The 288,358-nt window shown below is 41.2% G+C and overlaps 2 protein-coding genes across 4 annotated transcripts in view; one reads left to right on the top strand and one right to left on the bottom strand.

Annotated features, from left to right (window-relative positions):
* Positions 1-18,549, top strand: part of mnta (MAX network transcriptional repressor a) — a 113,553-nt gene extending 95,004 nt beyond the window's left edge. Inside the window, exons 5-6 of the mRNA XM_043718300.2 lie at positions 9,246-9,438; positions 13,058-18,549. Of these exons, the coding sequence (XP_043574235.1) occupies positions 9,246-9,438; positions 13,058-13,776 (912 nt within the window). The 3' untranslated portion in view covers positions 13,777-18,549. The remainder of the gene's footprint in view (positions 1-9,245; positions 9,439-13,057) is intronic.
* A 34,259-nt stretch (positions 18,550-52,808) lies between these two features.
* sgsm2 (small G protein signaling modulator 2) lies at positions 52,809-269,373 on the bottom strand. Of its 3 annotated transcripts, none has more exons than XM_087977285.1 (24): positions 268,397-269,373; positions 225,928-226,003; positions 118,792-118,954; positions 116,557-116,715; positions 106,138-106,205; positions 104,406-104,551; positions 102,618-102,752; positions 96,636-96,760; positions 96,143-96,210; positions 91,839-92,002; positions 89,735-89,867; positions 84,567-84,701; positions 79,485-79,638; positions 77,411-77,475; positions 76,819-76,964; positions 75,531-75,659; positions 73,986-74,168; positions 71,329-71,766; positions 69,130-69,254; positions 68,945-69,027; positions 67,804-67,913; positions 65,797-65,893; positions 61,059-61,226; positions 52,809-58,896 (listed from the first exon to the last, which is right to left on the bottom strand). In XM_087977285.1, exons 2-24 carry the CDS (start codon positions 225,989-225,991, stop codon positions 58,808-58,810), a joined length of 3,147 nt encoding a protein of 1,048 aa, XP_087833411.1. In that variant the 5' UTR covers positions 225,992-226,003; positions 268,397-269,373; the 3' UTR covers positions 52,809-58,807. The 3 variants fall into 3 exon arrangements, with proteins under 3 accessions (XP_087833411.1, XP_043574224.1, XP_043574225.1); XM_043718289.2 differs by lacking the exon at positions 268,397-269,373 and adding an exon at positions 257,102-257,299; XM_043718290.2 differs by lacking the exons at positions 84,567-84,701; positions 268,397-269,373 and adding an exon at positions 257,102-257,297.
* Between the last annotated feature and the right edge of the window lie 18,985 nt (positions 269,374-288,358).

Raw genomic sequence — 288,358 nt, 5'->3', positions numbered from 1 at the left:
TCTGTCAGCCTTTCCCGCTTCAGGTTGCTCTCTGCCAGCATTTCATTTGAATCTGTGTTGAGGACAGGATGTACCAGTCCTTGCACTAATGGCCATGTTAACAAATGGCACGTTGAGTGTGCTGCATGTCCAGTAGGGTCAAATATTTGAGACTTGTTGATGCTGGTGGAATGTTACCCTTGTGGGATAACAAGTAAACACAAAAAGTCAAGACAGCTCAGATGTGTGGTGGGCTTCCAGGTAAACTGACCTCTGCCTGTCCAAAACTTGACATTGGCTCCGTGCACCAACCCTCCGTGCGATGTGTTGCCTCACAATCTGTGCCGTTTCAGGGAGACTCCCTTTGTGCCCTTCCAAACGGCACATAGGGGTTTCCTGTAGGGAACCTGCTGCCATGCCCTCTTCTCTTCCTCAACTTTGTCTTCCACTTGGATATGCCATGATGTAATGTTTTGCCCTCCAGTGGCACAGATCCCCAGTGGAGGTCCCTGTATAAAGGGGTCCTTCCTTTTCTCATTGGGGATCTGGAGTGGAGAGTGCTGTATACAGCAGTCCCATGCAACAGAAGGTCAAGTAAGTACACTGGGTGCCAGGTCACATGTAGCTCCTGTGGTCTGTATGCTGATTGTTTTCATTTGCAGCCCCTCTTCAGTTTTTTTTTGCAGTTTGGCTGCACTACAGCCCTGTGCTCCTGTGGGGACCCATGTAAGGATGGACAGCGAGTCAAAGGGCCATTAACAGCCCAGGCAGTGATTCTCAGAGGTTTCATTATACCTGACTGTCTGCCCCTCTTTCGTACTTAGTCCATTTTTGTTCACCTTTTTCATGTGTTTCGGTTAATCATTTGTTTGTAATTTTGTTATGGTGCCCCATCAGGGGCTGTTTAACAAATTAGAAAGAAATTGTATTTAGACAGTATCTTTCATGCCTTTAAGATACTCCAGAATACTTTGTCGGTCATGTGTTACTTCAGAATTATGATTACTATCTTGTTGATTAACAAGATTGCACAGCAGGCATAATTTGATTTTGGTGATATTTTTGTGCAGTGATGATCTTTGGCCAAGATATGTGGCATCTATTCTAATAATGCTTTGTGACCTTTTAGAACATAGAACAGTACAGCACAGGAAAGGGCCCTGTGGCCTAGTGTGTTGTGTCGAGCATGATGGCAAATTAAACTAATCCTTTCTGCTTGCCCTTCGTCCACATCCCTCCATTCCTTGCATAATCTTGTGCTTTTCTCAATAGTAATTCACTTTTGGAAGGGAGCAGTGTGCAGTTCACATGCCATTGAAGGACATTTCCTACTGGTAGGAGTGTCCCAGGTGCGTTCAGGGCAGAGTTCAGAGTGTGGCAAGTCAAAGGGCCAGGTGCTGGTTGTGTTGTGACTTCCTTAGAAATACTTCTTACCGTGGGAGGTGGCCCATTTTCGAAAGACAGTGAGTGCAATTTGTGGTCACTCTGCCTCCATCACTACCCCTGGCAGCACATTCCAGACTCCTCCCACTCTCTGTGTAAAAATAAACTTGTTCCTCACATCTCCTTTAAACTTTCCCTCTTACCTTAAATGTGTGCCTCCTAGTATTAAACATTTCAACCCTGGGGAAAAAGATTATGACTGTCAACCCTATCTATGCCTCTCATAATTTTATAGATGTATATCGAGTCTCCCCTCAGCGTCCGCCACTTCAGAGAAAACAGCCCTAGTTTTTCTAGCCTCTCCTTATAGCTCATATCCTCTAATCCAGCCAGCATCCTGGTAAACCTCTTCTGCACCCTGTACAAAGCCTCCACAGCCTTCCTGTAATGTTGCAACCAGAATTGAATGTAATAGTTTAAGTGTAGCCTAACCAAAGTCTTATAAGCTGCAACATAACATCCTGGCTCTTGTTTTCAGTGCCTCGACCAATGAAGGTGAGCATGCCTTATGCCTTCTTTACCATCCTATCTACTGTGTGGCAATTTCCAGGGAGCTATGGACTTGAACCCCAAGAATCCTTGATGCATCCGTGCTGTTCAGGGTCCTGCCATTGACTGTATACTTTTCCTTAACATTTGATCTCCCAAAGTGCAGTATTGGAGGCAGTAAACAATATCTCAGCTCAATCTGTTGTGTGAACTGTTATACCTCTGGCAATGCTATGCTTTGTTCAGTACGCCATTCCAATGTCAACCTAAAATAGGTGGTGCAGTTTTGGAGGAAAGCTTGAATCCATGACCCTCTCATGCTGGGCAAGATTGCTGCCACTTAACCAAGCAAGGTTGACCAATGTTTGTGTTTTGAAAATTGCGTCTAATGTTCAAACATCCATTAAGAATTTTGAAAGCAATCAGAGATATTTTAGGCTTCAGGAGACCCAGTTTTAAATATAGTAAAGACCCAGTTTTAAATATAGTAAAGCAACTACAATGTTGGAGAAAAGGCTGAAATAATGGTAGTACTGGTTTTCAAAAGAGTTGGAGGGGGACAATCAATGTTTTGCATAAGGAATATAGGACAAACCATAAAATTCACAAAGTTCATGCCAGGCTAAAGTCCTTCAGGACAGTGGATATGTGATAAAATGTCCCTAAAATAGCAATGTTTTAGCTTTAACACTTTTAAAAGGAGAAACTGAGATGCAGGATTCCTAAACCCATATAACTCGACTGATTCCTTTTCAGGGAAAACCAGGCAAGGGAATTAGTTTACTTTAAGTTAGGGTAAAATTTGAATTGTGACGTTCATAGCTAAATGATTGGACATGGACTCCTAGATGGTCAGGCCTTGAATGTTTGGAAGATTTTTCTTTATACCCTTGGTGCTTGGATGATCTGTTTAAGAACTTGGGGCTGGGCAAATTCTTTCAGCATTCTTCTGAACTTATTCCACTTACACTGATCACTGATTAGTGAGGGAACGAAGGGAGCTTGTGTATTTTGGAAGTTCTTTTTAATATGGTTCTAACAGACTTTGACCTGTTGTTAGTTATATCTGAGGATGGATACGGGATGTACAAATAGTTAGGTTCACACAGCCAAATGCACTTTAACAAAAATGTTTGAAATGATGGACAGGCATTTTTCATCTCCTGGGCATATAGAAAGTAGAAACATTCCTTGTTGAAGTTGTCAATGTGAATGATGAAAATCACTGAATAGAAAATGGTGACATGATTGCGGAACTGTTTTGCAAGTCATAACAAAGTGTTTCTAGATGGTGACAAGAATATGAGATGGAAGGTGCAACCATAGGCAAGCTCATGTTAGCCCGACCCCACTTTCCCTAGGATTAGTTCACAGCCTTGAAGCTCCCGTGCAGTATCTCAGTTTTGAGATGTACTCTGGTTGAAGTTGATGCGGAAGTCAGTAGCTACAGTAACTGCTGCTACTAAACTCTTTAAACGCTTGTTGATACCCAGTCAGGATTGTGGCATCATTGCAGCCAGTTTATTTGTAAATGATATGAAGCCGATCCTTTGGAGAATTTTTGAGCCAGGTTTGTATCCTGAAATCTTTTTGAAGGAAAGTTGACTTTGAGGACCTCGATAGTAACATATCCAGTAAAGTTGAGAATCCTGGAACAATGCAGCAACTTGTAATTCTGTGGTACCTTTAACATAGCAAAACGCCCGAAAGCACTTCACAGCTGCAATACTGAGCCACGTGAGGAAATATTAGGGCAGAGGGCTAAAAGCCTGGTCAGAGAGAAAGGAGGAAAACTGATTTGGCCAGTTGAAGATGCAAGGGCAGATGTCCTTGCTGCTACATGTCTGGGAGTGTAGTGCTGTAGTTTGAGATGTGACTGAGAATGATAATTAGCTTTTTGAAGATTGTGATTATACTAAGACAGCAGGAGTAAACGTGCAATGTGAAGTCATCAAACAGCCCATCTGTTAGAGCGACAGATGGAGATTCCTTCGATTCTAATTCTGTTATCCAGCTCTGATTTTTTTTTTAAACTAGCAGGCATATGTGTAGTGTTTGTAATTTTGTAAACTAGTTTGGTGGCATTTGTAACACTTAATAACCTGGAGCCAAACTGTTTTGTAAAACCTTTAACTGAATATGATGGATATTTGGGATCACGTCCAATATTTAGAAAGGTAGATAGATGTACATTCTTACAGACTGATATATGTGACTTCTTGAATTTCCTAAATTTCAGGATTGATTTGATCTATATGTCAGTCCTTAACAATATTGAGCACTTTCACAAATCACTATTTACTAACTTGGTGCTCTCAATAACCTGCAATAATTTGGTTTCAGTTGTTCATTGTCATCTTTATTGTGTCTTTTATTCAATATGCAGCTTTAAGTCTGTTTGGTTTTGACAGATCTTTAAATTGTCTTCTGCATCACATAAACTTTAGAAAGTTAAGCTATAGCATGACTTGATCCAGTGGCTCACTAAATTACAGCCAAGGAAAGCTGAAGGGTCTAGGCTCTATTTTTGGGCATCAGAAATGGTGATAATCTCCTGATCTTGGCTTATGGAGGGGGAAAATTGCTCATGATGTGTGTTACTGTTACGGTTACGACCTAGTGGTTCCTGATGTTTGGATGTTGAATGATTAAACAGTTATGTTTATCTGTGATGATCTCCCCTGACCAGTTGAATAATCTGCTGACGTGCTCTGTCTATGTTTCGTTATAAAGAAGACCCACTTGGGCATTGTGCAAAGAATACAGTGATTTTTCTATGCAATTTTTCAGTGAGACCATAAACCAATGCACTTTCTCTTTGCTCAGATCAACTTTAAAGATCTCATGGAATAATTCAACGGAGAATAGAACCTTCCTGCAGTTCTAGCCAACATTCCTCATTCAACAAAAGCTCCCAAGTGCAAATTATCTGGTTATTAATTGTTTGTTGGTGGGATTTTGCTGTTGTGTTTCTCCAATTGCACTTCAGAAAGTAACTCACTCATTGTAAATTGCTTTGTGATCTTGCTACATGAACACAAGTTTTTTTTTTAAATATGTAAGTTCATCCAGTGGGTAATGGGGATTTTGTAGTAAGCCTCCTGACCTGGGATACAGAGGAAGAAATGAGCTAGGATTCCCACTCCTGTCCTCTATCTCACGACTCCTGCTGCAAGTTTGTTTGCATGGTATTGTGGAGATGAAATAAAGCTTAGTTGTGTTAATTCTAATCTATCCACAATCTACTTATATTTACTGTCTGGACTAAATGTTGTCTCTCAGCCGCTGAGATACTGACGACTAATTGCAAAACACCATGATGTGAGTTATTACATACAACACCAGTTAAAGAAGACACATAATTCTATAAAGGGAAATGGTAAATTTCCACTGGCCTATCTGTTCTTGACATGCTGCAGTTCATCTGCTGTAAGTACACCCATATTGCTTTTAGGTGGAAAGTTCCAGAATTTGACAGTGATAGTAAAAGAATGCAATATAACTCCAAGTCAGAATGATGTGTGGCTTGGAGCGGAACCTGAAGTGCTGATGTTTGCAAGCATCTGCTTTTAGATTAGATTACATTACAGTGTGGAAACAGGCCCTTCGGCCCAACAAGTCCACACCAACCATACCCCTACATTTACCCCTTACCTAACACTACGGGCAATTTAGCATGGCCAATTCACCTGACTTGCACATCTTTGGACTGTGGGAGGAAACCGGAGCATCCGGAGGAAACCCACGCAGACACTGGGAGAACGTGCAAACTCCACACAGTCAGTCGCCTGAGGTGGGAATTGAACCCGGGTCTCCGGCGCTGTGAGGCAGCAGTGCTAACCACTGTGCCACCGTGCCGCCCTTCTAGGTAGCGGAGCTTATGGGTTTGGAAAGTACTGTTGGGGGGCTTGAGCAAACTGCTGCAGTGCATCTTGTGGATGTTACAAACTACAACAACTACTCTGCACCAGTGGTGAGGGAAATTAATGTATATGGCAGTGTATCGGATGCTGATTCAGATGGGCGCTTTGTCCTAGATGGTGTCAAATATTTTTGAATATAGCTGGAATTGCACTTGTCAGGGCAAGTGGAGAGTATTTCATTGCATTTCTGACTTATGCTTTGTAAATGGTAGACAGGCTTTGGGAAGTCAAGAGGTGAGTTCCTCACTGTCATACATCTGCACTTGTCCTCCCTGTGGTAAAGCTGTTGGATTTGTAAGATGCTTTGGTGGGTTACTGCAATGCATCTTGCAGATGGTTCACATTGTTTCCATTATGCATTGATATTGAAGAGAGAGATTGTTGATAGATGGACTGCCAATCAATGGGACGCTTTAAGCTGGATGGTGTCGAGTTTCTTGAGTGTCTTTGGAGATGTACTCATCTTGGCAAATGAACAGTATGTTCCATCACATTCCTGACTTGTGCTTTGGAGACATGGAACAGGGGTTGGGAGGGGTTACTTGGTGCTGATTTCCCAGCCCTGTTCTTGTGGAACTGCTATTTACATCGTGTTTACATTGACACGGTTCAGTTTCTAGTTAGTGGTAAATGTGACGGGGAGGTGGCTAGATGGTCATCGCCTGGCATTTGTGTGGTGTGAACATGTTTACTTGTGAATTATTAGTTGAAGTCTAACTCATCCAAAGCAAATTACTGCCTCGCTTTGCTCATATTTTGGGTTCTAGTCTACTTTCTCAACTTGTTGGAAATATTGCATTGATATATTTCTTATACTCAGAACTGTTTTTCCAATAGGACAATATTGTTTAAAAAAAATTGTTCAAGGGTTGCAAGTATCGTGGACTAGACCAGTATTTATTGCCCAGAGGGCAGTTAAGAGTCAGCCACATTGCTATGAGTCTGCAGTCACTTGTAGACCATACCAGGTAAGGACGGATATTCCCTAAAGGGTAGTAATGATCCAGATGAGTGTTTATAACAATTAACAATAATCACATGGTGCTTTTTTAAGCTAGCTCCTTATTGATGGTCCCCTGAACATTATGCTGGGGTTCTGGATTGGTAGTCCAGTGACATTCCCACGATAAAATCATAAATTTTAACTTTTTAAAGAAAGATATAATGATATTAATTTACTGTTTCTCAGTTACTTATGTTTACATTTGTACAGTTTAATTGCAGTGCCACAAGTTGCAACTAGAATGTTTATTTTCTTGCCTGCTTCCATGCCTGCCCTCTCTTTCCTGAAGATATGAAAAGATTGCTGTGGTTCAATTGGTAGAGCTCTCACTTTTAAAAGAGAAAGATTTGGGTTTACTCCAGAGACCTGACCTGAGTCTCCAGGACTGTACTGAGGGATTGCGACATTGTTGGAAGAGATTGTCTTTTTAGCTACGTTGTGAAATTCTACACTATCTGTCCCCTCTGGTAGGTGAATAGGATCCCATGTCATTTTTTACAGAACAGCAGGGTCCTTGCTCCATTGTCCTGACCAATATATATCCCTCAACAATACAGCTAAAACAGATTATCACTTTGTTTGTGGGAGCTTACTGTGCACAAGTTGGCTGCCTTGTTTCCTACATTGTTTCCAACAGTGACTACATTTTAAAATTACTTACTGCACTTTGAGGCACTCTGAGATAGTGAAATGCATGAGATAAACGTAATTCTTTTGTTCTTTTCTCCTTCCTTTCCATTTGTGCTCCCTTTCAATATAATTTCCTTCTGACTGCCAACTGAACTATTCCCTCCCTCTAGTGCTCATTACACAAAAATCCGAGCAATGATAACCAAAACCCCACAGGAGGCGTAAGCTATATCTGGCCGTCTGATTAGCAGGGTTGGATGAGCAGTGGAGGCTGCTGGCGAAGGACTGTGTTTGATATTTTTTAAGAGAGGATCTGTCAGGAAGAGAACAATGTAAATGAAACAAATTTCAGAGCTTGAAGAACAGGCAATGAACTGGTGAATATATGTTGAGAAGCAGAGTGTGATTTCAAGAAGATGAAGAGATCACAGATCCTTTATGGTCATGTCACCTATCATCATGCAGATAATCCAGAAGTTGGCATTCAGTAAAAGTATGAAAATATAATTTGAGCATTGAATGTAATTAAAATTTCTACTTTTTGAACCCATGTGTGGGTTATATTTGAGGCTTGCAGTTTGGTTGAAATATTCAGCTTCTAACGTCTTCCTATAATCGACCTGTTGGTCTTTGGCACTAAAATGGTGAGTGTTGCAATTTGTAAAATTCTGGTTTGATTTGAAGTTGGTAGAGTAAGACCGTCAAATGTAATCAATTTGGTCTCATAGTTGCAATGAGGTGTGACCTTTCATACTAGTCTGCATTCTATCCTTCTGCATTATCTATAAGATTCTATATATTTTATTTCCCTTAATTATCAGCTTACTGGCATTCTGCACCAATTGACCCATAGTAATGATTAGATTAGATTACTTACAGTTTGGACACAGGCCCTTCGGCCCAACGAGTTCACACCGACCCGCCGAAGCGCAACCCACCCAGACCCATTCCCCTACATTTACCCCTTCACCTAACATTACGGGCAATTTAGCATGGCCTATTCACCTAACCCTGCACATTTTTGGACTGTGGGAGGAAACCGGAGCAACCGGAGAAAACCCACGCAGACACGGGAAGAATGTACAAACTCCACACAGTCAGTCGTCTGAGGCGGGAATTGATCCCAGGCCTCTAGCGCTGCGAGGCAGCAGTGCTAACCACATAATAATATGTTGAAGAGTGTGGTGCTGGAAAAGCACAGTCAGTCAGTAAGCTTTTCCAGCACCACACTCTTCAACTCTGATCTCCAGCATCTGCAGTCCTCACTTTCTTCACAGTAATAATATATCTTGTACTATCATTCTTTGGGCATCTGGTAAAATCCACACCAGAAGAATGCCATTATTTTCAGAGGCTTGCTCCTCTCTCCCCCACCTCCAAGGAAAGGCTTGAAAATCATTGTAATTCAAAAAAGGAGGGGGTCTTTTTTCAAAAAATGCATGGAATGAATTTGAATTTAAATAAATGCATAAAATTGAATAAGAGCAATGGAGTGAAGGCTTCCTGTACTTAGTGCAAGGAGGATGACAACAACCTAAAGGATCAAAGCCTTGTTTCGTACTTTCGCAGTCTTTGCTGCCACAAGCTCTGTCTTTCAATTGAGACCTTAAGGAGAGAATTTTTACCTACTCATGGAAACATTAAACACCGTAGAGTTGCTATTTTGGAAGGATGAGGCCAATTTGGTTGAAGACCCTACTTTATCTGAAGCACTCATGATTTGTTGCATATTCCTTCTTTGATAACCATATCTTATGACCTTTTTCATTTTTTTATAGACTTTAAAAAGGAAAGAGAAGGAATATGAGCACGAAATGGAGCGCCTTGCAAGAGAGAAAATTGCCACCCAGCAACGTTTAGCAGATTTGAAGAATGAACTGAGCCAATGGATGGACATTCTTGAAGTGGATCGCATTCTTCGCCAAACCGTACAACCAGAGGATGACCAAGCTTCTACCTCAACCGCATCCGGTAAGAGAAGGAACCTTGAAAATAATATCGGGAGTAGGTTATTCGATATGATCATGGCCAATTATCCTACTCATTACCCTGATCCCACTTACACCCCCATACCCTTTGATCCCTACAGCCTTCAGAACTGTATCTAACAATACAGCACTGGGGGCAGCTATTTGGTCTATCGAGTCTGTGCTGAATTTGCAAAACTGTTAAAAGAAATTTTACTTCCTGTCCAGATAACTTGACTGAGTAATGTGATTGTGGTCATTTAGTTACCACATTAACTATTGAGGAACCTAAAAACATACACTAAAATTTCACATGTTTGGAATTTGGGGAGGACATTTTCCACATGGTGTACTAGACAGCAGTGCAACTAAATTTCTTTTGCTAGCTTCATTGAATAGATGCTGCCATCAATGCTGCAACATGTTTCACTCTGGTGTGATAGGAAGTAGTTTGCATCTACTGGGCTGGATGTAATTTTTAAACAGAATGTTGGTTTAGATGGAACTGCAGCTTTGGAAGGTGAAGTTTTCCAAATGTACTTCCCATTTGTAGGAACCAAGTATTTACCTTATAACAGTAGCCATGCTGGTGATGGGAGTCAATTTTATAGTAGTTAGGAACTTCCTAACAGGAAATAGAAAACTTCTTCGTGTGCAATGTGGAAAGTGAAATAATCTTTATGTAGCACCTACAGTGTAGAGCAAGCCATTTATAGAAACACGGGAACTGAGAGCAGGAATTGGCCATTCAGCCCTGTGAGCTTGCTCTGCCATTTAATATAATCATGGCTCACTCCCATGTCAATGCTATATTCCCACTTTCATTCCACACCCCTTAATGCTTTAATATCTGAAAAAGTTATCAATCTCTCTCTTGAATATACCCAATGATCCAGCTTCCACAGCTCATCTGATCTGTGGAGGATTTAATACCTCATACCAATTTGCTCCCACCCTACTTTATTGACCCCGCTTGTTATATTTCCTAACCTTGAAATGGCCTTCCCTTTTCCTTGGTAAGGAATAACCCTGAATCCCATTTTTACTGTTGTCCCGCAGTTGAACAGACCACAAAGAGACCAAGTGCAAAGTGTAGGAACAAGTTTGTTGACAGACACGGCTGAAGTGGAGATGAGTCACCGGCAGCTCTTGTAGATGGCTGGGGGACAGAGACCTGTTTTGTATCTTACATTTGTGACCTCTTGATGAGGATCCAAAGATTATTTGATTTGAAATAAAACCCCGGGGCAGACATTGACACAGTGGTGTTGGGAGGAGTGGAGGTGTGGGGGAGAGAGGAGAACAGAGGAGTAGAATGGAAGAGGTGGCAGGGAGTGATAAACTGCTGCGATTCAGTAAATATAGCACAGCTGGATTGCTCCCTTTTTAATGGCATGTTGTGCCTTTTGTGGAGATTGTCATGACAACCAGCTTGGATGAATTGGAAACAGTAGAAGATTTGTAAATGAGTTTTCTGAAAGGTTATTAATATGTTGTGGTGCAATTGTGCAACTCTTTCCTTGCAGGTTGAAAGATGAAAAGCATGGCTCAGATTTACTTATTCATTGCCTATTATGTTACATCAACTAATTGTGCTCTATCTGTCTGTTTTCACTGGAGTGTCTCACTATTATTCATTAGAAAATCTTGAGAGTTAATTATTATTCCTCAAGCTTGCTTTCATACTTACTGATTCAGTAATCGTATGGTGGATTTTTAAAATCCATTTCTCGTCTCCTTGAATGTTCCAACTTGGATTGATGGGACCCAGTTAGTAACCATAAGGTATATCATGTAGAATCATAGAATGGCTTCCTTCTTTGTTGTATTATTTGGCTCACTGTGCATATCCTGATTCTCTAGTAGAGTTTTGCAGTTAGTCCACTCTCCTGCTTACTTCAGTAGGGCTTCCTGTTCCACTGTTTATCCAAACCTTGTTCTAGATCACAACAATTCAATGTAAAAATGCCAATCACTTTAACTCCTGCTCCCTGCCTATTTTATAACTGGGAAACATAATTTTTTAAATTCAGTATATAAATCAATCATGATTTGAATAAATATCCCTTTAATCTCCTGAAGTGAGAGCAACAAGGAGCCCTAGTGAAACTGGAGTCAGTAGGAATCCGGGGGGAAATCTGTGTGCCGGTTGGAGCCATACTTGGGGAAAAGGAAGATGAATGTGCGTGTTGGAGGTCAATCATGTCAGCTCCAGGACATCCCTGCAGGAGTTTTTCAGGGTAGTGGCCAAGGCCCACCCTTCAGCTGCCTCATCAATGCCCTTCCCTCCATCATAAGGTCAAAAGTGGCAATGTGCAAGCATCTGCCAATAATGTTCAGCATCATTCGCACTTCCTTGGGTACTGAAGCAGTCCATGTTCAAATGCTACAAGACCTGAACAGTATCCACATGTGGGCTGACAAGTGGCAAGTACATCTCTATGACTCAATGGCTCTATAACATGCAGACCACCCAAGTGCCAGGCAATGCCATCCCCAACAGGAGAGAATCTAACTTCCTCCCCTTGACCTTTAATGGTATTACCATTGCTGAATCCCTCACTATCAACATCTTGGGTATTATCATTGACAATAAACTGAATAGGGCTCACCATATAAATACAATGGCTACTAGGTCAGAAAAATACTACAGTGAGTAACTCACCTCCTGACTCCCCAGTGCCTGTCCACCATCAACGAGACACAGGTCAGGAGTGTGATGGAATGCTTCCCCACTTGCCTGGATAAGTGCAGTTCCAATAATACTCAAGAAACTTGACAACATCCAAGATAAAATAAACTGCTTGATTGGCATCTCTTCACAAAGATTCACTCCCTCCAACACTGACACTTGGTAGAAGAAGTGTAAACAATACAGCAGATGCACTGCAGAAATTTTACAAAGTCTCCTGAAACAGCACCTTCCAAACCCACAACCACTACCGCCTGGAAAAACGAAGGCAGCAAAGAAATAGGAATACCACCCCTTGCAAGTTCTCCTCAGGTCACTCATGATCCTGACTTAGAATTCTAATGCCTTTTTTTCAGTGTCACTGGATCAATACCCAGTCAGCTACACCCATATATCATGAATGAATTAAAAATGCCTCTCTGGTCTAAGGAAAATAGTCCCTGCTTCTTGAGTTCCTCCGCATAACTGAAGTCTCACAATTTAGCCACTTTTGATCCTGGGGCAGAATTGAAAACTGGATTAGGATATTTCCCAGAGGTGGATCTCTGCTACCTTTTACACCCCCACTCAACTAGCAGTCAGATGTGTGATGAGTCACTCTACTCAGTTGACAACCTGTCTTTGCAAAACCTTAGTTAGAGAGATGTTCCTGAATGCAATCCAGAGATCCATTGCTTAATGGATGCATCTAGAGGATGTATTAGGATTGTTGAGGGCAATGGTGCACTGTGGTATGGCACAAGCTAGTGAGACTCATCTTGTGCTTCTAGACTCTCACCTGAAGACCCAGCCAAAGTCAAGTGCACTCCAGTAATGATCAAAACCTTTAGGTCAGGATGCTTGTAAATATGAGTAGTTATTAGAAGAAAGGAACTTTACTCTTGATGACAATAACCATTTACCACTCTTTTTCTTTGTCTATTCATTTCAGAGGGTGAAGACAATATCGATGATGATATTGACGATATGAGACCCATAAACTCACTATTACAAACGCCTCACTGCTCACATCAGGACTTGCTTAAAGCTGTATCCTCTCCTATTGCTCACCAGTCATCGTTCCTGCCTCCACATTTGGCTGTCCAGCAGAAGCTGCCTCAAACCCAGGCACAAGTGCAAATCCAGCCCCAGGCTTTAGCTCCATCACAGACTGTAGTGCCAGCTCAGACTCATATTGTGACGGCATCAACGCTACAACCAACTGTTATTGCCCATGCTGCACCTGCTTCCCATGCGTCTGTGATTCACACAGCTGTCAATCATGTTATCCAAGCTTCTCAAGCGAAACACATTGCTCACATTGCACCTGCGACCTCCAGCTCTGTCCAGCTGACCACTGCTGCTCAACCTATTGGCCACATCACTGTGCACCCAGCCACCTTAAGCCATATGGCTCACCTTGGTCAACAGCTTCCCACTATCTATCCACAGCCAATGACAGTGAACCAGCCAGTCGTGAGTCACCTCACTCACGCCATCACCCACCAGCAAGTAAACGGCACCGCGCCTGTTGGCCAGCAGGCCGTTGTGACAAAGCAAGCTATGGGTCCTCAAGTAGTGCACCAGCAGATAGTGGGCCAAACAGTCCTGAACCCTGTCACGATGGTGACCATGCCATCGTTTCCTGTGAGCACTTTGAAGCTGGCGTAAACTTGGCCAACGCTGAGCCCTGAGCGATTTAAAAGACTCTTTCCCTTGGTTCTCCAATACATTCCCAGCAACAAATTACAGGCAAGGGAAAGAAAGGCGACTTCAGAAGACAAAGACTTTGGAAAAAAACTATACGTCATGCTCCCAAGTTGGCAGTGGGAAAGGAATGGACATTGCAGAACATTAACTAATCAGAGCGACATGGAATGACAACTGCCCTTAGTGACCTTTTGTGTGTGTGTGTGTGTATGTATGTATGTATGTGTGTGTGTGTATGTATGTGTGTGTGTGTGTGTGTGTTTTGTAATTGGTGAATTTAAAAAGATGTTAGCAAGACTTTTATTTTGTTTCCTCCCCTCCCCTGCCCCTTCATGTTGTATTGTTCCAGGAAACAATTGCTGGACAGATGTCACCATGATCGGACAGAGGGGTCTAAAAAGCAAAAACATGAAATCTTGCAAACGAATGCCTTGGTGAAGTTGAGCTTCACTAGATGATGTTGATATACTGAGTTAAATTAACAAAGATAAGACATTTGTCAAGCCTTTGAATTTACCTGTGTGTATGTAAGTTGAAACACAGTGGTCTGCTGGACCAGGCCTGGATGTATTGCAGGAGGCCCAAGACAGAGCCAATGTGTCTGTCCCCAGCTTTTTGAATATTTGTTTTTAAAGTTGCTTAGTCAAGACCAGTAAGGGTTTAAAAAAAAAACTAGTTGTTGTGGTGTTTAATTTAAATTCACCCTTTGGAAAGGTCATTAATTGGCTGCTGTAACAAAAGACTTACATACGTTCTCGCAATCTGTAAGAAGTCCTGGCTATGGTGAATAGATGTTGTTAGGTGGTAGAAGGGGAAGGGAGGAGAGAAGTTAATGACGTGCTGCAGTCCTGTTTGTAGCTGTGTCCATTGGACTGAGTGGCTTTCTAAGTTTAAAGTGAATTTAAGTGTATGAATTGTCTAAGACTGACATCATTACTGTGTGTGCTATAAAGACAGTGTCTGTCATATGGGGACCATTTTTTTAAAAATAGATTTTTTTGCAATAAAATTTTCTGCTTTCTTTGATTTAGGCTCAGAATGGGTCTGATTGGAAAATATATAAATGGATCTGATTTATAAACCAAATTGGTTATGCTGAGGTGTTTCCCTCACCAGATGGCTTCTTTGGATGATTCTACCTTGAAGAAGTCCCTATGTTTTAAGTATCTTGGGGTGTATACTTTGTATGTATTGTTAAAGAAATGTTCTTCCAGGTTCCTGGAGAGGTTTATTATTAAGTTTACTCAAACAACAACAAAGTAGAACCCCTCCTCCCATTTCTTTTCTATAAAATACAGAGATGTCTCAGGTATCTTCAGTGTGGTTCCAATCATGAGCTTCTCATTTTTTTTGAATCATGTAACTACTTGAAAATGTTGTGCTTCACACTAACCTGGTCTAAAAATGCAAAGTAGAAGTGTCAAATCAGAACTTGTTTCCGCAAACATTCTCTGAGCAAATTGAATCATGGGCTCATTGTCTGTCTGGGTGCTGATTTCAGTGTAAACTCTTGTCATGGGATCATAATATTGCTAAGGAACATTCAAGTGGAAGGTTCAGAACCATGAACACGTGGACACCCTGCTCAGTTTCTTGAATGCCAACTCTACCCAGTTACTGCTGTTCAGTTTTTTTTCCATAAGTTGAGTGTTTTGCACAGATGCTTCCATTTTATTTGTAATTACAGAGTTTGCTGCAGTGAGCCACTGACCAGCTCAAAATGTTAAGTCAGTGTGGAGTTTCTAATTTATGGTGAAGGTTATTATTAAGTCATGTTGCTTCACAATTCCACTGTTTGCTTGTATGAAATAGCAATTTTTAAAATTAAATGTGTGTACTTTTTTAAAATTCCAGGGTACCTCTATTCCCATTATTACCACTGGTGAAAATAGGTTCTCAGAACTTTTTTTAATACCTTATACCCTGATTCATAGCTTACTGGTATATGGTGACATAGTGATGCAGCAACGGGTTCAAATGAAGTTACGTGCCAGGGAGAAAAGCAGTAGTTTATTTGTTTTCTCTGAACCTCAGTCTGTGGCAGTACATTACAATTGAAGCATTATCTTCCTATATCACCCTGTTAAAGTACTTTTTTCAGCTTGTTTATGTGTATAGAACTTTAGATAATGTGACATGCCCCTGACTGTTCTGCCCAACATCAGCAGTCAGTTCTTACATCTCCTTTTATTTTTGTCTGTGTATTTCTCCTTTTCAGTTCTTCCCCAAACCTCAATACATGGTACCTGTGATTGACAATTCAACTGTGAAGGAATCACAGCCCAGTCTAATTCTTCCTTCAGCTTAGTGAATCCATATTTTTTTCAGAGTTTCAGGACTACAATTTTTATTTTTCTCCTTTCAGTCTCCCTAATCTGGGTTTAAACCTGGGGATTTTCTGTAGTGTGACAGCTCTGAATTATGTCAGGGAGTGCACTTAACCCACTAAACATGCTGTGGAGTTAGCTATAGGTATTCTTTTTTTAAATCAATGTTTAAGTGCTGCAGTTAAGGCACAGACACAAGTTTCTCCATCTTTTCAATGATGCAATTACAAACTATCACAATTTCTATGTTGTGATGAGTGAATGTCACTGAGTATTTGACTCTGAGTCATAGGCAGGGACTTGAGGCTGGGGTTGTATTGCAGGATTCACCTGCTATTATCAGTGTTTGATCATTTGCAATTGGGCTACTGTTTTCTAAATATTTGCATAACAAAATATGGAGATGTTCTGAACTGAAGAAACTATTGTCTTATTTGACCTGTAGCCCTCAAAATTTTACCTCTGGCTAACGATGAAGGAAACAGTCTGGTAAACTATACACAGTAATGGAATAATCATTTTTGACTGTTTAATACAAGGATTTATTAGATGTGAAGCTTGTAGGTGAATCTAAAGTGAGCTCTGTTTCAGTTTATTTATCCTTTTATCAAAATGGAATCTCTTGGTGTTTTCCACATTCACGTGTCCCATGCCTAAGCTTTTGATACTTGGGTAAGTTATGAAAGTTGTGTAACTATATTGTATGTCCATACTGTCATTTTTGGAAGGCATTTGTGTGGTGAGCTCTATATAAATCTGCCAGGCATTGAAGATTAACCCTTCAGGAGTTGACATTCATCACTATTTTCAGGGATATTAATAATAACAACCCACCTTCCTGTTTACTGTTCAAAAATATCTGAGCAGAAAAAATAGATTTCAGCCATAGCAGCATTGGGCAGGTGGAAAATAACCTCTCGCCATCCAGCTACTTCTTCTGTAGAGTCCATGTTTGTGTTTGAGCATAGGATCCTGTACAACTCTGATGTCTCTGTAGTTGATCAATTTGCTGACACTTGCTGGCTAGATTTTCACGTGAAGGAGGGTGGCTTGACAAAGGTACTGCGGGGCTCTCGATCCACCTGCAACATCTTTTGAGAGAGGAGATCATAACTGGAGGGGGAGGGGGGGTGAATTTAATTCTACCAAACGCACTGAGTGGGAAGCATTAAAAATTCTGCTGGCTGGTGGTGCAACAAAGTTGTAATCAGCCAGTGAAGATTTCCACAGCTTGACATTTTAATTTAAGTGACAAATACTTTATTCACAAATGCAACTATGATCTCTGAATGCTTTATTACTTCAAAAAAAATAGGAACCTCCTTTCAACCTTTTGCTTGAGGGACAAATGGAAAATTTTGAATCTGAGATTTGTATTGTCCTGATATCATTAGTTTATTATTTCATTGGAGTTTAATTCTGTTGTAGAGGTTTAATTTGAAAGGAGAGATTAATCTTGTTAATCCATTAAACAAGTGTTGTGAGAAGATTGTTTAAAAGCAGCTATCCCCTGAAAGGTTTTGAGAACAGGGCTGCAGGTAAAAAATGTGTATTAAGTTTAAAATGAGCTTTGTTTCCGTTTATTTGTCATTTTATCAAAGTTTGACTTCTTGGTGCTTTCCTAACTATGTGCCCTGTGCCTAAACTCTCCCTATTTGGCTAAGTGGTTTACATCCCTTTTCGCAAAAGAGAATGCACTTAATATCTGGCAACCAAGAAACACTAGCTGCTTCTATTTTGCACTAAGAACCGTATTGGTGACACCAGCTCCTAATCTGTCGCTCTCGCACAGTGCCCGGCTGATACCCGAAAGTTAAACTTGCTGGAATTTACGAAGGATGTCAGCCAGGAGAACTTTATTTTTGAAATCACGCTGCAGCCAGCTATGATTAGGAGCTCCTGTAGCTAGGGCAGGTCTCACATTGTACAGAAGCAGCATCTACCTGTGGTGGGTTCCTCTGTAACTTGATTCACAGCCTATTGAGCATGGGTGATTGGGGCTTTGTGCACATCAGATACCAGGCTAACCAAAAAAGAAATGACTGGGTCTATATCTGAAATGAAAGAAAGCAGAACAATTTCCCCCCCATTAGAGAGACATTACTTTTTATTATTAATGTTTATAGTGAATTACTTCACTGTGCAACAGCTTTTGTTTAAAATATTGAGGGGAAAAAAGTTTTTAAAAAATCTTTTCTGTGAAGATTTTTGAAGTGTTTGAATGGACCAGGTGTGTGAAAAATAACAGTGGATTTTTGTATATAATGTATTTTTACTATCTAGCTGTAATATAATGGCTTTCATTCAAAACATTCAGTATCAATGTGTATAATATTCTCATACCCATCTATCAAGCAAGATGCACTTGCCTCAGATACTATAAAAATAAAGATACACCTGCACTGACCATCCATCTGCTTGTTTGCTTTAATCCTGTTGTGTATGGTTGTATCTTTGTACAAGATTGGGCATTTGTCATTTTCTTCCACTTTCCCTGTTTGTTCAATACTGTCATCATTGCTAGTGCACTAACATATTGGTTACGGTGAATTGGAGAGGAGGGTTGCTCTAGTCGCTAAGCATGGTTATGTTGTAAATAAACTCACGGAGGTTTGTGTGTTTTTAGAGCTCTACAAGATCTACCAGAGGAAAGCTTCACAAATGTGTTTGTAGCAGCACCAACTTGCATTTGTATAGCACCTTCAACACAGTGAAACATCCGAAATGCATCACAGAAGCTTTATTGAAAAATATTTGAAAACAGGCTACCTAAGGATGATATTAGCGGTATTCCATTTAATATTTAGTCACTGTGTACAGAGTGGTTCATTTTAGTGTGCAGTCCCCTTACATTTTTTGTTTTGCTCAACCAGGTACTTGTTTGTTCTAGATTAAGTCTTAGCTGGTACCTGTCAAGCTGTGGTGCAATTGTGTACCTGTACAGCTTAACAGCAACTTGGGACAAAGGGGCCAAGAAGAAAGTTCTATGGAGCATCATAGAAGAAGGAGAGGTAAAGATGTTTAGGGAGGAAATTCCCAGAGTTCCCTGCAAATTTGCTGGATACATGCAGACTTAATGATGTAGTGTACTTTGTGGATCCTGATAAACTTTGTATGTCAGGGGCATAAAAACCCAGAAATTGCTGGAGAAACTCAGCAACTCGGCCAGCATCTACGGGAAGAAAGTAGAGTTAACATTTTCAGTCTGGTGACTGTTTGTCAGAACAGGGATGTCTCTATGTCAGGGGTGCTGATTGGGATGTTGTCATGGGGTTCACACTGCCTGGTCATCCTATTCATTGACCCTGATCAATACAAAGCTTCTGCATTCACTTCAGGGGTATTCTGAATTATCCTTCAGGTGTGTACAGGTTTCTGTGCTACAATGCCTGCCTCACCATAAAAAGCACCTGTGGTGCCATGGTAGGGTCTCATCTTTGAGCCCAAAGGGTTCAAATCCCACCTGGTCCAAAGGTGTGCCATAATGTATCTGAGTAGGTTGCTTAAAAACGTATCTATCTGCTCCACTGTGTAAGGGGTTCTTGTAACACAATGGTAGAGTCCCTATCTTTGGATTAGGAGGCTGGGTTCAATTCCTACCTGTTCCTGCAGTATGTTGTCATATATCTAGAATTCCACAGAGTAACCAGAATATATGTCTGTTTATTTATGTATTGTTTACTCGACACAGCATTGGCAATTCCCTTTTTTTCACTCTTGATTTAAATCTTGACAGTTGGGTGAGAAGAGAGCTTTTTATCTTTTGTTGGCTTGTAAACCTAGGTATAAGAAGACAAACCATGTGCTGGCCACCTGTATAAATGCTATTTAATTGAAGCAAATTGTTGGGAGAAGAATCATCATACTGATCCTATCATAAAGTTTAAAGGTTTGTCTCCATCTGATAACTCAGCTCTGTTTCTCTAGAGCATCAGGCTAGATTGGGCCTTCCAGCTTTTAAGTGAGACTTGAGCTATGCTGAAAGGTCAAACTTGCCCATTGTGCTCCCATGCAGTTGGATGTCATCGCCACTCAAGTGTCTGCAGTTACATATGAACAATCACTGCAGGAATGATGTCTCAGGAAGGATTCAGCCCCTTGACTAAATGGTTTTGGAGCAGGACGGAATTTAGAAACTATCAAAGGCAATTTTGTCGTAAACTGTTACCCTGGAAAGTTATTGTAGTCAGGAGAAGGTGAGAACTGCAGATGCTGGTGCAAGTTATTGTAATCAGTTGAGATGCAGTTCTGACATTCATTTCTGAGTTTATCATCTAAATGTTGCTTGTTCCACAACCGCTGTTGACCACACATTAATGCCGGGGGGACCATTTGCGATTGATTGCTATGGGCTAGCCATTACAAATGATGCTGGTCTGTTGAGTTTGTTTCTTCTGAATGTCTCCAACAATCATGACAAAATTCAAGAACGGGCTGGAAAAATTTGAAAAGGCCTTATATTTCTAGTTAAACATTATTAAATTGAATTCCTTCAGACTGCATTCTGTAATGAAGCTGGCACTTAAATTATGATTTCATTGGTCATGATTGCATTGAGATAATTCTAAAGCCATGAAAAGTTTTTCAAATACAAGAGTTTCTTTCACTTTCTGACAGCTCATGTTAAACTAAAGTGATGTAGGTTGAATGTTTAACTAAAATCAAACAGGGAGAAGGGTTTACTCACTAGGGCTCTTCTATACTTGTCCAGGATGTCGCCAGGTTTTTAATCAGTGTTATGGGTAGATCACTTTCCCTGAAACCATTACCTTTTTAATGAAAATATAAATCTCAGTGACATTGTTCATAATTTTATAAGAAGACTGCCATTCCCTAAGTCATATCTGTGTTGGAAGGTGTGGGTTCAATGTTCAGTCATGAGCACATAACCCACCCTCTAGCAATGAGCTAGTCAAGTCAAATCGCCATAATATTACCACATCATAGGGCTGCTCTGTCACTAGAGAGAGAGACAACTGGTTGTGATTTAACCTGAGGGCCACCACACCTCAGGCAAAGGGAGAGGTTGAGAAGGAGAGTCCTTCATGTGGGAATTGAACCCATGCTATCAGCATCAAACTGCTTTGGAAACCAACCATCCAGCCAACTGAGCTAAACTGACCCCCAGCAACAAGCTAAGAAGTTGTTACTTGCACTAAGAAGCTGTCAGCGGTGCTATATCTTGGGGGAGATATTCCTTGTTTAGCCATCTTGAGTGGATACAAAACGTTCCATGTAAGTCCACTGAAAGAGGAAGGGAGAGCCCATTGTAATGGTCCAACAATCATTCTTCAACCCACATGATTAAAGTAGATTATTGGCTCAATAATCTTGATGTTGTCTATAGGACCTTGTTGCATGCTACTTTGTCACATTCTCCTCTCTCACAAGTGACTGTACTTCAAAACATAATTGATTATGGCTATGCAAAGATCACAAAGTTGCTGATTGAAGTTTATTTCTTCTTCCTCCTCCCCTTCTCTCTTTCTTGCACTCTCTCTGCCGCTCCACCCGTCCTGCCACTGCAAATGACCACCAGTGTATTTGAACATGTGGTCATCAAGTTCCAGTTCTGCTTCTCTGCTTGCCAGGTCTTCACTAGCTGATGCAAGCCCTGCAGAGGCCAGTCAGAGCCATGACGCCTCTGTAATTCTGATCTGTGATTATGTTAGGGGTTTGACCTTGGGGCCTTTATGCCACTGATGCCTCCGATCATGTCATCCATTACTTTATCTAGTGTTTTATTTTTATTTTGACTCTTTGTCTTTGTATCTGACTTTGGATAAGGATCAACAGACAATAAAAATATAGCACTACACAGCTCAGCTGGGCAATTGCAAGCCTGTGAACGTTCATGACTGGAATCACTAAACAGTGATCAGTAGTAGGATCCCTTATCTTATCATTCCCATTGGTGAATTGATAAAATTGCCAGCCTCAATCCCATGTATGTCAATTTGATTTCCTCAGTCTAAGACCAACAAATTTGTGTTTCCCAGTACAAATATTGTATCAGCACCAGCATTATAATGGAAACATTAAGGTGGGTCTGAAGAAACTTTGTCTTCAGGGGCCTAAGAGGCTCCTAATAATTTGCATATTTTCAAAATTCAATCTAACAAATAATAAATGTAAGTGCCAATAATTGTTTTCCACGGTTGCTATACAAAGAAATAACATTTTATGCTTGGTCAGTTGCAGAATCACAAGAATTGTTACAGTGCCAAAGGAGACCATTTGGCCCATTATCCTAGTGTTGCTTCTCAAATGGCCATCCCATAACCTTGCACACTGTTTCTTTTCAAAAAGCTGCCTAATTCCCCTTGAAATGCTTCACTAAATGCTTCACCACACTCTCAGGCAATGCATTCTCAATTTTAACCACGTTTATTGCATAAAACCTGCGGCCTCTCACTCTTCATCCTTTCAGGAGTGGGAATAGTTTCTCCTCATCCACTGTTTTCCTTTTTCGCATTCTTGTGTAAAACTATCCCCTTGATTGGAAAAACCACACTAGAGCTGCTGGGAAAGATCTGAACATCAGGATTGATGTCGAGCAAGATTACTTTTGTGCTGTAACCATGTCACTATTAATATGAGGTGTATTTGCCCTTCCTTTGTCTATTTGTATAGGAGCCAGGTGTGTAGAACACAGCAGGCCCCTGCCATGCTAATTTGTTTAGTCTGTTTTATTTAGCATTATGAGAACAAAGGATTGGATCTTGACAACCTTGGAAGTTTTAATCAGCACAGCCCTGCAAGGTCCCCCACCTGCAGGAAATCCATTAGCATTTCCACACACACACAACAGTCTGAGAAGTACTCCCCTTTTCTGTCACAGCAAAGTAAAAGGTTTTGAACTGGAGCCACGAGGTATGTCCATACTGTCCAAACAGGAAGCTGTCCTTTTTGAGCTTGTGCAGTGCTGTTTAAAGCAAATTGGAGTGTAACTTGTACCAAATGGTTTTCGATAAGAACGTGCCATATTTCAGGCACTTTAATTCACAGTTCATTTCCTTTTTTTTGTCTTCCTTTAATCATTTCATGGACTCGCAGGTTATTTATTTAATATAAAGTGAGGATGGCAGATGCTGGAGAGTCAGGGTTATAAAGTGTGGTGCTGGAAAAAGCACAGCCAGTCAGGCTACCTCCGAGGAGCAGGAGTCAACGTTTTGGGCATAAGCCCTTCATCAGGACTATGAAGGAGTGGGGGGCTGAGAAATAAATAGGGGAGTCGGTTGGGGGGTGAGGAGGTAGATGGGGTGGTGATAGGTGGATGCAGGTGAAATTAAAGTTTGGGGATTATGGGTACTCACAAAATTGATATCTGCCTCTTTACCTCACTTGCCTTCTTTAAGGCATTCTTTAGAACCTGCCCCTTGACTATCCTGTTAGTCATCTGTGCTAATACTTCCTCATGGGGCTTGAGTTGGGTTGCTTTGTCATGTGCCTGTGAAGTGTCCTGGATTGGTTCATTATGTTGAAGGTGTCATATAACCATATGGTGTTGTTGTCATAAAATCCCCATCAGTGAGCTATACAGACTAGGAACATGCCAGTCTGGTTACTGGATCTCAGTTGGAGAATTTGGAAGGGTGTCAATACTTCACTTAATGGAAGGGAGTGGATCTCTCAATCCTGATCCAGGCCAAGACAGGAAATCCTCTTCAGATCGTTTGTCAGTGGTAATCCATGAAATTGTAATACAGAAAGGGGACCAATACCTTCAAAAAAAGAGCAAATTGAAAGAAAAAGCAATTCTGTAGCCCTTGAATTTATCTTTAATGTAACTTGTACTTGGGTAGTGAATCACCTGATGAAACAACATTTATGTACTGTGACATCCAACTGAACAAGCTTAACAACTCATTAAAAGATGGCACCTCTGAAAATGCAGCATTCTCAATGGAGTAGTATCTACGAGCCTAGATTATGATTCAAAACTAAAGACGTGAATTCAAAAGCTAGGGCTTGCTGTATGTTTGGAGTGCTGCACTGTCAGAGGTGCCATTCTCTGGTAAGATGTTAAACCAAGTCACCATTTGCCCCCTCAGGAGAATGCAAAAGATTCCATATCAGTACTTAAAGAAATGTCAGGGAACCTCCCCTGGTGTCTTCATTAATATTTATCCCTTAAGCAACAATTACTAAAAACAGCTTCTCAGGTCTTGCATTTTTTGAGGGATCTTGCTGTACTTACATTGACTGCCATGCTGCCTTTATCACATTTCCAAATTTAGCCTGTAAAATACAGGGATATTGCGAAACAATTAAAGACCTAATACAAATGCAACTCTTCAAATCTTTAGAAGGGTCTTGATTAAGTGTCTGAGGATCTAAAATGCTAATGGAGGTTCAAAGTAGACATTGTCTCTTTAAAAGGTTAAACTTGCATACACAGCAGTGCATGTGATACCAGCAATTGCCAGTCACTGGGAACGTACATCATCTGACATCAATCTTCCTATCAGCAGCTGGTCTTCCAATTAAAATCCTGCCAAGAGGAAATATGATGCAGCCGGTGTGTACTCCGGGGAAGCTAGCAAACGTGGGGCTGGGAGGGAGCAAGAAAAAAAATTACCCACTACTGGAGCATGCTGTCCTAGTTACACTGTTTACTATTGCTCAAAAGAGTGCATAGTGCGAACTTTCAGGGTGGCGCTCTCCAAGAGAGAAATTGGCTTTGATCCCAGTCCTATGACTAACTGCTGGCACCATGCAGTCAATTGACAATTTAATGTGGCTGAGTGAGGCAACACGCATCCTCCATATGGAACAGGTTTATGAACTGTAATTCTCCACCTTTTGTACTATGGCACTATTTCTACTTCCTCCCTCTGCATTTATCAGGTAGACTGTTGTCTCTCTCTATTTATCACAAAGTCTCCTGCCATTTCTGTTAAGAGCAGGTCTGGGGGGATTGAGAGAGAAATTAAAATTCCAGCAGTAGTAGAAAAAACACAGTAACCTTTATGCATCTCTTTACCGCTATGTTTTTCTGTCCTGCTGTACTGTTGTGCTGCATTTTTGAAGAAATATTTTGTATGCAAGAGTCTAGACCGTAAGTACTGCTGGGCTCCGAAGTAACTGAACCTTATCCTTTTGCTGAGTGATGTTCGTGTGCATTCACTCCCTTGTTGGTGCCACTGCATGGCAATCAGGAGCAGGAAGCTTGGCTGGTTCACCCTCAAATGTGTCTCCTTAACTAAGGGGCACTGTTGCATCTTGCAACATCCTTATTTCTATACTTCTACTCTGATGGTTAGAATGTGGTGCTAACAACACCAAGGTTGTGGGCTCAATGCCCACAATGACCAGGTGTTAGCATTGGGGTTCGTATTTGGCAGGTCTGCACTTGCAGGGTCTGTGTTTGTCATTGCTTTTATTTAGCTTCACTAGGAATTCATTGGACTACAGAAGAATGAGGGGGTATCTTTATAGAAACATATTAAATTATGAAGGGAATCGATACAATAGAAATAGGTAGGATGATTCCACTGGTGGGTGAGACTAGGACAAGAGGGCACAGCCTCAAAATTAGAGGAAGCAGGTTTGGAACTGAACTGAGAAGAAACTTCTTCACCCAGAGGGTCGTGAATCTATGGAATTCCTTGCCCAGGGAAGTAGTCAACGCTACTTCAGTAATCGCTTTTAAAGCTAAGGTAGATACTTTTCTGAAAAATAAAGGAATTAAGGGATACAGCGAGAGTGCGGATAAGTGGAGCTGAGTCCATGAAAAGATCAGCCATGATCTTATTGAGTGGCAGAGCAGACTCGAAAGGCTGGACAGCCTACTCCTGCTCTGAGTTCTTATGTATTTGTTGAACTTGGCTAATTTGACACAGAGTTAAACCTGGAGGTTTCACTAGATTGCACATCTGTTCCAATTGTGTTAAATCCAATGCCAACTGAATTGCTGTGATCTCTTGCCACATGATGCAGAGGTAGTATTCCTACCCCTGGCCTCGGAAGACATACTTCAAGTCCCATCTGCTCCAGAGGTGTGTAATAACATCTCTGAACAGGTTGATTAGAAAAGTAGATTAATAACAAAAAAGAAAGTCTCTCCGCCGCCCAAAAATGCAGAAAAACCAAGAATAAACAAATCACAGCAACTTACATTTATGTGATGCCTTAAACATCACAAACCATCTCAGGGTACTTTGCAGGAGCAATACAAAATAAAGCATGACACCAAGGCCCATGAGGAGAGGTTAGGTCAGATGACCAAAAGAATGGTCAATAAGGCCAGTCTACAAAACTGGCTCAAAGATGGCAAATAAGGCAGGAAGATTACAGAGGAAATTCCAAAGCTAAGGCCTGTGGCAAATCCAGACTTGAACCACTGATGGTGGAGCAATTATAATTGAAAATGCATAAGGGAATGAGAGGAGTGCAGATTTCTGAGGGTGGTGCCGCTGAATGAGATTACAGAGATAAGGAAGGGTGATGCCACAGAGTGCAAAGTACACTTCCAATCAAATAAATCGTTGTGATGAGTTTTGTTAACTTTGTCTGTGTGCGAGCCTTCAAAGAGCTTCTTAAAATTAAGGGTTTTTTTTGGGAAAATGAACACCTTTTGTTTTCTTTGTGCATGGTATGTGGGCATCATATTTCTTGCCCAACCCTAATTGTCCAGAGGGCACTGAAGAATCAGCCACATTGCTGTACATAGAATCCCTACAGTGTGGAAGCAGGCCATTCAGCCCATACCAAACCTCCAAAGAGCATCCCACCCAGATTCACCTGTCTAATCCACTCAGCCTGCACAACTATGTACACTATGGGCAATTTAGCATGGAAGCCCACACAGACATGGGGCAAACATGCAAACTCCACATGGATAGTTGCCTGAGGGTGGAATTGAACCCAGCTTCCTGACACTGAGGTAACAGTGCTGACCACTGAGCCACTGTGCTGCCCCAGTGCATAGATTAGAGTGGTGCTGGAAAAGCACAGCAGGTCAGGCAACATCTGAGGTGCAAGAAAATCGACGTTTCTGGCAAAAGCCCTTCATCGGGCCGAGATGTCAGTTTTCCTGCTCCTCGGATGCTGCCTGACCCACTGTGCTTTTCCAGCACCACTCTAATCTAGACTCTGATTTCCAGTATCTGCAGTCCTCACTTTTGCAGAGCCCAACCAGGTAAGGACATTCGATTTCCTTCCCTAAAGGTCATTAGTGAGCCAGACTGGTTTTTATTAAAGTCATCATTATATAATTGGCTTTTTGTTCCAGATTTTTTAAAACTAGAATTCAAAGCTCACCATCTGCTACGGTAGGATTTGAACTCATGCCCCCTAGGTTCTGGATCAGTGGTGCTGGAAGAGCACAGCAATTCAGGCAGCATCCGAGGACAGGCAAAATCGACGTTTCGGGCAAAAGCCCTTCATCAGGAATAAAGGCAGAGAGCCTGAAGCGTGGAGAGATAAGCTAGAGGAGGGTGGGGGTGGGGAGAGAGTGGCATAGAGTACAATAGGTCAGTGAGGAAGGAGATGAAGGTGATAGGTCAGGGAGGAGAGGGTGGAGTGGATAGGTGGAAAAGGAGCTGGGCAGGTCGGACAAGTCCGGACAGGTCAGGGGATTGAGTTTCTGGAGGTTAGAAGCTAGGATGAGGTGGGGGAAGGGGAAATGAGGAAACTGTTGAAATCCACATTGATGCCCTGGGGTTGAAGTGTTCCGAGGCAGAAGATGAGGCGTTCTTCCTCCAGGCGTCTGGTGGTGAGGGAGCGGCGGTGGAGGAGGCCCAGCACCTCCATATCCTCGGCAGAGTGGGAGGGGGAGTTGAAATGTTGAGCCACGGGGCGGTTTGGTTGATTGGTGCGGGTGTCTCGGAGATGTTCCCTAAAGCGCTCTGCTAGGAGGCGCCCAGTCTCCCCAATGTAGAGGAGACCGCATCGGGAGCAACGGATACAATAGATGATATTAGTGGATGTGCAGGTAAAACTTTGATGGATGTGGAAAGCTCCTTTGGGGCCTTGGATAGAGGTGAGGGAGGAGGTGTGGGCGCAGGTTTTACAGTTCCTGCGGTGGCAGGGGAAAGTGCCAGGATGGGAGGGTGGGTCGTAGGGGGGGCGTGGACCTGACCAGGTAGTCACGGAGGGAACGGTCTTTGCGGAAGGCGGAGAGGGGTGGGGAGGGAAATATATCCCTGGTGGTGGGGTCTGTTTGGAGGTGGCGGAAATGTCGGCGGATGATTTGGTTTATGCGAAGGTTGGTAGGGTGGAAGGTGAGCACCAGGGGCGTTCTGTCCTTGTTGCGGTTGGAGGGGTTGGGTCTGAGGGCGGAGGTGCGGGATGTGGATGAGATGCGTTGGAGGGCATCTTTAACCACGTGGGAAGGGAAATTGCGGTCTCTAAAGAAGGAGGCCATCTGGTGTGTTCTATGGTGGAACCGCTCCTCCTGGGAGCAGATACGGCGGAGGCGGAGGAATTGGGAATACGGGATGGCATTTTTGCAAGAGGTAGGGTGGGAAGAGGTGTAATCCAGGTAGCTGTGGGAGTCGGTGGGTTTGTAGAAGATGTCAGTGTCAAGTCGGTCGTCACTGATGGAGATGGAGAGGTCCAGGAAGGGGAGGGAGGTGTCAGAGATGGTCCAGGTAAATTTAAGGTCAGGGTGGAATGTGTTGGTGAAGTTGATGAATTGCTCAACCTCCTCGCGGGAGCACGAGGTGGCGCCAATGCAGTCATCAATGTAGCGGAGGAAGAGGTGGGGAGTGGTGCCGGTGTAATTACGGAAGATCAACTGCTCTACGTAGCCAACGAAGAGACAGGCATAGCTGGGGCCCATACGTGTGCCCATGGCTACCCCTTTGGTCTGGAGGAAGTGGGAGGATTCAAAGGAGAAATTGTTAAGGGTGAGGACCAGTTCGGCCAAACGAATGAGAGTGTCGGTGGAGGGGTACTGTTGGGAACGTCTGGAGAGGAAAAAACGGAGGGCTTGGAGGCCCTGGTCATGGCGGATGGAGGTTTTTTTTAGATTAGATTAGATTAGATTACTTTACATGTGGAAACAGGCCCTTCGGCCCAACAAGTCCACACCGACCCGCCGAAGCGAAACCCACCCATACCCCTACACATCTACCCCTTACCTACCACTATGGGCAATTTAGCATGGCCAATTCCCCTGACCTGCACATCTTTGGACTGTGGGAGGAAACCGGAGCACCCGGAGGAAACCCACGCAGACACGGGGAGAATGTGCAAACTCCACACAGTCAGTCGCCTGAGGCGGGAATTGAATCCGGGTCTCTGGCGCTGCGAGGCAGCAGTGCTAACCACTGTGCCACCGTGCTGCCCACAGGTGTAGAGGGATTGGATATCCATGGTGAAGATGAGGTGTTGGGGGCCGGGGAAACGGAAGTCTTGGAGGAGGTGGAGGGCGTGGGTGGTGTCTCGAACGTATGTGGGGAGTTCCTTTCCCCGGGTGTGGCTACACAAGCGTTGCCTTTCCCCGGGTGTGGCTACACAATCCAGTTCAGACATGCAACAGAACGCCCCTGGTGCTCACCTTCCACCCTACCAACCTTCGCATAAACCAAATCCGCCGACATTTCCGCCACCTCCAAACAGACCCCACCACCAGGGATATATTTCCCTCCCCACCCCTCTCCGCCTTCCGCAAAGACCGTTCCCTCCGTGACTACCTGGTCAGGTCCACGCCCCCCCTACGACCCACCCTCCCATCCTGGCACTTTCCCCTGCCACCGCAGGAACTGTAAAACCTGCGCCCACACCTCCTCCCTCACCTCTATCCAAGGCCCCAAAGGAGCTTTCCACATCCATCAAAGTTTTACCTGCACATCCACTAATATCATCTATTGTATCCGTTGCTCCCGATGCGGTCTCCTCTACATTGAGGAGACTGGGTGCCTCCTAGCAGAGCGCTTTAGGGAACATCTCCGAGACACCCGCACCAATCAACCAAATCGCCCAGTGGCTCAACATTTCAACTCCCCCTCCCACTCTGCCGAGGATATGGAGGTGCTGGGCCTCCTCCACCGCCGCTCCCTCACCACCAGACGCCTGGAGGAAGAACGCCTCATCTTCCGCCTCGGAACACTTCAACCCCAGGGCATCAATGTGGATTTCAACAGTTTCCTCATTTCCCCTTCCCCCACCTCATCCTAGCTTCTAACCTCCAGAAACTCAATCCCCTGACCTGTCCGGACTTGTCCGACCTGCCCAGCTCCTTTTCCACCTATCCACTCCACCCTCTCCTCCCTGACCTATCACCTTCATCTCCTTTCCCACTGACCTATTGTACTCTATGCCACTCTCTCCCCACCCCCACCCTCCTCTAGCTTATCTCTCCACGCTTCAGGCTCTCTGCCTTTATTCCTGATGAAGGGCTTTTGCCCGAAACGTCAATTTTGCCTGTCCTCGGATGCTGCCTGAATTGCTGTGCTCTTCCAGCACCACTGATCCAGAATCTGGTTTCCAGCATCTGCAGTCATTGTTTTTACCTCATGCCCCCTAGGCCCTTGACATGAGGTTCTGGGTTACCTGTCTAGTGGCGTTGCCAATGCACCACTACTTCCCCCTTTTAGATGTAACCTTTTCGTAAATTGACAAACAAACTGATCATATCAATGTAAACAGTAAATAGTTATGCATTAAATTTTAAAATAATTTTCAGTTATTTAAAATTAGCTTACTCAGAATTGGTAGATTGGACACTTATTTAAAAAGGTCCTTTTCTGAAAAAAACTCATTTTCTGGTTTACTCATGAGGGTGCAGGGTCACTAATGCCAAATATATCAAGGAATACTTTTAATGCAGTTTTTAATTTAAAAAAAAACCCTAAAACATTGCCCAAATGTGGTGGTTCCTTGAAGACTTTATGCTTAATATTATTCAAATGATTTTGAGTTGAAATTTGAGCAAAAACTTTGTATTCCAGAGGTAGTGCAATTTATGCCTAAATTGCTGAATGCACTGAAATAAAAACCTTTTAGCCTCCGAATTCAATTTGGCACTTTGCTGTCTCAGTCCCACGAGATGTGGTTGATTCACCTATTGGCAGAGCTGAACCTTTCTATTGAAAGCTAAAGTCTTGCTGAAAGTTCACGCTAGTTCACAGTCCTTGTCACACTTGTCAAAATATAGGAGATTTTCTTATATTTTAAATGTAACCCGAAAATGGAAGTCTTAAAGGCCTGTAAATATATTGATGTGGAGTTGCCAGTGTTGGACTGGGGTGGACAAAGTTGGAAGTCACACAACACCAGAGTGTAGTCCAACGGGATTATTTGAAATCGCAAGTTTTCGGAGCACTGCCTGTTTGTCAGGTGAAATGGAGAGAAGCGCAGAGACGCAGTACTTGCAGGCGGAGAGATGATTGCAAGATAATTCTAGGTAATTGAGAGTCAAAGATAGTAGAACTGGTGTGTGTGGAGTGTCAACAGGCTGAATACCAAGTCCTTGCAGGTGATCAAAAGTGTCAGACAGTGTGAGTGAAGTGTCAACAGCTGAATAGAAATTGAAGGGGTGACCCATGATCCAATTAATTAAGGCAGACGGATAATTACACAAAATCAAAAATAATATGGTGCTAGAAACAAACCAAATGGCTGGAAAAACATGATAAGTATAAGAGTCGCATGACGTGGGTCTAACCAAAGTAACAAGTAATCCAGAACTGAATTAAGGTAGAGAGATCATAACAAATTGAATGGTGTCAAAACAGAACAGTGGGAAGATTTTACAGATACAGAACAGAATGATGGGGTTACATGTAGTGTGACATGAACCCAAAATCACCGTTGAGGACATCTTTATGGGTATGGAACTTGGCTATTGGTATTATAAATATGTTGCAATCTTTAAACTAAGAGCTACTTGTTTGACCTTGTAGATTTGTTATGGAGCTGCTAACCAACATATTGTGTTGCTGAATTTTCCTCATGTTTATCACTTCAATAACAATGATCATTTAGAGCAGTGCTTGTGGTCCATGAGCAGCACTCCTGGTTGTTTTTGCTTTAATACACACTAAATTACTCATTGTTAATCTTGTAGAGAGGAACTGTGTGGAAGACTAGACCACATTCGTAAACCATTGGGACTTTTCTAAATTGTCTTTTACATTCATGAAGCAATAGGGAATTTCTAGATCATGCAATACATTTTGTAGAATGGATTTTCCATGACTTCCCCTGTGGTGAAACACTGTCTGACTACAGCACCCTCTACAGGGAAGAGAAATGAACTAAATATCCACCTTTTGACTGAATAAAGATGTCAGGAGAGATTTTTCTTTGGTGGATACAATGGGGTTCCAACCTGTCTTATTCATCCTTTCCTGGCTTTAGCTCCCTGCTCTTTGCCTTTTGAGTCAGGGGCTGTGGGTTCAGTCATTCACTGGAAAATTGAGCCCTCAATGAAGACTGATGCAATCCAGGAGTATGACCAATTTAAAAACAGGAAGAAGGTGAATTCTCTGTTTTGCTGTCCATCATTCTAATTCTCAAATTAACATCACCAAAGTATCAGGTCATTAATTTGACATTTATGATATTGTTGTTATGCAAATCAGGGATTTTGTCATGTTTGTTCTTCTTGCCACTCGCAATATCAGTGATGCTGTGGCCAATTACAGCACCATCCAACGACTTCTGCAAAGACTAGTGATTTACTGCTTAGTTAAATATTGAGATACCTGCTTATCTGTTCCCATTAAGTGGTAGTTTTGTCTTACTTGTATGTTTTTAAAATTGATTTTGAAGGTTAATGTCTCAGCTCCCTTGTATTATCAATCCTGTCAGACGTCAAGGAATATTAATTCATAGGATTTGAAAAGTTAACCCGTTTCTTCAGAGAGTGAACCACATGAATCTCTCATTGTTACTGAGTCACTGATTCACAGGAGGATGCCAGTCAGCCCATCGAGTCCAAGTCAGCTCTCTTTACAGCAGTCCAATTAGTCCCATTCCTTGCTCATTTCATGTTTCCACTGCCTCCCTTTCCCAAAACCTTAAATCTGAGACTTGGCTAATGGGAACAACTTTTCTTTTTCTACCTGTCATAATTATCAGTTCTCCCCTGAACTTTATCTACTCAAAAGAGAGCAGCTTCCTTCTTCAGCCTGACCTTATAGTTAAGGCCTGGAGTCATTTTGTACGTCTCAAGAACCCTCTCATCCTTCCTAAAGTGTGCTGACCAGAACCGGATGCAGTATCCAATTGTGTTCTAAGAAGAACTTTATAAAGGTTCCGTGTAATTACGCTACTATTTATGAAACCTATGATTCCATATTCTTCTCTCTTAATATGTCTTGCCATCTTCAAAAATTCATGCACATGAACCCTCAGGTCCCTCGATTTCTGTGCATGTTTTCAAGCAGTGCATTTATGTCTATGTTGTCTCTCCATAGTTCATCATGTTCTGAAGAAAAGTGCAGCTATTCAAGATGGTGGCACTGGCAGGGTAGGTCTGTCTGCTCCAAGCTGGCTGCATTGTTTTTTTTCTCTCTCCTTTTCATCTTTTTTTCCTTCTCTTCTTCTTTTCTTCACCTTGCTGACACTGGGGAAGGCCGGAGTGGTGTGGAGGTGACTGGAGCAGGTACACCTGGCTTCGTAGGCCTGATGCAGGGACTCCTGGGATTGGCGGTGAGGCATCAGCTGCAGTGATAGACTCCTGGCTGCTGTCGCCCAGAGCAGGGACCTTGCAGAGACCTTGCTTAAGTCTTGGAGCCATGTTTGGGACCTTGACCAATGAAGATGAACTCTAAGTACTTTTTTTTGTATTTCAAAATGGTGCCATACTTTTCACTGTATCTCCCCAGATCTATGTGACAATAAAGCATCCATCCCCATCCATCCACTCTATCCACTCCACCAGATCCATTTCTCTCATTACAGAGATGCTACCAGTCCTACTGAGATTCTCCAGCCCGCTCTATGTTAATTTCACATTTCAAGCACCTGCAGTATTTTGCTTTTAATTGCCTCTCGATGTCCCTTCTGACAAAGCACAACACCTCACAGTATTAAATTCCATGTTAATGCAGATGTATTAAATTCCACCTGTCATTCCATTAGCCTGACCATGTCCTGTTGCAGTTGATTTGTGCCGTTTTGCTGCCAACCACAGCTCCAAGTTTGGTATCATTGTCACATTTTGAAATATTGTTGTTTATTCCAATATTCAAGTTATTTATATATATGAGAAAAGCCATGATCTTAGAAGTGAATGTTTGGAATCACCACAGTCTACCACCTCCCTGCAGCCCCCACAGTCTGTAATATAACCATTTACCATGGTTTTCTGTTTCTTTCCATTCGCCAAAGGTTGTTGAATGACTGAACAGGTATCTGAGAGAAGGATGAGTTAAGGTAAGTCTTCCTCAGCCACAATAAAGATATTGGTTTAGATATAGCATTATTTTGTTTTTGGTAATATGCATCTGGATAACTTTTTCCAAATAAAATCCTGATGAAGACATAACTAAACTATATGACAAGTATGAATGGAGAGTGAAACAGAGTTAAGGTTTTGGGTCCAGTATATCATCATCAGAACAGTTTTACTTAGAATCCCTACAGTGTGGAAACAGGCCATTTTTGCCCAACAAGTCCACACCGACCCTCAGAAGACTAACCCACCCAGTCCTGTTCCCCTACATTTACCTCTAACCAACACATCCCTGGACACTATGGGCAATTTAGCACAGCCAATTCAACCAACCTGCACATCTTTGGATTGTGGGAGGAAACTGGAGCACCCGGAGGAAACCCACACAGACACGGGGAGAACATGCAAACTCCACACAGACAGTCACCCGAGATTGTAATCGAACCAGAGTCCCTGGTGCTGTGAGGCAGCAGTGCTAACCACTGAGCCAGTGTGCCACCCTAAATACAAGTAAAACTGGATTCAAAGCATTGACCCTGTTTCTCTCTAAACAGATGCTGACAGATCTGCTGAGCTTGTGCAGTATTTTCTGTGTTGGTTTCAGTATTTGCAGTATTTTGATTTTAAATTACAAGTTTTAATGCCTGGATCAACATGCTAGCAGAGAACTACACAAATATGCTGAATATGTTAATCTTGAGTGTGTCTACAAGAACTGTGCAACCAGAACAGTATCATCGGGATCTAAGAAAGCTTGAAGAATTAATGTAATACAACACAAATGTTTGACCAGGTTAATTGAGCAAGATGGCCTTTTGCAAAATGGGGAAATTTGAACATTGAATCATCATGATTGGAATAACTTATTAAGATAGATAGCAAAATTAACAGGTGACATTAGAAGACAGTTAGGACATTATCAGAGTGTAACTGTACCACAATTGAATGGGCAGCTAGATGGATTCGGATCTCAGGTTGACAACTGGTGTGTTATTGATAATCCTGGATGATGTGCTTCAGAACCTTGTCTATGGATGAGTATATGAATAGGAAGGGTTTAGAGGGATATGGGCCAAATGCTGGCAAATGAGACTAGATTAGGTTAGGATATCTGGTTGGCATGGATGAGTTAGACTGAAGGGTCTGTTTCCATGTTGTACATCTCTACAACTCTATATGGTAAGCTCAATTGTAAGTGAGAAAGCAACCAATTTTCTTCCATTACAAGGAGTCAGCCATGAGTGGGTGTTGAATACTAGTGCACACCTTGGCCCAGGACCAAGTGAAGGGTTGCATTAAAGTTTGAGACAGTCTTTGCAGTGACTCATTGGAGAAAGGTCATAGTCTAAGATGCTCCTGCTATAGCACAGAACCGAAAACTAATGTAGATCCTCAAATTGTACACACCAGCAAAAGTTTAAAATTAAATGGAAATTGCAATCATTATCTATAATTGCAGGTTGAATGAGGGCCCTCACATTTCCATGTACAGATTTTGGATGAAAATGATTTGTAAGGCATTTTATATACTTTCATGGTTGAATTTGCCTTTACTAATTTTATCAATAAAGTAGATTTATTTTGGAAAATAATTCAAGATGTATTTTTTCCCAAAAGAATTGACTTCCTTTTTCTTAAGTTTAGCAACATTTATCTCTCTTAGAGTCATAGAATTAGATTAGATTACATTACAGTGTGGAAACAGGCCCTTCGGCCCAACAAGTCCACACCGACCCACCGAAGCGAAACCCACCCATACCCCTACATTTACCCCTTACCTAACACTACGGGCAATTTAGTATGGCCAATTCACCTGACCCTGCACATCGTTGCACTGTGGGAGGAAACCGGAGCACCCGGAGGAAACCCACGCAGACACGGGGAGAACGTGCAAACTCCACACAGTCAGTCGCCTGAGGCGGGAATTCAACCCGGGTCTCTGGCGCTGTGAGGCAGCATTGCTAACCACTGTGCTACCGTGCCACATTAGATCAGATCAGATCTAATCTAATCTAATCTAATCTAATATTTATCTCTCTTAGAGTTTTACAGTCATAGAATTGTACAGCACGGAAACAGACCTTTTGGTCCAACTCGTACACGCCAATCAGATATCCTGAATTAATCTAATCCCATTTGCCAGCATCTGTCCCACATTCTTCTAAACCCTTCCTATTCATGTACCTGTCCAGATGCCTTTTAAATATTGTAATTGTACCAGCCTCCCCCACTTCATCCAGCAGTTTCATTTAATTCCTTTTAGGTTCCCTAATGGCACACCGATGTTTGGGCAAAAGGTGCAGTTTTAAGCCTCTGCACCTGTTTTGCTTGAGAAAGTCATGAGGGATTGCATAAAAGTCAAGTTGCAATTTTCTTTCTTCACATTTTGGCTGCAGTCTTTGGGAATTGCATCTGATTCTAAATCAGGCTACTCTGTCATGTAGTTCAATCGATTACAGTACCTGTGTACTGCACCACTATGTCGTGCCATTGCATGTTCATTCACCTCAGCCTCTCATGAATATTTTTCCCATCTTCTCGAACACTGAAACAACTCTTAACCATTAGGTTTAACATTACGGGATTTCAAATAGATTATTTTGGCAATCACAAAATATCTGCAATTTCATTAATTGAAGGTAAAAGCTGAGGAGGTAATGTCTGATAGCCCTAGAAAATGACATCACTTCATTTGATTCTCTTAGATTCAGAATGCTATGCCTTATTTACTGCCAAATAAATATTGGTTCTGAAAAAAACACACTGACTCCAGTGATTTGGTTTCAAGCAAGTTTGATGTATTAGTGTCACGTCACTGAACTGGAATTCCCTGTTGCCTGGAAACACAAAGTCTGTATCAAAGACAGACAGCAGACTCATTGCTCTGTGCTTTTTAAAAAATATATATATTTGGTGTCTGCTCTATTGTTTCTTTCAAATTCAAACCAGCTTCATTTTGATTTCCTTATCAGTCATGTTTTCTGCTGAAACAAGGTTGGGTCATATAAAACACAATGAATGTCATTCATGCCATTCCATAATACAGCCATTTTCTCCCATTCATATCAATGGTTTATCATTTTCATCCTTGTAAGTGTTTTGATAAAGCAGATCATTTCTATGATAAATGAGTGATGCACTGTGTAACCATACAATAAGAATTATGAACAGGAAGAGACCGTTCGGCCCCTCAACTCTGCTCTGGCTGTTCCAATACTCTTCATGTCTCCTTTCCTGTCCTTTCCCTTTGATTCTTGACCAGCCAAGGAATCAATCAGTATCTCAGCCTTAAATATACACAAGGACTCTGGCACCATAATTGTCTGTGGAAAGGAGTTTCAAAGAGACTCAACCTTCTCATCTCTGTCTTAAACTGGCACCCCTTTATTCTGAGACTATACCCTTTGGTCCTAGATTCTTCCATAGGAGGAAACATCATCTCAGCATTTACCCTTTCAAGCCCCTTAAGAATCCAGTATGTTTCAATGAGATAATACCAGTGAGACACAATATTGGTGGTATACTGACTGATATTAAGGTGGGTAGCAGTGGTATATACAACAGTAATACCAATGATTCCAGTGATTAACTTGGTAACAAGCCTGGTGATGTATTGATTATCAATGCTAGTGCTGTGCAAATTGCTGCATTCACTACCAATTTTTCATATTCACATGTTGCCCACATATTTGATTGAGATAAGAAAAAGCATATTTCTCTCAACAAACAAAACAACACAACAGCGCAATATTACAGGAGGGGTTTCATTTATTCCAACAATGGTGTAGTGGCGAATAACAAACTGTTCATTATTGTGATACTGGTTACTCATGTTTATAGCAACTAGAAATGTCATACCCAATAAAATTATGTATTTCATCCAGAGAGTCTAGGTGATTTAAGAAGATGTAGTTATGTTGGTTTTTCTTTCATTATTATTTGTGCATACATATCTATAAGGTCATCAATACATTTTAATCTTGTTTAAATCTCTGTCAATGTTTAAATAATTTTTCTGGTTCTTTGATCATTGAAAGTTTGCTGAGCCTTCCAACATTTGCTTTCCATTTTCTGTTAATGCCCACCCATCCTGTGCAGAGCAGATAAGCCAAAAAGCTACTATTCAAGCTTGACACAACACTACTGCAGAGCTGCTGATTATGTTTGAGGGTTGCTCATTCACCAGCATGATGTGTGATTTGCTTTATTTCTTGAGCTGAGGACTCTTTGCTTTGTGAAGGCACGACAAAAACTTTGATCTTCCTCCAGATCGCTTGATCACCTTTTGGAAAAGACTGTTATCAAGATGGTTGTGAAGTCAGTCTCCTTTAAGAACCTGAAGGATAATTTACCATCTGGTGCAGAGGACGTGCAGAACAAGACATTTGCTAAGTCATTAGATCTGAAATGTTATCTGTGTTCCTTTCTCTGCAAGTATTCCCTGTTTACATGACATTGACTAAGTCACTCAAGCTCAGGTTTTGTAGTGATTGGGACATGAGTTAATACTTTACCTCAGTGCATATGGGCTAAGGCTGGGGTGAGTATAGTGCGGCACATAATTTTGAGAGGACAAAGTTAACTCAGATCTTCAAACCTGTTCGTCTAGCCAAATAAATCATCGGTGACCGAAGTCAAAATGTCACCCACTCAAATGTCTTCATTCCACAATCCTGAATATCCTGCCAATCAAAAGTCATAGAGTCGTAGAGATGTACAGCATGGAAACAAACCCTTTGGTCCAACTCATCCATGACAATCAAATATCGTATCCTAATCTAGTCCCATTTGCCAGCATCTGGCCCATATCCCTCTTAAACCCTTCCAATTCACATACCCATCCAGATGCCTTTTAAATGCTGCAATTGTACCAGCCTCCACCATTCCATACATGAACCACACTCTGTGTGAAAAAGTTGCCCCTTAGATCCCTTTTATACCTTCCCCCTCTCACCCAAAACCTATGCCCTCTAGTTCTGGACTTCCTATCCATGCCCCTCATGATTTTATAAACCTCTGTAAGGTCACCCCTCAGCCTCTGACGCTCCAGGGAAAACAGCCCCAGCCTGTTCAACCTCCCCCTATAGCTCAAATCCTCCAACCCTGGCAACATCCTTGTAAATCTTTTCTGAACCCTTTCAAGTTTCACAACATCCTTCCGATAGGAAGGAGACCAGAATTGCACACAATATTCCAACAGCAGCCTAACCAATGTCCTGTACAGCTGCAACATGATCTCCCAACTCCTGTACTCAATACTCTGACTAATAAAAGAAAGCATACCAAACGCCTTCTTCACTATCCTATCTACCTGCGACTCCACTTTCAAGGAGCTATGAACCTGCACTCCAAGGTCTCTTTGTTCAGCAACACTCCCCTGGACCTTACCATTAAGTGAATAAGTCCTGCCCTGATCTGCTTTTCTAAAATGCAGCACCTCGCATTTATTTAAATTAAACTCCATCTTACACACCTCAGCCCATTGGCTCATCTGATCAAGGTCGATCAATCTTAACTTCCAATTTTCAGTTGACTGTTTGGCTTTTTGGCAGAGAGAAGTTTCCAGATTTCCATTGCCCTTTCTGCAAAGAAAAGCTTCCTGATTAACCCCTGAATGGCCAAGGTCTAAATTTAACGTAATGCCCGCCTTAACCTGGACTCCTCCACCAGAAGGAGTCATTGCTTTCTGTAGACCTTCATAAGTTCATAAGGTATCGGAGCAGAATTAGACCATTCGGTCCATCGGGTCTGCTCTGCCGTTCGATCATGGCTGATATGCTTCTCACTCCCATTTTCCTGCCTTCTCTCCATATCCCTTCAACCCATTACCACTTAAAAATCTGTCTAACTCCTCGTTAACTCTACTCACTGTCCCATCATCCAGCACACCTTGGGGTAGTGAATTCTACAGATTCACATCCCTTTGGGAGAGGTAGTTTCTCCTCAACTCTGTCTTAAATTTGCTCCCCCTTATCCTAAGACTGTGACCTCTCTTCCTTGAGTGCCCCACAAGAGGGAGAATCCGCTCCAAGTCTATTTTATCCACACCTTTTATCATCTTGAATACCTCAATTTGATCTCTCCTCATTCTTCTAAATTCCAGAGAGTATAGGCCTAACTGTTCAATCTCTCTTCATGCGACAAACCTGTCATCTCTGCGATCAAACTCCTCTGAACTGCCTCCAATGCCACTTCATCTTTTCTCTCTGACCTGACTTTATCTACCACTGTATCTGGGAAGAAGCTTCACATTAAAGATTCAGGGGAGATTTCATTTTGATCAACAGTTCCCACAATGTGTATCACAGGCAACCAATTGGGGTTAGGATCAGGGCTGTAGTAAAAGCACAAGCAGTCAGGAGAAATAAAATTACATTCATCTCCTGCCTGCATTGCCCTGGCAGTGATTATTTTTCTTTAGAAAAGCTCAGCCATGTGACAGCTTTCAAAGCTTTGGCTAGTTTCCTCTCACATGTTGTCCCATGGGCTTGTTGCATATAGATCCCCACAAATTTAAAGGAGACATTTTCAACAGCTTGTAACTTGAAGTATTTTTTGTCCCTTCTGTCTCTTTCTCTCTACGCTCCAGTCCATCTAAAAGGAATTTCTAAAGTTTGCAACAGAGGACAAAAGGCACAACCCAACTGGACAAGGGCCCCATCCCCATGGGCTCCTGCTTCTTTCTCAACAAAGACCATTGACGTACTGCAGATCTTGCCCCAGACCGGGCAGCAGCACCACAGACCACAGTCAGGTTTACAAAATCATGAGGGGCATGGATAGGATTATTAGACAAAGTCTTTTCGCTGGGGTGGGCAAATCAAGAACTAGAAGGCAAAGATTTAGAGTGAGAGTGGAAAGATATAAAAGGGATCTAAGGGGCAACTTTTTCAGAGGGTGGTGTGTGTATGGAATGAGCTGCCAGAGGAAATGGTGAAGGATGGTACAATTACAGCATTTAAAAGGCATTTGGATGGGTATATGAATAGGAAGAGTTTGGAGGGATATGGGCCGAGTGCTGGCAGGTGGGACCAGATTGGGTTGGGATATCTGTTCAGCATGGACGGGTTGGACCGAAGGGTCTGTTTCTGTGCTGTACAGCTCTATGTCTCTATGTACTGCATACTCAGACAGCTTAAAAACATAACAACTGTAGGAGGAGCCCAATCCCCACCCCCACCTTCAACCTCCCTGACCCCATCATAATTCCAAATTATATTACTGATTCTCTTTCACAATGAGAAATATAGCCTGCTTATGCTGATCCCTCTACTATGTACTTAGTTAACTCACTCTTCTGCTGTACCCTGCCTGGTCCTCTCATTTAGATTATATTAGATTCCCTACAGTGTGGAAACAGGCCCTTCGGCCCAACAAGTCCATAACTTACCCTCCAAAGGGTAACCCACCCAGACCCATTCACCTACTCCCTACTAATGCATCTATCACTATGGGCTCAGTGACTTTTGCCACACTGTGGGAATGAAAACCCACATGTGAGAGAGAACAAAGTCCAGAACGGTATTCTGCAATCCTGCCAGGAAATGTGTTCCGCAGAGGTGAGGGCAGATGCTGCTGGATTAGTCCCTCCCTTGTATATCCACCTCCACAGACCCCTCACTCCTATAGCCACTGAATACCCAAAGCCACTGCAGGAGTCACCAGTCAGGCATGATGCCAGGGACAGCTGTAACCAGCACAGCCTGATCCCAGTGATCCACACAGAATTCTACACATCATACTCGAGAAATCTTCCATGAACCACAAGACTCAAACCCCACCAAGTCAGACTCCACCAAGATAGACACCGGAGTCAATAACACCTGCCCTCCACTCTGAGGACTCAGAAACTTCATCTTCAGATTTAGATATATATAAAACATACAAACTCTAACAATTATACACTGAGCATTACCATGCTGCTTTATTGTTGTTTGTTTTTGTTGGCACTTGTGATCAGGTCAATCTTTAAGTGTTAAAATCAGATTTAATTGGAGCATAGTTTGGGAAGTAGTTTAAACAGAGTAAATAAGGAGAACCTGCTGTCAGAGACAGGAGAGTTGGAAAACAGAGCACACAGAGTTAAGATACAGTAATTGACAAAAAAATCAGGGAGAGCTTCAGAGATTATTTGAGGCATTAAATTGTTAAGATCCAGAATGCATTACCTGGGAGTAGATTCAATTATAATAGAATCTCAACAGTGTGGAAGCAGGCAATTCAGCCCATCAAATCCATACTAACCCTCTGAAGAACATCTCACTCAGACCCAGCCTCCAATCCTATCCCTGCAACTCCCACACCTACCAGGGCCAATCCACGAACCTGCCCATTTTTGGACAGTGGGAAGAAACCAGAACAAATCCACACAGACACAGGGAGAATGTGCAAACTTCACACAGGAACCCGAGGCTGGAATCGAGCCCAGGTCCCTGGCGCTGTGGTGCAGCAGTGCCACCATAATGTTTGTTGTTCATGATTCTGAAAGTTCTGTGAAGGTTAATATTTGATTTCATACCATGCTGCACAATATCACTACTATTTGGCAGTCTTTAAAAAAACTTCAACCAATGTCCACTGCCCCTAGCAATCCTCCAAAGCATGGGAAATTCTCCATTACAGCTGCAAAATATGAGAACCCCTCGATGATCATTCTCGCTCTGAGAGGCAGTAGGACCTCCATTACAATGTGGGAACATTTTCCATTACAGCAATGATGTGCAGGGAATGTCATACTGCAGAATAAAAATATCTAAGGAAGGTAAAATATCTATTCACAAATAGAAAGTTAAGGCATTAGAAATAGTGTTACCAAGAAGACTGAATATCAGAGACCGGCCGCATGGAACATTAAAAATTGTCTTCTGCAGGGTGTCCAATTTAAAGTGTATAGCAACTTCTAAACTAGATAGAAAGACAGGATATGAATAAATAAGTACACTTCTGTTCATAATGATCAATACAATCAAAACCGAAAATGATGATATTGGGTTAAATGGAATATCAGTTAAATTCATTGATGTTTTGAAGGACAATTATTTCAGCCTCGGAACTAATAAAATTCTGGAAAGGACAATGTTCAATGGAAGAGTGCAGCATTCAGTTGAATCCTTAGGTAATTTCATGAATAATCTCTAAGGGCTAGAGTAGGGATGTAACAATGGTGCATTAAAGTCAGGATTCATTAAAAATCAGATTATTGCAGGCATTGGGGAAGAATCTTTGTCAGATTTAGAACCATAGAACCATACAAATGATACAACACAGAAGGGGCCATTCAGCCCATCTTGTCCATGCCTATCCAAAGACACCCAGGTGCCCTTTCTAATCTCATCTTCCTGCACAAGGCCCATAGCCCTGCAGTTACAGCACTTGAGGTGCAGATCCAGGTATTTTTTAAAAGAGTTTATGGTCTCTGCCTCCACAACCAGCTCCAAATTCCAAACACCCACCACCCTCTGCGTAAATAAACTTTTCCCCACATCCCCTTTAATCCTATTGGTACTTCACTTGAATCTATGACCCCTGGGTTTTGAACTCTCTAGGCAAAAGTGAGTACTGCAGAGGCTGGAGATTAAAGTCAAGATTAGAGTGGTGCTGGAAAAGCACAGCAGGTCAGACAGCATCCGAGGTGCAGGAAAATTGACGTTTTGGGCAGGAGCCCTTCATCAGGAATGAAGGGCTTTTGAACTTTCTGCTAAGTGAAACAAGTTCCTCCTGTCTAATCTATCTCTACCCCTCACAATGTTGTATCCGTCAATCATGTCACGCTTCCCTGTTCCAAGGAAAACAAGCCCAACCTCTCCAATCTCTCCTCAGAGCTACAATTCTCCAGCCCTGGCTACATTCTGCTAAATCTTCTTTGCACTCTCTCCAATTACATCCTTCCTGTAATGTGATGACCAGAACTGCACACAATACTCCAATTGTGGCCTCACCAATGTCTTCTCCAGTTTCATCAGTATATCCCTAGTTTTGTATTATACACCTCTACCAAAGGAGAGCATTCCATATGCCTTCTTTACAACCTTAGCTACCTGTACTACTATCTTTAGGGTTCTGTGCAGTTGCACAGCAAGATCTCAATTCATCAAACCCCTCTCAGAATATTCCCATTTATTGTGCATTTCCTTTTACTGTTTAACCTCCCTAAATACATTACATCATACTTCGCAGAGTTGAACTCCATCTGCCACTTACCTGCCCACCACCAAACTCACCTATTATCATTATGGAGCTTACAGCTGTACTCTATATTATCCACTATCCACATTTATTGAGGTTCAAAAAAGACCTAACTCTAGTGAAACACTTTTCAATAACAATTGAGCTGAAGCAAAGGAGGTCAACTCTAAAAGGAGGAGACAAGACTTGGCACAGGAGATCTACCATAGTTCTACTAATCTCTTAATTTACATCAGTATAAATAGCACATTAGGTAAGCCAATCCAATAGGTGGAAAAGACACCAGACACAAACATACTGTGGAGCAAAGACACCTGGCACATGCAAACAATGCCCAGTTTTTATTGTAAGCAAGTTGGTCACTTTGGTGGGCTCAGTTGGCTGGATAGCTGCTTTCTTTGTGACTCGTGTGGTTTCAATTGGGGTTGAGTTGAAGCTTGTCTCTTTGTGGATATTTTGCCTTTTGGACAGGGTGTATTGGTCTGCCCTTGGATAAAGAACAGAAAAATAAATGTTGCAGGACTACGGGGAAAGAGTAGGATCAAAAAGGCAAATTTGTCAAAGAGGATAAATCACCAACTGAACTGTCACTTTGGGAGTTACGAAGACTCTCTGAGGTTTGAGATATCTGTTGCCACCTGCTGGAGGGAGTGTTAACAGCAGGTTTATCATTTTCTTTTCTATAGGATCTCCACTTTCCCTTCTGAAGCCTCCTGAAGGGTGCTGTCTGGACCGCAGCTGTGAATGGAGGGTAGGTAATTCCTTGCCTTTTGCCAATAGGCTGGGAGTAGGCGAAGGGATGAATGAGGGTCACAGATGGTGCAATTTCTCACTGATTTCTTTTCCCATCTTCCATTGGTTGACCAGCTCAGTTCTGTGCTTATGAATCTATGGACCAGGAATGTCAGCTCAGCACCTGGAGTCAGGCTATGTGTGAATGGGTAGGCAGAGTCAGAGATTGGTGGGTGTATGTTTGTCATTAGCTGGAATGTAATTAAACAATCTTAAGGGGTTGGGAATCCCTCACACGGACAATGGCTACTTGGCTAAGGCAGCAGTGGGTGATTAGCTTCTGGTCACACTCCTCGAACAGGACTAGGGAAGGTAAGCAGAGGTGGAGATCAGGACCAGTCTGCAGGCCCCAGGAGAGGGGAACACATACCTTGTTAATCACTGGAACCTATGGCTTCAGAGGAATGTGGGATCGGACAGCGCTGCCCCTTTATGAATGGTCGCAAACTCGCACACGGTGGATGCTCTCGGACAAGGTTCCACCTGTTGAGATCCAATTCTCCTGGAGTGAGTGCCCAGAACCTGCAGCCATTGTTCTGACAATCAGGAAGTGTCCTGGGTCATGTCCACCGTTGGCTATGCACAGGAGCCGGCCACTGAGAACGACAGAGGTAACATGGAAAATAAGAGCTGGGATGGGCCATTTGGCCCTGCTAAGCCATTCATTCTGATCATGGCTGATCATCCAACTCTCTACGCTGTCCCCTTGTTCTCCCTAAATAGTTTGACTCCTTTAGCCCTAAGAATTCTTCTAACTCCTTCTTGAAAACATTCAATACTTTGGCCTGACCTCTCTCTGTGGCAGCTAATTCCGGAGGCTCAACACTCTCTTGGTGAAGAAATTTCACCGCAACTCGATCCTAAATAGTTTACCCTGTATCCTTAAGCTGTGACCCTTGGTTCTGGGATCTCGGTCATCGGGTGCATCCCATCTTTACCTTCCTGCGTCTAATCCTGTCAGACTGTTAAACTGTATCTAACCTATGATGTATCTGACATGGGAACGCCTAGTGACAATGAGTAGCTAAAATGGCCAAGTGTCCTATATCCAACATTGGAATTCATCCAATGCTGAGGAGGCCAAGTGGTTTGTTACTTTGTTATCGTTTGGTATTTCTTCTCAATTTACACTTCCTTTGTTACCTAACTATTGTAGACCCTCTTGTGGAGCAGTCATAGTATCCGTACCCCTAGACTGGGAGTCTTGGGTTCAAGTCCCACTTCCTCCAGAGTTGTGTAATAATATCTCTGAACAGATTGATTAATAAAATAGGTTAATAAAACATATTCCAGGACGCAGTGGCAATGACCTCAGAACTCAGACCCTTGGTCCTAGACATCCCAGTCATCAGGAACGTCCTTCCTATGCCTAGAATTATAGAGTCATACCAGCACGGAAATAAGCCTTTGGCCCAACTCATCCAAATGGCCTACCCCAGCTCTTATTTTCCATGTTACCTCTGTCCTTCTCAGTGGCCGGCTCCTGTGCATAGCCAACGGTGGACATTACCCAGGACACTTCCTGATTGGAACCAAACTAGTCCCATTTACCTGCATTTGACCCATATCCCTCTAAACTGTATCTAAATGTCTTTTAAATGTTGTAATTGTACCCGGCTCTACCTCTTCCTCTGGCAGCTCATTCCATACACTCACCATCCTCTGTGTGAAAAAGTTAGCCCTCAAGGCCCTTTTAAATCTTTCCCAGCTCACCTTAAACCTATCCCGTCTAGTTTCAAACTCTCCCACCTGAGGGAGAAGACCTTATCTAGAATCATGGAATCATAGAATCCCTACAGTGTGGAAACAGGACCTTCAGCCCAACAAGTTCACACTGACTCTCCGAAGAGTTAACCCACCCAGGCCATTCTCCCCTATTATCCGATATTTACCCCTGACTAATGCACCTAACCTACACATCCCTGAACACTATGGGCAATTTGGCATGGCCAATTCATCTAACCTACACATCTTTGGACTGTGGGAGGAAACCGGAGCACCCGGAAGAAACCCTCTCAGACACGGGGAGAATGTGCAAACTTCACACAGACAGTCGCGCAAGGCTGGAATCAAACCTGGGCCCTGGTGCTGTGAGGCCGCAGTGCTAACCTCCATGCTCCCCATGACTTTATAACCCCAATAAGGTCACCCTGCAGCTTCATATGCTCCAGTGGACAAAAAGCCCCTGCCTATCCAGCCTATTGTTTAGTCCCGTTAGAATTTTATAGCTTTCTCCTAGATCTCCCCGTATTCTTCTAAACCCCAGAGAATATAATCCTAACCAATCCAGTCTCCCTTTGTGTGTCAGTCCAGCCATCCCAGGAATCAGTCTGGGAAACCTTTGGGCACTTTGTCAGAATATCCTTTCTCAGGTAAGCAGATGCAAAACTGCGCAGAATCCTCGAGGTGTTGAACACACTCAAGGCCCCAGTGTAGGGCCAGAAAAATTATTGATGAAAAATCACTGCCCTAACAGGGGAACAGCCACTCCTGCAGTCCGAAGCTGCTTTGCTTCATTGCTTTTTGCTGATTAAAAGAACCCATGGTTGTTGAAACGGTGAACAGTTTGAAAAGTGGGTCACGGGGGGAGTCTGATATGGAAAACTTTGAGCCTGGAGTCTTTTACCTGAAGCCAGGGCCAAGAAAGGGCTGAGGGTATTTCTGAAGGCTGGGTCGAGGGCAAGGACTGGGAAAGAATTGTCTCTTGCTAGGTCTGGGAGACAGTGACTTTACCCAGCATCGGGTCGGGATGGTGGGATGGAGTGGGCCTGGAGAGAGAGAGAGAGAGAGACAGAGAGACAGAGAGACAGAGAGAGAGAGAGCTTTTATAACAATGACCACGATAACAATTTTAAAAATTAAGTTCAATATGCAGTTTAAAAGTGTAGTAACTGCCTTTAAAAATCTTACAGCTTTTTTTAAATTCACTTCTGGGACATGGGTGTCATTGGTTGGACTTGCATTTTATTGCCCGTCTCTCGTTGCCTGTTGAGAAGGTAGTGGTGAGCTGCCCTCTTGAACCACTGCAGTCCGTGTGCTGTTGGTTGACCCACAAAGCCATTCGGAAGGGAATTCCAGGATTTTGACCCAGTGACACTGAAGGAACAGCAATATATTTCCAAGTCAGGATGCTGAGTGGCTTGGAGAGGCACATGCAGGGGGTGGTGTTCCCAAATATCTGTTGCTCATGTTCTAGATGGAAGTGGTCGTGGGTATGGAAAGTACTGTCTCAATAGCTTTTGTGAATTTCTGCAGTGCATCTTGTAGATTGTACACACTGCTGCTACTGAGCATTGGTGGTCGAGAGAATTGATGTTTCTGGATGTGGTGCTAATCAAGAGGGCTGCTTTGTCCTGGATGGTGTCAAGCTTTTTGAGCTGCTGGAGCTGCACCCATCCTGACAAATGGGGGGTATTCCATCACACTGCTGAATTGTATCTTGTGGACAGGCACTGGGAGGTCAGGAGTTGAGTTACTTACTGCAGTATTCCTAGACCCTGGCCTGCTCTTATAACCATTGTATATTATGGCTAGTACAGTTGAGTTTCTGATCAATGGTAACCCCCAAGATGTTGATATGCTTTGTACATGGATAGATACATATTAGATGTGTCCTCAGCAGTCTATGGACAGTGATGGCTTTCTGTGTGTAGAAGTTCATATTACTTATTTCAATAAAATATTCTGTTCCTAACTTGTGCCTCTTTTTTATGCCCACTTAAATACTGTGGTGTCTAAGAAATTAACACATTCCTTGTGTATTGTGGCTTTGAATTGAATGGAAGCTGGATAATTATTATGAATAATGCTGAATCATTCTAATTCTGCAATTGTCTGAGTCCAATCACCCCATACACCAACACAAATAACAAGGTAATGTTACTACATGACTGCATCCCCTCATAAAGGAGCTAGTGAGAATGAAAAGGAAGTTCCTGAAAATCATAAGGTAGCCCTTCAGAAAATCTCAAGAGGAGCCATTGAAAAAAAAAGCGGCCTCTTTCTCACATCTGCAATGGTTTCCTTTCATATTGTTTGCTTCATCCTGGTCATTTGTAAGTGTTGTTGGTGTTAATTTAAAAGGAAAAAGTATTTATCACTCAGTTGCAAAATATTTATTTTGTTATCAAAGCCAACTTATACAGAAATAGCACATTGTTGCAGGTGAATTGGTACTAATTTATTGTGTCTTTAATTTTGCATTTTTTAAATATAGAAATGAAACCATGAGTCATGCAATAGAATATTGTTCTGAAGAAGGGTCACTGGAACTGAAACATTAACGCTGATTTCTCTCTATAGATGTTGCCAGACCTGCTGAGCTTTTCCAGCAATTTGTTTTTGTTCATGAATAGAATATGACTTATTAATTTACAGTATTATCATTTGTATTTAGGATGTTGTTGCAGTGTTTATCATGTGGTTTGTGTCTTCTGGATGTTAAAGCTGTTCAGATATCCAAAGGAGCAAGACATATTGCAAAATACGAATATCCAAATTGTGTGTAATTACCTGATAGAACTATGGCTGTAAAGTGTGTCATACTGAAACTTCCGATTGACTTTCTAAATTAATGCATAGATTATGAAATCTAAGACGTCCAGCTAAAGCTGCATGAAAAATGTTCAAACCTACTGGGGTTACTGTTCCCGGTTTGGGTATCTGTTGGTTATGAAGGGGAGGGTTAAATTGCAGAGGAGAGTGGAATATCCGTGGGTTCTAGTTCGCCTATACCATGTGAAGAACAGTGACTGGTCTTGCAAAATGATTTACAAAATACCATTCTTTTTTTTTTAAAAAACATCTCATCATTGAAATGTTTGCAAAACGTGGTGAAAATAATATCTCTTGTAATTAAAGTATTACATCATCCTGTAGCCTCGACACATCAGTTTACCTTTTTCACCCATCCTCCGAAGAAACATCCCTCTCCTTCTGAAAGGTGCTGACAATAGTAACCGTCTTTCATATTTGGTATAATTCAGAGCTTCGCATTATTAGTGCTCGTTTTCTTGGAAAGTACAGTACACCTAATATGGAATATGGTTGCCATCTGCCGGATTCTTCAAGAACTGCTGTTAACCTTCCACTTGAATGTTATATCGTTGTGGACTCGAGAGTTCTCATGATCACGCACTACACCCCCACCATGAATGACTCATCAAATCTCTCTGCTTAAATAGCAAGGGCGGAGAGTAAAGGAAGGTCAACAGAGTTGAAGCACGGTTTTTGTTTTGACCAGATTCAGGGCTGAATTCCTGTGTTCCCAATGAGTTTAGTGTTCCAAACTTAAAGTTTTCAAAATAAGCAAAATAATTCCAAATAAAATTCTAACCGTCATTCTTTCCACATTTATACATTTGGTTTTGTTTTACTAAAGGTGACCAGATTGGTTTCTGAATCCAGAAAACTGACTTTAATTGTTCAAGCTCCTGCTTTGTGCAGTACTTTTGAAGATTTTAAGATTAGGACCATTTTCTTAGATGGAAACCAGATACCTTTCAGGGTGACCTGGAGGAGGAGGAGGAGGAAAAAAAATGTTTTGCATTACTCTCCAATTCTTATTTTTAATTGTTTTGTAAATTATTGAAAACAGCGAAATTCCCATATTAGGAGACAGAGAAGTCAATGGAAATAAACATTGAAACCAAAAAGAGCCTGTTGAAAGATTTCTTAACTTTCTACCCAAAACTGATCAGGCACGCTCCTAATTTTTCATTGTCAGGTTATTAGATTCTCTCTTCAGGCCCTTAATAATCACCCCTTGGCGCTTAGTCTTTGCTGAATTTGAAAAGGTTTCTGCGTAGTCTTGAGGTGGTTACTACCTGGTAATACTTCATTTCCTCTTCACTCCAGGCAGTGTTTAGTTTGTATTGGGGCATCTGCATCAGTTACACCGATGAAGTTAAAAATCACACAACACCAGAATTTGTGTGTCTGATGATCCTTCACCTGATGAAGGAGCAGTGCTCTGAAAGCTAGTACTTCCAAATAAACCTGTTGGACTATAACTTGGTGTTGTGCACTTTTTAATGTTGTCCAACACCAGCACATCCACATCACTGTTTAAGAAGAACATGTTCCCTTTATGATTGTAACAAATTTGCAAACCTGTGACAGCATGGGAGCATAAAATAAGTAGAATGGTAGTTAGTGCGAATGCTTGTTGCCCACCCGCCTCTGCTGGTATTTTACTGGTGTCCAATTATTTTATCAGGTGCCCTGTACCCAATGCAGGAAAGCTCTTTGGCAGAATCCTTGTTTGAACACCCTCCCTTCTATAATTATGACCACTCCTTTTGCCTGGGTCTGTCTGCAGGACCTGCTTCCACGTTCAGCCTTCTGCAAGGCTCCAGGTTGGGGGCTGACTGTAGTCCCACTAGTTCCTGGTGTTCCCAGTACAACTGCTGAGATGAGAACCTCCAACTATCTAAATGGCCAGCCACTCTTGGAGGCAGGACATGCTACAATAAGAGTGTGAAAAACATAACCTTGGCCAAACAATCAGTTGACAATTGTGAAGTACGGCATCTCCCAGGATTCTAAGGTGTTGCTGGATGCTTACCCCAATCCCTGAGTTTTCATTGCCAGGACACACACAATTTACCATGGCCAATTCACCTAACCTACACATCTTTGGATTGTGGGAGGAAACATGAGCAGAGATGGGGAGAATGTGCAACACACACAGACAGTTGCCTGAGAGTGGAATCGAACTTGGGTCCCTAATACTGTGAGGCAGCAATGCTAATTACTGTGCCTTCTGAACAGTCTAGAGGGTCGCTGGACTGGAAACATTAACTTTGCTTTCTCTCCACAGATGCTGCCAGATCTCTTGAGTTTCTCCAGCAATTTGTTATTATTTCAAATCTTTAGCATCCACAATTATTTGTTTACTTTATTTTAAATTAAATAATGGATCTGGTAATCAGCTATTTAATGAAACTCAGATTGTTTTTCTCGTTGCTGTTTATGAAAATTTACTCAGTAGAAATTAGCAAACATCATTAGTCTATGTAATAGCGACAGCAGTTCAAGAATTAGCTGCAATTGCCCTGAAAGATGTTGCTGGATACTAATGATGGAGGTGCCGGTGTTGGACTGGAATGGACAAAGTTAGAAATCACACAGCATAGGTTATTGTCCAACAGGTTTACTTGGAACTATTAGCTTTCAGAGTGCCGCTCCTTCTTCATCAGGTAACTGATCAGGGTACTTACAAATAAACCTGTAGAACTATAAACTGTTGTTGTGTGATTTTTAGCTGGATACTAAGAGGTTCTTCAGAATCATATTTTTGTTCAGGTCAGATCCAATTGTGCAATAGACAGTAAAATAATGCGAGACAATAATTTATTTCATACAACATTACATTCAAAAGTACATATTGTAACACAAAGGAAATGCAAAAATAAATAACGCATCACAAAGTTTAAGGTGCAGTACATGTACAACATAATATAGGTACCAAGTGAACGAGAGTTGCACACATTGATTCACTGCTGTGAGAGTTTATCATCCCAACCACAATTCAAAGGCAGTGCAAGCTTCAGATATATTTGTAACATTCGTGTTTTGGTTGAGGTTGGGGGAAGAAATGATCGCTAAGAAATTACGCGGTGTGTACATCAGCGTACAAAATTCATCCCTTTCATACAAGTGCTCACATATCCAATGCCCTCATCAAAATAGCAAACAAATATGATGCAATTTTATGTAAGGTTCATACAGCAATATTATACATGGTCATTCCCAGGCTTATTAAACAAACTTAGCATCTATTTCATTTAGAAACCTAAGGCAAATTATGCCCTTTGGAAAATTATTGGCGCTGTGAACTATAGCTCTAGTTTCTCCCCATCCCAAGTCCTGCAGTGCAGAACATTTGTCATTAAATGTAAACCATCATAACTATCATATGATTAATCTGCTATAAGAAGGGGTAATTATGAAATGGCTTAAAGAAAAAAGCTTTTATTAATAAAAATACTCCAATTCTAGTTCCAAAATACTCCCGACATGGGGAGGATGCTGTTAGAGGATTTTGCCAAAAGTTTCATATGTTTGAAAGAGAAGTCCTTAGTAATTTGACTGTACTGACAAGTGCAGATTGTGTGAAACACAACTACTTCATCAGCATTTTTGAAAGTTATCAGAAAAAGTTTGATTGCAGCTATCTGTGTGAGACAATGCAAAGTCCTGGAGTGAACTGTATCAGATACTTCACCTTTGAAGATGATAACAACAATTCTAAGTCCCTATTGCTGAATGTTCAATATCTACTGGAGAAGCCAACTAGGATTGATTATAAATTTAGTGGCATGGTTTTCTTGACCACACCAGCCTCTGCTCAACATTTTCCTCTTTCATCCCAAAGATGCTAATTTTGGCACCATTCCACAAGGCCAAACTGTCCATCACCACTCTGACCATGTCGTCATGTATGGGCCTTAATCAGTGGCAACTTCACTCACCCTCCTTATCCAGGACTCTGCAAAGTGGAGTTTATTGTCAGAAAGCATTAACCAATGCAACAGAACATGCTGGACTTTGAAACAGTTTCACCACTTGGAATGTAGTAAAGTGTAGAATTATGCCTCAGAGGCTGATTCCTTAATTTGAAATAAAAAGGCTCTTTTGAGGGAGAAAGCAAGTGTGTACCTGTTCTAACTCTGCTTAGTTGACAGCCACAAGTTGAAAGAAATGCTTAATAACTTTAGAACAAAGTCAGCTGTTTGCAGCAGAACACAAACAGAATCCAATAAATAGAGCAGACTAACACTGACATTTTACAAGTTAAATATGTACAGTACCTACAACAGAATCTTACATGAAATTTAATCATAGAACACAATCATTGGTTTAACAAGGTTTAAAGCAGAAGCCAAGCATTTATATATTTCATAAGCTGTAAAGGTTTGAAGGTACAGGGTGAAATTTCTCAATGATAAGCAAGAAGACACTTGTGCTTTCCTCTTACCTTGACAACGTTTCTTACTAAGTGAAAGGTGCCATGTAATTCTAAGTTGTTGGGCTAAGTGACTCACCAAATAAAACCATTCTCAGACATCACACGCCTCAAGGCTTCAGAATCCTACATTTTAAATTCTGGATTTGGTGAAGAAGAAATGAACTACTGTTCATTTAATAAAACAATTTACAGCCCATTGTGTGATGTATTTTGAGAGAAAGTATTTTTTAAAAAATAGTGACTTATATTTAGTATTTGAATATAAACCTGCTTATTAGGGGATGGGTATATTATATTAGAAGTGGGCCATTCAGCACCTCAATGGCATTTACCCACCTTTGCTCCATGACACTCATCGCCTGACAAAACACTGTCTTAATATTGTCAGGTATCAGCAGCCCAATATATTACAACTTTCAGATATTCTCCAAAGCTATATAGAAACCATTTTAGATATTTTGTCAATTTTAGAATTTCTTACTATATAATGTGGAATGTTTAATTATGGAGCATAAAATTCCAGGGGAAATAGAATGTAGGAGTCTGCATTTTACATCAAACTGCCTTCAAATCTAAGTCCATCTTTGCCAGGTCACAAAACTCCTGGCCTCCTTCATTTCTTCTATTCAGTCTACAAATCACAGGCTCTCAAACTAACTTTGTATAATTTAAAGGATTTTCATCTTTGCTCCTGTGCCTTTTCATTATGGTGATGTCCCTAATTTGACCAATTCACCAGTGAATTTCTCAATAAACAATCAGCAGCAATGGGATAAAAAAAAATGTTTGAAAAGCACTTTTCAAAGACTGCTGCTTCTATATCTTTGGCTGAGCATCAGTTTGATTCTACTCCAGTCCTCACTGGAAAAGTTGAGCAAGACAGACAAGTTTACACCCTCCCCTCATCCGAAACATTAACGTAGAACTCCCTGCATAGAAAGTTGTTATACAAACCAGCACCTTTATCCAGTTTCTGCCTTCAGCTGAATTCTGCAAGAGGCCTGGGAAATTATCCTGATCTCCATAAATATGTATTCATAATAAATGTTCCTACTCGCAGGATGCAAATGAACAGCTACAAGGGTTCTCACAGTGTGCTACGACATGCAAGGAAATTAGTGCACTGTAATGCTTTAATTAATCAATGTTCCAACTTCAGAATATTATCAAACAACCTGCAGAAACAGGCATCTATACTTATTTTCTAAGGCTGATTTTCTGCAGAAGTTATACTGGGAGACTAACAAATTGCTTTTTAAGAAAGGAGACACGGGGAGAAAGAAAATCATCCACACTTCAAAAGCCATGTAGGAATGTAAGATAGGAGCTTTCTGTTTTTAAATATAGCCATTCCTGGGCAAGAAAGGGAACATTTAAGTAAATTGAAGAGGAGAAAAGAATACACATTCTCTGAGAGTGTGAATGCTGACAGATTGAAAAAAGTGTTTCGTTTACAGCAAGGAATTTATCACAATCACAACTAGCTGAGGTAGATTTGAGAGTCAGAGGTTAATTCAAGCTGAAAACACACTGCGTGTCTAAATGAGTGTGATAAAAAAATTATACCTGGCATTTAGTTTTGAGAAAATACAACAGACTTTATTTACTCTCCTCTCAAATGTATCAATATAAAAGTCACATGTCTATCATGTAGCCTCTCAAAGTCCTTGGCAAATTTGACCCAATTACTAAAAACTTAGATAATTCTCTCTGGGCAGGCTCTCAAAATTATTTTTCTAAATATTTTAAATGGCAATGTCACATCCATTCCACCCCCTGCCTCTAACGTAGCCTCTAACTTATTGTAAACGAGGACAATGACTGGTAAAAAAATTAGTACATGACATATGTCAGCCATGAAATCGAAAAGGCCTCATACTTGCATTACAGGGAACTGTGAGTCACTGAAAGAGGTTATTTATATACCAGTCCAGAGTCTCCCCCCTTTTCCGTGATCAGTAATACTGAACATTAAAAAAACAAGATGCTCAATACAGAGAGAAAATCTTTTATATTATGTATGTCAATCTTCAATTTTCAAAATGTTTTAATTGAAAGGCTAAGTTGCCAAGTGTTAATTTTGGCACAGAGTCTTGCCCAAAGAGTGAGCAGTGCAGAAAGGTGGGGACGTGAGACTTATTGCACATTCCAAATAAAACAGAACAAGCGGCAAGGGAAGGAAAAGAAACAATTTAGAGGAAAAGTGGGAAACTGCAATCCCTGCCCATTCTTTCTGCTGGTCATCTCAGACTGTAGCTTTGCACCAATCCTGCAGTTATTTGCAGTTTCATTCAAACTGATGATATGACATCTCTCATAACTGCACATTTTGTCAATGTTTCGTTGCAATCTATTTACCTTTAATGGTTTATGATTACTACAATGAGACACCAGATGGCAATTGATACCTGCATAGTAATTGGTGATAGTTTCTATTTGGTTGCTTGGTCCCAGTTTAATAACCTTTTAGTATGCAGTTACCAATTGAGCCATGGTGGAGTGTGGGTCTCTCTCTTTGTGACGCTGAGAGTTAAGGAGAGAAAAATGATGCAAGGTTTTCTTCTCCTGTTCAGTATAAGAGGTTTCAAATTGTGTTGCAAGTAGACTGTCAATGCAATGGATTGCCATTTTTTATTAATGGGTGGATCAGAGAGTTCATCAAAGGAATGGTTTGCCTTTCTAGATCAGGAAAGTCCACACTATTCCTGATTTATGCTCAATGTGCTGATGGAGGTCGGGATGCTGCATTCTCAGGTTAGGAACAGGTAGAAACATTGGCTGTCCCTGATCCCTCCTGTGACTCATGCAGCCATGAATGAACATCATGTCAAGGCAAGATTCGATCAGGCTGAGACAGCCCCTACACAACCCCAAAACTAAATAATTGGCAACTTTTTAGGTTTCACGTATGAATAATAGACAAGGAGAGGTACTCAACAGAGAGTCAGAATCTTTGAAACCATGTGAATAAGGAGATAGTGTCTTCAGGAATGAAGTAAAAGGGAGAACAAAATGGCAGGGAGAAAAGTATCTCAGAAAAGCAGAGATGAAAATATACACCACACACTTCTGATTCTTGCAGGTTCATTAAAGATTTATCTGGTCTGTAATCCAGGGCCTTCCTTTTGATTATTTTTTGATAACTGTAAAGTCTTTAAGTTAGGATTACAGGGAATCCTGCCATTTTAACTGGTTGGACCACTGCAAAGCGCTTCACACGAAGATGCAGCACTTCAATGCGATAGGAAGGAGATGACAAACCCCAGTGACAAGCAGTAAAATTAGGGTTGTCACGGGTGGCTGAGGAGGTCTATAGCTTAGATTTACAATTGTGATCCAAACCATTGCAAAATATTACACGGACACAATTAACTGGGGGCTTGGAGAGAACTGACAGGCTAATATGGCCTTTGCTGGCTCTGAAATAGTTTGGTTACCTACAAACACAAAAGCTGATTGCACTCAATCCAGATTCACTGATGGATGTACTAAGAGTGAATCAAGAAATGCCCTTGAGAAGAGAGATTGCAGATACTGTATGACACATGGAAATTATTTCCCAATATATTGGGAACATTCAGAATTACACAAACACACAGAACCATAGAACATCAAATCATTGGCAACATTCTTCATAAAATTAAAATATCAATAAATCTTATTTTGGTGTAAACATGCTAAAATAGTCCATAAGATTGGATTGATCTGAATTGAAGAGTATTCCAAATATACACCAGTCCATCCAAATCCAATCAATCAATCAGTCTGCAGAAGTTAAAAAACACTGTGAATTCACAAATGCAAAATCTGGGGGAAAATCCCCACTTATTCCCAGGTTAGTGTTTAAGATATACCCGTCTGTCAGTCTAAGGGTACAGGAATATGATGTGGATGGTGAAAGGGGTTTTTTTTTTGCCACAAATTTAATATTTAGGCACTCTCTGAGTTTGGAAAATAAATAAGTGAATGAGGAAATTAAATACACTCTCAATGAAGAGTGGGCAGAGACAGAAAGGAACGTAAAGGAAAATGTGATTTTATCCACCATGTTAAAGGATCTCTAAAATGTGACTGATGATTAGTGAACCTGGTTAGGGATAAAATTGCAACTTTTTTGGCAAATTCCTGGCCTCCATTTGCATTTTCAATTCAGTGCATGACATCCTCTGAAGTAGAGAAGATGTGGCCAACTCGTTTTGCTGAACCATCATTTTTCTAATGTAGGGAAACTGGAGCTGGTGCAGGGGGAGAGGAGGGGGGATGTTGGGGTGAAGGTTGGTGCTGGGTGGTGGAGGAAGATTCCTCACTCAAGCTTGCTAGGAGAAAGCTGAGTATCCGCATCTATTTCCTGCTGGCTTAGTTCTATTACTTGTTCTCTATCAACGTCTGCACCTTGTAGACCAGCTCGCGTGCAATCCTCAGGATCTGCTGGGCGTCATGACGCTCTGCCATTTCTGAAGGAAAAATTAAGCATTAAACTTGTTTCCCCTTCAAGTATTTATATTAATCCATTTTGAAAGATACTATTGAGCATGCATCCACCACTGGTTCAGACAAAGCATTGCAAACCTAAACCATTCATTGCATAACGAAGTCCTTTCTCACATGCCATCTGGTTAGAACATAGAACTGCAGCACACGAAAGGGCCCTTTGGCCCACAATGTTGTCCCTTAAACACCCCTAATATGTCTGCCTCAACCCCTGGCTGGCACATTCCAGACTCCTGCCTCTTTATAAAAATCTTGTGCCTCACATCTCCTTTGAACTTTTCCCCTCTCACCTTAAATGCATGCCCCCTAGTGTTAAGTTCCTCTGACTACCAGCTGAAATTTTGGTCATCAAGTCTTCTGTCATAGAAGATAGAACATAGAACAATACAGTGCAGAACAGGCCCTTCAGCCCTCTATGTTCGCCAACCTGTGAACTATTCTCAGCTTGTCCCCCTACACGATCTCATCATCATCCATGTGCTTATCTAAGGATTGTTTAAATCCCCCTAATGTGGCTGAGTTAACTACATTGGCAGATAGGGCATTCCACACCCTTACCACTCTCTGCGTAAATAACCTGCCTCTGGCATCTGTCTTAAATCTAACACCCCTCAATTTGTAGTTATGCCCCCTTGTACAAGCCGACATCAGCATCCTATCTACCCTATCTAATCCTCCGATCATCTTATATGTCTCTATCAAATCCCTTCCTTCTTTGCAATGAGAACAGACTCAAGTGTCTCAGCCTTTCTTCATAAGACCTTTCCTCCAGACCAGGCAACGTCCTGATAAATCTCCTCTGCACCTTTTCCAATGCTTCCACATCCTTCCTGTAATGGGGCAACCAGAACTGTACACAATATTCCAAGTGAGGTCGTCCTAGTGTTTTGTATAGATGCAACATGATAATGTGGCTCTGGAATTCAATCCCTCTACCAATAAAACCTAACACACCATATGTCTTCTTAATAGCACTATCAACCTGGTGGCAACTTTCAGGGATCTATGTACATGGACACCAAGATCCCTCTGCACATCCAAACTACCAAGAATCTTTCCATTGACCCAGTATTCTGCATTCCTGTTATTTTTCCCAAAGTGAATCACCTCACATTTATCTGCCACCTCTCAGCCCAATTCTGCAGTTTATCCAAGTCCCCCTGCAACATTCTTCCTAACTGTCCACCACTCCACCAACTTTAGTGTCATCTGCAAATTCACTAATCCATCCACCTATATCTGCATCTAAGTCATTTATAAAAATGACAAACAGCAGTGGTCCCAAAACAGATCCTTGTGGCCCACCATTAGTAACCCCACTCCAGGCTGAATATTTTCCATCGACCACCACTCGCTGCCTTCTTTCAGAAAGCCAGTTTTTAATCCAAACTGTTTTAGCAAAATCTCCCTGCTTTTATACCCCATTCCCTTTACTCTATTTAAAACTGTTAAGTCTCATCCATGAAACTGCAATCTCTCATCCTTGGAACAAGCCTGTATTTACAATGTATCATATCTAACTGGAATGGCACATTTTGACTGAGGCTCATGAACAGGGGTAGTAAATGGTACGACACTGAACCCATACCAAAAGGGAAGCTTCCAAATGTGATCCTCAATCTTCCTTGAATGAGTTGACTTTAGCCAGGAGAAACAGTTAAACCAGTCTCATTGCCCCCAGGCTGTTTTTGCCAAAATAAAAATCTGCCAGACTCCCTTTCCCTGTTTATTATTTAGTGCTGAAAAATGAAAGATCAAAGTAGGTCTGAGACTGGCAGTGATGAGATCCCCATTACTTGTGATCTGCTGAGAAAGTGGGATGAGACAGCAACTTTACTACTGTCGTCACCAGGACACTTTACTTTGGAATTTAACTTTTATTCATTTCCTCCTTAAGTCTTTCTGGGCTAATTACCTCTCCTGGCCCCAAGGATGTGAGAACAGTATAGCTTGCCATCTGTCACTTCAATTTTGAGCCAATGACTCAGAGTACCGACAGAAAAATTTGGGATTACCAGCCAGATATTCAGATAAAGGGGAAGGAAAAACACCAGAAAACTTTCATGCATATCCTCTGAAAAACAGTGAGAAAGTCATATGTACTTTTGAAAGTGCCTGAACTCACCGTTGAAAAACTTTATAATGTCTGTGAAGTCCATGTTGTTATCACGTATGATTTCACGGTAAACCTCCACCAGAGCCAAGGCAATGAAAAGGACAAAGTGCTCTGAAGAGATATATTTAGCTGCCCAGATAACCTCCCACACTGCAAAGACATCCTCATACAAGAGTTCTGTGCCAAAAGATAGTCAGTTTAAGTGATATGTTTCATGACACACTTATTTTGAAGGTGACTTGATTATACACACAAGAAATAATGATAAATAACACATGAACAGCTTAATTAATAGACTCAACTAAAGATCTTATTTTTGACAGGAAGCTAGCTTCTTGCTGGGGCATTGGTTCAGCAGCCGCTGCCCATTGGCTTGCACTTTGTTCAAGGCTTCACATATATGTCAATTTTTGCATGTCTGCAGGAACTATAGTTGTAATTGTCCCCACTCAAATCTTCTCATATAATCCAGCTAGGGCAGCAGCCAACTACACTCTTTCACTAATTCAACACTGCTAAGACCACTTGTAGCATCTTTTGCCCACAGGGTCAGCTTGATGACAATGGTGGAGAAAGTTAGGTCTACAGATACTAGCGATCAGAGTTGAAAGGTGTGGTGCTGGAAAAGCACAGCAGGGGAGGCAGCATCCGAGGAGCAGTAGAATCTATGTTCCGGGCATAAGGCCTTCATCAGGCTTATGCCCGAAACGCCAATTCTACTGCACCTCAGATGTTGCCTGACCTGCTGTGCTTTTCCAGTGCTGCACTTTTCAACTTTGATGATATGGTATCAGGTTTGGCTCAGTGTTTTACACAGTTACCTCTGAGTCAGAAGATTTGAGCTCAATTCCCACTTCAGAGACCTGTAGGATGATACAGCACAGAAGAGGACATGCAGTCCAATCAATCATTGCAGATGGATACAGAATCTCAGAACTGCTTCCGCCAGCAGGAAACTGCATGTCCCACTGTATCTGAGCAGCATTTCTCCAAACGAGGAATTTTGGTAAACACTAGGAGTGGAGGTGTGCTGCACAGTTTGAAGTGCAATCATCTGCCAATTCATTAAAACAAAACCTTGAATGGAAAACAAGGGAATTCTAATATTCACCCCTCACTCCGACCTGAAACAGATGGTCTGTCCATTTCTCTTACCAGTTTATTGCAGCTTGCAGCGCACAAAAATCGCTGCTGCATTATGACAGTGGCTACATTTTAGATTTACTTAGTGGTGTGAGAGGGTTTGAGGCTTTCAAAAGCATTTAAAAATACAGGTCAGTCTTTTTTTTATACTCAGCACAAGAGGAGGACAGAACTTAAGATCTTTGAGATCATTCAGTTGCACTGGGCCGTGAATTAACCAAAACATTGACCAGAGCATAATCTAGCAACTGGAGATATTGCGAAAGGGTGATAAAGATGGGTGAGGATGGAAAGGTTACTTGCTGGACAAAAAATTTTTCACTTATATAATGCTGTGTGGGACCTACAGATGCCCTAATGTACTGAAAGCCGCTTTTTGAAGTGTAGCTATTGTTGTAATTTAGGCAATACAGTCACAAACGTGTGCACAAACAACAAAGCAACAACATAATGACCATATAATCTGTTTCAGTATGGATTACGAGATAAATATTGACCAGTGCATAACATCAAGGATATCCTTCAGTTGCCTTTCAGATAAATGCAACACGAGCCATACTTTTTGGGTGGAGGTATTGAAGGGATACGTATTGTTTTTTAAATGTTGCAGAACAATCTGGGTGAAAATTAACATAGCAAGCCCTAAAGGTACAGATGACACTTGATAGATAATGCAGTTGTCATAGAAACAGTTGGAACCTAGCAACATTATGCTGAACTACATTTCCAGGGCTTTCCTTTGCTAATAATGTGCTTCAGACTAGTCTTTTAGATAAAGTATGACAGCACACAGCATCCACAATGACAAAAGGCTACTTGGTAAATACAATTGAATCTTCTAACAGCCATTAAAGAATTCAGCTCCTCATATTGAAAATAATTCAAACATTTATCATCTGTCAAGAAAAAGAGACATTTCTTTTTAGAAAAGGATGATTTAAGATGATTAATCCCCTATTTCTAGCTGACTTGAGAAGTATTATCCTTTTCATTTTTATATTTTAAACTCCTATGCTCTAATTTAAAGAGAGAACTGTCTATGTGAACTTTATATGCTGTAATAAAACACTCACACTAGTGGGATGTAATTACAAATTTGCATAATCAATATGATCACAGGAATTTATAATAGTAAAGATTGACAGGAAATTAATTTGGATATAATGTCATTAAAATGTCAAAAGATGATCATCACTACCATGTAAAACATTCTAGAGTCATAGAGATGTACAGCATGGAAACAGACCCTTCAGTCCAACCTGTCCATGCTGACCAGATATCCCAAACCAATCTAGTCCCACCTGCCAGCACCCAGCCCATATCCCTCCAAACTCTTCCTATTCATATACCCATCCAAATGCTTCTTAAATGTTGCAATTGTACCAGCCTCTACCACATCCTCTGGCAGCTCATTCCATACACGTACCACCCTCTGCGTGAAAACGTTGCCACTTAGGTCTCTTTTATATCTTTCCCCTCTCACCCTAAACCTATGCCCTCTAGTTCTGGACTCCCCGACCCCAGGGAAAAGACTTTGCCTATTTATCCTATCCATGCCCCTCATCATTTTGTAAACCTCTATTAGGTCACCCCTCAGCCTCCAATGCTCCAGGGAAAACAGCGCCAGCCTGTTCAGCCTCTCCCTGTAGCTCAGATCCTCCAACCCTGGCAACATCCTTGTAAATTTTTTCGGAACCTTTTCAAGTTTCACAACATCTTTCAAAGATACCAGAATTGCACGCAATATCCCAACAGTGGCCTAACCAATGTCCTGTACAGCCACAACATGACCTCCCAACTCCTGTACTCAATACTCTGACGAATAAAGGAAAGCATACCAAACACCTCCTTCACTATCCTATCCACCTGTGACTCCACTTTCAAGGAGCTATGAACCTGCACTCCAAGGTCTCTTTGTTCAGCAACATTCCCTAGGACCTTACCATTAAGTGTATAAGTCCTGCTAAGATTTGCTTTCCCAAAACGCAGCACCTCGCATTTATCTGAATTAAACGCTATCTGCCACTTCTCAGCCCATTGGCCCATCTGGTCCAGATCCTATTGTAATCTGAGATAACCGTCTTCGCTGTCCACTACACCTCCAATTTTGGTGTCATCTGCAAACTTACTAACTGTACCTCTTATTTATTTATTTATCAAATCATTTTTGTAAATGACAAAAAGTAGAGGGCCCACCACCGATACTTGTGGCACTCCACTGGTCACAGGCCTCCAGTCTGAAAAACAACCCTGCACCACCACCCTCTGTCTTCTACCTTTGAGCCAGTTCTGTATCCAAATGGCTAGTTCTCCCTGTATCCCATGAGATCTAACCTTGTTAATCAGTCTCCCAAGGGGAAACTTGTCGAACGCCTTACTGAAGTCCATATAGATCACATTTACTGCTCTTCCCTCATCAATCTTCTTTGTTACTTCTTCAAAAACTCAATCAAGTTTGTGAGACATGATTTCCCACGCACAAAGCCATGTTGACTATCCCGAATCAGTCCTTGCCTTTCCAAATACATGTACATCCTGTCCCTCAGGATTCTCTCCAACAACTTGCCCACCACCAAGGTCAGGCTCACTGGTCTATAGTTCCCTGGCTTGTCTTTACCACCCTTTTTAAACAGTGGCACCATGTTTGCCAACCTCCAGTCTTCCGGCACCTCACCTGTGACTATCAATGATACAAATATTTCAGCAAGGGGCCCAGCAATCACTTCTCTAGCTTCCCACAGAGTTCTCGGGTACACCTGATCAGGTCCGATTAGGTTCACGCTTGGCTATCATTATTAAAACTTGTCATTGTTCTACTTGGGATCAGTCATGCCACTCTTAATGTGTCTGACAAGCGTTTCTCACCGGTCAGAGTGAAAGTGGAACCATTGAAAGGATAACAAGCAACAACGCCCCAGCTAAACCATCACTTCAGAGTTTCCCTTCAACCCACTACCATAACATCACTATGTTAACTTGCTTAACTCCATTGTCACTGGCCCCATGGAAGTGTACTCACAAGGAACGCAGAAGATAGCTCACTATTATCTTCTCAGGGCAACTAAGGACACACAATGCATATGACCTTATCAAGTCAACCAAATCCACACAGCAATATTTTCAATTAATTTGAAGTGGAGAAGTCTGCAGCATGATCTATGACAATCTCCAGGATGGTTGCAGTACACAGTATGAATTGCTACCTGTGGGAAGTGTTTAAACCAATATAATTGGATGGGGAAGAGAGACAAGGTCTTTTCCCTGGAGTGGTGAGTCCAGAACTAGAGGGCATAGGGTGAGAGGGGTAAGATTTAAAAGGGATCTAAGGTGCAACTTTTTCACGCAGAAGTTGTTGAGTGTATGGAATCAGCTGCCTGAGGGAGTGGTGGAGGCCGGTACAATTACAACATTTAAAAGGCATCTGGATGTGTATATGAATAGGAAGGGTTTAGAGGGATATGGGCAAAGTGCTGGTAAATGAGACTAGATTAATTTTTTAGGATATTTGATTAGCGTGGATGAGTTGGACCCAAGAGTCTCTTTCCGTGCTGTACACCTTTATGACAATATGATTATTAAACAATTCTGGAACTCTCATTCCCACCTCTTTTGAAATCCAGCAGGAACCAACGATAGCAGAAGTAGAAGTGGGTATAATCTCCATTCTGATGCATTAGCTCAAAGAGCTCAGAATCCAAAATCTGAAAAAGGGTTTAAGATAGTATTATGGTTCGGTATGATGACCGGTATCAACTTTGTGTAACACGCATCAAACCCTATGTACTGACTGTAAAAGTCAAGATATGGCAACTCAGTTGTTTTATGCCACAGTATTTCTATTAATGTCAACAGTTCCCTAACACAAAGGGATTTTGCAATGCTGCTTACAGAGAGCTGGGGGGAGTAGGTGAAGAGAGGTTCCTTCAACAACTACAATTTTGAAAATGAAAATCCCATTTTCTCAGCTGGCAGTTAATATTATCTTTGGCTATGAATCCACTGAACTTCTGTACAGGCCCCACATACAACCTACTTTACACAGACAGATAGTCAAAGTCACAATCATGCTTTTTAAACAACAAATATGCACAGCTGCTTTTCTACACCATCTGACACATTGTACAACTTGTACACTTTCAAGTCTAGCACTTAATGAGTAAAAGTTGGATTGAAATACAAAGAGAGGGGAATATTAAATGACTTCAAAAAGCAAAATAACTTAGATTATTTAAATGTTTAAAAAGCAAAATAACTTACATTCAACTAAATTGACAGCAATAGGGATAGATAGAGTTCACAAAACCAGACAGATGGTTTCAACTGCTTCACCCATCTGGTATTTCCATTTACTGAAACCTTATTTATTGAAGAGAGCTATTGTCAATGTTGATTTTCACCCCTGCTTTGCTAATGGCATTGGCTCCATACCTCACCTAAATGGCCATTAGTCAATATAGGAGCTTTATCTTATTTTAAAAATGCCAAAGTGATTTTTGGAGCCCATTCCCAGTTGCCCTGACAAGTTGGCAGTGTGCCTACTAGAACCGCTGTAGTCCTTGTGGTGATGGTGTTAAGGAAAGAACTCCAGAATAACAATCCAGCCAAATGAAGGATGGTAAATACCCATTTGAAGATGGTGTGTTACTTATGGGGGAGCCACAACCTGATTCTGAGAAGGATAAAAGCAGCAAGAGATGACATTGAAGTAAACTTGTAAATTGCTGCAGTTCAGCCTGCAGGTTCTGTATCCTGCAACTTCGGTCCTTTTCTGGTGAATATTGAAATAAACTTCGACCACAATTAATATTACAGCTGGGGGAGATTCTGTGCTGACTCAGCAAGCTGCATTTTACCACGTACTAACAAATCAGCCTGGCAGGATTGTTTGTCTTCAATTCCTTTCCTACCTCTGCCAGCTTGTAAGCTCTCCTGCCTCACAGTAATTCAGCCCTATAACCATATATATTAAATAACAGCAGAGATCATGGCACAGAAACAACATATAGACTTCCAGCATTGCTAAGGGATATGGTTTTCCTAAGAACAGTTTATACAGGCTGGCACTTGAAGTTTGGGTCCTTCCTGATCTGAGAGATCAAACTGCTCAGTTGATAAACTATTAGAGGTGGTGATGTCTTACTCATTGATTGACATCCCAGTTAATATTTTACCTAACTAAATAAGAGAACAACGAGCATTGGTGTTTGGGAAGGCACTATGAAAACTTTACTTAAAAATTCATTCATGGGATGCTGGTGTCATTGGCAACATCAGCATTTATTGCCCATCTATAATGCTCAAGAAAGTGGTGGTGAGCAGCCTTCCTTATGCTTAAATGACTTGTTAGTCATTTAAAAGTCAACAACAATGCTATTGAATTGCAGGATTCATTCCTCAAATAAAGTCTATGAAACAGATGGATTTTTATAACAATTTATTAGTTACATTGTAACTATTGCTGGCAGTGGTCCCTGTGTTTTACTTTTTATTTCAGGTTCATTAACTGACTTTAAATTCCCCAGCTGTCATAGTGGAATATTGGCACTCATATTTCATGTTGGTCTGCCCATTCATAAAAACATCGTTGACTCTAATCCCAGTGTCCCATTACCTGTATTAATGATCTCATGTTGGCAAAGTGAGTATCCATGGCACCACCATTTGGGAAGTTCTGATTCATTCTCTTCATTAGCTGAGTAAAGCAGCTGTATGCAACAGGCTCTAAACAAGAAAAAAAAATGACATAATAACACTCCTGTCAGAAGTTGGATGACTCTACTGTGACATACTTAATGGTCAGGGTTGTCCAAGTGCACCAATTTCAGCTCCTATTCATTCTTTTTTCAAGATACTGAAACTAAAATTGCTTTTGATGATTCAAGATCCAGCATTATTTTGGATATTTCTGTATCGGTTAAAGAAAGAAGAAATGTGCATTTACATAGCCACTTTCACAACTCAGGATTTGGCCACCGATAAAATACTTTTGAAATGTAGTCATTTTTGTAATGACAGAAGTACAGCAGCCAATTTCTCTACAGCAAGGTCCATGAGCATCACTGAGAAATATGGTTGGGCAACTTGATTGAGTGATGTTGGTTTCAGGATGAGTATTGGCTAATGCATCATATCTCCCCTGCTTTTCTTTGAACAGCACATTAATATTAATCAAGAATGCAGACACGGCCTCACAATTTGACATCTCAGCTCATAGTGGGTATCTCCTGTAGTGTAAGTCAAAAAGGGTGGTGCTGAAAAAGCACAAGTGGTCAGGCAGCCACTGAGGAGCAGGAGAGTCAATGTTTTGGGCATAAGCCCTTCATCATGAATCTCCCGCAGTGCAGGAAACCCTTCAGTTTTGCACTAAAAGTATCAGTCTAAACCATATGCTCAAATTCTGTATAAATCATTTCCTAAAATGATCAAACCTAACTCCAGAATATCTGTGCAACCTACATCTTAATTATCATCTCCAGATTGGTCATCCTTCACACGTAGTGCTGTGATACAAACTTTATCACAGCCATCTTTGCAAAGAATCACCAACAGCTCAGAAATCAAAGAGGTTCATTTTCTGTCTCTTTTAATCTTTGTAACCATCATTGCTGTCTTTTACAAGATGTACAAGAGCTTAAATCTCTCTTCAAGGTACATATTTCCACCCAAGACATGTACAATGATACCTTAAGATTGCGATATACAATTGTGGCATTTATTCAAGTGCAGTTGCTTATCCATTAAGTAGTGCTTACCACTGTCCAGAATCACCATTAATGGTGCCAAGAGATCACACATTCCCTGAACATAGCCCACATCCAAGTGTTCCCATACATAACTGTAAGGCAAGGAGAGAACAACAATCAGAAATGTGATAGAAGCAAAAAAAAAACCAGAACATATTGAACATCTGTCCAACAGATAGTAGCGAAAACCATACCTGCACATTACAGTCTTCAGTCTTTCTAGGTTGATTGCAGTAAAATACCAGTAATTTCTATCACAACGTTGTACATCCTTATCAATCCGATGCCAATTTAATGATACAGCATCCATCAGTTCTGTCTAAGAGATAAGGAATATTCAAATTGTGTTAGTAATTAGAGATAAGTGATTTGATAAATGTATCCTGAACTAAAACACTGAATTCTAATACACCATTCTCCACTGCCTTGGTATGTCACTCCTAATCACAGTTTAATCAGTTATGATACCCATTTCTTTGGATTCAATGACAGTACTTCAACTGTGTCATTTCAGTTGTGACTCTCCAGTAGATTGGCTGGTGAGCACTAGATGAGTAACCCAAAGCTCAGGAGTTCAAATCGTAAAATACTTTGAAGGCACCAGGACAAAATAATCATAATAGCCAGCAGATTGTTATAAAAGCTCAGATGACTCACATTACCACCCTTCAGGGAATCTGGCACTCATACCCAATCTAAATCCAGTCTCACTATGTGGTTTGCTGTTAATTTCCCTGAAGTGAGCCATGCAAGTCATTCATAAATACAGCTTTGCTTTCATTCCAGGACCAAAGACAAAAAAAAATTAATTGGTATCCTAGTAAATTGATTCAAATCATTGTAATTATTTAAAATTGTGGTAATCAAAGTGACTGAATCACTTCCTGTGGCACAACATAACCTCTGTTTCTTCAATGTTGTCACTTTGCTGGACAACTGGGCCAGTTAAATTTTCAAGAGTAGGTGGAATACATCAATATCTCAAAACAGTCCTAACGTCCTTGGAGAAATATGGATAATTTGCACATCAATCTTAAACTGAGGATCAAATCTCTGATTACACTTGAATAAGGAAGTAAAATGTGGCCCAAGAAAAACAGAGACAATGTTAACTTAAACAGATTTAAGATGAGGAATCAAGCGACTTAAAATAGTCAGAGAAAAACATGGAGTCAGCAACTTGGAGGACGGCTGAATAAATGGCTTTGGTGCAAGGTTAAGACCGTAATGGTTCAGCTAATATGGAAAAGGATAATTTCTGATTAAAATCATCAATGAAATAACTAAGTCTTGACAAGAAGAAAATGAGAGGAGATTAGACTGAGTAGTCGACATAAGAATATAATAAATAGTAGCTGGCGTAAACATTTTCACTTTTCAAATCTGCTTTGTTGTTCAGCAAGATTATGGGAGATTTTCTATCTTAACCCCATTTTCCTGCACTAGCTGCACACCCCTTGATTTATCCAATAATTTCTCAATCTCTGCCTTAAATATACCCAATGATTGAGCATCGTCAGCAGTCAGATAGAGAATTGTAAAAATTCCTTTTGAAATGTTTCTCCAAGGTAATCAAGCATAACCCCAGAATATCTGCTCAGACAACACCTCCAATATCAACCCCAGACTGAATGTCTTTCACCCATGTAGTGCTGCAATAGATACTGACAGTTTATTATGTTCATCTTTGTAATGAATCACCAAGAGCTCATAAATCATTATTTTGTATTGTTTCATTGTCAATCTATACTAATCTTTGAAGTCTTCAATCCTATTTGTTAAAGGATGTAAAAATACAGTTTTTGAGTGAATAAATGACTCATGGTCTCATTCCTAAATTGCTGGCCTTTTATTGAGGTTGTGAACCCCAGCCAAAGGAAAGCATCATCCCAGCATCTGTGAAGCCCCTTAAAAATTCTGTATATCTCAATGAAATCCAATCTCATTCTTCCAAAATGTAGGGAATCTCTCTTCTCATAGGATAGTCTGCTCATCCCAGAAATGAATCGAGTGAACTTTTGTTATACTCTGCTGAAGGCAAGAAAAGCGTTCTTTTGGTGCATAACAAATGTGACCCTATATTGTTGTTGTAAGGTGTCTACTCAAGCTCCAATCCATTTGTAATAATGGATAACACATCATTTGCTTGCCTAATTATTTGCTGCACAGTGGTCCTCACTTATAGTTGCATTTCTGAAAATCATGACTTTAAATGAATTACTGGCTCCTTGCAAACGTCAACATTTGGTTTCTATGTTTTCTATTTTTAACAGCAAAACAAATTGCTTCATACTTTTCTGCATATTTCATCTGTAACGTTGAGTTCTCACTTAACCTGTCCCAATCACCTCTTCACTTATTGTCTCTTCAGAATAGAATCAAAGCCTACTGACCGTGTATGTTGTAGATGGGAAAGATGCGCTGCTTTCCTCACTCATTATCAAGTCTAACTGAGTGCACAGTTGTTCCTCTGACAATGAGTCCTGAGTTTCGGCATTTTGCAGGCCACTTTTTCTTCTGGAATCAGATTCACTAATACTGGGTGTCTGTTCTTCAACCTTGTGTAAGTCAGTGTTATCTTCTTCCTCTAATACACCTTCTTCCATGCACAAACTTTGATCATCAGTACTTGAAAGGATTCGGGAATGTCCTGATGTGACAGAATAATTCCTTGACGAAGGCAGTCCAGAATCAGGAGAGTCAAACTCCATTGATGGTCTGTCTTCAACTGCTGCAGTTGGGGTGTCAATGTTTACTACTGTTGTCATTACATCATCCACCAATTTAAAGGCTTTCTCTCCCTGGTCCACTTCATCAACAGAAATGAAGACCTAAACAGGATATTAAAAGGAATGACATTGTAAAACTAAGTTTCCATGTGAATAATGAAGCGAAACAGAGAACTCTCTCTAGGGGCAGAATGCCTTAAAATTAAAATCAAAAATGTATGTAAAACCCCCCACTGCCCATCTAGTTAGGGATACCATATGTACGAGGAGATTACTTTAAAAATACTATCTGTAGTTGTAGGAAGAACCTAAAATCAAAATTGCAACTTGCATTTTAGATAATGATGGTGGCCTTTTGCATTTCCAACTTTTTGTTTACATGTTAAATTTCAAGTATTTGCAGTATTTATTCTTTATATCATCTGGAACCAAGGAGAAAAATCCTTGCCACCAAATATAGTCCTCCTGCCATCAACTAAGCAATGTGCTTATAATTTCATTATTAACGGCATTCTAGCATATTGTCTGGCTGATTCCATAAAGAATACATGATAAGGGATCAGCTCAGTCTCAGGCTTGTTGGGCTGAGAACAAGTCACTCCCAAAGTTGACTTTATTACATTTCCTTTCTTTCATCAGGGAGAACAGTCAGCTTTTGCGTACTTGAGAAACACACTTTAGAATTGGAAATGTTATGAAATCAGAAATCATGGAAGGTTGTCAAATACATAGTTGAAGAAGGTATGAGTGGAGAATGGGCAAGGGCCATGCATTGGAGATGCACAAAGGGCTTCTGCCAGGATACTCAGGAAGGTCTGTGGAGGAAGGAGTGAACACATGCTATTCTGCTCTCCAACACTGCTCAATAGATTTTAGGTTAATGTGTTAGTGGCTTTTTATTCATTCTTGGCATGTGGGCATTGCTGGCAAACCCAGCATTTATTTGGTGCAGGAATATCTGCACTGCTGTTTCATGAGGCCTGGGTTCATGCCCCACCTGGTTCAGAGGTGTGCAATAATATCTCTGAATAGGTTGGTCAGAAAATATCTCCACAGCGTGTTAGGAAAGGGTTCTAGGATTTTGACCCAACTGATAGAAAAGGAATGGTGATTTAGCTCCAAGTCAAGATGGCGTACAACTTGGACGGAATTTGCAGGTGGTGCTATTGTGTCTACTGCACATGGCCTTATAGGGAGAAAGGATCACATGCTTGTAAAGTGCCTTGGTGAGTTACTTCAAAGGCTGAAAACAGAGTACGAGAGAAAGCTAGTTAGTAGTGTAAAAGCAGATAGTGAGAGTTCCTATAAGTATTCCAACAAGAAAAGAGTAACTAAGACCAGAGACAGAGACACAGTTCTCTAGAAGGACATTCAAATTAAAACAAACACTGCAGTTGCCAAAGATTTAAAATAAAAGCAGAAATTGCTGAAAAACCCAGCAGGTCTGGTATCATCTGTGGATAGAGAAACAGATTTAATGCTTTGAGTTCAATATGACTTTTTATTTACACAAAGTTTGGAGAAATGGTCATGGAAAACAAATAAATCGTGGAGCCTTTTAACAGTTTTGCTTTTGTTTGCCTTCCTGGTAGAAGACTTAGAAAATGTCCCAAATGAAAAGGTGACCGTAAAGGATGAACTTAAAACAATCACCATTATCAGGGAAAAAGTGCTAGGAAAACTCTTGTACCTAAAGGCTGAAATGGCCCCAGGACAGGATGGTCTGCACCCTAGGGTTGTAAAAAGAGTGGCAGCACCGGCACAAACTTGGTGACCCAATTAAATCAGTTTGTAGTGTCCTAACGTCGAGCTGCACAATGAGCATTTATTAAGAAGTATGGTTATTGTTATATACTATCTTCATCCTTTAGATTCATGGTTTTTATTTACGAGTACTGAAATGTTGTGATTAAGCGATTGTCCATAAACATCTTACCATATCAACTTCTGAAGTTCAAAATCTACTAATTTGCAGACTTGTGCCAATACATAACCTAGGACTGCCAAACTGTCTTAAAATCCAACTGGCTTCATAATGCTCTCTGGGGGGAGAGAATGCCAATCCTGACGTGTCTGGCCTCCATTTAATTCTATCTTGCAGGACATGATTTAATTGCTTCTGAAGCTATTCATTTGTCAAAATAATCGTTACAAGGGAGGACAACTGCCAGATTCTTATGGCAACTATGGGTGAAAAATAAACATGGCCTTTCCAGAGTCACCCACAAAACAAGACTGAAGACAAATTGTTTGAGATCTGAAGGGCTCACTGATACCAATGGTTAACACAATCAACAAATGTGATACACAAAATACTTTACGTCATTGCTGATGCTGGAATCTTGATGAATCAGACGTTGCACATGACTATCTATGCTGCTACCCGATGAAAATTTGGCCAAGATTGCTGAATGAGTTTCCCTGTCTCTTCGCTTGACGACCAACTCACAGGCCTTCCACTCTGCCATTACACTTCTGTACTTGGCAGCGATATCTTCATCCACCTGTGGGACAAGCCCAGGAATCAATGTAATTAATCAGAGACTGAGATACATCTATGCACATATTCTGCTATTAGTGTTTTTGAAACAACCAACTGTTATTAACAAAAGGTGTCTTCATCAATGACACTATCTTACAACATCTCATAAACATTGTTGGGACATGGTGTACACATATCTTTAAGACTATGCATCTTAAAGTGCTGTCAATCATTATCTATCTCAACAGGAAATGATGCATTAGTCCCATGCCTTGTTAGTTTGTCTGAAGCAGCAGTGATAGAGATATATTCTGCATGATTCCAATTGATCATTACTTATATATGGTTTAAATCTTCAATTAAGTAACTCATACTTTGGTTTCATCAATCCTTATTTACGATTTATGTCTAAAAGAAGGATGTATTACCAATTATGCAGCTTAACATGCAATTTCCAAAAATCCTGAAAGGTCCATTTAAATTCTCTTTTCTAATGATCAACAACAGCTTCATCAAGCACATTATCCATTTAGAGGGTTTTTAAAAAATTTAGGTGCGGGCAAAGCCTCTATTTCAGCCAATATAGCCTCATCAGTCTTGTGTACTCCTCACTAAAGCAATTTATTGTCACAGATTGCTACATTTCCACTACCCTTTAGAACTTGATGTGGAATTACAATATTTGAGTAGCAAAGGAAATGTAAAGTTACAGGAAATATCAAAAGATAACAAAGCAACAAACCACCTGACCTGCTCAGTATCGGAGGAATTCTAATGTTGGATACAGAACTCTTAACCCATTTCAGCTACTCATTGTCAGCAAGCATTCCTAAGTCAGCTCCATCATAGATTAGTTACAGTGTACAGTCTGACAGGATTAGATACAAGAAGGTAAACACAAGAAGGCTATTCCCCAATGACCAGAATCCCAGAACCAGGGGTCACAGATTAAGCTTATAGGCTTCTCATTTAGGACTATGATGAGGAGAACTTTCTTCACCAGAGAGTGGTGGACCTGTGGAATTCCCTGCCACAGAAAGCAACTGAGACCAAAACACAAAATGTTTTCAAGGCAGAGTTAGACACATTTTTTAGGGGTAAAGAGATCAAAGAGTATGAGGAGAAAGTGAAAACAGGGTATGGAGATAGACAATCAGCCATGATCGTATTGAATGGCACAACAGTTCGGAAGGACTGAATGGCCTACTCCTGCTCCTATTTTCTATGGTTCTAATGTTTCTTTAAACTCAGTCTCCACTACGCTTTGATTTCCAACTATGAGAAGAGCAGCCCCTGGAACGGCACATGGTATTTTCCAAAACCTATCAGCTTTTTGACTCATTCAAGTCCAATTGATTTATACAGTGAAGTGTTGATTACATACCTGGTCCATGTCCTGTTTACTCATACCAAACTTGTAGTGTCCCAGGAGGAAGGGCCAAACATCTTTCCTTATTTCATGCTGGACTCCTCCATAATAAACTAGTCTCAGCAGCTCCAATTTTTTGTAGTTCTAAGAATAAAAATATCAAACTGTGATTTTTCTATGACTTTATGATTCTATTTTTACTTTAATTATTAAAATTACTTGTAGTAGAATTTTTGCGGAACCATACATGTCTGGCTTTCAGATATATTTCTCAGTAAAGCCAAAATGTTAAGTCTCATTTTATACAATTTCTTTTCTTTCTCTTACTTTAGATTGCCCTTTATCATGCTCAAATCTTTATGCCTGTGATCAGGTCATTGTCTTAACTGTTTTCAAATGGCTAAGCTACTTGGTTAAATAAGTCCACCTGCAACTAAGATGGCTACCAGGCAGAAACCACCTATGCTTATGAACAGCATGTATATTCTTGCAGTGTTTACTAATTAAGTCACCTTCTAGTCCAGACAAGACACAAAAGGTTAGATCTCCAAGTTGGTGGTCTCAGGCAGGCGAGCAGCTAAAACATTACAATTTGCTAGGATTGCTGAGTTGGGAAGGAAAGAAAAGTATAATGGTTCCTACTCTTGATCGCCAACACAGCAACACCTACGGTCAATGGATGTATGTGAAAATTACACATGTGCAGTATTGGGCTGTCTACTGCTTCCTTTTTCCCCAAGTTCTTGTGTTGTAAGGAGATCAAGGATTACAGGGAGAAGGCAGGAAAATGGAGTTGAGAAACATGTCAGCCATGATTGGCTGGAGCAGGCTTGATGGGCCAAATGGCCTAATTCTGCCACTATATAACAGGATTGTTTTCAACCATAAGAGAAATAATCAGGGCCAATTACCAAACAGTAGATGGCAAGCCAAGAAGGAGTGTCTTCAGAAGAGGAGGGAAGAATATTAAGGGGAGGAAAAAAACTTCAAAAATGAAATATTCTTCTACTCATAATTGTTCTTCGCAAAAAAAATGTTCTGATTGTGTTTGGAAGTGGTGGTGATGGACCCTGAAGCACATGTCACATAGCCCACTGGCTATTTGGACTGTAGCAACCATTTCTCCACACCTTACACAGGGAGCACCCCAGGCTCAGAGAAATAAACAGACTGTTTGTGCTAATATATTCTTTACTCAACTCAGTTTGATCCTGGCATGCACATACTTCAAGAATGATAATTAATTAATTACAGATCAGAAGGAGGAATTCTGGTTAATTTGTTGCCTTCTCAGCTATCCTACCTTCCTATCTTTCTCATACTTATTCCAAACTTCTCCAGTCAGTCCGCCTGTAGCTTCACATGGCTTGTCAGGAGGAATAATGGTGTGATTCACAAGGGCTGATAGGTGTGTGCGGACTGTAGAGAGGTGTCGGCAGTAAGCAAGCCCTGGGTGCAGAATCACAAAAGTCTTAATGTTTATCTTCCTTGGAACAAAAGAACAGTAATGCACTATCACATTCACATAAAGGCATCAACCAGACCACTACACACCTATAACTAAAGCAAGTGATAAAAAGCAGTAAGGGATAAACTCATAAACCACCACAGCTTCAGCAATAACTTTTAGCATCTAAGCTTCTCAATTAAATTACAGAGTATTAGAGCAAAATTTACATATTAGCATTCATTGTTAGCCAAGTATAATTCTAGATATACCATTTGGTTAATAATATCAACAGTGATGCTAATTAATCAATCATGATGACAATGCTACACAATCTATATTAGCTGATTCATCATGCAAATTTGGATTTAAAATAATTTCTAAATATCTTACACTACCTTCCACAGCATCTGTCACTCACTAGCGAATATTCTTACTGTGTACTTACATCCATAAAATGCCCTTGAAACAATTTGCCTCTTCATGTTCTCACAGAGCATCTTTAAGGGAGTCCTATGATAGAAGAGTCAAAAAGTTTGCAAGAGGATTTAATCTTGTGAAAAGGTTTATTCTCCACATCCTAGACAGAAATTATAAGGGCTATCTAAGAGAAACATTTCTCATCATACACAAATTTTGTTGACATACAGCATATAGTCTATTGTTCTATCCACTATGCTGCCTTCTCTCCCACGTACATGTTAATTCATTCAAAAGCCAGTTGAAGTAGGAAACTGGACAGCAATCTTTTACATAATGTATTTACAGAATGCAATGTTACAAATATCTCCTTCTTCCTTAACACTATTCAGTGTTTCAGAAATCTCTCTTTATAATTACTTTAATCAACCTGTTCAGAAATGTTCTGACAAACATCTGGGACAGGTGTAACTTGAATCTGCACTTTCTGGCTCAGAGGTAGGAACTCTACCATTGTGTCACAAGAGCCTTGTTCCTTCAGCCCAGTTCCTTAACAATGCAATCAACATAGTACTAAGACTCTAGCTCAACATGGTCAATCTTCACTGATTCAGAAGTAAGCAGCATCCAGAAAAAGTATACTGTTAATCAGAAGGTTGCACTCTTGGCCAATATTTGAGTATGTTGACAAAAATATTTGTCATAGTCAGATTCAACTATAATTAGACTAAAATCACTGTCAATTTGTACTTCCTTTAAATAAAACAGTCAATCCAATAAATTTGTGCCAGCAACAAGTCTCGTCGATGATTTGTTTGAATTGCTGATCCACGTTGGATCCACATATGGGGTGGTAGAGTGGCTCAGTAGTTAGCACTGCAGCCTCACAGCACCAGGGACTTGGGTTCAATTCCTGCCTCAGGCGACTGTGTGGAGCTTGCACATTCTCCCAGTGTCTGCATGGGTTTCCTCTGGGTGCTCCGGTTTCTCCCACATTCCAAAGATGCACAGGTTAGGTGAATTGGCCATGCTAAATTATCAAGTACTCTTCGGAGGGTCGGTGTGGACTTGCTGGGCTGAAGGGCCTGTTTCCATACTGTAGGGAATCTAATCTAATCTCGACATTGAAAACCTGACTTCAGAGCAGCAAGTGGTGCTACTATTTACTTCAGCATCATTGGGCCAGAAAAAGACAGCAAAGCCAAGGTTGTTAAGTAGTAAACAACTCCCTTTTCATTGTATGAACTGACTACAAAGAGAGACATTTTGCCTTTTCTTGTCCAGTAATTTCCATGTTCCTGCTCTCAATCATTTCCGGTGAATCATGCTAGAAAATGCACACATTTGAATGTTAAGAGCAAGCAATGGATAGGACTCAACATGGTTGGTTCATCTGCTGGTCAGCTGTGAAAAATGAACACCTGACAGAGGCAGAGATCTACTAGTACCCTCAATACATTTCCTGATAGGAGTCAGGTTCTTCAGGAAAGCTTTGTAATTGCATCTCATCCAATTTTCCACTTCCTGAGCTCTTACGTCTATGTACCGGTTTCTAAGCTCTCAGATTGCATGACTCAATTCATAGCCAGAAAACAAATTGATTCTAAAGCTTCCACAGTCCTTTCCCAAAGATAAATAACCAGGAGTTATGGAATTACCTTCATTTATTGTACAAGAACTCTGTCACCAATACAGATGATAGATTCTATCATGATGGAGCCTGAGAGCTCAAAGCAAGATCAAGACAACCAGGTACATTCAACAGAATAATCTCAGAGGAACTCCCCCTGTGTCCTAGCCAACATTCTACCATCAACCAAAAACATAAAAAATCCATCGCTATTTGGGAAGATTGGTGGTGGATGCACTGGTCAACATCATGATAAGTCATTATAACTCAAAGTAATTAATTGGTTGCACAGTCCTTCTATTCTAATGACTAATATACTTACTATCTATGAAAAATTTTCCTTATGTTCTAATAAGTCACATAGATAATGCTGGAATTAAGGTTAACTTATTATTTTGTAAAACCCGCGCATGTAATTGAAAGTTGTTCCTCTCAGGAAAGCTCTAATGAAATATTGTCCTGTTTTCTTTACCTGTCATTTCCACAGCTACAACAGTTGGGTATGTCAAAGGGAGAACCACTGGTCGAGCAGGATAAACAAGAGGAACCTTGGCTACACAGATCTCCCAGTTGCCAAGGAAACTGATTTGTGCTGTATCCATGTATTTCCAATAATTCATTAGGATCTGAAAAAGAAAACGAAATTTGGCATGCATTTAGAGGAACTTTCAGACCCCCACCCTCCCACCTCACTTCAAAAATAATGCAGTGTAATACTAGCTATTTTAGGTCAAAAGTTACAGAACAACTTTGGGTGAGAAGGTTAATTGAAAAACTGTATTTTACAGTTGCACTTTAGTTTAAAAATAACTAATGAAGATAAAATTCTCTAAGCAAGTAGTTTTAGTGTTTGGACGTGCAATCTCTCTCAATTTTGATGACTCTCTAAACCTTTCAATGTTGTTAAAATCCAAAACTTTTATGCTTTCCTTTAAAATTCTATGTTCAGGAACTAACTTCTTGCAGGAATCATTTTATGTTGAGTGCTTTAGAGATTTATTTATGTGGTTTATCTTGGTATTATGCTTGAGCTCATTATATAGGTTAGTGGGTACAATCATCTGAGGTGGCAGGAATCACAGCTGTGAACTGGAGACCCTACTTCCTCTTTCAGGGATGGCTCACTGAACGACAAAGTCTTATATAAGAAATCCACATGTAAAATGAAGTTAGAGACCAAAAAAAAACTGCAGATGCTGGAAACCAAAGTAGACAGCCAGGAGGCTGGAAGAACACAACAAGCCAGGCAACATCAGGAGATGGAGAAGTCAACGTTTCATGTATAATCCTTCTTCTTCAGGATCGGAAGAAGGGTTATACCGGAAATGTTGACTTCTCCACCTCCTGATGCTGCCTGGCTTGCTGTGTTCTTCCAGCCTCTTGCCGGTCTACATTAAAATGAAAGCACATGGGATTGTAGGTAGTGTATTGAGATGGATAGAAAATTGGATGGCAGAAAGGAAGCTAAGAGTGGGAATAAATGGGTCTTTCTCCAAATGCAGGCAGTAACTGGAGGGGTACCATAGGGATCAGTGCTAAGTTCCCAGTTATTCACAATGTATATTAATAATTTGGATGAGTGAACTAAACTAAAATATCTCTAAATTTGCAGATGACACAAACTGGATGGGTGGACAAGCTGTGAGGAGGATGCTGAGATGCTTCAGTGTGATTTCAACAAGTCCATCGAGTGGGTAGATGCATGGCAGATGAAGTACAATAAAGTCATACAGCATGGAACCAGACCCTTTGGTCCAACCAGTCCATGCCAACCATGTTCCCAAACCAAACTAGTCCCACCTGCCTGCGCTTGGCCCAACACCCCTGCAAACCTTTCCTATTCATGTACTTATCCAAATGTCTGCATCCACCACTTTCTGTGTCAGTTCATTATACACACTAACCACTCTCTGTCTAAAATATTTGTCCCGATTTGAAAACAGCATATTATCTAGCCCCAGTAAATAAAACAAAATTCTGCTGCTTATATACTCATTTAAACTCACTTTGTTTGATTCTGAAAATCCTGTGTATTTTCCATCACCTCCCACATGTAAATGTGGGAACTCAGCTCCTTATCCTAGCCACAGAATTCCAAAGCCAAGTTTCTTGTGCACCTACAATTCTACGGCCAAGTTTTGTTTTTAATGTAATCAGGGTTTTTGGCTCTTGGATGCTCGTCTGAGGAAAACAAGCTCAAGCACAAAAGTAAACACAACAAATACTGGAACCCCACACTTGGTTAGAGAGCTTCTATACAGGGAGGAAATTAGGATGAAATTTGACCTGAAACATTAACCCTTGCCTTCCCCTAAATGCAGAAGCTGCCCAACTAGTGAATGTTTCCAGTACTTTTTTTGGTGTTATTCAGATTTACAGCATCTGCATTGCTTTGTGTTTTCTAGCATAAAATTGAGTCATCGATTGCAGCCCCTGCTGTAATTTAAATACTGTATGTCACATCCATCATAATGACAGAACTTTACTAAGAGTCTATAGGCGTTCTGTTGGGATGATGGAATTAGGAAAGCTGCCCACTCCTGATTGCTGTCTGGTCATCTCTGTTTGATGTGCATGTGCGGCTATTGGACAAGGACAGAATCTGGACCAGCTGATGATCTCCATTGTTGAAAAGCTTGAAACTGTCAAATGTCTCAGGTTGCACATAGCTCTTGCACCAGCGATCTGGCTGCAAGTTTGGAAACGTGGCCCAGCATGAGTCAATATGTGTAGGCGAAGGAGGAGTTGGAAAAATCTTTCAATAAATGAGATGACTAGTACCTTACAATCCAGACACTAGAAGACCATGAAAATATCAGAAATGGCTAAATTGCTGAAATTGTCATGAGACAGTGCACAGAGCTAAACTGCATATCGTAGAATTGCATTCTTTTTAAATTTGCAATATCTAAATGGGACTGGATGGAGTCAGAGCTTAAGAGCCTGTACTAATCACATTTCCGCAGGCATTTTACAGATGCAATTATTTATGATGCTGAAACCAAAAAGAAAAGGTTAAAAAAAATTATAGCAATGACGTGTTTTTGCTGCATTTTTAAAGCGTAAAGCTTTTAACCTGTTGTACATAGAACATGCGTTAGTGACACTAATTCAAAGCAACTAGATTCATCATTGACATGAAGTAAAATTGGAGTCTTTCCATATTCTTGTCCAAAACATATACAGGACATAGAATTTTATGGTAATCAACTCCAATATGATTAAACTTGTATTGACAACATAACATCCATGGATTTTTAGTGAGAATTTCATCATGCATCAACAATATTGAGCGTACTTGACAAATAAAAACATACAGACTAGAATTTGAGTTAAAACCATCCCGTCACATTTACAATATATATTAAAAGTAAACAAACATCTTGGAGTGATTACAAGGGGATATTTTAATTTCAGGAGTTCAGAGGGCCGTTATAACATGCTTGTGGTCCACACTCACTGGGATGCCATCTGAACTCTTTATTAGATGACTGCCTTGGGACCACTCTTGAATATTTGCTGTTTTCCCCCCACATAAAAGGAGAGCACACAAGTGTAAAATTCCACGTGCAACCAGGTAACTAAATCTAGCAGCAAAGGATAAATAAACCATAAATTACAGAGGGTTGAAACAAGCATAATGGAAGGGAAGTGATCAATGCAGCACCAGCTGTGATTACAAAAGCATCATACAACCACAGTCAAAACAACCAAAAGCAGCACAGTCCCCTGCAGCAAGGCAATGCAGCCAGACTGGGTGCTCAGCAAATCAAATAAAAACTATAAATAATTTCAAAATAAAATCGTAACTAAAAGAAATGCTCTTCACCTTAATTCTTCAGGAAGCAGTTGGCCGACGTATCATTTACTGCAGCTTCTCATTGGTTGAGTTACAAAAAATTTCAGTGTATATTGCATCAGAATTTAAAGGATTTTAATTTTTTTTTTGTTTTTTTTTTGTTTGTGGAAGGTGTCATAAGAACCTGGTGAAATCAGAACCTCACAGAACCTAAAGACAAAAATGAAACCCGATGAAAGGTTGCCTGATAAATTGAGAAACCAAAATTAATTGAAAAATCACTTGGTGAAGAATTACAGTGAACAGCATTAGTTATTGAGGACTTTTGTTTAGTGGCCACATGCACAGTTCAAGCATGTTGCAAAAAATTAAAAGCAACGGCGAGCAAATGGGAAACAACAGTGTTGTCATTACCTTCAAATCGTCAACAGTGTATCTAAGAATGTAGTGATCTTTCTTTAAGAGATTTGTAGCTCTTAGTACACCAGCACCTGTAAATGAGTTAGCCATTCCTTCCCTCTATCACCCACCTCCACCTTCTTCCTTCAATATTTTATCAGTATTCCACTGATATAGTTAAGTCACATTGTGCTGGTGCTTACATAAAATTCATCTGTGTCCTATTTGAAAGAGGGTATTAAGAAATGTGGATTCATGCATGTGTTACACATATCGGGCATCAGTTCAGAAGAATTCAGCCCTTTGTTTTGTGTACAAATGAAGGTGTCTGAGGTCAATGTAGAATTTGTAAAGGAGTTTGTGGGGAAAGAAACACAGGAATATTAACAATTAAATTCACATCCACTTCTGAAACTATAAAGGCTTAGAACATCCTAACGATTTAGTTACATTCGAACATAAGTGTGATTAAATGGGACTAGTGAGTGGTTAAAAAAATGAGTACTGAATAATAAAACTAGACTGATTGAACGTTTTATAAGTTACTGACTGTAGAATATAGTTATGCTCTCTGGCTTTAACTTAGAATTTTTTAAAATATTGAAGTGTAATATTTCAGTCAACATCATGTGAAAATGAATTTCTTTCTTTTTCCTTGATGATTCGCTCCTCTCTCAAAGATATTGATCTCTTGGTTGGGTAGTAACTCGACAAAGTCAACCCCTGTTTGTTCTTTCACCCAATTGCAGCTGCAAGCAACTGAGGCTAGACACTGAACATGATTTCCAGGGCATCAACAGATCCACCATGGTGCTGTCCTCACTATTCTGACCAAACCTTTAGTCATCTGTCCTTATGCTGTCCCATGTAAAATTTGATCTGTTCACATTTCAGTGAAGGACCTTGGGACATTTCGACAAGGGAAAGATACTACAAAAATACAAGTTGTTGTTGTCTGTAGTTCTAGCAAAGGTCACTAGATAGCAATTAGGGAACAATTGTTCTACCCTTGAAGCAAATAGTGCAAAGAGGCCAGGGGCAGGAACACTACAAATGCTCAGCTAACTCTGACCCATCAGAGCTTATGATTTTCTTAGTCTATATATTTCTTCTGGTCAATGGTTAAACTCTGAATCATTAGTGGAGCCCATTAATCTACAGGGAAATAAAAATGAGCTTTAGGAGAAAAAAGAAAAAAAAAGCAGTGTACTAAAGGCTCAAATGGATCAAAAGAATTTCAATAGTTTTAACATCGGTAATGCCAACACTGTTGAACCTTGAGATGAGACTCTGTACGGTGCACTGCATTATCTTGCATATCACTTCAAGTGTGATTAGGCCAAACTGCATAAAAACCTTTCATCATTTTAGGAGCTGTGAGGTTCCGTGAGCAGATCATAGAAATCATTTCATGTAGCCTATCCTCGTCTTCCTCATCATCCTCGACAGAGACCGATCGGCTGGCAGCTAAGTGGTGGTAGTTAATAGTTACTGCTCAAAGAAAAGATTGAAAGGGCTGATGAGGAGCATACCTTCACTGTACAGTTCACTTACACACTGCTCCCGACAGCTAAAAACAGGCCAAAAATTGTGCTGTAACTTTTACAACTCGCATTAATGCTGCATTGACCTGATTTAATTAATATATTCTTGCACCTTAAAATTTGTAATGCATTGCAGTTAGAAAATGCATTTCTATCCAATTTTGGCAACATATTTAGAAGGGATCAATCTCAACACACTCAAGTATGAACACATTCATAGACATTTTCCTTCCCAAAATAGAACTTATAAAGATGAACTTGCACCTCAGTAAGACCACATTTAATATTCACACATCATTCCAAAATGTTGGTCTCACTCAAGGTAGCTTTACAACGGGACTCAATGGCTGTTTTAAGCAAGCTAAAATAATTCCTCTGATTGACACATGGTAATTCTGACTGGAATGAAGCATCTGTGAATATTACCAGCTTGGTTGTGATACCTTCCACAGTTGGATAGCACACACAATCAAGTCTTACATCATAAGGCCGCAAAGTGGATGGAGGCGATTAGGTCTTGATTTTGGACATTTGTTGAGAAAAGTCTATCACCACAATAAAAGGAAGATTTGGAGAAACTATTATGGAACAAAAAAAAAGTCTGGGATGGACCATGTACAAATACACTCCCTTTCTTGAGCTAGAAATATGACTGCTCACTAAAAATTGCAAGAATTAGCTGTGGAAAGTTTTGCTTCATCGTGTATGGACCACAGGAGATGGGGTGGGGGAGATATTAAATGAGTATTTTGCATCAGTATTTACTGTGAAGAAGGATAGAGTACGTGGGGAAATAAATAGCGACATCTTGAAAAATGTCCATATTACAGAGGTGGTGGTGCTGGATGTCTTAAAATGCATAAAGGTGGATAAATCCATAGGACTTGAGCAGGTGTACCCTAGAATTCTGTGGGAAAAGCTAAGGAAGTGTTTGCTGGGACCTTGCTGAGATATTTGTATCATCGATAGCCACAGGTGAGGTACCAACCAGGGAACTATAGATCGGTGAGCCTGATGTCAGTGGTGGGCAAGTTGTTGGCGGAAATCCTGAGGGACAGGATTTTCATGTATCTGCATAGGCAATAACTGATTTTTTGAAGTTTTTTTGAAGAAATAACAAAGAGGATTGATGAGGGTAAAGTAGAGGATATGATCTAGATGGACTTCAGTAAGGCGTTCAAGATTTATCCACCTTTATGCACTTTAAGACGTCCAGCACCATCTCCTCTGCAATGCGGAGATTTTTCAAGATGTCGCTATTTATTTCCCCACATTCTCTATCCTTCACAATAAACTCTGATGCAAAATACTCACTTAGTATCTCCCCCATCTTCTGCGGTTCCACACATGAGTGGACTTTATCATAGGTGGTAGATTGGTTAGCAAGGTTAGATCACACAGAATAGAGGGAGAACTAGCTATTTGGATACAGAACTGTTTCAAAGATAGAAGACAGAGGGTGGTGGTGGAGGGTTGCTTTTCAGACTGGATGCCTGTGACCAGTGGTGTGCCATAAAGATCAGTGCTGGGTCCACTGCATTTCATCATTTATTTAAATGATGTGGATGTAAACATAGGAGGTATGGTTAGTGAGTTTGCAGGTAACACCAAAATTGGAGGTGTAGTGGATATCGAAGGAGGTTACTTCAGAATACAAAGGGATCTTGATCAATGGGCCAAGGAGTAGCAGATGGAGTTTAAATTTTGATAAACATGGGGTGCTACATCTTGTAAAGGAAAGTCAGGCAGGACTTATACACTTATTGGTAAGGTCTAGGGGCGTGTTGCTAAACAAAAAGAGTCCTTCAAGCACAGGTTCATAGTTCCTTGAAAGTGGAGTCACAGGTAGATAAGATAGTGAAGGAGGCATTTGATATGCTTGTCTTTATTGGTCAATGCATTGAATACAGGAGTTGGGAGGTCAAGGTGCAGCTGTACAAGACATTAGTTTGGCTGCTGTTAGAACACTGCGTGCAATTCTGGTCTTCCTGCGAATGGGACTAGATTTATTTAGAATGCCTGGTCGGCATGAACGAGTTGGACCGAAGGGTCTATTTCTGTGACGATTAATACAAGAAGAGTCAAAAATTGACGTTTCTACCTTGCTTTTGCATATTAATTGTGCACCTGTCCAATTTTGCAAGATGTACACAGATGGGAGCTTGGCTGACAGTGATGTTATTTAAAAGAAGTAATTTCACTTTTACTGGGAGGTGTAACTTGCAAGTGCTGCAATGTATCAAACATGAAGCCTAAAACAAGGAAAATCCATCTTAGGGTGATATTTACAAGGGAATTTTATAAGACTTCCATAATTCTCAGAAGTCATGGGGGAGGAGATCAGCATGGAAAATTAGACCAGTTTGAGCTAAGCTTATAGCAACATTCAGATGGTCTTGTGGCACAATGGTAGTGCCGCTTCTTTTGGGCCAGAACATGTCTGAATAGATGGATTTTAAAAATACGCCATTGATCAGAGGTGACTGAGCAGGTGAATGCAAATTGTGTGGTACCTAGTATCTGGCTCCCACGCATAACAAGCCAATGATATGATCATAGTGGTTAAAGACAATCTACTGCTTATAACTCTGTCACTCTCTGCATAGCCCTACATCTCCTGAAAGCCCACCGCTCTTACATTGTCATTTCCTATTTCCCTTCTACTTGCAAGCATTGGAGTTACCTACTGCCCTTCAGTTACCTCCCTCATTTGGCCACAGCCATTGTAAATTTCACGCACCATCCTCACTATTTTTCTTTATAACAGGCATCTTCACAATCCTTCCAAGAGCGACACAGTGAGATACAATCTTGCGTATTGCAAGATCAGGCAATAAAGAGAAAATGCAATCAGGAGAAGGGTCGTTATCATTTCAAGGGCTGCTACTGTTGAGAGTGACCATTAATGAGAAAGTGTGTTCTACACCAGTAAGCTAAGATGGTGAAGGATAGAAGAATAGAGCCTGGAGCTTAATCTTTATGCACTATGCTTTTCTTTAGATAAGCCCACATTACAAATGACCCTGACCCAATACAAATAGTTTCAGTCCAATTCTAGAAAGATATTTTCAATTAACCTCTTCAGACACGTTTTTACACATCTCTGGAGCAGATGGGACTTGAACCCAGCTTCCTGGTCCTGAGGTAGGGACACTACCACTGCACCACTAGAACTCTCCTTGGTCTTGATATAGAGGCCTATCTGACTCTCCATAACCTCAAAGTTAAACATTCAACTAAGGTAGTGGGGAGAGAAAAAGCCACAGGCATTGCAACTGTCATAAGTGGAGAATACATTTTGTGGGTTTACCTTTTTTATCCCTTCTCATTGATTTCTCTCCTTCACATGTTCTATTTGGTACCCTTCAGATGTTATGTGCTACCAGTCATGTACTTCTGTTTACTCTTTGGTGGTCACTCCTTTTTCTAGATTGACTATTCAAGTGGCAGTGCTGCCAATGGAGAGGCATGTACAGCACACTTGTGAACAACAGATGCTTGCTTCCCCATTAAGCCTCAACTTTGATGCTTAATAGCTGACTCATGAATTCATCAATCAACCCATTTGCCTTGAAGAGAAATGAATCTGTGACTTGCTTGTTGCAGTTATTCCCTGCAAATTAAATGCATTGTTTCTGGGTTTAAGTCACTCTTTGACACCTCAAATGGCATCCCAAGCCACTGAAATGGAGTTTTTGAGAGAGACCTGGTGCTTAGCTACAGTTGATGCTAGATCAGTGACGTGCCGCTGGTGCAACCCCCTCTGATAAAAAGGAACCATCAGAAATAATGGCTATGATTTAATTGGAAGCAAGGTGTTGTGATTCCATAAAGACACATGATGTAAAGGGAGGTTGTCTTTACACTCCCCTGCCCCATCTCATCCTTTGTCCTACCTCCTGGTTATCTCTTTGCTCTGACTGATTGCTCATGGCTCAGTCACAATGGCAGACCAAGCATACCCATGTTGCAAGAGGAAGTTTGTGCTGAAGACCTGGGAAGATATTATACTCTTGTTTTCAAAAATAAACTAACGCAAAACTGAAGGTTGAGAGGTGAATTCCCCACTGTCAATGCTAACTCCTTGGGATCAAAGGAACCAACAGATTTTTACTTTTCAAAATTTGAAACTTATGCTCTCAAGGTTTTCCACGGGAGTTAATTATCCCTACACAGGGTATATTAATTCCAAACAAACCATTGCAGGGCTAGTGAACCAGATCAGGGAGATAGGTTTCAGCAGGGTAGTTCTTTATCGATTAACACGATGGGCCAAATGGCCTCATTTGTGTTACAAGTTTTCCATGATTTCTACAACACTTACCTCAATACTCTCCATTGAAATGCTGAAACTTATTTTAATAGGAGACATTTAGAACCTTTTCAATCCATATTCTAGCTTCCATCTCTCCACTTCTTCTCATACCTTACAAAGGCACATTACATATATACTACAGCTTCTGCTCATCCCAAACAATAACTTAAAATCTAAAGAAGTGTAAGACGGCTTTAATTCTTCTTATGGTCAATAGTTTTGGCTGAATCCCCACCAAAACATGTACACAAGTTTAAAATCTATCAAAGAAATCACCCACTAATTCAGTCCAATGGTAAAATGGTCACAGGTTGCCTGTCTTGTTTCTGCAAGATAGAAAATCCCACTAAATGCACAGTGCAAATGGCAAGTTAAAGCTGCCTGGGCACATGAACACAACTGACACAATTCCTGGGAGATTTCACCTGGTTCTCTTTCTCATTCAAATTGAACACAAACTTGTTGGTGAGAGATCCCATGTCCCTTACTGTCCAGTAATTCCAGATTAAGGCAACAATAAATCAGCAAATGAACGTCTACCAAAATCGGGAAATATCTGCACTTTGATGAACGAGGAATGTCAAGAACAGAGCAATAATATTAAAATTCAGAAATCATCTGAGAATCAGCAGATAACAGAACAGCAACAATGAACATAAACTCACCATAGTCATTCTTCTGTCCGGGATAAATTATTCTGAATACATAATCTGTAGCTATTTCTTCCTCCATCTGTTCTTCTGGGTCCATGGATTTGGCTCTGCTGTTTCTTTTCCGTAGTTTTGGAAATACCTTGCCCTTAGTGTTTGGGAATTTCAGCAGTTAGTTGTGTTGCTAACTACTAAGTTTGCCTAAGCATCACACTACTCATGAATCAGTTGAAAAGCAATAAGACAGACTTGTACTTATATACCACCATTCACAACACTGGGTGTTTCAAAAGTGTTTTATGGACAATTCAGGACTTTACAAAAGTGTGGTCACTCTTGTAATGGAGGAAACACAGCAGCCAATGTACTCTCAGCTCTCCAGGACTGTTATGTGCAACACTCAGGCTCTCTCCATTGTCTTAAATGAGAAATGATAGTTTAGAGAGACTTGGTGTAAAAGAAAGTCAAGAGGCCAATGAGAGCTTACATGTAAGACCCTAAGAAAAAGCAGAAGCAGGTAATTCAGCCCATTGAGTCAACTCCGCCATTCAATGTGATCATGATGATGTGATAATCCCAGAATCTATTTTCCTGTCTTCTCCATTGATTGTCTATCTCAGCCAATTTAATGGCTCTATTAACTCCATAGTGAAGAATTCCACAGATTCACTGCATAGAGAAGAAATTACTCCTCATCTCTGTCTTAAATACGTGACCCCCTTATTCCAAGATTATACCCTCTGGCCCTAGACTTCCAACAAGGTGAAACAATCTTGCTGCAACTACCCGGCCAATTTTCCTAAGAATTCTTCATGTTTCAAATAAGGTCGCCTCTCATTTCTCTATATTCCAACTTACTCAACCTTTTTTGCATAAGATAGTGCCTCCATATCTGGTATCAGCCTAATGAACCTTCCCTGGACTGCCTCCAATGCCCAGTATATCTTACGTTAGACAAGGGGCCCAAAACCATTCATAGTATTCCAGTTGTGGTCTGACTAGTGCTTATAGAGACTTAGCAAAACCTCCCTATTTTTTTAAATAAAGGACAGCATTCCATTTGCTTTCCCTATTTAACCACTGAACTTTGATGCTTGATTTTAGGGATTCATGGACTAGGACTCCAAAATTCCTTTGTTCCATGCATGCGCTCTGCAGTTTTTCTCCATTTAAATAATATTTAGCTCCTCTATTCTTCCTGCCAAAGTGCAAACCTCATATTTCCCCATAGTATGTTCCATCTGCCAAGTTTACGGGAACTTATCAAAATGAAACCAAATATCATTGCCAGGGAAAGTGATGCTCCCAGCCCGTGATCAGGCTGTTGTCATACTCTTTTGAACTTGAAATCAATTAAATTAGAAAGGTTCTCCTAATATGTGTTTCAATCTTTTCAAAAATCAGCCTAATTGGATATGGTACAGCACACTTCCATAGCCATTACGTCTGAGATTTGAGCTTGGATGTTACGGAACATAGGTAGAGAAGCTTACACGACCCTAATGTGTTAGTTTTTACATTTGATCTGGTTTAATTAGCATTCATAATAATATAAAGAAATATTGTCCTGAGCACTCTCGAGTCCTTATGCAACCAATGGAAACCACACCATGAGCTTGTTGAATGGCAGAGGGAGGCGTGAGGGCTGAATGCTCCTATTTGTTTTGTTACAGGGGCAGGAGGGCATTATCTCCTCCCAACATGGCACTGTATTTTAAATGTGTTCAGTTTCCTTTGGAATTTGGATTATTTAAATATTATACACCTTTAAGGCCTGTCAAATGGTTGACTGAGTTAACTTGATCTTTCAGACGTATGCCAATTGGAAGGCTTAAAGTCTTCCATGACCAGTGAGTACTCCAGGGACAGGATTGCATAATCTGCCTCATGAATGATATTTTGATTTAACTATCATAAGATTCTTTGAACGATTTGATTTTTGTTAGAGTATCCCCTTCAGGGGTTATCATTGGTCAAGTTTGTTCAAGTAATTTGTTTTGGATTGGTTTGAAAGTGCTGGGACACTGGGTTAGTGTGTGTGATGCTGCACTCTGTGAATAAATCTGTCATCGAGGAAAGGATCTGTGTCTAGCTTCAGGCTTCAGCATTATTCACTCACCTTTCCTCGCTGTGACCAAAGAGGGGGATCAAGCTGCCCGCGTGGTAACAGCCCATTCTCAAGGCAGGAGAGAAAGGCTAACAAGTGACCACCCTGGGGGAAGTGAAGTGGAGGTCTTTGGATTCCATCCTGACTGACTAACACGAGAGTTCCTCCACTGTCAGCTGAAAATAATGACAATTTTGCTTTCATAAGATAACAATATTACCCATTTGTAACAATATGTATGCAGCAATCACTGAGAAATTAACCCTTTGTCATTTGGGAGTACTGCATCTGTGGATGATAAAGTTACCCCCATATACATCATTATAAGTCACTCATTGATTTGTAGATTTAACATGCAACACACATATGAAGCTTAAACATTACAATTGCCCTGCCTAAAGTAATTTAGATTTAAAATTCCCTTGGAGTTTGTGTTACTATATGTTTTGTACCTATTTAACCAGATATTCACAAAAGTTGCAATTTTGTTAGTTTTTTTATTCTGTCAAGGAATGTGGGAATCTCAGGCAAGGCCTGCATTTGCAATCTATCCCTAACTACCCTGAAGTGAGTAGCTTGTTAAAGCATTTCAAAGAGAAGTTGAGAGTCAACAATATTAGTGGGTTAGGCGTCACATGGAGATCAGGGAAGGACAGTGGATTTTTTTAAATTCAGTTGCGGGACGTGGGCATCGCTGGCTGGGCCAGCGGTTATTGTCCATCCCTAGTTGCCATTGAGAAGGTGGTGTGTTGCATTCCTTCATGTGCTATGGGTTGACCCACAATGACATTAGGGAGGGAATTCCAGGATTTTGACCCAGCAACACTGAAGGGACAACAATAAATTACAAGACAGGATGATGAATGATTTGGAGGGGAACTTGCTGGTGGTGCTTTTCCAATGTATCTGCTGCCCTTGTCCTCCCAGATGAAAGTGCTTGTGGGTCTGGAAGGTGCTGTCTGACGAGCTTTGGTGAATTTCTGCAATGCACCTTGTAGATAATACACACTGCTGCTACTGTGTGTTGGTGGTTGAGGGAATGGATGCTTGTGGATGTAGTGCAAATCAAGTGGCTGCTTTGTCCTGGATGGTATCAAGCCTCTTTAGTGTTGTTGGATTTGCATCCATTCATGCAAGTGGGGAGTATTCCATTGCACACCTGACTTGTGCCCTGTAGATAGGCTTTCGGGAGTCAGCAAGTAAGTTACTCACTTTGTATTTTTCACCACTGACCTGGTTTTATAGCCACTGTGTTTATGTGGTGAGTTCCTGGTCAATGGTAGCTCCCAGGATGTTGATAGTGGGAGATTCAATAAGGGTAATGACATTGAATATCAAGGGGTAGTGGTTAGGTTGTCTCTTTTTTGGAGATGGACATTGCCTGGCATTTGTGTGACATGCATGTTACTTGCCACTTGCCAGCCCAAGCCTGGATCTTGTCCAGATCATGATGGATTTGAACATGGACTGCTGCAGTATCTGAGGAGTTGCAAATGGTGCTGAATTATCAGTGAACATCCCCACTTCTGACCTTATGATGGAGGCAAGGTCACGGATGAAGCAGCTGAAGATAGTTAAGTCTAGAACACTACCCTGAGGAACTCTTGCAGAAATATTCTGGAGCTGCGATGACTGACCTCCAACAACCATAACCATCATCTTCTTTGCCAGGTGTGACTCCAACCAGAGGAGAGTTTACCCTATATACGCATTGATTCCAGTTTTTCTCAGGCTTCTTAATGTCACACTTGATATCAGATGTGGTCTTGACGTCAAAGGCTGTCACTCTCACCTCACCTCTGGAATTCAGCTCTTTTGTCTATGATTCAACCAAGGCTTTAATGAGATCAGGAGTTGAGTAGTCCTGGCTGAACCCAAACTGATCATCACTGAAGGTTATTGCTGAGTAGGTGCCACTGAATATCATGGCTGATTACACTTTCCATCACTTTACTGATGATCGTGTGTAGACAGATGGGATGGTAATTAGCCAGGTTGGATTTGTCTAGCTTTTTGTGTACAGGACATATCTGGGCAATTTTTCACTTTGTCAGGCAGATGCCAGTGCTATAATTGGCTAGGGGAGCATCAATGGGCTCTGGAGCACATGTCTTCAGTACTATTGCTGGCATGTTGTCAGGGCCCATTGTCTTGGCACTGTTTTTCAATTTACTCAACATAATATTGAGTTGACTGAAGACTGGTATTTGTGAAGCTGGGAACCACTAGAGGAAGCTGAGATAGATCATTCGCTCCACACTTCTGGCTGGAAATTGCTGTGAATGCTTTGGCCTTATCTTTTGCACTAAAGCACCAGGTTCTTCCATCATTGAGGATGGGGATATTTGTGAAGCCTCCTCCTCCATTGAGTTATTTAATTTATGACTGGATGTGGTAGAACTGCACAGCTTAGATTTGTCTACCACTTTCCACTTACGTTGTGGGCATGCAAGTAGTCCTGTTTGGTAGCCTCACCAGGTTGATATCTCATTTTTAGGTATGCTAGTGCTGTTAATGGTATGCCCTCCTACATTCTTGACTGAACCCAATGTTGATCCCTTTGCTTGATAGCAATGCTTGAGTAGGGGATATGTCAGGCCACGAGGTTGCAGAATGAACCCAAAGTCCACAGTGCCTCATGAATGCCCAGTCTTAAGATACTAGATATGTTTGAAATTTGTCCCATTTAGCATTGTGATGATGCCACACAACATGATGGAGGGTATACTCAATGTGAAGGTAGGACTTCACCTCCACACTGACTGTGTGGTGGTCACTCTAACTGGTGTTGTCTTAGACAGATGTATCTGCAGCCGGTAGGTTGGTAAGGATGAGGTCAAATATCTTTTTCCCTCAGCACCAGCCACAGGCCCAGCCCAGCAGTTCTGTCCTTCAGGACTCAACCAGCCCAATCAGTAGTACTGCTGCCGAGCCACTCTTGGTGGTGGACACTGAAATTCCCACCCAGATTGCATTTTTCCGCCCTTGCCACTCTCGGTGCTTCCTCCAAGTGTTGTTCTCCATGGAGGAGTACTGATTCATCAACCAAGGGAGGATGATTCATGGTAATCTGCAGGAGCTTTCCTTGCCCATGCTTAACCTGAAGCCATGAGATTTCATGGGGTCCAAGTGAATGCTGAGCATTCTCAGGATACTCTTTGGAGAGTTGGTGTGGACTTGTTGGGCCAAATGGCCTATTTCCACACTGTAGGGATTCTAAGAAATATGAAATTCTATGAATTTCCTCTTGACTGTCTACCATTGTGGTGTCTGCTGGATCAGTCCTTCTGGTGGAACATATACAGGGATGGTCATGGCAGCATCTAGGACATTGTAAGATGTGATTCAGTAAGTATGACTGTGCCAGGCTGTTGCTTGACTAGTCTGCGAGATAGCTCTCCCAGTTCTAGCGTTAGCCCCCAGATGTTAGTAAGGAGGACTTTGCAAGGACAGCAGAGCTGTTTCTGCCATTCTCTTTTCTAGTGCCAGGTCTGGTTTCATTACTTTGTTGAGACTTCATAGCGATTGATACACCTAGGTGGGTTGCTAGGCCATTTCAGATAGCAGTTGAGAGTCAACCACATTGTTACGGATCTGGGGTCACACGTAGGCCACACTACGTGGGGACAGCAGATTTCCTTCCCTGAAGGATATTAGTGAAAATTAGGATTTTCCTTTTCCGAAGAGAATTCGTGAACCAGATAGAATTTTTACTGTTTTATTGTTATTCAGTTTTATTGATTGTTATCAACAATAATTGGTGATAGTTTCACAGTCACCAGTACTGAGACTAGCTTTCAATGCCAGAATTGTGTTTTTTATTATTGAATTTAAATTGCACAAGCTGCCATGAACATAAGAAATAGGAGCAGGAGTAGGCCATCTGGTCCATTGAGCCTGCTCCACCATTCAAAAAGATCATGGCTGATTTTTTCATGCACTCAGCTCCATTTACCCGCCCTCTCACTGTAACCCTTAACTCCCTTCCTCTTCAAGAATCTATTTTTGCCTTAAAAATGTTCAATGAGGTAGTCTCAATTGCTTCACTGGGACTTCCACAGATACACAACTCTTTGGGTGAAGAAGTTCCTCCTGAACTCAGTCCTCAATCTGCTCCCCCTTATTTTGAGGCTATGCCCCCTAATTCATTGTGGGATATGAACCCTTGTCCCCACAGCATTTAAGTCATATTTGCTGCTCACTCATGTAAGGGAATCATAGGTCACTAGCAATCAAAACATGTTTACATCCTGACTATTATAACATAGGCACTCAAGAAAAGACCATGCAAACGAATAAAGTGAAAAAACACTTACGCTGTTGGTGGCAATGGATGCAGACAATCTGACTTAATGGTACAGTTAAGGCATAATCCCAATAGACACTGAAAATGAGCAAAAAAATTATTTTAACATTTTTGACACTTGGAACTTTATAGTTGCAACTATTATAGTTGCAAATATCAATTTCAGAATTCCTTTGTGATCAACTGAAGATTTTTCTTTAGTAATAACAATATTTTAATCGTATAATCATGTAGCAAAGATATGCAACAGGAATTCCTTGGTGACTGGAACAGTGACTCAGCAAGATGAATGGGAAAATCCCTAAGAAAATTCTCAGGAATGGAAAGCACCAAAAAGATGTTTTAGTTGCTGTGACACTGGCTGTTGACATAAATTGACCAAGTTTTAAAAAAAGCAAAATACCACAGATGTTGGAATTCTGAATAAAGAGAGATTTCCTGGAAACATAGGGAATAAACATCCTGCACCTAAGAACCTTCAGGAAATTAAAAATGCATTTTACCTCTTTTCAAGCTCTGAATCTCCCAGAGTCCCATTCATAAGCTGGTTTGGGGTCCACTTCAGAGTTAAATGTTCTGCAGATTGATGAAGTGAGAGGTATCCTGGAATAGTCTCCACGTCCTCCTTCTGTTGAAGGAAACAGAAACATTGAGTTTACTGCTGCTTTACCAGGAAATGGTATTGCTTACAAGGCAAGTATTTATTCCCCAAACCTGGGCTCCCTTTGAGCAAAGAACGGTGAGTTACCTTCTTGAAATGTTGCAATATGTCTGCTGGAAGAACGCCACACTGCTATTAGTGAGGGAGACCTTGCAGCATGCATCGATCAGGATTTCTACCCCTCCCATCATGCAAGCCAGCTACCCCCTCTGAACAGATGCGACCAAACCAGTTGAGATGTTAGAGAAGCACTTGGTTGGCATCTGGTTCTGCTAGGACTTTGCTTTAGGTGGACATGCTGCCAGCAATCCTCCTCCTAGATATTTTCAAATCAACCTGTTCAGAGATGTAACTACAGAGCTCTGGAGCAGGTGGGGCTTGAACTCAGGTCTCTTGGCTCAAAGGTATAATTCTTCTTATAATACTTGTCTAAGATACTTAGTATCATGAGTGGTTAATCCTTCACCACAAGTCTTCAGCAGAAGAGGCATACACTTGAGTAACAAAAAGTAGTTTATTACAAGCTAGTTATGATAGGAGGTTACATTGCTTTAAGACTGGTCAATTATATCATACTTTGCAAGAGAAACTGGCAACAGGAAAAGTTAAGTCCCTGTGTCTGTCAACAGTACTGACCAGACCAAAACAATTACAACTAGATAATTAGACAACTAGAACTAATCAGCTCCTCCCATAGACTGCCCTATATCTCTCATTGGCTGGAGATATACGAATATTTCAGAGTTAACCCTTACAGGTCAGCTGCCTTATACAACACATCTCCAGCATTTTTTTTTTAAAACTTTAGATTCAGATTACAAGCATTCATAATTGTTTTCTTATTTCCCCTTCTCCACAAATGTTGTCTGGCCCACAGTGTGTTTTCCTGCGTTTTCTGTTGTCATTGTGAGCAGTGCTTCAGTCGGTGTCTGAGTCAGACGGTTGTGGGTTCAAGTAGCACTTCAGAACAGCATTCAGGAGGACATTTCGATACAGTACTGAGTGAATGCTGCATTGACAGGGGTGCTTTCCTTATGAAGAAGTGTTAAACCAAGGTTCCATCTTGTGGATATAAAAGATAGATGTTAATCTTTTGAAGAGGAGTTGGTGTTTACTTTCACTGGTGTGCCCAGGCCATTATTCATCTTCCAAACAGCCCAACTAAAAACAGATTATTTGGTAATCATCTCATTGCTGTTTGTGGGTGCTTACAATGTGCAAAATGGCTGCTGCAGTTTCAATATTACAACAACAATTATATTTCAAAAGCACTTTATTTGTTGTAAAGCACTTTGGGTAATCTGAAGGTTATGAATGGTGCTACATAATTGCAAGCTGTGGGCTCTTGTTGCACCACGGTAACATCCCTGCCACTGGACAAGGATGCCTGTGTTTAAGTCTCACCTGCTCCAGAGGTGTGTGATAACGCCATTGATTAAAAATGTCTCTCGACACAATAGAGAGGATCTTCCTTTCTGTTGTCCATTCTCAACCTAGCCACCAGATGGAGCAACACCCTGGTGGTGAGGCCATGGCAGAGGGAAGATTCCTGAGAATCAGGCTGTAGCACATCAAACCTGGACATGACTTAATTCCAAAATAAAGGGCTAAAACTGGAAAAACATTCCCCTTTGCCTGCGCCCACAATCCCCCGGCTGCTAAGCACAAAAACACCAAGGAAAAAAGAGATCTTAAAATTTAAACAAGTTCTGCCAAATTAAAGACATACATTCTCTGCTCATAGATTCAGATTGTGTCCAGACATCATTTTGTAAACCAAACCAACATTTCATCTTGCCTCAGAACACTTCAAAGAAATGATTATCTACACTGAAGCACAGTTTAAAACCTCAACAATTCTTCCAAGCCTGCGCTAATATGTTCAAATAGACTACATTGAAACAAAATTTCCTGGATAGCACTGGACAACTTCAAAGAAAATTGCCCGAACTTCCCAAATACACCATACTGTATCATTTTTTATTCATTGTTTTTGGATGACAATGTTAAGATTTTGATGCTGATCATTGTTAGTGCTAGTGAAGATGAAGAGCACACAAAATAGAAACAGAAGTAGGATTCTACTCTTTTTATTCATTCACAGGATGTGGGCGATGTTAGCTGGGCCAGCAGTTATTACCCATTCCTAGTTACCCTTGAGAAGGTGGTACAGAGCTATCTTCATGAACCACTGTAATCCATATAGAACATTACTGCATTAGGGAGGGAGCTCCAGGGTTTTGGCCCAGTGAAAGTGTTTCCAAGTTTTTTCCAAGTCAGGATGGTGAGCAGCTTGGAGGGGAATGTCCAGGTGTTCCCATGTACCTGCTGTCCTTGTCCTTCTAAATGATAGTGGTTGTGGATTTGGAAGTTGATGTTTAAGGAGCCTTGGGGAATTTCTGCAGTGCAGGTTATAGATGTACACACTGTTGCTACTGTCTGCCAGTGTTGGATGGAGTGAACATTTGTGGATGTGGTGCTAATCAACTGTGCTTTGTGCTGGGTGGTGTGAAGCTTCTAAAGTGTTGTTTGTCCCCTTGAGACTGTCCCATCATTCAGTAAGATTATCGATTATCTCAAGGGTAGGCAAAAAAAGAAAGCTAAGTCTGTGCATGAGCATTACTCACAAGTTCCATTCACACCATCAAACACCACATTAGCTATAATCATCCAGGTTGGAAGATGGAACATGCATACCTGGACAAGATAACAGACTGTGGCTGTCTGACTGATGCCCCAGAGAGTTAAGTGCTACAGGCAAAGAAAGGAGAAAAATTGTGAGGGTGTTGGAAAATGCATTGTTCCAAGCCAATTTAGCAAGTGGCTCCTTCTGATCGCACAAGTTAATGCATAAGCAGTGACTGAGTGCTGTTTACATCAAATCACTTGTTTCATTCTTTCTGATTGACTGGTAATCCTTGCTATCGATTGTGCCATAGCTTATTTCAGTGGGTTTTGATTTATTATAAATAAAAAATGGCTGTCAGTGGAAAGCAAATTAAAATAGATCAGACTGTCAGGTCTCAAGACAATTTTGCTCAAAAAATACAGACAACTTATTGCTAATTTTTTTTGAAAGGTTTATTAAAATTCCAATTCATACTGCACTGACAAGACCACATTCTTTGCTTCCTGACAGAAGCTATTGCTGGCATAAACTGTCAGAGATCATTTACAGAACTCTGGTCAAAGTTTGCAAAACATCCATAGATTATCCAAACTGAAGTTGTAATGACTGGGGTCCAAAGTTCGTAACAGGAGCATACTCATTTCATTGGGAGGGTTTGAACTCAGCAGAATCCTCTGACAGTATCTGATCTAATCACTACATTAGGGGAATTGTCTGAAGGGAAATGAATTCATGATGAGCCTTGGCTAATGTATGTGCATAAAACTCCTTTTCCTGTTATTTTATGAAGGCATGGTAAGCAAAAACACATGCAAAAACAGGAAGTGCTAGAGCAAGGGAACAGGTCTGGCACATCGGTGGAGAGAAAGCAGAGTTTCAGGTCCAGTAACCCTTCTTCAGAACAGTAGCTTAGTGACAGTGCTGCTGAGACAACAATCCAAAAGCAGAGTGTTTAAGCAGAGACAAAGAAGAGCTCTCCCAACAAACACCAGACAACACCAACTTCATCAGCAAAGATAATGTTGTCAAGCTAGTGGACCTGTGCCTCACCACCCAATTCACATTCAATAACAAGACCTACAAACAAACCAATGGAACACCCATGGGATCACCAATATCAGGATTCCTAGCAGAAGCAATTATGCAGAGACTCGAAAAAACAGCTCTCCCAACCCATCTGACCCAAACTTTGGGTCTGCTATGTGGATGACATCTTCATCATTATTAAACGAACCAAATTAGAGGAAACCTACAACACCATCAATAATATCCTGACTGGGATAAAATTCACAAAAGAGGGGGAGAACAACAACAAACTGCCATTCCTAGATGTCACAGTAGAGCGAACACTCAATGGGGAACTTCAAACCTGCGATTACGGGAAAGCACCACACACGGACCAAATACTTAACTATAGAAGCAATCATCCCAGCACCCACAAATGAAGCTGCATTAGGACATATTTCAATGAGCCACCACACACTGCAGCACTGAGGAAATACAAACAGAAGAGAAATACCTATACAGCGTATTCAAGGAGAACCCAATAAACATAGTCTGCCAATTCCTCAGCAACAAGCCCAAACAAGCAGACACAAAGTGCTCAGAAACCCTAGCCACTTTATCCTACATCAAAGACATCTCTGAAATGACGTCCAGACTACTCAGACCTCTTGGCATCAATGTAACCCACAAACCTACCAACAAACTTAAACAGCATCTAATGAACTTAAAAAGACCCTACACAAATAACAAGCAAAACAAATGTCCTTTACAAAATACCCTGCAAGAACTATAACAAACACTACATTGGGCAAACAGGCAGAAAATTAGCCACCATGATACGTGAACATCAACTAGCCACAAAAAGACATGACCCACTATCATTAGTATCCTTACATACAGACAAAGGAGGACACCACTTTGACTGGGACAAGCCAAACAGAGACACACACAAGAATTCCTTGAAGCATGGCTTTCTAACTGGAACTCTATCAATAAACACATTGATTTAGACCCCATCTACCACACTCTGAGAAAAAGAACTGAAAATGACATCATCCACCCAAAGAAACCTAAACACATAAATAGAAAGTGCTTCACCGGAGGCTCACCGGTGTTACCTAGCATGGTGACGAAACGTCTGACAACACACCTTCCAGTTTAGCAAGCAAATGTACATTCAGAACCTCGATCTGAGCTATAAATCTTTTCAAAACTCGCTAACTAGAAATATTGACTATGGCGAAAGAGAGAAAGGCTTCTTTTATACTGCCTTTCACAAATACTTTCACAACTGTTTTCAAGAAGGAGTTAGAAATACTTCTTGAAGTTAAAAGGATCAATGTGTATGGGGCAAAAGCAGGAACAGGAAACTGAGTTGGAAAATTGATCATTTCGAAAGATGGAGCAGGCTCGGAGAGCGGAATGGCCTTTTCTTGGTCCTATTTTCTACGGTTCTACTGGTGGTCCAAAGTCACTTTACAGACAAGGCACTTTTGAAGCAAAGTTAGTGCAGACAAGACAGGCAATCGACACTCAACATCAGCCCACAAACAGCAAAGTGATAATGATTAAATAATCTGCTTTTATGGATGCCCAATAAGAGATAAATATTGGCCAGGACACCAGGCAGTATGCACCTGCTCATAATCATCCAAGAGGACAGGTAAGGCCTTGATTTAACATCTTCTCAAACGATGGCTCCAGTGACAGTGCTGCACTTCCATTAACATGGTGTTGGAGTGTCAACCTCAATCTCTTTGTGCTCAACCCTGAAGTGGGAGTGACACAGCACTCCTCCAAGTCAAAAGGTAAGTTACCAGCTGTACCATAGCTGGCATATGATTATAAACTGCCATTAAAGGTCTAGTTTACCAATGTCCTTCCATGCCATCCTTACCTGTTGGGCCTGACTCCATTTCCACATGATACAGTGGATGAAACAGAATAAAAGTTTGTGCTGACGAAAAGCTTGAGGAGGAAAGGAAAACAAAGGAAATCCATATATTTTTTGTAAACTCACTTGATATCTACTTGAAATTTCTGTTGCAATTTCCTGACCTTTTTTCAAATATTCTGTTTAAAAAAAAAACTCACTGTGGTCATTACAAGGTTTTGATATTAAGCCGTGCGAGCAGCACTATCCAGCTGTTTCTTTCACCCCACCACCAGAGATCACTATACATGACTTACTGGCTGGACCAGTACATTATTTTTTCCATACAGCAAATGTGTTCTGGAATTTTGATGTAATGACTCCACGTATTCTCTTGCTGAAGCTGCAAATTTATCTTCTGACATACTTCCGCTGGAGTGTCGCTTTCTTATCTATAAAAGAAAGTTCATCTTATTAACAGCAGAACTAAACATGAACTGCTCCATTCATTCATCAATCCAAACTCTGTTATTTCATCCATATGGGGATTAGATATTTGTAAAGCTTGGCCCTGAGCATCAGCAAAGCCTATTGGGCTGCGAGGCTAATCTAAGTGGAGACTGATCCTTATCTGATGTCCAAATGCATCAAATTCCTGTGGTAACTGCAATGGATTGAACGAATCAATAAAGATAAACTGTAAGACATGGAAAGAATAAGTAATAACGCTGTCTAGAATAAACTATTAAAGGACAAGGACAAACCTATACAGGAATTGAAAGCAATTAGCTACATCTGAGAGTGGAGACTACATAGACACAACTGTGTTGATAGCTGCCTGATAAACTGGATACTTATTGCCACAAGGATAACTGATTTCCCTGCAGAAGAATTTAAGGAGTTAATCACAGAAAAGTTGTGCCTTTGTACAGACACTTAAGGCCAAACGTAACAAGAAACAAAGAAGCTGCTTTTGGTAAGGAAGCCAGATCGATCTGCAGTAACTCTACAAAAGGACTCGAAATAAGTCATCCACGTAGCACCTCAGAGACCAAAGGATGAAAATCTGAATAAGGATTGAACACAGAGCAAGTCAAGAGCAGAAAAAGGTGGACTGAACCTTGGAGACTCGTCCCAGCAGCAAATTACTATTGGTTGAAGTCCTGGCCAGATTGCAACATTAATTAAGTAATAGCTAAGTTGGGTAGCAGGCTTATAATTGCTTACTTGAGGGTTGCTTCATGCAAGAACGTTTGAATTATTGTTTCAGTACTTGATTGCCTCTGAGATTTCTTAAAGTAGCTGATTAAAGGTAACGGTGGTGAGTTTACCCAAAACAAGACTAAGCCATTAATGGAGGACAACGTAGATAACTATAAAGAGAACAGTACCCTCTTGCTTTGGATATTAGGAAGTACAGTTTATATTTGTTTTCCCTATCCTTTTGACTATCTTCATAGAATCCTAGAATCCATACAGAGTGGAAGCAGGCTATTTGGCCCTTCAGGCTCCACCAACCCTCCAAAGAACATTCAACCAGGCCCACAAGCCCTACGGCATTTTCCATGGCTATTCTACCTAGACTGTACATACCTGGACACTATGGGAAATTCAGCATGGTCAATCCACCTAAGCTGCACATCTTTGGATTGTGGGAGGAAACCAGAGCACCTGGAACAAACCCAGGCAGACACAGGGAGAATATGCAAACTCCACACAGACAGTCACCCAAGAGTGAAATCAAACCTGGGTGCCTGGCGCTGTGAGGCAGCAGTGTTAACCACTGAACCACCATGCCGCCCTTGCGTATGTCTAGAAAATTCTTCAGCAGTTTTCAGTTACTCATTAAGGCTGTGATCCTCAGAATCGATCCTTCCTATACAGGTGGAATTGGCTTGCTCAACTGATACCCCTTGATCCACAGAAGGAAAGAAAAATCAGAAACAAAAAAAAAACTACTGTAACTTGACTATGACTCTATGGACCTCTATCTCAAATAATTAGCAAAGTAATGCAGATCTCCAAGCCCATAATATTTTATTGAACTGGCTGTGGTCCCACTAATATAACAGGTTATACAGATTTCTGATTATTTTGATTCTTACACCAAGTGCAGGACGTTTCGATGGGGAATCCTGGTGTCCATGGGCTCCATGAATACGATGTCTTTGCACCAGTTCATCTGCTGATGGATCAGTCCAGTAATGGTCAGCAGTTTTAAGTTTTGTGTACTCTAATGCACAGGGACCAACTGTAACAAGAAGCAGAAAATTAAATGAATTTTCTTTTTCACTGAAGCAGAACAAGATCAAATTGTAATCAGAGTGCAAATATAAATTGCACTACTATGAAGTATGGCATTTGACACGCTTGAGTAAGGCTTTAATTCTGTCTAAAGGAAATTATGCTTATCTCTGCATTTCTCAGACCTGCTCCAACCTAGTTTTGAGCCTCACTCAACACACCACATTATAAAATTTCCATTCACGCTCCTACAATACAAGCTGCAAGGTATTGGGATATTGCAAGATTGGCACTGAGGGGGGCTTGGGATTGGTCATTGGTGACTGTTTTGGTTGACAAATAGCAAAGGAGAAAAAAAAGCTTAAAAAAGAAAATGTCTCCGATAATGAAATAATATAAGTTATGCACACGACAGTGATTCACTAATTCGCAAGACCAATTAACAATGTACATCACATTCCCAGGCAAAGTGCCATTAGGTACACAGAGTTCAGCAACAGGTCATCTCCTGTACAGTGATTGACTTGTATAAGTGATACTTATAGCTCACTCCCACCATTATGGTTCATGCGCCACAAAACAAAAACTGCTGATACTCACTATCAGCAATCTGTTTGTTAAGGCATCATTTGGAAACTGGAAAATACTATCCATGCTCTGAATTAAGTCATATTGCACTTGAAACATTAACACTGTTTGTCTCTCCCTAGTTTGTGCCTGCTGAATTTCTCGAGCACCTTCTGAATTTTATTCTGTTCCCTTTGGAGCATATGGGCTGTTAGCACAGATAGATTCATTTAAAACAGCTTACTTTTCAATGGTTGAGTGAGATTTTTCAGTAAGTGCACTGATTCATACATAACAGGAAGATTGAGGTTGGTCATTATAGAGTTATTGGTCGGAGCCTGGCAATTGTAAGGAAACTACAACTTACTTTCTCCTGTTTCAAGTTGTTTTGAAAACATCTACGAGTACCTTGACTGTTCTTCTCTTGGGGTATTAAGTTTGTTGACCATCAATGACTGTGATGGGCACTTTCTAGTGCAAGCTATTACATCAAGAACATGTACTCTGGCTAATTTCTTTTCCTTGCCTCTGTCACTTCTAGGATAGTGAAGTCAGTTGTAGCCCTTAAACCACGAACCCCTACCACCAATTCCTAGGACAGTGAATCCAGTTGTAGTATTTAAACCACTAACCCACACCCCCAAATCCCTATGACAGTGAATCCAATTTTAGCTTCTAAACAACTAATCCACACCCACAAAATCCTTGGAGAGTGCAGCAAATTGTAGCACTTAAACACTAACCCATATCCTCCCAAACCCTAGGACAGTGAAGCAAATTGTAGTTCCTAAACACTAAGCCATAGTCCCAAACCAGAAACCAGCTAAATTGTTACAAATCTTCCCATTCAGCATTGCTCAGTTACCACAGAGTGACCGAACTGCTCCATTGGGCATTTGATGAAGCAACTGGTAGAAACTTTTAAATTGCACATAAATTTCTTGCTTACAAAATAAAAACAACCTCCCCCCCCCCCCCCGGTTTGCATGTTTGTTAATGATTAGAATATTAATTCAGAACCCTTACCCAGCAGAGAAGCTAGAATCGGTCCACAGACTGGATCAGACATTAGGGCTTGCTTTTCATAGTATTTGCTGAAAGAAATAAAATGATAAAGTATTTATATCTGAGAAATTCAAGCAGTGTTGCATACAAGAGAGAAAGGCCTAGAAATGAACTGGAGACCATGTCCCAGTGGAACACACATTGTGAGCATCTAATGATACCAATGGCAAGACTACAACAAATGGCATGGAACTAGCAAACTGCATGGACATGTAATTGCACCAGAGACAGTTCATTGGCTGCAGAAAGAAAACAGTTAAGCTAGTTGATTGGAACATCAGTCGAGCAGCTCAGAATCAGGGCTGAAGAGCGCTCCCCTTGGCTCAATATTCAATTAAATAAAAATTTTTATACTTATCTATAGTATCATGACCTTGTTGGGAAGTGGGGGGAGGGGGGGGGAGGTTGGAAAAGCATATTTAAGAAGAGCTGGTTTGACAACAGTCAACAAATTTTTCAAACTGTCCCATGAAACAGGCACGAGGATTCAATTAGGACATGTAACTGGCTCAATACCATTCTTAAGTAGGTCAATGCTGGAGTGCCCTACCTAGTATATCATTTCTGACACAGGTTCTGTGGGCACTATCCAACAAAGGTAATGCAAAGGACATTCTAAGCTAAAATGTTCAAAATCATAAGTAAATGAGGTGAAGAATAATAGCATAGATGGAAATGACTGGCTGGCCACACATTGAAATCCAAATCTCTGCATTATAAACTTTAATGGTTTACTGTATTGGGTCATGGCATGAAGGATGTAGATTTGTGGTTTCAAATTCAACCCCAGATTCTTGTTCGTTGCTCAAAGTAAAGATACCCATGTTCATTACCTGAAGTCTTTGATAGGGTTCCAGTTGAAACACAGGTGATTTGTAGAGGCTGGACAAGTTCTACCTCAAGTAGGATATAAGACCACAGTTGATTGCATGATTTACTGTCTTGAGACTACCTCTCATTACATTCTCTCCCTCTGTCTCAAGTGTGCTTGCTATGAGAGATGTGCAATGTTTTTCAGTTGGCCATTCTAGGTACAGCCAATCCTGCATGAGCTTCATCCAGGAATTGGAGTCAATATTAAAATTCTAAAGTTAAGTCTTTTGAGTTATTGTGGAGCTTCTTTTAATTTCCATGTCCCTCAGTTTCAAGCTCTCAAGTTTCACTTTGGTTTTTGCTCTAGCAAGTGTTAGGCATGCTGACTACAATTCACTTGTGACAGTCTCAGTATGGTGCAGGTGCTTGGCGTACCAGCTCAGGTGAACACCTCAGTGGCCATCCTGCCACCTGATGTTCAGAAGCTTCCAGAAGTAGATTAATTCAAAATGTTTGGGTTTGTTGGCAAGATGCTGGTACGCTGTTCAAACCTGACATATATACAGTAGAGTGGACAGAATTATTGCACTCAAATCAGTTTGGTAGGCAGATCCCCTCCTCTCCAACTCCCAAACCAATGTTAGAATTCTGAAGGCTACACTCATTTTGACAATTCTTCTATGTGTTGCATAAACAATGTAAGCAGTTTGAGCGAGTGAGCTGCCAAGTATACTTATGCACTGTTTCCAGGTTCTGGTCATCAACTGGAAATTTGGGCTTCAGGTAGGGCTTTCCTGGAACAACTGCTACATTATTTCCATTTTCTTTATGCTTCTTAAAATCAATGTTCTGCATGGATGAGACATCAGGTCCTGTCACATTGCATGTCCAGCTCTGAACCAGCAGATATGGACATTGGAAGACAGAAAATCACGAAGTATGTCTTTGGAGAAGTCATATTTTTCTTGGAACCCTCTTGGATTGGGCAGTAAAACTAGATTTAGATTTAGATTTGGATGCCAGGATCCCCACCATCTAAGGCATTGATAAAAATAAAGAAAGGCATGTGAAGAGTGTTAAAGATCTTGGTCAGGTTAACAAACACCATTCACATCAGTGATCCTTCAGTCGTTTCTGAAACCACATTGATTCTGTGGCAGCTGATCCTGGCCAAGATGTTGCACTACATGTTTCAGAAGGATTCTGCTGAAAATTTCAGTGATGGATGGTAGTGATATTCTTCTGATTCTCACAAGATTAGACTAAGTGGAAGCATCTTTGTAGGATGGGCTCCTTGTTCCCAAATAGACAAAGTGGTCACTGAGTTTCTTAACTTGGCACTGACCTCCAGCCATTTCTTCCACATGCGATCCAGCTGTGTTGTGAAGAGGGAAAGACTAGGCACATTACTTGGGCAACTAATCCAAATTGCTTGATCCATCTCACCAAGGCTGGTACCACCAGTATTGGTGAGTAACTGGAGCAGCTAGTTGGCTAGTCTAATGACCTGGGACACAGTGGGAAGGAGTCAACCCAAGATGGGCACAAAAGAAGCAAGTAAGATCAAAATGACTGGAGGTTATTAGCACACAATTTGGTCAGTCTCAACCTTCAGGCACAAAAGAAATCCTGTGCTGTATGATTGTGTATGGTGGCCTGACTGGGCTATCAATCTTTACAAACAGGTCACACGGGATAAATGACCTTTCTTGCACCCTTATGGAAAAGGGAGAAATATTTAAAAAAAAGCAACCTGGTCGGATGAGATGGAGATGGTCAAATATTTTTCTGCAAGAACTGACTGGGAACTAGGCTAGAATTACATTGTTTTGTGAACAGATGGCAGGCTAACATGAAGTAGTGCAGAGGTCACCATCAAAGTCCCACCTTCTCAACCTCATCCCTTGCCTGAGCTATGATGACCCTCAGGTTAAACCAATCATCTATGAGAAGGCAGCTCTTTGATCCTCTGGAACCATTGCAACTTTATTTTTACTTCTTGTAGATAGATAAGTATTAATGGAAAAAAATGTATTTGACTCATCAAATCGGAATTACAAAAATACCAAATTTTTCTCTCAATTTATGCTTGCATTCTCAAGAATGTTTGAGGGTGAAGCTGGGGGATGGGGAAGAATTAGGGTTCATGTCCAGCTCTATCCACATGCTGGCTTCCTGATCTTATTTGCGCTTTTGCAAGGAGGCATCAAGGTAAACACAAGGTTTTCCCAAAGGGAGGCAGGGAATATCAACGCACATACAGCTCATGCCACTCTTCAAATCCACCCCTAGGCTTATCAGAGATGGTGAAAGGTGTGGAGTTACCCATCACAAAAAAACAACAAAAATGAGTAGGTTTTCACCTAACATGGGTGAAGAGGCCCAAAGCCGATCTACAAATACAAAAATCACTTCACACACTTATAAACTAAGAAACATTTTATCCATATTTCGGACCAATCTAGTTAACTTTTGGCAAGTTTACTTTTTAAAAATGTTTTACCTTCAGAAAATGCTTTTGTTTTAATTAACTCCAGTTCTTTTGTCTTTAAAACCCTCAAAAATGCAATAATTTGGTGATGATTCAACATGGGCGAATGTGGACCTTGACTAGAGAATGCAAGGTTTCTCTGGATATTTGGAGATTCCACCTCCTATTTAGACTATATAGATTATGACTTCAGCCTATAAAAATAAGGATGGAACGGCAGCGTAGTGGTTAGCACTGCTGCCTCACAGCACCAGGGACTGGGTTCAAACCCAGCCTTGGGTGACCGTCTGTGTGAAGCTTGGATGTTCTCCCGTATCTGCATGGGTTTGGTCTGGGTGCTCTGGTTTTCTTCCATAGTCCAAAGATGTGTAGGTTAGGTGAGTTAGCCATGGGGAAAATGTTGTTACGGGAACAGGATGGGACAGTGGATCTGGTTGGGATGCTCTTCAGAGGGTTGGTGCATATGATCCGGGAAGTAAGATAACCTTGAAATTAATTGCTGACATCACAACCTACCCACTTCCAATACCCTCAATCTTTTAGTCTGAAGCTAAATGCATGAAATGCATGGTTAATCAAAGCCAGTTAGCAATTTAATCTGATGGATCAGGAATATTGTGTTTGCAAAAATCAGTTAACACTTAATTAAACTTTAGCTGGCTGATGCAAAGAAAATCAATGCTCAATTCTCATGAAAATTTGTGAGACTAATCACAATTTCATTTGTATCTAATCAAATTTAATCATCAAATCTTATGTATAGTGAGGTTCGAAAAATATTCAAACAGTTTTAAAAGACTTAAAAGGTGAATAAATGCGACTGATGCACAGTTGTAAGGTGAAAATATTCCTGTGGCTGAATGGCCTCCTCCTGTTCCCAAACTAACACTGTTTCAGGGACAAGTTTTTCTGCATCAGCTCCACTGTGATGGTTATAACAATAGTCACTCTGAAATGAACAAATACATTGAACACCTTGCTATAGACCAGGCCAGACTCTCTCAAAACATTTCAAGAAAGTAGCCCGCACTAGAACTTTACTAGTTGTTTTAAGCAGGTGTAGAGTGGACAATCTAGGAGAGATGCAGCTGGTCCAACCACTTAGGTTTAAACTAAGTATAATTTATTTACAAAATCATCAAACAAAACACAAACAATTGAGAACAGAATACCAAATAACTCAACCTACCCAAAAACCCAACAGACTATCCTCACTTAATGATGCTGTTTCAAATACTTACAACAATCTCCATAAATACTTCCTTGGCACAAAAGGAAAAAATCAAACACAGGGTCTTACAGGAGAGAGAGAGAGAGAGAGAGAGAGAGAGAGAGAGAGAGAGAGAGAGAGAGAGAGAGAGAGATAGCAGCATGGAACACTTTCTTCAAGGTAGCTGTTTCTTGGACCAGCAACCTCAAACTGAGCTGACTGCTTTCAGTGTATAGTCAGACTGCTAAAACCCCAACCAAACCAGAGAAAAGCTGAGCTGGGAGAACTAGCCACTCCCCTTTCATAGTACAATTTTTTTAAAAAACTTGAAAGCGTTTTGCCTGAGGCTATAATCAAATTGGCCCTAAAACCCATCCAAGCCAGACATTTTGGAATCGCTACTTTTACTACTGAAAAAAAAAAGCCAAGGACAGCATAACCTTGTTAAAGGAGCAGCATCATCACACCTGCCCCCTTTAAAAAAAATAAACCATCAAAATCCAAAGACAGCATAATTTTAAAACCCCTTAATCTTAAACTGTTAGTACTCTATAACATACATGTACATTACATTGACTACAGTCATACAAACATGCACTGCTCTATTTCGTTTCAATCTGTTTTACTGCTGCCACCAAATGCCTCCATTTCTCTTTCAAGTCTTGACAATGCATCGACAATCATGTTTTCCTGTCCTGTCACATGCACACTTTCAAATTGAATGGCTGTAACTAGCTCCATCTAAATTGTCTGGCATTTTTGTCCTTAAATTTCTCCACAAATGTCAATGGGTTATGATCAGTGTGAATGATTGTCTCAGATACATTACTGGTAACATAAAGCTCAAATCTCTGTCTCTACTGTCAAATATTTCTGCTGATGAATGTTCAACTTCCCTGAGAAATACCCAGGTGGTCTTTCTATCTTCTTGTCATCTTCCTGTAAGAGCACAGCACTGACAGCCACATCACTCGCATCAATAGCCACCTTGAATGGCTTGGTGTAATTAGGTGTGGCTAATACCAGGGCAGTGGTTAACACAGCTTTCAGGCTGTCAAATGCCTTCTGACAGTCCACTGAAACTTCTTGCCTTTTGTTAGCAATTCAGTGAGTGGAGCGGCCACACTGCTAAAATTTGGTATGTATTTTTGATAAAACCCATTCAATCGCAGGAATCATCGTACTGCTCTTTTTGTCGATGGTATGGGAAACTCCCCAGTTACCTTCATTTTTGCATGCTGTGGAGCCACTTGTCCACGTCCAATCACATAGCCCACAATGGTGACTTGGGCTTTGGCAAATTCATTCTTAGTCAGGTTTATCATCAAGCCAGCCTTCCAAAGTCCATCAAACAAGTCTGATAAATGTTGCAAATGTTCCTTCCATGTGTGACGAAAAGTCACCAAGTCATCAATATATACGACACAATTGGGTAATCCAGGGATGACCCATTGGCTGGCGCATTGTTCATATCAAATGACATGACTTTAAACAGATACAGTCCATTCGGCGCTATGAAAACCGAAATTCTCTTCACTCTTTTGGACAAAAGGTACCTGCCAGTACCCTCTGAGCAAGTCCAACTTAGAAATATAAGTTGCCAGTCCCACTTTGCTAATGCAGTCTTCCAAACACGGAATTGGATATGCATCAGTCTTGCATTATCTTGTAACTGCATTGACTTTGCGATAGTCCACACGTAACCATTGGGTATTGGTACCATTGCTATGGGTGAGCTCCAGTCACTGTAACTTACTGATTATTACATAAATGATTTGGATGCGAGCATAAGAGGTACAGTTAGTAAGTTTGCAGATGACACCGAAAGTGGACAGCGAAGAGGGTTACCTAAGAATGAATTGGCCAAAGGGCTGAGAAGTGGCAGATGGAGTTTAATTCAGATAAATGCGAGGTGTTGCATTTTGGGAAAGCAAATCTTCGCGGGACTTATACACTTAATGGTAAGGTCCTAGGGAGTGTTGCTGAACAAAGAGACCTTGGAGTGCAGATTCATAGCTCCTTGAAAGTGGAGTCACAGGTAAATAGGATAGTGAAGAAGGTGTTTGGTATGCTTTCCTTTATTGGTCAGAGTATTGAGTACAGGAGTTGGGAGGTCATGTTGCGGCTGTACAGGACATTGGTTTGGCCACTGTTGGAATATTGCATGCAATTCTGGTCTCCTTCCTAATAGAAAGATGTTGTGAAACTTGAAAGGATTCAGAAAAGATTTACAAGGATGTTGCCAGGGTTGGAGGACTTGAGCTGCAGGGAGAGGCTGAACAGGCTGGGCCTGTTTTCCCTGGAGCGTCGGAGGCTGAGGGGTGACCTAATAGAGGTTTACAAAATTATGAGGGGCATGGATAGGATAAATAGACAAAGTCTTTTCCCTGGGGTCAGGGAGTCCAGAACTAGAGGGCATTGGTTTAGGGTGAGAGGGGAAAGATATAAAAAGACACCCAAGGGGCAACTTTTTCATGCAGAGGGTGGTACGTGTTTGGAATGAGCTGCCAGAGGATGTGGTGGAGGCTGGTACAATTGCAACATTCAAGAGGCATTTGGATGGATATATGAATAGGAAGGGTTTGGAGGGATATGGGCTGGGTGCTGGCAGGTGAGACTAGATTGGGTTGGGAAATCTGGTCAGCATAGACAGGTTGGACTGAAGGGTCTGTTTCCATGCTGTACATCTCTATGACTCTATGTCACCTTGAAGCATGCGTTCAACCTCCTTTTTGAACCAGTGCCAACTTTAGAGGGTTATGCCTATAAGGATGTTCAAAGTTTGTGCGAAGGATGTTGCTTAATTGGAACAGCATCTCCTATATCTACAACATGGATAATTAGGTTGATACTTCTCAACTTATTTCCACATATCTCCTCATGTGATAGTAATAATTCCTTTAGATCATTTCGATTTTCCTCTGGAAGGTAACTTTATAATTTATCCCATTTTTTGGCAACTTCCTCATTGTCCAATTTAATTTGAGGAATGTCTAGTTCAGAATCCTATGAACTTAGTTCTTCACTCTATGTTGTAACTAGTGACACATTCTCCTTTTGCTTTCTTTCTCTGTCAAACTACCTTTTGAGCATACTCACTTGACACAGAGATTTCTTTCTGTCTGGAGTCCTTATCAAATAGTTCACCTCACTCAATTTCTTTTCAACTTGATAAGGTCCACTAAACCTTGTTTTTAAAGATTCACCTATCACTGGAACTAACACTAACATAAGCCCCGATAGCAAAATTGAGAGTTTTTGCTTTCTTGTTGCTTCCTATTTCATTGTATGCTGTGATACTTTTAAATGCTACCTAGCCAACTCCCTTGCTCTATTTAATTGTTCTTGAAAATGTGACACATAGTCTAAATACATGGTCTCTGAATTCTGACTCACCAATTTCTCCTTAATCAATTTCCTCTCACTTCATGGCCAAAAACTAATTCAAATGGACTGAATTTGGTTGATTCATTTGGTGCATCGCTAATCACAAAAAGTACAAACAGAATACTCTTATCCTAATCACCTGGAATATCTAGACTATAAGCCCTCATCATGGTCATTAATGTCTGATGCCACCTTTCTAGCGCTCTCTGTGACTTGAACTGTTTTATTCCAAAGCTGTCCATAACTTCCTTGAATAACTTTGATGTAAAGTTTGACCTTTGATCTGATTGTATCTCTGTGAAACATCTAGTGTATCTAGTGAAACATTTGAGTAACTCCTCTACAATCCTTTGAGTTGTGATATTGTTTAATGGAACAACCTCTGGAAATCTAGTGGACACATCGTTAACAAATACTGATTCCCATTTTTTATTTTAGGTAGAGGTCCTATGCAATCAATTAAGACGCTTGCAAAAGGTTCCTCAATTGCAGGAATAGGCATTAAAGGTGTGAGCTTTAGTACTGCCTGTGGTTTTCAAATTACTTGACATACATGTCAAGTGTAGATCACATGCCATTCAGGGATGCATTCAGATTCTTTTTATGTGTGTGCCTTCTGATACAATTGCTTTAAATTTTGCTGTAACTCAGTTAACTTATCTGAACTAAATATGTCTTGCTGTGTCATCTGTGTGTTCCTGGTTTGTGTCAACCATCTGATCAAACAGGGTCTCTGCTAATTCCACTTCAACTTTCTTATCTGTACTCTTTGATCTCTCCTGTTTCAACTGGTGACTTTGTGACCTCATTACCACACAGTCAGGAAAAATCCCAGGACATGTGGCCTGCAATAGTTCATTTGTTGGAGTTTTCACTGGCCTTTCAACTACAGTCAGCAGCACACCTATCTGTGAACCAACTATATCATTAGCAAGGACAAATTGTATTCCTGGAGCTGAGAGTTTGTTCACTACTCCCACCATGACTTCTCCACTCTTCACTGGACACTTTAACCTTGCTTTACTTATTGAGCACTTCTTGTCTCACCGTGAATTCCCGTTACTAATACTACTTCTACCAACAGTCCTTCAGAGGTGCATATCTCCTCATCTTTCAACATCACAGATTGAGAGGATCCCATATCTCTTAATATTGTAACCTCTTTACCTGCTGCTCCTGGCCTATGTGAGTAATGTTTACCCTCACAGGTATATGGTTTAAAGAACCTCTGACCAGATTGGACATTCTGGTGCAGCTTTCTAGCCTCCACTGTACTTTCCATTACCACTCCAACAAAATTCACTGGCTTATCTTGTTTTCCTACTTCTGGTTTCCCAGTGCTTTTCCTAACCCACCAACATTGTGATTTCATGTGGCCTACTTAATTGCCATGAAAACACCAGAGCTTTTTAACTTCTCTCTGCCTTTCAAGGGTTTCCTTTTTACCCCGTGGTAAGTTATCCTTATGATCTTCACCAAGATGTACCTTTCCCTTTCCACTTGGGGATTCCTCTTTTCCCCAATTTCAATACCTTATGGTATTGAAATTGACTTTGGAAGCTAAATTTAGATTTGTGGGCCAACTCATAGCCACCAGCCATTTCAGCTGCTAATCTTGCCATCTTAATTCTTTGCCCTTCCACATGAGTTCTCACTAATTCAGGAAATGAATTTTTTAACTCCTCCAAAATAATTGTCTCTAAGAGTGTCATAGGTTCGCCCTATTTTTAATGCCCTTATCTACCTATCAAAATTATTTTGTTTGATCCTTTCAAACTCAATGTAGGTTTGACCAGGGTCCCTTCTTAGATTCCTGAAACGTTGTCTGTAGGCTTCTGGCACAAGCTTGTAAGCACTTAAGATGACTTTCTTCACCTCCTCATATGCCGCAGATACCTTCTCTGATAGTGATGTGAATACCTCATGAGCTAACAAGTATTGCTTGGATCAACAAAATCCACATGGTCACTAGCCACTTTTTTGAAATGAGCTGAAAAAGGCTTCCAAATCCATCTCAAATTTAGGAACAGTTGCTCCCCAGGCTTTTGGCTACCATGGGTTTGCTCATCCTCACTGAGCTTACCTTCAGCCTTCATCTCCATAAATATAAGCTGAATTTGTAGTCTAAGTGTAAATTCTGAAGTTCAACCTCTCTTTCTTTCCCCTTTTCTCTCTTCTGCTTTTAATCATAATTCAAATTGTTTCATTTGTTGCCCTTTCTTTTGCCTCTAACTCAAGCTGCTTCATTTTCAACAGAGAGAGAGAGAACGAGAGAGAACGAGAGAGAACGAGAGAGAACGAGAGAGAACGAGAGAGAACGAGAGAGAACGAGAGAGAACGAGAGAGAACGAGAGAGAACGAGAGAGAACGAGAGAGAACGAGAGAGAACGAGAGAGAACCCAAGGCAGCATCACCTTGTTAAAAGAGCAGCATCATCACAACCTGCACTTTTACTGCATGCTGCCAGTCAGAACCTTACCTGGAGTTATCAACAATGTATTGAACGATTTTATCCAAGACCTTCTCAAACAAGGCTGTGCGCACCCAGATGTGTTTGATAGCTTGAGGTGTAAGAATTGGGCTTTTGGATATTGATCCCTGCCTCTTTAGAGGCTCCTGTCCATTTGACTGGGTTTTCCTGCCAATACATATGCATGTGTAAGACTTTGAAAGGAATCATTCAGTATATTTACTAAAAATAAATTGCTTTGAGTATTACTACACATTTTGAATATATTACAATGTGTGGGGGGCTTAGGTACATATGTAGATCAGTCAAAACTGCATCCTATTTATGTGGAGCGAATCTTATACAATGATCTTGCTCTTGATATGAGTACCTCATTTCAAATCTTATAGTTTGTCAACATTTGTCACTTATTTATTTAGAAAATGTACATTCCTGAAGCCAAGTGATAGTTTCATCCTCCCTCTCTCCCACCCCACCACCACTCTTATTTGCTGTGATTAATGCAATTAGTCCACCACTTACTCTGTCGGGGGAACATTCCTCAGTAATGTAAAACATCGTATGCTATAAGTGCATGAGGAATTTGTACTGATGATCTCTGAGATGGATGTTGGTTCTATCTATTTAACAAGGAGCACTCTCACCATGATAATTTAAAACCCACCATTTGATAAGTGCAGTTAGCCATAATGTTTCTACTCTGACACATTGACAGATTCAAACTCTTTTTATGGGGAAGTGAGTCCGACAAACCAGAAATACCTGGTGTACCCAATCCCCAATGTAACTGATTAACCATTCTCAGTTGGGTTAGAAGTAAGCAAGTTACAATTTGAGGTTTGTGGCTATGGTTGATGTAAGAAGAAATCCAAGGTATAACAGAACAATTAGAAAGGCTAATGGAATAATCGTCTTTACAATGCAAATTAGACTATAAAGGGGAGGAAATTTTCCTACAGCTTTACAACTATACATTGGTAATACTATGTATAGTCCAAGACATTGCAACTCAGGAAATTGCATTGGCATTGGCTGGAGTGTAGCACAAATTCACCAGAATGTTACCAGAGCTATAAGGAGTGGATTGAAGGGCAAGATTACAAAAACTGAGCTTGAAATATTTGGAACGCAGAAAGCAAAAAGGGTGACTTAATTGGGGTTTTAAGATTTTGCAGTGAACTAATGGAAGACAAATTTTCCATTTGTGTGGGACCCTATAGGACATGGGAGATAACCTTCAAATTAGAGCTAAGCCCTTCTAGAAAAAGACTAGGAAGATCATCTTCATGTAAAGGGTGACAGAGGCATGGAACTTGCTCCCTAAAATTCAGTAAGTGCAAGCTCAATTAATAATTTTCAGTGTGCTATTAATAGGTTTTTGCTAGACAAGTGTATAAAAGGATATGAAACTAAAGCAGGTGGATGGAGTTAAAAAACAGATCTCATTGAATGGTGGAACAGGCTTGAGGGGCTGAATGGTCTAGTCCTGTTCTTATGTTCTATTCCTTATTGCTGACAAGTGTTTCCTGATGGACATTGTATGTGGACTTCACATGCGAGCAAGGACAAGTCCTGCTGAGATGTTCTCCGTGGGGAGTGACGGACAGGCAGTGGTTACTGTCTATGCTTACACAAAGATTCATGTGGAATTAATGAGTTATACTTTAACATTTTTGCTTTGATAAGAGCAAAAATTAAAACACTTATTCCAGCTATATTATGAGAATTATGCAATATCATAAAACTGAACAAAAATATTCCAGAACAACAATCTAACATTTAATATTTAAAACTTAAACTGATTTAAATATGCTTGTTATTTGCAAAATTGGCATCATAACCTTTTAGCTATTAAGTCATAATTAGGTAACAAATGAATAAAGTGAGGGGTAGTATTTTTGTGCATATTGTGTAGGAATACTACAGTAAGATCGATAAAGCCAAGGCTACAGTCAAAGTGACTGTGGTCAATGTTCATTCCAATTGGCAATGTTCTTTACAACACTGACCTCTCACTAGGATAATCTGCATTACCCTCAGATGGTCTTTACTCATTGCACTGTAGCAATGTAAACCAACGTAGCATACTACATTCCTATTTCCCCCATCTGATTTATTCATGTTTAGATAATTCAATTCGTGAAAGTAAACTGGACTTTGACAAAATACCTTTCCTGCAGCCCCTCCTTAGAATCCAAACTGAGATGAATCTGAGTTTGCACTTAATCATACAGATCCACTTACTTGTTATCCACCTGTTGCAGTAATTCTTGAACTTTCTTGCACAGATCTCCCGCCACTTGATAGACCTTGCCAATCTTTGTAAAAAGTGCGGCTACTTTGTCACTCCGCAGAAAGCCAGCAGCTCGGCGCTTCAGCATGTAGAGCAGACAGGCCTCCACGACAGCTAGAAGAGAAAGAAAGGGAGCATGTGTAGTTCATAGAAACTTTAAAGTTCATAATCAAATAGGTCACCTCATCAAGAGAAAAGAAGAGTATTTTCTTTCTTTTGTTTGCCTTAAATTAACCATATTTCCAGAAACTTCCAGCTTACGGGAAATGCCCTAGAAGTCAGTGATTCTTTGAAGGTCTTTACTTCAATTCGACAAACCCAGGTCATTGTTACAGCATGTAAGGACTCGCATAGTGTTGTTCCTGTGAGGCAAATGGAACACCACTTCGTATGGATAACGTACCACATTAGTACATATATAGTTCTGCTGCAAAAACATAGTGATCTATAAAATCAAACTATTTGTTGGCGTGATGATAATGCAATTGCTCTTCAAACTGTGACCTATCTCTGGAGTTGGAATGGGGAGATATGTAATTATAGGATGCAAGAAGAAAGAGTGAGCGGAAATGTTCTGAATCATGCATCAATTTCCACTCCAAGTAACAAGCCATTTTCTTTCCTTTTCAAGCCTTTCACCGATTCTGATTTTTAAGTCTCTTGCCAGGTCAAGGAGAATCTGCTGTCAGTTGCCAACAGTCATGACCTTTAACCAGGATAAGCAGCCAAATCACATTGCCGCTTTCTAATGATATCAAACCAGGGAGTAAAACGCACTAAATCTTTCACTTGTAATTAAAATTGAATTGAAAGCAAAATAAATGAATGGGACATTCAAACAGAATTAAAGTATAGGCTGAAATCTCAAACAAATTTTAAAAAGGTAACTCATCACAATCATAATGGAGAAATTTGACATTTCACACACACAATAGTAGTTTACCGAGTCTTTAAGGGGTGCTTACCAATAATTATGAATATAGTATACTACTGAAAACTCAGCCCACAGTTCATTAAATGCAGTTAAACTTTTTGAAGGGTTTTTGCAATGATGCTTATTGCCTCAAAGCAACAGTTCTTAATTCTCTATGGTGAAAAGTAGGATCGCCGGTAGATCATGCAGGTGTGGACAGGTCTGGTAGCAAGGAGTGAGAAATAAAATTATTACTCTGAACCCAGTATAACTCTTCTTCAGAATGGAATGAGTCATATTGGAAATGAAGTGCTTATTCTATGACTCTTTCTCAGATGCCATCAGACGTACTGAGCTTTTCCACCATTTTCTGTTTTTATTTCAAGGTCCAATTTCTAGTAAAAAAAAAGCAAAAGAATTGCAGATGCAGTAAATCACAGACAAAGGTAGAGATTGCTGGAAAAGCTCAGCAGGTCTGGCAGCGTCTGTGGAGAGGAATCAGAACTCAGTTCTGAGAAAGGATTGCTCGACCCGAAACATTAACTCTGATCTCTCTCCACAGTTGCTGTCAGACCTGCTGAGCTTTCCAGCAGTCTCTACTTTTGACCAATTTCTAGTTTTGCTATCATTTATTCCTCGGGAATCTCACAATGGAAGTTCAAGCATTCATTCAGAAAAGGTCCTACATATGATCAAGGCACGGGCAATAAATATATTCTTCACAAATCTCTCCTTTTTCACAAATGGAAGGAAGGAATTAATTCTAGAGAATTTGCAAATAGAGCACTTTTAACTATTCTGCTCACTTGTTGAAGTGTTTCTCAATATCATTAAGAAATGTGGACAGTAGAAAACACTGCAATTATCTTAATGATACTACATTAAAAAAACATCAAGCTTCCCTATGCTTTTCACACTCCAGAATGATTCTTTCTGGAAAAGCATTTAGAAACAGAGCCAAATTCTTCATATTGTTTGATGTTTGGAATGTCAAAGGAGCAATTGAGATATGCTTGGTGTTTCCTTGATGCCAAGATCACAATGCTGTGTTATTTTATGAGGTATTGTTCTCAAAAAGTTTCATTGGAAAGATAATTATATTTAATATTAAAAGGACTCTGCTGATTTACCCATAATTTCCTCTGGGTACATGGAATATTGATCTGGTTCTTTGTGTGCAGTAATAGACATGAACAGCAACATTCTATTGCCTTGAATACTTCACAGTACAATCCCAGAGGTTTGAAGGAGTGGCCAATTACTGGTGAATGGAGTCAATGTTATTTCAACACATGTCAGAAACATCTCTTTGTTCAATCATTATAGAAAGGCTGGGGAGAGTGTTGCTGGTGATGTGGTAGTGTGCATACCTTCAGTCCCACCTGCTCCAAAGGTATATGATAACATCTCTGAATATATTAATAGTAAATACATAAAGCGGGGGGGACATAAAACTTAGTACTCATGATAGAAAAAAAATTATAAGGATAACTTTTTTGGAGATATCTTGAGATAACCATTAAAAGATATGCTTGTGGCTTCCTGGTATAGTTTCAAAAAGAAAATAATTTATTTACATGAATTAAATAACAGAATAAATCCTGGAAGGAAACTATTCAGCCCATCCAATCTGCACCAATTCTTCTGTACATTAACCCCGTAAGTCCCATTGATCTACTCTTTCCTTGCATCCTAGCAAGTTTTCCTTCTGATATAAAACTTCCCTTTGAAGACCATTGCTGAATTTGTATTCACAGTTTATCAAGTGTTGCATTCCAAATCCTAATTACTTACGTAAAATACGAGTTTCCTCATGTTACTTCTGTACCTCATGGTCAGCCACTGGCTTAGTTGCTCTCTGCTTCCTCTCTCTCACACCACTATTAAATCTCCTCTTAGACTTCCCCATTTTAAAGCGAGTAACTCCAATTTCATCAATGTATCCACACGTCATCCATCAAGTCTTTCCAGTAAACTTCTTTCATAGCCTCTCCAAAGCCTTCCAGGATGGCTAATCTTGATGATACTAACATCCTGTCCAACATGTTCACTCAAAAACTGACTTATGAAGAGAGAATGGATGTCTTCCTGAAGGTGCATTGGTGTGGTGGGGGGGGGGGGGGGAAGCAGTTATGATATTGCTGGACTAGTAACCCAAATTTTGATATTTCTAATCTTCAGAGATGTTATTTACATACCTCTAGAGCAGGTGGGACTTCAACCCATGTCTCCTGGCTCAGAGGTAGAGGCAGTACCATGACACCATAAGAGTCCCCAAAGGTCTAGACTAATAATTTGAGTTCAAATCATTACATTTGGTGAAATTTAAACACTAGTAAATAAAATCTGGATTGAAAGCTACTTTAGTGATGACCCTCCCACCACCGTTATACTCTCATCCACCCTCTTCCATCGGGAAGATACAAAAGTTCGAAAACACATAATACCAATAGATTTAAGAACAGTTTCTTCCCTGCTGTTATCAAACTTATGAGTGGATCTCTCATATATTCTTGGTGGTGTAGATTGATCTTTCTCTGCATCTTCTCTGGAGCTGTAACACTAGATTCTGCATATTGTTCTATTACCCAAATGTACTTATGATCTATCTGGTTGGCACGCAAAACAATACTTTTCACTGCATCTCAGTACATGTGACAATGATAAACCAAATCAAATGAAACTATCAACTGTTGCAAAGATCTATCTTTTATGTCCTTTTGGAAAGGAAATCTATCTTTCCCTAATCTAATCTGAACATTATTTCAGACAACGACAATGTAGTTGACAAGTGTGCCCTCCGAAATGGCCTAGCAAGCTACTCGGTTCAAGGTAATTGGGAATGGGCAAAAGATTCTGGCTTCACCAGTAACGTCCACATCCCATGAAAAAAGAGAGATAAAAAAAAATGAATTCCCCATCTCATTTCAGAACACAAATATCAACATTAGAGGATTACATAGAACAGCGCAGTATGAGGTCCTTTGGCCCACTGTGTCTGTGCCAATCATAATGCTGTGCTAAACCGATCCCACCTGCTTGCACATGATCCATATCTGTTTATTCTCTGTTTGTTCATGTGCCTGTCTAAATGCCTCTTAAACTTTGCTATCATATCTGCTTCTACCACCTTCCCTAGCAGTGCTTTCCAGCCACCTACTACCCTCTGTGTAAAAAACTTTCCTCTAGAAATTTTCTCCACTCATCTTAAACTTATGCTTCCTAATATTTGACATTTCCACCCTGGGAAAGAGACTCTAACTAGCCACCCTATCTATGTCTCTCATAATTTTACATACTTCTATCAGGTCGGCCCTCAGCCTCCGATGCTCTAGTGAGTACAAGATAATTATAGATAAAGGATAACGCTTGGCTGATGTCAATCCATCCATCCAGTAATATTCTTTTCCTACTCTCTCACCTGTATTATAAGAAGATTCTGGATTTAATAATTTCACATCCTTAACCCACCATGTCAGATGCTATCACTCCAATAACACCTTGCCTTTACAAATCTTTAGCATCTAAAACATTCCAATTGCACCTCCCAGAGTGTAGTCTCCACAGTTTTGATTCCCAATTCAGATCTCCATCTCTAGAGATCCATTTTACAGCTCCTTCACAATGCTGCCTTTATTTTTTCAATTCTAAAAAAGAATTACCAGAAGCAGCCTGAAGCAAATTACAGAATTTTCTCCACTTGCCAGTATCACGGGAGGATCTCAATTTTGGGCAACTAGTGCTAAAAGGTACAAGACTAAAAGGTAAAAGGTATAATTGAGTGAACACCAATCTCTTGCGCTGTGCTGAAGTGATTCAAGGCTTGGGTTTTACCAGCACTCTAGGAATGCACTGGGAGGCCAAGGGAGGAAGTGACCATAAAACAGCAAGTGAAGGTTGGAGGTGGGTTGACAAGGGCTGGAGTGGCTGCGGTCTTCCCATTACCATGACATTTTACCATTGGCTCCTGCCGGTGAACCTTGGTGACCTCCTGTGGGTCACAATATGCCTAGAGAGGTCTCCAGGAGACCACAACCACATTCATGTCAAGGTATTCATCTTGTCTCATTAACACGCCCTCCCAAGGCCTGCCTGACTGGTACCCCCAATGAGAATTACCTGCTCAAGAGGTCTATTCCCATGGCATTCTCTCTGATCAGTGCAGATACAGGTGTGGCCACCGTTCCCGCATGTAACTCAGCCTCTGGGCTTCTGGTGTTAACAAAACTCAGTGTAAATCCCAGTGTGTGACAAATGTAAATGATGATTTTAGCAGTGCTAGACTTGAATCACAACATAAGCACAAAGTACAATTGTGCTTGAGAGACAAAAATGAAGCTATGACCTGCTCGCGGTTAGTAACACCCACAGTAGGAACAAATAAACTATTAGTTCTTGAGCTCCAACTTCATGGACATTACTGAAAAGAATCAATGCGTGTTATAAGAGAACATTTTGTCACAGCATGTTGCACCACAGCCAACTTGTTTCCCCTATTTTTACTGACATATTCTAACCCCATGAATTGTTTTACACAATAAGACATTGGCTGGTGGTCTGTTGTCTGACAACATTTAAATGAATGGGAAATGGCCCATGGTATCAATATTGACTTATAAGAAATAAAGACAGTAGAGCAGGAATAAGCCATAGGGCTTCATGAGCCTGCTTTGCAATTCAATTACATCATTATTGACCTGTACATGAACTCCACTTTTCCAATGCATCCTAGTTATTAGAACTTGGATAACCAGGTAATGAATAATAGAACACCAGAGCCTAGCCTTAAGAAAATCTACAAGATTTTATTTTCAGAGATGCAGGGCATGCTTTTTCCCTCCCTCAATGTGGTGAATCTGAGAAAGAATGGGGCGGGTTGGCCCATGAGACAAACTCACTCATTTCTTGCCAGCTCGGTAATGAAGTACTAGCTGATAAACTCCATTGGGGAACCTCTTTGATTCGCTAGCAATTAAGGCCTTTAAGTAACCAATTATGGTCATTTAAGAGCCTTAACTCAACCATGTTCCCAACACTTACCTTCCACTGTTCAGTCACGTGTGAAATCATTCTGTTTATAAACAGAGTGAGAAGAGTCATAGTGATGTACAGCATGGAAACAGACCCTTCTGTCCAACCCGTCCATGCTGACCAGATATCCCAACCCAGAAGGGTGGATAGTTTCCTGTTTGGGATACCAAGATTACCTGCGTGTCACGTTTGGGAGGGGACTTCAACTGCCCCAGACTGAAGGCAATTGGAGGTATGGGTGGCCTCTTAAAGCCTATTTCCTGCCCTTGCTTCTGACACCCCCCACTCAAGACCCTCATTCTGGGAAGAGAAGCTAAAAACTACTTATTGTCTTGAATCTTTGAGATGTAGAGCACAACCGGCAGACTTTAGGTCCCAGAAGCTAACAGCCTTCTGGCTGCCCAGACTACCGGTGCTGAGGTAAGATACCAGCCGCACTTGCTTGACAATTCAATGAGCTCATTGGGGCGCAATATGATGAGTTATCTCACCAGTACAGATGGTCTGTTTGTTCAGGAGTTAGGAAAAAATACTTGGAACATTCCACTTGTACTTTGTACATTGTGTACCTCTGATCAAGAGCCTTCCTTCAGTCTGATCCTAACATGATCAGCGTTGAATTAATATCCACCACTTGAATACAATTAGCACTCAAATTAATAGTAATTAATAGTAATATCACCAAAGAAGTTCATCCCAGGAATCAACCTCGTAAATCTTTGTTGAATCTTCTCCAAGGCCAGTATATGCTGCCTTGGGTAAGAAGAAAACTCTGCTGAAGGTGTGAAAAGCTCTTTATAATTGTCACAAGACAATATCACCCTTATACTCAAACCCTTGCAACAAAGGCCAACATGCCACATGCCTTCCTAATTGCCAATCGGGCAAACTCCAGACTCATGGTGAGAGAGAGCTCCTCTGTTAGCTAAAAGTAGAAGCACCAAGACCTACCTTGAAGAGCCTGCTGGCTGGTGGTGTGTAGGCTTCACTGAAACGGTCTTCCCTAAAAGTGGCAGATGAACCCCTCCAACTTATGCAGGAAGCAGCCCTTAATTGAGCACTGAAGTAGCCTCAACTGAGCTCCCCAAAATGCCAATTTTCCTGCTCCTCAGATGTTGCCTGACCTGCTGTGCTTTTCCAGCACCACTCTAATCTTGACTCCAGGCAGACAACCAATCTGCTAGCTTTCCTGCTTCTCAGTCTATTGCTAACAAGGTAAGATTATAGGGTTGTTACTCATTGCCCAGATCCTTCTTTAACTCACTCATTACCATCCTCAGTTGTCCAGATTTCCTAAAATTTGCAGTCTGTTGAAACCCAAACTTCCCTTAATTCATCAAATCTCATGTGATCTTTCCAAAGATTTTCGGGATTCAATTTTAAGTAAAATATGAAATGGAGATAATGAAAGTGATCTTGCTTTGAAACCATCCCAGATGCCATCCACTGAAGAGTCAGACATTAACTTAGGATGCTGAGATAATCACATATTTAATATTTAAAGAGTCAAATGATAGAACCAAATGAATTCCTCTCAATCAAACATTCATTGTGTCATGCAGTGAAAGTGACAGATTACATGAAAAGTAATGTGTGGGTGAAATTGGCTGTGTGGTAACAATTTTTAAAAATCACGACATCAGGGATCCAGGTTCGATTCCAGCCTTGGGTGACTGTCTGAGCGCAATGTACACGTTCTCCCTGTGTCTGCATGGATTTCCTCTGATGCTCCGGTTTCCTCCTGCAGTCCAAGACATGCAGGTTAAGTGATTTGGCAACAGTAAATTGCTCCATGAAGTCCAGGGATGTATTGTCTAGGTGGGTTAGCCATGGTAAATGCAGAGTTATGTGAACAGGGTTAGGGGGACTGGGCCTGAGTGGGATGCTCTTCGGAAGGTCGGTGCAGACTCGATGGGCCAAATGGCCTCTTTCTGCACTGTAGGGATTCTATGATTCTAACTTCTGCTGAGATTTTACTTTTGCAAGTATGGAGTCTCACACCTTTTGATTTAGTTTTCTGTTGGAAATTTTATTTTTAAATTTATCTTTCCATCTCTCTCAATCACATCTTTCTTTCCCTGTTTTACTTTCTGTACTAAAACTTGCATTGTATTAAATATTTACATCCTGCTTACCTAAACTGGATTCTTCAACTGGATCATTTGAAAAGACCTGCTCCCACGGGCCCCAGAGTTTACTTTGATTCAAGTCAAAAAGTGTGGTGCTGGAAAAGCACATCAAGTCAGGCAGCATCTAAGAAGCAGGTGAGTCAATGTTTCGGGCATAAGCCCTTCATCAGGAATGATGGGGTGGGTGGTGGTGGCGTTAGAGTAGGGTACACTGAATTGAGTAAAATCTATTTGCTTTCTAATTCTGGCTTCTCATGTAGCCTAAATTTTCTTCCCTCCATTGAGGCCCATGCCTTCAGGTGCAAAGTCCATACAGTCAGAAATTGTCTACGCTGAACGATTCCCTGATCAGAATCTCAATCATTATAGTATGCATTTGATGCTAGAATTATGTCAAGATGAGAATCTTATTGTCTATTTGAGAAAGTTCAAGCAATTCTTATTCATGAAGCAGACAATACTTTGGACTGGCAAGTTTCACAATAGCTGCATGGTTGTACCACAAACGGCAAAAGGATGTATTCAATCAGTGGTGTCGTTTGTATTGAATGTACTCTTTCTTTGGGATTGTTCATGCATATGTAATTGGACTGCAGTGGCTCAAGAAAGCAGCTTACTGCCACCTTGTCAAGGGAAACTAGGGATGGAGAATAAATACTGGCCCAGCCAGCAATGCTTACATCCTATGCCTGAATTTTTAAAAATTCAACAAAAAGCAAGTCTTTGATACACAGCGATATTACACGGGGCAGCACGGTGGCTCAGTGGTTAGCGCTGCTGCCTCACAGCACCAGGGTCTCAGGTTCAATACCAGCCTTGGGCAACTGTCTGTGTGGAGTTTGCACATTCTCCTAGTGTCTGCGTGGGTTTCCTCTGGGTGCTCCGCTTTCCTCCCACAGTCCAAAGACGTGCAGGTCAGGTGAATTGGCCATGCTAAATTGCCCATAGTGTTGGGTGCATCGGTCGGAGGAAAGCGGGTCTGGGTGGGTTACTCTTCGGAGGGTCGGTGTGAACTGGTTGGCCCGGGGGGGCCTGTTTCCACACTGTAGGGAATCTAATCTAATCTATCGCCACCCCTTGGTCTCTCTACTCCTTTAAGATGTGCCTTTGAAAACCTACCTCATCATCTATCTTAAAACTTCATGTGAGTCACCGTCAAATTTTGTTTGATAATCTCCTTTTGAAGCACTTGGGCACACTTTATCATGTTAAAGGTGCGATAGAAATGCAAATCTTTCTTTTCCTAAAACAATACTTCCTTGCCAAGAAAATCAACTGGATACCACAGGATTAATTTCTGAACCAAGTACTGCTCACTTCAAAAAAAATCACATCAGACAACAGAGTAAGAATTATTCTTACTACCCCAGACAGGTTGGATGGAGCTCAATTTCAGAGAATTCACATGGCAGGAAACAAGGGACATGGAGCCAGCTATCTTTTTAAATCAAAATTTATGAGCTGCACCTTCCATTATCAGGTGAGTTGATTTGAAATAATCCCCTCGCTCATTTTTGTAAATTCAAAACTGAACAATTCTCATTCTACCCTACCTGTCACTTTGCCTGGAGCAACCTAATCAAAAGAACATGATCTAGGACTTTTGTCTGCTATTTATGGAAAATCAGATGAAGGATGACTTTAGATACCACTCATTCGATTAATGTCCCATTTCCACTGGCAGCAAATCTCCCAGTTATGTACTTAAAATCTGGCTGTGGATGCATCTTTAATCTTCATTAAACTGACTATGAAAATCACTTAGTGATTGGGATTAATTCATTCCAAGACAAGTGCATCCAGAATTTTAAGAACAACTTAGCATTTACCAATAACTTTACCCAATCCGCCAGTGTAACAGCCACTGTCTCCTTTCCAATTCCTGTATCTCTGTGACTGCACCCACCTCATGCTCTACCACTCTCACTATTGCCTGCCTTCATAGTGAACAATGCGAGGCAGGGGTGCTGTGAGCATCCAGGTAGTGAGTGAGTGCTATGAAAGTGATAAGAGCCTGGAGATGCAGCCTGGTCCAGTCCAGGAGCTGAATGCATGTCCCTGAGTGCACACTGTCCTTGCTCCAATATAATTGGCTTTGTAGCACTGATGCATCCTGAGTTTCAAAGATGTGCCTTGAGGGCTCCGAGAGTCTAGCACTTTCTGGTTGGATGCCATTGTTCATGAGCACGAGGTGTGCATGGCTGGTGGCCGTGGAAAGTGCCAAGATGTTGGTGATTCATGTCCAGCAATGAGATGAAGTCGCCAAGTAGCCGCTCTGACTTCCATGTCAGGAATTCTTGATGTCTGACTCATTTGCATGTTCGGAGAAGTAGGAAGCTGGTATTAATGAGGCAAGTTGCAGCATTAATAAGGCAAAGTCACCATAGATTGACCAGACCATAGGGCTGTTCCCTCATTAAGGACAGGAAACTGGTGGTTGATCCTTAACTGCCCTCTGGGCAATTAGCAATGGGCAACACATGCTGGCCTCGTCAGTGATGCCTTCATTCTGAGTATGAATTTTAAAAAAACTCTTGCTTTTTGATTTGTTTTGAGAGTAGCACACTCAACTGGTGCCATGTTATGAAAAAATGTCATTTAGTTTTCTGTTCTGAATTATGTTACAGCTCATATTTCCACAGGGAAATAAAAAGATAAACTAAATCAGATCATAAACAAAGAGAACTTGGGTCTCTTTCAGGTGTCTGTTGCTTCTCTGAATGAAATCTTACTCGGGCTTGAGTGTTATGGGCTATGGCAAGATCAATTGGAAAGTCCAATTCCATCTCAACATCGGGAGCATTTCATTCCAAGTTTTATGCTTTTCACAAGCGGTGCAGAGATTAATTTAAATTATGGGGTATAATTGCTTGTTACTTTGTTGATGACCCTACTTGCCTCATTGAGCTTTTTACCTTACAAAATGTACTAAGTAACAGAGACATAGAGAAAACTTGACACAGGAACTAGCGTCGGTACCTGGTGGGTTTTACTCGCTGCCTGGTGCAAAGGACCTCAATATTTCATATGACCAAAATGGAAGGGAACATTTTGCATGTGGGGATAGGCAAACAGCTCATGGAATGGATCAGGGTGTATCTCAGAGTGCTCATTAGCTTTCTTAGTGATCACTCACTTAGCACCTACTTCCATACTTACACCATTCATACCTTGCCATGCCACACAATTAGCACAGTCACACCACCAGGCAGCTTGCATTGCTGGTCAGCAATCCTCAGCCAAGCGGAAGTGCATCAAATACACAATAAACCACTAGAACATGGTGCCATAGGCAAACATACTACACATGCAGTAAGCAGACAGCCATGTCTCAAAGTCTTCAGTGAGAAATAGACCCTTCAGGTGTTGGAGGTACCAGCAGGTCTGTCGCGGGGGGAGGGGGTGCCTGGCACAGCACGTCAAGGGCAGCCTATGATACCAGTCTAAAGGACTGGCTATGGTCAGGCCTATAGTCAGGGTGATTAGAGTCAGGAGGTCTGTGCCTTTAGCCAGGGAGTGGGTCACAGTCCTGACCAAAGTCTCTGTCTCAGACTTGCTGCAGGCTCCTGTGATGCTCAGTGCAAGCTGGAAGAACAGCATCTCATTTTCCATTTGGGAACCCTGCAGCCTTCTGGACTTACTATTTGGAGGGGTGGAGGGGTGGAGGGGTGGAGGGGTGGAGGGGTGGAGGGGTGGAGGGGTGGAGGGGTGGAGGGGTGGAGGGGTGGAGGGGTGGAGGGGTGGAGGGGTGGAGGGGTGGAGGGGTGGGGGGGGGGGGGGGGAGAATGGAGAGCAGGTGCGGCCTTCACTGACATCTTAAGTGGAGGCTGAGGAGCGTCCACTGACTCTATCACTTTGGAAAACAGCAGCACATTAGGAAAGAAAATGGCTGGGAGAACACTCAGAATGGACAGGGTTAGTAACTTGACCTGAGGGGGAGTGGGCTGCAGCACCCACCGATGTTCTTTCAAAGTTCTAACATTAAACATAGACCCATGCACCGTACAGGACACAGACCCGTGGGCTCCCTCACCATGGCTATCACACTGCCCCTCTCTGAGTTGCATCGCCCTGCTACAGAAACTGTTAAACAACTCATTCATATCAAGGGGACAGCCTATGATACCAGTCAAGAGGATTGGCTATGGTCAGACATACAGTCAGGGTGATCTGAGTCACGGGGTCTGTGCCTCTGTAGCCAGGGAGTGGGTCACACTCCTGGCCAACATCTCTGTCTTAGGCTTGTTGCAGTGCTCCAGTGAAGCTCAGCACAAGCTGGAAGAACAGCAACTCATTTTCCATTCGACACAGAGGCCACAAAAGAATAGGGATGTTTATGATGAGGGCCAGTAGCTGACATGTATGGGTGAACAGCGGTCTTTTAAAGATGATATGGACACACAGAATGATTGTCTATTGGTGGACATCCGCTGAAGTGGTGAATTATTCTGGAATGTGGTAACATGGGGCCAGAATCGAACGTGAAGAATGTAACAGGGACAGGGTGGGTCGTAATTGTGGGAGTTTGGTGAGATAACTCAGACTTGGCCAGAAAATATAAAGATTCAGCCCTCTGCTCCAAACTGTATTGGCGCAAGAGAACGTTAGAGAGGCAGGAAGGACCAAGATTGTGGACTGACTTTAAAGCAGGAATGAGACTTCTAAATTGCCAGATTTGTGCCCACCACCAGTCCACTCTGCCTTCCATATTCTAATAAAAGAAAGTAAATCTTTTCCACGTACATGAAATTGTTTCTAGTAGTCAGAAGCTTGCACACAGACAGAGGTGAGCTAAAGTACTCATGGCAATGGAGTCATTGAAAATCCAGTTATAAACTCCAGTAAGTCAGGTAGCTCTGTATTAATATCATAGCACTAGAACTCAGTGTATAACCAGCACTATAAAACACTGCAAAAAAGGCAACTGACTCATTCAGAAGAATGCACAATAAGGTCTTATTGTCTTTCAGGGATAAACGTGTCACTATTTGTTCCATCACTAATTACCCTTGAGAAAGTGGTAGTAAGCTGTCTCCTTGAACAGCTGGTGTGGTGTGGATATCCTTATGGTGCCATTCAGGAGGAAGTTCTAGGATTTTGACCCAGTGACGGTGATGCTCAAAGGGACCATATGTCATCAGCATCTTATTTTCCTGCAAGCCTGTCTCAAAGCAACCCCACAAATTAGTCTTTTGTTTCTAAACTAAATGTGCCAAAATATGGAAAATAGCAGTTACACAATGTTAACTCAATTCACAAAAAAAGACTGCTAACAAATGATATTTCAATGCCAGGCTGACAGCTATACAAAACCAATTGTAGTACGTGCCAAGGTACAGAATTAGCTTACGATGCTTTCATCAGAGATTCTGAATCTTGATCATATGGCTGGCAGTGGGTCAGACAAAATCTGGTACAGCCTTCATGGCTATGAAAGATAAATTGTGAATGCCCTCAGGGATCATCCAAAATTTCTTTTGATTAGCTCATTAGGGTTTTATGAAATTGAAACGCCGATCTTAATGTACAGCTCAGGGGGAGGAGGGAATCCTCACGGAAAGCTCAGTTAGAATACTAGCCTCTTTACACTACTGGGTCTCATTTAGGAACATGGGTAATAGGAGCAGGACTAGGTCATTTGGCTCATTGAGCCTGTTCCACCATTCAACTAGATCACAGCTGATCTTTTACAGTACTTCAACGTTGTTATCCTGCACTATCCCCATACCCAGTGATATCTTTAATGTGTAGAAATCTATCAAGCTCTGTCTTAACAACACTCATTGGAATTTTCAACCCCAAAGGGTATGGAGATTCAGTTAAAGGATCACCACCCTCAGAGATCGTCCTCACATCACTTCTAACGGGATTACCTTTTTTGAGATCGTGTCGCCCAATTCAACATCCTCATACCAGGGGTAATATCTCCCCCCTGCTGAGCCCTGTAAGAATTTGTAATTATTCAATAAGATCACCTCTCATTCTTCCTAATATTAGAGAATATAGGTCCAGTCTGTCCAATCTCTCTTATGACAATCCCACCATCCACGATGAATTCAGGTCAACCTGCATTATGTCTCATTGATGTTACCCCCTATCCTCTCTTAGGTGAGGGGACCAAAACAGTGCTCAGTACCCTAGATGAAGAACTCTGTTCTGAAGCAATCATACAGGACTTGAAATGTTAACTCTTTCTCTCTCCATAGATCCTGCCAGACCTGCTGAGTTTCTCCAGCATTCCATTTGCTTCAGATTTACAGCATCTGCAGTATTTTATTTTTATTGCAAAATTTAATACAATGCAACTTCTTTTCCAGGTACGCCCAACTTGAAGAAGTTCTGCACCTTTATCCCACGTGATATCTATTTTAATCTTTTGACTTGTGCACTGTGTTTCTCTCTCCACAGATGCTGTCAGATCTGCTGAGTTTCTCCAACATTCTACGTGTATGTTCTCTGTTTTGATATTCATTCCATTTGAAAGGTTAACATTTCCCATTATCTGCTGAATTTGTATGCTAACATTTTGTGCAGTATTACAACAACCCCCAAATCCTTTTGTACTATAATTTTCTGCGGTCTTTCGCTATTTAAATAATCTTCAGCACGTCTATTTTTCCTGCCAAAGTGCATACCTCACATTTTCCCACATTATATTCCATTTTCCAAGATTCTGTCCACTCACTCACCCTGTCTATATCCCTCTGTGTACTTGTGGTGTCATCCTCACCACTTACTTCTCCACCCATTTTTTTTTGTGTCATCTGCAATTCCTCTGCCATTTCCTTGTTCCATATTATTATTTCCCCAGCCTCATTCTCGAACGGGTTGGAACTTATTGTCTAACTGTTCAAATTCTTTCAGCAGAACTTCCACTCTCGACTGATCAATGTCATAAGTACAAACGTGGATTATAACGATTGGATATCCCCGCGCCTCTCCCACTCCTTCTCCAGCCCTGAGATGTCCTCAACCCTGGCACCAGGCAGGCAGCATAGCCTTACAACTTCCACTCATGACCGCAGAGAACAGTGTCTATCCCCTAATTATACAGTTTGACTACCGCTACGACATTCATATTTCCTGCCCTACTTGAATGCCTCCATGTACCAATGATATGGTCAGTTAGCTCATCCTTCCTGCAGTCCCAATTCTCATCTGCACAGCTTGCAAGAACCTGGTAACTGTTGGATAAATGCAGGGAATGAGGTCCTGGCTCCCCATAGCTGCCTCACCTGTAGCCAAACCTTCCTGTCCCTGATCTCACTTGTTCCCAGTCCAAATCTGAATGACCTCACCTGAGGTGTGTGACTGCTCTCTGGAGCAAAATACCATTAGATTAGATTACATTACGTTGTGGAAACAGGCCCGTTGGCCCAACAAGTCCACACCGACCCGCCGAAGCGCAACCCACCTATACCCCTACATTTTACTCCTATACCTAACACCTAACACTGCGGGCAATTTAGCATGGCCAATTCATCTGACCTGCACATCTTTGGACTCTGGGAGGAAACCGGAGCACCCGGAGGAAACCCACGCAGACACGGGGAGAACGTGCAAACTCCACACAGTCAGTCGCCTGAGGCAGGAATTGAACCCAGGTCTCTTGCGCTGTGAGGCAGCAGTGCTAACCACTGTGCCACCGTGCCGCCCTAATATACCCTTCCCTGATATGTTGTAATGTCTGCAGTCTGGGCGGCGGGGGGGCGATTTCAGCTCCTCAACTCAGATCTGAAATTCCTTGAACTGCAAGCACTTGTGTGCGTGCTCCAAATCACCTTGCTGTCCAGCAGTTTCCACATACTGGAGCAGCAACATAACACGCACCCTGCCATCGCTATTGTATTTGATTTAATTCATAAATTAATTACTCTATTTCCTGCTGTTCACACTTTACTGTAATGATATTTTCTTATACTTAACCTGCTATTTTTGTTCCTACACAATTGTACTCTTTACTCAATGTTTATTTAATAAGTGCCATGCTGCCAGAAAGTAAAGATAAAATGAGAAGGAGGAGAGGGAAGGAAGAGACATGTTTCTTCAGAAATTTTCATGGCCTGAGGAAGTCCTAAGGTGCTGTTCAGCCAATGAAGTATTTTTAAAGTGCAGTAATCACTGTTGTCAGGTAATAACTCCAGCAGAGAATTTGTGAACAGCAAGTTCCTAGTTGAGTGATAAATTTTGGCCAGGACAATTGGTTCTCAAAACAGAACAGAGAAATTCTCCTATAGTGTTCAGGGATCCAAGAGGACCCATATGGTAACTACTGACCCAATTCCAACTCTGGAACAATGCTTGACCTCCAAACCCACCCCCCAAAACCCCCACCTCGGTTTATTTGCTAAACATTTTAAAGGTGCTTTATAAATGTTATTTTTAAATTTAGTGCTGCTTGGGAGAGGGTTTTTTCACAATAGATGCTGGCACTGGGATAGACAAGTCCATGCCTAGGGAGCCTCATGAATGCTTGCAGTGTACGAAGAAATACCTCAGGTGTTCTTGGTCCTCAAAGGTTCCATGGAAGAATAAAACCAAACTAAAATTGCATGTTCTGATTATATAAAATACCATAAAAATACAAGCACATACTTCCAAAAAAACTGCCTCAGCAAAGAGGGATTAAAATGAAGGATTCTCATCAGTTCACTTACACAAGCAGTTCAAATTTACCTTGGTGGAGGAGGAATAATATTATAATATTACCACTGTCAAGTTGTAATTGCAGCGTGACAAATTTACATAGGTAGTTTTATTATAGATACGGGCATGGGAATTTATAGCACAAAAACCTGATAGTATTGGTTTGCAAACACACAATCTTTTCACCAGATACTTCAGGCATATGTGACTGTTCCTGATCTTTTTCTATCAGGGAAGTCTCATATACTATATACACAGATGACTTGTATGTGCTTCCCTGTAACAACAGGCAATTCGCATCTTTGTTAAACATCATTTGGTTTATAAAACAGAAATGTACTCAAACAGTTTATGCCTTCCAGGTATTTACACTGTGTATTGCTTTTTTTTGGCCAATGAGGTCTTCAGAAGCACAGTGGTAAACTTTTGAGTAGAAATTGTAATTCCAAGCACTAGAGATGTCACCTTCTATCCAGCCCCCACACACAAGGCTCCAAGAGAACAAACACTGCGATTGTGTGATAACGCTTTAAGATGTGTCACACTTTCGCTATATTGTCTTCGACACCAATCCCACCGCCCCGTGGATGAACATTTCAACTCCCCTTCCACTCCATCAAGGACATGCCGGTCCTGGGCCTCCTCCACCTGACGCCTGGAGGAGGAACGCCTCACATTCTGCCTTGGGACCCTGCAACCACACGGGATACGTGGATTTCAACAGCTTCCTTATTTGCCCTCGTCCCACACTATTCCAGTCCCAAGCCTCCACCTCAGCACCACCCTCCATCACCCAACCCCGACCTATCACCTTCTCCCTCACCTTCATCTATCGCTTTCTCAGCTACCTTTCCCCAAACACCACCCCCCATAAAACTCTCCTTCCCCGACCCACAAGCCTCATTCCTGATGAATGGCTTTTGCCAGAAACGTCAATTCTCCTGCTCCTCGAATGCTGCCTGACAGGCTGTGCTTTTCCAGCACCACACTCTTGACTCTGTTCTCCAGCATCTGCAGTCCTCACTCTCTCCTCTCCGATACAGCAACTTGTTCAGTCCTTAATTAATGCATTCAAGATATTCATTGTAAGAATTTCCATTAGGATCATATTTATAGCCTCAGGAACAGCTGGGTTGAAATTGGTTCACACGAGCAGTGAAATGGGGTTATAGTGTTTATACTGCCCAATTCTCTTTCCATTTAAGTCCATTTATGTGCCAGGATTCAAAATAGGGTGGGGATTCCCATTACAATTTCACAGAAATGTTGCCATTTATTCTTGAAATTAAAAATATTTAATTCTCACTGATTTTGAAATGCCTTAGTATCAGATTGAGGAATGTGGTTAGCACTGATGCCTCACGGTGCCAGGGATCTGAGTTCAATTCCACCTTTGGGCAAGTGTGGAGTTTGAACATTCTCCCCTCGTCTGCCTGAGTTTCCTCCCACAAAAGAATAATGTGCAGGTTAGGTGGATTGGCCATTGCTGAATTGCCCAGAGTGTCCAGGGATGTGCAGGCTTAGTGGGATAACCATGGGAAATGCAGGATTACAAGGATAGGGTAGTGGAGGGGGTCCTTGTGGGATGCTCTTCAGAGGGTTGGTGTGGACTTGATGGGTCGAATGGCCTGCTTCCACAGTGTAGGGATCCTGTGTTTCTATACAAATCTATCCTGGTCCACTTCTTTTCTTATTTCCTCTTTTCCAAATATTAATTGACATACCTATATTCCTGGCTAAGTACATTTACACTTTTATTCTTGTATTCAAGTCCCTCTGTGGCCTTGTCCTCTCCTATCTACAGCATCTCCAGAGCCTTACAATCTTAAATGATGGCTTCTTTTGCCAATGTGAAACATTAATGCTGTATTTCTCTCCACAGATGCTGCCAGACCTGCTGAATTTCTCCAGCAATCTGTGTATTGGTTTCAGATATTCAGCATCCACAGCATACACTGTGCTTTTCTTCAAGTGTAACTAGGACTGAGTTGCTTTGGGTTTGAAGGTCAAATTGGCAGAGCTCAAGGGCAGCTTGTAGGTGTTTGGTACCCTTATTGGTAAAACATGTAGGAGTTGGGAGGTCATGTTGCGGCTGTACAGGACATTGGTTAGGCCACTTTTGGAATACTGCATTCAATTCTGGTCTCCCTGCTATAGGAAGGATGTTGTGAAACTTGAAAAGGTGCAGAAAAGATTTACAAGGGTGTTGCTGGGGTTGGAGAGTTTGAGTTATAGGGAGGGTCTGAATAGGCTAGGGCCATTTTCTCTGGAGCGAAGGCCAAGGGGTGACGTTATAGATGTTTATTAAATCACGAGAAGCATGGATATGGTGAATAGCCAAGGTCTTTTTTCCCCAGGGTTGGGGAATCCAAACCAAGAGGGCACAGGTTTAAGACGAGAGAGGAAAGATTTAAAGGGACTTAAGTGGCAACTTTTTCACTCAGAGGGTGGTACGTGTATAGAATGAGCTGCCAGAGGAAGTGGTGGAGGCTAGTACAATTACAAAATATAAAAGGCATTTGGATGGGTGCACGAATAGGAAGGATTTAGAGGGGATATGGGCCAAATGTTGGCAAATGGGACTAGATTAATTTAGGATAGCTGATCGGCGTGGATGAATTGGACCAAAGTTTTTGTTTCCATGCTGTACAACTCTGAGACACCTCGGCTGCATGTACAGTACATTCTTGCTTTAGTGTTCAAGATATTGTTCACTCTATTGCTGGTTTAACTGGTAACCTGTTCCACGTTTCTCCCAATATGTTGCTTTCAAATCTACAATGTGTCAATTCAATGCCGTGTGGACCCATATGTAACTCAGTTCCATTGTGGATAACAACAGCATTCAAGAGCTGATTTAATACTGGTCTTCCCTGTCACCCATCATCAGGTATGAGAGCTAGCCTCAGTTTCAATGATGTTTTCTGTGCTACCTTCAATGACCACAGGGCATCAAATTGCCTTACAGTCAATGACATGTTTTTGAAGTGTAGTCACTGGTGTAATGAGGGAAAATTGCAGCCAATTTGCGCACAGCAAGATCCCATATGCAGCAATGTGATCATCTATTTTTAATGATTGATTAAAGAATAAATGTTATCCAGGATATCTCCCCTACTGTTTTTTGAAATTGCAACAGGGTTTCTTTCAAGCAGACCCAAGAAAGCAGCATGGGGCCTCAGTTTAACATTATACCCAAAAGAAGACACATCTGTGTCGGATGTGCTCAAGTGTCAGGAGTTGAACCCATAGTCTTCTGTCTCAAGGACGAGGGAAACCCACCAAGCCACAAATAATATTTACCAAAAATGCTTTTGTACATTCAGACAAATATTGCTGGGCTCCTCACACACACGCGTGCACAGTAGATTGTGAACCAATATAGACTAGCTATCCTGAAGACCTGTATAAAAGACAAATATTGGACCATAAATTAAAACAGATCAGTTCAGTGGATGCTGAACTTCTAACATGAGGTTGAACTGGACTTCAGGAAAAGATAAGGCCTTCAGGAAGTTAAGAATAAAACTGTGGGCTAGTGGGGAGGAGAGAGAGAGATGCAAATTAAATCTTATTTGGTTGACTATGACGACAACAAATATGAAGATAGTTCTGAAAAGGAAAGCATACGTTTTGCAAAATAAAAGGTATTGTTAATGTTTAGAATTGTTGCTATGTAACAATATTTTAATAAGCTATTTTCATATTTTGCCAAATGTTTTTAAAACCCATTGGAGTTATTTTAATCTCAAGTGCATAACAGTTTATTGAATCACTGACTTAAAACCAGAAGCTCATGCCGTAAGCTGATTTTTAGAAGCATTTCTACATCCAAACCTTGACAGCAACAGAATAAAAAGGAAAAGTAAGGACACTAATTTTTTGACCTAGTATTTAAGTCTTTCAAATCGCTAATGTTTATTTAGCTCATGATGCAAAGAAGCAGACGCATATTAGCACAGCCAAATGTTGTAAATCACTTAAACAAAAAACAAACTGTGAATGCTGAAGCTGAAACAAAGGGAGATATTTCTGTTTTTGTTTAAAACACTTTTCAGCCAACAACGAGGATACGGGTAAGCACTGACAGGACAATTAAATTGCAAGCCATTTGCCCACTTCACTCCCAGGACGGGGTGGGAAGGATACATTTGAACCCAATAACAGGTGTCTGGGACCCCATGTGTGTAGGGTCAGTGGCCCAGGCCAGAAACAGCACGAGGACCCAGGTTTTCACTTCCTGGCTATGCCATGCATACAAATAATCAATGCACATCAGCAACTAATTAATTTGTGAAATCTTTTGATGTACAAGGTACAATTCTAAATATTTGATTTCAAAATTAAAATTTCCTTTTGAAAATTACGCCAAACCCTGGCCACAGGTATCCATCTTTGACTGGAGACAGCCATTTTGCCACTTTCATGACCTTATTGGTCAGAAGCACGCCTTTATTGTGGTATAACAAGAATATATTCTAATTGCATAAAACACTGCAATATGTAACATGCTATGGAGATGCTCAGGGAGAATGGAATAACAAGTACTGGAGAGCTTTATTAAAAAAGGGATCAGCATTACTGTATGTATAATAGTGCGCAAATAGAAGTCTTTGCTGGAAGCCAGGCACTCTTAAGTAAGGCAGAGACATATTAAAAGTAAATCAGTACAGTCTATGGCAGCACTCTGTCAACAATGCAGGAGAAATTCCCAATCCTTCTCAAGTCTCAAATCTCAAGGCAGCCTAACCTATAAGGGTGGATCAGTTAAAGGTTGCACCAGTAAAACTAGATCAAAAATTGTCAGATGATTCCAGATACTCATTTTCACAGATTTGGTTTGACTTCGTCCTTTGCAACTTATGTGCCCTATCCGATATAAAATGGTTTCATTTTTTAAAAATCTATAAGTTGCTAAGCATCATGGTACTAATGGGGCAAGCGTGGCTGCCTGGCAGCTTTGGTTATAGCAACAGAGAGAGATTGCTTTAAAAGTAATGCATGTCTTATTTTTAAAGAGAGCGCTGACTATTTAGTGATTTACAATAATTTGCACTTTTATTGCACCTTGGACACAGTAAAACATTGTGTGTTGCACCATTGTGGTGTTAGCAATCAGACATTGCCATTGAACTGCAAAAGATTATAAAACATACACAGAAACACTGAAGAGGATGCCATTAAGATTTACAACGATATCAGGATTGCAAGGCCACACCAATAAAGGAAAAGATGATTTCTAACAAATAGCAGTCTGATGGGTGACCAAGAGATCTGAAATATTATGGGAGATTTTCATAAAGGTAGGCACAGAATGTATGCTTCCACTTATGGGAATAACAAGAGGCCAGAAACATAGGTTAACCTCTAAGAAATCAAGTGAGAAATTCAGCGTTCAATCCGACAGCTGGTGAAGGATACAATTAAAATCTAATTTTTTTTACAAACTTTTATCCACAGAGAAATAGAGTACAAAAATATATTGCCTAACCTATCAATGCTTCCTGTTAGTTATCCAATCCTCTATCCATGCTAAATGTTACCTCCTACACCATGTGCTCTCATTTTATGCAGCAGCCTTTGATATGCGTCTTGTCAAAGCCTGTTGGAAATCCAAGTATCTCACATCTACAAGTTTCCCTTTATCCAAGTTGCTTATTCCTTCCTCAAATAATTCAAATAATTTAGGCAAACATAATTTTCCTTTCACAAACCACATTTTTCAAACTCTGCATGATTTGTATGGAGAAGTTTTTTAAAAATGCTCTGCAAGAACCTCCTTTTAGGAGACCCAGAATAGTGACAGTGTGGAACTTGTTATAATCGGGTATAGTTCAGCTGAATAGTATTGATGCAATTTGAGAGAAGCTGCATAAGAGTGAAAAAGAAAGGAACGGAGGGTTATGCAAATTGAGTCAGATGAGAATGGATGGTAAGTGGAGTATAAACAGACAATTTTACTGAATAACTTGTCTCAGTGCTGTAAATCCTTTACAATTAGCACTAGTGACCAAAACCTTGACCAAAGAGGTAGGTTCTGAGGAATATCTTAATTGAAGAGAGAAGTGGAGATGTTCAGGGAGAAATTTCCAGAGTTTAGGTGGCTAATGGTGCAGCAAACTATATCAGAGATGCCCAAAAAGACAAGATTGGAGGAGAGCAGAGAACTTGACTGTTCATAGGACTGGAGGTGGTCAGAGTCATCGGACAGGGCAAGCTGCAGAGGACTATCACTTTAAAATCATGGTGGTAGTGTACCAGAAGCTAAGGTAGGTCCATGGGTTCAGGCTTAATATGTGAATAGGTGTTGGTGAAAATGGCAACTTTCGGTAAGTTTTGAGATTGGACTATACAAGATGTCAGGCCAGCAAAATGTACTGTGTAACATTCCTGTAAAATGTCTAGTGGTTTAGCCACAGTTTTGCCTTCATGATGACAAATGGTCAGATCAATTCCTGGCACTGTAGCAAAAATGTGTCAAATATCTGCCAGCTTGATAGAAAGGAGAAGAAAAATCCATGAGCTCTGGTGGTTTGTAGAGCCTTGTGAATGATTAGAATTGGTATTATCTTCACAATTACTCAGGTTTTAGTGCCTTCAAAACTGCTAACGAGGGCCCAGTCTACATCGATCTGCCAAGTCAATACAGGCAGGCTATAAAAGCTGATCGTAAAATCCCTACAGTGAGGAAACAGGCCCTTCAGCCCAACAAGTCCACACCAACCCTCCAAAGGGTATCCAACCCAGACCCATTCCCCTACCCAATTACTCTACATTTACCGTTGACCAATGTGCCTAAGCTACACATCCCTGAACTCTATGGGCAATTTAGCATGGCCATTTCATCTAACATGTATATATTTAAATTGTGTTCCCTTTGGAGCACTGGAGGAAACACATGCATGACACGGGGAGAATGTGCAAACCCCACACAGACAGTTGCCCAAGACTGGATTTGAACTCGGGTCTCTGGCGCTGTGAGGTTGCAGTGCTAACTACTGAGCCATTGTGCTGCCCTGATGATGAAAAGTCATACCTTTAACAAATTCCCTCTCTTTCAGATGTTTAATGACCTGCTGCTCACTTCTAGCATTTTACTTTTTTCTCCCGAGTAAAATTGCCTCCACTGCCAGGTTTTCTTTATCTCTGCCAACCTGCTTTTGGATTTGGATTGGCTCAGGCTTGGATGGCCGAAGGGCCTGTTCCTGGGCTGTAAATTTGTTCTTTGCTGCATTTGATGCTTTGTGCACAGTAAAAGGCTGACAGCTTTGACAGTACACTAGTCATCATCCCACAATGTATTAAACCATACTAGAATGCTTTTAATATGGTTTTCTCTTACTGGTAAGAATTAAATTATGAGTCTGAATCATTAAACATTCTGTATGGCACACCGCTATTTAAAAAAAAAAATGAGTGAGCGGAGAATGTGACGGTAAGCCTATCAAATGCTTGTGCATAAAAATTACACTGGAATCCAAGACAATCAAATAATTCGACAATATAATCAACTTCAAACATGCTCATGGCTCAATGCAACTTTTATAAAGTGTGTTACTTTGTAGCCTAAGTATCTATGGAGGAGGAATTATCATGCTCCTAGGTTTAAAAAGTGCTTTAGTATGGTAAAAGGTCATTGCTGGATGCTGCTGAAAAGTTCAATATAGTCATCCACTGAGAGCTCAGTCTGAAGCTGTAAAGTTGGTTTTCCAAAGACATTGACTTCTCCAATGTTCAACAATGGTATAAAATGTGGTAGATTCTTTACACACAGTATGGCAACATTTATTAGCTTGCTACTGCAGCCTGAATTGAGGGATACAGATAGCATGTGGTTGAGTTTGAAGAAAACTTGAATGATTAAAGCCAGGTTTTATTGGCAACTAAAAGAAAATAACAACAACACAAACAGGTAACATGAAAAGAAAACAGTAGGAAAAGTATATTTTGTTTATTCTGAAGTGAAGATGCTTAGAAACAGTATAGTCAAATGACATAGCCACATACAATTATTTGAAAGCTCTGTGATGGGAACGAACAAGTGATTAAATGGTAAAAGTGATAATCATAAATTTTGTCTTTGGATCTTCTCTTCCCTTATCTGTTTTCAAGGCTTTATGGTGGGGGTATGTCAGTTTTTCCAGGGAGTTTGACATGGTAACAAAGTTTTATGTCTATGTTGTGGTTTGGAGCAATGCAGCTATGGTGTCTGGAGACTCCAACTTTATTTCCATCTCATGGCTGATCAAGAATCTCTCCTGATTTCACTGCCTGCCATTGACATGTGCTGAAAGGATTTATAGATTGATCATCAACTTACTTGGCCACATTATGAATACTCTTTCCTTAAAGGGCATCAGCAAAACAGATGAGTTTTTAAACAATTGATAATAATTTCAATTGTTAAAAATCACATAACACCAGGTTATAACTTTGTACACCCCAGTCCAACACCGCATCTCCAAATCATAATAATTTCATGGTAACCATTATCAAGAGTAGCTTTGAATTATAGATTTTATGGAACTAACTTAAATTCCATCCACTGCCATAGTGGGGCTCAAACCTGTACCACCAGAACTCTAGCTTTGACTTCTGGATTACTTATCCAGTGACATTACCACAATATCACCATCTTCCCCCATTTAATGCCTTGACAGATGCAAAAGTAAACACTCAGAATTTATTAATGCACCAAGTGAATTTTTGCCTCATTTAATAGATTTATAGGAGAAGTATATGTGCATGACAAACATTGCATAATGGCTATTTTAAATGATGAGGTTTTGCGATTAATTGCTTTTCTGAGAACATAGCGCGCGAGCATCAATCACACTGCACAAATATGAAATGGATGTTTTGGAATGGTTAATTATCACAGTATATTTTATCTTTATCTCAATGTTCTCCATGAGGCAACTTGGATTAAGGTTTACTGGTATTCAAGTACAAGGACGATTTCTGATAGTGGCTCACAGCAAGTTCAGTTGTACTTGGTTATTTGTAAAATATGTCTGGCTAAAAATAACACAATTGATATTTGTACCTCTGACAATAAGTCGTCCCAAGTTGCAGGCAAGCTGAAACGTAATAATGCTCATTAAGCCAAATTCTCAATCCAGTTCAAAGTTGAGGGGGCAACATGTGATACAATCTATTTCACATTGGTTGCAAAAGCTATTTACACATTGTTGAGTCCCTGTGGTTAATGAGTGTATACTCATGGTGGGGCAGTTGGTGAACCAAGACATCAATCAGGCCACACCAGCCCTTCCACTCAGTCAGAAGGATAATGCTGAGGAACACCGTTTACCCCTTGTGTTCTTTATTCTGATTTTTGGATGAGAATGTTCTTAAAGGAGGGATTGAGTGAATAGGCCCATATTCTATCAAATTTAAAATAATGAGGCAATCACATTCAACTGAATAAAACCCTTACTTATTGTGACAGGACAGATGAAGGGAGGTTGTTTTCTTTTGATGCAGAACTAAAAATAGGGCTTTTAGGGGTGCTTAAGGGTTCAGTCATTCAGGACAGATATAAGATGCAAACTACAAAAGTAGACCATTTGGCCCCTTAAGCCTGTTACATCATTTGATAAGATCATAGCTGATCTTACTGCAGTCTCTACTGTCCCTCGTATCCCCCATACCATTTGACTTCTTTGTACAGTTAAAACTCTATCCAACTTTGCCTGAAAAATATGCAATGACCCAAACTGCTCCAACTGCTCCCTGGGGAAGAGAATCCATAGATTAATCACCTTCATAAAAAAAAAAGAATTCTCATCTCTTTTAAATAGAAGCCCCCCTATTTCTGGCATGTTCTTAGTTCTAATCTCTCCTATAAGGACAATTCCATCTTAGGATCTCATGTTTCAATGAGATCATCTCATTCTTCTAAAAGCCCACTGATGAAGACTAACCTGTCTAACCTTTCATCATATGACCACCCCTTCAACTCAGATGAGGAGAAATTTCTTCACCTAGAGGGCTGTGAATTTTTGGAATTCTTAGAGGATTTTTTTTTTGGTCACTGAGCAATTTCCATACCATCAATTGATTTTTGATACTAAGGGAATTTATAGGAATAAAACAAAAGAAGTGCATGTGTGATAGAAGATCACCACAGAAAAATTACAGCACAGAGAGCGGCCATTCACTATATCGTGCCTATGCTGGCTGAATAAGATAGCCAAGATATTATTGATGAACCTGCCCAGATGTATTTACACATCACTGGAGCGGGTGGGATTTGAAGCAATGTCTCCTAGCTCAGAGGCAGGGACACTTCCATCATGCCACAAGAACCCCAAAAAATTAGCCAGCCATTCTATTTTCTAGCAACTGATCGTTTTAAACAGCAGAACAGGATTGACTAGTTATTGGGTCAACTTTTGCCCTTTTTCCCCTCTATAATTATATCCGAATACTCTCCTCCCCTTCTCTGCAGCCAATATGGGAATTAAGTAACAAATCTAATTGTGTATATACAGATACATTGTCTTCTGCTTCATTTTGTGGTGACAGTTAAATAAAAGGGACTGTTTGTCATTAATCACAATCTTCTGATACTCCTAAGTTCCAGTGACATTAACCTCCTCAGTTGCCAACTGCAGAGCAAGCACTCAGTTTGTCGTCTCCTATCTTTTTGTCCGATGCTGATTAACAGTTTCATTTTCACTGCCTCATTGCAGACATTGAGGCAATTTTTATTGCACTGCCACTAGGCTGTTTTCTATCATTGATATCATTACTCTTCAGCTTTGGATGCTGTCTATTGATACATGGTTTTCATTAGTTTCTTCAGCAGCTGTATTCATGCATCATTTTGCAGTTGTTTTGCTGAATTCAGCCTTACTTATTGATTCGTGCTTGTATTAATCTTCTTTATAGACTTAGTCTGAACACTACTTTAATTCATCATATCAAATACCAAACCAGTTTACATGCCCTTCATTAAGTTGGATTCAAAAAACAAACTATTTTGTTGAATGCTCATTCTTTTTATTTAGAGAACCTATTCAAATATAACCAAAAGATGGGATATTTGTAATGAAAGACCCACTGCCAATGAAAATGTTTGCTAGTGTAGAGATTGATCCCTTGTAATATTACAGGAAGGACGATGCAATTTTACCACCAAACAGCTTGTTTATATCAGCACATAAATTAGGATGAGTAGGCCATTTGGCCCTTCAAGCCTAACTGCTGTTCATTAAGATTATAGTCAAAAAATCTGCAGATGCTGCAATCCAAGGTAGACAAGCAGGGAGGAACATAGTAAGCCAGGCAGCATCACGGGGGAGAGATGTTGAGGTTTCAGGTGTAACCCTTCAGTCCTGAAGGGTCACACCTGAAACGTCAACTTCTCCACCTTCTGATGCTGCCTGACTTGCTGTGTTCTTCCATGCCTCCTGCTTGTTCATTACAATTATAGCTGAACTGATTGTGGCCTCAACTTTACATTCCTTTCTACCCCAAAGAGATTCTTGACTAACAAAGGAGTCAAAAGGTTATTTACCTTTTGCCTTAAAAAATATTCAATGCATCTGCCTCCTACAGTCTAGGGGAAAAAATCAGAGTCTACAGCACGGAAACAAACCCTTGGTCAAACTCAGATGCCAACCAAGTTTCCCAAAACTAAATTAGTCCCATTTTCTTGCATTTGGCCCATAGCCCCTGCAACCTTTGCTATTGTGTACCTTGGAGAGAAATAAAATCTTCATATCCATCATTAATTTTAAACACTTTCTTCTTTGTTCTAGTAGTTTATAAAGGAATACAACTGGTATCCCATAACCCAAAATTCAGGCCATTAAGTTGGAAGGGTGCAAGACATAAAACAATGAGAAGTTAGGTTTGCAATGGATTATTTTTACATTAATTTATTGGTCAAAGGCAGCAGTCAACATGTACACAGCAGATCCCACAAGCAATAAACCAGCTGATTGAAATGCCAATTGAAGGATGAATGTTGACCAGAACACCAGAAGCACATGTTCTTTTCTTTGACAAAATACCATTGAACATTTTCTGTTCATCAAAAAGGGGCATTCTTGTGCACATATCTTGCGTACAATAATCTTTCCTGACAACATGGTCTATTTGGCATTATATTGCCTGACCACAGCAAGCAGGGGAACTGGCAATCCTGCAGCACCATGAACTTTTCTGACAATGCTGGAGGTAAGTGGCAGTGCCTCAGGACTTGCTTGATCTAAAGTTTGTGACCCTGTACAAGATCAAGGGTGACCATAGCCATAGTAACTACTATTGACCATCACTTGTTGAGCACTGCGGGAAAATCATTTGTTTGCTATGCCCTTGTCAAACTGCAGATAGTGGTCAAACATGTCTACCCTGAACGCCAGTGTAGTTTCAGAACTAGAAGATCATTAATTGACATGATTTTCTCATTCATGAAGTTGAAAGAGATATGACATGAGCAAAGGAGACCAACTATATATTGCCTTGAGCAGAGACAGTCTATTGATGATTGGAAAAAAAAGTTGCCGATGAAGCTCCTCAGTATGCTGTCTGTTTTACAAAACGGTGGGGAGTGTACACAGCCGGTCAATATCACTAGGAGAGCAGACTTGTGTGAGAAGGGCAGTGGCAATGGGTAATACAAACCAGTGGCAGATGGTCCCTTTAACCTCTCCCAACTTGTCAGAGGTGAAGTACAACACCACAGGAAAATAGATAGGTGATTTGTGGGTATTTCTTCTGAGTCTCGATTGGCTAAGCAGCTTAAATCAGAAGATGCTATTACAAATGAAGATGACAGTTAGGAAATTCACTTTTGAATTAGGGATGAACAATAAATGGTGGCCTAGCCAGTGATGCCCTCAACCATGAATGAATTTTTAAAATTCCAAGCAGCTGGAGGATAAATTGAAAAGGTAATAATCTCAGAATTACTACCTGAGACATGTGCAAATTGGCAAAGGGACAATAAGATTAGAGAGCTAAATATGTGGCAAAGATTAATGTGGGAGAAATGGGTTTTGATTCATGGGCACTAAGTAAAGGGATGGGCTTCATTTCAATCAGGCCAATCCCAGTGTCCTGGTGAATCATATAACCAGGAATGTGAGGTGTTGGAGGCTTCAATTGAAGCTTAAAAAATCAAAGTGTCAAAAGAGCAGAGGTAATGAAGAGGTGAGCAATAATCAAAGTGCAAGAAAAAGAAGAAAATAAGTAGAAGAGTGCAGCAGAAATTAGAGCCAGGATAAGCAATATTGATAAAGTCAAAACTTAAGGCTCTTAAGCAACATTTGTAATAAGAGTTGACAGCACAAACAGAAATAAATGAGGAATTGAAATTAAACTTATTGACTTGATAGCCGTTACAGAAATGTGGCTGCAGGGTGACTAGGAATGGGAGCTCAATATTCAAGAGCATTCAACGTTTTAGAAAGACAGGCAAAAAGGTAAAGGAGATGGGTAACATTGTTAATATAGGTAGTTATCAGTGCTATGATGAGTGCAGATATTGGTGCAGATTGTGGAATCATTTTGGGTTGAAATGAGTAATCATAAGGGAAAGAAGTCACAGCTGGGAAATTTCTAAGGGCCTCCAAAAAGTTGCCTCAATCTAGGACAAGGTACAAATCAGGAAATAATGGAGACATGTAAGAAGGGAACTACGATTGTGATAAGTGATTTTAATTTGCGTATTGACTGAATAAATCAGATGGGCAGGTGTAATTATATCTTCAAGCAATTTGTTGACCAAACTACCTGGGAACAGACAGTTTTAGATTTCGTCCATTGTAATGAAACAGGATTAATAAGAGATCTCATAGTTAATAAAGAGGGAGAAAAATGATTAAAGAAGTAAACTGGCAAGAAATATAAAAACAAACAAAAATTTCCTTGGGTGTATAAAAAGGAAGACAGTAACTAAAATAGGTGTAGGAACCTGGAAGGACGCGACAGAGGAATTGAGTATGGGGAACAGTAAAATGGCAGATAATGTAAACCAATATTTTGCGTTCATTTTCATGGTGTAGGAGACTATAAGCATCCTAAAGATATCAGATAAGCAAAATGCTAATGGGAAGAAAGGTCTTGTCATAGCCTTGATCATGAGAGACAAAATTTTTGACAAACTAACTACACCAAAGACAATTTTCCAATATCTAAAGGCCAAGGTTTTAAACAAAGTGGCCACAGAGATAGTGGAGACATTGCAAAAACATTCCAGAACTCACTAGATTCTGGAAAGATCCCATTAGATTTTAAAACCACTAATATGCCACCTCTATTCAACACCTCTTGAAGGAGAAGAGAGAAAGCAGGAAATTACAGGCCAGTGTTATGGACTAGGCCAGACCACTCAAAGTATTCTTAAGCAGGCAGCCCAGACCATAACTTTGCAATTTGTTTTGGCAAGTGTACAGCGAAAATTTCTCAGGGTAAGTTACCTAGGTTGACTACTAGGTTTTAACACAGACAAAAATCTATTTACAAAATTACACAATGAAACACAAAGAACAGAATAAACAACCCCTACAGATCTCAGTCTCTCCAAATTAGACTTAATTATGCTGTTCCGAATAGACACAACAGGCCCAATAAGCAAACCTCCTTAAACCACAGTTTAAAAAAAAGGAACAAATGCTTACAGGTTGAAGTTAGAAGGTCAGAAAGAGTGAGTGAGTTTTGCACACAGCTGAACTACTTACTAGTTCTGGACTGAACTGCTCAGCTAGAGAGCTGACCACTCCCCTTTCATTATACAGGTCACTTTTAAAACATGACCACTTTGACCTGAAGTCTGATGTGTTTACATATAAACAAAAATGCCTCTCAATACCCTTTAATCTCTGTACCAAACCAGTCTAATTGGCACCAGGAGCTGGTTTATGACCCCTCTGAAAAAAAAAACTAAGGACACAATATCCTTGAGAAAAGGAACAGCTTTTTGAAAAAAGGGACCAGCTTTGTGACACTAATAAACTGAGTATCTGTTATTAATGGACTGTAGCTGTTCCCAATAAGGAAGAAATAGAACATTTAAAAAAGCTCAACAATTGAACAAAGTCAATATAGTTTTGTGAACGGGAAATCATGTTTAAAAAAATTTGGTAATGTGCTTTGAGGATATCTCAAGGAGAGATGATAAAGAACAACTGGTAGATGCATTGTATTTGAATTTCTTATGGGCATTTGATGAAGAGCCACATAAAAGGTTATTGAACAAAATAAGAGCAAATGGGGTAATATGCTAGTATGAATTGAGGACTCATTAATGACTGGTTGGGATTAATGTGCCTTTTTCAGGTTGGAAAGGTATAACCAGTGGAGTTCCACAAGGATCAGTTCTAGGCTGTCAAATATTTAGTATTTATATGAACTAGTTGGAAAAAGGTGAAGAATGTAACATTAGGTGGAAGGGCATTTTGTGATGAAAATGCAAGTAACCTGAAAGGGGATACAAACAGGTTGAGTGTGTGGACAAAAAAACCTGGCAATGGAGTTTAATGTAAGAAAGTTGAAGTCATGCACTTTGGTAGGAAGTAAATAAAATTTAAATAAAAATTCCAAAAATGTGCAGGAGGATGATCTGGGTGTTCTTATGGATGAAGCAGTCAAGGTTAATATGCAGGTGCAGTGAATAATTGAGGAGACAAATAGGATTTTGGCCTTTCTTACTAGGGGCTAGAGTTTAAATATAGAGAAGTCTTGTCAAAACCAGACAAGGAACCATAGCCTTATCACTCTCTGGGTGAAGACATTTCTCCACATCCCAATTCAAAATGGCCTACCTCATATCCTTAAACTGTGACTCCTGATTCTGGATTCCTGGTCATCAGGAAAATCCTTCCTGCATTTATCCTTTCTAGTCCTGTTAGAATTTTATAGGTTTCTATGAGGTCCCACCTCATTTTTTTAAAATTCCAGTGCATATAGAGTCATAGTCATATAGCATGGAAACAAACCCTTTCGGTCCAACCAGTCCATGCCAAACATAATCCCAAACTAAACTAGTGCTACCTGCCCACTCCTAGCCCATTTCCCTCCAAACATTTCTAATTCATGCAGTTATCCAAATATCTTTTAAACATTGTAATTGTATCCACATTTGCCACTTCCCCAGGAAGTTCATTCCACACACAAACCACCCTCTGTAAAAACAATCGCCCCTCATGCCTTTTTAAAATCTCTCTCCTCTCACCTTAAAAAGGTGATCCCTAGTCTTGAAATCCCCCATCCTAGGGAAAAGACAACTATCATTAACTCTATCTATACTCATTATTTTACAAAACTTCTATACAGTCTCCTCTCAGCCTCCTAATGCTCCAGTGAAAAAATCCCAACCTCTCTTTATAACTGAAAATTTTCATACACAGCAACATCCTGATAAATCCCTTCCAGCTCAGAAGAGGCCTCAATATCCTGCACAACCTTAAAACATGACTTCACAACTCCTATACTCAAAGGACTGAACAATGAAGGCAAGTATGCTAAACACCGTTTTAACCGCCCTATCTATATATGACACATGCAGTACCCGAGCCCCTAGGTCCCTCTGTCCTACAAAACTAGTCAAGGCTCTGCCAGAGAAAGTGAGGTCTGCAGATGCTGGAGATCAGAGCTGAAAATGTGTTGCTGGAACAGCGCAGCAGGTCAGGCAGCATCCAGGGAACAGGAGAATCGATGTTTCAGGCATAAGCCCTTCTTCAGGAATGAGGAAAGTGCATTAATTGTATAAGCCTACCCTCGTTTGTTGTACAAAAATGCAATACCTCGCATTTATCCAGACTGAACTCCAACCGCCATTTTCCAGCCCATTGACCCATTTGATCAAGATCCCTCTGTAATCTTAGAAAACTTTCTTCACTAAGTACTGTGCCATCAATTTTGGTGTCATCTGCCAACTTACTAACCATGCCTTATATATTTTCATCGAAATCATTTATATGACAAGCAAAAGAGGAACACTGTGGAACACTGCTGGTGACAATCTGAAAAGTAACCCTTCACCACCACTTTGTCTCCTGCCATTAAGCCATTTGGCAAGGTTGCCCTGAATCCGATGTGACTTAACCTTACTAATTAGCCTGAGTTGAGTGTGTGTTGCTAGAAAAGCACAGCAGGTCAGGCAGCATCAGAGGAGCAGGAAACTCGACATTTCGGGCAAAAGCCCTTCATCAGGAATGGGGCCTCATTCCTGATGAAGGGCTCCGGTCCAAAACGTCAATTTTCCTGCTCCACGGATGCTGCCTGATCTACTGTGCTTTTCCATCATCATACTCTCAACTCTGATCTCCAGCATCTGCAGACCTCACTGTCTCCTTACTAATTAGTTTACCATGTGGAACCTTGTTGAAGACTTTACTAAAATCCAAGTAAACCTTTCTGGTAACTTTCTCAAGAAAATCAAGTTTGAGGTGCAGAATTTTCCTCGCACAAAACCATGCTGACTATTCCTAATCAATTTTTCCCTCTCTAAATGTCCATAAATCCTATCTTTTAAAAAAACCTCCAACAATTTACCCACAACTGAAGTCAGACTCTCAGGTCTAGCCTTCCCCAGTTTCTTCTTACAGCCCCTTTTAAACAACATTAGCCACTGTCCAATCATCAGACACCTCACCTATAGTTATAGATGATGCAAACATCTCTGCAAGGGGACTCGCAGTTTCCTCCCTTACTTCCCACAACATTCTGGGATACATTGGATCAGATCCTGGAGATTTATCCCCCTTTATATTCTCTAATAACTTCCTATTCTGTAATGTGAACTGTTTTTAAAACATTATAATTTATTTCTGTGTTCTCTAGCCTCCATTTATTTCTCCACAGTAAAAACTGACAAAATATTCATTTTGCATCTCTCCCATCTCCTGGGATTCAACACAAAGATGACCTCCTTGATCTTTAAGGGGTCCTACCTCTTTTCTAGTTACCCTTTTGTTCTTAACGCATTTGTAGAATCTCTTTGGATCATCCTTAACGTTATCTGCCAATGCTATCTCATATCCTCTCTTCGTCTTCCTGATTTCTTTCTTAAGAATGCACTTGCAGTCTTTATATTGATTAAGAGAATCATTTGAACCAAGTTGTCTGTATTTAAAATAAGATTCTTTTATTCTTGACTAAAACCTCAATATCTTTATTCATTCATTGTTCCTTAATCTTACCAGCCTTACCCTTCACTCTAACAGGAACATAATGCCTCTGAACTCTAGTCATCACATTCTTCAAAGGAGTCCGACAAGTGGGAGGCTTTCATCTGCAAACAGTCTTCTCCAATCAACTTTTGAAAGTTTTGTCTCATACCATTAAGATTTGCCTTACTCTAATTTAAAACTTTAACTTTTGTGGAAGGCTTATCCTTTGCCATAATCATTTTGAAACTAATACAATTATGTTCACTAGTTGAAACCAATTCACGTCTGGTAAGATGATGGCAACACAACAATTTAACATCTAATGCAGCATGGTCACGATTTTAATGGGGAAAACATTAATTTGCAGAAGACAAGCTTTCTTTGATAATTTGTTTAAGTAATATTGATTGAGACACAAAGGATAACATCTCTATACTACTTTAAAAAAGTACAACGAGGTCTCTTTATTTACTCAAGAAACCAGATGAAACCTCAACTTAACAGATGGTACCTCTGATATCATAGCACTCCCTTGTACAGTACCAGAGTGTCATGCTGGATTTTTATGTCCAAGTTCTGGACTTAGGCTTGAACCCACAATGTTCTGCCTGAGAGGCAAGAGTGCTATGGCTTTTTTGTCCCCCTTTTTTCTCACTCTTCAGGTTTCACTTGATAGTGAAACAACATGTGCCAATCTGGTGTTGTGTTGTCTTTGGTGCATCACGCAATGATTGGTTTCATGATGTGATGATGCATTTTGCCTCATTGTGTCATAAAGTTTAGTAAATTGTTGTAAGAAATACTTTTACTGATTACAAATTCTTGAAAAGTGAGCTTCTGAGTTGGTCAGAGAATCTTAGAATCCCTACAGTGCGGAAACAGACCATTAAGCACATCCAATCCACTCTGAACAGCATCCCACTCAGACCCACCACCTTGCCCATCCCTGGAGCCCTGCTTTTCCCATGGCTAATTCACCTAGTCTGCACAAATCTGGACACTATGGGCAATTTAGAATGGTCAATCCACCTAAACTGCACATCTTTGTACTGTAGAAGGAAATTGGAGCATCTGGAGGAAACCCATGCAGATGTGGGGAGAATGTGCAAACTCCACAGAGACAGTGGCCCAAGGGAGAAATCGATCCTTGGCACTGTGAGGCAGCAGTGCTAACCACTAAGCCACCATGCCACTCTGGGGGTTAGATCAAAAAGAATCCAAACCTAGGCTCAGTGAAAAAATATCACTTTTGTCACTGGGTAAAACACTCAAGATTCTGGATAAGAAAAGAAAGTCTTATTTTCTACTCCTGGTGATTCTTTATGTTCCATGCTGGATGAGCACCTGTTGGTGTAGAATGAGAATGAAATTAGGTTCAGCCAGGACATTGAGCATATTTCAACTCAACCTTATTATTTTACAGTTGGGATTAAGTGACAAAAATAAATTACATAATTTTAAACAGAGAATTTGGGAAGTAGAGATAAAATTGATTAGTTCAACCTAAGTAAGCTGCAAGCCTTAACTCTGTTGCTTATTTATTTTGCACAAGGGAAATTGCCAGCCAGTGACCTTATTAGGACAGAATATTATCACTTAGAATGTGGCAAACCTGCTTGTTTAAAATCAGAAAAAGCATTGGCTTTTACACAGAAGCCCTTCAATGCTTAATTAAAGGCAATGTAATTCTGCGCTGTGGGCATTCATCTACCAAATTTGTTGATCCCAAAAATTGAAGCAGCCATTGCATCATGCAATGATTGGTTTCATGATGTGGAAAGCGAATGCAGGTCATTTGAGGTAACAGTTTGTTGCATCTGATAAAGCAATAAATATCTGGCTGAAAATAACAAAATACTTATTGCTTCATTAAAGATCAACTGAGGATACAATTACATTAGTTGGTAAGGGAGACAGATTGGATTTATGGACCCAAATTTGGCAAACTTTTGATCAGGTACCACCTAGAAAATTACAGGAAAGGAAGACTAAGTTTCTTCCCTTTTAAGTTCTTTTGAAAGCTCTATGAGGAATATTGCTAAAATTTAATTTCTGCTTTGCTGTTTTGATTTGTTCACTTGCAGAGAGCACAAATTAAGTGCTTTGGCTGCATTTACAGACCAGAGACTGCACATTCATAGGTTTGAGTTAGAAGTGTTGATATCATCAGAAAAATTTGTAGATGCTGTGTTGACCTTTTAAGTGACTACTATTTTGAAACTGTACAGTTTAAACACAATTTGAGTTCAGCATTGTGGGAGTCATAACCAAGTCTCCTTCTGGGACAAGGGAAAGCAGTTACCATTGAGACAAAGACTTACATTGTAGGAAGGCAACTGTATATGACCCATCTCTGTGCTTAATTGGAGCCATTAACTCTTCTTACAGGAATTGAGTGACTTAGAATTCTTTCATACTGAGATTTTTATTGAAGACAATCTTTTACCGTGGCACTTTAAAACACAACAATTACCACTCCAGAACAGTTGAGGAGATCTAGGAGATTTAAATATCCAGTTAATTTTGGTATCTGAAAATATTTCTCGAAGGAATGTTGCTAAGTCCAGTCACATGATTATAAAATATGAATATGAATATATCTTTTTTTGGCTGTTTCATGCATTTTTAATACAGATACTAAATAAATATGAATGGGCATTAAAATTAGTTTTTAATCTATTCTTGACAAATGGACTAGTCATTGATGAATCCAAGACATGCTGTCTTTCTTGGGTAACCTTCTGTCTCAGGAGACGATAGTTTGCACCTTGGTGGTCAACTCTGCAAAGTGTCACCTGGTGTAGCTCAGGAGCCCCACGCTGGCATTGCAGTCTTTACACTGGCTGCAGCTGAGGCAGGGAACTGAGAACATGCAGGATTCTCTGCCCTCTGTTTTCTCTAGCCCTGCTCAAGTTTGTTTCTCTTCACCCCCCACCCCACCCCTCCACTTCCTTCTAATCTCCCTCCAATCAGTCAATCTCTAGAGGTCTCAGATGTTGGCAAATGCTTCCCAATTGTCTGGGTCAATGTCTGCCATCTTCATAGCTTACAAGTACTTGCTATACAATGCGGGAAAGTGAGAGGTTATGCACTTTAGTAGGAAGAATAGAGGCATAGACTTTTTTTTTTAAATGGGGAAAGACTTTGGAAATCTGAAGCATAAAAGGAGTTGGCAGTCCTAGTTTAGGATTCTCTTAAGGTAAACATGCAGGTTCAGTTGGCAGTCAGGAAGGTGAATGGAATGTTAGCATTCATTTCAAGAGGGCTAGAATAGAAGAGCAGAGATATACTGCTGAGGCTCCAGCCAGACCACATTTAAAATATTGTGAGCAGATTTGCATCCTGTATCCAAGGATGGATGTGCTGGATTGGAGGGGGTCCAAAGGAGGTTTACAAGAATGATAAAAAAAAACCAAAAGAAACCGCAGATGCTGTAAATCAGAGACAAAAACAGAAATTGCTGGAGAAGCTCAGCAGGTCTGGTGACATCTGTGGACAGAAATCAGAGTTAACATTTTGGGTTGAATGACACTTCCTCAGAACTGATGGCAGCTAGGAAAATGTTGGTTTATATGCAGAATATAGGGTGGGGGAGGGGGTAAAGAGTACATGATAAGTTAGGATATAGCTTAAAGAGAGAGAAACAGTTGGGCAGACAAAGGAGTGGATAATGATCAGCTTGGGAGGGTGAATAGCTATTAGTGGCTAACAATGGATAGTGTGTAATAGCAGACTATGTGATAACAGGACCTGGGGGGTGAGGTAGGGTCATGGGAGAGCTCAAGCCCTGAAGTTGCTGAACGGAAGGCTGCAGGGTCCTCAAGCGGAAAATGAGGTGCTGTCCTTCCAGCTTGCGCTGAGCTTCACTGGAGCACTGCAGCATTGTGTGTACTCGATGGAGAGGGGTGTGGGAATCTGGTTGAAACTTACAGAATAGTGAAATGCCTGGATAGTGTGGATATGGAGAAGATGTGCCTATTAGTAGGAAAAACTAAGACTTGACAGCACAGCCTCAGAGTGAAAGGATGATCCTTTAGAACTGAGATGAGGAAGATATTATCCGTGGAATTCACTGCCACAGAAGGCTATGGAAGCCAAGCCATTGAGTGTATTTAAGACAGAGATAGATTCTTGATTAGTAAGGGGATCAAGGGTTATGGGGAGAAAGCAGAGGAATGGGTTGAAAAAAAATAATAGCCATGGTGGATAGCGGAGAAGACTCAATGAGCAGGATGGTTTAATTCTGCTCCTACATCTTATCATCTACTTGGCACATGCTGCGGTCAGGAAAATTATCATATAAAGTAGAGGCTTGACTTCATGCAGAATATTGCAAGAAGTATCTCTGAATGTTCTTGCATGCCTTCAACATTAGTCTATGGTTGCAAATGGAAAACAGGAGTAGGCCATTCGGCCCTTTGCACCTGGTCTACCATTCAGTAGGATAATGGCTGATCATCCTACTCAGTACCCTGTTCCCGCTTTCCTTGGATCCCTTTAATCCCAAGAACTATACCTATATCTGTTTTGAAAGTGTTCAATGTTTTAATCTCAACACTTTCCTGTGGCAGAGGATTCCACAGGCTCATCACTAAATGAGGAAACTCTTCCTCAGCTCTGTCCTATAGGACCTAACCCATTACCCTTACAGAATAGATGAATACTCTATCGGAGGAGCAGCACAGAAAGTGTGAATCCTTTGAGATTGTCCCAGCTGAATCTCATTATATTTTCTCATTCAGCACCAACACATGAGGGCGGCTGTTGTGGTACAGTAGTAGTGTCCCTGCCTCAGAGTCAGAAGGCTCTGGTTCAATTTTATTTCATAACATCCTTGAATGGGTTGATAAGAAAACTTTTACAAACGATCAACATGTATATATCCAGCATGGACGGTGGCATATAGATTAATGATCTGTGGGAGGAGCACCATTAAAAATTTTGGAAATGGCAAAAGTGGCAATGTAGAAAAGAGAAGATAATTCTAATTCCAAAATTGGCATCTTAATTCATTACATTCCCTGCTGGCTAATCCTTCTAGAACTGCAGAGTTAAATCTGTAGCCTAATAAATGACACAATCCCTAATACTCAGTGTTGTCTGACCACAATTAATTGATGGAGATATATTATAGTAAGATAGTAATGTTATTTTAATAGTATCTCTAGCAGCAGACAGATGGATAAGGGCAGACTTGTTTACTGATCATTTGGCTTGATGCAGCAAGGCGACTGTAGAACCCAAAACAAGTCAATAGCAAGATAGAGGCCAAGAGGAAAATGGAAAGACTGAACCACAATTCTAACTCTGTCTCTCAGTGTGTCATTAAAATCATACCAACTGCAGTTCTCACCAATATTCTGGAGGGGCATGAATAGCAATTATTGATTCAAACATTAATGATACCCTAATCCAGAATATCAATGAACACCAAGATAGTAGTTTATAAAATATCTAACCAAACTTGGTATGTGAGTAACACTGATATGCCTGTTCCTAATTGCCCGGTGAGCTGCTGACCATCCTTTTTTTCAATTAGTGGCTGATCAATCACTTCAAAGAATCATGCAGTATGGATGTATAGGTCACATTTGAAGTTGAGGGGGATGGAGAGACATACTGAGAGAAACCAGTGTTGTATGGAAAGATTTACTCCTGCTTACCTTGAAACCTGACTTAAAAATAAATTAGCTCATGAGTACAGTAAAATATCAACCAGGGGAACATGATATAAACATATGCTGAAATACAAAGTAATGGGTGCTAGGCACCTACGTTTGTAGCACAAGAGGTTAAGGGACTGAAGTCCACTCTAGGACTTGAGTGCAACAATTGAGGCTGATACTCCATTATAATACAAAAAGAGTGCTGCACTGTTGGAAATGTTTGAATCAAATGAGATGTTAAACCAAGGAAAATGGATACAAAAAATTCCAAAGTGTGACTTTGAAAAAAGGGCAGGAGTCATCCTTGACTTTTAACTACTAAATCAAAACAAAAAAAATCAGATTATTATGTATTATTGTTTGTGGGACCTTGCTGTGTGCAAATTGGATGGCATTTTTCCTGCATTTAATAACGATTAACTGTCAAAAGCACTTAATTTAACATAAAATGCTTTGGGAAATCCTATGGTCATGAAAGTTGCTATACAAATGCAAGCTCTTAAAAAATGTTATCTAGGCTGCTGAGTACAACATTCCTGCAAATTCTTGTTGTGTTTTTGAAGATCAAATATATCCAATAATAAAACTGAAGTGGACTTAAGGAAGGGCTGGTTTCATCTTTATTGAAGGATTGCTAATGATGCAGCTCCTTTAATAGCTAAAAATAAAATCTTGTCAATCACTAAATGACTCAGGCATACTTTACACTAAAGAATGAGCATAACTGGCCTGGAAACTCAGAAGCCTGTAAAAGTATAAAAGTGCAGTGTACACATAAATCAACTGTAATGTAATTGCTCTGAGGCAATAATGTTGGCGTCAAACAGCTTATGTGGCAAAGCATCAAAACGTCTGGTATCTCCTGTACCATCAGTTAACTGAATTCATAAAAATGGTGCCTTTTTTCACTTTCTCAATATTTAGTTATAGACACAACATAAAGTGACCAAATAACTTTAAACACAATCCCAAACCTTTGGGCTTTGAATCTACCAGAGTACGTTATAAATGGCTGACATCTGGAGGTGTCACTGCTTTTTGTTGCCAAGGTAACCTTTTCTTTTTAGTGCTTGCTTTAATTCATGCCACATTTTACCAATCCCATTGTTCAATCTATATTACAGTTTAGAATTTATAATGAAGTGTCATCCTCTCATTATTTGCTAAAGCAGCCAAATGTTAAAAAAAAAGTTACGCTTGAATCAGAATGCAGATGAAACTCTTGGGAAATTAGTGCTTTAGTCTCCATCTCAAATTTTATTCAACAAGTCAAAGCAAAAACCAAATATTTTGGCACAATTTTTGGATTCTTAAAAAAGTCAATATAACATTCATCTAAGAATCTGCTGCTCTGAGTGAAGATTTACTGGGTTTATGACATGAAGTAATTAAAAAAGCCTTGATCAGCATTTGGAGGTGAAATCTTATATAGAAATCAAAGGTTTGTTGATTGGTCTTACACTTAAAATTCCACATTTGATTCAACTGCTTAACATCAAGCTAATATTTTCACAGTGTGTGCAGCACAAAAACTCTGTGCCTGTGACAGTTCTTTGACAAGAGTTTTCTAATTAGCTTCATTCCTCTGCTCTTTCTACACCAAAAGTTTTCTCCTCTTCAATAACTTTGTTTTAAAAACTGTTGAATCTGCTTGTACTGCCCATAAGCAGCGCTTTTCAGATCAAAGTATAGTTAGATAAATTAGCCTTTGGTCTGCATAGGTATCTCTTTCCATTAAAGAGAGACATTTGATTATACATAGTTCAAGGTTTACTACTCAGAAAGAGCAGGGAAAAATATTGAGGTAGGCTTCCATGAACTCTCAGTCAGTACAGTACATGGAGTGAATTTGCACTTCTCTGGTGTCATTCTGCATCACACTACAGCTAACCCAAATAACTGAACTACTCAGATCACAATAACAAGCTGTGTAAAATATATATATGTATCCCATTTCATGCTATCTGACCAATAAACTTAATACTGCTGCTGTTGTATCACCATAGTCTTTCCAGATCGTAGGGCAGCTCTCTCATTAGACAGAGATGACTGGTGGTGATTCAACATATCTCAGGTGAGAGGAGAGGTTGAGAAAGAGAGTCCTTCATGGGAACCTCAGCAAGTGATGGGAATTGTACCTGAATGTTGGCATTACACTGCTTTGCAAACCATCCCTCCAGTCAACTGAGCTAAACTGACCCCTAATCTTAGCGAGTCTTCTGCTGACTAAACCTACGAAGTGTGGCAACGCTTTTTTCTTTTATTTACTCCTCCAAAATCCTTCGTAATTTGACAACTATGAAACCACATCTTATCTCTCACTGTTTTGAGAACAATTCCAGCTTCCCAAATCGTCCCATTCAATTCAAGTCCTTCATCACCACCACCATCCCAGTAAAGTTCCTCTGCACCTATAGATGCTGAATTCAGAGAATGCAGTGCTGTCACCGCCTCCCCCCCCCCCCCCCCATCGATTTTCCTGCTCCCTGAATGTTGCCTGACCAGCTGTGCTTTTCCAGACTCTCAACTGAGATCATTTGGTGACCTTATTAATTTTGGCAAAATCATAAGTGCTTATATATTAAGAAATTATTCAATTTCTTTGCAAAAGTAACAGAAATATGTGTCTTTTATTGTCGAGGCTCTCAAATAAGAGAGTTCTACAACACAGAAACTGACCCTTCAGTCCAACTTGTCCTAGATATCCTAATCTCATCTAGTCCCATTTGCCGGTATTTGGCCCATATCCTAATGCCTTTTAAATGTTGTAATTTTACCTACCTCCACCACATCCTTGCGTGGCTCATTTCATACACGCATCATCTGTGCATGAAAACATTGCCCCTCGGATCCTTTAAAAATCTTTTCCCTCTCATCTTAAACCCATGCCTTCCAGTTTTGGATTCCCCTACCCCGGAAAAAATACCTTGGCTATTCATCTTATCCATGTCCCTCATGAATTTATAGACCTCTATTTTCCCCTCAGCATCCGTTGGGGAAAATAGCCCCAAAGTGGGCGGCACGGTGGCACAGTGGTTAGCACTGCTGCCTCACAGAGCCTGAGACCCAGGTCCAGTACCCGCCGCAAGCAACTGTGTGGAGTTTGCACATTCTCCCTGTGTCTGCGTGGGTTTCCTCCGGGTGCTCCGGTTTCCTCCCACTATCCAAAGATGTGCAGGTCAGGTGAATTGGCCATGCTAAATTGCCCGTAGTGTTAGGTAAGGGGTAAATGCAGGGGTATGGGTGGGTTGCGCTTCGGCGGGTCGGTGTGGACCTGTTGGGCCGAAGGGCCTGTTTCCACACTGTAATGTAATGTAATCTAATCTATTCAGCCTTGTCCTATAGCTCAAACCCTCCAATCCTAGCAAAATCCTGGTAAATATTTTCTGAACCCTTTCAAGTTACACAACATCTTTCCGATAGCAGGGAGACCAGAACTGAATGCAGTATCCCAAAAGTGGCTCACCAATGTCCTGTAGAGCTGCATCATTACCTCCCAATTCCTACACTCAATACACTGATCAGTGACGATCAGCATACAAAATGCCTTCTTCACAAACCTGTCTACCTGTGACTTCACTTTAAAGGTACCTGCACCTCTGAGTCTCTTTGTTCAGCAACACTCCCATGTTTCATAAATGGACAGGAGGAATACTACATATTATGAAACAGTCACCATTAGGAGGAGAAAACCAGGAGATTCTTTTCAAACAGAAACTACTACACAAATTTATCTTTCTAAAGCAAAGGATGTAAGGCAGTATGAATTGAGTGAGCAGTGAAAGCAACAGAAATCATTCATGAAGCTGGGCAATGTTTCTTTTAAACATTAATGGAGCAAAGGAGGTAAACTGATTTAATTTGTTTTCACTGTGAGGTGCAATGTGCCCTGGAGCAATGGAGTGGGATTTAAGCCTGACATCGCTTAGCAATTTATTCCTTTTTCAATCACTTGAATTTTCATTTCAGTCCTCTCTATCTTTCTTTACGAGATGCAAGGGAAAAGGTTGATCGCCTGATATTGATCCTTCTCACATTTGTAGCCTCCAGCCTAGTTCCACTCCAAGCCCTAGTTTATCAAGAAAAGATGGTTATTTGATGTTTTGGACTGTTTGCTTGGCTGAGTGTTGAAATCAACAGAAGAACTCCTCCACTTATGTCAATTTCCTAGGAAATTAATTCACATTTGTACCCATTTAATGAGCATATTTAATGAGCAAGGGTATAATATCACGGTCGGAGGAAGAGCGTCTTATCTTCCGACTGGGAACCCTCCAACCACAGGGGATGAACTTGGACTTCACCAGTTTCTTCATCCCCCCTCCCCCCACCTTGTCTCAGCCGAATCCCTCCAGCCCGGCACCGCCTTCCTGACCTGCAGTCTTCTTCTTGACCTGTCCGCCTCCATCCTACTCCGACCTATCACCCTCACCTTGACCTCTTTCCACCTATCACATTTCCAACGCCCCTCCTCCAAGTCCCTCCTCCCTACCTTTTATCTTGCTGAACACTCTCTGCTCATTCCTGAAGAAGGGCCTGTGCCCGAAACGTCGAATCTCCTGTTCCCTGGATGCTGCCTGACCTGCTGTGCTGTTCCAGCAATAAAGTTTCAACTATAATATCACAGACAGTGCTCTCTAAAATATGTTTTTAGATAACCAATGTCTGTTAAGAACCTTTCACTAGGAAATAAACGACGGTGGTATAGTGGTAATTTCACTAGACTAGTAATCTAGAGGCCCAGACTACTGCTCAAACGATATGGGTTCAAATCTTACCCCAACTGCTAGAGCAAGTTATATCAATAATTCTAGAATTGAAAACCAGTCTCAGTAGTAGTGACTATGAAACTATCAATTATTCTAAAAGCCCATCTTTCCTTTAAGCAAAAGAAGCTGCCATTTTTACTCAACGCCACAGGACCCCAGATATACAACAATGTGGTCAACTCTCAGTCGTGAAGTGGTTCTGCAATACACTCAGTTCAAGGGCAATTCAGAATGGGCATCAAACGCTGACCTTATCCTCAACACCCAGACCCATGAAATGATAAAAAAAATCTTTGGCGCTGAAGTGCCATCATTTATGGAAGATTATGTTCACGTTTCTGTCAGTTCCTTCAGGCATTTATTATCTTGTTTTCCCACTTACCTTAAATGGCTTTGGGTGGGGACCATCACTCAGCTCTATTCAGAACCTTGGCCAGCTCCTTTCCCATGACTGGGGCCTACAGCTTGCTATTAATTAACAAAATAAAGTTGGCAGACCAATTTTCTGCAGTCGCATTAGCACCATGTTCTAGCATGATCCAATTTCTAGCCCCTTTATCTGACAGGGGATCAGTACCAAAATAAAACAAAAAATATACCAATACACAGCACGTATATGGTGCTTCAGCTGATTATGTTAAATAACAAAATATGAATATTCCTGTACTCGGATTAAAGAAACATTACTTGGCCTGAGATGTATTATTGCAATGGCCATCTTATATCTAAGTTTTTCAGGTTTGGGAGTGTTCCACAGAATGGATGGTAGCCAGTAATTATATTTGGTAATCTATCATGGAAAACTGTTAAATTGACTGCATTTTTTGCCTCCATTGAAGGTAAGTGATCAAGGATAGTGGTACGTGAAGGTTTGCCGAGCCTAATGGTTGACTTTGCCCTTTGCACTTTGTTTACAACTAACAAATTCCAAGGGAATATGATTGATTTTATTGTTACGTGTATTTTACGGTGAGAAAAACAGTAAAATATAGTGAAAAACATTTCCATTGTCACCACGATCTGGCACTATTGTGGATACTTTAAGAAGAAGACAAAGTATTGAAAGATGTAACAAAGAGATTCTGTCAGTCATGAGCCAGCTCATCTACAACACCTGCGCTTCCCTCCCTCCTCCACTGTTTCACCACCGTCAACATTGGACTCAACCAACACTGAAGTCTCCACTCTCCGGGCGCCATTTTTCACTGCTGGACCGATTCTCTTCTGTCGCTGCCTGCACTGGACGCACCAACATCAGAGTCACATCTCACACCACTGGGCCCACTTTGATATCACTGTGATAACTTTCTGCCATCATTTTACTGCTGCCAGCACCAGACCCAATCAACAAAGTCGCCACCTTTTGCTGCTGGGCCTATCTTGCCGACGTCACCTCCACCAATTCCCATACCTAGTCCCATGCTCACCCTGGAAAAGTAAGTAACGGCTCAGTCGAGTCTGCTCTGGGCTCACTCACTATCACCACAACATCCATGTTGGGTTCCCTCACTACCACCAATGTCATCCGAGCTAAGGACAAGAACCAAGTAAAGAAAAAGAGAAAGGGGAAAAAGAAAAGAAAAGAGAAATATAAAGAAAAAAGAAAGGCAGTCAGAGCAGATGAGGCCTGGCTCAGGAGACTACTTTGCTGCCATCTTGATGACATCACTGATAACTGAAGACAAGTGTCTTTCCAGCAAAGCCAGAAGTTGCACCTCTAGTTTCTCAAGACAGAAACCGAACAAAACTACACCTGCAGAGAAGGCAGCTATTGGCTCTGCAGCAAAGACAGTGCACTGAAACTCCGTGTCAAACAGGCAGGATTCATGCCATAGAAACAGCCTATGGTGAACTACTGTTATTCAGTAATAGCCACAGCCAAAATAGCACACGAGAGGATTGGTTGAAATTACTGCACAAGAAGCCTTCATTTAGAAACGGACATCAAGGAAAACATGCCTATGAATGCCTGCTGTGGTCACTTCCATTTCTTGTTAAAATGAATTTTGTTTCACGTGTGATGCCTAGCAGGATTACTTTGTGCAATAAAGTAGAATTCAATCATAATATAAAAATATATTAAATTTGATATAACTATATCAAATGGTATGAACATTTTGAAGTGTTTAAAACAAAGTCATAGAAATGTATAGCATGGAAACAGACCCTTAGGTCCAACTTGTCCATCCCAACCAGATATCCTAAGTTAATCTTGTCCCATTTGCCAGCATTTGTTCCATATCCCTCTAAATCCTTCCTATTCATGTACCCATCCAGATGCCTTTTAAATGTTGTAATTGTACCAGCCTCCACCATTTCCTCTGGCAGCTCATTCCATACACGCACTAACATCTGTGTGAAAGCGTTGCCCCTTAGGACACTTTTAAATCTTTCCCCTCTCACCCTAAACTGAACTCCTCCATCCAAGGGAAAAAACCTTGTCTATTTACCCTATTCATATTTGAGAGACTAATACTGTAGACAAACTGCATAAGTGATTGTACTTAATCACATTGATGATGGAGTCTCCAGCACAGATATTTTGATCATTCTTGTCCTGTTTGTTAGACACTGGTTTTACTCACTACCTGGGAAGCAACTTCTCAGAAATGTGAATCCTCCTGGCGTGTGAACTTTGAATAGCTGCCAGCTAAGAGTGGAGCTATTCATTAGATCACACAGCAAATCAGCTCTCAAAATCCAACTGCACAGGGCATGGACCATATAAAGCCTGGAAACCAGACCCTTAAATTGATTACAATATAATTGGTCCTAGGAATGTCAAAGGTCTGTCAGCTCTTACACTGCCCATAGTCCTCTTAGGATTACTAGGGAATTGGATGCAGACTTGTTACCAACATGTTGCAAACTGGCGAGGTGGACTTTAAGCTGTCTGGGAATTGGACTTCTTGGAAGCATTCAACATGATGTTTACTATTTGTAGGTGAGTGAAAGCATGGAGTTAGTCTATGGAATTGTTAGCAAGTTAGTTCGTTCTGAATATTATCAACTCTTCAAAATACTCAATCAAGTTAGTGAGACACGATTTCCCACAAAGCCATGTTGACCACTCTTAATCAGTCTTTGCCTTTCCAAATGCATGAAAATCCTATCCCTAAGAATCTCCCCTAGCAATGTACCCATCAATGACATAAAGCTTTTTCTTACAGCCTTTCTTAAATAGTGGCACCAATTTAACCAACCTCCTGTCTACCATCACCTCACCCATGGCTATTGATGATGCATATATATATATATATAAATACAAGTGGAGTTCAGTGAGGTGATTCAGATTGGGAAGAATACTGGTAGTGTAGATGTGCAGAGATCTTGATGTGCACATACATAGATCCCTGAAAGTTGCCACCCAGGTTGATAGTGCTGTTAAGAAGGCATACAATAGGTTAGGTTTTATTGGTAGAGGGATTGAGTTCTGGAGCCATAATGTCATGCTGTAACTATACAAAACGCTAGGACGGCCTCACTTGGAATATTGTGTACAGTTCTGGTCGCCCCATTACAGGAAGGATGTGGAAGCATTGGAAAAGGTGCAGAAGAGATTTATCAGGATGTTGCCTGGTCTGAAGGGAAGGCTGAGAGACTTAGGTCTGTTTTCATTGGAGAGGAGGAGGCTAGGAGGAGATTTAATAAAGACACAGAAGATGATCAGAGAATTAGATTCGCTACAGTATGGAAACACTGTGGAAACAGGCCCTTTGGCCCAATACGTCCACACCAACCCTCTGAACAGTAACCCACCCAGACCCATTTCCCGACCCTACATTTATCCCTGACAAATGCACCTAACACTATGGGCAATTTAGCATGACCAATTCACCTAACCTGCACATCTTTGGATTGTGGGAGGAAACCGGAGCACCTGGAGAAAACCCATGCAGACACGGGGAGAATGTGCAACCTCCACACAGACAATTGCCCGAGGCCGGAATCTAACCTGGGTCTCTGGGACACTGAGAGGCAGCAGTGCTAACCACTGAGCCACTGTGCCGTCCTAGATAGTGTGAACAGTGAAAGTCTTTTTCCTAGGATGATGACATCAGCTTGTACAAGCGGACATTGGTGCAAATTGAGGGGTGATAGATTTAAGACAGATGTCAGAGGCAGGTTCTTTACTCAGAGAGTGGTAAGGATGTGGAATGCCCTGCCTGCCAATATAGTTAACTCAGCCAGATTGGAGCAGTTAAATAGTCCTTGAGTAAGTACATGGATGATGATGGGATAGCGTAGGGGGATTGGCTTTGATTAGTACACAGGTCGGCGCAACATCAAGGGCTGAAGGGCCTGTTCTGTGCTGTATTGTTCTATGTTCTATGAATATGGAGAGTGACTGATATTTTAAAATGGTCTGCATCCTGCTACAATGTATTTCAGCCTTATAATTTCCAAATATATAATCAATCACCATTGCGGATTGCTCAAGTTGATTATCCATGGGCATTCACAAGCTTCCCATGTTTGTGCAGAAGTAGTCTCAAAGTTGATAGTTTGTAGACAGTATCCAGATAGATGAAGCTGACAGATTTTAGTTTACTTTATGTACAGCATTCTTCTGATAAGTTTGATAATACGGAGTGAAAGACAATAGATGGTAGAGCACAAAATCAAATCAATGATCCCGAATGATCTTAAAATTCAAGCAAAAAGCCTTCACACTTGTAATGTGGAGCCACTTATTGGCTCAACGAACAACAATCAGAGAACAGTCACTGCTACAGTTTCAACAACTAAACATAATAGGCTGTGGCTGCAAAGAGTAAGCTTTTTCTGCTCAGGGAACTGTAGTATTTTAAAGCTATTGAAGAGACATCACAGAGCTTAGCTGAAATTAAGCAAAAAACCTGGGCACTAATGGATCTCTCTTCACTATCTAGCTTTTTAAAATCCTTTGTGAAATTGTAAATGGTCAACTACATTATTATTGTTTTTAGTTTGTCCACCACTATATTAAAAACAATGTCTGAAAGTTCTGAGGTGTTTGATGTTGAAAAGTGGCTCTCCTCAAGAGGAACATTTGGAAATCCTATTTTGTATCTATTGTCACTCAGTCTTGACCAGTCAGCTACAGGGAATATTATGTTCCTATTGGTCCTGTATCATTCTTTCATTTTAAACACCTATTATATTGTTCATAGCCTGTACTGGTATGTGTGTTAGTCTCTGGTACCATTTTGGGGAGGGGAACACAATTTTTGAGTTTAGTAGCATAGTGATCTGGAGTACAACCGATTCTTGAAATATGACATTAGTTGGAGACATTAGTGGGGAGGAAGCTTTGGGTAAAAGTATTGTATTTCTTATGATTGGTACTAAGTATCTGCAGGAAGTGGCTGTGCTGGCAAAGGTGGCTGTGAATGCAAGACTGCAGCAATGTCTGAACTGTACAGGATTGGATTTCATGTCATTGGGAGTGGAAAACAATAAGCTAAGGGAAGAGTGCAGGTGGTGAGGACAAAGGTCATGAAAGGCTGGAGAAGGTCTTCAGAAACTTTAGCGATGACAGGTTTGACCTATTTTATGGATGAAGGAGGTCAATGTATGTCAAGTTGTACGGAAAGACCTGGCAGCACAGAGAGCCCAGGTGTTTGACACTGTGGGGAACACTACTTTGGAAGCCCTGAGGAGAAATAGAACTCAGAACAACATACGCACCTGCAATTCAAGAGACTAAGTGGAATTGATTTTAAATTGGTTAGTGTGCTTTTACTGTATCTGGCAGGATGGAAAGAGAGGTGGAGAAGCAGGAGAGAGTTCCCCTTAGCCTGACGCCTTTATATATCGAGAAAGCTAAGCCAATAATTCAGAGCTTCAAACTTGAAAACTGAAAGAGAAAGCCCACAGATATCCTGCAATTCTTTGGCTCTGTTTATATCGGAGGAGGAATGTTGAGCTGTACACACAGATGCAAAAAATATATTCAACAAGTACTGACAATGAGCAAATAAATTCAATTTTCTCACATGATAAATCCCCATTGATTATTTTTAAAGGTTTTGAGAAGTCAGAACACTTAGTACCTATTTAGACTCCATGGCTTCCAGCATGTTTTTCTGCTGTAAATTATGTAGAAATTGACTGCAGCAAGAACCTAAACACAATACACATGGTTCCCATAACATTGACTTCAGCTTTCAGTAATTCAGTAAAGATGACTTCGGGAATTAAGATGCTGCTTCACCCAATATTAATGTTGTCCGTATTTTCTTTTAAAAACAGAAAGCTGTCCAGATATTTCAAACAACCCAAGTAATTTTGTTTGAAATGCTTCAGGGAAATATAGGAGACAATTTTAACCTGAACTTCCCTTGGAGATACTGGCAGAATCCAATGTCAGAATTGTTACATCATCCCAACCAAGGGAATCCACATAATGTCAGCTAACTTTATAAAGATGGAGCTCAGTGCTTAATAACACAATAGACTCTGCAACATGTGCCGTCCCAGTGGAAATTCTGCAGAATATCCATTATGCCTTCCTGAAACAGCTAATAGACAGTTATATTCAAAGCCTTCACTATGCATTGATTTCATCGTTGGGTTCAAATTGTGGAAATATCAAGACAGAGAAATAGTAGTACAACAGGTGACAAATGCCACAAGATATTTGTAGCCAGGATATTCCTAATAATGGGTGTGCTACAAACATTTTGTTTTGTTTTGTTTTACTAAATTAAGAATTATGACAGATAAATACATTAAAAGATTCTAGTCTATTTTGCATGCTGTATTCTGTGTTTATTAACAGCAACCTGAATAAAATGCACACTGTGACAACAGATTTAATTACATTGCTGAAAAGGCTCGACTCTCCATGTTTATTATAATTTCCAATATACTGTGTAATAAATAAACTGATTTAATCAGCTGATTAACTTTCCTACCAAAGATGGTCTTGATCTCACTGAATTTACTGATCATGAAGGGCTTCAGGTTGCATAAATATTGCAAAGTTTAGATGTAGACAATTTTCTCTCTCTTAAAAATGCTGGATATTTTGTTGCTTTAAAATATATTCAGAATTTGCTGTATTTAATATATGTACAAGGTTTGCGGCTTCTCAAATTCAGATTGAGTGAAAAGTCTATGCTGTATTATCCTCTATATAGAGTAAATTAATTTCTCAAAACAGTATGCTTATTTAACTAGACATGAGCAATCTGAATGATCACATTAGGATTGCTTTCAAGTTTATATCTAATTCATTCACACAGTCTATGTTATTCTGCAATTTTCAGCTCTCCCCTTCACAGTAGGAACTGGGAGGTGATGGCTTAGTGATATTATCACTGGTCTGTTAATCTGGAGACCCAGGTAATGTTCTGGTGGAACAGGGTTTGAATTGCACAATGGCAGACTGTGGAAAAACTCATCTGGTCCACTAATATCTTTAACGGAAGAAAAACCACCATCTTTACCACATGTGACTCCAGACCCACAGCAATGTGGTTGACTCTTAACTGCCCTTTGGGCAATGAGGAGTGGGCAATAAATGCTGGTTTAGCAGGCAACACTCCCATCCAATGAGTGAATTAAAAAAAACACAGTACAATAAATCTCCGATATTCAGTATTATCTGTGAACCTAGAAGTACCTCACACTCCTCAGAAGTTTTATTGTTGATTCAATTCATAAGTTTGTATGATTTCATGAAGCAAGCTTGCCTGAGTCAACCATAATTAGAATGGTGAGAACACCGAGTGGTCACTCCAAGCGAGCAACTAATATTCAATGACACCTCCCCAGGAAATCAGGGATGTCTGCCTTTGGACTAAAATGAACAGGGGAGCTCACTGAGAACAAGAGCAAGATGATTCTTCATTTATGATTAAGTCTTACATTTCAGAGTAATATTTAACTCAAAGGTATTTGGGTTTCTGTGCAAGTATGTATCCTGGACTTGGAGGATGAGAAATGGTGTCAACTATGTTGAGAATACGTACAAGATATGTTAACAGCCATTTACTGAGTGTCATCAATTCACAAAAGGGATCCATAAATTACTCTGGTCATGATGTGAATAACTATCTTTGGTTAGAGGATAAAGTTAAACTTTTCTGATATACAAAAAATGCTCTTATGTTTTCCCACTAGGGATATTGGTTTAAAAAATACCTAGGTATTTTCAATATACCTTTAAATAGTCTGTGTTTGAACCTTCAAATAGAGTCATAGAGATGTGCAGCATGGAAACAGACCCTTCGGTCCAACCCGTCCATGCTGACCAGATATCCCAACCCAACCTACCCCCACCTGCCAGCACCCTGCCGATATCCCTCCAAACCCTTCCTATTCATATACCCATCCAAATGCCTCTTAAATGTTGCAATTGTACCAGCCTCAACCACTTCCTCTGTCAGCCCATTCCATACATGCACCACCCTCTGCATGAAAAAATTGCCCCTTAGGTGTCTTTTATCTTTCCCCTCTCACCCTAAACCTATGCCATCTAGTTCTGGACTCCCTGACTCCAGGGAAAAGACTTTGCCTATTTATCCTATCCATGCCCCTCAACTTTATAAACCTCTCAGCCTCAGCCCTCAGGCGCTCCAGGGAAAACAGCCCCAGCCTGTTCAGCCTCTCCCTATAGCTCAAATCCTCCAACCCTGGCAACATCCTTGTAAATCTTTTCTGAACCCTTTCAAGTTTCACAACATTTTTCTGATAGGAAGGAGACCAGAATTGCACGCAACATTCCGACAGTAGCCTAACCAATGTCCTGTACAGTTGCAACACGACCTCCCAACTCCTGTACTCAATACTCTGACCAATAAAGGCAAGCAAACCAAACATCATCATTAAGTGTATAAGTCCTGCTAAGATTTGCTTTCCCAAAATGCATCACCTCGCATTTATCTGAATTAAACTCCATCTGCCACTTCTCAGCCCATTGGCCCATCTGGTCCAGATCCTATTGTAATCTGAGATAACCGTCTTTGCTGTCCACTACACCTCCAATTTTGGCGTCATCTGCAAACTTACAAACTGTATATCTTATGCTCGCATCCACATCATTTATGTAAATGACAAAAAGTATACATGGATCCGTAGGTGACAAATCATTGGGTAGCGAGGACTGAGTGTAGTTTAACTGGCAGCCAAAAGGGAAAGGGGGATTGCGATATAGGTCACATCTCCAATTTATAATGTTTCATACTAACATAGCTAATGATTAATGTTGGACAGTTGTGGCAGTTTTTAATCCATAATTAAACTCTAATTAAATCCATTCAACAGAAAGTTCATTTTAGACAAGGTATCTTTGTGAATATTTTTTGCCAATTTAAATAATCACTCATATTTGCATAAATTATACTTTAGGCTCTGAGTACTGTTTGGCTTTTTCTAATATTGGTTGAAATTAATTAAATTGTAAGCTTAAGAAAGCTGTCTGAATATAGACAAAATAACCAATGAGCAGATGCTGTAAATCAGAAACAAAAACTAAAATTGCCAGAAAAACTCAGGTCTGGCAGCATCGATGGAGAGAAAGCAGAGTTAACATTTCAGGTCCAGTGACCTTTCTTCAGAATCTCTCAATAGGTGCTACCAGACTTGCTGAGCTTTTCCAGCAATTTCTCTTTTAGTGTCTGAATATGGAGCTACTCATCAACATTGTGATTTTTTTTAAATACAATTATATTTTGGGGATATAGGGGATAATTTGAGCTTAGGTTCCAATTCCTCAAGCATTAATTTCACTCTAGCATTCATTCCAATGGCCATTTTTTATGTTTTGAATGCCAAATGCTCTCCATCATCTGCAGTTATACCGTACTCACTTTGGGCAACTCCTGTCCCCACCATCCTATCCACAATATTCGAAGCCAACTGTGTTGGCCTGACTGTTGTTGCTGCTAAAACAAAACATACACTTTCCCCATCAATACACCCAATACAAATTTCTAAGGCATTATTCATAATGGAAATTTCATAAACTTGTGGTAATTACACCTTTCCCGTGTTGATGTAGTTTTGCAGTTTTCCCACCTGCATTAGAGAACCTGTATCTTTCAACCAGCTCTTCACCTTCATGATAAAAGCATGCTGCTAATTTAGTTATAACTAATGATTTTTAAGAAGTGTTATGTAAAAATCAGACTATAATGCAATGTTTGAAAATGGAGATCTGAATTACATCAATTTATTCAAGTATAACTACCTTCACCCACTTAATCCTGCAACCACCCACTTCACCTGAAGACTGATTACTCTTGATTTGAGTCCTGCAGCTGCAATGTTTACACTGAGAGGAGGCAATGGCCTAGTGGTATTATTGCTGGACTGTTAATCCAGAGACCCAGATAACATTGTGGGGGGCCTGGGTTCAAATCCCGCCATGGCAGATGGTGGAATTTGAATTCAATAAATATGTGGAGATTAAGAATCTAATGATGACCATGAATCAATTATCAGGAAAAACCCATCTAATATGGGAAGGAAACTGACATCCTAGTCTGGAATACATGTGACTCCAGCCCCACAACATTGTGGTTGACCCTTGACTGCTCTCTGGGCAATTACGGATGGGCAATAAATGCTGGTACAGCCAGTGATGCCCTCATCTTGTGAATAAAGGAAAAAAACTCACTCACTTTGCACTCACATGAATGTACAGTGCAAGTCTGCCTTGCCTCGTTCAGAATTTGCAGCAACAGCAGAGTTTATAGTCACTATGGCTGCAGTGCAACAAAGGCGTCGAGAAGGAACAGATGAGCTAGCAAGCTCAGTACCAGAAATAACCTCTAGTGTCAGCTGAACATTCTCAACATGATAATGTTGCAGTTGAAGGTCTGCTTAAGTTGAGGAGGTGGCACAGGAGGACCAGAACCTATTATCCTCAATGCTATTTCCTCTAGATGAGTGAGGAGCCTGGTTGAATTAACTTTATTGTCACTTACATTCACAAGTAGAGTGAAAAGTTTACAAGTTGCCATCTGAGGTACAAAGGATAAATACTTGGGGAAACAAAATTAGAAAAATATAGACCGAGGATGTCCCAGGACACCGTCACAGAACTGTGTCACTTGGAGCAGGACCTGTGTCCTGAAGGGATGGGTGGCCATTAATGTGACAACTGCTCGAAATGTTTATGCAAGTGGTTACTTCAAGGATCTACCGGGGATCTGTGTGGGATTTCGCAATCCTTAACCCAAAAATATATCAAGGCTGTTACCAATGCCATTTGTGCATGGTCACACCACTTCACCTTGTTAACCAGAGTAGTTAGCTTTGTCAACAGAAGGGAGGTGATTGCCTTGTGGTGTTATCACTATTAATCCAGAGACCCAGATAATGTTCTGGGGACATGGGTTCAAATCCCACCATAGCAGGTGGTGGAATTTGAATTCAACAAAAAATTTCCGAAATTAAGAATCTACGAAACCATTGTTGATTGCTGGGAAAAGTTTCTGGAACTAAGAGTCAATTTTTGGAAAAACTCATCTGATTCACTAATGTCCTTACCTGGTCTGGCCTACATGTGACTCCAGACCCACATCAATGTGGTTGACTCTCAACTGCTCTCTGGACAATTAGGGATAGGCAACAAATTCCAGCCTGGCCAGTGATGACCATATCCTGTGAATGAATAAAATAAAACTCCGGGTGCAGTGTCAACCTGTGGTACTACATCTTAGAGATCCATGCCAAATCCCCTGGAAACTGCCATGATACCTGTATCTTGATAGCTCTCAGGTTCCTGCTTTCTTTCAAGGGTCAGATGCCTAACAAGAACAGCTGCTAGAAGGTAAAGGCTTCCCTTTGCAAGCATGATGGCTGACTCTGCCATGTTATTCCCTAACTGAGGCTCAGCATTGATACAATCCAGCCCATTCTTCCACCTGAATCATGGTGGAGCAGATAATAGGCCTCCAGAAGTTGAGATTCCAATGCCTGGATTGGTCTTTTTGAAGGGGGGGGGTTAGAACGTTGAAATATACTCCAGACAGAATGTACCATATTCAGTCACATGGAGCAAATGGTCTTTTTCCTCCGTGGAGTTATAAAAATTTAATGGCACAGAAAGAGGCAATTTAATCCATTGACTCCATGCTGACTGCTGCAGAGCAATCCAGTCAGTCCCATTCCCTCTACTCTATCCTCACAGTTTGGAGACTTCATTCACCTCTAGTACTCATCTCAATTCATTTTAAAATAATTTATTATTTTCATTCCTATTGCCCTCATAGGCAGCAGATTCTAGGTCATGACCACTCACTAGGTAAGATTATTTCGTCACATTCTCTCACTAACGCTAGCCCAAAACTTTAAACCTCAACCCCTAGTCCTCATAGCATCAGTTGAGACCATTTTACTTTGTCTATCTCCATGTGTCATTATCTGGTACACAGCCGTCAGATCTCCCCTTAACCTCCTGTACTCCACGGAAAACATGCACAGCTTTCCCAACCTAATCTTTGCCTCATCCCTGGAACCATTCTATTAAAGTCTCTTCTGCATCCTCTAAGTGGACCCTCACATCCTAATGGACGGTGACCAGACTGGAGTCAATACTGTAGTTCTAGCCTAACCAGTGTTTTATAAGGGTTCAGCATAATTCACTTGCTTTTGTACTCAATACCTTTATTTATGAAGCCCAAAATCCCATATGCCTTATTAATTATCTTTTAAATATGTCCTTCCATCTTCAAGGAGCTCATTCCATCAAATGTACTAAAGCAATGAGTGCAATGCACTGATAGTCATTCAGTATATCGAGAATTGGATATGTTGTTCTTTGATATTTCAAATGACTACACTGTGGCATTAGCCCTGAGCTGCAATCTTGGAAAAACTTTGTCACATAAAACAAATGCCAAATCAAATCACCATGACAGCCATAGAAGGGACAGTTGCCTGTGGTGAAATGCAAAAGCAAATGGGTTATTAATGGTACAAGTTTGGAATGTATGTACTATAAATAGTAACAAATATAAAAGAGTTTTGAGGAATATTCAATGCTATAACAAACTCTTGGGCTTGCATTATTGTTTATAATACACTCAAACTTCATTCTCATCATTTGAGAGAGACAAGTGGTGGTGGTTTAACCTGAGGGTCATCATGCCTCAGACAAGGGGAGAAGCTAAGAAGGAGAGTCTTGCATGGCAACCTCAGCCAGCGCAGGAGTTAAGTCCACATTGTTAGCATCACACATCATCACAAACTAGCCCAACAGCCAACTGAGCTAACTGACCTCCCCTTCCTCCCCCCGCCCTAACTCCTACCTTTGTGCTGTCTCAATTTACACAGTTGCCTTTTACTACTGTGGTTTCCAACACAATAGACAGTCAATTCAAAAAAGTGGAAAAGGTGATTTTAAAATTGATATAATTTCTTTCCACAAAGCACATAACAGTGGTAGTCATCTAAGGTGGAGGACAAAGAAATATTACAGTTGTTTAATAAACTGTTGGTTATTGTGTTGGGAAGGGGTAAACTGGAAACTTCCTGGTTCACGTGGCTCAAACCTGTGCTATTTTCCCAGTTGAATACTCCTAGTATTTTGTGGCATTGACTACTTCTACCAGTACGTGGTACTGGGTAAGGATTGTTTGAGGTTGCTCACTGCCACCAATCCTCCTTTGTGCTGTGTCTTGGGCTCATCTAGTAATTAAACTAATGCATCCTCTACCACTAGAATATTTACAGAACAGGCATTGTTCATAGATAACAAGAAGGTTCACTACACAATAGCAGTAAATACAACTATATTTGTTTGGGCCTAACAACCATGAACTGTGGCAAGCTGTACACCAATAGATGGAGTAGCACTCCTGGTGTCCACTCTCAGACTGTGCAACATTAGCAGAATGGTTGAGCCTTTGTTAACATGAATGTTAATTCTTTCAGAAGCAAAGCTCATGCAACAAGCTCCAACTCAGCATTGGAAAAAAGGTGGTTATTGTGACTGACTTTTGGGCAAGAGGCTACTAACCTGTCCCATTGCACTGCATTATTCTCCTGGCCTCACCCTCTGTCCTCCTCTGGATCCTCCTTCTACTTTTCCACAGCCCCAAACCTCACTCCACCTACTGTACCTCTGATTCATCCTTGCTGATCCCAACCCTTCCTTCAAGCTGCCACTTTCCTGCTCCACTCCCTGGTGCCATACAGAGAAACAAGGACAAACACAACTGCACAGAGCTGAATGCAGCACGTCACCTTTAAATAAAAATGCTCAAGGTGCCACAACGTTTCTGTATGAGGTTTGACATGTCATTGGCTTGATTTTCAAATACTCCATTGGGAAAATTCGACATTTTGCATCCTGCCTAATTCAGTCATCATCCCACGTACCACATTTCCTGCTCTTGCAAGATCCATAAAACACCTACACAATATGGAAGACACCAGTCTGCCATCAAATCTCACCACAAATGTTGCTGATTACAAAATTTAACAACTCACTAAGTTCAGAGGGGGGGTCTAAATTAGAATTAGAATCCCAACACTGTTGAAACAGGCCCTTCGGCCCAATCCACACGGACCCTCCGAAGAGTAACCCACCCAGACCCATTCCCCTACCCAATATCTACCCCTGACTAATGCACCTAACCTCTACTTCCCCGAACACTGTGGGCAATTTAGCACGGCCAACTTACCTAACCTGCACGTCTTGGATTTTGGGAGGAAACCAGAGCACCCGAAGTGAACCCACGCAGACATGGGGAGAATGTCTGTGTAGAGTTTGCACAGTCACCCGAGGCTGGAATCGAACGCGGGTCCCTGGCACTATGAGGCAGCAGTGCTAACCACCATACCGCCTTTAAGATTAAGATCATTCAAATAGGTTTTTCAAAAATTTCTCTACGTGAGATGATGGATTTAATTTGGTTAATGCCATTTAATGAAATTCTAAAATTGATTTAAACCTTTGATCATATCTTCATTGTAAAAGACTGCATCTTTTTTAAGAAGTGAAGAATTGAGGAAAGTGAAGAAAAAGTGAAAAACACAAGGGTTATCAATTGTTTCCTATGTTACTGCAGAACAAGAAAAAGAATATTGGATTTGAGTTACCTTATGTAGAAAAGGATATATAAAGGTATACAAACAAATATGGACAGTATACAGATATTTGTCTGTGATGCCAACACAGCTATAGTATTAGCAGATAATCTATGTATAACGTAAAATTACCCAAGATTACAAGTTTTGGAAATGATCCATAGTGTGGCCTCATCCCACCATGAGCTGGGTGTGGAGTGGGTGGGGGTGGCCCAGAAATTACATTGACACAATAGCAATTGAAAACAGTTAACACTTCAAGGATGTGTTCAAATCTCACCATGGCAGCTGGTATTATTTAAATGTAATTGATTAAACTTGGAATAAAATACTAACCTCATTAATAATGATCATGAAACTACCAGACGGTTGTTAAAAACCCATCTGGTTGACTATTGATCTTTACCTGCCCAGCCTAATGTGACTCCAGATCCATAGCAATGTGGTTAACTGTTAATTGCCCTCAGAAATAGCTTCTCAAGCAGACGAAGGTGCTGAGAGTTTACCCATACGACACAGACTGCAGCAATTTACGGTGACTTACCACCATCTCATCTTTTCGAAGGCAATTAGAGATGCTAACATCCCAAGAACAAATGTCAAAATTTGTGAAATTAACGTGCCAGTTTTCCATCTGAAACCCCAATGTGTGTTCAAATCCACTCCTGTCTACCATTATTTTGTCAATTTATATGCCCATGACATTAACTTCAAACAGACATTATGATTAATCAACAAGAATCATTCTGACACAATGTTGCCTTCACTGTAGGACAAGGAATACCAGTAACTTGCCTGTTGCTATTTTTCTGACATCCAAAAGCTTCACACTGAGGAAGAACTTTAACAAAGCAGCACAGCATCAGATTCTAGTTCTTCTTCTGGTAGCTAGAACACCATCACAGTGAGTAATAACATGCATTGATTTTATAAACATGAGCTGCCAATGCCAGTTACACTCAGGCAAATGTCAAGAAGCAACTCATGCTTAAAAAACCTTTCTTTTAAAAATAAAGTCTATTACTTAAATCATTTAAAACTATATTTACAATAAATACACAATTAAAATCATGCTCATGAAGTCCATGATGTATAAATGATGTACATTCTCTATTGCCATTTGATGTAGATCACTTTAATCAACTCAGGTGCACTTTGAGACATCTGAAGCAGGTGGGATTTGAACCTGGACTGTCCACTCAGACACAGGCACACTACCACTGTGCTTCAAGAGCTCCCATCATTCAAAATAAACTAATATGAACAAGCCCTTAAATGATTGGTCTGAATCAGGAAGGTCCTAGGTACAAACCTGTATCTCCATCAGGCAGTTCCATGGAAATTGCATCAGCTTTGATGCACTGAATTTCATTGATGCACAAATCATTGTTGTTGCTCCATGCTAGAATGACGATGTGTAAGATATTAAGTGAGGATGAATCAAGGCAAAATGTCAGCCAAGACTCAGTTGGTGGCACTATGGCCTCTGAATCTTAAGGTTCCAGATTCAAGTCTCACTCCAGGGCATAAGCTTTAACAAGACGAACACTCCCGGACAGTGCTGAGGGAGTACTTCACTTAAGGAGGTAGATGCAATTTTAAATGAAGGCCAGATGTGCTGAGTTGTAAAAGATTCCTTGGCATTACTTTGAAGAGGAGCAGTGACATTCTTCACAGTGTCTTGACCCAATCCACTCTTTATCCAACATACAGTTCTAAATGAACATAAATTTCCTCCAATTATGTATTGGCAAGACTGAAGCAATTGTTTCAGTCCTCACTCCAAACTCGACACCTAGACTACTGGCTTCATCCACCATTTGGGTAATTAGCTTAAGATAAAGCCAGTCTATTTGCAAACCATCATGTCATTGTGACCCTGTACTGAGTTTCTGAATTCATATTTGCTCATTAGCTATTTCCAACTCTGTTATCGTTCTCTGACATTACTCTGTCTCAGCTCATCTGCTACTAAAACCGTCATTTACCAATCAAGAAACTCAATACAATCCAGGATAGTGTAACCCATTTGAACAGCTCATTCACTATCTCAGTCATCTTTGGCATTGGTGCACTATTTATAAGATGCACTGCAGTAACTCACTAAACCTCTGAATAGTACCTTCTAAACTTGTGACCTCTACTATTTAGAAGGACAAAGGGAGCAGATACAAAGTTATAGGATCACCTGCAAGTTCCGTTCCAACCCTGCGGACCATCCTGAACTAAATCATCATCTCTTCACTGTAGCTGGTCAAAAACCAGGACCTCCCATCCTAACAGTACTCTGGGTGTACGTATAACACATTGACTGCAAAAGTTCACAAAGGTGGTTGAGCACCTTAACAAGAGTAATTTTGGATGGGCAAATGTTGACCTTGCCAAGGAACTTCACAATCTATGAGAGAAGTTTTCTTAAAGTACCCCAAGCCTTGATCATGCCAATGTATTCCTGGTTGGTTTCTCACATTATACCTTCTTTAAACTGGAGGCACACCAAAACTGCTGCCAGTTTTGTATCTCACACTATTCCATTCTTCTGTCATCTCAGTACTGACTGATCTATATAGGTTGCTGGTCAAACAACATCTTGATTTTAAAATTCCCATTCTTGTTTTGAAATAACTTCCTGGCCTTGTCCCTCCCCATATCCTTTAGCCCCCTCAAGTCTTTGAAATGTCTGCACACCTCCAATTCTGGCATCTTCTTCATTTCTGATTTTAACTGTTCCAACCTTGATGCCTGGGCCATCAGTTATCTAGGCCCCAAGCTCAGATATCTTCCCTACACTTCTCTGCCTCTCCACCTCGTGTTTCTGCGCTAATATTGCTGCACGTGGTTCAGTTTCATATTTTATAATGCTTTTGTATGGTGCCTTGGAGCATTTTATTATGCTATATAAGTTCTTGTTATTTTATTCTCAAATAAGAAAATAAATAGAGAATAAAAATATTGGATGATAATTCAGAGATAAATGGATCCCATTGTGCCATTTGCAAATCTTCCTTTGGCAAATCATAAACTGCTCAAAATCACCTGAGGTTATCAATAACTAACACGACATTAAAACTACATAAAGGCTAATGATACGGTCAATGCTTTGAAACATCCTAAGGTGCTTCACAGGAGCAGCTATAAAATAAAATTTGATCCTCCAACCACACAGCATCAACATCGATTTCACCAGTTTCCTCATCTCCCCTCCTCCCACCTCATCTCAGATCCAACCCTCCAACTTGGCACTGGCCTCTTGAACTGCCCTACCTGTCCACCTTCCTTCCCAACTATCAGCTCCATCCTCCCCTCCAACTTATCACCATCAACCCTCACCTCCATCCACCTATTACTATCCCAGCTATCTTTCCCCACCCTCCTATTTAATTCTCAGCCCCCTTCCCCCATCCTACATTTGTAACGAAGGGCTTATGCCCGAAACGTCGACTCTCCTGCTCCTCAGATGCTGCCTGACCTGCTGTGCTTTTCCTGTGCCACACTTTTCGACTCTGATCTCCAGCATCTGCAGTCCTCGCTTTCTCAGTTTTATAGTGGATGACCAAATACTTGATTAAAGTGATTGAAATAGTTGTAGGCAATATAAATAGCTAGCTAAAAATGGAACAAGACAAATTCAGTCCCACCCAGGAAGAATACTGTGGAGAGGTCGAGGAGAAAGATGTGGTGAACATGTTGAAGGCTGCACACGTCAAGAAGAATGAAGGGGAATTGTCTGTCACAGTCACACATGATGTCATCTGAGACTTTGAGAAGAGCCATGTTGATACTTTGGAAAGGGTGGAAACCAGACTAGAAGGATTCAAACAAGCAGTTCTGAGAAAGACGGCAAAGACTTAGTTAACAACAACAACGTGCATGAGGACTTTGGAGAGGAAAAGGAGATTGGAGATTAGGCGGTATTTTACAAGGATGGAATGAATCAAGGGTTTTTTTGGGGAAGAAGGCCAATGACGATAGCTTTGAAGGAGAGGGATACAGAACCTGGGGAGAGAGAGACCATTGACCATATTAGGTAACGAGTGAGGAAGAGAAGCTCTGTTTTGCTCGGCAGCTGCATGCATGAACGATTATTGTGACAACTTAACCCCTGTTCCCAGACCAAACTGTCATCCTATTGCCATCAATGCCATACATATAAAACAGAACTAAAAATGCCTCTGATCATGCAGATGCCTCTCTCTGGCATACAAATGTTTAGCCTTTCAAGCCAGTAATGAATTCTCAAATGATTTTGTAGAGCAATGTTAGGAGCTGGTTATTAGTGTACATGAATCTTTCAATAATTCATGCACTGAGGCCAGAAGCTACATATGCAAAGGCGTTTTCTGTCTGTTGTTGACCCATATTAGCATTGATTCACTGACTGATTAAATCTCCACAGCGATAGATTCCTGAAGCCTTGGGGTTTCCTGTACTCACTTATGAAGCTATTGTTAATCGACATATACGATTGTTGACTGCCAGTAGGACCTGCCCCATTGAATAATAAATTTGAATTCTGATCCTGTAGTTGTCTCCATTTGTTACTATTTTAACTCTTGTGTTTCTCCTGTGGAATCTTTTATATGTTGGTTTACTGGCTCATCTGAGAAATATCACCACCAACAGCATAGCATTCCCATGGCACCACACTGGAGTGTCTGCCAACTTTGTGCTCAAGTCTCCAGAATGGGTCTTGAAGCCACAATCTTATGACTCCAGGGACAAGAGTGCTGTCATTCAATCATAACTGACAATTAAAATCAACAAACTTCTGAAATGTCATAACTCCCTCATTGAACTCTGGATTGATCTTTGGGAGCCCTCAGGGATGTGAAGCTGAGGCAAATAGGACCAAATAAATATTGGTGCCAGTTCCCTAACCCCACTCCCAGTGCTGAGGATTATAGAAACAGAAAATAAGAGCAGCATGCCATTCAGCCCCTTTACCCTGCTTTTCCATTCAACATCATCATCCAACCCAGTTCCCACCTTGCCACATACTCTATGATCCCTTTAACAATGTTTGCCAAGATGGAATTCAGGTTGTCAGGGCTATCCATGTCAACAAGGTAAATAAGTCCAGGGCTAAAGGAATCTGACTGAGATTTTCCAGTTGGCGTCCACTTAGTCAAAGCAATGGATTTGGGGTGGAGACAGACAGGGGCACTTTAACTGAGCCATATGGTGACAGGCTGAGGAATCAATGCATCCGACAGCCCTGGAGGACCTCTCTACTTGTCTGAAAGTAGCCACAGGTGTCCTGCAAATTCTCATAACAGTTGTAGCATTTGTATCATGCTTTAAACTTAAAGTTTCCCAAATAATAGCATGATACCAGAAATGCTTACCCCAGCTCAAAGACTACTATTGCAAGTGAATTTCTTCAGCAGTGTGCTTTTCTCACCAAATCACCCTTTATTTAAATGTGGAGAGTCCTTGACACTGATCCAGCTCCCTCTGACCCAGCTTTCAGAGTGAACAGAACTTCTAACTCTTGTTCTTACCAGTCAGCCAGGGCTCCCTGATTGGACAAGATTAACAGTCTCAAATAAGGAACTCATTCTATGAGGTCCACCTGGCTGACCTTGTTATAATTATTACAAGCACTAAAACCCAGACCCATGATTATTGGAATTCTTGTGCCCAAAAGACAGGCAACAGGATGTTGCTGTGGCAATGGATTTTCATAGCACACAGAGCAGTTGCCCTGTAGGGTAATTGTCACTTCTAGATTATGAAATATAGGATGTGATGAATGTAAAATCCAAACCATTAGCTTTAAGAATGACAAATTACTCCGTGAGGTTCAATGTTAAACTTCTCGGCATTCACCACATTTTCGGAGATAAATTCAGAAGATGAGAGAGCATGACCGTTCTTGTTGATGTGAATAACTCCCTCAATTGTTCTGTCTGATCAGATGGAGTACAATCCATATAGAAATCAGGTAGATGCCAGGGAATAATGCAACAGTGCATGTTGTGCTGATTATCAAGTTATTTCCATGGCAACAGCTGCTATTTCTGCTGACTGCTAGACCCTCTATACTATTCTGATGAATACTTCCCAAGACACCTTCCCTTGATGTTGAACCTCTTCAAATCATGTTACTCAAGGAGTCATAACAAACCATTACCAGGTATCTGGACTTCTCTCTGAAATGGAATCAAGCTCAGAGTTTGGAAATGTTCTCAGATTAGATCTGATCCTAAAAAGAATTGACACCGACTCTCCTATCCATCCTGCTGCACCTCACAATATAAAAGTCATACATGACATAAATATTCTATTACAATTGCCTAGTAAGAATTACAAGTTGTATATGAACAAAAACACATGCGCAAACCCTGCTATTTGCTGCCCAAATGCTGATAATGTTCCCAATAGCAAACAGTAAGATTTAAAGGCATCCATCAGACTCTGTGGGAATTTTCAAAATAAAGTTTTGAATGTGTATCCTCACATTTGAGACCCAAATATGGCCCATGTTGATCTGGCTCTGATTAAACTGCATATCAAATATCTTAGTAAAATTTAAAAGATTTCATCACAGTACAAGATTAGCTCCAAAATGCAATCTGATTTAAGCTTATCTTCATTAATGACTCTTTAGATGATAGCTTTCAGAACCAAGAAAAAGATTCAACACATTTATTTCCATTTTTACTGAAACAAACCATTGATGTTGAAAAGACTTAGGAAATACATATATTTACTAATCTGATGTTTCTTATCAGCACTAGACCAGATTATCACTTCACAGTGATGAACCATTTCATTACAGAGATATTGCATTAAGTTGTAATCAAATAGATTATGCAGTAAGGTTTAAAAAATAAGTCTTTGTATATGCTGCCACAGCCATCAAACTTCACCATCGCATGGTCAGTGAACTGTAGACTAAAAGCCTGTGCAGTCCCCTTGTAATGATTCAAGTTAAAGTAGCCCAGCAATCACTCTTTCATTTAAACAGGTTAAAGGTTAGTATGTTCCTTGAGGGTGGACAGATAAAGTTATTACAAAGAAATTACAGATATCCAATTTTTAAAAAAAAGTACAGATAAGGCAAAAAGAAACTTATAAATAGCAAGTCATAATAAGTCCTGATAGTACACCATTAGGGCCTATTGTTTGAGTTATGAAACAAAAGAGGCTAACACAAAGTCAGACCCCGCAATGGATCCTACAGTTGAATAGAGGTTTTCTTTTCTTGAATTGCTCTTTTGCAGAGCAGCAGATTTTGGGAGAATGAAGATTCTTGGCTTCTGCTGCCCAGTTATATTACAACAGACCAGTAACAGTTTTAAAGTGTCTCACATTCCTTCTATTCCTGACTCACTCTTTGCTTGGAGATGGGTATTCTTAGATGGTTGGAGCTACAATAAGTCTTTGTCCAGGCATTTTTTAAAAAAACATCATGCTTAGCTAACAAGATGAAATGGCCATTGTTACTAGAAATGCAAAAGAACAGGAGATGTTTCATACAAGGAATTGAAACTCAAAGATTCCCCATCTTCCACCTGTGATTCTGAGTTGTTCTTCTGATCCAGGTCCAATTTAAATTCTTACAATGAGTAGACAAGGAACCAGGTTAATTCCTGGTCAAGAGTATTCACATGCCTGACATAAGTTACTCTGTAATCCACATACAGATGGTAGTGGTATTCAGCAGCCATATTTTGAGTTTCTTGCCCAGCGCAGTTCAGAGAACAAGAGGCAACAGCTTTAAACATTATTGTTTTCCTAAAAATTATTATACAAGAACTCCATAATCAGGACAATGCAATGTATCCTATGTGAGAAGAGGAAAGTAGCTGAAATGTAATATTATATGAAATATGACAAAGCATTGTCCACTTTGTGTAGCTCATACATATCAGCTCTTTACTCAACTAAAGCTCTATGTACCCAACTGATGTTTCTCCCGCATATGATTATCTAGTTTCAGTTTAAATGAATTTATTTAGTTCAACTAGTCCCTGTGATAGGAAGTTTCACATTCTCACTATTGTCTGGGTAAAGAGATTTTATAAAATCCCTATTTAATTTCTTGATGATTGTTTTATATTAATAGCCTCTAGTGTTGTGTTTCCCAACAAATAAAAACTCTCTTTACCAAATCTTTGATATTTTTAACGACCTCCATGAGGTCACAGCTTAGTTTTGCCCTTGAGTGACCCAACACGGATCTTAAAAAAAAATCAAATATTTGATAAAGACAGTTTTCATTTGTCAGGAAACACAAGACTAGAAGTTTTTCAGATAAAAACCCACATTGTTCATCCTTTTCCGATGGTATATCTTGAACATTATATTTGAAAGAGTTGGAGGGTTTTGTTTATTCTTTCATGGGATGTGGGCAAGGCCAGCATTCCTCACTCATTCATTATTTCAGACAGAAGCTAACAGTCAACCACACTGCTGACAGTTCTGATTAGGACAGCAGATTAATGAACTAGATGAATTTTTGTAACAATCAATCAGTGAGAGTTGTTACAGTCATTGCTATTAAATACTTTGTATTCCAGATTTGTTAACTCAATTTAAATTTCAGCAGCTGCAGTGATGGGATTTGAACCCATATCTCAGACCTGGGTTTCTATGTTACTAGAGCTGTGTCATCTCCATTATACCATCATCTCCTACAGTAATATGACACCAATAACAGCATCAAAATTGTCCTTGCAATTATCATATTTGCTTTTGCCAATTATTACTTTCAAGTATTTACTGCCTTTGTTGAACCGTCCATATTTTACTAATTATTGCAACATTAACAATTGAAATCATGTCTATTGTTGCTATTATTTCTAATAAGATGACAAGCCTTGTGCAGAGACACTAGGGATAACAGATTAGGCAATATGTTTCTCCCCCAGTGCTTAGGCGCAACTCCATCTATACGTTTGCTGATGACACCACCTTTGTAGGCCAGACCTCAAACAATGATGAGACAGAATAGAGGAAAGAGGTAGAGTGCTGGATGGTAAAGGTAACAATCTCTCCCTCAATGTCAGCAAAACAAAAAAAAAAGAGTGATCATTGACTTCAGGAAGCAAGGTGGAGGATATGACCCTGTTTACTTCAATGGTGCTGAGGTGGAGATGTTTGAGATTGTCAAGTTTCTAGGAGCAACAATTACCAACAATCTGGCCTACAAAGGTGGTGTCATCAGCAAACGTATAGATGGAGTTGCGCCTAAGCTCTGGCCCAATCATCTTGATGTTACAATCAAGAAAGCACATCAATGCCTCTACTTCCTCAGGAGGTTGAGGAAATTTGGTAACTCGGTAAAGTCCCATACCAACATTGATAGATGCACCATAGAAAGCATTCTATGTGGATGCAACATGGCTTGGTATGGTGACTGCTCCACCCAGGACCATAAGAAACTACAGAAAGTTGTGAACATAGCCCAGTTCAAATCAACCTTCTGTCTGTTGACTCCATCTCCACTTCGCGCTCCCTCAGGAAGGTAGCCAACATTAAAGAACCCTCCCATCATAGTTACAATCTCTTCCAATCCCTTCCTAAGGGCAGAAGATACAAAAGCTTAAACACACGTACCAACAGATTCAATAACAGCTTCTTCCCCGCTGTTATTAGACTTCCATTTGGAGCTGTCAAATTTGAAATTTAAATGTTGATTTCTCTTTGTGCACCTTCCCTGCAGTTCTAACATAGTATTCTTCACTCTGCTCTATTAACCAAATGCACTTTATATGGTCCGATCATCCTGTACTGCACACAAAGAAAAATCTTTCACTGTACCTAGGTATGTGACAATAATAAATCAAATCAAAAAACATGGTCATGATTAACAGACTGAAAATTGTGAACACCTTGTGCTCAAATTTGAAATAATTGTTTCTGCCTCACCAAAACATTCACATTCTGGAAAGAAAAAGAAATCTGCCTCCATACTGTAAGAGTGTATCTGTGGGGCAAACATAGTTCCTTTGGTAGCACTCTTTGCTTCTGGCCAAGTTATCAGTTTAAGCCCCACTCCAGCAAGGCCAATAATTCACTGCAATACTCTGGATTGCTGCACTGTTGGAGATTCTATTTGTCAGATGATATATTGCTCTGGAGCACCATTTGTCATGTCAAATGGATGTAAAAGATCCAATGGCATTATTTAAAAAGTCAAAAGAATTCTCTTGGAGTTCAGACACGACATAAATAAGATGATTATCTGGTCAATTATTCCATCACTGAGAGAGCTAGTTGGTGCAAGTTGACTGCTGTGTTTCCTAAGTTACAACAGTGACGGCAAAACATGCTTAATTGGTTGTGAAGCACTTTGGGAAATCCTATGATCATGTAAGATATTATATAAATACAAACCTTTCTTACACATTCAGAACTGGTTTCTGCTGCATTAAACCTGCTCACTAGGGACCTATTTAAACATGGTAAATGGGGGAAACATTTGAAGGCTTGTGGGATACAAATTCTGTCCCTTGTGTAAACTACATTGCTAACTCATTTGAGTCATTTTCATGTGGATATCTAGCATACCTTATGGTCTTCATGATATATACAATTACTAAAAAAAAAAATTTACCAAGATAACGCAACAAGTAAAAATTCATTAGCAAAGGTTGAGCTTAATGTTATTCACTATTCCTTTGTGGAGAAGTTGCATTGCAGCTGCTGTGCTAATTAGATTACTAATATTATCATGTGGGGTTTGAATGTGTATTCATTAAAAAAACACAAAACTGCAGTAATTATGATGTAATGTGATCTGATCTTGATGCAAATGGCTATATCTTGCAGACTTCCTTTCACATAGGCTGTTAGCCATCAATGAGAGAATGAACCTTTGGCTGGTCTCCAACCCAGTACTCTGGGGATAACAACAACATGTGGTAGTGCATTATCCTGCTGGATTGTCATGATATAGCAGTTACTCTTAATTTTACAACTGCCCCATTCCATCTGCTGCAAGGTAATTAGCTCGCATCTGTCTCTTAAACAAAAAGGACACCTGTATCAGTCATTACTTTTACTGAAGTTTCAACATAGAATCACGAGCACATACGAAGGTCATTGTGTAGATACCTGCTAAGTATAAAGCAAAATTTATGCCAGAGTTCCTGCAATTTCCTCATTATTTCCTAAAGCATCCTCAAATTCTCACATTCACTTGAAACTGAGCACAGCTGTGCAGAAATCATCAACGTTCCAGGAAATAAACACCAACAAAATGCAACCTGTCCTCAATAATTTAACACTTTTAATCGTGAAATGCACAAGGCCTACACTTTATTTTTAAAATATGACAGATGTGATATCCCTGCAAGTGGCCCCATTATCCATAATTTGCTGTTAATGGTAATTACACTATTATGGGGGAAATGCTTAGCGTAGGGCATCTGTTGCCGTGCGGTAAGACTGGGGGTGTGGAGTAGAGCCTATGGGAACAGGGCAAATTGGAAGTGCTTTAAAAACAGAAGTTGCTGGAAAAAAATCTAACAACAACTTGAGCAGCATCCATAAAAGGAAGAAACAGTTTTGACACTTTAAACAAAAGTCCAACATCAGAAAAACTTATTTTTAGATCTTTCATGGGATGTAGTCACCACTGACTTGGCCAGGATTTGCTACCCATCCTCAACTGCCCTTGAGAAAATGAGAGAGAGCTACTTCCTTGAACAGCTGCAATCCATATGATTTAGGTACACCGAGATTTTTTCCAGCATTTTCTATTATTGGTTCAGAGGTTTTATTTTTGCTGGTTTTTTTTCTTTCACGTTAAATTGGAAGAGTGGCTACTTTCAGACCTCACAAGATGTAATGGGATAACTTGGATCAGAGTCAACTATGGCAAGTTTCAGGACAAACCAAGGATTTTTCAGGTGGCAGTAGTTATTCCTAAAACTTGGAATATGAAAGCTAATTGTATTAACCATAGCTAATGTTCATCTGTCTCAACACAAGCTTGGAATTGAATTTCCATCTATTATTTAAGACTTGACCTTCATGCAGTATACACCATGGCATACAGTCGAAGCTGGAGATCAGACTCATTACTTTCACATGAATACCACTTGCCTTGTGGCCTTGAAATGTCAAAAGACTCACATAAATCTTTTAAAATTCTACGCTCAGATGTCTACGCTCAAGTGTCAAAACTGGAGGAGCGCAGAGATCGCAAAGGGTTGTCGGATAAAGCGATTTGCAGAGACAGAGTGGGCGGCACGGTGGCACAGTGGTTAGCACTGCTGCCTCGCAGAGCCAGAGACCCGGGTTCAATTCCCGACTCAGGCGACTGACTGTGTGGAGTTTGCACATTCTCCCCGTGTCTGCGTGGGTTTCCTCCGGGTGCTCCGGTTTCCTCCCACACTCCAAAGATGTGCGGGTCAGGTGAATTGGCCATGCTAAATTGCCCGTAGTGTTAGGTAAAGGGGTAAATGTAGGGGTATGGGTGGGTTACGCTTCGGCGGGTCGGTGTGGACTTGTTGGGCCGAAGGGCCTGTTTCCACACTGTAAGTAATCTAATCTAATCAACATGAATATAATGTCATTGCCAACAAAATTATTCAGAGCATTGGATTCCCCCCTGCATCACCACCATCAATCCCCATATATAATTCTCAGGATTGTGGCACTCCCAGAAATATTGCAGAGTTGATGGACTGACCAGTTGTGACAAGCTTCTAGGCTTGCCTACCTTGACTGATATAATTGAAATGAATAAGTTACTTAAAGGAATTGATACAATAGAGAAATGCCCTTTGTTATGGAAGGTCAGTACAAAGGAGCACAAGTTTAAAATTAAGAACCATGGCTGAAAGTTCTTTATTGTATGCAAGCCAGGGTATACTTTAGAGGTCTTCTGATACAGCGGTAGTGTCCCTATCTCTAGGCCAGCAGACTTACATTCAAGTCCCACCTGGTCAGAGGTGCATCTAAACAGGCTGATTAAAAATATCTAAAATTAGAACTAAGTGTTTCAGAAATGATAGCAGGAATCACTTTGCACTTAAAGGGGAGTGAAATCTGGAACTTTCACGTATAAAAATATTGTTAATTTTTCTTGTTAAGCAAGGATTTGATGGTTACCAAATCGAATTGGATGGATGGAGTTAAAAGACAAATCAGGCACAATCAAATCGAATAGTGGTGGGAAAGGCTGAATGGCCTACTTCAGATGCTACCTTCTCAGCAATTGGCAATCAGGCAACTAGACAACAATTATGCACAGAACGTCCCATACATATTCCATCACTGGATAAATGTGCAGCAAAAAGGGGATCTTGCTTGTACCTGCCAAGGGCTACACTTCATCAGTCTGTAGGCAGCATAGAAATTAGCTTTGTGATAATCTGTGGAAAATGAACCTAGTCAAACTGTATTATCTTCCCAGATGCAGGATGAGGAGAAACTTCTTCACCCAGAGAGTGGTGGCTGCGTGGAATGCTCTTCCCCAGAAGGCAGTGGAGGCCCAGTCTCTGGATTCATTTAAGAAAGAGTTGGATAGAGCTCTCAAGGATAGTGGAATCAAGGGTTATGGAGATAAGGCAGGAACAGGATACTGATTAAGGATGATCAGCCATGATCATATTGAATGGTGGTCCAGGCTCGAAGGGCAGAATGGCCTATTCCTGCACCTATTGTCTCTCTTCCTTCTTCTCTCCAGTGTGAAAAGCCCTAGTTCACTTAACTTCTCTTCACAAGACAAGTCCTCCAATCCAGGCAGCATCTTGATAAATCTCCTCGCACCCTCTCTAAAGCATCTAATATCCTTCCTATAATGAGGGGACCGGAGCTGGACACAATATTCCAAATATGGTCCATCCAGGGTTTTATAGAACTGCAGCAAAATCTCACGGGCTCTTAAACTCAATCCCCCTGTTAATAAAAACCAAAACACCATGCATTTTCTTAACAACCCTATCAACTTGGGTGGCAACTTTGAGGGATCTACGTACACGTGCCTATATTATTGGACTCTTGTCTCTGTAGGAACTGAAGTGAAGAATGATTACCGCAATGTGACTCATCCCATGTCAGATGTTACGAGTGATATCAGTGCACTTCTCATTAATGAGCCACAATTGCCATTGTGATAATCAGGCACAGAAGGAGTCTGTTTATCATCATAGGAATTGTGCCTAATCAATTAAAAAAATTATAAGCAGGCACATAAGAACCTATAATCATTATCACCTATCAAATACTTATTTTAAAAAGTGCATTTTTATGATTATTCTTTTGTCACAACCTAAACTAGAATAAATCTAATGTAATGCTCACTCTCATGCAAAGTTGCTTTCACATATTCTTCTAATCCTAATTTTTAATTTCCTGCATTTTCCAAGCCCTCACCATTGTGGCAACTTGATCAATAACATTTGCATCACAAAAGTGTTAGGCAATGATCACCTCCAAAAGGAAAAGATCTCATCATCCCTCCTTGACATTCGATGGTATTACCATTGTTCTCTCCCTCATTTTTAACGTCCTTGGGATTACCATTAGTCAGAAACAGAACTGGTCCACCCATATACCTATTGTGACTCCAACAGCAGGTTAGTGGTTGGGAATTCAACAAGGAGAAATTCACCTTCCTACTCCCCAGAACCTATCCACCATCTACAAGGTATATGTCATGTGCCTGATGGATTACTCTCCACTTGGCTGAATGAGTGGGACTCCATCAAGATTCAGGATGCTTGACACAATCCAGGACAAGCAATCCAATTGATCAGCACTTCATCAAACGTAAGTACTCATTGCCTGCACCGTTCATGTACAGTAGCAGTAGTGTGTACCATCAACAAGATGCACTACAAATCACCAAGGCTCCTTCGGCAGCACCTTCCATATTCACTATCTCAATTATTAGAAGTACAAGGACAGCAGAGATATAGGAACTTTACCATCTGCAAAACCCTCCAAACCAAACACTGTCTTGAATTGAAATTATATCAACGCATTATTAGAACATATTTTCTCCAGTGGTTATAAACTGCACAAAAGCCTTCTGCTGTTGATATGCTCATCCATGTTCATTATCCCTTTAGATTTAACTATTCCAGAACTCTCTTGGGCATATCTCCCATTTTATCCTTTCTACAAATTTTAACTTATATAAACCTCTGCTGCCCATATTCTCAGCCCTCTCAGGAGCCATGTGTTTTCTGATGTTCACTGGCTCTTGGCCCGCAAAGCCTCAATTTTGAATATATTCATTGCCTCACTCTTTCCAATGTCTGTTGATTTGAGTTTTTTTGCAGAGTACTTTAACCAATACAGCAATGCTTATGTTACTGCTCATATCATAAAACACTGGGTGTGGAAGTTGTGGCATTCAAGAATCAAAAACAGCAGCTACAGGTAACTATTGTATTCAAACATTCTTAGTGTCTGGGCTACTATTAAACTATGAGATTAAAACAGAGCAACATGCTTTCAAATGCATGTCACCCTTCAAGTCATCGCCAATGTAAGGTAGAGCATAAGAACTTTATAGCTCAGATTGATTTGAGCTGGTCTTTTAAAAAGGTGGGCTGACATATTGATTATAAGATTCCCATCAAGTTTCAGCTTCCTAAACCATTTTTTCTTCCTTGAAGACCCTCCTTAAAACATTTACAATACAACACTCGTGGAATACCTTGGGATGTTTTGTCAAATGCAAGTTTTTATATTTTGCTGCATTATTACATTAGGTAGAACACAGCTTTACAGCTTAGAGAAGTGTTCAGGGTTTAACACTGGTCTAAAATAAGCTTGTTGGTCTTAGTTTGATGTTGCAGCATCATCAGTCTCTGCACACTTAGCTAGGATTATAGAAGTTTATAAAATCATGAGGGGCATGGATATGGTAAATAGACATGGTCTATTCCCTGGAGTGGAGAAGTCCAAGACGAGAGGGTATAGACTTCAGGTGAGAGAAGAGAGATTTAAAAGGGACCCACAAGGGGCAACCTTTTTCATGCAGAGGATGGTGCGTATATGGAACAAGCTGCAATATGAAGTGGAGAAGGCTGGGACAATTACTACATTTAAAAGGCATGAATAGGAAAGATTTAGAGGGATATGGGCCAAATGCTGGCAAATGGGATGAGATTAATTTAGGATATCTGGTCAGTGTGGATAAGTTGGACCAAAGTGCCCATTTCCGTGCTGTACATCTCTGTGACTCTATAACTCTATTAGCCAGGGTTCTCATTCCTAGAGGTTCTCAGTAGGGTTGGTGACGATTCGCCACGGCACATTCGCCGGCGATGATTAGCCACTGCCAGTTCGCCACCAGCGTTTCTCCACTGGGGTCCTTTGACCTCTGGAGACTATTCGCCACCAGAAATATATATATGTACTGATTGTTTTCCCTCCCGCTTGTTCATACTTCTCAGTCCCCTTTATTTATAAAACTACATAGTACATATTGATTAAAAAAGAGGTGAAATAAATATCATTTTATTGGTTTATACATAAAAATGAGTTACAAACACTTGCGGTGGCAAAGCGCCCTCAGCAGTGAAAGGGCAGTGGCTAATCGGCAGCGGCAAAAGGTCCCATCCCGTTCTCAGTAAGAGTGTGTGTAAGCAAGTATCAGCAGGATTTCGTTTTGTATGAATGCCTTATGGTTAGATGCTTTTCTAACATTGAGGTTGAGGCACATAACTAGGACAGAATTTGGGAAGTTTTAGATAAAGCAATTGCACAAATGAGACTTGGTGATTTAATTGGGAAAATGTTCATTTCACCAGTACTCTGATGAGCATAAAAAAAGAATCAAAACATGGCAGTAATGTTTTATTGAAATATTTAGACCATTAAGCATGGCATGTGTTCAAGCGACAGAATTCTCTGCTATATCTCTCATCTTTATGCAAAAGATGATTATGATTCAAGGAATTTTGGTACTGTAAATATACGAGGAAAAGATGACAGTAATTGCCAAATTAGAAGAATATGGTATTTTATTATTTTTATATTGTTTACTTGTATATAAATGTTTTTGAAAAGTATACTAAATAGTCTGCAAAAGCTCAATGACATTCACATTCTGGCTGTTTGGAGTCAAATTTATAAACGTTATGAATTTTCAGCAAATCTTATTATCCACTAAAGTACATTGTTGCTGTTTAAATGATCTCATTTGCACAGCACAGTATAGGCCAACACTATTCATCCTCCAATAGATTAGTGTCCTGTTGAAAATTTCAAAACCTCATCAAGATAGCAAAACATACAAATTACTAGATTTGTGTTGACTGTAAGAATATCCATGCTCACCAATGTGTGAGGTTATTAAAAACATATTAGTATTAATTAGAATTTTATCACACTTCTCAAAAAACATCTCGAGACACTTCACAAACCATGGGCAGAATTTTCCCAGCTCTGGGATGACGTGGGCATTGGTGATTCATTTGGCAAAATATGGCAAGAATGGAAAAACGCAATCCCCCACATTGAGGAAACAAAAGTCTGATTTTCCTCCCAAAGTTTTGGTGGCAAGATGAGAATCTTGTTATTGAGTAGCAACAGGCTTATTTAAATATATTAATATCCCATGATGACCTAATCTGGGCAGCAGTGACTCACACTACTGCCTCACAGTACTAGGGACCCGGGTTCAATTCCACCCTCAGGTGACTGTCTGTGTGTGGAGTTTGTATTTTCTCCCTTTGTCTGCATGGGTTTCCTCTGGGTGCTCTGGTTTCCTCCCACAGTCCAAACATGTGCAGGTTAGACGGATTGGCTAAGCTAAATTGCCCAGGGATGTGTAGATTAGGTGGATTAGCCATGGGAAATGCAGAGTTACAGGGAGAAGGAAGCGGGGTGATGTTTGGTTGGGATGCTCTTTGGAGAGTCAGTGTGGATTTGTTGGGCCGAATAGCCTGCTTCCACACTGTAGGGATTCTAAGAATCTATGAATAATCTGGCTTCATTTATGTGCAGTTTCCCAGACTATCGAGATAAACTAGATGGCGACAATTCCCAAGAAAAAATGTTTAGGTCAGTACATGTTGGTTCCAACTCACTAGCATCTTCTCTGGATATCAATCTTGCAGTCATTCCCTAATACCTCAGGGCATGTTCCATGGGCAGTAATAATCTACACCTTCTGTCCACAGACATCAGTATCAAACTTAACCAGGCATATCACTTCAATATGACATATTTGGGACTCACTTTTAATCCAGATCAGCATTTCAATACTGCACTTTGGAACTTACTGACACCTTACATTGCAAGGCTGCAGTTAGGCCAACTTGCATACTGGGACAGGAATCTAGCTCATATGTTGGAACAGAGTGCATTTCAGAGTTCTTAGCTTTCTTCCTTAGTGCACTCCTCACTCTCTGCCTGCTTAGATGCTCACAGCATTTGTGTCTTGCCTTCCTGCGCAGATAGGCAAGCAGTTTCTTAAGCTTGGCAGCAATGAACAGTCAAGGGTGGGGGAGTCTATAGTCAGTTTGGAGCTGGCCCTTTGCCAGTCAGGAAAAGTAGAGGGGTGTCCCAGTGAATGAGTAGAAAGTGTACAGGGCAGGAAGCGTCAATAAATTGGTGGAATGAGGTGAGTGAAAAGCATTGAAAGGAGCTGCTGCATGTAATAGTGAGAGAGGTAGATCATGAGCCTTGCTGGGAGGTGGGTACAATGGCAGAGTTGGAGTGAGCGTGAGGTAGTGGAGAGGAGGTGCACTTACCCTTGAGGAGCACAGAAGGTCATTCACTTTCATGCAGCATAGCTGCATGTTCTTCCAGACCACAAAAAAAGCACTGACAGTGGTCGATAGATCACACCAGACTAGCAATGCTTGACATAGTTGTGCAGCTGGGGCTGACAAATTCCACCCATGCCATAAATGCCATCAGATCCCACCACTGGTGAGTATTTTGCAGTTGCCAAGTTCAAGAACAGTGCTGTGACAGCATGGTGCATGCTTGCAGCAGAGGTTTTTAAGAGGTAACTCACTAGAGCTCATGGAGAGAAGCCCTCCATGAAACTCCCCAAAATCGACACTAAGTTGATTTTTTGCTTGGTAAAATTCAGCACAATCAATTACTTGGGAGTGCAGTGACAGGTGTTAAACAAATATTGCAACAACTTTGCATATAACGCCACAAACTACAAAGAGATGGTGTGGTGGGGGTCAGTGGTTAGCACTGCTGCCTCCCAGTGCCAGGGACCTGGGTTCGATTCGCCTCAGGTGACTGTCTGTGTGGAGTTTGCACATTCTTCCCATGTCTGTGTGGGCTTCTTCAAGGTGCTTCCTCATACAGGCCAAAGATGTGCCAGTTAGGTGGATTGGCCATGGTAATTTGTCCATATTGTGCAGAGATGTGTAGGTTAGGTGAATTAGTCAAGGGGAATGCAGTGTTGCAGGGGGTGGGTCTGGATAGGGATGCTGTTCATAGGGTCGATGTGGACTTGAGCCAAATGGCCTGCTTCCACACTATAAAGATTTCATGAGATGAACAATCAGCTAATTCTATTGTTGTTGGAGTTGGCTGGGAGAGGAATCTGGACGAGAGTATCAGGACAATATCTGGCTCTTCTTTGAGTCTCGCTGGGAGATCTTCAAAGTCAACTGAAATCACCAGAACAGGTGGCTTTATGCCTGATCTGAAGCACTGTAAATCTTAGCTTTAGTATTGGTTTTGTCCATTAGATGAGAATATCATGGTTGAAATACATTGCAATGCCCAGTGTCATCAAGAGACCTTTTGTCATACTTTGGTGGAATTTCTCCTCATACTACTTGCTATATTTTCCAACTCTTGGTTCATCTTGCATAGCAAGTTTATGATTGAAAGAGAAAAGTAACAATAATTTGACCTTAAAAAAAGGCGAGAGCTGTATTATAATATTTAAATGAAGGTTGCACAATGTCACATTAACTGCTACAACTGTAAACTGTGCAATTTTCACAACCCTTATTTAAAGGTGACTTGATTTGCAAGTCAATGAACTGCAAACAGATGTAATTTAAAGGGAAAAGTATGATGATTCATTGGTCATTTTTTTTGACATTTCTACAGTTTTTCTTTTGATTTTCTTTTCTACTGCCACTTAGATTGTAATATTTCAGGAAATGTGATATTGAACTTGAACTGCTGCAGATGAAAAATCAAATTCTCCAAAAACAGTGTCCATGTCATAATGCTTACTCTGGTTAGGAAGCCTCGAGAGGAGGGGTTGGAGACTGTTGTCATTGACAAGACCATATTCCCTTAAAATTAATCATGAGCCAACACTGGAGTGAGTGTAATATTGCTGTGTATCAAGGACTTGTTTTTTGTTGATTTTTTTTTTGCATAGGATGTAAGCATTGCTGGCTGGGCCAGTATTTATTCTCCATCCCTAGTTGCCCTTGACAAGATGGCAGTAAGCTGCTTTCTTGAGCCACTGCAGTCCAATTACATATGCATGAACAGTCCCAAAGAAAGAGTACATTCAATACAAACGACACCACTGATTGAATACATCCTTTTGCTGTTTGTGGTACAACCATGTGAAACGTGCCAGTCTAAAGTAATGTCTGGTTCATGAATAAGAATTGCTTGAACTTTCTCTAATAGACAATAAGATTCTCATCTTGACATAATTCTAGCATCAAACGCATACTATAATGATTGAGATTCTGATCAGGGAATCATTCAGCGTAGACTTCTGCCCATCATGATTCTGTTGGCTCTTTGAAAGAACTATCGAAATTCATCCAACAAGCCCCGCATGACTAACCTTTTCATGTAATATATCCAATTTCTTTTCGAAAGGCACTATCAAATCCATATCCATCACCCTTTTGGAAACTTGGAAAATATCATAAAAACTGGCTTTCTAAAGGAAAATCCCAACTCCTTTCATTTGGCCAAATCCCTTAAACCTTTAATATTTGATGATAGAGATTTAAAGAAAAGTTTCATGATTATTTGAAGAAGAGAAAAGGAAAAGCCAAACCAATGAAAATGTGAACCATCACATCCCAGTATGTAGCAAGCTGTTTACCCTGATTTCTTCCCCCCCAAACATATACAATTCTCAGAAGTAGCTGTTTGCAGCAGCACTGCAAACAGCTAGTGCTGGCATTTCCCACCTTGGCACCCTCAAAAATATATTAAAGACACTTAATCATTGATGACTACAATATCAAAATCACAAAACTGTTCAATGCTGTAACTTGAAGCCACATCTACAATGTGCAAAATTTTATAAATGGACTCTTTCCAAAAACAGATGTTTTTATAATCTAATTTGGTCAGCATCCAATGTAAGGTTCGTATTTGCAACAAAGATTAAAGGCTGCAGGCAGAGATAAGAGAAAGCGGCTAATGCTGCCAACTAAATGGTATTGCACAATTATTGTCAACTCAAAGTCATTTCTGGTTTGACTAATCCGAGCCCTCTTCTGTCTCAGATTTTCCATTAATGGCATTAGGCTGGATTGAGATGTTGATTACAGAGGCTGCATTGGCACCAAATTAGCTGAACATAGAGATTCATGATGTTCAGAATGCACAAGATGTTGCACAGGACGATCAAAGGGGTATGTCTGACAGTCAAGAAAAAAACCCAGCTGATAGCTTCTTTGGACTACTTTTACCTATTAAAGTTTGAATCAGATTAAAAGGATTATAATAGCACAGTCTTAAAGCAACATTGTTCATTGAGAATTAAGTTTCCTTTTCATCAAATAAAGCAAAATAGCAACTGCTTTAATAGCAGCTTCTTCTTTTTTTAAGTATAATGTAGTACCTAAAAGGTAGTCTGGGAGATATGACTTAATATTGCAAATGGATTAACTTCAGTTTTATTTTAGGTCTCCCAATTACATTGCTAAAGGAGATATTGCTTTTACAAGATGCTGAAGAGACAGTTTACAAAATGAATTGCCATGTTCTTTTGACTGAATAGGAAAGTTATAATTGCCCGTGCTTTGCAAAACTACACTTTCATAATTAAGTGCCTCATGTCCATCTAAGCCTGGTTTGTAAGATCAGCTAAAATTTGAAGATGTAGATTTTTGTCTTTCCCATCTGGGCATCAAGCATTGAAATCAATGGAAAGAAAATCAGACAGCCTTTGGGAAGGCCATTCAAATTTCCTCTCCCAGATGACACTCATTCCCTGACAAAACACTGAAAGGAAAATCTGGTGGTTATTGTAATAAATGGCCAATTGATATGCTTGTTCTACATCCAGGGAATAAGGTGAAGATAGACCTGATGCTTCCAATGTTCTCCTGGTCAGTGTTCTACTTTGCATCATCCAAAACCCTGCAGTCTGCATGCCAACTTGTAATAATTCCCACTGTACTTATTAATAGACAGTGGTTCCCATTTGGACATGCCTCAAGCTTTAAAATTCTCCTTTTATTTTCTATCACCACTCAGGATCTCACCCCCTCCCCGTTTCAGTGATCATCCTTCAAACCTTTGCACTCCTTTAATTCTGGTCTCTTGTGCAATCCCAACTTTCATCACCCCATCATATGTAGGACCTAAACTCAGGAATTTCCTCCTTATACCTCCCATCCTCTTTTAAAGTGATGCTTAAAACCCAGCACTATGAGTGAACATTTGGTTGCCTGTCGTAATATCAAAGAGTTCACTGTCAAATTTTGTTTGATAACCATCCCTACTAATGACCAGGATGTTTTGCTGCAGCAAAGGCAAGTTTGTTGATCTCCCATACTCTCTCAATGGTCTTGGCTCATGCAACAGTACATTATATCAATACTGTCTACCCTTCAATAAGTTGACCAATGCCTTCTTGTGTGGCAGATAGCAATGTTGTGAGGATCAGGTAGTCTAATGTTTAGCACAATTATGTTACTATTGAAAACAACCTTTTTAGGAGTCAGTAGGTATTGATCAGGACCAGAAACCTTTCATTTTTGAATTCTGCAATCTGAGCCATTGAAGTCAACACCAACTGATGTAATCTCAAATTAGCTAGTTTGCCAAAATTCTATCTATAAGGCTGACTTACACATTGGGTTTGTACTTACTGTCTAGGTCATTGGGCAAGTGTTTTGAAAATATATCAAAGCTAGGAGATGTATATATGAACCATATAGTTTATGAAATAGAGTTCAGAAAAATGCCATCCCAAATTTACATCGGAGAGAATTTAGTTTTTTTCAACAGATCAGAGAATGACATGAACACTTGCATAACTGTAACTCTCTGCATAAAATAATAAATAACACTATTAGCATTTATAATGGTGACAATGTATATGTGGGTTGAAATACTTTGGATAGGAGCTATTATTTTGAGAATAAATGGTGAGACTTTTTTTTGAAACAGAGAACATGGGGAAGGGAGGAATTGTTTAGATAACTAAATGCAGTCAGGAACTACTGCACAGATAATGACAAGTGGGACCCACAGCATAAGAAAAGGCAAAGTTAAGAAGTAATATTTGAGAAGGCGGGGTAAGAATTATTACAAAAGATACCTCAAAGGTCTTTGATAATATCATCATGAAAATGGTTCATTACCTTTACCCAGGTCTCAATTTGCACCACTGCTGCATTGCACTGCAGGATATGGAATGGGAATCTTTACATAATTCAGACAATTAAGTTGTGATGTCGTTTTCATGGAAGGATTAACTGGAAGCATTCTAATTATAAGCTTACCAGCATTGAACCTTCAGTGAATTAAGTCATTAAAAAAAACACCCCAAATAATTAGCAACTGATTAGAACATACATTATGAGAAAAGACTCAGAAGAAAGAAAGAGGCGGAACTGTTACAATACAAAGAAAGAGATATATAAGACCATGTGTGATTTTCAGTCAACAGGATGAGGAGAGTCTGGGTTCAGTTGCAATGCTTTGCATGGAGAATACCCTGTGGTCTCATTATGTGGAGTCTACGTGAAGAACTGTCATGTGAGAGAGGTATCAATACGCTGAAAACATACCCCAGTGAGACTTGACACCTTGCAAAAATTTGCAAAGAAACAATGTTAAAAATCACACAACACCAGGTTATAGTCCAACAGGTTTAATTGGAAGCACACTAGCTTTCAGAGCGCCGCTCCTTCATCAGGTGGTTTTGAAGGAGCGGTGCTCCGAAAGCTAGTGCTTCCAATTAAATCTGTTGGACTATAACCTGGTGTTGTGATTTTTTAACTTTGTATACCCCAGTCCAACACCAGTATCTCCAAATCAAAGAAACAATGACTTGAAACCAGCAACAGCTAAGTGTGAGCTATCCACGGTGCTGAAATTGAGCAACTGGGAAGATATGGAGCAGAGCTTTCCCTGCCTGGAGTTGGTGAAATAAGCCAGAAGGTGAAATAGAGAGACAAGTTGGCCATAGAGAGAAATTTGCTCCATCTTGCCACATCTGCAATTACATGGCAACTTTTGCAGTCTGACAGCAATAAAGGCCCTCAGTCAATCTGCGGCTATTTAAGGGTTTTAACTTGTCACCTCCCATCCCAGCAATATTTGCGGCAATTTCTTTTTATTCTGTGTAGATTTAACTGTCCATCTATGGCAGTAGCTTCTGGAAGCAGAAATCATTCATTAGCACTCTGTTTGTTGAGTGTGAAGTTTCACAGTGGGCAGCTTGGATGGAATGTTGCTCCCATTAAAAAAAAAAGTGGCTTCAGGGATCCAAAATGGCAACGATCTAGGAAGATCACATTGCAGAGCTCTGCGCCGTTGTGCAAGCGGAATAAAGTTTTAACCCACCCTACCCGGACCACCGCGATATCCAGACACTCTGGAAAGGTCACGGAGTCTCAGGAAACTGTCAGAGAGCAACTTACCTTGATTTTCGCCTTCTAGGGATGCTGAAGGAAGGAGGAGCATCTGAGGCCGGGCCTGTGGCCCCACCTGCAGGATTCTTGGACTCTATTTCTTACCAGGCCATGGTGAAGGGGCTCGCAAAATCTCGCGAGATGTTGGGCAAGCAGATAGAGGAGAAGATGGCCCCGATCTCTATCATGCTGCAGAATCATAAACAGCAGCTGGGAAACCTCAAGAAAAGGACAGATGAGGTAGAACACAGGGTAATAGTGGTGGAAGCTGATACTGATCCCTCCAAGGATAGAATCCAGGCCCTGGAGATGCAGGTCCGTAATTTGCTTGACCAGGTTGATGATCTCGAGAACAGGGGCAGGAAAAAAGATACTTGGATAGTCAGTCTGCCAGAGGATAAGGAAGGTGAGCGACCAGTGGAATTTATGAAGACTAGTCGCTGAAATTCCTTACTTGGAGCCTGGAATGAGAAGCTTGAAGATTAGGGGGGCTCATGATATCATGGCACGGAGGTCAGGTCTGGACCAATGTCCTTGTCCTATCTTGGTGCGGTTTCATCACTATAGAGTGAAGGAGAGAATCATGGAAGCTTCCAGAATTCAGGGGAAGGAGCTGAAGGCCCTAGCTTATAAGGGATCTAAGATCATGTTCTTCCAGGACTTCTTAGCAGCGGTGATCCAGAAAAGAAAACCCTGTAATGGCATCAAGACTGAGGGAGCTCGGGATCCAGCACGGAGATATCTGGTGCTGCTTCAGATCACCTTAGATAGATCTATACATCTCTGACACATCGGAGAAGGCAAGAGATTTTGTGGACAAATTAACTTAATCTGAACAATTTAGTATGTACAAATAGTAGTGTTGTTTGGGTATGTCTCTACTTTTCTTTTAAAAAAAAGAGGAAGTCCAGTTGGGGGCTTTCTTTTCCAATTTTTTTATTGGTAACAATCTGGTCTAAATATGCTTGGGAGCAGTGGGGATGTATACTTTCAATTTCTAAGTTAAGTTATACCAAAGGATGGGTGGGGTATTTACTTATATTTTTCAAAATTTCTTTGTTCACATTGTTATTTCATGGTGTATTTTCAGAAAATGATTAGGATGGCTAGATGCCTATTTACAGACAGTTTATGCTCGGTTCAGGTATTTAACTGCCCTAGTTGCAGTATTGGCAGCAGGATGGGAAGATGGGTTTTGAGATGTGTTGATGCCCCTTTGGGCAGGGTGTGAGTTCCCCTATTCAGCGTCATTGATGCTTTATATGTCGATTTGTTCTTTGGATTTTGTTGTATATAGTCTTTGATAGCTTTGTAGATTTGTTAACTGTAGTGGTTTAGTTTATGTAATGTTTACGTTCGATGGATCTTGCAACACTAAGGCTCGACGATTTGTAATTTGAGATACTCCTCTCTTGAATCTAAATGTTACTTCAGACGGTTATGGTGAATGACTTGATTAAATGGTGTATGAGGAACATTAAGGGGAGTCACTCACCAATTAAGAGGAAAAAGGTACGCTCCAGTATTAGAAAGGAAAAGATGGATATTGTTTTATTACAGGAGATATACTTGGATGATAGGCAGCATTTGAAATCACAGCAGAATGGCTTTGATTGGGTTTACTTTTCATCTTTTAATACCAGAAGTAGGGGAGTGGCTATGTTGGTTAGGAGGAATCTCCCATTTAAGTTACTAGAGTGTGTTAAAGACACACAAGGGATGTTTGTAATCTTCAAAGTCCTGATAAATGGGGAAGAATATGGTGTTTTCAATGTTTACAGCCCTCCAGCCCATCCCCTCAAATTTCTGGTAGATGCATTCTCGAAATTGATCCATCTCGAGCCCCGGCACATCATTATAGGGGGAGATTTTAATTGTCTTATGGATCCCACGGTAGACAGGTTGCCCAAAGGACCCCCGATATCCTCTGTACAAACTAAACAATTAGTGGGTCTGTGTGTGGAGTTAGGGTTGGTGGACAAATGGAGGAATCTCCACCCTACAGGCAGGGATATCCACACAGATGTCACAACAGGATTGATTTTTTTTCTGACCCCCGTGGCAACCCTGGAACTGGTGGCATCTCGTACGATTGGTAATATTACTATCTCCAATCGCGCTCTAGTGTACCTGTTGGTTAAGATTAAGGATGCAATAGTGGGCCCGAGGCACTGGCGAACGGATCCCTTTATCCTTAAGGGTAATAAGCTTGTGGAGTACTTCTGTAGGGAATTTTGGTCGTTCCTAGACATTAACTCAGGCTCGATTAGTAGCTCATCCATCTTTGGAAAACTGCCAAAGCCTATGCCAGGGGGTTAGTTATTCCCTACCCTACCAGCAGGAAGAGGCAGAGGGTGAGCAGCAACAGCTCCTCGAAGCACAGTTGAAGGCAGCCAAGAAGGTTTAGTTTGACAGGTCTTCATTGACCAAGCTACAGAGGATCACAGTGCTGCGGTCTGCATTGAATTCCATGCTCATGCAGACAAAGAAGGATCTTACTTTCACAAAACAAAGGTTATACGAGCATGGTGACAAACCGGGCAAGTACCTAGCATATCTCACCAGGAAAAGGAGTGCCCCTCAAGCCATTTCGCTGATTAGGGAATCCAACATGATTCCAAAAAGATTAACGCAGCATTCCAGAGATTTTACTCTGAATTACACCAATCTGAGAGTTGTGAGGAGGGACTGGCCAAGATGGAGTCCTTTTCAAGGATCTGGAGCGCCCAGGTGTGATCCCCGAATGACAGTCTTTCTCAGTGCCCCATTATCAGAGCAAGAGGTGCAGGAGGCTGTGAAACAGCTTTAGAGTGGAAAGCCGCCCCAGCCTGATGGACTTAACAGCAAATTCTATAAGGAATTTATAAGCATGTTGTCAGATGCTCAACATGTTCAATGACTCATACAGTCATGATCGTCTCCCACCATCTCTGAGAGAGGCCAATATTTTGCTTATTCTTAAAAAAGGGAGGTTTCTGGAGGACTGTGCTTCATAAAGGCCCATTTCATTCTTAAACATTGATTTTAAAATCCTCTCTAAGACTCTTGCGTTAAGACTGGAAACTGTGTTACCTTCTATTATTAAAGAGGACCAGACGGCTTCATAAAGGGCCGAAGATCCTCCAATAATGACAGGAACCTGCTTAATGCAATTCAAACAGTCAATACAAGGATTGGTGATTTCTCTAGATGCGGAGAAGGCATTTGACAGAGTTGAGTGACCACACATTTTTTATACTCTTTATAAGATAGGTAAAGGTTCTCTACACTGACCCTCTCGCTGTGGTCATCACCAATGGGGTACATTCAAGCTATTTTAGCATTTTTAGGGGCAGCCGACAGGGCTGTCCCCTTTCACCATTGCTTTTTACATTGGTGATTGAACCATTGGCGGATGCCATTTGTAGGGATCCCTATATATCAGCTCCAGAAGTGGGGTCAAAATCACATAAGATTTCGTTGTACACAGACCACGTCCTTTTTTTTGTCAAGTCCAGCAATTCCAATGTCTCACCTGATACAATGCATCAGCTCGTTTGGCATCTTTTCGGGCTACAAGACTAAATTTGCAAAATCAGAGGCTATGCCTATAGGTGGTCTTACAAAGGTGCTAGGTCTTGAGGGCGAATCTTGCTTCCCATTTAAATGATCACAGTGGGGTTGTGCGCGCTTGGATGTATTCATCACTCCATTTCTTGAGTGGTTGTTTAAAGCTAAGTTTGTTCAAGTCGACAAAATCAAACAAGACCTTCAAAGATGGGAGGTGCTTCTGGTCTCACGGTTAGGTCAGATAGCTCTTACTGAGATGAATATTCTCCCCTGTTTGTTGTACCCTATACAGATGCTGCCCCTGATTTTCGATAAGCAAAGGTTCAGGAGAGTGAACAGCTGGTTCAGCTCTTTTATTTGGCATTGTAAGTGGCCCTTTATTAAATTAGCTAAACTGCAATTGCCTCACAGACTGGGGGGAGTGGATCTCATAGACATTACAAACTATCAACTAAGCTCACTTTTATCTTATGTGAGTGATCGGGCTTGTGGGGCTTTTTTCAATATGGTTAGATATAGAAACCTCCCAGGCAAAGTGCCCCCTTACTAGCTTGCTGTTTTTGGACAGAATGATGACTGTTAAGGAATATTGCCATAACCCAATAGTTATCAATACTGTTAGAGCATGGAGGGCAATTCGGCAGAGAGAAGGTAATATTGGCAAAACATCTTCTCTTACACCTATGAGTATACTGGGTTTTGAACCGGGGATGATGGATTCAAAATTCAAACATTGGGCGGCTAGGAATGTGTCATCTGAGGGAGACACAATGATGTCTTTTGATCAGTTAGCACAGAAATACAAGTTATCTCGCAGAGACTTCTTTCATTTTTTCAAGTTAGGGATTTTATTCAAAAAAGACTACACTTTTGACTGATCCCTACAAATCCGACAGAGAGGAGGGTGCTCAGTGCTAAGAGTACACTTTCTGTCAGCACTTTACATCATTAATTGGGAGGCGACTCCTCAAGATGAGTTTGATCGACTCTGCAGGGTATGGGAGAGAGAGCTAGGCATTGAGGTCTCTTCAGAGGCATGGGAAGATATTTGGGAAAATGCAAGAAAGATATCAATTTGCAATAGGACCCATGCTTTACAGTGGAAGATTCTCCACAGGGTACCCTTGACTCCAGATTGTTTGTCAAAATTTAAACAAGGAGTATCTTCAACATGTCCCAAATGCAAGGTTGGTAAGGGCACTCTTACCCATTGTCGCTGGTCCTGTGGTGAGCGCTGTGGTGGGTGAAATGGAGGGGATTTTGGGTGTAAGGGTGGAGAAGGACCCAATCCCTCTTCTTCTTGGCCTACCCAGTGTATTTCCTGTAGATGTGTATAAGAAAAAACTTTTCAACATCCTCACTTTCTGTGCAAGAAAGAATATCTTGTTAGGTTGGGTGTCTGAAAATCCCCTGGGACTGTTGGGTTGGCGTAAGAATGTTATGGAGCACATTCCTTGGATTTTCTGACAAGTATGGTACACCACAAGACTGAGAACTTCTATAAGACATGGCAGCCCTTTTTGGACTATCTGGACACAGATTTGTCTGCCACACTAATAAGGGCTTTTATATAGCTGTAACAATTGTGTTTTATGAGTGCAATATCCAGAGAGGGGGAACTGCGAACGTATGAATATGTGAAAAGTAATGCTATCAATATTTGAGAGCTAGTGTTTTGTTTTGCGGTATTATTATCATTTATTAGTTTGTTACTAGTTATTATTTAGTTCATTAAGTAGTTGGTTGAGGTCTTTAAGAAATATATTTTTACATATTTATACATTGGTATATGAGGGCAGTTTGGGTTTTTAAAATTTTTTTTTGATGTTCTTTCTTTGTATTATTTTGTATTTGTTGTAATATTAAAAATCTATTTTTCAATGAAAAAGTGGCTCCCACAATAGAACACCATGGCAGTCTGTCTGCTAATTTGGGGGACTGATTCAGTTGCTCCAATCAGGGTGATCGGAGGGACAAATGGTTTCAAGGAGTGAACTCTGAAAGCTGAGACCATCCAACCCCAGACTTCAAATCTCTGACCCCAACCTCACCAGAAAATGGGAAAAATACGGAGCACCTTCTCATTGCTGGATTTCCTTAAGTTTAGGCAAACATTTGGATCCAGAAACAGCTGGCTACTGATTGGCCTTCGATAGCATGAGGTACTCATGTTCTTTCACCTGTCAATTCTTAATGAGATGACTGGCAAGTAATCCACTGAGTCATCTGACAAGGGAGAGTCATGTGTTACTCATACCTAGTGCACTTGCCCCCACACTTTAAAAATATTGGAAATTCCACAACAAATCAGTCAACATCTGCATAGGAACGACAAATGCATGATGATTTGCATCTCTTTAATAGTTCTAATGACTTGAAGTTTGCTCTTTGCACTTCACCTACATATTTCACTTTTAAGATATACAGGAGTTGAAACTTCCTCTGGTTCAAAGTCATCAAAAGCTAAGTGCCCTGTATTTTTAAAATTCTCCAGTAACTGCCTAACACTATCAATCTCCCTACTGCCACTTCAGTCTAAGCATGAGGCCAAAACTCAATAGTTTTGGGGGTTATCATTGATCAGAAACTTAATTGGATCTGCTATATACATACTGTGGTTATAAGAGCAGATCAAAAGCTGGGAATTCTCTGATAAGTGACTCATTTCCTGACTCCCCATTGTCTACCTACATTCCAAAAGGCACAGGTTAGTAGTTTGATGAATACTCTCCACTTGCCTGGATGAGTGCAGCTCCATCATCATCCATTTGACAGATAGTCCAAACACCACCTTCATCATACAGTTACTCCCCCATCAGCACAGTGTCAGCAGTGTGTACATATCTACCACATGCGCTGCAGCAACTTGTCATGGCTCCTTAGACAGTACATTTCAAACCTACAATCTCTGCAACCTAGTCACATAGCAACACCACACCTGCAAGCAGCATCCAGGTTAGAAGGATGAATCAGGCTTTAGGTAGCACCAAGGCTTGTGATTTCTGTCCCCTGCCTCTGCCTGCAAGCCACCTGCCATCCTATCGTTCCTTCATTTTCACAGGTTTAAACTCCCGGAGCACCTTTCCTAACAGCATTGTGAAGGCACTTCACATGGACTGAAGTAGTTCAAGAAATAATTTTCTCAAAGGCAATTAGTGTAGGCAACGAATGCTGGCTTTGTCAGTGATTCCCACATCCCACGATTGACCACGAACAAACCACGAGTATATTGATTGAATCCAGAGTTCCCTTCCCAAGCATCCACTCTGCTACGAAGAATATGTCCTCCCAGTTGGGTAATATCACGTGTCTTTGATGCCATACCTCCACTTGCACTAAAATCTTAATTCATAACTACATTAGTTTGATTTCTCTTTTATTTTTCTGGTCAGCCTCGCTACTTCCAATAATTGGAAAGCTTTTAGATTAGATTCCCTACAGTGTGGAAACAGGCCCCTTGGCTCAACAAGTCCACACCGACCCTCCGAAGAGCAACCCACCTAGTCCCATTTCTCTCTGACTAATGCACCTAATACTATGGGCAACTTAGCATGGCCAATTCACCTGGCCTGCACATTTTTGGACTGTGGGAGGAAACCGGAGTAAACCCACGCAGACACAGGGAGAATGCGCAAACTCCACACAGACGTGCTCAACTCCAGAGTCTTGCAACCCAGTAACCTGGTCCTTTACAAAGTTTTATAGTTTCTTCATGCTGCAGTGAATTGATTTCAAAATCCCAGGCCTTGTCTGATCCTCTCTCAGGCACCTCTTCTAGTCATATAAGCTCCATGCAAACTTCACTCCACTGCTATCTCATTGCCCTTCATCCTCCTGTTCCTTCCACCTTATGATTGGTAACCAACTTTTCAACCATCATGCACTGCCCTTGGAACTTATTCCTAAATCCCTTCACTTTGCCTAATGTTTTGCTTGATTTTAAAAGCCCTGTTAAAAAAATAACACTTCTTTTTTGTCTTCAATGCAACTATTTGCATGAGCTGCATTGAGGAAGACTATACAAGTCTGTGGCATTTGCAAATCAAATAAACAAACACTTTCTATCTGTGGAAACTGTATTCACTCCTGTTAACTGCTTCACTTCAGCTGTTAATTCCGGTTCTTTGCACATTCGGCTATGTTTACAGATGAAATCACACACATTCGCCTGTGTGGTGACAGATGACTTATTTTGCTTAAAAATACCAAATAAAAAGTAACACTATATAACATATTGAGTGTGTGCTATTTCTCTGACGCAAATACTGAAATTAAACTCAATGTTCATAGACTCAGACATTTACAGCACAGTAGGAAGCCATTTGGCCATTGTGTCTTTGCTGATCAACAAAGATCTGACTACACTAATCTCATTTTTCAGCACTTGGCCTGGAGCCCTGGAGGCTATGGTAATGCAAGTTAAAATCTAAATACCATTTGCAAATATTTCTGACTCAGTCCCACTTTTACACAACAAGTTCTGAACTCCCATCATCTTCTGAGTCAAAGTAAAATCTCTTCCCTAAGCTTTTTACCTCAAATCTCTGCCCTGGTTATTGGACCCTCTATTAATGGAAAAAATGCCTTCTTGTGCACCTTATCTATGCCCCTCAGAATTTTATACATCTCTATCAGGACCCATAACAACATTCCCTGCTCCAAGGAAAACAACCCCAGCATATTCAATCTTCCCCCAAAGCTCAGACCCTCCATCATCCTGTCAAACACTTCCTATAGTTTATGGTGATGAGAACTCCTTGCAGTGCTCTAGTTGCATCCTACCCAACGTTTCAACAGTTCCAGAATAACCTCCCTGATTCTGTATTCTTATAAACGCAAGAATCCCATTTGCGTTCTTACCAACCTGTGCTGCTACCTTCAGGAATTCATGGATATGCACAGCAAGATCACTCTTCTCCTCAGTCCTTGCAGGGGCCCGACTACTTGATATAATCTCGTTAGGTCTTTCCAAGTACATAACGTCACATTTTCAGGTTGAGCTCTATTTGCCACTGCTCTGCTCACCTGACTAGTCTGTTGAAATCCTCCTGCATTCAAGTCCAAATTGTTAAAGCACACTGCCAACAAACAGTAAGGGCCCCTGAAACTAACCCTGTCAGAATTCCAATACCAGCAGACTTCCAGTGATAGTAACATTCTTGTACCATCACTCTTTATTGCTTGCCCCTCAGCCATTTTTGGGTCTTACGTGCCACTTTGTCTTGGATCCCATGGGCTCTTACTTTCCTGAGCAGTCTGCTGTGAGGGGCTATTTAAAATATCTGGCTAAAGTCCATATAAACCACATCAAATGCATTATCTCATTAACACTCCTGGCTATGCTCCAACAAAACTCATGAAGGTTCAAGCTACCCAGAAGGAAGTAGCCCTCTTGATTGGCACAATGTCCACTACCAGTCATAAGGAATTCTTAGCTGCAAGGCAAAAGCTGGAAACAGGTATTACCTTTACTTATCTTTTGTGCCTTTAAGCCTTAAAGGTTTCCACTAACTTTCCACCTCTTCCTGGTTATGGGTGCTACAAACATTCCCCTGGTATCAAATTGTACTGCTCCATTCCCTCCTGATCTTAGACATAGAACACCTTGAGATGAATTGACAGGGTGGATACAGAAAGAAGATGAGAGGGGTTAGAACTTGGGGATAGCTTAAAAATACAGGCTCTTCTGTTTAAGACAGAGAGGAAATCACTGATTTTCCCCCTTTCAGAGAGGTGAGAACCTTTGGAAATGTCTTCTCCAGATAGCAATGGAGGCAGAGTCACTGAACATTCTTTAAAACAGAAGTAGGAAGATTCTTGACTTAACAAAGGAGTGAACTTTTAGGATGGGTAGGTGGGAATTTGGAGCGAAGACTACAATCAGACCAGCCATGATTTTATTTAATGGTGGAACAGGTTTAAGGGTCAAATGCCTACTCTTGCTTCTAATTCATATCTTTGTTATTTATGTCATGTCACTCACTGCATCCAATCCAAAAAGGAAAGACAAAAAAGGGCATAGTGGAGAAAGGACCCCACAGAAAGATGGAAAAAGATAGAGACAAGCAGGATAAAGACAAAGACTGAAGCAAAAAAGCCCACAAAAAAACATTCTCCAATTTAATATGCATAGCACCAGAAGAGATTAAGGCACCTCAACAGACCATAGTAACAGGATGACAAATTTACATTGACAGTTCATTACAGCATGGACATCAGCATTTCTAAATAAAAATCATTGATAGCAAACGTACACTGACTTGCAATTTACACATACACAAGCACACACAAAGAGAATGAATGCAATGGTCTTTTAAAAACCTCAAATTAGAATGCTATTCTGTGAACTGCACATTGCATTATTGTTTAAGGTTCTCTGTGTACAGGTATTTTGAAGGAACTGCAACATTAATGTTAACCCTTGCAAACTTGACTTTGCTCTCTTAAAATCTGAGATATACACCTTGGTTCTCTCAGGCATTTATTTTTTCAATTGAAAACTGGACAATTGTCACTAATTGTCTCAGGTGAAATGCACAAGACAAGGTTATTTAAGCTGTGGGTGGTAGAAGCCAAGTGTTTGTTCCTTTAAAAAAATTTATAGGTTGTAGGAATTAATATTAACACTGACACTCATTCAACAGGTCTGTATGCTAAATGGAAAGCTTCCCACTCACTCCTTTGTCAAACTGTGTATGTGTACTGTTCTGACATCAATTCCACCTTTGAATGCCGGGGGCTTGGCTGACCTTTTCATCAAGTCTTTGGGTAATGCTTAACTCATCAGCTATTGTCAACTGTATTACATCAATTGTCTTACATATGGCAAATGCAAGCAATTCAGATGCGCATGTATTCATATTATTATGATGCCAGTTTCTCCCTTTTCCCTGCCTGATGCATTGGCTCCTGATGTGCAGTTTTAAGGGCACGGTTGCCCTCCTGCACTTGCCACTCCTGAGGTGCAAACCATGGACAGCCTGGTTCTCATCCAACCTACAGAGATGCAAAACTCCAACACAGCAGTTAGCTGGAGAGGAAGCTGGTCATTTTTCTCAGAGACCAGGGGCACCAAGATTAATTGCTGAAACCACTTTGGGTTTGCAGATACCATGGGTTGACCTTGCAATTTTGCTCTGGTTATTCAACTCCTTAAATAAGTAATTTCTTAAGTTTTCTCCTCAGTCTCTTAGCCAAACAATACTGCCTCACAAGAATAGTCTGCTCCATAATTTCGGTCATTGTAGCCTTTTTATGCAATTATTTCCACAGCAACATGTGTTAGATTAAGAGCTCAGTGAGGACAACTGGGGCTTGTAATCATAAAATATAGCATCTTGAATTTAAAGCATCCCAAAGAGTACTACCAGGTAAAATATAACAAACTGCATCATGAGTTTAGGCTTTTATCATAAGTTTGTGAAACATTTTGGCTTTAAAACATTTCCCAAAAGCTGTAAGAACAGCTGAAGTGAAAAGGTTTTAACAAGACAAATTCCAAAGCCTAGGGTTTACACATTTGAAGGCATGACCTTCTCATGATTGATGAAGGAAATCAGTGATGCAAAACAGGACAGACTTTTGTTTTATTATTCACTCATGGGATGAGGGCATCATTGGCTGAGCCAGCATTTATTGCCCAGACGGCAGTTAAGAGCCAATGACATTGCTGTGGGTCTGGAGTCACATTCAGGCTAGACCAAGTAAGGATGGCAATTTTCTTCCCTGAAGGACATTTGTGAACTAGATGGGTTTTTCCGACAATTGACAATGGTCACCATTAGACTCTTAATTCCAGGTTTTATTATAAACTAAATTCAAATTTCACCAGCTGTCATGGCAGGAGTCGAGCCTGGGTCTCGAGAACATTATATGGGTCTTTGGATTAACGGTCCAGTGATAATACCACTAGGCCATCACCTGCCTTTGGGGACTGTGAAGAACAAAGTTCTTGGAGGGTAATATTGCTGGAGAAGATTCCAGCAATAGGGTAAGGGAGGCAAAGAACAATCACAAGTAGTTATGGCCCAGCTCACTAGATTTCTAACATACTAATATGCCATCCTCAAAGCCAAATACAATTTTACATTTACAGTTTCCTCGGACATTATGTTGTAAATCCAACAGATTACTTTGGACATGGTAATCTGCAATGAAGCAATTTAATAAATGATCTTACAGTAAAAGATCCCCTGTAAAACAGTGATCATAATAGAGTCATAGAGGTGTACACCATGAAAACAGACCCTTCGGTCCAACTCGGCCATACCAACTAGGTAACCTAAATTCATCTAGTCTCCTTTGCCAGGATTTGGCCGATATCCTTCTAAACTTTTCCTAATGGTTACCAGTTTATTGTACTTTCAGCACATGAAATACTGACTTTTTCCCAGCATTGATCAAGGAAATTGTAAAGTTATTCGGCCAAGTTAATTTTGCAATCTTTCACAAAGAAACAAGTGAAAACAACAAATAGCTGACGTGCAAAAGCAAAATATTGCAGACACTCAATATTTGGAAATCTGTTTCAACTGTGATCTGGAGCCATCTACCAAAAGCAGTTGAAACAGTTTCAAAAGTCACTTTTAAAGGGTAAAATAATCAAAGAGAAACCACGATTCAGGGGACAAAGTAGAGAAATGACGATAAACAGCTAGCTGTTCCAAAGGGTACAAGATGTGATCTCAGAGATTTATAAAACCATGAGGGGCATGGACAGGATAAATAGACAGGGTCTTTTTCCTGGGCTGGGTAAGTCCAGAACTAGGGGGCATGGCTTTCGGGTGAGCGGGGAAAGATATAAAAGGAACCTAAGGGGCACCTTTTTCACACACAGGGTGGTGCCTGTGTGGAATGAGCTGCCAGAGGAAGTGGTGGAGGCTATTACCATTACAACATTTAAAAGGCATCTGGATGGGTACATGAATAGGAGGGTTTAAAGAGATATGGGCCAAGTGCTAGCAAATGGGACTAGATTAGGTTGGGATATCTGGATGGCATGAACGAGTTGGACCTCTATGAAATGCTCAAAAGGTCAGATAGTATCTATGTGAAGAAACAGTGTTAACCTTTCAGTTCAATGACTTTTCTGTCGCTAAAGTATAATATACAGATAAAGCAGAAACAGAGTAGAATATGGAAGATATGATAAACTGAATGCTAAGCTTTGAGTGTGAGAAACCTGGGCCAGAAACAACTATGCATAACTTAAATAAGGGTGCTACAAAGGAATGAGGGTGGTATTAGCTGGAGTTAACAGGAAAAGGGGTTCAACAACAAAGATGGTTAGGAAAGGTGGCAGACATTTAATAAAATAGTTGCTGACTCGCAACAAATACATATACCAGTGAGAAAGGAGGATTGTAGGAAGGGAATAAGGCCAGCCAACTCTGCTCCTACATCCTGTTGGCTGAAGGAAACATATATATTTCAATAGCCACTCAGACAAATTTAATTAGGGCTGAAAGATTTTATACTTGATGATTGCTGTCTGGGATCTAATCCATCAAAAGCTAAAAAGTATAAATATTTGATCAGCGTCCAGAAAGTTAAAATGAGTCTTAGTTAGATTGAAGGAAAACGATTGAAAGCCAACAAGTGAAAAGTCAATGGCTCAAATTAGTCATAAATCAAAGACAGGAACCGTAGCAAACGCTTTCAATCTTACACCATAATGATGGCAGATATCGATGCAAAGGTGCTTCTAGAGCAAGGAAATTTGGCTAGTGAACAATTATATGCCTAAGTACGCATCAGTTAAAAGCAGTGGCTGGGCAACAGCAGCTAGAATGATCTGTTAAAGCCAGGACTGAGATGTTCCCAATGCCATTTGAACACCTTAACCTCAGTCACAATGACAACACTCAGTTGGGGGATTTGAGATGGAGACTGAACATACATCATTACCCATTGAGAAGACAATTAAAGTTTAAGGACAGAAAGTTAGACCAAGATACCGAGATACACAGACAAGAGCGAGATATAGCACGCAAGAGAACGCGAGGGCAAGAGAAAGTGAGACAGAGAGACAACGAGCGAGCCAGAAAGTGAGACAGAGAAAAAGAAACAGGGTTTCAACTTCAAAAATTAGAACTGCAGTTACAAGCAAAAAGTTAAACAGACAGAAACCACGAGGGAAAACTCCACACCACACCGCACACCGCACCCCCCCCCCAGCCCCCAGAATCCAGCCAAAGAGATAGAAAGTTGAAATCCTTACTCACCACCTTTGAAAAGGGCACAGGACAGCTATGAAGTGTAGACACTCATGACTCTGGGCCAGTTAACTGGGAAGCTCAATAACTTTATGCCTTGCTAAGCCCTGGATTTCCAACTAAGGCAAACTCACAGAAAGCTCTAGGAGTTTTATCCTCACAGGAAATATCCTTGGGCCCCTATCAGAAAGTGAACAAGTCCCTCAAAGGATGTGGGACAAAACAGGGACATAGAAAGGTCCCAAACCTTGCAGAAAAATTTGAAAGAAGCCGATATCCTGCTGGTTCAGCCGAAGATCTGGCAAACCAGCACCAACTGGAAGAATTTAGAGGGAGACCAGAGAGCTCTCCAGATTGGCAAACAAATGGTGAAGGAGATACCTCACCTAATGAAAGAGCCACAGAGTAAAACATCAGGAGCTGGATAGCCACCTGAGGGCAGTAGTATCCCACAGGATTTGCTACCAATAGGGGACCAACTCCAGACTGGAAACAGAACAAGGGAAGCTCCACTGCACCTGTGACCGCCAAAGGAAAAATTCAAGTGAAGACAACACAGAATCTAACACAGAAACTAGTCAACCACCAAGTGTCTACCAGATCAGTAAACACATTTCTTCTTTTACAAAAATAGAAATTGCTGGAAAAGCTCAGCAGGTCTGGCAGCATTTGTGGAGAGAGATCAGATTTAAGGTTTCGGTTCGAGTGACCCTTCCTCAGAACTGGAAAAGTCACTTGACCAGAAACGTTAATTCTAATTTCTCGCCATGGATATTGTCAGACCTTTTCCAGCAATTTCTGTTTTTGTTTCGGATTTACAGCATCTGCAGATATTTCGGTTTTTACATTTTTCTTTCACTGTTTCCATTACAGTACTGTTTCCCCAATCATTTGGTGCTGGTCTACAGCATATCTAATGCTGGGGGATAGTAAGCTTCTACAGAAATACTATGAAACTGGTTAACAGTCAAACAAAAAACTAGATAAATAACTCCCAAACATTATTAACCTAACTATTACTTGTGGCTTGTTTTATTATTTGAACTAATAACTGATGTAGTCTTTGTAAAGAACATACATGTTATATAAAATTCTGTCTTTCTGATTGTGCGTTGAAGAAGAAAAAGAACAGTTTTAAAACGAAGGATTGCAGAAGGGATGGTTGCACTTTTAAAAAGCAAGCTATAGCATTTATTGTAGGTGCTGTTTTCACTGTTGCTTGTTCAAGCAGTGGGGACAGGTTACTGCAGATGTACTCGCACCAAGGACTGCATACAAAGTGGGATTTGGCCAGTAATGAGAAGTTGATTGTTCAGGAATATTTATCAATGAAAAAGGTTTTCTGTCTGTGAACAACCATATGATTGGCTCCCAGGTAGCTGAACAACTTGTGGGTGTGAGCAAGCTAGTCAGAAGCTTTTGGACCTATGAAATGGGAGGTGTTGTACTCTTCTCTGCAGTAGAAGCATCCAAAGACCAAAGAAAGCCTCACCAGTTGCTGTAAACTGTAGTTTTTAATCAATAATTCACACTTTATCAGTTGTGAACTGGTCACCCTGTGGTTCTTGGAAGCAAGTGAACGTAGTTAGAGAAGCAGGAAGTCTTTGCATGCCAAAACAATCTTCTCAGTGAAGCCCATGAACAAAGACCATTGAATTACCTTCCATACACATAGGAGGAATGCAATTTCACTTGAGAGGGTGCAGAGGAAATTTATCAAGATGTTGTTTGGGCTGAAGAGTTTTAGTTATGAAAAGAAATTGGATAGAATGGAATCATTTTCCTTATGCACCTGAATGGGGATTTTCCAAGGTTCTGGGGTGTGGGGGAGGAAGCGGGGAGAAGAGGGAGTGGCATTGGGGTTAGAGTTGTAACCAGCCATCTTACACATCAATGGCTCATGGTAGTTTACACATAGTTAGAATCCTTGTTAAGTCCAGAAACCAGTCTGTGTTTTTGGGCACCCTAAATCCAAAAGACAGGGGTAATTTGGGAATTTTGTGAATGATTATAAATTCTTTAACTTTTATGACCACTCCAGGAATAGTGAGGCTTGATTTTCAGAATGCTATTCCAGTGAGGTGTAAGATCTTCTAGATATTTTAATCAACCTATTAGACCTGTTATGACACACCTTTGAAACAAGTGGGATCTTCTTTCTGGCCCAGAGGTTGTGTCACTATCACCACACCACAGCTTATTCTGGTGTTGACTACCAATTATATTAACATCTATTATATTAAGACCAATGTTTTGCAAGGTTTGTAGCTCAGGTTGAGGTTTAGGGTGAATCCAGCAGTCGATCTGATTAAGTGTAGTTTAGTTGCATAGGTCTATTTTCAAGAGGTTCATTTCCTTTGTGGCCACTGATGGAAATCAGTAGGCAACAAACAAACAGCCATCACTGATATTTATGTGGCATGGGACTTTTAGCAACATGAGATAACTATTTACCTTTGTGTCCCACAGGTATTACAACTTGGTAACAGACAGCCAGCTTACCTTTCTCCCCATTGACATTTCTCCTCTTCTTTTAGACAAATAGTCAACTAAATCAATGTAACTTCCCTATCCTCATATCCTTTTATTTCTTTTCCTTCAACTGCCTTTCTAAATTATCACATGGTAAATTGCACTTAAAATAAGCTTTACTCCGTAATCTTCCTTTCAATATAGTCAGACTAAACTGATATTCCATTAAATATTACAATGCACTTTCTGACAGAGGTGACTTCTGATACACGCGCTGTTTATAGCCCTTTATAAATGAAGAATAGTAAACCATCAGTTTGCAACCCCCTCAATAAACCATTTTTACAGCTTCCCAATGGAGGTAAGTTACAATTTATACTATTTCTGCAGTACCACACAGAAAATAATCTGGATTACTGCCAAATATTATTGAAATTGAAGGCTATCAGAGCAGAAGATAATCATTATTTTACATCTTAATTGCCTGCTTTCAAAAATTCCAATCTTGCCTTTATTGTAGAGTCATTTCTGAGCACTTTGATCTATCCAACAATTGTGAAACAATGTTGCAGCACCAACAATCTGCAAAAATCACTAACTCTAATTTAGGACTGGTGCTTTCACCTAGTTACAAAAGCAATGATAATGATTCCATTTAACTCAAACTTTCAGAATTTCATTCCCAATAAGAATTAAAGCAAGAATTCTGCTTGAAAAAAAATCTGTCTTATATGCAATACTTTCATTTAGAGTCTGATTTCTTGAAGAGTTAACATGTTAATCAATCAGGAACCAAACTCAAAAGTCCCTGCTGAACAGTTTTGGTTTCCTAAGTGCCTGTTTGGCGAGATAAAGGGGCAGGAGAGAATGTTCATGTATAAGCTCCAATATGTTCCATTTACAAAATTTTTAAATCACGCAGAGGGTGGTACATGTATAGAATGAGATGCCAGGGGAAGTGGTGGAGCCTGGTATAATTGCAACATTTAAAAGACATCTGGATGGGTATATGAATAGGAAGGGTTTGGAGGGATATAGGCCAGATGCTGGCAGGTGGGACTAAATTGGGTTGGGATATCTGGTCGATATGGACGGGTTGGACCGAAGGGTCTATTTCCATGCTGTACATCTCTATGACTCTATATAGATGAAACTGAGTTTTTTAAAACTGGGACTAACACAGTATCTATCACTTTGCCGTGTCCTAAAGGGCAGGAGTAGAGTTGAGGTCTGAGACTTGCTTTGGAAGGCTGAAAATACATCAAAAAACTGTAATAACTAACACTTCCCATCATTAGACACAGTAACAAATGGAAATGAATATTTTTAGTCAAAGTTAAATTAGGTACCAAATATTTAATATAATCCTATGAGCTAAGTCTCCTTTATAAATAGTAAAAGAACTGGCATTCAAACTTGCTATGCATCAATATTAATCCACCAGCCATTTCTAGCCTCTAAATTTTTCATGTTCAGTTTAAATCTTGTCAGACTGCCTGCACAAAATCTGAAATTACTTTATCCAAAAGTGGGTGTTCTTGAAGGCTTAGACCAACATATTGTAACTATAGCTAACTTTTCACTGTTTAGGACTAAATAACTGGAGCCTGCCAGAATGAGTGAGCTGTAATCAACCAGTTCTGCCATTCCAGTAGATCATAAGACCATAAGACATTGGAGTGGAAGTAAGGCCATTCGGCCCATCCAGTCCACTCTGCTATTCAATGGCTGATGGGCATTTCAACGCCGCTTACCTGCACTCTCCCCGTATCCCTTAAATTCTTGATTTCGCAAGGAATTATCAATCTCTGCCTTGAACACATTTAATGTCCCAGCCTCCACTGCGCTCCATGGCAATGAATTCCACAGGCCCACCACTCTCTGGCTGAAGAAATGTCTCATTTCCGTTCTAAATTGATCCCCTCTAATTCTAAGGTTGTGCCCATAGGTCTTAGTCTCCCGCCTAACGGAAACAAATTCCCTGTGTCCACCTGTTCTAAGCCATGCATTATCTTGTAATAGGTGACCATCTATTTTCAAACATTTGTTCCATATTCTTTAACTTGACGATAAAACAACCCACTCAATTTTGACATTTTCAATTGACGCTCCCACCAACCTCAAGAGGTTATCTGCTTTCTGACATCACCAATGAATGAGTTAGGTCTTGTTTTAAGGCTACAGACTCATTATTCTGGGAAACAGGTTCTCTCTACATCTTTTTGACAAATTCTTTAACCATGTTGAACATCTCACTTTCTATCTTCAAGGGAATACAAACTTGGCCAATGTATTCCATAATTAAATTTCAGCTCCTGTACTATTCCAGTAAATCTGCACTGCTTCCTGACCAAGGATAAGATATCCACCCTTGGGGCTTTAACAGATGGGGTCCAACCAGAGCCCTGTAGAGTACACACGAGCAGGCACAGAAATCACTGGCCTGGTGCTGCTCCTGGCACAGCCCAGTGACCCCAGCACTGTTGCCCTGCTCCCAACCCAAACCCACTTTCAATGGGCACTCCCGAGAACCCTGGTTCTTGGGCCATGATGTAGCTCCACCCCCATGTCCCCACTATCACTAATTTCAGGACCTGCTGACACATTTGCAACATCGTTCCTAACATTTTGTAATCCAGAAAGTTCAGGCCCTTGTTCAGAATTCTTCACTCCAGAGAAAATACTTTCTCTCTCTCTCTTGCAAACTCCTTTAATCATTTTTAACACATTTTATTTTGCATGGAGACAGTTGGCCATGGTACAGCAGTTTCCAACTAATTAGTTCTGAGTGCACTGGAGACAGCTCCATGATAACAATGCATTAGTGTACATAGCAATTTGTAGCCCTGGGGAGTTACTGGCAAACTCTTGAGGTATAGTGCATACAGCGTGAATTATTAAAAAGACAACTTGTTCTTCAATAGAAAAACATGAACAGTAGGATGCTACATCTGTCTTTTCTAATATTAAAAGGAAGCTTCTGTGGTGTAAGTTTGAAAATTCTTCAGGAATCATTTGATTAAGTAGAAATTGAGCGCTCCCAAACCCGTACCTGAAAAAGCAACCAGGTCTATTTTACATTAGTTTTCAATATTTCTAGTCATAATAGATCAAATTAAAACTATTACTCACTCTGCCAGTGGCCTTGTTGAAGAGCAAGAATCTCACATGGCCAGACTGGTCTGGTCCAACCAGGGATGGTACCTGCTGCTGAGCCCTCAAGACCTCATCTGTTCAGAGTTTTCCAAATTGCTCAACTGAGGCATTCTTACTGAGAGCTCAGTGATTTTCTCCCTCCCAATCTATGGCCATGGAGGGAACACATGACAGGGGCTCTACAATAGGTTAAATGAGCATTAAAGTTCAGGAGCTAAGGACTTGCACAAGGATGATTCTTCATTTCCGCTACTCCTTCTGTTGATTAAAATTCAGCTGTTGCATAAATTTACATTTAGTTCTGGACTTGGTGTTGATATTTATATTTGCAATAAAGTGCGGCAAAGGCTCAAAGTTGGAATAAAGATAATTCAATAATCATGATGTTAGATGGAGAATAACCATCCTGTAACCTAATGAACAAAGGCAGCCCAGAGGAAAGGGTTAGGATGAAAGTATTATGAATACTGCCGGAACACTGGAACTGTCATTGCTACAAGCTGGATACTGAGAGAATGATAACCCTTACTGTTGAGAAATTACCAAGGCACTGGTGGCTGCATTCTGTGAAGGCTGGGGAAGTATGTAAATCTTTCCCACAATGTAACAAGCTAAATATATATTTTCAGAAATTGTTCCTAGTTGATCAGAAAAACAGGAACTTCAGTCCCATAATAATATGATGATATCTGACCCACTTAAAAAAAAAATGGAAATAGGAATTTTAGAACATATGCTTTAATCAGGTTTGGACTCCAGTAAATTAAGCTGAAAACACAGTAAAGTGCAATCACCAAGTGGCCAAAGTAATAAGGTTTCACCACTACAAAATGAGCCTCAGGGTTCAGATACACTCTTTCAGCTCCTATGAGAAGTGGTGACAGTCTGCAACATAAAGTTACACAATTAGGGAAGCGGATGACTGGCATCCAAAGATTTGTTGCATCTATTTGCCAGAAATGTTAGGACCATAGATAGAAGAGTAGGCCTCACAATTCAATCCACGCTCACCCCACAATTTTGTTAGTCTTGGCAGTTCTATGCATTTAATTCCCAATCCCTTAAAAGCCTCAGTTTGACCACAAGATCGCAAGAAATAGCAAACGAAGTACGGTACTCAGTCCCACAAACTTGCTTTGCCATTCACTAGAACCATGGATGATCTGACATTCTTCACATCCACTTTCCTGAATTTCCTCTGTCACCCTCGATTCCCTGACAACCAAGAATATATTGATCTCAGCCTTAAATATACACAAGGACTCTGCCCCCACACCTCTCTGTGGCAAGCAGTTCCAATTGCTCTCAACCCTCATGAGAGAAGAAATTCCTCCTCATCTCAGCCTTAAATTGGCATCCTTTTTTCTGAGACTTTACTCTCTGGTCCTAGATACTCTCATGAAGGGGAAAACATTCTCAGCATTTAAAATAAAAACTGAAGCTGCTGGAAAAGCTCAGTAGGTCTGGCAGCATCTGCAGAGAGAAATCAAAGTTAACATTTCAGGTCCGGTGACCCTTCCACAAAACTATTCTGAGGAAGGGTCACCAGATCCGAAACGTTAACTTTGATTTCTCTCCACAGATGCTGCCAATCCTGCTGAGCTTTTCCAGCAGCTTTTGTTTTTGTTCCTGATTTACAGCATGTGCAGTTCTTTTGGTATTTATTCTCAGCATTTACCCTGTCAAGCCTTTAAGAACCCTGTTTCAATGAGATCATGTTTCATTTTCAAAACTCCAGTGAGTACAGTCCAACCTGTTTAGCCTTTGATCATAGAGAATCCTCCATTCTGGGAATATTTCTAGTGAGCCTCCTCTTCTAAAGTATCAATCATTTTGTTTAACAGGGCAAATGTTTTAGATTTTTTTTAGATTTCTTACAGTGCGGAAACAGGCCCTTCGGCCCAATCAGTCCACACCAACCCTCCGAAGATAACCCACCCAGACCCATTTTCCCTCTGACTAATGCACCTAACACTATGGGCAATTTTAGCATGGCCAATCCACCTGACCTGCACATCTTTGGATTGTGGGAGGAAACCGGAGCACCTGGAGGAAACCCACGCAGACATGGGGAGAATGTGCAAACTCCACACAGATAGGTGCCAGAGGCTGGAACTGAACCTGGGACCCTGGTGCTGCGAGGCAGCAGTGCTAACCACTGTGCCACCATGCTGATTGTGTACCCAATAAATCTTCTGATACAAAGCAAAGAAAATGTACCCAAATCCATTGAACAGTTCCACAATTACAAATTAATCTTTTGTGTACTGATACTGAGATCATGTCAACCTTTTCTTAACACAGGTATGATGTCTCAAAGCCAATAAACGTGGGTCTGGTGCATTTGAGATCTTGCCAATTTTTGGGTTGGGTAGTTAAGGCTGGGCTGGGTGATTAAAAATTCAGGAAAAGACAATCTGATAACTAGTCAATGAACCAGAGCATCGATGCAGCACCCACGCAACAAAGTAGTTAGTTATTTCACTACTCTACTAATTAAAATTCATGCACAGCTACTTTTAAAGTGTCCAATTTTTAGATGGTTGGATTTGAGACGTGCCTGTATATCTAAACTTATCTAATCATCCATTTTTAATATGCACTTTCTGACCACAAGCAAGTTGCATTTGAAGCTACTTACTACACAAGGCAATGATATGACTGCTGTCCTCATGCACAAATTTCCTGGTGACAGCTTCCTCCATGATTTGTTTCACCTGAAATAACATAAAAAGAAGACGACTTAGACAATACTTCTCTGCATGGTATTTTAAGGATCAAAGTTTATACTGATGTATAATAATTCATGAAAGAATCAATTTTTTTTTATTTTGGCTCAGGGACAATTTGGGAAGCAAGGTCTAGTTGTATTTTGCTGCAGTGGGAGTCATAATTCAGGCTGCTCTTAGATACGTCCAGATCTGCTGACCACAAACAAGTCTCTGCACAAAAATGTGTGGCAGTTCTGAGCCAGCAGTTCTGGCATCAGCCCACTCCAGACCAACAGAAATCAGCTGAAACTCTAGTCTTTTATTGCATAGAATGGAATCAGAATACAATGCAGCCTTTCCCTGTGATGTATATCACAGAAGTGATGGTTCTGTGGCAGCATTCTTCAATAGGTAACAGTTTATAAAGCACTTTGTGCAACTTTGAAATGTAATAACTGTGGGCATGCACATGATAGAAAAAAAATGTGGTACATGTGAAAGCATAATTCATATAGTTCTTAATGTTTTACTACTGTTAATGTTGTGCTCATACGCTGTTCATTTTGTCTCCGATGCTGAAACTAATTAGAATGATAGAAGAAAAGGTGAACTGTGTGTAATCCCTAGCAAAACCACAGTCACTAACCATAAAGACACAAAAGGAGACAGAAACTATGATTTCATAAAAGAAAAAAAAAGGAAAAACTGTGGACGCTGGAAATGAAACATAAACAGAAATTGCTGGTAAACTCCAGCAGGTCTGCCAGCTTTTGTGGACAGAAATCAGAGTTAATGTTTCGGGTCCAATGACCCATCTTTAGAACTGGCACCTATGTTTCATAAATGTCATTTAAAGCTTGCCTCTATCATGTGCAAGTACAAAATTACCACATTATATTTTAAAGTTGCACAAGGAGCTTATAAACACTTATCATATTGTCTCAACCAGTTATGAAGAGACAGTTCTTTGATTTCTCTTTTCCTTTAAATTTACAGCAACAACCACTCCTTCCAAATAGTCCACAGACAATTGCTTAGACAATTATTTTAAATTATAGTTTGAATCAAGTGGCTTTGGATGCTCTGTTATCCCAGCAATAGATCTCAGACTATGTTGTAACTCAGAGATATGTTCAGGATAGGAATATAAGCAGCAAATTTACATGGAACTAAAATATGAAGCTCAAGGAAATTACCTTTATAAATAAAGAAAGCAGTTGTCACTGTAGATATAGTGAACATATGTACGGAATAGGAACAGTAGACAACCATTTGGTTCCTTGAGTCTGCTCCATCGTTCAATAAGACCTCAAGTTATTTGGTGCGTGTCTAACTTCAGATCCCTATCTACTCCTGATAACCTTAATTCCCCTGCCTGACAAGAATCTATCCATGGGTCAAGATTAGGGTAGTGCTGGAAAAGCACAGCAGGTCAGGCAGTATCCGAGGAGCAGGAAAATCGACGTTTCGGGCAAAAGCCCTTCATCAGGAATTCCTGATGCATATAAATCATCCATTAAGTAAGGAGGCAAAAGCTGTACATAGTTTTAGTAGCCATCTTGATTACTTGCATACTAACTTTTTGTCACTCAGGCATCAGGACATCTAAATCCCTCTACACCCCAGCATACAGGGCAGAAGCTTAGTTTTAATTTTACTTTACAGAGACACAGGATGGAATCTTCCTGGCCACTAACCGATGTGAGCAATGACAAGGATCACCAGATTGGAAGTGGAGGATTTCCCGATGTCAAGAACAAAAAGTCCTATTTCCAATCGGGTGTCGACCTGAGTCATTTTCCACTGAAATAACACTGCTTTTTTTAGTTCTTCATGCCAAGGTGAACAACTTCACATTTTCCCACATTCTCCTACATCGATCTGATTTTTGTTCACACACTCATCTTAGCTATAACTAGCTGCAACTTCCTAATATTAGCTGTTGGCTTACAGCCATAAGCACTCAGTTTACTGTGGTTGTGAATTGTGTTCTGAGGGGGGAAGCTCCATATCTGTCAATGTGCAAGAATGGTCACCCTCTCAAACCCTGGAAAAAGAAATACAGCTCAATTTTATATATAGCACTTAGGGAATCCAACAGACCAAAGGAGAGTTTTTAAAACCTGAGCCTGTACCCCATACAGAGTCAAGTTCATGAGGAGCAAGGTGACCTCCTTCAGGAGTTCTTGCAGCACTGACACCTGACTATACAGTAACAGTGTCATTTCTACATGACAACAAAGTGGAAAATCCCTCAGCAACAGAACAGTGTGCTTTAAACTCCACCTTAAAATCACTCAACTGCAGCTGTGACCCTCCCTTAAAGCTCTATACAATGTATAATGATGAGTTAAACAATGAACCTTTCAGCCACATATTTGTCCAGTGTTGTAAAAAAAACATAGAAAATTAAATCCTCTCTTTGTTAACCAACAGCACAGCATAGCTTGAAAGAGATGAATTTGTTTCCCAGAAAACAAAGGAAAATCTGTCACTGTCAAGTAATTAGGAATTGCCTCCACTTTTGATTTATTTTTTAATTATGTTGTCAATGTTTTTAAAGCATTGTTGAATTTCTAGTTTTGGGAAAAGGAAAAATGCAACGTATTTTCTTACACTTTAAAGGTATTGGGTTTGAATTTCAGTGTGTTATTCATTATAAAAACAAACAACATGTTTAGGTGGGGGAGCAGGAACAAGGAGAGCACAGGATTTAGTGATACCCAGAGATCTACAGAGATCGAGATGCCGGCAGATAATAGGGGGCATAGATATGGTTGGAAGGTGGCTTCAATTTTGCTGAAAAGAAGCTGGAGAAAGATTTTGGTTCATCCAGTTTTTGAGTGTGGGCACACCATTTTAAATTAGATAAGGAAGGGGAGCATTACTAGCATGGATGTGGGTGCTGACATTCAGATGACCAGGTGTTAATGGGATAGTACATTGGAACCTAATCTTTATGCACTCACAAGCTTTATGTATAGAGACAGAGGGTGGAATCTTCCTAGCCATTGAACAATGGTGAGAAAGTTGGGAGAATTGCATGAGATCAGCTGTAAAGAGATACCCAACGCTAGGAACAAAATGCCCAATTTCCAACCAAGTGTTGAATGGCAAGATAAGAACCTTGCCAGTGAGTGGAGAGGGACTTATTAGCATTATTGAGGATGTTAATGCATGCACCATCTCACCTCATTGATATGCAGTTTAGAACTTGCACTGTGACAATTCCTGACACAAAAGTCAGAGTGGTAACCTGAAAACTTCAGCCCAACACTTGCTCCTCCAGCCCTTCACTTTGTACACCAGTCACATACATCTCACGGTACACAGCATGGGCAGTGACCACGCACACCACCTCGGACATCTAGGTCCCCACTGAGTTGGGTGCCAAGTTCCCTCAATCTAGCATGTCTGAAGTAATTAACAGAAACTTTGCAGCACAGTTGTGGACTATCACTGCTAGGTAGAAAGCTTTAAAGATAGTGCTGGTCCCAGGAAATCCCAGCACTGGAAGCCAATACTTCCAACAGCAGTGTGTGTGAATATGACAAGTGGAACAACATGAGGGAGTGATGTAGAACTAATTAGGCTAGTCTGGAAGATAGTAGAGAAAACCCTACCAAGGTTTGTAAAGAGAAATCCTGCAAGAAATGCATCAAAAATGACACTTTGCCAATTCCTGCGAAGATTCAGCCTGTGACATATGCATCCATATGCAAACATGTTTTCTCAATCAATAGTCAGCATCTGAATGAATCATAGGATCCCTATAGAGGTCAATCAGGAGAAACTGAGGACTACAGATGCTGGAGATCAGAGTCAAAAAGTGTGGTGCTGGAAAAGCACAGCCAGTCAGGCAGCATCTGAGGAGCAGGAGAGTTGACGCTGCAAACGTAAGCTCTTCATTCCTGGTGAAGAGGTTATGCTCAAAATGTCGACTCTCCTGCTCCTTGGATGATGCCTGACTGACTGTGCTTTTACAGCTCCACATGTTTTGAGATAGAGGCTATTCAGCCCATCATCGAGTCTGCACTGACTCTCCGAAGAGCATCTCACTTAAACCCGCTCCTTCACTCTATCCCCATAACCCCACATTTACCGTGGTCGATCTACCTAGCCTGCACATCTTTGGACTGTGGGAGGAAACAGGAGCACCCAGCAGATATGGGAGAAGATGCAAACTCCACACATATAGACAGTCACCCAAGGCTGGCATCAAACCCAAGTCCCTAACGTTGTGACACAGCAGTGTTAATTACTGTGTCATGTCACCCCTTGGGCCACACCTGCAATTAAGACGAATTTATACACAATTAAAATGGGAGTTAACCCATGATTTCAGGATATCATAGTGTTTAGCATGAAAAATGTAAAGGTGAAGGTGATCTAAGGATAACCTCCTCGTGGCACACTCACACTAACATGCAGACAGAAGAGATACTCTCAAAAGCAAAATAATTACATTGAAACAAAAGGAGCATAACCGTAGAAATAAGTGCTATGGTGATAGACTTGCAGTAGCTTGCAAAAAGGAGAATTTTGTAAATTTATTGAACAATGTATGTCTTTAGATTGGCACCTAACTAATCAAGGGAATTTGAAAGCATGACATCTGGCCCAAGGTCCTTTTTGAGAACTACACAATGCAAATTGAGATGATTTCTAAAAAAACATACATTCACTGAATAAAGAGAATTTCTGTGTACTGTCTGAAGAGGAGCAGTTTAAAAAGATGCTATCCTCAATATCACAGACTGTTGCTGCCTATAAACTGTTTAGCATCTACCAAGCTGTTCGGCTTAATAAAGGCAAGGTTACAAACACCAGACAATGAAGCTTCAAATAGCAATAAAATAATAAGTCTTTACAAATATTTGCTTTTGGCACTAACATGCAGGTGCAGGGAGAGCCCCATATTGCTACGCATTGAACACATCCAAGATTTTTTACAGCCCAATTTCACTTGTGCTTTGTAATAATCAAACATTTATGATAGTTAGAAATATATTTCATTTGCAAAATCTCACACATCTTGATCCATAGTTTGTGATAATTCAATTACAACTCAAACTGCATGTTAGATTATAGCAAAACACAAGTGAAATGCTGGGACGGGCAGCGATTCTGTAAACACAGTCAAAGTATCATTCAACTGAGTTAATTGAAAAATGCTTTTGACTCCTGAAGGTGACTGCTCAGGTGGTGGCAGTTTTCCATCATTAAGATAGGGGCATACAGGGTATTGGTGTCAATATTATTGCCACCCTTTGAGACTAGCTATAAATTGTCGTGGCATAAAAACCCAGCTGCTCAGCACCTTCAGAGAGTGAAATCAGGACACACAGCATCTCAACGGTCAGCGAAACCCTGTCTGGAGAAATTAAAAACAGTCACAGAATGGACTTAAGTAAAAGAAACCAGCATAGATCAGTGTGTACACTGCTGCATTAAAAAATTAACTACACAAAGATGGAACCATGTAAACCTGCACATTCTGGAAATCTAAAGCAGGCCAACATCTGGATTAAGAAAAGATGAGTGAATGGTTCAGACGAATGTCTTGTGAAAATGAATTGTAGATTCAAAAGCTAGATACAGCAATGGGTGTCTTTGAAATTGTTGCTTCTCAAAAACATCTGCTTCACTAATAAACTTTCTGGACGGTTATCTGATATCATTACTCAGTTTAGCCTCAAGACTGTATGACCCACAAGAATGGGTCGGCTTATAACTGCCCTTTGAAATGGCCTAAAAAGCTTCTCAGTAAAAGGTAATAAATGCCAGCCTTTCCTGTAACACAGTTAAGAAAGGGTGGTTAAGAAAGCATATAGGACATTTGCCTTTGCCAAAGATTCTAGGAATGCGAGGTTATATTGGAGATGTGCAGAACTTTGGTTAGGCAACAGCAGGATTATAGTTTGCAGTTCTGGTCACCGCACTACAAGGAGGATGTGATTGCACTGCAGAGCAGATTCACCAAGATTATTGTCTGGGATGGAACAGATTAGCAATGAAGAGTGGCTGGATAGGCTTGGGTTGTTTTCTTTCGAGCAGAAAAGGCTGGGGGAGGTTGGTGGTGGTGGTGGTACCTAATTGAGGGATATATCATGGAGGGGCCTGGACAAGTGGATAGAAAGCAGATGTTCCCCTTAGTTGAATGGTCAATAACACAGAGACATAAGATGAAATGATTTGAAGAAAAATCTTTTCACCCAGTATATGGTGAGAATCTGGAATGCAGAAGTGAGAAACCTCACAATCTTCAAGTATTTGGATGAACACTTGAAATATCATAACATTCAAGCTATGGGCCTTGTGTTGGAAAATGGAATTGTTACAGATATGAAGGGCCTCTTTTGTCTTGTATGACTATGATATGAGGAGTTAAAAACCAAGGTATGAGGGAATAACACAGCACCACCAACATAATGAATAAAGTTCTTTTTTAAATTCACTCTCAGGAAATGGGCATCACTGGAAAGATCAGCTCCCATGATGATCTGAGAAATTGCTGAGAAATCTTTTTTAATCCATACAGGCCATGTAGCAAGATGCTCCAATTCAATACTTCAGAAGGCCTTGAACAGACAGGTGTAGTCCAGATCTGAAAAGGAATCAATGCCATAAAACAACATACAGGATGCATACAGATATAGAATGCCATTCAAATATTGCTTGGTGGATGCAAGACATGAACACATCTGGACCTTGTTCAGTAATCATGGTCATGTAGCTTCACTTTTTGTTGTGCTTTCTGTCACTGGGAATGAATATGTGTTATTGGTCATCGATGTAAGGCTATTGCCTAGCATAACATCTTCAGTAGCAGAGTCGTCATCCTGAGGGAAGGGGTGATTGATAATATGCAGTTTGGATACATCACCTATTTTTCCCACAGAACTTGACCATTGCTCATTATAACATCATATGATCTAGGCTAAACAAAATGAAACAGTATCTTTCCTTGAACTCACATACGTGTGTGAAAATTTGAACTATTACACTTTGCCAAGTTGGGTGAACTGTCAGCTTGTTCATTGATCACATTCTTGTTCTATTTTCTCCCTTCTTTCCCACAGTGCATTGTGCAGATATGTTTGGGTGGATAGTGGGTAGGAAGTAAAAGCTGTAAGGTTCTATCTCCCAAACATAAGAGATGCTGGCAAGGATAGACCAGTGCCGAGACATGTAGCATGTCATTTTAACACAATTTAGGCAAGGCACTTGATATTTAATGATCATACATTTTATGGTATGAACAGTGCAGTCAGTGAGACTGTTTGATTGATAGTAACAAGTACAGGAGGTAATAGGCAAAAGTGGATACTGCAGATATTGGAGATTAGAGTCAAAATTAGAGTGGTGCTGGAAAAGCACAGCAGGCCAGGCAGCATCCAAGAAGCAGGAAAATCAACATTTTGGGCAAAAGCCCTTCTACAGGAGGAAAAATACTGAATACCAGCATTTCCTGCATACTTTGGAAAGGTGCACTTGTGTACCGCTGACCGCTAACAGTGCTTTTGAGGTACACCAAATGTACTGAATATGGCTATCAATGTGTCAACAATCATTGATATAGTGGTATCTCTGATCTGTCACACTAAAGGGAATTTGTTGAAATAGTCGGCAACCAAAGTATAATTGTGGAAATTGAAAATATTAATTGCATTTTTGCGCAATAGCTCATAAAGAATTTCATGCGAAAAAGATGTTCTCTCAATTATTGAAGTTGATAAAATTAATATGTAGCACATAACTTGATTAATTGATTACTGTCCTTATTAATGCCATGTCAATATATTAATTTGTGCTCTAATTTCTTGTTTAATTTTGCATCTATGTAGCCTCCATGTATGTGGTCTGGCATGTCTTAACGTAGAGCTTATGGAAGTATGACAGGTGTGCCTTAGAAAGTTACATTCTAGGAGAGTCCTAGTTAGTATACAAATGACCAGAATGAAACCTATTGAGTGTATTCAGGCCACCTGGTAATGACTCTTGAGCTGTTGTAACTGGCCATCATCTGACATAGTTTACTAAATCTGCTGCACTTGCCGTAAACAAAGCATATCAGATCAATGTAGCAATCTGGAATTTCTGCTGTTGCAATAGGTTTGTTACTTCATGGATCCAAATATTAGGTCAATCTGTTTCAACTACGTAAAAGTTTTGGGTATCAACTAATAGCAACTGATGAAAACAGTGCTTACATAGTGAGTACCTGGCATCTGGAATGCATTCCTGAGCATGTGGTTGAGAATGATTTAATAAAACAAAAGGACAATTATCTGAGGAAAAACATTTTGCAGCATTACAGGGGAAACATTAGGGAATGGGATTAGGTGAGTTGCACACTCCGTATGTTGAGACACAATGTGCTGAATGGTCATAGCACAGAAAGAGGCCATTTTATGGTTGTCCAGGCCTCTAGACTATTTGTACAGTCACAACCACAGCTAGTACATAAGTGTTTTAAGATCATTTGAAAAGCTGTCTACACAAATTTCCTTACTGTAGAGACCAGATTTTATCTAATGGAAACAAAGTTTTTCAACTCTGTACAAGTGGTTTGACCTGAAGGTCAGTATTCCATTTTACTCCCAAACATATAACATTTATTTGTCAAGAGATTCAAAGTAATTAATGAATCCTAATTGCTTGAACATGGCTTAGAAGTTACATTTTAAAAATCTCATACTGCGCAATCCCTTAAAACACAAACTTAGAAGCACAATACCTCATGGAATCAGGTTATACCCATAGGATTAAGCGCCAGGGGTGCAGGGTCAGAGGTATTCTGTCACTTGTTCAAACAAACAGTTGTCAATCTTACCCACATTGAGAGAGAAACAACTGGTGGTGGTTTAATCGGAGGGTCACCATGCCTCAGGCAAGGGGAGAGGTTGAGAAGGCAGGACCTTCATGGTTATCTCAGATGGTGTGGGACCTGTTGGTGTCACCCTGTATCACAAACCAGCCACCAGTCAACTGAGCCCACAGTAATGTAACAAAGTTCTGAATGGAAGGCCAGGAAGATCTTTTAAAAAAAAAGAGGGGACAATTAGAGGTCAGTATGATCAATATGTTGCACACACCTAGTGGTTGGTTTCAATGCAGATGGGGGTTAGGTCCTAGGTCTTCTGACATATTAGACACATTCCTACTCCTTTGCTATGAGCTTTGGTATCAGCCATACGTTTAATTGTATGATGTTCTCCAGGCCATTACAATATTATGTTTAAAATTCACGGAAGTGGTGGAAGCTGGTACAATTACAGCATTTAAAAGGCATTTGGATGGGTATATGAATAGGAAGGATTGGAGGGACATGGGCCGGGTGATGGCAGGTAGGTCTAGATTGGGTTGGGATAACTAGTCGGCATGGACAGGTTGGACCGAAGGGTTTGTTTCCATGCTGTACATCTCTATGACTCTATATAACTGTGGTCTTTGCTGAATCAGACTATCCCCCTCAATTTTCCTTTTAAAATAGATGTGACTACTTGTGCCTGTGTTCACAGTTAGAAGGGACCAAATCCTTACTAACAAAGTCAGTGTAAGATGTTTAACTTGTCTCAGCAATTAATAATGACTTGATTATTTACCATTTATAGGAAGGCAAGATCAAAGCTCATCATTAGCATGGTAACCATCAATTGTTTCAGTCTTTTTGAATGAAGGGAACAAAATTTTCTTTAAAATTCAAAAATTTGAAATATTTATTGTTCTCCAAATACTTTTTTTAAAAAAATATTCAAAAGTCCTGATGTGTGATCGGTGTCTTTCCCGAACCCACCCAAAGTCCCCAACCAGAGGTTAAGAATTTTACAAGAAAATGCAATGTGAAAGTCTCACACCTTAGATTTATTTTTATTCACTCACTGTCTGGCTAAGCATTTATTGCTCGCTACTAGTTGACCTTGTGAAGGTGGTGAGCTGCCTTCTTGAACCGTTCCATTTGATGTAGGTAGACCAAGGTGCTGTTTATGAGCGAGTTCCAGGGCTCTGATCCAATGACATTGAAGGAATGGAGAAACATTTTCAAGTTTGAATGGCGAGTGGCTTGGAGGGAAACTTGCAGGTCATGTTGTTCCATAAATGTCCTCTATTCTTTTCTAGATGATGGAGGCCGTAGGTTGGGAAGGTATTGTCCAAGGCATTTTGATGCATTTCTGCAGTGCATCTTACAAATGCTGCACATTGCTGCAGCTGAGCTTCAGTGGTGGAGGGACTGAACACTTGTAGATGTGGTACCAATCAAGTAGGCTGTTTTGTCCTGGAGGATGTCAAGCTTGAGTGTTGTTGGAACCACACTCATCCAGGCATAATCCATCACACTCTTAACTTTGGCCTCACAGATCATGAATAGGCTTTGGGGAGCCAGGAGGTACATCACTCACTGTAAGATTCCTAGCTTCTGGCCTGATACACAGTGCATATGCACAACTACCAATCCTCCAAGAACAATGGAGATGCCATGTCACTATTTGAAGAAGAACAGGGAAGTTGTCCCAGCCTGCAGTCAACATAATTTAGAAAGAACAGATTAGCTGGTCACTTATTTCATTTGTTTGTTGCACCTTGTTGTGCATAAAGCCATTCTGTAACTATGACAACATTACAAAAGTACTTGATCAACAGTAAAGTTTTTGTTTTGAATATCCTAGTTCCACAAAAAACTCTAAACAAACACAAGTTATTTCTTTAACACATTTGACTTCTCCTTCCCAGCATCCTCAATCCTAAAATCCAAGTTGTGCCATCTCCAATTCACTGTGTCCATTCATTCCTAGATTTTGCTTTCTTGATTTATTTGATCTTCATGTCTTTTGGTATTCTGGTACAGTATCTCAACCTGGGTGGCATTTTGAAATATGAAACTTGACCCATTCAAATCTGTCAAGGAAGGCAAAAAGACTCCTAACGTAATTCCTACCAAAAAATTCAGTAACTGCAGCATTTTCACCAAACTTTGCTGCAAGTCAAAGACAATGCAGACATATTTACATGCATTTGTGTGCATTACCCAAGCATAACACAACCATCTTGGCTCCCATTCTACAACTATGACAACATTACAGCACAAAAATGTTTGACTGTCATTAAGTCTGTTTTTGAATATCCTGTTTCCAAAAAGGCACCAAGATGGTGGCACTGGCAAGGAAGGCAGCGTTTGTGTTCCTGGACCTGTCCAGCCCAGCCCAGGTGGCCACTTCCTTCCTTCTTTCCCAACCCTTTTTGTCTTCTTTCTTTTTCTTCATCATCATCTCATCAACGGTAGTGGAGAAGGTGACATTGCAGAGTTGAGCAGCCAGAGTGGAACTCTTGCTGAGGCAAAAGCCTGACCTGGCAGCAAAGCCAGGGACTCTTGATTATGGTAGGCCTAGAGCGGGGACTCTAGTTATGGTGAGGTGGCAGCGGAGCCAGAGTCTCCTGGTTGTGGGGCCAGCATGGCACCCAACATTGGCGGCCTGTCAGAGAGGTGGGCCCAGTGATGAATAGACAGCACCTAAAGAGCGACAACTCTAATGTTGGTGGGTCCAGCACAGGTGGCAGTCTGGATGTTGGTCGTCGGCTGGCTCAGGGCTCATGCTGGAGGTGGCAGAACAATGATGGACTTTCTGTCAGCTTCATCTTTGATCCTTTTTATTCTTAAAATGATCAAATGGTGCCAGATTTTGGCAACAGTTGAAGCTTTCCATTGTATTTTATTGTGCTGTTCACTGTGGAGGACAAGTTGACAATAAAATCATTCATTTCCAATCCAGCACACCAGAATCCAGGCAGGACACAGAGGGTGAGAACATGACTTCAGTTCTAAAATTTGCTATGTTTATAAAGGTTCCCTGAAAATCTTGTTAATTATCACCAATGTCATCACTGCGCCAAGATAAGTTGAAAACAAATAATTCAAAACATTGACACTTTAGTCTTTTGTTTACAATTTTCCAATAGACCACCAATGAGCACAGCAATGGGGCAGATGTCAAACTTACATACAATGGCACAGCAATATTTAATATTCCCCAATTCCAACATAAATGGCTTATAAATTCCAAATCTCAGAAATTATGTAAAGAACTCCCTAACATACCTCACAACTTCTGTTTTGTATGCCTCATATTGACAGTCAGAGACAGCATTTAAAGTGCATAGACCGTATATTAGGTAGCGATGTTCCTGGAACGTAAAATAAAAACACAGGAAAGCTTGCACATCATATCTCAAAATATGTTTAAAGAACTTCACATAAAATAAATTAATTTGAAGTGCAGTGAGCATTGTTAATTGTTAAGGCAAATGCAGCAGCCAATTTACTAGAGATAGGCCTCACATAACACTAACGATGTGGATGGCCTGTTCATGGCCTTTAGTGATATTCGTTCAAAGAGAAAGAATGGTGAAAGCGCTTAGAAAAATCATTAATTCACAAATTGCAGCCAAGGAATTGGGATCGCCCACTGAATCACTGAACCATTAGAAAAGATCTTGTTAAGTGCTCTGACTTTACAAAAGTCAAGAACACAAAGATTCATTACAGCAAACGATTGGCATGGAGTACAATGTTGTCTATGTTTAAAAGCAGACCTATTTTTCTTGAAGCAGTGGCTACATGCACTTTGACAAACATATTTAAAACCTGAAATCAAATCAAATTCCTGTCTTTCACATCTATTTCATTTTTCTTCTACAAATATAACTCTTGTAAAGATCTGCATGCTCAATTAACACAAACAGTACTGCAGCATAACAGACTAGATGCATCAAAATGATTTCTCACTAAACCGCTATGTAAAAGTCTTCATCAAAAGCAATTTAGCTAAATTAATCTGACATCACTGGCTGACTGAATCAGGTGGTGCTTTACTCATTTTCCTCAAAGGGAAGAGTAATTATATCTTATTACACTATTGACTTGCCTGTACAAAAGCCCCATTTACAACTTGCTTAATTCATTCGTGGGACATGGGTATTGCTGGCTCGTCAAACAATTATTGCACCGATCTAATTATTATTTTTTTAACTAGATTACTTACAGTGTGGAAATTGCTCTTCAAAAGACAGTGGTCAGCCACCTCTTAAGCCACTGCAGTCCATATGGTGCAGGTATACCCACAGTGATGTTAAGTGAAAAACTCCAGAATTTTGACAAGTGACGGTGAAAGAAGAGCAGTTTATTTCAAGAATGACATGTGTTGACTTGGAGAACTAAGACATAGTGGTGCTCCCATGCATCTGCTGCCCCTGTTCTTCCAATGAAAGGCATCAATGTATCTATACATTAAAATAGCAACATTTCAAAAGATGGTTGCAAAGCACTTTGGGATATCCTGTGTCTTGAGAGGTGCTATATAAAATGCAAGTTTTCCTGACTACTGTAAGGTGTCTGTCTTTCAGATCCTGCCAGTGGGAGTCTAGGTTCATTTTTAAAGGGTCAGACTTCACTACCACAACACCATGGATCTGCAGATAATACAATTGGCAGCCTGCCAGTTTTGGATCACTACAACATCCCAGGCTGTTGGTGTTTACAGAAGGGGTTTGTTTCTGTTTTTGTTCTTTCAAGGGATATGGGTGTCACTGGCTAAGCCAGCATTGACTGTCATCCCTAATTGCCCTGGCAAAGATAGAAACTAGAGGCAATAGTCAGCTATTCGGCCCTGCAAACCTGCTTCATCATAGAGTATGATCATGGCTGATCCTCTATCACAATGCAAGATGCCTCTTGAACCACTGTAGTCCTTGAAGTGTAAGGAAACCCACACAGTGCTTTTAGGAAAGGACTCCTAGGATTATGATCCAGCAAAAAATGAAGGACCACTTATATAGTTCTGCGAGAGGTGATGGCCTACTACCATTACCACTATTCATCCACAGAACTAGGTCAAATTCTACAAAGGAAGATGGTGGAATTTAAATTCAATAAGAATCTGCAATGAAGAATCTAATCTTAACCACGAAACTATTTTTGATTATCAGAAAATCCCACCTGGATTGCTAATGTCCTTTAGGGAAGGAAATGCACAAGTCTTACCTGGTCATGCTTACAAGTGGCTCCAGACCCACAGCAAATTGGTTGACTCTTAATTGCCCTCTGAAACAGTCTAGCAATCCATTCAGTTATAACAATTGCTAATCTATAGCATCTGGTCTACAACAGTTCAAAACAGCAGCTCTCCACCACCAAGGGCAACAAATGCTGGCCCAGCCAGCAATACCCAATTCCCACAAATGATTATTTTTAAAAATATAGTTCCCAGTAATGATGTTGTGTAAGTTGGAGAGGAACTCGCAGCTGATGCCATTCCCATACATCTGCTGCCTCCTTCTACATGCAGTGATTGTAGGTTTGGAAGGTGCTGTTGAAAGAGCCTTGGTGAATTATTGCAGAGCATCTTGTAAATTGTACAGACTGGTGCCACAGTGCGTTGGCCAGGGAGTGAATGTTAAAAGTTGTGGTTGGTGTCCCAATCAAACGGCTTCTTTGTGCTGGATGGTGTTGAGATTCTTGAGTATTGTTGGAGATTAATGGTGAGCAAACTATCACACTCCCTGCTTGAGTTTTGTAGATGGTGAACAGGCACTGGGATATCAGAAGGCAGGTTGCTCACTACAAAGTTTCTAGCTTCTAACCTGCTGTTGTAGCCACAATATTTATATATTTGATCCAGTTCAGTTTCTGGTCAAACATAACCCCTAGATATTGATAGTGGAGGATTCAGTGATAGAAATGCCAGTGAATGCCAGTGGCTGATGGTTAGCTTTTTTCCTGTTGGAGATAGTTATTGCCCAATACTTGTGGCACAAATGTTGCTTGCCACTTATCAGTCCAAACCTAGATGGTGTCCACATCTTGCTACATATTGACACACAGCAACATCTGAGTCATCACAAATGGCAGTAGACATTACGTGATGATGATGAGCATCCTAACATCTGACCTTACAATGGCAGGTTGTTAATGAAGCAGCTGGAGATGGTTCATCCCCGAGGAACTCCTTTATTGATGACCTGGCACTGCGATGATTGACCTCCAACAACTACAATGACCTTTCCTTCTGCTATATACGACTCCAACCAGCAAGCACAGGAAGACTGCCATATCTGCGCAGTTGGTTTACCACAACCAATACATTACATGGAACATTCCAGAACCAGGAACCAGTGGGCTGCCGGGGAGGTAAACCTCCCAGTTAAATGATTGGGTTCACTACTATCCAGAGTTTTGGGCTTCCATGGTAGGTATTCCCCACGGATACGAGGGGACAACTGTATTGCCACTGATTCCCTTTGAATGAAGAATGGGTTCCCATTGCAGAAGAAGCCAAGATTACAAGTTTTATTTTGCTAGGCTGTAAAGTTTGGGAATCTTTAGTCCACATTACCCTGTTATAACAATCACTCACTCCAGTAGTGATTGATTGGCTGTAAAACACTTTAGATCATCACTTGTCATGAAAGGCACTGTATAAATACAAGTCCTTCTTTACCCAATAAAACTGGGTGAAACATGTACGATGCTTTCTCTGCACAGTTGTCCTTATAATTGTAGCCATGATGTGGAAATGCCAGTGTTGGACTGGGACAGACAAAGTTAATCACACAACACTAAGTTTATTTGAAAGTACAAGGTTTCAGAGCACTACTCCTTCGTCAGGTAGCTAGTGGGGCACAATCTCAAGGCAGTCAGTCCATGTGACATTTTATAAATTCCTACTTTGGAAATTGAACATCTGACTCAAGATTAGGATGCAGACAGACTCTAACCCCACACCTTTAATGCATTGTCTGAGCTGAGATGTCACTTTTTTTAATACTGATAAAACCTTAAGATTTGTTGGGTCTGTGACTTGAAAAAAGTTCGAGATTTACATATTAATCAATTGAAACCTTCATCCCAATTCTGAGTGGTTAAAGACTTAACAGCAATCTAGGTTTGTTTATACATCACATCAGTTGTATGACAATTTGATCTTTTGCTATAAATTCTGTGTCCTATGATCCTGCCCCACTAGCTACCTGATGAAGGAGCAGCGGCCTGAATACTTGCACTTACAAATAAACCAGTTGGACTATAACCTGTTGTTGTATGATTTTTAAATTAGAATTACAATTAGGCTCAGACCTATATGCATAGGACCCAGATTTGCACATTGAAAGGGTGTAGTTCTTGAAATGGACTGAATACTTCAGTTGGCCAGCATGCATTCCCCTTGGTGATTGCATGGACTGGAGTGTTGTTGTAAATGGGGCATTATGTCATCATTGACTTACTACTGCCTGATTACACTAAGGCCACCCAAAGTAAAATCTCACCCGTCTTAAATAGAAAAGGTGTCAATCTTTCTTTCAGCATGGCAGGCAAGGATATTCCTCAGAGATGCTCCAAATCGACTGTTGCAATTTTACTGGAATCACTTCAAACACAGTGGTGTCAAAACTAGTGTAAGCAAGTCTAAGGAATTTCCCTGCTTTAAACAAATGAAAGCCATCCTTATCAAATTTCAGATTTGCAGGTCAAAGACAGGCTGTCTGTTGGAAAGCAAGTCAGATAGTTTGATCTGTAAAATAAGGGGTCTATGCTACAGACAAAATTCAAAAATAGCCATTTTTTAAGACCAAGTGTGGGACACAATGTTTAGTAATATTTCATGCAATTTTCTACACATTGATATTGGTAACTGAAAACATTATCTTCGGAGACTCAGATGAGCGTTTTCCCTGTAATCGTTAAACATATCTAGATATCTGAAATCTTTGCTTTAGAATTACCTGTGTGGAAACAGGCCCGCCGAAGCGTAACCCACCCATACCCCTACATTTACCCCTTACCTAACACTACGGGCAATTTAGCATGGCCAATTCACCTGACCTGCACATCTTTGGACTGTGGGAGGAAACCGGAGCACCCGGAGGAAACCCACGCAGACACGGGGAGAACGTGCAAACTCCACACAGTCAGTCGCCTGAGACGGGAATTGAACCCGGGTCTCTGGCGCTGTGAGGCAGCAGTGCTAACCACTGTACCAACCTGCCGCCCATGAAGATTATGAAGATCGAAATCCATTAAAAACTGATGTCATTTAACAATTGCTGCAAAAACTACATCTTGGAAAGATATTTAATGCAGACTGATTTTATCACATTTATTTATTACTGTAGTCTCAGTATTTGAAGTATTTTACTGCTCCATATATAAAACAATATTAAATTCTAGTTTAAAATCATTGGTCTGGTGGTGTATTTTCTGCCTTTGAAAGCAATAAGGAAAACATTGTGGGTAGTGGGTTATCAATTCAGAAACCTGACCTACTAACCCAGAGAAGGTATTTCAAATTTAACTATAGCATTTTGCATTCAGTTCAAAATAATCTGGAAATAAAAAAGTTGGAATCAGCACAAATGTTTATGAAGCTGTTGATTTTCTTTTTTTTTTTGAGAAGTTCAACTGGTTCACTGATGTCCTTCATGATGGATACTTGGCACCCAGATCGAGTCTGACCCATATGTGACTCCATTCCCACAGCAAATGTGGCTGATAATTAATTGCCCTTTGAGGTGACCTAGTAAAGCATTCAGTTCATGGGAACTGGGGATGGCAATAAATGCTAGCCTTGCCAGGAATGTTCACATCCCAAGAATGAACAAATAATAGATATTCTGGTTGCATCTGTAGGTGTTAATTCTTTATTCTAATTTTCACAGTTTACAGGCAATTTTATTTAAACTTTTTACTATTGGCAACCATCCACATTTTATTTCGCTCAAAAGACAAACAGATGGTGGTATGGTACACATTAATAATTTACTATCCTATGTCTACACTATGATTGGGAGGATTCCACTACTCTCTCAGGTAACATTACATCTAATACTTCTCCCTTTCACCATGTGCTCATCCAAAATTCTGTTGACTCTATCCCAACTCGCATTACCCATGATTGTGGACCTTGGCTTCTATTTCAACACCAGTTCAATTTTAAAATGCTGATCTTGGCATTTAAAACCCCTTCTGGTTGCACTCCTCCGATTATACACCTTCTTGTGCATCTCCTTCTTTCTCTCCAAAGTTGGTATAGTATCTTTAGCTGTCCAGGCCCTTAGGTGCTGCAATTCTTTCCCTAATCTATCTCAAGACACCTTCTATTTTATTTATTCCACAAGCAGCAAAATATACAATTAACAACTTAATAGGATTCCTGCTGTTTACAACTGTACTACATGCTCTGTTCTATGGCTTCAAACATTGTTTGCATGCAACGTGCAAGGAAAAGATTAGCCAGATTGCCCTGAAGTCTCCTACTGTAATACAGTTATTGATTTTTCTTCCTGTCTGTTGTTGTGATATGAATCATTAGCCTCTACCTGTTGGAATAAATGAAGACTTGCATTTATGTGGCACCATTTCTGACCTGCCAGCCCAAAGTGCTCTCCAACCCAATTCAGTATTTTTGAAGTGTATTCACTTTGGGGACATGGGAAACGCAGCAGCCAATTTGCAACGAGCAAACTCTCCACAAACAATAGTGTAATGATGCCCACATAAGTACTTTTTGCGATGTTTTAAGGAATTAATATTGAGTAGGGCTAATAGAAGATGGGACAAGAGGAATAATGCACATGATCTTCTTTGAAGCATTGCCAGGAGATCTTTTATGCCCATGAGAGGGCAAACAGTGCCTCAGTTTAACATCTCATCCACAAAATGACACCTCTGATAGTGCAGCATTCCTTGGGTACTAAACTGAAGCTGCTACTTTATTTTTGCTTCAGTCCTAGAGTGGGACTTGGATCCACAACTTTCCGACTCAAAAGCAAGAATATTCCCAACATCTGTGTGTGACATGTCAGAGTTCAATAAGGAAATAAGAGTCAATTCAACTCGGCTATAAAGCACAAATGGACAGTTACAGGATGAAGTAATTAGACTGTTTTGGTGATTTTGATCAGAGATGAATGGAGGTCAACAGACTGGCAAAACTTTCCTGTTAATCCTTAAATGTTACCATTGAATTATCTATGCTCCATTAACAAGCAAAGGACTTCCACTTAACTTATCAACAGAAAAGGTCACCTCTGGAGATTAAGCACTCCCTCAGTACTACACTGAAATGTCAGCCTAGATTATGTGCTTGAGTGGGGCTTGAACCTTCAAATTTCTAACTCAAGAGTTAAGAGTTTCCACAGACCCAAGTTGCTCACTGCAGCTGTCACATTACGTGCAACATGCCAGAACCAAACCTATTCCTGTCATTATGGGCTGCAACTGCTTACAGGGATCACGATACACTACTCAATGGTTACCTTCCCAATTTCTTTTTTGCTAAATTTGAATGCAGTGCACCCATGACAAACCTTGGCAAGGCCAATAACTGAAACAGCATAGGGACTTAACCTAGCACCTTTATGTCTGTACAGCTTAGTTACTTATTGTCTTTACCTGATGAGTCATTCAGAAAACCCTTTCATGCAGGTCTGGTTAATAATATAACAGTGTGCAAGAACAAAATGCCAAGCTCTCAATACTCAAAAGAAAATGGTAATCAAGAGTCACCACATAGCAATCAGTTACTGAAAGCTTTTATGACTTGTTACATGTTGTCTGGTTCCCAGACCCTTCAACAGAGTTCTGGTCACAAACTGCACATCATTGTATGCTCTGCAAGCAATGCACGTTGAACATGACGGTGATGGATTGCAAAATGAGAATCTTCTAGTTTCAGCCCACCTAATGTCAGTTCGCAGCCTCAGTCAAAACAGTTGCAGTGATTCAAGCACAGTGATTACATGTGTCACTGGGTCAGCTGCCCTCCATCCTCACTGCTAATGCAACTGATAAAATTATATAAAATTACAATAAAGATGGTCACTCAATCCATTGTGCTTGTACCAGCTTGTCAGTGGAGTACCCAAATAATCATAAATGCCTTCTCTATCCTCAACCTAGCAAAAGATTTCCTCTCCAAGAATTTTATCCAATTCTCGTTTGAAAGTTATTATAGAAGCTGCTTCCACCACCATTTGAGGGAAATTGATTCCCAATTAAGACATGTCACTATATATTAAATGATCTCATTTATGCTATTAAAACATTTCTATCAATTTTTCCATAATTCAAATCCATCCTAAGGACAGCAGCCCCAGCATCTCCAAAATCTCCACATATCTGAAGTACATCACTTCAGTACCTTTGCAGTTAATCCCTACTGCACCCTGTGCAGATCCTCTATTCTTCCTAAAATGTGATGCCCAGAATTAAACACGATACTCTGGCTCAGGATCACCCACTGTTTTATACAAGGTTTAACATAATTTCCTTTCCTCAATACAACATTTCTTTGTAAATAAACCCTGCAGATCCATTTGCTTCTCCTTATTCATCTGACCCAAATATTTTCATACTTATGTGTATAATTGCATTTGCCTCGTGTCAGTCTATTATAGGGCACAGGCCATTCCTGAAGAAGGGCCTGTGCCCGAAACGTCGAATCTCCTGTTCCCTGGATGCTGCCTGACCTGCTGTGCTGTTCCAGCAATAAAGTTTCAACTCGTGTCAGTCTATGTCCACTTGAGATCTGGCGCTATTCTATTCAATGTTTATAATACTTTTCAGCTTCATTTAACCTGTAAATTTTGAAAATGTGTTTTAATTTTGCTAATTTGTCTACTATGCAGTAGTGTGTCAAACACATTTTGAAACTCCATATACACGCATCAACCATGCTACCCTGATCAGAGAACTTCAGCAGGGTACCTCATTCAAGCTATACAAATGCAACTTACCTTTAACAAGTCACAGTGATTGTCTTTATTGGCCTAAACATTTCAAATCGTCAACTAAGTTTGTTCTTGTTCTTGCCGTGTCAAACATTTCTGACTGATGCTGGGCTGTTGTTAAGTACATCCTGTCCCATTTTTGAGCATGAGTGTAGCATTTGTAACAGGCTAGCCCTCTATCATCACCTGGGAATCAAAGGTGAATTAGAAGATTGTGGTCAGGGGTTGCTTAACTTTTACCTTTATCTGCCTCAGCAACTCAGCATGTATCCTACTCTGACTCAGTAACCTCTCTACTTTGAAGACTGCCAACTTTTTAGAATTAAAAAAAGAGATTAACTAAAGATATCTATCTCATTATCACTAGCCCTCCCAACAACAATCTTGTATATTGCATCAGTCTTCACTGGAGAAAGCTAGACAGCTAAGATACCATTTAGTGCCTAAGCCATTCCCTCTACCTCCACTGATGATCTCCTTTATGGTTTCTAATGGACCACATCCTTCTACTATTTGTGTGTATAAGTAGTAGGGGTGTGGAATGCACTGCCTGCAACAGTTGTAGACTCACCAATTGTAAGGGCATTAAAATGGTCATTGGATAGGCATATGGATGAGAATAGAATAGTGTAGGTTAGATGGGCTTCAGTTCTTTGCACCAACCTGTGGAACCATTGAAGGGCCTGTACTGTGCTGTAATGTTCTATGTTGGGTTCCATGTTGTACCAGCTCTTAATCTCTTTGTGTTTGGTTTTCCCACCCACCATTGCACCTTTTTGTTTTAAGATCTCCTCTGTAATTTCTATATTCATACTTTTTTTTCCTGTTGGATCATCATCCTAACAATTGACATATGTCTTGGTTTTAAGCCTTATTTCAATATTTGCTATCCACTTCTACCTTTGGGTGTCCTTCCCACATCCACCAATTCCCTCCAATAGAAAAGTGTCTATTTTGTTTCCTCATTGAAGACACTACATTGTGGAATTACTGTTGTGACACCCAATTTTTGATACTAATCAGTCTGTGTCTGGTTCTTTTGCAATTCACTGCAAAAGGAGGAGGAGGGCTTAGTATTTTTATGTTTGATTGCACCTTGTCCTTTTTAATAATTATCTTAAACCTGAGATTATGATCATCGTTTCCAAAACGCTCTCCCCTTACATTTCTAAACTTGGTCCAAGATTTTTTTCTTGTGACATACGGAGACAAAACGTTCTCTTGTGCACATTTTAGGAATTCCTTCTACTGGTTGTCTATAACAATATTGCTATCCAGTCTATATTAGGATAATTGAAGTTCTCAATTATAACTACTATACAGTTCTTGCATGTAATTTATGCAACTTGCTTATAAATGTTTCTCTTTCTCTATATACTATACACTCAGCAATGTATAGCTCTCTATTGTTGATTAGCTCAAACAATATTCTCTGTCTCTGGAGTCTCAACTACATTATCCCTTTGTAATAGTTTCATTGATGAATATTGCTTCCCAATGTCTTCTTTACAGAAAGGAATATGCAAACTATAATCTTACTAAATGAAGTATAGAATTAAGGGACTGAATAGTCTTCTCCTGATTCCATGACATTATAGTTGTGTTATCATTAGAGGAGAAACTACAAAACACAATTACTTTAAAACTTTTGCAAGTTAAATTTCCTTCTATTCGTTAAGAAAATGTCTTACAACAACTGGTGTTAATTTAGTATAGATTGTCAGTGGCATTAACACACATTAAAACCGAGATCAAAGTAAAATGATGGGAATTGAAAATCACATTTTTGCAACTAGTTTCAACCAGCCCTCTTAAAATTGGAGAGTACATTTGAAACCATTGTGTGCTGCAAGTTTGTAGACAAAGAATAACTGAAACGAACATTGAATATCTTCAAGATAATTTATACTGTAGTGTGACACAAGTGTCTATCCGCATACATAATTATTGCATAAAATCAAATGTCGTGATCTGTCTGAGTGTCAAGGCAGATAAGTCCTGATTTAATTAGAAACAGATAAGCTGCTGTATAATTAGGAATAAATGTTAATTTGCCTTACAAGAGCATCCAATTTTCACAGAACCTTGAGAAAATCTTCATATCAACCACTAAACTAATTTCAATTCATAAAAAGATCAAATTTAGACTCCGGTGAATCGGAAAAAACAGTCCAAAATGCATTCTTTATACTTTTTGTGTTGGTTTCAACTGTCCTCACAGAAAAATCTGAATCCTTGACAGACTAAATGTTTTCCTTCAGGTACTTGATGAGTGTGCATGGACTTCCACCACTAAGATCTTTGAGCAAATAAGTTCTTATTTTGAAATTCCCTGTGAATTGAATGTTTTATTGCAATTCAGGTGGGGAGGGGGGTGTCACAGCATAGCAGTAATCAGGGCGGGGGTGGTGGGAATCCTCCAGTACAATCCAGACAGCATGTGTTGCACCATCCTGGTGCACTGTGTTCTACGTAGAGGGAGCAGACAACGAGGCAATACAATAGATGCAGAGGAGATGGGGGAACAGGAACAGTTATCCAAGGAAGAGGATGACAACATTGGACTAGAGGAGGCTAATCTTGTGGGTGACAGAGCTCAGCAGCATGAGGCATCACAAGGCAGACGGGATCTGATTGAAAACTGGCTCCATTTGATGCTAATTAGGTGCAAAAGACCATCATGAACTGTCAAGGACAAGCATTCAATTCGCATTGTGGGTGAAAACTGCAGCCTTAATTAATTTCTTTGCGTTCCCCTTTTATTAGCCATCAACAAAATGTCATGTTTGAACTCAAACCTGTCCAACTGCTTGCTTATATGTTATGTTTCCAAATGGACAATGACAAGTGGCATTGGTGAAAGAGTAACAGGGATTCAGCGAGGATCCTCCAACATATGCAGCTAAGGAGGCAATGGGTGTGGGCTGCTGAATAAATGACGGTTAAGTTAGAGAAAAGGTTGCATGTCTGAGGGAGAATCATCCAAATCAGCTAAGTGTTGTGAGCAATGTGGCTTTCTGGCTGCTGTACTATTATGCTGCCACTGACAGTCAATGCCAGAGTGCCACCACTTGTCCAGTGCACTGCAGTCTCTCAAAGAATGCATGGATGTAGGGGATGAAATGGCAAGTTGTTCTGGGAATGGCGTGTGGTAAATTAAGGACAGATGTCATGCAGTTAATGAGATAGGTAATGAGATAAGTTTGGTAAGACAGGGCAAGAAATTTTGCAACACTTCACTTTTAACAAATAAGTAAGCTGTTTAATGTGGCTCCGTAGGAACATCATAAGCTGAGCTGTGTTTACCTATGAATAGTTCTTCATAGCATAAAATGCTGTTGATATCCAATTAATATGCTAATGGGACTATTTCACTTGAGGATGAACATGCATTTAATCTACTGAATATTGTATGGTTTTCATATTCACAAAGTAAACTCAGCAGTACACTCCTATGGATTCAATATTACATTTATTCTCTATATTAACATTCATTTTGTCTGTCTGATTTCTTCGGATTGGTCAGGTAAAAGATGCATCTTTTGGTGGGTGGAGTCTGGCATTTGGGGCACATGACAAACTGAAACACGTGCAAATGGTTAGTAGCAGGTGAAGAATGCAGATACTGGTGGGAAAACAAAAATCACAAAGCAAGGGAAGCCCAAAGTGTTTAGAGAGATTGCATGAGGAATGGGGATGGTATGAGAGAGAAGCTGAAGGTGGTTAGCGCAAGGACACTACACTGAAGAACTCCTGAGGAGATGACCTGGAACTTCGATCATTGACATCCAATATTAAGTAGGTGGTGGTGTTGGGAATTTTGAAAGACTTTAAGGTAGATAAGTCCCCAGGACCTGATAGGATTTATCCCACCATACTAAAGGAGGCAAAGGAGTAGTGGACTGGGGCCTTGACAGAGATCTTTGTATCTTCCTTAGCCAAAAGCGAGATCCCAGAAGATTGGAGAATAACCAATGCTGCTTTAAGAAGATAATCCAGGAAAATATAGGCCACTGAGCCTTACACCAGTGGTAGAGAAATTATTGAAGAGAATTCTTACAGACAGGATTTAATCACATTTGGAGAAGAATGGACTTATTAGGGATAAACAGTTTGGCTGTATGCGGAGGAGGTCTCATCTCTCAAACTTGATCAGGTTTTTTGTGGAATCAACAAAGATGATTGATGAGGCTATGGTAGCCGAAGTTGTCTACATGGACTTCACCAAAGCATTTGACAAGGTTGCTCATGGTAGGCTGGTCCAGAATATTAAGTCACATTGGGTCCATGGTGAGTTGTAAATTAGATAGAAGACAGAGGGTAATTTATCAAGGTGTTGAGGGTTTGAATTGTAAGGAGAGGCTGGATAGGCTAGGATCCTTTTCACTTGAACGTGAGATGTTTAAAAAGAGGTTTATAAAATCATGATGAGCACAGATAAGATAAATAGCAAAAGTCTTTTCTATAGGGTGGGGGAGTTCAAAACTAAGAGGCATTTTTGAAGGTGAAAGGAGCAAAATTAAAAGGGACCTGAAGGGCAACTTTTCACATACAGGGTGGTTCGTATGTGGAATGAACTGCCATAAGAAGTGGTAGATGCAGATACAGTTAGTTACAGCATTTAAGAGACATTTGGATAGGCACAAATAAGAAAGGTTTAGAGGGATATGGGCCAAACTCAGGCAAACGGGATTAGTTTAGCTTGGGAAACTTAGTCAGCATGGATGAGTTGGACTGAAGGGTTTGTTACTATGCTGTATGACTAATTGTGGAGGGGTGCATTTTGACTGGAGATCTGTGACTAGTGGTGTTCTGCATGGATCAGTGCTCCAATGTTTGTAATAATAATAAACAAATTGTACAAAAATGTAGGTGGTCTGATTTATAAGTTTTGATTTGATTTGATTGTAGACAACAAAACTTGGAGGAGTTGTGGATAGTGAGAATGGTTATCAAAGGATATAGCAGAATAAACAGTCAAAGTTGGGATGCAAGTCCATTGCTCCGTGAAAGCGGCACACAGGTGGAATAAATTGGTAAAGGTGGTGTATGGCACGAGTATAAAATTTGGCAAGTCACGTTGCAGTTGTATATGATTTTTAGTTAGGTTTGGAGTATTGTATGCAGTTCTAGTCACACATTCAAGGAAGGATGTGGAGAATTTGGAGGGGGTGCAAAAGAAGCTTAGTAGATGTTGTAAGACTTGGAATGTAAAGGCAATAAGGAGAGGTTGGACAAATTTGGATTGCCTTCGTCAAAGGCTGACGGCCAAACTGATAGAAATATATTAAATTATGAAAAGCATGGATAAGGTGGAGTCTTTCTCCCAGGATTGAAATGTCAAACCTAGGGGCAAGGTTTAAGGTGGTCTGGCAAAAGTTTACAGAACTTGAGAGAAAAAAGTTTTTTTTTTAAACACAGTAGGTAATAGGTTCCTGGAATGCGCTGCCAGGGAAGATGGTAGAAGCAGATATAATAACAAAGTTCAGCAGGCATTTAGATAGATACATGAACAGATAGGGAATAGTGCAGATGTGCCATGTGCAGACGGATGGGATTAATTTAGTACAGCATCATGGTCTGCAAACATATGGATGTTAAGGAAGTTTTATTCAGTAGTACTAAAATTGCATTTTTGGCTTGAATAGGTAGTCAAAGAGCTTAAGTATCTGTCATCAGTTCTCTTTAGGTTTTCTAACAGCAGCTTGGGTATACCAATGTTCTTAAACGAGTCTTTGTGCTGCGAGAAGTAACTGAACTATTTTATTTATTAAACACAAGATAATATCCCTTAAAGGAAATTTAACATTCTCCTAAAGCTATAACTAAGCACCAAGACATCACAGCTAAACAAGAAAATCTCGAAGCACGTTATCTGTCCTTTAACAGCAATAACTGTCAAAGTTTTGTGTTTATAATTATTGTATTCATTTGTTCATTATGACATGATTTGCCATTATCTTAGAGATTTAAAAAAAAAGTCATGAGCAAGACTGGATGATCTGCTGAACAGTGAATGTGCACAAAACTGTCATCTGTTGATGTAGTACAGTAGAAAAATACTGCACACACAGCTTTGTCTGATAGTGTTAAGTCCTTGGCTGTGCAGAGTTTTATATTTAGAAAGCTTGTATTGTAGATTTATTACAATGGATGACCTAGAGAAAAGATCAGTCAGCATAAAGTTGTATATTCTATCCTATGTTTAACTACAACGTGTTAAAGTATTGTCTCCAATATGAGAAATGTAGAGTTCAGGCTGGAGACTCTAGTAAATACCTTGGATAGCAGGGGGCAGGGCTTATGGTGAATCATTTTTGTGTTGCAGTATGTTCCCAGCAGGAACCAAATCAATGGAAACTGTCACCACAAAACATGAATGAGCTGTAAGGACACGTATTGCCATACACAAAATGTACAATACAATAATGCAGATTCTTTTTAGTAGAAGTTGAAACAATTTCAGATGAGATGAAATGTGGGATAAGAAAAGATACAGAGACAATAATTAAAGGACATTGGAAAACCACAACATAAAGTAGAGAATATGGCATTTAGTTCAGTATATTTCAAACATTCATCTAATTACTCACTCAGTGGATTTGGAAGTCAATGATGATTTCCAGTTCAGTGCTGTAGTTTAGCAAATAAGTGCTTTATAGGTGCAATATGATCAGACACAAAAATATTTCAAAAATGTTTAACTTTAAAGATAGGATTTCCAGAAAGAATTAAGATCTAAATAATTTATACAATTCTAGTTGAAAAGAAATTGTAGAATTGTACAGCAAAGACATAGATCATCAAATCTAACTCAGTGCCTTTCTCCATTAGCCACATAGTCGAATGGCCTTCTAATGTATACATAGATTCCTTGATTTTTTTTCTGCTTGTTATGCTTATTTCCACACTTTGATGCCAATAGATAACACCACAAAGTAATGTCTAAAGTGTACTTTATAAGAGACAGGTCAGCCTGTCAAGGGCAGCCTGAAATATCAGCTTCCAAAATGGTCCATTTTATTTTAAAGAGAAAGTGAAATACTACTAATTCTCCAGGGCCTCAAACGTAAGTTTTCTGGTCATTTTCAGAATGATGATTTGACAGGATAAGTTCCTTCATGCTTTTCTTCTAGTCATCCAAGAAGTATGGCAAAGCCAGCATTTCTTGCCCAATACTGAGTTGTCCTGAAAAAGTGGTGCTGAGCTACTATCTTGAATCATCACATGTTGCCACAATCTCTTTAGAGACAACAACTAGCTTTTAAAAAATATGAACCTCCAGTTAATAACTGAAAGAATAATAGGACAAGATTTCACCTTGTCAAACTTGTACTTTAATGACTAACAAAAGCATTACAGACTAAGGCTATTCTCTTTTTGTGGGCAACTTATACAAAAAATTATGCTCATATTATATACTTACCCACTCTGTGGAATTCAAGTTCTTGTAACAAACGATACAATGGGTTTGCATTTTCCCATTTCATACAGTATTAATTTTGAATGACCATCAAGGTGTTCCCTACATTTTTGGTGAGTTTCTTAAATCTACTACCAGTAGTAAATCCTGTCCTGATAATTCACCTCCTGAGACCATACCAGGACAAATCTTTCAGAATCCTTCAGGGGCAGCAGAATGCAAATTTTCCATCACAGACATTCTTCCTGCCACAGACACCTAGCTACAACTATAGCTCAAAAGCTATAGATCAGGTTTCTTCTCTCTCCTGATCACTCAAAACTGATGTTGTCTGTGATATACATTGATTTGAAGAGAAACCTTGTCACCTGATCACAAAAACTGCTTCCTCTTCCATGGCAAGAAACACATTAACCCCACAGTCAGATAGAAATTATGAGTCTAGGCCACAACCCTCTTTCACCTTAGAAATAAAAGAACAGCTTACAGCATAACAGCTTATAACACAATACTTTCAACACCTTTCTGGGGCAGCAAACTCAGACCTTTACATGGTTTTCAACCGTAAGTACTTCAAACCATTGTTCCAATAAAGAATATGAGCCTAGCTTTGATATTTAACCACCCCAAGACTCTTATCAAGCCAACTTCAGAATAGGTCATGTTTCCTTCTGTTTTACCTTAAAGACAAGTAACAGCCTTAGAAACCCAACAACTGTAAGAGTTTGTTGTAGGTACACCCACAGTGTTTTTAGTGAGGATGTTCCAGGATAATAATGCAGCAAAGGTAAAGAAACAGTGATATAGTTCCATGTCAGTATGGCACATAACTTGGAGGGTAACTTACAGGAGGTGGTGTTGCATGTGCCTGTGATCTTAGTTCTTCTAGGTAAATAGATTGAGGGTTTTAAAGGTATTACTATATAAACTTTGAATTGCTCCAGGGCATCTTGTACTCCCCCAGGAAAATGAAGAACATTCCATCACATCCCAACTTGTAGATGGTGGACTGGCTGTAGAGAGTCAGGTGAGTCACTCCAGAACTCCTAGCCTCCGATCTGCTCTTGTAGCCATAATGTGTGCGTAGCTAGTCCAGTTAAGGTTCTGGTGACCCTCAGATATTGATGATTAGAGAGTCAGTGAGGGTAATGTCAATGGGAACAATTGGATCCGGTGTTGTTGGAGATGGTCATTGCTTGACATGTAAGTGACAGGAATGTTACTTGCCACTCATCAGACTACGCCTACAAGCTGCCAATGATAGTTGGTGCCCGGGGCCAGTAGTTTGTTTACAATTGACCCTGCTTTATTCTGTAAAAGATGGATGTTTCAAGTGTTTACAGTCAACTTCTGTAAACTCAAATTGGATCTGCGAAAAAATACTAATAAAAAGAAACTACTCGAATAAAAGCAAATAAATAATAAGGCAGATTAATAAGCTAAATCGAAAGTAGCAAAAAAGCATATTACAAATTTATCAGATTGGCACCAAAATACAGTATTGACAAGAAATAAATTATTAGTGTATCTACGGACTGGAAAATATTCCAGTTGCAAATCACGATTTTAGAAGACTTGAAATTACAAATTTTCATTCATAAACCCATGCCTACAGCCAACCGGGAACTATCACTGGATTGCATCACGTAATTGCATGACTCACACTGGTTCATTCATTCTCCCTCCGGGTACATTATCTACCGCGAAATCCCACGTAGGGTTACAGGCCTGCTTTACAATTCAGTTTAAGGTTCTCGCTTTCCATCCCCTTTCCCTGTTTAGGACTTAGACTAAGTTATAGAAGGGTTATTGCGGACTGAACAAACTGCTTAAACTGTGCTAAAACAGAAAAATGTACAAATGGGGTGGTGGCGTTAAACATGTACCTAATTAAGGGCCATATTATTTTAATTGAAAACATTTTATGCGGGATTTCCACTGGAATCGATCAAAGTGCAAATAAATGTCACCATCCCGAAACTGTTCTTTTTTATATCCTCAACCATGTGACTGGATCCAATTGATCTCATCGCAGGTTATTATAGCGTCAATAGTTACATCATAAATAACATTTAGAATTAGAAAAGGATAATGTGAAAACAGAAATCTCGGTGGAGGGGAGGGTTGGGTTTTTATTGTGTGATGGTGACTGGGGGGGAAACTGAGATTTTAATATTGGAACAATACTTCTGGATGCCCGAGGGATAGTTCGAGAATACACCAGGACTCCTGCTCACCCACTTCCCAGCCCAGGCTCTTGTGTGTGTGCGCGTCTAATGTTCAAACGCCACTCCCCTCCCATACCTTACAACCCAGCCTCACCCAAACTGAAACCTGCCAGGTGAAAAGAGATGGTGACATTACTCGTTCAGAACTGAAACCCTTTCGCCTGACTCACTGCGAAAGAGAGAGAAACGAAAAACAACCCCTGATGGTAATAAGACGAGAATGTCGAGAGGGTTTGGAACTTGTCAGACGCTGCTGGTGCAGAAATGAAATACCTCCAGCAGCAGCAGCATACGCTGGAAACCAGCAGTAACAGAGGAATCTGCATTTTTAAAGAGCCCAACACAGATTTAATGCTGTAATGCTTAAAAATAAAAGAGTTGTGCCATGTCTGTGGAAAAAACACACACACACTCTCAGACAGACAGAGCAACACTAGATGAAGCCTTGTTTCTGTTGCCCGGGTCCAGCTGGACATGGAACTGATACTGTCCCAGTGACTGTCAGTCTGAAAGCTGACCCGGAGTAAATGCAGTTGACAATGAATACAGCCTCAGGACAGTCAGCACATGCCGTACATCACAATAATCATGAAGTACATGCCGGTCCAGCGGGGAAAGTGAGTGTGAGCAGCCGGAGCCGCTGATTGAGGCGGGTTCCCCTCCCTCAGTTACCTCTCTCTTCACGTTCCACAGCAGCTTCTGCTTCGCGTCTTCCTCCGAGCAGCCGAGCCCCGACATGTTCCTCTTGTTGTTGTTGGCGGCGGAGACGGACAGAGACACAGGAGGCAGCTCAGGCTGAGCAGTGGGGGGAGGGGAGGGAACACACGGGCACACGCCGCTCGTGCCCGCGGCTCGTTGACGTCACCGGGGAGGAGGCGCGCGTTCACCTGGGCGAGGGATACCAACCGCAAATTCATTGCTCCACCACCCACACCAACCCCCATCCCCCCACCTCCCCCACACCAACCCCCATCACCCCACCCCCCCCACACCAACCCCCATCACCCCACCCCTCCCACAGCAACCCCCATCACCCCCCACAGCAACCCCCATCAACCCCCCCCACACCAACCCCCATCACCCCACCTCCCCCATACCAACCCCCATCACCCCACCTCCCCCATACCAACCCCCATCACCCCACCTCCCCCACACCAACCCCCATCACCCCACCCCCCCCACACCAACCCCCATCACCCCACCCCCCCACACCAACCCCCATCACCCCACCCCTCCCACAGCAACCCCCATCACCCCCCACAGCAACCCCCATCAACCCCCCCCACACCAACCCCCATCACCCCACCTCCCCCATACCAACCCCCATCACCCCACCTCCCCCACACCAACCCCCATCACCCCACCTCCCCCACACCAACCCCCATCACCCCACCCCCCCCACACCAACCCCCATCACCCCACCCCTCCCACAGCAACCCCCATCACCCCCCACAGCAACCCCCATCAACCCCCCCCACACCAACCCCCATCACCCCACCCCCCCACACCAACCCCCATCACCCCACCCCTCCCACACCAACCCCCATCACCCCACCCCTCCCACAGCAACCCCCATCACCCCCCACAGCAACCCCCATCAACCCCCCCCACACCAACCCCCATCCCCCCACCTCCCCCATACCAACCCCCATCACCCCACCCCTCCCACACCAACCCCCATCACCCCACCCCCCCCCACACCAACCCCCATCACCCCACCCCTCCCACAGCAACCCCCATCACCCCCCACAGCAACCCCCATCAACCCCCCCCACACCAACCCCCATCACCCCACCCCCCCCACACCAACCCCCATCACCCCACCCCTCCCACAGCAACCCCCATCACCCCCCACAGCAACCCCCATCAACCCCCCCCACAGCAACCCCCATCACCCCACCCCTCCCACACCAACCCCCATCACCCCACCCCTCCCACACCAACCCCCATCACCCCCCACACCAACCCCCATCACCCCACCCCCCCCACACCAACCCCCATCACCCCACCCCTCCCACAGCAACCCCCATCACCCCCCACAGCAACCCCCATCAACCCCCCCCACACCAACCCCCATCACCCCACCCCTCCCACACCAACCCCCATCACCCCACCCCTCCCACACCAACCCCCATCACCCCCCACACCAACCCCCATCACCCCACCCCTCCCACACCAACCCCCATCACCCCACCCCTCCCACACCAACCCCCATCACCCCCCACAGCAACCCCCATCAACCCCCCCCCACACCAACCCCCATCACCCCACCCCTCCCACACCAATCCCCATCACCCCACCCCTCCCACACCAACCCCTATCACCCCACCTCCCCCACACCAACCCCCATCACCCCACCCCTCCCACAGCAACCCCCATCACCCTCCACAGCAACCCCCATCAACCCCCCCCACACCAACCCCCATCACCCCACCCCTCCCACACCAATCCCCATCACCCCACCCCTCCCACACCAACCCCTATCACCCCACCTCCCCCACACCAACCCCCATCACCCCACCCCTCCCACAGCAACCCCCATCACCCTCCACAGCAACCCCCATCAACCCCCCCCACACCAACCCCATCACCCCACCTCCCCCATACCAACCCCCATCACCCCACCCCCCCACACCAACCCCCATCACCCCACCCCCCACACCAACCCCCATCACCCCACCTCCCCCACACCAACCCCCATCACCCCACCCCTCCCACAGCAACCCCCATCACCCCACACCCCCCACAGCAACCCCCATCAACCCCCCCACACCAACCCCCATCACCCCACACCCCCCACACCAACCCCCATCACCCCACTCCCCCCACACCAACCCCCATCACCATCTCACCCCACACCAACCCCCATCACCCCACACCTCCCACACCAACCCCCATCACCCCACCCCCCCACATCAACCCCCATCACCCCCCACATCAACCCCCATCACCCCACCCCCCCACACCAACCCCCATCACCCCACCCTCCCCCACACCAACCCCCATCATCCCACACCAACCCCCATCACCCCACACCAACCCCCATCATCCCACACCAACCCCCATCACCCCACACTAACCCCCATCACCCCACTCCCCCCACACCAACCCCCACCACCCCACCCCCCCACACCAACCCCCATCACCCCATACCAACCCCCATCACCCCACCCCCCACACCAACACCTATCACCCCACACCCCCACACCAACCCCCATCACCACACCCCCCCACACCAACCCCCATCACCCCACCCCCCACACCAACCACCATCACCCCCCCCACACCAACCCCCATCATCACACACCAACCCCCATCACCCCACCCCAACCCCCATCACCCCACCCTCCCACACCAACCCCCATCACCGCACCCCCCCCACACACACCCCATCTCGCCATTCCCCCCACACCAACCCCCATCACCCCACTCCCCCCACACCAACCGCCATCAACCCATCACCCCACCCCCACCACACCAACCCCCATCACCCCACTCCCCCCACACCAACCCCCATCACCCCAACCCCCCACACCAACCCCCATCACCCCACTCCCCCCACAACAACCCCCATCACCCCACACCAACCCCCATCACCCCACTCCCCCCACACCAACCCCCATTACCCCACTCCCCCCACACCAACCCCCATCACCCCACACCAACCCCCCATCACCCCACCACCCCACACCAACCCCCATCACCCCACCCCCCCACATCAACCCCCATCACCCCACCCACCCCACACCAACCCCCATCACCCCACCCAACCCCATACCAACCCCCATCACCCCATCCCCTCAACCCAACTCCCATCACCCCACCCCCCACACCAACCCCATCACCCCACCCACCACACCAACCCCATCACCCCACCCCCCACACCAACCCCCATCACCCCACCCCCCACACCAACCCCATCACCCCACACCCCCACACCAACCCCATCATCTCCTCACACCCCCACACCAACCCCCATCAACCCAACCCCCAGCACCCCACCCCCCCAACCCACCCCCGCAACCCAACCCCCATCACCCCATCCCCTCAATCCAACTCCCATCACCCCACCCATCATCCTCCCACACCCCCACACCAACCCACATCACCCCAACACCCACACCAACCCCAATCACCCCAACCCCGAACCAACACCCCATTCCCCCACCACACCAACCACCCATCATACCCAGCCCCCACACCAACCACCTATCACCCCCATTCCCCATCCTCCACACCAACCCCAATCACCCCCAACCCCCACACCAACCCCCATCACCCCATTACCAACCCCCCATCATCCCCATCCCCCGACACTAACCCCCCATCATCTCCACCCCCCATCACCCTACCCCCCACACCAACCCACATCACCTCAATCCCATCCCCCCACACCAACCCACCATCATCCCCACCCCCACACCAACCCCCATCACTCCATTCCCATCCCCCCACACCAACCCCCATCACCACATTCCCATCACCCCACACCAACCCCCATCATCCCCATCACCCCACCCCCCACACCAACCCCCATCACTCCATTCCCATCCCCCCACACCAATCCCCCATCATCCCCACCCACAAACACCAACCCCCATCACGCCATTCCCAACCCCTACACCAAACCCTCCCAGCACCCCCATTCTTTATCCCCATACCAATCACCACAATCCCATCACAATTATTTCCCACCACCATCACCCTCATTCCCTATCCCCCACTTCACCCTCAATCCCCATCCCCTACACCAACCCCTCCACAGCCCCATTACCCTAATTCCCCAGCTTTTACACCAGTGCCTCTCCATTCCATCGCCCTCCCCATCCCCCACACCACCCCATCACACCCTCCTCCATACAATCCAACACCCTCCCCTACTCCACACACCCCACCTCCCAAACACTCCCCAACCCCACACCAACCCTCCCCCACTCATCATCTTCACTCTCCACCCGCCCCACCCCCTCCCCACCATCTCCCCCACCCCATCACCTCACTCCCCCTCCCACCCTATCACCCACCCTTCACCCACACCATCCAACCCCATCACCCACCACCCCATCACCCCATCACCCTCCCCTTCCCACACCACCACATCACCCTATTCCCTCCCACAGCACCCTTTCTTCCCACCCCATTACCCTTCCGTCCCCACCACGTCCTCTCCCCACCCCATTACCCATCCCCATACACTCCCCATCCCCCCACTTTCCTCTCACCCTCCTCCCTCAGTTCCCAACTCCCCACTCCCATTCCCATTACTCTCCATCTCCCCCACACTCCCATGCCCTTCTCCATCACTCATCTCCCCCAGTCCCCTCCCCATCTCCCCCTCACTCTCCAACCCCCCACACCCAACCCCACAGTCCCTTCCCCTTCATTCCCCTCCTCCAAATTCCCGTTCCCCTCCCGTCCCCACCTCTCCTCACATCCTCATACACCCTTCTCCCCAATCCCCTCCCCACACCCCCACTCCTCTCCAAATCCCCATCCCCTGCACCACTCCCCCACTCCTCTCTGTCACCCCAATCACCCCCATTCCCCACCCCCACACCAACCCCCTATCACCCCCATTCCCCATCCCCCACATCAACCCCCTATCTCCCCATTCCCTACCCCCCACACCAACCCCCCATCACCCCCATTCCCCACATCCTGTTCACATCCCCCTTCTCCCCTCTCCGCAATCCCCTTTCCCCACACCCCTTCACTCCACCTCCGCCTTCACTCCAACCCCCCCAACCACATCTTCTCTCTCCAATCTCTTCCATTCCCACCGCCCTACAACCCCTCCCTACACATACCCCACGCCTTCTCCCTTTCACACCCCTCCAACCTCCCCTCACCCTAACCTCCCTCCCCATTCCCCGTCTCCCACACTCCTCCCCTACATCTCACACACTTGCCCCACACCTCCCCGCCACTACACATTCCTCCCGCTCTCCCCTCACACCTCCCCTTCCTCCAGACCCCACACAGTCCCCTTCCTCTTCCCCCTCCCCGCATTCCCCTCTCCCACAATCCTCCTTACCCTGTTCGTCCCTCTCCCCTTTTTCTCCACTCTCCTCTTCCCAAACCCTCTTTCTCATCACCCCTTCTCTCCTGCCCTCCCCAGCCCTTTTCACCCCCACCCCTCAACCATCCTCACCATCCCTCCCAAACTGCCATCCTCTCACTCCACCTTAGGCAGGGGCACGTCCTCATAGCCGCCCCCTCTCCTCTCTCCCCTCAGGAGACAGACGAAGATATTTTCCGCACACCCTTCCAGACAGACCGCCTCCCCCGTCCCAGCGCCTGAGATAAAAAGACAAGAATTCTCCATCACCGCCAGCAGCCCCTCCCTCCATTTGCAATCAGGCCGACAGGAATTCCTCTGGACAGCAATTTACCCCAAATAGAGGGGGATTCCCATCTCCCCACTCCTCAACACACACACACACACTCGACAGAATTCCTCCACAAAGACAAGGGGTTTTAAAGCCTCCCCGTCCTGGAACAGGGAGTCCCTCAGACAGAGAGGGAGCAGGATTCCTTAAGGGAAGAAATTGGAATTTGATCCCCACAGAGGCATTAAGAGGGGCATTGGATCAGTCCTGATGAAGGGCTTTTGCCCGAAACGTCGATTTTCCTGCTCCTGGGATGCGGCCTGATCTGCTGTGTTTTTCCAGCACCACTCTGATCTAAACCCTGATGAAAGGTTCCGACCTGAATCATTGACTCTCCGACCCCTCGACGCTGTGCTTATTTTTCAGCTCCACGCTTTATCGACTCTGACTTTCCAGCATCTGCAGTGCTCGCCATCTCTACGATTATTTGGAAAGAAATGGTGTGCAGAGATATGGAGGAAAGGCAGAAGATTGGCACTGGGGGACAGAATATGTGCAGGCACGATGGGCCGAATGGTCTTCTTCTGTGCTGTCAGGATTCTCTGATTCAGGATTACCCAGACAGTCTGAGGCCAGGATTCTTCAGAGAAATAAAACAAGGGACGCTCTCCCAGGAACAGTCTGTGAAGTAGAGGGGCGGGGGTGATTCACAAAGAAAGCAAAATGGACTGTGACACAATGGTCCTGTCAGGGAAATCGCTGAGGCCGGCAGAGAGGAGACAGGCGGACCTTGGAAAGTACATATTCACGGAACAGAAATCGAACTCCCCTCAGCCCCAGATAGATGCAGAGGCCTCTAAAAAAACATGCCAGTCAGTGATTGTGATGAATATACCCTGATATCCTGCAGAGTTGAATGGTGGATGACACCAACATACGACTAGCTGCAGGAGGAAGACATTCGACCCATTAAAGCCTGCTTCCTCGTTTGACAAGATCATGGTTAATCTTCACAGCTACATTTTCACCTCCCGCTAGACTAAGGTCCATCAATAACCCGTTTGAATTATTGACCCAGCCCCCGGTATCCTCTGGTAATACCGCAGATTTTCTAAGGGAAACAGAAAGCACTTATCACGGTTTTATCTAACAGGCCGCTTAGTTTTAGGTGAGATGTAGAGAGGGGGGTCCCGCCTCTCTGGTGATCTCTCTGTCTGTGCTTGAGCCATTCTCCATCCTTCCCTGGGACTGCCCCATCATTGCCCACGGTTCCCTCTGAGTACAGTATTCCGGCCCGACACTCCCTCTCAGGGAGTCTCTCGGAAATATTTCGGGAGAGGTCACTCTGCGGGACAGCGCCCGTGAGCGGCAAACGGCGGGAAGCCAGCCTTTCATAACATCCTTCCTATGGGGTGGGGGAACCAGAATTGCATGCTGCCAGGACTGCTCTACTTTTCCAGCAATTTCTGTTTTTGACATAGAGAAAGGAGACTGTTTGGTATCAGTCATAGTTACACTCTGTTGACATGAGGAATTTGTTGTGTCAGACACCAAAAACCAATCCAGTGACCTGCAGATGTGGAGATTTCAAATGTGAAGGCATAGTAAACTGTTGGCTGAGGATATTTGCAGCTGAAGTGTAGAATTCAACTATTAAGAATGCAATTTTACAGAGCAAAGCTTTCATTTCTCACACAAGTGTTTATATTCTGTATGTAAACCCTTCCCCATTCCATTCTGCCCACTTTGATTTTGAGGTGGTGATGTCACAAGAGTAGCAATGCGGAGGCCCAGACTAATACCCTGAGGACATGTGCTAAAATGCCACTATGCCACCTGGAGTTCAAATTTAAATTGAATAAAGTAAAATTAGGTAACTCAGTGGTTACAGCACCAGGGTCCCAAGTTCAATTCCACTCTCAGGTGACTACCTGTGTGGAGTCTGCACATTCTCCCCGTGCCTGTGGGGGTTTCCTCTGTGTACTCCGGTTTCCTCCACAGTTCACATGTGCACATTAGGTGGATTGACCATGATAAATTGCCCATAGTGTCCAGGAATATGTAGATTAGATAGGCTAGTCATAGGAAATGCAGTGTTACAGGAATAGGGTGGGTGGGGAGGGGGGGGGGAGGGGAGTGGTGGCTTTGGGTAGGATGCTCTTCGGAGATTCAGTGTGTACTTGATATGCCAAGTGGCCTGCTTCCACACTGTAGGGATTCTATGATTCTAAATTAAAACAAATTCTGAGTAGAAAGCTAATCTGAAGCAAAGATTGTTGTAAAAATCTATCTAGTTCACTAATGTCCTTTAGGGAAGGAAATCTGTCTGTCTTACACGGTCTGACCTACGTGTGATTCCCGACCTACAGAAATGTGGTTGACTCTTAATGGCTCTCTAAAATAACCGAGCAAGCATTTCAGTGTAAGGACAATTAGGGATGAGTAACAAATGCTGGCCTTGTTAGCAACACCCACATCCCATGAAAGAATTTTTTTAAAAACCACCACTTCCTCCTGGTTCTTAATAAGGTAAATGCCAATAGTATGAAATGTTAATTAGCTATGATGGATTGGGAAATGTTACTGTAAGGAAAGACAGTGAATAGATAGTGGCATACATTCAAAATGCGAGTGGGTAATGTATATAAAAAAATTATTCCTGTCTGGCGCAACTATGCATGGAGAAGAGTGGATTAGAGTGGTGCTGGAAAAGCACAGCAGTTCAGGCAGCATCTGAGGAGCAGGAAAGTCGACGTTTCGGGCAAAATCCCTTCCTCAGGAATAGAGGCCTGGAAGGGCTTTTGCCCGAAACGTTGATTTTCCTGCTCCTCGGATGCTGCCTGAACTGCTGTGCTTTTCCAGCACCACTCTAATCCAGAATCTGGTTTCCAGCATCTGCAGTCATTGTTTTTACCATGGAGAAGAGTGGCCAAACCATGGGTTATGAGAGAAGCTAGAGATAGTATTAGATACAAAAAAGAACATATTAATTGACAACAAAAAGCAATAGACATGAGTATTAGTAACAGCTTAGAAATCAGCAAAGGAGGACCAAGGGATGGATTAAGGAGGGGAAATAGAGTATAAACGTGAGCTTGCAGGAAACTTAAGAACTGATAAGTTTCTATAGGTTTGTAAAGAGAAAAAAAATTGTTGAAAAATAATTGAGGTCCCTTACAATCAGAAAAGAGGAATTTATAATGGAGAACAAAGAAATGGCTGGCAAACTAAATTCATACTTCACTTTCATCTTCACAAATGTGCCAGCAATAAATGGGATCACAGGGTTTAGTGACAGCGATGAACTGAAGCAAACCTGTATTAGTAGAGAAATGGTGTTGGAGAAATTGATGGGATTGAAGGTTGATGAATCCCCATGACCTGATAATCTACATCCCAGAGTATTAAGGAAGTGGCGTTAGAAATAATGGATGCATTGGGTGGTCATCTTCCAATATTCTTTAAGATTTTGGAGCATAACTAGTGAGTCTGGCATTGGTAGAAGAGGAGATGCTAGATTACATTTTCAAGGATTTTATACTAGAGCACTTAGAAAACAGTGGCAGATTGGACAGTCAGCATAGACTTTGGTAGGCACAGTGGCTCAGTGATTAGCACTGCTGCCTCACAGCGCCAGGGACCCAGGTTCGATTCCTGCCTTAGGTGACTGTCTGTGTGGAGTTTACACATTCTCCCTGTATCTGCATGGGTTTCCTTTGGGTGCTATGGTTTCCTCCCACAATTCAAAGATGTGCAGGTTAGGTGAATTGGCCATACTAAATTGCCCATAGTGTTAAGTACATTAGTCAGGGGTAAATATAGGATAGGGGAATGGGTCTTGGTGGGTTACCCTTTGGAGAGTTGGTGTGGACATATTGGGCCAAAGGGTCTGTTTCCATGCTGTAGGGAATCTAATCTAATCTAGATTTACAAATGGGAAACCATGCTTGACAAATCTACTGGAATTCTTAGGAAGGTAACTAGTCAAGTTAATTGGGAGAGCCATTGGATGTTGTTTATTAGGACTTTCAGAAGGCTTTCTACAAAGTCCCACATTAGAGGTTAATGTGTAAAATTAAAGTGCATGGGATTGTGTGTAGATGTGTGTGAGATGAATAGAAAATTGGTTATCAGATAGGAAACAAACAATTTTTCTGAATGGCAGGCTGTGACTCGTGGGGCACCACAAGGATTGCTCACAATGGTACCCCAGCTATTTGCAATATATGTTAATGAATTAGATGAGGGAACTAAATGTAATATCTTGAAATTCGCAGGTGACACATAACTGGGTGAAAAGGCAAGCTGTAAGGAGAATGTAGAGGTGTTGCAGTATGATTTCAATAAGCTGAGTGAGGGAGCAAATTCATGGCAGATGCAGTATTATGTGGATAAATGTGATGTTATCCACTTTGATTGAAAAAATAGGATGGCAGATTATTATTTCAATGGCTATAAATTGAGAGAAGGAATGAGACCTTGGTATCCTTGTGCCCAGTCACTGAAATTAAAATCATTGTTGCAGCAATTGTTGAAGATAAACTGTGTGATGGGCTTCATAGCTAGAGGATTTGAGGGTAGGAAAAATGATGTCTTTCTGCAATTGTATAGGGCATTGGTGAGAATACACCTGGAACATTGTGCACAGATTTGGTCTCCTTAGCTTCTATAGAGGAAGTACACTGAACATTTACTATTTTGATTCTGGGATGACAGTACGAGGAGAGATTAAGACGATTAGGATTGTGTTCACAGGAGTTTAGAAGAATGAGGGGTATCTCATAGAAAGCTATTAAATTCTAACAGGGCTAGACAGGTTTGATGCAAGAAGAATTTTCTCAATGATGGGAAAAGTCCAGAACCAGGGGTTACAGTTTATGGATAAAAGGTAAATTTTATAGGACAGAGATGTGGAGAAATTTCTACATCTGGTGAGTGGTCAGCCTATGGAATTCACTGCCACAGAAAATGGTTGAGGCCAAAACATTATGTGCTTTCAAGAAGGAGGTAGATATAGCTCTTGTGGCTAAGGTGATCAAGAGGGAGTGCAGGATTAAGGTACTGTGCTCAATGATCAGCCATAAACATTGAATGGCAGATTGGGCTTGAAGGGCTGAATGGCCTACTCCTACTTTCTATAGGCAGTAGTTCCTCAACAGAGATATTTTAAAAATCAACCTGATCTGAGAAGTTAGTATATACCTCTGGAGCAGGTGGGATTTGAGGCCAGGCCTCCTGGTTTTGGAGTAAGGACACTAACATTGCGCCAAACGAGCCCCCAGTGGTACTTTTTAGACCAACCTATTCAGAGATATTGTGACAGAGCTCTAGAGCAAGTGGGACTTGAACCTGGGCCTCTTAGTTCAGAGATGGGGGCACCATGAGGCACCAAATAAAGTCCCTAGTTCCTTAGTGTAATGTCCTCGGCCCAGATATCTTTAGTAGCCTCCTCAATGACCTTTACTCCAGCAGTTTCGCCCACTACAGATCAGTGGCAGTTCCTCCTCAAGACATCTAAGATTTTAAATTTGTTTTTGCTAAAAGCGTGCTGTCAGTCAGCTTGGAATGAACCTTTTGGATGAGGGGCGTTGGGAAAATTGGTTAAGAAGCGCATTTTGGGAAAGCTTGTATCTCATACCTTCTTGAGGCGACCTTTAAAACCTATTATCTCCTTCTAATACCTCTCTACAAGGCTCCGTGTGTGGAATTCTGTCTGATAAAAACATCAGCCAAGAGCTTGTGGTGTCTCATTACGGTAAGGGCACTATATAAACATAGGTTGTGTTGAAATGCCGAGGTTGGGAGCCAGCCCAGTCGCTCTAAGTCCGAAACAAAACCAGAAAATGCCGACAGTCTTAGCAGGAGAGCGAGCTGGCTAACGGGAAATGGAAGTGAACAGTCAAAGGATTCCGGAATGGACGCTTGATAGAAAGTAAACATAGCTGTCTGACTTTGGAATGGTGGAATTACATAGGAACCTTTCATTCTGAGATCGCGAATTGTTGTCCCGTGGCTTCCTGGATGTGGATCTAATTCGAATTTCCTTCTTCGGTTTTTAAAGAGCAGTAAATGTACTCTGCAAACGCGAGAGCGTTTCTCAAGTGTTCAGGATGCGTTTGATCTCACTGGTCATTTTTATCTGACAGTGCAGTACACATGAAGCAACAGTTGTTGTAAACAATTCACCAGTGGGACTGATGTGTCTTGTACATATCCTATTTCCGGGCGGAGTCATGTGGAAACGTCAGTTTCATGGTGGGGAAACACAACAAAAGGTACAGCTCAAATCCGATGATTTTTTTTCTCTCTCTCTCTTCACACCAAATGGCGTCCTGATCCAGTCCGGCCGTCACCTCCAGTGCAACGTCTGAAGGAAAGTCAGACAGTGGCTCAATTCTTTATGGATCATTTATTTCACAGTTTGAACTGTACTGCCATTGGCACGGTTAATATGATGTTCCAGTGTTTGTTTCCTTGAAGTACTACTGTACAGAGCCCAACTGTGTTTGTGGCCGCGTACACATAGGAAGTTTTTTTAAAATAAAATGAATAAAGTGTATTTTTTAAATAAAAAGAATGTCGGTTACAGTGACGATTGCCTATAGGCGTCGGGAGATGGACAGCAAATTTCACTTCAAACTGCGCTTGGTTTTGCAGAGGGGAATAAGATTGACATAAGGCTCCTTCAGGTAGTTTTCAGTGGCCCCTCTCGTCCTGTTCGGGGAAGAAAAGGATCACATATGTAGAAGGTTCGCTTCAGTAAACGGACTACAGTGCAGTCAATTCTCCACAAAGCACCACTTTATTTGCCAATTATCCCCCCCCCCCCCATTATATTTAATTCCTAATAAACGCCGACTGCCAAGTCGGACCCACTCCCAAATTATTGTTTTTGTTGCTCCCCTTTGGCAGAGGTTCAAACTGTTAAATGCCTACGGTTTCTTGCTGCAGCTGCTGGTGATGCCAGGCACACAGCATCAAAGCAACTTGCAACACAATTCCAGAGACACACGGAGAACAGTAATTACAAACTAACAACCTCGTGGATGGAGCTACTGGGGGAAGGTCAAAGGAAGGTCGCCAAATTCTTCCCTGTTTCCACTTAGATCAACGGATCACGATTTTGATTTGGGAAATGAGGATCTCAAAATGATAGCATTGAGATTTGACCTCAAATGACATCAGCCTACACTGTTGTTGAGCTCAAAGCCAAAGGAGAATTAATGGACATTTGCGCAGAATAACTTTTGACATTAGGTTAAAGCCGAGGACTGATTGCTTTTCCAGGAAATCAGCAGACTTGGAAATTGATGAAAGCATGCAGGGCCATGGATTGCACACAACCCTTCAAAAGGGAACTGTATGAGTTCACGAGAGCGAGGAACACCCACTGAAAGTTCACGAGAGCGAGGAACACCCACTGAAAATGGGTGGAAGTGTAACTAATTACAAATAAAGTTAAAAATCACACAACACCAGGTTATAGTCCAACAGGTTTATTTGGAAGCACTAGCTTTCTGAGGGCTGCTCCTTCCTCAGGTAGCTCGTCTGATGAAGGAGCAGCGCTCTGAAAGCTACTATTTTTCAAATAAACCTGTTAGACTATAACCAGGTGTTGTATGATTTTTAACTTTGTCCACCCTAGTCCAACATCGGCTCCTCCTCATCATAGTTACAGTTGCACATTTCTCCAGGCCTACTAGAGTTTGCTCAGCTTTGTCTTTGAGGATCGAAGTGGGATCGCCTTGGTTTGACCAAATTTGGACATTTTCTCTTCTTTTGGTCTCTTCTAAGTGCCTATGCAATGGAGATTGTGAAATGAAAGAAAAATAGAAAGTGCTGGAGAAACTTAGCAGCTCTGGCAGCAACGGGAAAGAGACATACAGCATGAACATTTCATTTCCATTATGACTCCTTAGTTCAGAAGAAGTTGTGTTGGACTGGAAACTGCAGTTCTGTTTTTTTTCTCCACAGATGCTGCCAGACTTGCCAAGTTGCTCCAGCACTTTCTGTACTTATTTCAGATTGCCAGCATCAATTGTATTTCCTTTTATTTGTGATTTGAAATGATGTACCCTGTATGCATGTAGGATCTTGTTAGGATGAGATAGGTTGGCTAGAACTTGAAGGACTGAGAGACCTTTACTTGGCCTTTCTTTAGATGTTTGTATGCTTTCAGGAGAATTAAGTCGACATCTAAAAAGCCAGTTAAAGTTCATATTTTAGGGTCAATAACAAGTAGTTTTGGTTTTGAATAGACATAATATGTGATGCAATTTCCATCTATAGTTATTGAAATTGAACATAATTACATCGTGTGAGAGCTTAGCATGGGTCTCAGTTGCATTAGTTGCAGTGTGATTATAATCAATATGAAGCACAAACAAAAGACATTTTTACATTATAAAATTGCAGACTATAGCACTTTGATAAACTTTAGTTCCATCCTCATAAATAACAACATTAATACATAAGGTCTCAGTCATGGTTTATGGGCTATTTTCCTTTGTTCTGGGTCCAGCTTCACAGTGAATTGGTTGAAGACAAGCGTTAGGCTTGTTGTTTCTTGCCAAACCTTCAGCAGACTCCAAAAAGTAGGTTGATAATAAAAAAAACCTTTCTCCCTGCACAGGTACATACACACATATCTCCTGCAGTCATCCATATGTGGAAATATCCTAGAGGCAGCAGACCAAGTTTTTTCTCTTGGACAAAGTTGCAAATTTTGGATCTATTGTAGATAATGTCTTGGCTATGGCTTTGGTCTATATGCAAAGGCTTCCTGTGATATTTTCATATCAGATGTACTGTCCAATATGTAATTGTAGAATCTTCAACCCAATAGCATAACAAGAAGACTCCCTTGTGATCTTAACAAGTTATAATATTATTTACACATACCTAATGTGTATTTTTCTAATCTATTAAAAAAAAGGCCAAACCTCATGATAAAGCTGGATGCAAATAGAAAGTGCATATACTGAGTAGCAGTAATAACAATATCTCAAGTAATTTCAACCAATTCAATTCTCTCCTCATGAACAAGAAAATGAATAAATGTGATCTCAGTCCTTGTTAACAGGCTATCTGCATTTGACATTGGTTCATCTTTGCATTGAATCAGGGTGGACACTGGGCCCATAGTTTCCTTGTGTTGGTAGTCTACCTGTCAAACTCTTTCAGCAGGCCTCTTTTGTGTTGGTCATCAACAAAATATAATCAACCTAAAATATTAACTATGTTCCTCTCTCCACACTTAAAATTTTAAATTTTATTTCAGTCATCCCAACATATATTGTAATTTTGTGTTTTCTGATCACTGTAAAGACACACACGGGAATTCCTAGAGGTCTAGCATTCAAACCAGAACTCCATTAACAAACATAAAGATTTGGACCCCATTTACCAACCTCACAGAAACAGAACTGGAAATTATACCTGATTTCCATTCCTGATGAGGGGCTTATGCCCGAAACATCAATTTTCCTGTTCCTCCAATGCTGCCTGACCTACTGTGCTTTTCCAGCACCACACTCTCAACTCGGAATTGATATCACCCACCACAACAAACCAAGACACATAAATAGGAAATGGGTCAGAACACCTATGCTTCACTGGAGGCTCAATGATGGTGACAAAACATCTGAAAACAAACCCACCAGCTCAGCGTGCCAACAGCCAACCTGATCCAACACTTGAGCTACAAATCTCCAAGGTCTCAGGTAAGTGCTGCTTTTGTGTCTGAGGTACCAACTCTCCAATGTTTCCATTCCTCACTGAGTCACTTTCAATGCCTCTTTTCAGGATTTTATATAATCAGATTCTGAGTTTAAGCATTGTTCAATGGGCAGTGCCATGAAGGAGACGACAAGATATTCCAAATAGGAATGAGAGGCATTGGGAAAGAATTTAGTCTTGAAATTGAATTTGACCCTTTAGTAAGATTAAGATCTTGGATTTACAGTATATACTAACTTTAATTCAGTTAACATGCTGAGGCATGACAGTTGGTATTTACTTAGCATAAGAAACAAAGATTTTATTAGAAATTAATGTAATGTTGGAATTTAGCATTTTGAAATGCTCAACCTGAAAAAACATAGTTTGACTATGTTTGACTTGTTTGACTGGGCAAATTTCAAAATTAATTTATTAAAAAAATTATAATTTGTATCTTGATTGTTCAGTCACTTGCTGATGAAGTATACAAATATATCAAACTCCTTAAATGAGAGCTTTGATTATTGTCCTGAAGACTAGTCTGTTTTTGATAAAGAACAGATTACACACTTCTTTTTAAGAAGTCTTTCATCTAAATGTTAGTGTAAAGAGCTATGTAGAACTAAACTGTTTTCAAACATTTCTAATGATATTGTGGTATAGTCATAGAGTCAAATAGCATGGAAACAGACCTTTTGGTCCAACCAGTCCATGCTGAACATAATCCCAAACTAAACTAGTCCCACCTGCCTGCTCCTGGCCCATATTATTCCAAACCTTTCCTATTCATGTATCCATCCAAATGTATTTTAGACGTTATGTTTGTACCCACATCCACCACTTCCTCAGGAAGTTCATTCTACATTCAAACCACCCTCTGTATTAAACATTTGCCTCATGTCTTTTTTAAAATCTCTCTCCTCTCACCTTAGAAACATGCCCTTAGTCTTGAAATTCCCCATTTTAGGAAAAATCAACTCTATCTATATCTCTCACTATTTTATATTTTCTCACCTCTTAACCTCCTGTATTTCAATGAAAACAGTCCCAGCCTATCCAGCTTTCTTTTATAACTCAAACCTTCCATACCCAGCAACATCTGGTAAATCTCTTCTGAACTCTCTCCAGTTTGATCATATCCTTCCTATAACAGGGCGATCAGAACTGGACACAGTATTCCAGAAGAGGACTCGCCAGTGTCCTGTACAACCTCAACATAGCATCCCAACTCCTATATTCAAAGGACTGAGCAATGAAGGCAAACATGCCAAATGCCTTTTTAACCATCCTATATGTGACACAAACTTTAAGGAATTATGTAACTGCACCCTGGGTCCCTCTGTTCTACAACACTTCTCAAGGCCCTACCATTAATTGTATAAGCTTGTTTGTTGTACCTAAATGCAATATCTCACATTTATCCAGATTGAACTCCATCTGCCATTTTTCAGCCCAGTGACTATTTGATCGAGATCCCTCTGTAATCTTAGAAAACCTTCTTCACTGTCTACTATGCCATCAATTTTGGTGTCATCTGTAAACTTACTAACCATGCCTTCTATATTCTTATCAAAACCATTTATATAAATGATAAACAAAAGAGGACCCAAAACCAATTCCTGTGGAACACCGCTGGTCTCAGGCCTCCATTCCAACAAGCAACCCTCCACCATTATTCTCTGCCTCCTGCCATTAAGCCAATTATATATCCAATTGGCAAGCTCATCCTGAATCCCATGTGACCAAATTAGTCTATCATGCAATGTTTAATATTACATCATTATTACTTGCTTCTTCTACTTAGAAGCAAATCATGTTTGATTGAACTGTGTGCATTGTCTTATTTAGCTAACATCATATCTACTGATGTGACAAACACATCTCACAATCTAATCAGTAACAATTATTTTCACTAAAGCTAAAGGTTTAGTTCCAAAGCATGCAATTTCACTTTATTTCATACTTAAAAGTGATGAATTACACTCTTTCGATAGATTGAACAAATAATGTGCACATAATTGTCAAAAAATCTTTGAAGTGTAAAGCTGGTTCACTTACATTTGCTGTGATATTATCTGTATGATTGTATCATCTGGTTTCAATACAATTATACTAAATGCTCGCAGAGCAATCATCACTCTTCAATTGAGATATTAATGTTAAACATTATTTTCTTCCCAATTTCTAACAGCAGATATTTTACAAAATAAATGATAAAGTTTGAAAGGAATTACAGACATGTTGTTTCCACCAGTAAAAGCGAACAGCTTTTCTGTAACCAAGGTATGGTAAATGCAGTTTTCAATCTTACTTTAGCTGTATCATCAAAAGTAAGCTGAATGTACATTAGATATTCACTTGTGGAAGGGGGCTGAAGGGCTGAAGCCAAGAACAAAAGAAGTGGGATCCTAGTCAATTCAACTAGCTAATGTACACCTTCTAGTGGTTGAATACCAAATAGCATTGACCCTGAAACAAATCACATAAACATAAGTTGCCTTAATGGGTTTGCTAAAATAGCATTTTGTGACAGTTAATTCCTTCATTAAATAAACAGCATCCATACATTAGAAACATAAATATTTGATAAACATTTAAAAATGTTGTTGTACCTTCATATGTTTTGACAATATTGAAATTATTGGGCAAATAACCTCCAGACTATCCTCATTGAATAAAGAAAGATATTTTTCTTTTACATATGCTTAAGATTTTCAAATTCAATCTTTCAAGTTTGTCTTAATCAATTTGGCATCTTAATTATTTTCATCTGATCTCCAAGTGTGGAGCAGAATGTATGTAGAAATGGTTGGTTCTAAGTAAAATGGCACTGTATAAATGCTTGGCACATGAAACCACATAGTTACGTACAGTCAAAAACCTTGTAAGACTTTCCCACAGTTTCGATATGAGGAGATATTTTTAAATAAAATGTACAACCAATACTAAAGAACTCTGAAATAATCTTATATTTTCTGAAACTAATACAGTAAAAAAAAACCATTGCATTCATAACAGACAGCAGAATCTTCTAGGGAAAGGACAAAATTTCAGATATTACAATATTGGAGTAATCAAAGTTTCTCAAGAAATAATTGAATTGAAGGAAGTTCAGAGAAGGCTCATTAGGATGATTCCCAGAATGGAGGGATAATCTTATTAGCAAAGGTTAAACAACTTCTCATTGAAGTTTAGAATAACGAGAGGTGATCTCATTGAAACAGATAAGATTCTTATGGGTCTTGTCAGGGTAAATGCTGAGAGGATGTTTCCTCTAGGATCAGAATGCATAGTCTCAGAATAAAGGGATGCCATTGAAGACTGAGATAAGGAGGAATGTCTTCTCTTATGAGGGTTAATACTTTTTGGAACTCCTTGCCACAGAGAGCTATGGGGCTAGAGTTATTGTGTATATTTAAAGATAGATAGATTCTTATCAGCAGGGAATCAAGGGCAAGGGAATAAAGGTGGACATGAGGAATGTCAGAACACCTGTAATCCTACTGAACAGAGGAGCAGGCTTTCGGGGCTAAATGGCCTACTATTGTTCCTATTTCTTACAATCTTATGGTTTTAAAGGCCAGTGCAGCACAGAGCGAAGAGCACTTGGATTTTGTTTTTCTTTATCCCTCCATGGGATGCGGGCATTGTTAAACAATTGCAGCATTTGTTGCCCGTCCCTGATTATCCTCAAATTGAGTGGCTGGCTAGGGTATTTAAAAGGGCAGTTAAGAGATAATCACATCAGCCTGCGTCTAGACTTACCTGTAGACCTAATCAGGAATGGACACTGGATTTTTTTCCCTAAAATACATTACTGAACCAGATGAGTTTCTAAGATGATTCCTATTTCACGGTCTAGATTTCGAGTCCAGCTTTATTACTGGGACTTAAACTCCACAAGTTGGCATGGCAGAATTTTAATCCGTGTCCTGAGAATGTTAGTTTGCACCAAGGATTACTAGTCCAATGACAATACCACTGTCCCAATGTTTCATTGTTTTGTCTTTGACCAGCCTCCCATCTTAAATAATCACCCTACAAAACTGCGTGCGCAAAAATTATGTTGCCCATATCTTAACTTGTACCAAAACTGTCAAGAATTATTCTTGTTTCTGTTGTACTTCACTAAGTTCACTCTGACAATAGAGGAATTTTAAAATCCTAATCCGCTTTCAAATCCTATCATGGCCTCACCTCCACCAATCCTACCAGCCTTTGACATCGCTGCACTGTCCTAATTCTAGTATTTTGAGCATCCCAGATTTTAATCCGTTCCTCATTGCCGTCTATGCTTTTCACTGTCTTGGTCTGAAGCTATGGAATGTCCTTCTGAACTACACCATCTCTCTACTTTGCTCACAGCCTTTACCATCTACTTGGTGTCTCCTCTTGTGGTACTTTATTGATATTGTTCTCTAGGTGATGTGAAATATTTTATTACATTAAATATGCCATATGTAGTCAACGATACCAATAATTACTTCCACAATTTAAATCCAGATGCACTAAAGGTCTTGGAAAGTTGAAGGAAAAAATTGTTGACCTGCAGGAGTAAACAGTGGCTGGGTGACTGTACCAGTGTCCCTGATGAAATGAGCAGTCTCAATCAAGTTCTAAGGAAGTAAAATACTGTATGTACTGGAAATGTGAAAAAAGAAATGCTGGAAATACTCAGCTGGTCAGGCAGCAATGGAGAGGGCAACATTAAGTTTGCTTCCTTTCTTCTTAGTTGCTGCTTGACTTACTGAGTACTTCCAACACACTTTTTAGGTATTTTCTAATCAATCTGTTCAGAGTTGATATCACACACTTCTAAACCAGGTGGGACTTGAATCCAGTCCCTCTTGGCTCAGATGGAAGGACACGACCACTATTCCAGAACAACCCGAGCATTATGCTTTTATTCCAATCTTATTCCAGATGTTTGCAGGCCCCGTCTTAATGAGGGCGTGTTGTGGAGAAAATATAGAGAACCACCAGAAGACGCAGAGAGTTCTTCAAGAAGTAGGTCTTTTATTTGCAAACAAAAAACCGTGACACTGAGAAAGCAAATTCTCGAATGACCACGAACCTCAAGGCCTGTGGATTTTTATATCTTTTTAAAATCATGTTTCTGTTAGCTTATCAGCATGTCCAACTATATTAATCAAAATACCTCACTCTAGCTACACAATAAACCAGTGATGTTAGTTCCCATTATCTCTTTAGTTGTACATTCTACTTAATGTTATTCTAATGTCACGGTTAGATATTCATTGCTAACTGTGCCACAGTGATCTTTCCATTCCAGACTAATCTGTCATGATAGATTTTTAGCTATTCCATCTGTTACAATAGTCTCCTGTGTCAAACTGACTCTACTATTAATTAGATATTTTAATGTCATGTCCCAAATATTTATTGTCCCAACCCTGTCATAATAACACTTAAAAGAGAATCTTGCTTTATTACTTGTGTTATCTCATCTCGCCATAGTGACCTTTCAGCCTTAACCTTACTCTGCTAACTGGTGTAAGAATGTTCCACTATGGTTATCCCACCCTGCCTATCACAGAACACAGGCTGTCAGTGGTCTTCATGCTTTAACCCTTCCCATGCTTTCATGTTCTTTATTTTCCATATTCCCCCTTGAGACCTACTGGTTTCACCCAGAGAAAGAAGACAATAAGCTCAGCCTTTCTTGTGCCCAATACAAACAATATTGGTCCCAACACAGACTAAATAATTTTTGGAGTCTGGACTGAAAGGATTCTTCCTCTATTGCTGGGGTCCCTTGGGCCAAAAACCTCTCCTCCAATAACCAGAACAGGAAAAAAAACCCAAGATCCCTCACAATCTAAGACCCGCGCATTCTTCAGAAGTATCATCGACATCCCCACGTGGACATATTCCTTGCACCGTGTCAGTTGTTAGGTCATAATAGTATAGCGGTGGGGTTCCATCAGAGGAGTAAATACTTTCTGTGGTGGCTGAAATGACCACACGTTGTCATGTAGTGACGCGAACTAAAAAGGATTTAATAAATGGTAAAGCACAACAAAGGATGAAGGCAACAACAAGCAAAACTGCACCTACAATAAGACCAATCTTGACAAACCATGCTCCCCAAGACCCTAATATATTATTCAGACAATCAAAAACCTGATGACCAAACCCCGCATTGTCTTTTAGCTCCCGTCTTAGATTCTTTAGTTTTTCCATTGCTTTAGTAAAAGATCCCCTAGGCTAGTGTTGTTAGGTATAAAGGTACAGACAGCAATGATCCCCAAACGTCACACATACCCCGCCTTTTTTTGCCAGTATCCAATCTATGGCCTGTCTGTTTTGCCATGTCATTTTGGTTGTAGCATCCAATTGTTCTCCCAAGGCCACAAGGGCATCGTCAGTATAATTGATAAATCTCTGCTGGTTGTAATAAATATAATTAATCCATTCAGCATTCTTGCTAACCCCTATCAGGGATGAGAGCTTCCTAGCCTGCGGCAATCTCATTGTGGGCCTTAAACTCATTAGGAATGCCTCTTGTCTGTCCTATGCGATCAATCCGAATCGTCGGACCAGGGACATACTTCAGCGCAAAGCTGACTGTGACATCGCATCAAACTGCGCGTGTGCCGATAAACTACCTCCTGTAGGAGCATTACACAGGCACAGCTGCCACTCCAGTCAGCGGGCAGCGTCAGGCGCAACCCTCTTTTCTTACCACACAGCCATCAATTATCTGCCAGTGGGATGCGTTGAGAAATTAAAACAGCCCCAAATGTGCTGTCCACCTCGAGTTCAATCGTATTCCAACAAAGACCCTTAAAACAGTCGACTGGTGTGGAGCTATTTCACTTAAAGCATTCAAAACGCAACCCTTCCCGTATCCTGAACGCAGCCAAGGGGAACATGTAATTAGTCTTACTGGTAGACCATAGGGTACTATAGCAACACCACCGTTGGAGTTGCTGCCTGCCCATGTCATCCTGCTGATAGAATGTACAGGTCTGAAGTAGGAGGCACCAAAAGGGGCAATGGGATTGCTGTAAGTTGATGAATCATTCAGGTTAAGAGGTCGGCTAGAGTGTTGCAAACGCCATTGAGTACAGGTGGTCAACTTATAAGGCATATGGACAACATAGTATGAGGGGGTTGACTTAGTACACAAGAAACAGTCCTGTCTAGCCATCATTACAGCCATATAATTTGCCCATTGATACCAGTGATTGTCATGGGCGCGCACCCATGTTAGGGAAGCAAGGACTGCACTTCTAATACGTCTTTGCCTCCCAGCCTGAATGACCCTGGCATTACCAGTCCAGGTCTGCCAACCTAATGGTGTCCAAGTCTGAGTATGCAGGCCTGGCATCAGAGAGGGGGGGTATCAGGGGCATCCCCCATGTCTTCCCCATCCTCGCTGCCAGGAGAACTATGCTCCACATCTTCATCACAATCATTCCTAGCATGATCAGTATCCCCAAGAACTTCAACTGCACCTTGTTCAGAACCCTGCTGAGGGGTACTAGCCTCCTGTGTGCCCTGCCCATGTCCAAGTTCCTCGGCCTCAGCTCCACTTACCTCAGTGTTAGAGTTAGTTTGCACTGGTGGGAGAGCTTTAGTACAATGATTAAGGAGGTACCATATGTGTCGTCTTTCTACTTGGATGGTGGTAGATGATGCCTTGGTCACTACGAAAGGTCCCTCTCTCCTCAACTCATTCCAGCGGCTTTGAAAAACCTGCACGTACACCCAATCCCAGGGTGTAATAGGTCCTTCTTCGTTAACAGGTGGTGGTTCCCTTTGTGTTTCCTGCAGGTGGATAGTCTCATGTATCATAGTTAGCTGCTGCATATATTGTTTAAGTTCCAAGCTTAACTGCTCCAAGCTAGGTTCTTCATATGGGCCTCTCCACCTGGGCACTGGCATAGGTCTATCTGTGAGCATCTCATGCGGTGTTAGATTGGTCATGTGATTAGTCTACATGCGATAACTCATTAGCACCAATGCCAGTGCATCAACCCAATTAAGGTTGGTGCTTGCGTAAATCTTGTTTAATTTGGCTTTCAATATCCCATTCATCCTTTCTACCATACACTGTGATTGGGGATGATACACACACCCAAACCTCTGTTTGATTCTCAAAGACTGCAGCATCAATTTAACTACTTTCTGAACGAAGGTAGACCCATTGTCCAATGGTATACCAAATCTTGGGATAACTTCATTCTTCAGAAATTTCACTACTGTCCCAGCTCCTGGTTTCAACCTTATTTCCACTAGGTTAACTGATTTCACTCTCCCCAGATCTGTATCATGCTGTGACCACAAAATGGCTGATAATGCATCCAATCGCTTATTACCATATTGATCACCTTCCTTCATTGTCACTGGCATGCTCCGCTGGGGTGTTACCTTGACTTCCTTCAGATTCCCTGTCAAGTTTCAGAGTGCTAGGATTTTAATATAGCTGCCATCCCTGGATTCCCAAACCCCTGTCGTGAGCATATGCCATTCCCTGACTGTTTCTACACGCCTGGTCATAGGTCCTAAGACTTTAGATTGATATCTCTTATTTACTAGTAAGGTTATATGTGGTGCGGCGCCTGATACACGATACCACTTTTCCAGGAACGCATTTCTCTCTATTTGCAGGATCACTCCCTGCTCCCCTAATACTATTGCTTCACTCCTCAAATGTTGCAGAGCAGTGATTCCCTGCTGCCACTGCCTCTCTAACACCTCATCCTGAGACTCAACAAATATCACTGTATAGTGCAGCTCAGACTTAGGTGGTCTTGCTTTAGAGCTGAAAATGTGTTGCTGGAAAAGCGCAGCAGGTCAGGCAGCATCAAAGGAACAGGAGAATCGATGTTTCGGGCATAAGCCCTTCTTCAGGAATGAGGAAAGTGTGTCCAGCAGGCTAAGATAAAAGGTAGGGAGGAGGGACTTGGGGGAGAGGCGTTGGAATTGCGATAGGTGGAGGGAGGTCAAGGTGAGGGTGATAGGCCGGAGTGGGGTGGGGGCAGAGAGGTCAAGAAGAAGATTGCAGGTTAGGAAGGCGGTGCTGAGTTCGAGGGATTTGACTGAGACAAGGTGAGGGGAGGGGAAATGAGGAAACTGGAGAAATCTGAGTTCATCCCTTGTGGTTGGAGGGTTCCCAGGCAGAAGATGAGGTGCTCTTCCTCCAACCGTCATGTTGCCATGGTCTGGCGATGGAGGAGTCCAAGGACCTGCATGTCCTTGGTGGAGTGGAAGGGGGAGTTAAAGTGTTGGGCTACGGGGTGGTTGGGTTGGTTGGTCCAGGTGTCCCAGAGGTGTTCTCTGAAACAATCCGCAAGTAGGCAGCCTGTCTCCCCAATATAGAGGAGGCCACATCGGGTGCAGCGGATGCAATAGATAATGTGTGTGGAGGTGCAGGTGAATTTGTGGCGGATATGGAAGTGTCTCTTGGGGCCTTGGAGGGAAGTAAGGTGGGAGGTGTGGGCGCAAATTTTGCATTTCTTGCAGTTGCAGGGGAAGGTGCCGGAAGTGGAGGTTGGGTTGGTGGGGGGTGTGGACCTGACGAGGGAGTCACAGAGGGAGTGGTCTTTTAGGAACGCTGATAGGGGAGTGGAGGGAAATATATCCCTGGTGCTGGGGTCCGTTTGGAGGTGGCGGAAATGACGGCGGATGATACGTTGTACATGGAGGTTGGTGGGGTGGTAGGTGAGGACCAGTGGGGTTCTGTCCTGGTGGCGGTTGGAGGGGCGGGGCTCAAGGGCGGAGGAGTGGGAAGTGGAAGAGATGCGGTGGAGGGCATCGTCGACTACGTCTGGTGGGAAATTGCGGTCCTTGAAGAAGGAGGCCATCTGGGTTGTACGGTATTGGAACTGGTCCTCCTGGGAGCAGATGCGGCTGAGACAAAGGAATTGGGAATATGGGATGGCGTTTTTACAGGGGGCAGGGTGGGAGGAGGTGTAGTCTAGGTAGCTGTGGGAGTCGGTCGGTTTATAGTAAATGTCCGTGTCGATTCGGTCACCCGAGATAGAAATGGAAAGGTCTAGGAAGGGGAGGGAGGAGTCTGAGACGGTCCAGGTGAATTTGAGGTCGGGGTGGAAGGTGTTGGTAAAGTGGATGAACTGTTCAACCTCCTCATGGGAGCACGAGGCAGCGCCGATACAGTCATCGATGTAGCGGAGGAAAAGGTGGGGGGGGGGGGGGGGGGGGGGGGTGCCAGTGTAGCTGCGGAAGATGGACTGTTCCACATATCCTACGAAGAGGCAGGCATAGCTGGGGCCCATGCGGGTGCCCATGGCTATTCCTTTGGTTTAGAGGAAGTGGGAGGATTGGAAAGAGAAGTTGTTCAGGGTGAGGACCAGTTCAGTCAGTCGAAGGAGGGTGTCGGTGGAAGGGTACTGGTTGGTATGGAGGGAAAGGAAGAAGCGGAGGGCTTTAAGTCCTTCGTGATGGGGGATGGAGGTGTACAGGGACTGGATGTCCATGGTGAAGATAAGGCGTTGGGGACTGGGGAAGCGAAAATCATGGAGGAGGTGGAGGGCGTGGGTGGTGTCCCGAACGTAGGTGGGGAGTTCTTGGACTAAGGGGGACATGACCGTGTCGAGGTATGCAGAGATGAGTTCGGTGGGGCAGGAGCAGGCTGAGACAATGGGTCGGCCGGGGCAGTCAGGTTTGTGGATTTTGGGCAGGAGGTAGAAACGGGCGGTGCGGGGTTGTGGGACTATGAGGTTGGAGGCGGTGGATGGGAGATCCCCTGAGGTGATGAGGTTCTGGATGGTCTGGGAGATGATGGTTTGGTGGTGGGAGGTGGGGTCATGGTCAAGGGGGCAGTAGGAGGAGGTGTCCGCGAGCTGGTCTTGCTTTAGTCAACATTGTCAACACTTCTGCTCCCCACATCCCTCAAATGTCTTGAATATCACTTGCTATATCCCCTATCCAATAAACATTAACATCTTTAACTTCTTGCATCATTAATTATGTATTGGCCTTTTCTATGACCAAGCCCTGCTGTGTGCACTCCAATCTTACCTCTAACTGTAGTAAAGCATCCCAACCTAACAAGTTAATTGGCGTCTCTTTAGACACTAATAGTGGCAGAACTATCTCCCTGCCTTCCATTTCTAATCTTACTGGAGCTGTAAATCGGGTTAACTGTGATTTCCCTGAGAACCCTACAGTTTTAACGAATTTATTTGACATGGGAAGGTGAGAGGCATACTCCGGCTGTACACAATTGTATGTAACTCCAATATCTATCATCACCGGTGTCTGCCGCCCTTCTATATTAACTTGTATTACTGGTTCTTGATCAGCCTCCCATGCTGCTACAGGGTAGTGCCCCTTCCCACCCAGGTTCTCAGGGTATCTCTAACACATCCCAAAAAGGTTAACAGGTTCTGCTGGGCCTGTGCGTGTCTGGGAAGTGGCCACTGGGGATTCCTGCCGTCTAGGCCCGCTGTAGGGCAGAGAGGGCCCAGTCCAATAAGGGCAATTCCTCCTAAAGTGGCCTGGTTGATGGCATCCCCAGCACATCATTGTTGGCCCCTCTTGAACCTGACTATTTATCATGTACCTCAGTCACCCATTCCTATGTCCCTGTCCTTGGGGACTTCAGTTCTTTTTCGGCTGTTGTTTAAATCTGCCCTGCCCCGGATACGTCACCTGCTGGAAAGCTTCTCTCAAAACCTCCATTGCTGCCATGGGATTTTCTGGCCCCTGTCTGGCTACCTGATAGGACCCCCCCTTGCGCCGGCTCTTGGTTCATGCCAGTGTTGATTACTGTGTCGGTTCTTACTGGCAACACCTTTTTAGCCTTCTCTTTATCTTTCTTTTTAAGCTCTTCGAGCTGCATTTGCGCCAGCTTCCTTTGCACCTCCTCCTGCTGTTCAGGCAGTTTCTCTTTGTCTTTTCGAAACCTTTCAACTACATGAACTACATGATCTTTAAATTCCTGGTGGCTCATTGATGATGTCAGACCCACCACCTCCTCCAGCCTTGACCTGACTTGGAAGGGCATTGCCTCAATGATGGAATTTCGGAACATTGTGGTCAGCAACTGATTAGTCTCTATGTCTTGCTCTGTTTCCAGCCTCCACTTCTTTAACTGTTTCTCCAAATAAGCAGCCGGGTTTTCACTTTCTCCCAGTGGATCCCCTCTCAGAGCCTGGGGGTCCATTTTGGGTGGATAACAGACTCTTAAGGCCTGCCATACCTTCTGTCTCACTCGATCAAACCTGACCCCATCAATCATTGGATTGTCTGCGACATTTTTCAATCGGGCTCAGACCATTATTTCCTTTAACTTTGGGAGTCCTACCGACCTCACCAGCCGTGCCTTCAAGTCTCCTATAGCCAGCAACTGCCCTGTGGTTTCATCTTCAAAACTCCTGATACACTTTCCCGCTCCCTCATGTAAACTGAGCAACGCATTCTTCAGCCCTTCCAGATCCTGAGTTCCCCAAGGAATGTATTGTCGGTTTCTCCCCTCTTTTACAAGGAGCAGTAGCATCCTTCCCTGTTGGCCCTATTTTCCTTTATTAACACTACTTCTCAATAAATCCCCCTCAGGCTCTAAATCCAATGCTATTTATAATTCCTCCCATTTTTTTAGGGACTGGGGCCTTTTTCTTTCCTTGTCCCTCATGCTCCCTTTCTGCTTGCTCTCCGTCACTTTCACTGCTTTTCTCTTCGACCCTCCTTTCGTATCGCAATGAGTATTCCTCAATTGCTTTTTGTTCCCTTAGCCCACGCAGCGCACTAATCTCATGTTTCAGCTTTTCTTGCTCTCATCGTATAGCTTCTATTTGCTCCTGCCTGTCCCTTTTCTCTCTTTCTCTTCTTTCCCTCAGTTCATTTTTGTCTTCTGCACTTCTATCCCATTCTAACAGTCTCTCTATTTCTACTGTTCCCTTTATTATTGGACACTGCTTCAATGCCACTTCAGTCAAGTAGGGACGAGGTCTATTCAACTCCTCCACATCTGGGTATAGAAGGGGTGCTGATTCCTCCTTTTCTGTTTCCCATAACTGCTCAGCTTGTTCTTTTGCAGCTTTCCTAGTCACCACAGGTGCCTGACAAGCTACCTTCAGTTCCTCACTCTCTTTCCTGAAAAGTTTCAATATTTCCACCTCCTGATTCCTGTTTTGATTTCTATTTTTAGATTTATCTTTCGACTTATAGATCTTAATTAATCCTTCCATCTCATTGCACATATGTACATCAAAGTTACCTTCTTTTGTCCATTTAGTCAATGAATCCTTAGTTCTTTTTTCCCATTTCTCAGAAATTTTTACAATATCATTTCTTGCCACTGGAAATTTCTTACTCAGTATCTCAATTGCAGTCCCTTTATCCATCCTACGATATATTTCAGTCCAACTAATGCATTATCTTTGCTCTCATAAATCACTTCCTCATACCATCAAGCCTGGAGTGCTTTGTTCAATAGTATAAGCAATTCCTAACTTTATAACTTGCAATTGTCCCGTACCAATCTATCAATTTCTAAACGTCCTCAATTGCAGCTAGTTAATACAAATAACCTATTCTCATTCATTCAGCCTAAATCAATCCTTCACTGCACCTTCAAATTGCACCAATCACTAATGGTTTCTTGGGAAATTTCTCTCTCAAAAAAACTATCTTAAATTCTTACAGTGCAAAATAAAATCAAAATACCCCTGGATCTTGAGATCCAGGGAAACAAAACACAAACATTTAACCACAATCTTACAATTATGCATACAAATCAGATCACAATGATCAAACTATAAACTCTCTCTCACACACAGACACACACAAACATTCTGCAAGCTGCAGCTGCTCGCGCTCTCTCTCTCTCACACACACACACACACACAGCCAGAGCCTTACTTAAACAGACCCTTTGTTCATTTCCAAAAATCCTATTATCCTACAGGCCTTATCTAAAACATTTAACAGTCTAGTAACACTATAGCACTATGACTATTCTCTGCTATTTTACTTTTAATCATCCACTACCAATTTGCCGGCTTTCTAAACAGGTCTATCAGCGCTTCCAGTAAAACAATTTCCTCTTCTTTATTTTGCCCTTTCTATCTATAGGATCTTATAAAACAATTTCCCCTGCTTTATTCTGCCCTATCTATCTATAGGGTCTTATAAAACAATTTCCCCTTCTTTATTCTGCCCTATCTATCTATAGGGTCTTATATTTCTGCCCTATTTATCTATAGGGTCTTACATACACCACATGGAATTTTTGCTACTTTTTATTCTTACTCACCCCTTACCCCACTGTGCAGTTTTCTTGACCAATTCTCCACGTCTCCTTCAGCAGCAATTTACCCCTCGCCTTTGGATCTTGGATCGGAGACACACTCTGGCAGGTTCCTGCACCTCTGAGTCCTCAAGGACCACTTCAAGCCAACAGAATATAGTCCGAATTCACAGCAAAAATGCTAACTTTTTTTTGTTGGGTACCCTTATTCTGTCAGTCTCGGGTGTGCCTTCAGTGGACCAAGAAACACCCTGTTACTGCCGCCCTCTGTCCAGGTGGGTCTCTGCACGACCCTGCTCGCAGCGCCAAATTTGTTGTGGAGAAAATATAGAGAAAATATAGGTGATGCAGAGAGTTCTTCAAGAAGTAGGTCTTTTATTTTCAAACTGACACTGAGAAAGCAGATTCTTGAATGACCATGAACCTCAGGGTCCGTGGATTTTTATATTTCTTTTCATGTTTCTGTTAGCTTATCAGCATGTCCAACTATATTAATCAAAGTACCTCACTCTAGCTACACAATAACCAGTGATGTTAGTTCCCATTATCTCTTTAGTTGTACATTCTACTTAATGTTACTCTAATGTCATGGTTAGATATTTATTGCTAACTGTGCTACAGTGATCTTTCCATTCCAGACTAACCTGTCGTAATAGATATTTAGCTATTCCATCTGTTACAACAGTCTCCTGTCTCAAGCCGACTCTACTATTAATTAGATATTTTAATGTCATGTCCCAAATACTTATTGTCTCAATCCTGTCATAACACTTAGAGAATCTTGCTTTATTACTTGTGTTATCTCATCGCGCCATAGTGACCCTTCAGCCTTAACCTTACTCTGCTAATTGGTGTAAGAATGTTCCACTATGATTCTCCCATCCTGCCTTCCACAGAACACACGCTGTCAGTGGTCTTCATGCTTTAACCCTTCCCATGCTTTCACGCTCTGTATTTTTCATAGGTGGCACAGTGGCTGAGTGGTTAGCACTGCTGCCTCACAGGACCAAGGACCCAGGTTTGATTCCAGCCTCGGGCAACTGTGAAAACTTCACACATTCTCTGTGTGTCAGCGTGGATCCCTTCTGGGCGCACTGGTTTCCTCCCACAATGCAAAGATGTGCAGGTTAGATAAATTAGCTGTGCTAAATTGCCCATAATGTTCAGGGATGTTTAGGTTAGCTGCATTAGGCAGGGGTAAAAATAGAATAGTGGGTGAGTGGGGGGGGGGGGGGGGTTATTCTTCAGAGGGTCGGTGTGGACTTGTTGGGATGAAGGGCCTGTTTCCTCACTAGCGAGTTTTGAGAAGATTTTTAGCTCAGGTTGAGGTTCGGGATGTAGGTTTGCTCACTGAGCTGGAAAGTTCATTTTTAGACCTTTTGTCACAATACTAGGTAACATCATCAGTGAGCCTCCAGATGAAGCACTGGTGGCATGGCCCACTTTCTTTTGTATTTAGGTTTCCTTGGGTGGGTGATGTCATTTTTGTTAGAGGGTAGTAAATGGGATCCAAGTTAATGTGTTTGTCAATAGAGTTCGGGGTGAAATGCTATGCTTCTAGGAATTATCGTACGTGTCTCTGTTTGGCTTGTCCTAGGATAGATGTGTTGTCCCAGTCGAAATGGTGTCCTTCCTCAT

Source organism: Chiloscyllium plagiosum, unplaced genomic scaffold (assembly GCF_037043375.1).
Source record: "Chiloscyllium plagiosum isolate Xiang-an unplaced genomic scaffold, Cpla_swu_hap1 HiC_scaffold_31, whole genome shotgun sequence".
Lineage (NCBI taxonomy): Eukaryota > Metazoa > Chordata > Chondrichthyes > Orectolobiformes > Hemiscylliidae > Chiloscyllium > Chiloscyllium plagiosum.
This window is presented reverse-complemented; position numbering and strand designations above follow the sequence as displayed.

Bases quoted from the DNA above. Each gene is read 5' to 3' on its own strand.
- sgsm2 (XM_043718289.2), bottom strand. From the start codon at position 257,167: ATGTCGGGGCTCGGCTGCTCGGAGGAAGACGCGAAGCAGAAGCTGCTG. The intron at 118,955-225,927 runs GTAAGTAGCTTC...TTTCTCTTCTAG, and splicing joins TCATATCATTGCCTTGTGTA to CTGTCGTGGAGGCCTGTCTG. The intron at 76,965-77,410 runs GTAAGTACACAG...TTCTGCACCCAG, and splicing joins TTCAAGGGCATTTTATGGAT to GGCTTGCTTACTGCCGACAC.